Source organism: Corvus cornix, chromosome 1 (assembly GCF_000738735.6).
Source record: "Corvus cornix cornix isolate S_Up_H32 chromosome 1, ASM73873v5, whole genome shotgun sequence".
Lineage (NCBI taxonomy): Eukaryota > Metazoa > Chordata > Aves > Passeriformes > Corvidae > Corvus > Corvus cornix.
In genome coordinates this window covers 115,119,167-115,407,524 of record NC_046332.1, presented here as the reverse complement: position 1 = coordinate 115,407,524, position 288,358 = coordinate 115,119,167, and the positions used below count along the sequence as shown (strand labels likewise).

General features: G+C 45.2%; 3 protein-coding genes across 19 annotated transcripts in view; 2 read left to right on the top strand and 1 right to left on the bottom strand.

The window, feature by feature from the left end:
- The first annotated feature begins 11,572 nt into the window (after positions 1-11,572).
- KCNJ15 (potassium inwardly rectifying channel subfamily J member 15) lies at positions 11,573-37,247 on the top strand. Of its 6 annotated transcripts, none has more exons than XR_002048107.3 (3): positions 28,929-29,423; positions 33,396-35,028; positions 36,880-37,247. XR_002048107.3 is itself a non-coding variant. In XM_010411234.4 (3 exons), the coding sequence occupies exon 3, from the start codon at positions 33,412-33,414 to the stop codon at positions 34,540-34,542; it is 1,131 nt and encodes a 376-aa protein (XP_010409536.2). In that variant the 5' UTR covers positions 32,636-32,806; positions 32,992-33,045; positions 33,396-33,411; the 3' UTR covers positions 34,543-35,548. The 6 variants fall into 6 exon arrangements, 5 of the variants coding, with proteins under 5 accessions (XP_019148471.1, XP_019148467.1, XP_019148472.1 ...); XM_010411234.4 differs by lacking the exons at positions 28,929-29,423; positions 36,880-37,247 and adding exons at positions 32,636-32,806; positions 32,992-33,045 and having other exon boundaries at positions 33,396-35,548; XM_019292926.3 differs by lacking the exons at positions 28,929-29,423; positions 36,880-37,247 and adding an exon at positions 11,573-11,765 and having other exon boundaries at positions 33,396-35,548.
- A 32,752-nt stretch (positions 37,248-69,999) lies between these two features.
- On the bottom strand, positions 70,000-206,239 carry ERG (ETS transcription factor ERG). 12 transcript variants are annotated; one of them, XM_039553384.1, is made up of 12 exons: positions 206,190-206,206; positions 178,694-178,782; positions 169,052-169,139; positions 100,144-100,361; positions 88,036-88,187; positions 85,257-85,460; positions 84,273-84,353; positions 82,256-82,327; positions 77,153-77,221; positions 76,760-76,816; positions 75,216-75,263; positions 70,000-72,491 (listed from the first exon to the last, which is right to left on the bottom strand). In XM_039553384.1, exons 3-12 carry the CDS (start codon positions 169,088-169,090, stop codon positions 71,971-71,973), a joined length of 1,461 nt encoding a protein of 486 aa, XP_039409318.1. In that variant the 5' UTR covers positions 169,091-169,139; positions 178,694-178,782; positions 206,190-206,206; the 3' UTR covers positions 70,000-71,970. The 12 variants fall into 12 exon arrangements, with proteins under 12 accessions (XP_039409318.1, XP_039409324.1, XP_039409341.1 ...); XM_039553390.1 differs by lacking the exon at positions 178,694-178,782 and having other exon boundaries at positions 206,190-206,239; XM_039553407.1 differs by lacking the exon at positions 77,153-77,221.
- A 70,057-nt stretch (positions 206,240-276,296) lies between these two features.
- ETS2 (ETS proto-oncogene 2, transcription factor) overlaps positions 276,297-288,358 on the top strand; it is a 12,909-nt gene continuing 847 nt past the window's right edge. Inside the window, 9 exon segments of the mRNA XM_039553378.1 lie at positions 276,297-276,615; positions 279,762-279,833; positions 282,571-282,691; positions 284,293-284,412; positions 284,874-285,074; positions 285,694-285,777; positions 286,431-286,673; positions 286,842-287,105; positions 287,736-287,854. Of these exon segments, the coding sequence (XP_039409312.1) occupies positions 279,762-279,833; positions 282,571-282,691; positions 284,293-284,412; positions 284,874-285,074; positions 285,694-285,777; positions 286,431-286,673; positions 286,842-287,105; positions 287,736-287,854 (1,224 nt within the window). The 5' untranslated portion in view covers positions 276,297-276,615.

Below are 288,358 nucleotides of genomic sequence, written 5' to 3'. Positions count from 1 at the left end.
AACCGAGTGGATTTGAGAATAATACCTGGAATATTCTTCATTTCCTTCTCTCCACGGCTGTGTGGCACTGCAGAGCACTCACTGGTTGCTGGTTTGCACCTTAGGGAAGATTATTTTCTTTAACAGTGGCACTGGAATTAAAGTGTAAAACCCCCCTCCTGCCCCCTCCCATTTGCCCTTACCCCTTTACAACGCTCAATGCAGCACCCACATTAGGAGCCCACCCAGGGAAGGGATCACCCTGCCAGGAGCTGGAGCATTTTGGATGAGAAGCCCTACATAAAATTCAAGATGATAGTGCTGATAGCATTAACTACCTTGTAGCTCTGTGTTTCAGGCGTTGGAGACGACTGAATGATTCAGAGACTGTGTTTGCAGTAATAGCTTTGCACAAAGAGGTCACTTAGAGATAAAGTGGCAGTTAATTCAAACCAGAATTTCAGGCTTAGCTTTGCCTTTTTCCCCCTCTTTGAAGGAAATGAGAGGTGACACAATTGGATTAGATACACATTTTAGGCTTTTTCAGAAACTGGGATATTATTTGCTGAAAAGATTGTAACAGTTCCAGGCTGATAAATGCAGTACATTGTTTTTGGCATGCATATCAATTCTTAAAACAAATACTCTTTACCAGAAATTTTGTAGAAGCTCCTTTGGACTCCGGACAGTCTATTAGGTAAATATGGGCTTTGCAGCACTACAGGAAAATGTAGTGTTTTACAGAAGCTTTTCAAAGTTTGGCAGCACCATCCAGCCCAACTTCCTTTATTTTATAACAAAGCTCTTGAGATAAGAAGAGTGAGGGAGATAGAGAGGTACTTTGATTGGCAAATGTGTCAGGAACAGAGATACAAAAATGGGAATCTGTGTGAGGCTGTTCCAGAAACCCAAGAGAAACAAGGGACCCCTTCCTTCTGCAACACCACAATGTCTGGGATCACAGGAGGTGAAAGTGATCCAGTCTGCCAAGGAATGTGTGAAAGGCTGCCTTCTAGAAAGTACCTCTGTTCTGTGTGCATGCGTTTGCCATCGAGTACCAGAGTGTGGGTACAAATTCAGCTTATATTTACACACAGGTACCTGTCTCATTGCAGATATAGATTGCAATTATTTTAATTTAATTGACCTTCATTTCAGAAACTGCTGGCAGCTCTTCAGAGAGGACCACTTCTCTTAGCCCTCTCCATCAGCCAGCTGGTTTCATCTTTGCTCGAGTTCTGTGAAACGTTTTCCTCGCTGTGGAACTCCAGTTAAGGAAGGATTCACCTGCTTTGGAGTGTGCTCCCAGACCCAGAACTGGCAGGACATCTTGTAATGTGCTGCGTCCAAACACTGTCTTGCCAATGCTGGAATGAAATTGTCTCGCTCAGTTTTGATAGCTCCAGATTCCTGGAGGTTCAACTTATTGGAAATCCAGAGCCCTTTCTATGGCCTAGGCCCGATGGCCAAGCTCCAGAAAAAAATCAGTGTGGCTCAGTGAGTTCTTCTGGACAGAAGGGGTGCCTTTTTGGGCAGCAGGGAGGAAAAGTCACATCAGGGCCCACAGTGTGGCCAGCAGCTGTTGCCCCCTTGCTGTCCAAAACCAGCCTATCTCCACCATCCAGGTGGGAATTTTGGGTGTTTTCTGAGACAGACTCGCCTGTGTGGCTCTCTGAGTTGTCATCCCCCGCCTCAACTGGCTCAGTAGAATCTTATCCATGATATTCACTGGAAATCTTATGGATTTGGTCACAGCAGAGCTTTTTCCTGCTTTGATTCACCTGTGGAAAGCACCTCAAACCTCCTGTGCCCGAGTGCAGGGCTGTGTTAAGGGATAGCTCTTTCCAGCCCTCTAAGGTGGGTTTGGGTGATTTTCAGGCCACTGATTTGCAAGGATGAAGAAATCTCCCTGCAGATCTGCTGGGATATATTCAAGGAAGTGATAAAAAACCAAGTGAAGGAAGTTATTGAAAAGTACACACAGTTAATGACGGTCTAGATGAGCAATAAAACAAGGCAGTATGGGGAAAATGTAAACAAGCCAGGGCTGAAGGGAAACAAAAGAAGTAAAAGTATCTTGCAGAGCACTGAGAAAATCGCTCTGAGACTGGGCAAGCAGGGAGAGATCTGAGGGAAGATCAGGAAAGCAAGGTGCAGAGCAGTGTCCTAAGGGTTAACTTCCCTGGAAATGCAATTGGGCCAATAATACCAACAATTAGAGGGGAAAAAAAAGTGGTCAACCACATAGCCCAAAGGTGAAGTAAATACGGAAGAAATATTTTGAAGCCTGCCTTAGCCAGCTTTAGGAGATTGCAGTTCTTCTCTGCAATGCAAACATTGTGGACAGGTTTGAAAGGGCTCAGTTCCTCCAGCAGAAAACTCTGCTCCAAGAAGGAGTTAAAAGCAGAGGTCCTCCAAGAAGGGATAAATAGCACAGCTGGCCTTTGAGGGACACAAAAATCTGAAAAGGTAGCTTGGAGCAAGTGGGGCTTCGAGGTAGCTGAGTAAAGAAAATAGTGGAATGAACCCCGAGGAAAAGAGTTCCTTTCATTCCAAGCAATCCAGAGGTATAATTCATTGTCCTGATGAAATCAATTGTCAACAGGCTGCACTCAAGCCACAGAACGGGGGAAGAGACAGCAGGACTTCAAATCTGGGAATGTTGCAGTGGTCCAGGAATTCATGGAAAAGTATGGAGAGTGCAGGCACTTCCTGTGAGTCCATTGTCACTGATTCAGCTGAGATATGCTGTGGGAAGCAGAAGAAACACAGGGAAAAACATGGAAGTGTAGAATGGTTTGGGTTGGAAGGAACCTTAAAAATCATCCAGTCCCACTCCCCGCCATGGGCAGGGACACCTTCCACTGTCCCAGGCTGCTCCAAGCCCCAATGTCCAGCCTGGCCTTGGGCACTGCCAGGGATCCAGGGGCAGCCCCAGCTGCTCTGGGCACCCTGTGCCAGGGCCTGCCCACCTCACAGGGAAGAATTTCTTCCTAATATCCAATCTATACCCATTCTCTGTCAGTTTGAAGCCATTTAATGCACTGATGAAAGATCCTCTTGAACTCTTATACCACCCAGCCGTGAGGATTTATGAGGTTAAGCAATTGCTTCATATATTCAAAAATCCCTAAATTTAGTGAATGACAAACCAGTCTGATTTCACCATCATCCTTCTGGGTTTTTATCCGGCATTATAAAAGCAGGATGTATTAGAGAACAAAGTCGCTGCAAGTCTGATGTTAAGGTCCATGTGCAGGTGCAATTGCAGATCTGCCAGACATTCTTAGGTAGCAAGGAAACCTGGAGGAATGATTTAGCAATAACTGGTAGGTGGATGCATTAGTTGCAGCTAGAAAAAGGAAGTTATAAAACAAGCAGATTGTTATGTGAACCCTGTAAGCTTCATCTTAGCCAGGCATTTTGTTGTTCTTGAGGTTAAAAGTGTGGCATTAAAGTGTGGCATTAAAGCGTTATATTTAATGTCAATTATGAATGTATCAGGGCAGAGCATGAACAGGTTGTTTTTGTGGACTGAATGACAGACTCAATAAAAGTAGATAATCAGGCACTCAAATGTTGAAGTTGGAAAAATATTGAGTGTAAAACACAATCATTTGAAAACAAAACTGCTGCAAAGGAGCTCTGAGGAGATGGATCTGGGGGTCGTGGTGGACAACAAGCTGTCCTTGAGCCAGCAGAGTGCAGAAGGCCAATGGTGCTCAGGGGTGCACTGGGAAGAGCATTCCCAGCAGGTCAGGGTTATCCTGCCCCTGTGCCCAGCCCTGGGGGCACCTCTGGGGTGCCGTGCCCAGCTCTGGCTCCTCAGCCCAGCAGGGCCAGGGAGCTCCTGGAGCGGGGGCCGGCGGAGGCTGCGCAGCTGAGGAAGGGCCTGGAGCAGCTCCGTGCCCAGCACAGGCTGAGGGAGCCGGGGCTGCTCAGCCTCGAGAGGAGCCCCAGCTGAGAGGGGCCCTCAGCCCTGGCTGTCCCTGGCTGCAGGGAGGGCTCAGGGCAGGGCCCGGGCTCTGCTCCGGGGCCCGGCAGCGGCACCAGAGCCACGGGCAGGGCCTGAGCCCGGCAATTGCCCTGCACAGGAGGCAGAACTGCTGCCCTGGGCAGGGCCAGCCCTGAGCAGATTGGCCACAGAGGCTCTGGGCTCTCCTCCCTGGGGATATTCCAGAGCCATCTGGACACAGCCCTGTGCCCTGTGCTCTGGGATGACCCTGCTCCAGCAACTTGTCCCCAGATGAAGCTGTAGTCTGGAGGGTGTGCAGCCTCACAGACCAGACCTACTGGAACAAATACATTTGCACTCTTGGAGACCTTTGGACAGCTCTACTCTTTATTGGGGCCCATAGGGAGACTGGCTTTTCCTGTCTGTACAGTAACTTTCAGACATATTTTCCGTGGATGATAAAATCAGGAGAATATGTGGGGGTATATGAGGCCACCTGGGCGCTATTTCCTAATAGCAGACGTGGGGGTTTGTTCTGGGGTTGTTTGTGGCTTTGAGTGCTACTCAGCATCTCTATCCTAATGCATTGTCTGTGGTCTTTAAAGCCCCTAGAGAGCATTTTCAGCCATGTAGTTCAGCATCTATATCCATGTTTTAAGGTTTCTTCAAGTGTCCTGCTTTTGAGAAATGCAGAATATTTAATGCCCTTGACACTGACTGACCCAGCCTGTGGCAATGGATGGGAATGTGCAACCCTTCAATTCTTAATTAACCTCTTGAGAAGAGCAAGTGTCCCATGTTAGAGACACTTGATGCCTTTTCCTGGTCTTAAGACTCAAACACGGTTAGAAGGGGAAAAGGGATTTTACCTTGGTATTTATTTTAAGGATCCTTAGGTGCACTACATCCAGGTCGAATGCACACAGGGGAAATGCACAGAACAATGCCCTCCAAAAGATCCAGTATAACATTATAGGTTTTACTAATTAGCATATCTATCAAAGATTCCCCAGTGAGAGGCTCAAGTGAGCCCCCCTCCCCAAAGAACCTTCCCCTGGATGGTTCTCTCTTGGTTTACAGAATGTGTTCTGGAGAGGACCTTGGGCTCTGGGGCACACTGATCCCTGGCTACGAAGCTTCTAAAATGTTGAGTCTCTCAGCTTGACAAACAAGTCCAAGAATGTAGGGAAAAAGCACTAGGAATACAGAAGTTGTAAAAAGGTATAACAGGGGTATAAAAGAAAAGGCAAAAAATCATCATGGCATCACACTCAGAGGGACAAAACAGACCCAGCCTCCTCTCCTCATACCTTGAAAATTGAATTTTAACACCACTTTTCAACAGTTGTCCCTGAGACCAACTCCTGATATAAATATGGTGGAGTTAATTGTCATTAAAGGAGACTCTTGGTCAGGGCGGTATCCCCCTGTTAAATCTCTCTTTTCTTCACCTGCTGCCATTTGCAAGCCTAAACAGTCCTTGCAAACGCTCAGATTGGGAGAGCTCTGATTTGTTTTTCATGCTTTTAATTTTCTCCTTCACATGATGGATGGTGGGATTTATTGTAGCTCAGAGGAACAAACCAGTTGTTATTCAATCTGCCCCAGGCAAGCCGCCCTGGCAACAGCCAAAAATAATAGCCATGGTCCCTGAAAAAATTCTGCTCAGACTTTCTGAAAGAATTCACCTTTGGGGCAGGGAGCAAGCATGGAAAAATGCAGCCCCAAAGGTCAGCATTTTGCAATGCTCATGGCATATGAAAATAGGAGGTTGTGATGGAAACTGTGGTGCAATCCTGGTGACAACGGGTGCAGCCGGCACCCCTGTCCATCTTCCTGTCACAGAACCATCACCTGTCATATCATGGATTGCATTTTACTTCCTCTCAAAGTTGAGTTCTGTAGATAAATGATGACAACTCTGCTTTCTACAAAAATTTGATCTTGAAGTTGAGCCTTTTCAGCGCTCTCTGGACAAATGTTTGCACTTGGTGTTTGGAAGCTCACTTTGTTGTGCTGTGATCTCTGTTGGTGATAGGACAGTCTTTTTACACACACCCTGTGCCCTTCCCTTTATTACCCTCTTTTTGTGCACTTTCAGTAGTGTTCCGTGCTCTGTCAACCTCAGGAGTTGTCTGTAGGCTCACTTCTTAATCCTCTTGGATAAAGTTTGGCAAAAGTACACACTTCAGTTCCTTTCATTCAAGCCAGAAGTTATTTTTCCAGAAAGACACGTTTAAAATGCACAAAGGTACCCATTTAATTTGCTCTGCCTTTTTACTGCTGCTTCCTGAGAGGCCATCTAGTCTGGGTATCTGAAACTGGTAGCACTAAAGCCACATTTTTGTCCCAAATAGCTACAGCTCAAAGAAATTCAGTAAAGAAAGTTCCAAACAGGTTTTTCACAGGGCTCTTATTGCTGCTCATGAAAAGAAGTTTCCAAGTAAAAGAAACCATTATTACTCAAATTATTCTAAAGCAAAGCTCCATTAAAATATCCCTGAGTTGTAAAGGTAAGGAAAAAAAAACCTAACCTACGTGCTGGACAGTACTGAGAAATGTGCTTGAGAATTAGAGATTGTGGCCCCATGGTTGGAGAATTCAGAGTGGATTCGCAGATTTTGTCATCCAAACAAACTGAAATCTGATTAGGAGAGATTCCCATTCCCACTGTTGTCCTCCAAAGTGTGCCACTGAAGATACCTGGACTTGAAGATGAAAGTTTCTCTTTGACTGAGGAATGCTCTTTGTGCCACATCAACAGGAGGGATCCAGTGGTTGAGGAGCTGGGGTTTCCCAGCAGTTCCCAGAAGGATTTCTGGTCATCAGGGCAGCTCTTAACTAGGGAAATTCACACTTGAGCAGAAACCACGGAACAGCAGAGAGAGAGACCACCATGGGTCAAGGGGAGGGAAATGACAGACCAGGCAAAGCTGCCTCTGTTTCTTGTGGTCAGTGGCTCTCTCAGCTGGATGCTTCCAGCCCTGTCTCTCCAGCATCCCCTGGAGCAGCTCTTCTAGACCATAACCTGGGGTCATTGCTTGGGCCAGACATCCTGCTAGTAGCTGGGAACAATTTTCAGGGTTGTGTCTTGCAGAGCACAGTTTTCCATGAGCGTGGATCTGATCCTATGGCAACAAATCCAACGTCATGTTACAGCTACAACCTGAGGGACCTGGAGAGTTCTCTGCTCACACCCGGAGAGTGTGCAGGAAGCAGCCTTGCCTGCTGGGAAGCTCCCAGCAATGTGAGCAGAACATCCCCACGGGGACATTCATGCATCCTGCTGGCTCATGATGTGGCAAACCGAGCATGCACCCACCACAGAGTATCACAAAACAAAGATATGAGGACCAGTTCCAGGAATCTGTGGTGAATTTTTGCTGCTTTGGACATTTTGACCAGATTGGCAGGGGAGGGGAAATTAAAATCCCTCTTGGATCTGAAGCGCATTGTCACTCTCACTCTGGTGTGGAAAGTCAGCTTGGATTTGAATTCCTGCTTGTGAATCTGCTCCATCTCTGGGTAAGAACTAAACCCAGAAGATGCTCATTTCCACAGCCAGGGAAAAGGCAGCCAAATGTGCCTGGGAATGAGTGACTTTTGCCAGGAAGCTGTTTTCCACCAGAGCTTTCTGCTACCTGGAAATCCTTTTGCTCTCTTGGGTGGCAACATGTCAGTATTTCTGTCATTGAGAAGCAAAACTTCTGGGCAGCATCTTAAACTTGTAAGCTGTCGAAGTCCTTCCATCCCTCTCAGGACAGCAGTGGAGCTGGGGGTCTGAAACCCTGAGCCAGCTGGATGAAGAACCAACCACCTTCCCTAATGTGAGCAGATAAGACACATCTCAGCAACTGCAGCCGTCTCACATCCAAACTCCTTGGGAAAAAGTTTTGGAAAGCTGCGGTAACGGGGTATCCACAGAGGTCACTGCTCGCTTCATTGAGAACAGAGCTGGGCTCTCCTCAGCCAGATCCTTCTGTGTGAAGCTCGTCAAGCAGAGTAAAATCCTGTTCCAATTATGTGCTTTCCATGTGCACAAATCTCCCCCAGGAGCAGCAGTGTCAGCCACAACCTCTCATCATGCAAAGAGCCCACTGTGGAGGGCTTGTACTCAAACCACGGCGTTAACCCGGAGCAGGCTGGGAAAATGGGCTGTAAATTCCTTACTGTGGCCACTGCTGCAATGTCAACAAAGATGTGACAAAAGAAAAAAGATGGAAAAATGTGTGTTGAGCGTGCTAAGAGCACATGTAAGTGGGGAGAGTGTGGTGTCTGGTTTTTTGGAGTGTCAAGATTCCCATCCCCATTAGCATCCACAGTCCTGGACCAGCACAGGGAGGATGTGGAGCTGCTGGAGAGAGGCCAGAGGAGGCACCAGGATGAGCAGAGGGATGGAGCAGCTCTGCTGGGAGGAAAGGCTGCGAGAGCTGGGATTGTTCAGCCTGGAGAGGAGAAGCTTTGGGCTGAGCTCAGTGTGGCCTTGCAGGGCCTGAAGGAGCTGCAGGAAACCTGGAGAGAGACAATTCCCAAGGCATGGAGGGCCAGGAGCCAGGGAATGGCTTCCCAGTGCCAGAGGGCAGGGCTGGATGGGAGATTGGGCAGGAATTGTTCCCTGGCAGGGTGGGCAGGCCCTGGCACAGGGTGCCCAGAGCAGCTGGGGCTGCCCCTGGATCCCTGGCAGTGCCCAAGGCCAGGCTGGACATTGGGGCTGGGAGCAGCCTGGGACAGTGGGAGGTGTCCCTGCCATGGCAGGGGGTAGAGATGGATGATCCTTAAGTTCCCTTCCAGTCCAAGCCCTTCTGTGATTCCATTAATTGCATTTCCTTCAGTGCCAATGTTTTACCTAATTTATGAGAATCTCTGTAATTAATTCTAACCCTTTCAATTATTTTTTATCAAGAACTTCATCAATAAGAATCAGGTGAATGGTTTGATGAATAGATGAATACTCTAAAGCATGTGGGAAAAATACAAAAAAGAAAGGACTGTCTTCAAACAACTAAAAAACCGTGGTGTACATAAAGCACAAATATCTGTGTTCAACAAGACAAGGCTCAGCTTTACACACAGATTTAGTTGTGTAAAAGCACAAACAGATGTTTAGCAGTTCCCTGGTGAAAACTCTGCCTGCTCAGGACATCCTGAACTTGTTTCATGCAAGAACCATTTCTGTGTCTGGTTTCTATAACGATGCCAATTTCTTTATATCCTGGGTCTGATTTTAAACTCTGAACTTTGGATTCCCAGGAACAAGGAAAAAGAGACAAAGTTTAAAGATGGCTGTGGCTTTTCCCCACTCACACTGCAGTCATCCTTCTGAGCTGGATCATGCTTCACATGAGAAGCCCAAAGTACTTTTTCACTAAAATAACTGATTTTTGGATCAAGGATAAATTGCAGGTGTAGATTTGATGAGTAGGACTAACTTTTCTGCCAGGGATCCAGTTTTATTGTCTCTTTTCCTTACTTAACTTTATCCACAGCCAACATAAAATATGAAAATGCCCTGAGCAAGCCTCTCATCACCATGGGGTTTCCTGCTCAGCTTTATTGATTGGAGAAGTTTGGGTCAGTATTTCAACATCTCTAGCCCATACTTTTGAACTCACCTGTTGTTGCTGCAAGGAAAGAGATTTATAAGCCCTGGTACTAGGTAAATCTGAAGGGGAAAAAAAGTGAATTTATGCATTTTGGAGGGTATGAAATGACAAATTAACTTTTCCTTCTGGCCCACCTCAGCAGCAGTGTGGGAACAGGCCCAGAGCTTGTGGTGACCCACAAGGAAGTGACACTTGTTTAAGGTGGAAAACTGTGCAAAGAAAGGTATTTACATTTCCAAATCATGCACGCAAAGCTGGGAAATGCCCATGCAACTCAAATTCTACTCTCTGCTCTGCTGCTCTGTTTTGCAGAATGGAGTAAGAATCCACAGAGCATTAGTAAAAAGATTAAAAACTGAACTGTTGTGCATCTTTGAGAGCATATCCTCATATTATGATCTTCCAAAGACCCCTCACGCTACAGTGGATTTCATGGTCACCGTGTTGCCACAAATCCTGATTTGAGGGATCTGTGGGACTAGCACATTAGAATATTCATATTTTGTTATGATTTGGGCAGTTTGTGGAATTTTACTCAGAAGAAAGAAGGGGAAAGCTTTCACTGGGGATTTTTAATAATGAATAATCACAGCTAAACATAATTTAATTGGATAGTGAAAGAGAATTCCTGGTGTAGGTGCTTCATCCCATCATGAATCTCTGCAAACAGAACAGCTCATCTGAAAGCAGAAAAAGACCTTCACAAGCATTTTTATATATAAATATAAATATATTTATAGCTGTTGCCATCTCCCTCATAGTAAATATAGAGAAAGAGACACCAGTGCAACAGGTTCATGGATTCGGGGAACAACCCAAGCCGTGTGAAATTCTTCGGTCTCTGGCAAAGTGAAAAAAAAAAAAAAAAAATCACCTCTAAGTGTTGCCCTTTTAAATGCAAAACAGCTGCTGCCTCCTGGCACTGCCTGAATGCTGCACTTGACAGCAGAATTCCAGCTCCTGCTTTCCTCTGGTCGCATATCAGGGCATTATTAATATCTGTTTATGGCATTTAGATCCCCGTTTAGCAGGGATTTTGCTCTGGCTGGTGTGTTCTGTGGGAATTTGAGGTGGGAAGAGTTTGGTTGGTGAAGGACTCATCCCAGTGTTCGATGTGCTCCTTGTCCCAAGTGAAAGGGAAGGAAGTTATCCCGGCACTGTGGGATGTGCCTGCAGGTGATGCTGAGCTATCCTGTCCTGGAGTAGCTTGCTGGGATATGGAATTCCCAGGAATTACAGTAATGTGGACTCAGAATAATGATATCCCAGGGCATCACATGAGCCTGGCTGGTGCTGCAGCAACTTCCCTTTCCCTGCTGCTGTTTGCATTCCCAGGGAATCCCATCCAATTCCAGCGTGGTACCAATGGCAGTGCGCAGGCTTTACATCCACACCCTGTGTTTGGGGTACCTGACTTCCCCCTGCTCAGATCATCCCTGCCTGTGCTCTCTGCAGCTGGGAAACAAAGGTAGAAAGGCACCCAGGCAAACCCAGAAAAAGCCATCAAAGGAAAAAGTGTGGATAAATACACTGGAAAATTTGGTGGTCAGGTATTTCAGCTGCTGCAGCTCAGTGGGTGACAACCACAACCTGAATTTATTTCAGATGAGTCTCAATCTCCCTTTTGCCAACAGGAAAGGGGTAATCAATAACGTTGACTTTTTTATCCTTCTTCCTCTTTTCTTAGCATTATACAACCACTCATAACCTTATTTATTTAGGAAATAAGGCCTTTCAGGGACTTTGATCAGCCTGGCTGAAGTTTCTTCAAAGATTAACTGACTTCTTTAGAAGTAAATCAGTTTCCTCTGAAGCAGGTATTTGCTTACCACGTAACTGGGTGTCGAGAGCTGTGCAGTTATAAAGTTTGCTGGGCTCAGCTGTAGATTTCCTTAACACACACTGCTGACATCACTGAGTCTCCTCTCAGACTCTTTTTCTTTTTTTTTTTTTCCCTCTCTTTCTCCCTCCCTCCCTCTCCTCCCTCCCTCTCTCCAGTTTCTTTATTCAGGTAATTCCAACTCAGGCTTATTTCAACTTGTTTTTGACTGACAGCGAGGGAAGGGAGACTCTCTGAGGGGTTTGGTTTGTGTTGGTTTTTTTTCTGGTTTTTTTTTTAAATGCACACATGCTTTATTGAAAAGCCACCCAACCTTCTATAAAAAAGACTGTTTGACTTGTCATGACGATAACATCTAGTAAGGAATCTGAACATTGCTCTTTTACAGGTAAGAGGTATTTGTCAAAAATCCATACATGCTTAGCAGGGCTTTGGGAGCTGTGTGGAACTGGAAGCTAAGGAGTAGGTGCTTTTCCTATTTTTTTCTGTATTTTGGTAGTTTAAGGATTTAGAAACTGTGTGTAAAAGAAAAAAATTGTTTATAAAATTGTGCCTTTTCCTGGGTTTTGACATAGAGGCATTTTAGCAGTGAAGCAAAAGCTGTCACTGTTTGGTCTTTCCACTGATGTGAAGCACTGAATGTGGGGTTTGTAATGCATGGGGCTGAGATTTTTATATGTTGGGGAAGGGGACAGATGCTGAACCTGTCTTTGTCACTGTTTGCCTGCCAGGGATTTTTTCCTGTAGAAATCCAGAGTGCTGTTTGGAGTGTTGGAATCATACCTTTCAGCCAGCGCTTGCTCTTTTTTTCAATGCAGAAATCAGTTTTCACTGGCATAGTGGGAAAACTTGCCTGGAACTTTATCCTGTCCCTGTTACCTTTGTGTATAAGAGAATGGCAGTTTTCTGTGGTAGGTGTAAAAGAATGTAAACATGTCTGAGTTGGAGAACTTTAGGCATTTTCTTCCAACTTTTGCCTGTGTCTTCACATAACTTGTTTACGACAGGTCTGGCTTTTCCTCATAATCACAATCTAAGCCTGTGGTGCAAATTCCCCTCTGCTTTTCCACTGCCTCCCTTTTTATTTTCACACCGGGATCATGCTGCAGTGAGAGTTACAGATGCAATCTCTTTTTCTCCATGAGGTGCTGGTTTTGAAGAGGAACAAAGCTGGCTTTCCTTTGAGAACCAGGAGTATCCACAGCACTTTTTAACTAACCTTCTTCCCTCTCACATTGTATTTGGAGGCATTTCCAGGCCCTTTCTGATCACAGTGCTTGTGTATTTATCTACCAAGTCTGTGCTTTCTTGTGATTTTTTTTTAAGTTGAGGGGGAAAGAAGATTTGCTGCTAAAGAAATGTCTTCTTTATTTCCCAGTTATAAAATGTCACTGTGCTCTCTGCACTCCCTAATAACCAGCTAAACAGGAGGGAGGAAGCAAGCCTGGAGTGTAACACGGTGCTGGTTGTACAGTACAAACTGGCATCACTTTTATAAAGCAGAGTTGTAGACCAGACCAAAAACTTCCCCAGGAATTTCATCCCAGTAAATGAGGCATGGCCTAGAGACAAAAACAGCAGCAGATGACTTGGGCTTCAGTCTTCCAACGTACATACAATAATTCAGTCTGTTACTTTTTATAGAATTTCAAATGAAAACAAATAGTTCTTTTTTACCCTGGCTCCTCATGCAATGAAGCAAACAAGCCATTAGCCCACAGCCCTGATTGCAGCTGAATTTTTTATTGATTTATCCAGATTTCATTTAATCAGTCTGGAATATTGCTCCTGCCTCCTGTCCTGTTTCCCTCTCCTCAGACACACAGTCCACAGAGACGGGCTGTGTTCTTTGGGAACAGGTGGAGGCCAAAGCTGGGAAGGACCAAGAAAAACAGAAATGTTACTGTTTTACATGCTGAGCCTCAGAGCATTTTGAAATAAATTTTGATTCACTTTTCTTCAAGGAAAAACAAAGCAGGTTTTGGGGTGATGCCTTTTTGGTTTGTTTGCTTGATGGAGGGAAAATACCGTAGAGGCAACTTATACATGTATGAAAATTATAAAAATGATTGTTATTGTATGAAACAGTTAAAATCAACCTTGTCAATTTACTAGGAAGGAATTTATTAAATGCTAAATATCTGAAAGCTGAGCTGTCCTTAACCCCTTGGGATGAGAGAAGTCATGAGTTACTTAAGTGAGTTATTACAGGCTTGAGCATCATTTCAGCCTTCAGAGTGTCTGGATGTGTTTGTTAATATGGCAAAGGGCTTGGTGTTAATATGGCAAAGGGCTTGGTGTTAATATGGCAAAGAGTTTGGTGTTAATATGGCAAAGGGTTTGGTGTTAATACGGCAAAGGGCTTGGAGTTAATATGGCAAAGGTTTTGGTGTTAATATGGCAAAGGGCTTGGAGTTAATGTGGTAAAGAGTTTGGTGTTAATATGGCAAAGGGCTTGGCGTTAATATCGTAAAGAGTTTGGTGTTAAAATGGCAAAGGGCTTGGAGTTAATATGGCAAAGGGTTTGGTGTTAATATGGCAAAGGGCTTGGAGTTAATGTGGTAAAGAGTTTGGTGTTAAAATGGCAAAGGGCTTGGCGTTAATATGGCAAAGAGTTTGGTGTTAAAATGGCAAAGGGCTTGGCGTTAATATGGTAAAGAGTTTGGTGTTAAAATGGCAAAGGGCTTGGAGTTAATATGGCAAAGAGTTTGGCAAAAATCATGTGCATGTTCCTGGAGTAAACAGGGAAAAACAGCTCCAAGGACTGGCTGTGCATGAATTGAAACTCCTGCTCACTCTCTGCCTGGCTGTGCTGAGTGGGGTGAAATGCACGTGGAGAGCAGCCAAAAGCAGTGGATCCATCACTAACCAGAGCATCTCTGCCTCCTCCTAAGAGTAGGAAATTGTCCTGTATGACCAGTGTAGGAGATTGTCTTTGTATGGCCAGCACAGCCTGAGCTTCACAGCAAGGCAGAGGTCGTGGTCAGGCAGAAAGGGAACAAGCAGTAACAGGAGTGCCTTCAGGTATTGTCATCCTTCACTGGAAAATTATTGCTTGGACATGAAGAGGGGAGGCACATTTTTGGGATAACAGCTCTGCAGTTATTTACACCCAGTGGGAAGAAAGGTGTTTGGCAAATTTCATTTTCCAGCAGAGCCTTTTGCAAACCTTCTGCTGCCTCTGGTGAAAGTGAGGTGCTGGGACAAGGTTGGCCCCATTTAAATCCACATTTGGCTCCTTTCTGGTTTGTTTGTCTCTTGGAGATCCTCAGCTGGATTTGTCTATGCTTAGAGAGCCACTTTCTCTTTGCAACCCAAAAGTCATAAAGTAAAATAAATTTTGACAATAGTACAACCTGATCAGATTAATTTAATCTCCATTGTTTTAACAGAGGCGTTTCACTGTTGGTTCAATCTGGTTTCACATCATGTACTTTTCCTAATCTAAAATTAGCACTTTCGCATTGAGGATATATGATAAAAATGGTTATCTGTTTAATATATTACTATAATCTGTAGGGAAGGAATATATATGTAACAGTGCACCTACTTAGATGGCTTAAAATGTGTATTCTTAGCATACACTGACAAAGAGAAAAGGGTAAAATATATCATGATCAAAATTTCCCCTTTTCCTCACTAGAATTACACAGCCTAACAAAAACATATAATAATATAGATACAAAAAAAAGAAAATACCCAGAATAAATAGGATAAAATAGATGTTTACAATATTTTGACCAGTAAATAATTTTTCCTGGTTAAATGATTGTAATTTCATTTTTAATTTTCCAAGGAAAATGGCAACCAGACAAACGTTTTTGTGATTTTCTGACCTTGTCTATGAAATTTCCCCAAAGTTTCCCCTTGTTTTCTGCTCAGCAGTGATCCACTCCAAGCTGCCCACCCTTCCTTCTGGAAACTTCCATGCCAGCCTTTCCTGAACCCCTCCAGCCTCTCACCCAAGGCTTCATTTTCAGAGTAAGACCAAAGGTGTATCAGCATCTGGGAGGAGGTGTTGGAGTTGCAATTCTGATTCATTTTCTTATGCAAATGGCAAAACTTTCTCACAGAAATAGGATAAAAAAAGAAAACCGTTCAAGCCTACATTTTATTTTAGCCCCATATTGAGTTTGGTTGACTGGCACAATTGGTGGCACATGGCAGTTAATCTCTGGACTGTTCCCATCTTACTGTTTTTAGATTAAAACTCCCTTTTCCCTAAGATTAGGCAGAAAATTAATTGTTATAAGGGACTCCGTTGGAGTGCATGGTCCTAGAAGTATTTTCCTGCTCTGTTCTGTGTTTGCAGTCTAAAAAAATCCTGAAAAATTACCCAAAGAAACTCCAAACCATCAAAAAAACCTCAACCAACCAACCAACCAAAAAGCTCTGGAACTTAAATTAAAATTTGATAAAATTTAACTATATTTTTTGAACAAAAATATATAAAAATTAGCATTGACTTACTTTCTTGTCAGAATAAAATGTCCAAATTTGTGACTTGATCATGACCCAAAATAATATTTATTGGTGATAAATCTCCCTGCCCTTTGTAAGGTCTCAGACTGAAAATATAGAACTTATTTTAAGAAAATTTCTTTGGTTTTTTGAGCAGAAATCCAAAAAAAGACACATTTCAGTGGGGCAACCCCAGTGATTTATCCTCCTACTGCACCTTGGTGTGGGGCTCTGCCTTTGCAGATGTATTTTTGGTTGATAAACAGTGAAATTGCATGTGGGGACACCTTGCCTTTAAATGTTCCAGTGCTTGTTTAGAGCTTATAAATAATGATTATAGCATCAAGGAAAAGCTTTTATCTGTGATTGCTTTACAGTCCCAAGAAATACAAAGAAATACAAGAAGTTTGTTAACCACCAAGATGTCATATAAAGACTGAAAATATCTCATAAATAAATAATAACCTTTCTGTTCTCACGAGAAACTTTGATTTAAGCCTTTTTCTACATAAACTGAAATATTCAGAGTGAAATATACAAAAAAAGCTGGGAGAACGACCAGATCCTCATTCCCCAGCCTCAGAATGAAACAGTGGTCAAGAATTTGCTGAGTTCTTAAAACTCCAGGTGCTATTAACAGAAATTGCTCCTGATCTTCAGCTTTGCTCAGCTTAAGGCAGTACACACCACCAAATAATTCTGGTTTAGCTTTTTGCTCTTTATCAACTGATCACTGGCTCCCATCTTGCTGAATAGATGGCAGGCGATCCGTGGTGAAAAGCAGAGGAGGATTTGCACCACTCCATGAAAAGGGGAACCTTTGAAACAAGCAGCAGTGACGGAGGTGTAGGATGCAGGTTGTTCATATTTTGGAATTGCACAGATAAAAACATTGGGGGTGCTGGTGCCAATGGCTGGACACGAGCCCAAGGGTGCCCAGGTGGCCAAGGAGGCCACTGGCCCCTGGGCTGGGTCAGGAATTGTGTGTCCAGCAGGAGCAGGGCAGGGATTGTCCCTCTGTGCTGGGCACTGAGAGGCCCCTCGAGGGCTGTGCCCAGTTCTGGCTCCTGCAGGAGAGCCCTGGAGGGGCTGGAGCGTGTCCAGGGCAGGGAAGGGAGCTGGAAGGGGCTGGAGCCCCAGGAGCGGCTGAGGGAGCTGGGAAAGGGGCTCAGGCTGGAGCAAAGGAGGCTCAGGGGGGACCTTGTGGCTCTGCACAAGTCCCTGACAGGAGGGGGCAGCCGGGGGGGTCGGGCTCTGCTGCCGTGCCCCAAGAATGAGAGGAAAAGGCCTTAAACTGCTCCAAGGGAGGTTCAGGTTGGAGACCAGAAAAGAAAATTTCCCTGCCAGAGTGGTGAGGCCTTGGGATGAGCTGCCCAGGGAGTGCTGGAGTCACTGTCTCTGGGAGTGCTCAGGAGGAGTCTGGATGTGGCCCTTGGGGACAGGGTTTGGGATGATGCTGGCGCTGCTGGGGTGGGGCTGGATGAGCTTGAAGATCTCTTCCCACCCCTGATGATTCTGTGATTCTGTGATCATGGATGAGGGAGCCTCTTAAACCTTCAAGCTTGATGAATCCATATTTTGGTGAGGGACGTGGTGGCAGTTTCCATGTTGACATGGTACCATGGTTTGACACTGGCCCAGCGCCAGGCACCCATGAGAGCCGCTCGCTCACCCTCCCCTGTCACAGCTGGGCAGAGGAGGGAAAAGGAAAAAAAATTAACAAACACTTCATGAGCGAGATAAAGACCGGGAGAAACACATCAAGGGCAAAACAGGCTCAACTTAAGCTGCAAAGTGAATTTATTACTAACAGAATCAGAGGAAGATAATGAGAAATAAAAGAAGCCCTTAGAACATCTTCCACCCCCAAGCCCCTCCCTCCTTCCCACTGACAGTGCAGGGGAAAGGCCGTGGGGCTTTGCTCAGTTTGTCACCCAAGGTTTTGTTCCGCTGCTCAGGGAGAGGAGCCCTTCCCCTGATGAACCCTGGGGTCCCCCCACGGGAGACAGCTCTTTGTGAACTTCTGCAGCGTGGCTCCACCCTCACGAGCAGCAGTCCTGCCAAAACTGCTGCGGCGTGGGTCACTCCTCCACAGGGTGCAGTCTGCAAGGCCAGGCTGCTCCAGCCTGGGAGGCAGGGCCGCTCTCTGCACCGGGTCTCCCACTGGAGCACAGCCTCCTGCAGGCATCCACCTGCTCCGGTGTGGGCACCACCCCCGGGGTTGTGGATGAATCTCTGAATCCCCCATGGATCCCCACAGGCTGCAGGGGCAAAGCTGCTTCCACATGGCCTTCACCACGGCCTGCAGAGGAATCTCGGCTCCAGCAGCTGGAGCACCTCCTGCCCCCTTCTCCACTGACCCTGGTGTTGTCCGTGTTGTTTCCCTCACATGTTCTCACGCTTCCCCTCTTCTCTGGCCAGGGGAAAACTGTGCGTACCACTTTGTTTTGATTTCCTTCTTAAATCTCTCATCACAGAGGCCTTACCAACCTCTCTCATTGGCCCAGCTTTGGCCAGAAGCGTGTCCATCTTCAGAGCCATCAGGGATTGGCTCTGCTGGACATGGTAGAAGCTTCCAGCAGCTTCTCACAGCAGCCACCTCTGTGGCCCCCACACTACCCAAAACCAGGCCATACCAAACCAATACACATGGACAACCAAGCTGTCCTGTGGCAGGGAATGTCATAGGCCAGAGCCTTTAAAACAGAGCAGTCATATCCTACAGCTTATTTTAGATTCCTGGATAGGTTGTTTTTATATAAGAAACATGTTCATAAACTTCAGTGCCTAATCTGCATTTTTTACAACAACTAAACTGTGTGTGATGGAAAGGGCACATCATGGTGTGTAACCTTACCTGGGATCCCACACAGCACAGCATTTCCCATGGGATTTCACCCGAAAGGCTTCAGCAGTACAAGTCACCCTGACCTGTATTTATTTGGATAATCTGACTTAAAATGCACACCTGTGCCAGGTAATTAACATGTATAATTCTCATCTTTCCAGGACAAGAGGGGTACCTTCACATACACTGGAACAGTTGATTTTCACGGAATAAACAAACTTGGCAGCTTTCAAAAGCTCCGGCCTTGCTATAGAGGTGCAAGGAAAAGACAATTTCAGCTTTCTAAAAGTTCAGGATCTGGTCTCAGGTCATCAGGCACTGCAGGGAGATGGGCACATCCATCCCTCAAAGTATCCCAGGTTTCCATCCTGGAAAAATGCATGCTTCCAAGAAAACCAATCACTCGTTATCTGTGCTGATGCTGAACATAGCCTACAGTCAGAACAAATTATTTCTCACAGCACAGCAGGTCCTCAACACACTTTGCAGTCAGGTGAACAAAAAGGAAAACGTTGAACATGCTCTAAATTATTTCAGATCTAACAGTGAGTGACACACAGGAGGAACTTTGTAGGTGAACACAACGATGGGGAGAAGTTTGTTGTGATGTATCTCAAAACAGGTGGATTTTCAGGACATGGGGAAGAGGGGAATTTCATTTATGTCACATGGGAAGCTATTGTGGAATTGGAGAAGAGAAATCTAAACTAGGAACAGAGCAAAAAACCCCCAGGGATTGATTTGATGACAAAGAGGAATGAGATGCCAACAAAGAGCAGAAGAAAGCAGAGCTATGGGGACCAGGGCAGCAGCTGTGGAAAGGTTAGACTGTGACCTTTAGGGGTATAAAGAAGTGAAAGAAGTGTTTGAATTAAGGAAGGAAAAATTAAAATGGTCAAAAGAGCAGAAAAGAAATAAGATTTTTATCCCAGAAGTTTTGAGTGGGACAGATGAGAATGACTTAGCAGGAGGAGCACTGGGACATGTTAATTAATAAACTGAAACTCTGGACTGAAAGAAAAGTTGGATTTTGGAGATGCTGTGGCACCAAGCTGCCTGCACCAGAAGTCTGAGCCGTGCAGCAAGTGGAACAGGGCAAGAACTTTTCAGGAAGAGTTTTTCCTTTGGGAAAGGCTGGATTTGACAGGGTGTCACCAGGACAGCGCATGGAGGAGTTTTCTGCTTTGCCTCTAAGCTGCCACCTGGCTGGTGGAGTGACAGTCCCTGGACTTTCAGCAGTGCCATTATCTTAACCCCATCTGAAATCTGCTGCAATTTGAGATATTCACAGCCCTGCTCAGCTGCTTTTTGTCACTACTTATCTTCAGGACTTACCTGCAAAATATGACTTCTCTTCAAACAGCTCTAAAATAGAATATAAACAGCACGAAAATAACACATAAAGGTTTACCAGTTACACATTTCCCATCAAGTGTGTTTTCCAATGAAAATGGAGGGTTTATTAAATATTACAGGAAAAGTACAGAGGGTTAGAGATCAAAAAAGGTTGATTTTTCCACTGGAAGAATGATCTCTTGTGGGAGATGCAGCTGATTTCCTCATTCCCCAGTTATTCTTTGTGCCTAGACTGAATTTCCATTGATGCATCAAGCCTTATTACAAGGCGACAGAAAATAATTGGGGAACGGTGGTATTTTTTGTTCTCATAAATCAGGCAGCTTGGAAAACATCAAAGTGCCTCCTGAAGTCCACGGCATCTGTAAAAAACTCACAAAAAAACAAGGTAGAGGAGCTGCTGAGCGTTGTAGGGTTTTAAAAATAAGTTTGCGGTGTCCTGAGCGCAGTCGGAAAAAATTCTCGGCAGAGCAGGAACAATGTTCTATTCAGCCTGATTACCCCAGTGATCAAAGCTGGACCTTCCCAACTGTAAAAGATTGCAGGAGCTTTGGAGATGACATGGGATCATAAAGGAGCAGCCATAAAGATAAGGGATGTGTAAATAAACCAGCAAAACAGGCTCCTTTGAGTGTAAGGAAACGCAGGGGCTTTGAAAAGCAGCGTGAGATTTTTGTCTTGTTTGGGCACACTATCACTGCTTTTATGGAGGTTCCTAAGGAACTGTGAGAAAAATGAGGAGGGAACTGTAGTTGTGTTGCCAGATCCCAACAACCAGGACAGGCTGTGTCCCTCCAAGTGTCACTTGTCACCAAACCAACCCATGTGGTCCTTACAGTTGGCTGAGACTTTTCAACCAGGTTTAGATGGGGAAAAAAAACCCCAAACTATTTTGAAAAGTAAAAAAATTGTATTTTGTCTTTGTGGAAGCGAGATGTCACAATCTGTCACTCCAAGGTGTGTTTTGTTCCTCACCTGACTTAAATAAGACACACACACATATCTGTGCAAACCTCAAAAAAAAAGGTTTAGTTTTTGGTTTGAACAAACAGCCAGAACAACCTTTTTTTCTTTTGATTTGGTTTTTTTTTATTTTATTTTGCCAGAAAAGTTGAAACTATTTTTGCTTTTGTTTTTTTTTTAATTTTGTTTTTCTATTTCTGGTTTGGCGAGAAAATCCAAAAACACTGATGTGCACCAGTACTTTCATGCTATTTCCTCCCTTTCCGAAGCCACAGTCTCTGCAGCAGACTGAGGGGTCTGTGTCATGGAAATTGGCAGGGATCAAACAATTTGGGAAAGCAACGAGGAAAACAAAGATTCTTTTCCCTCCGATTCCTTGGGAGTTTATCTGGAAGACACACAGAGCTGGGCTGTGTAACTTCCCAGTCAAGAAACTCAGGAAACAGCTTCTTCTTAAAAATATATCCATTTTTATTCCAATTTTTGCAGATCTGTGAGTGACAATAAGCTCCTGCACAATGTTAGCATGTTGCTGATGGAAAGGATAAATAATTAACCTGGCCTATTTTAATTTCCATCACCTAAGAGTGAAGGGGTACAAAGCAGCCCACGTCTTTAAAGCCATGGGCTAATTTCAGCTTGGCTTGGCAGGTGAACAGAGGCTTCAGAAATTATGTTCCAACAAGCTCCATGAAACCAGGGAGCTCTGGAAGCCAGAGAGGCTTTATTAATGCCTTCCCTGAGAAGAGGAAATCAAGGGGGACCAGCCTTAACCAGGCATCAGAGAATCCCCATGGAGGCCAGAGAAATGGAAAAGGCTTTGAACAGAGCTTGTGTGTTGTTACAGCCCTTGGCCCACCACCTTTCCCCAGGTTCAAATCCAGGTTGGATGGGGTTTGGAGCAACCTAGGATAGTGGAAGGTGTCCCTGCCTATGGTAGGGGTGGAATGGGATGGGGTTTAAGGTCCCTTCCAACCCAAACCATTCTGGGATTCCATGAATTTGCTGGTAGCCCTGTTAAAGGGAGCAGAGAATGACACAGCTGAAGCCATTTCCACCTGAAACCCCCCAAAGTTTCTCACCATTAATCTTTGATTTTCTGTCACCCCCCTACAAAAATACCAGAGCACTCAGGAGCATTAAGTACTTCATATGAACAGAATGGAATTTTACCAACAACCAGCTATTTTTGCTTCACACTTACTAATTTTTAAATCTCCTCAGCACTCCACAATTCCAGCTCGAAGTCCCAAGAAAGCACTGGGGCTCAGAACCCCATAAACCTCAGGAACAGAGCATTCCCATGGACAACATTGAGGTTCTTTCCTTTTTCTGCTCTGAAATCACAGGTATAACTAAATTCTTCCTTCTCCCCTACATGCTTCTCCCCCTAAAATGCGCAGGAGTGGAAAAAAGGGCATTTTTCCATTCATTGCAAGGAGAGTAGGGAAGCTTGGCACACGAGTGAGCTATGTACTGGAATTTGGGTGGGTCTAGGAAAAAGCACAGACTTCAGTGGAAAACATATATGGGTGTGTGTGTATGTGTGAGCAAAAGCCTTTTAAACCTTAAATTAACCACATCCATGGATTGGTCAGGAACAAGAAAAAGGAAAAAAAAAAAAAAGAGAAAGCTGCCCTGAAACAAAACTCTTGGGCAGTGCTGAGGATAAGCAACCCTACTCCAACAGGGAAGTGTCCCTGATATCTTTAATTCTTGCCTGACCACCTCAGAGAGGCAGGTGAAAGGCCCTGGTTTGTACATCAGTCCAGAATTTTAGAGGTTTAGAGGACCCCCAGGACCATTTCTGTCCTCTTGGGAGCTGGTGAGGGGCAGCAGCAGGACTGGGACAGGGATGGGGACAGGAATGGGGACAGCGTGTGTGAGCCCCAGGGTGACCCTAGCACACCTTTGGGAGGTGTTTTAGCAAAGGACTTTGCTCTCAGACCACAGCCCCATGGGGTGGTTCCTGGCCCTTGTGGATGTGTCCAAGACTGGACATTTGAGGAGATGATTTTGTTTCAAGATGTAGAGACTTTATTAAGGGCAATAATGGCCCAAAGGGGGACGTGTGTAAAAGATGATGCATCCCCACCTGACTTTAGATACAGCAAAATCTCCCACATCAATATTCTAGATTTGCAACTGCTTGTGCTTTATAGACCTGGGAAGCACAGAATCACAGAATCTTCTCAGTTGGAAGGGTCCCACAAGGACCATCAAACCCAACTTTTAAGGGAAAGACCCATACAGGGGCTGAATCCCCAACCTTGGTGTTTTTAGCACCAGGCTCCAACCAGCTGAGCTCACACACCATGGAATGATATTTTAAATAGTAGAAATAAACCTCTGACTTCTATGTAAGTGCACATAAATGCTTGCCTGTGAAATATCACATCCTGAATTTATTGGACACTCTTGAATTTTCTTTCCAGCATTTAAAAATTTTGAAGTTTTGTTTTGGTGAAGTAGCTTCCAAACATTTGTTTGAGAGGAAGCAAAGCTTGCTCTCCATTTATCAGACCTGGAAAATCAAGGGAAATGGGTGCTTCATGCAATTTGAAATCTTTGTAGTGCAGAGAAAACAGGGTAGGAATGAACATTTTTGAAGCTGCTGTGCCCCTCAAAGAGAAAATTGTCCACGCTTACTCTAATTCACAGTAAAGAAATTAATAATCAAAAAATAAGTCAGTTATATTTGCCCCTGCTGTGCCAGCAGCATCATCTGTGCTTTGCCTAAGAGAGAAAGGCATCCAATTTTAAAATAATTTAGGTTTGGGTGAGAGAAGTGGGTACTTTGTCTCACAGGCTGCATTTTGCCAGCATGAGAGAAGAGTCTCTTTTTGAAAACATTTTCCACAGTGTGAACTTGTTCACACAGGCAGGGCAATTCTTCATAACCAAATAACTTCCTGAGAAAATCAGCTTGCAACAAGACAAAACCATCCATCCTTCTTTCTTGGAAATGTGCTTTGTAGGATTGAAACCATCACCACTCCTAATTCACTGGTGTGTCCTGGCGTGCAGAGGTGACAAGAATTTGCATTATTTAGCAGGTTACTCTGTATTTATCATTGCTCTGCCTACATGAAGCAGCACAAATCAGCCACAACAAACAGGTAAAAGAGATCCAGGAACTCTTTTATAGGAAAAACTTTACTCCAGTAACAGCATCCACCTTCCTGCTGGGTCAAGGTGTGCTGTTTCCCCAGTTGGATTTTATTTTGTCCACATTAGGAATAGATGAAGAAAAGGCTAACAATACACAGACCTTTAAATAATTTTTTTTTTTGTCCCTTACCAGCTTCCTGGCCTTTTGCACCCCTACCATTACTTTCAATAATATCGAGGTTTTTAGACATTTAAAAGGCACATGAATTTTAATACTTTTTTGGTGGAAAACTCTTTTCAGAGCCTGATATTTCAGTGTTGAGATTTAGTGGCTGCACAGAGATGGAAAATTATGGGCAGGTTTATTTCTGCAGAGTATATGTACATAGTATTTGTGGGGTACTCATGGGGTATTAAAGCAACTCTTAATGAGCTCGTGGCATGGGCTAAAGGAGAGCCGTGATTTACTGGAAATGTGATTTATGGGGAGAAAGCAGAGCAAAAACTCTGCCCCAGCAGCAGCCTGACACCCTGCAGGGAGCCTCACCCCCAACCACACCTCCACCCAGCTCTGAGAGAGCCCTGGTGTGCAGTGACTAATTAAAAACAAACCCCAACTTGACTGGGACACGGTGCAATGAACTGGCACCACAAATTGTAATTAAAAAGAGCTGCTGAGCCCCTGGATATGTTCCTTCCTTGTAGGGTTGGGACACAGGTAGGAGGTGATGCTTGTGAGGTGCTGGAGCCTGGTGTCTGATGTTGGGTTTGGGGCGTCAGGGGATCTGTCATGAAAAAAATAAAGAGGGGCACAAAAACCTGTAAATTGTCTGCTCTAACTGGTCTGAAATGCCCCATTGCTACCTGATGTCTTTCCTGTCCCAGCTGAGAGTCAGGGAGAAGCAGCAGCCCTGAAGAAGGCAGCCTTGCAGCTGTTTTATCCAAATTTTTGAACGACCAGCAAAGCGCTAACTTTTCTCCCTGCCATGACTTGGCACGCTCCTCTTCATTTCCAACCACCTGCTGACAACTGAAATTAAAAATCCAAGGAAATGTCTGGGTTTGGGTTTGTTTGCTTGCTTGTTTTTAAACAAAACCAGATTTTTATTAGGCCAAGAAATGAATTTGGAGGAAAAAAGCAAACAAACAAGAAAAGAAAGCAGAACAGTTTTCTGTTCCACTAACCCCTCTTCAGCTCTGAAACAGATGCAGGAGATTTCAAACCAGCTGCAGACTGGCAAATCAGTTGCTCTGAGTTTGACTTTATTATAATTATTACTACTATTCAAAGTGATGAAGTGATTCAAAGTGATGGATGAGTACTGAGAAGGTTAAAAACAAGGTGCTGTCCTTTATCTGCTGTGAAAGAAGGTAAAGCAAGGACACAGCCAACCTGTGGTGAGCAGGGAATGACAGTCCCAGAAAGCTTATCATGGAATCATGGAAAGGTTTGGGTTGGAAGGGACCTTAAAACCATCTCATTCCAACCCCCTGCCGTGGCCAGGGACACCTTCCCCTAACCCACGCTGCTCCAAGCCCCAATGTCCAGCCTGGCCTTGGGCACTGCCAGGGATCCAGGGGCAGCCCCAGCTGCCCAGGGGCCTCCCCACCCTCCCAGGGAGCAATTCCTTCCCAGTATCTAAAGCTTCCCTCCTTTAGCTTAAAGCCATTCCCCCTTGTCCTGTCACACCCTGTCCTTGTGAAAGGCCCCTCTCCAGCCCCCTTCAGGCACTGGAAGGCTCCTATTGGGTTTCTCTCGCAGCAGTCCAGTCCAGTCCCTTTGTTCTCGTGCTGACCTGGGAGGAGATTCCCTTCCCTGTGAACTTTTTCCAACTTAACCTGATCAGTAAATGGCTTCAGACTCATTATTTTCTATCTTGTTGCCTAAAGCTGCCACCCTGTGACTCAAATACTGGAAGGAAACACAGACACCCCTCATTTGGGTACAGAAACATGAAACTCTTGGCACATGAGCTATGCAGGAGGATTATTGCCAGATTTATACCCAGCAGCATCCAAAGAGGCTGAAATCAAGGGAAAACATGCCTTTGGGGCAAACAACTCACCCACCTTGAGCCTCAGCCCTGAAATCAGACAAAAAAGGTAGCACCAACCTCTCTGGGTGCCTTTTCCCTGGGAGCTGTGCTCTGGAGAGGTGGCCTGTCCCCACTCTGGGATGGGGAAGGCAGCAGGAGCTGTGTGAAAACACTCTCCCAGCAGCCAGAGCAGCTGGCTGGTCAAGGGCCCGTTCCCAAAAAAGGAATTAAGTACTTAGGAAGGACTTAGGTAGGCCTGAGTTGAGTAAGTGAAAAACTATTTTGCAGAAAATCCCTGCCCAGCTTCTGTTTGGTGCTGGAATGTGTACAGGTGTCTTCATCCCCGACCCTCACCCTGCTGGGTGCCCAGGAGCTCTGCGTTCAGGCATGCCACAAAACACCACATGGATTAATTTATCTCATGTGTAAGCGGGAAGAGCCAAAAAATGAGGCATTCCTTGGCTTGTCTTCAATCTTCTCCCAATATTCTCCCCTGCCCTGCTCCTCCACCTCCCTCCTGCACTGCAAAGCTCCCCAAACTGTGTGGCTGCTGCCACTTGTGTTCCCAAATCTGATCCTTGGAGGTGAAGGTGAGACTCCTCCCTGAGTCTGAGGCTTTGTTCCCACATTGCTGACTGATAAGGAGCTGAGAGGATGGGGAAGGGAGACCTTGCACTAATTGAAGCTTTCCAAAGTTTGAAATCACTGAAAACAGAGTTGTTGCTGCCTATGGCAGGGGGTTGGAACGAGATGACCTTTAAGGTCCCTTGCAACCCAAACCTTTCTGTGGTTCCATGATTCTCTGATGTGATGGAGAGGTCAGGAATGGGTGATGTGAGCCTACAGGGAGATTTTTGCTGAACATAAAGCATTCTGCAGTGAGCTACACACTTTCCTGGTGGTGGGGTAAGCACTCTTGGTTTGGATCTTTTGATTCACAGAGAGTGGGAAGGGGAGAGGAACGGGGTACAGAGCAAAATGAGAGAAAGCAGGATAATGAGTGACACCCTTGTGGTAAGGAGAAATACCTCAGGGAGAAAGAATGACAAGATTTGGCTGTTGGAAGTCCCCATGTACATTCTGGAAGGGGAGAGTGGAGAAACAGTGGCAGTGACTGCAGAACAGGACAACAGTTGGCATTAAGCTCTCTGAAAGTTTAGCCCTGGCTTTATATTGGCTGCTAAGCTCGACTGGGGTAGGACATCACTCCTGTTTAGTCCCAGCTTAGCTCCTTCTCTGTGCTGAGCGGTTTAATGTTCCCACAGCAGCCCAAGATGTAACTGAAAGTGGAAGCGCAGGGTATGAGCTCCATAAGCAAAATGCAGAAATAAATGTCCCTTTCAGCCTTGCAGAACAGCTCTGGCACCCAACTTCCCAGAAACAGAGAGGGCAGGATCCCGGGAGTCTGTTCAGACTTGTCTGCATAGAAAGAGCCAGGGATGGTTTGCACAGCAAGAATGAGGAAAGGGTTTGTGGGTGGGAAGAGCATCATGGCATGGGCAGGTTTTAAATGCTTAACTGCGCTCTCCCAGTGTTTGAAAAGACTTTGGAGCAACAGTGTGCCAGCAAGGGAGGCATTCTAAAGTATGTTACGCTGCCATGCTGAAGAAAAGCCATTTGTAAAAAATAAAAGAAGCGGGACAGGTTTCTAGGGAACCTTTCTTTCTTTCCCAGCTGTGCATAAACCATAATGCTGAGCACAAAAAGGAGAGTTTCGTGAAGTGAGGAGTTTGTTTGCTTCTTCCTGGAAGAACACTTTGGTGTACTTGAAGCATGTGCACGGCCAAGTCCCCTGCTCATCCCCAGAGCCCAGGCCAGAGGCTGGAGGGCAGGATTTTGGAAGGGTGGGTGCTCACTTCCAGTGTGTTAGCTGCTCACACCCTTGCAGGACATGCTTTTTCTCCTCTTGGAGGCCTTGGGAATCACTGGGAGCTTGTCCACTAATTTTAACAAGCTTTGAGTCATCTTTTGCCTCCTCTCTGCCTTCTTGGTTGTTTTTCTATTTCTTTGCATCAGTGTAGCTCCGAAGGAGGCTCCTCTGTGTAAATCCATAGTTACTGCAAAGCCTTACACCCTGCCCTGGGAAACAACAACATTCCTGGGCAAATCTCCCTCAGAGACAACACACCTGAGACTTGCCCACCTTTAATTCATCTTCCATGCCCAGCAGTCAGCAGCCTAGGAGAGACAGATGGATTTGGGTTTTCACTTCCTTACCACTGCTCTGTGAATGGTTGTTGCCCTGGCTTTGCTGTGACTGATGTAAAACCCATCTCTGGCTTGACCACTGCACCCCTTAGCCCTCCCTGTCCTGCCCTGGGACGTGCCCCTGCTTTCACCTGCTCCTGGTGCCCAAAATGGAGAGAGTGACCATTCCCAGGGCTGCCCTGTGCTGATGGGTGGCTCCAAGGTGGCAGCTGAAGGCACAGCTTTGGGAGCTGATTTTGACTTGGGGTGTATTTACGGTTCTCTTGTCTCAGTCTTTCTGTGATAAAACCCCAAAATGTGTAAGTTTAGCTTTTCAAGCCTGCCTGTCACCACTCCCTGGTGGCTCCTAGCACTGAAGGGCTCTTTTTGCAGCCCAGGGTAGCAGTGTCCAGCCGTGTGGCTATGCCAGAGGCAAAGCACCCTTTTGCAGCTTCTCCTTCCCTCCCTCCCTCCTCTTCTGCTCCTTTTGAATTCCATAACTCAGCCCCCGAGGAGGATTTTGCTGGTTGACAGTTGTACAGCATAACCTGGTGCACAGCCCAGAGGGAGGAGGATGTTCATGCTACGCAGAGCACTGAGAATTCAGGAGGCACTTTTGTAACCTACTGAACCACATCAGACCTAGGAAAGATCTGAAGATTATGCAGCCCTCCTCAGTGTTTTCTTTCCTCACCCCTGCCTTTTCATTTTCCCGATGCCAAGCCTGCTAATGGTTTTTTGCCGCTTGAAAAAACAGCTCAAGCTCTGCCCCCGTATCGGAGTGGCAGCGAAGCATGTGTGAGGATTTGCTCCAGTGGCAAAGCCATATCTGATTGGGAAAAAAAGAAAACAGCTGAGGCCCTTCGAACAAGTCATGCTCCTGTACGCTTTTAATCACTTGTGTCTGCCAAGAGAGATCTTGCACAAGCAAAGCTGGCTCCATGCAAGAGGAACATTTTTGCGTGTATGCAAGCTGGCTTCGGCTCGCTGATAATGTGCTCCCTGGAAGCAGTGGTAATGTGCTGGTTAGATCCCTGGCTGCTGGAATTACCTTAATGTCAAGGTATTCATGCTTGGTGGTTTGGTATGTAGCTCTACGTTTTATTGGCTTTGTCTGCACTGAACTTCCATATGCTCTGAGGGGGAGTCTCCTTTGGTTGCTCCAAAGGGCTGGTGAGGAAAAGAGGTATTTCAGAGGACATTAGAATGCTCGACAAGCCTGAGACAATTTCATTTTCTTCCCTCTTGAAGTATGTTTCCTTCACTCTCCTTCAGCTCAATTTTATTTGCAGTGCCACTTTGATTTACAGCAATAAAAAGTAATTTATCAGTGTAAAATCAGTTAGGGAACAGACAGAAGAAGTTCTTTTAATTTAAAAATGTGTATTACTCTTATTACTTAAGCTTGTTTGCTCATAGTAACTTACTGTGGTAGATGTGCTTTGTGATTTAGAGTGAGCATAAAGCAAACAAACCAAAGAATTTTGGCTGAGGTGCTGGGTTGTCAGAGCAGAGAGTGTAAGGTGCCTCTATAAGATGGGAAATAGCAATGCAGGTGTTATGATGTATTTTTTACACATACAGACATCCATGAATCATTTATTTTGGGATATTATAGTGGTCACTTCACTCAGGAAGCACTGGGGAAGTGGGGGCAGGAGAGAATCCTCCTCTGAAGCCCTTATTTCTTTTTTCTACTGATGGTTTCGTCAGAGTTTCTTCCCCCAAGTGATTGCTGCTGGCTGCTGCCAGTGATAAGGGAGGGGAGCAGAGGCAGCATGACAGATCCTCTCTTCCTGTGGCAGTGTGGCAGAGGAGGGAAGTATTTCTGCAGGGAAAGGAAACCAAGAGGAATTTCTCTGGGGAGGAAGAGAGCACTAGAGGAATTCAGGATCACACAGGAAAGAGTGATGTGAGAGAGAAAAAAAAAGTAGGAAGCAAATCAACACAAAAAATACCCTGACACCAAAAAAAGCGCCAGAAATTGGCTGGGATCCATTTCAGGAAGTGGCTGTAAAGCTGAGTAACTTTGTCACAAATCAGGGGAGAACACAGAAGATGATGGGGGAGCTCTGAAAAAGCCTCTTTCACCTATGGCAGACTCCAAAGTTTCCTGCTCTGCCACATGTGGGGATCAAGCTTACACATGGGGACAGGGGAGATGGACAGTGAGAAACAGCCTTGGCTGTGAGCTGGACCAGTCTGGAGTGTGCCAGCCTTGTCCTGGGCTGCACCACAGCTTCACTTCTCGGCTTAAAATGTGAAATGGCAAATTTTGCAGCTGTGCCTCTCTCTGTTGGGGCAGCCCAGGGAAGACATTGTGCTTTGAAACTTCCTTCCTGCCTCCCATCTCTTGGGGGAAGCTCTTCTGCTGTGGCATTTTGGTGTCATATCTGTGGTGCCGTCCTTTAGCAGGTCTGGAAATGTGGGAGGCTGCTGTGTCAGGATTCTTTTCATTTGGGGCTCTTGGACAGGGAACAACCTATTCCAGGGCAGGCCAGAGACAGGGGCAGGAGCTCTTACCAGGCTCTTGTGAGAGTTGAACCTTTTCCTTCCCTGGGATGGTGGGCAGGCCCTGGCACAGGGTGCCCAGAGCAGCTGGGGCTGCCCCTGGATCCCTGGCAGTGTCCAAGGCCAGGCTGGACATTGGGGCTTGGAGCAGCCTGGCACAGTGGAAGGTGTCCCTGCCATGGCAGGAGTGGCACTGGATGGGCTTTGAGGTCCCTTCCAACCCAAACCATTCCATGATTCTATGACTGTTGTTATTCCCACTGCATCCCACACACACATACCGACCACTGGTGCAGGATCCAGTGTCTCCTGGGGATGGTGAGTGTGGAGAGCTGAGTGTCCACGTGCCTTGGGCCATCCCTGACCTTGGACAGGTAACTCTGACCTTCAGACACCCCGGGAGCCCTGTCCCTGCCCCTCCAGCCCAACCCCACCAGCTGGATCTCCAAGGAGGGAAGGTGGAGCCTTGGCTGTCCCCATCCCTGTGACCTCCAGGGGAGGAGGAGCTGTCAGCCCTGGGAATTGCTCCCAGGAGCAGGCATCCAGGTAGGCTGAGCAAGGGGGTGGGATGGGGATGTGCCTCCAACACCGGAGCAGAGATCCCAGCTATCTCCTGGCACAGCAACTGGTGTCAGGGAAACTTGTTCCGGTGCTGTGGAAGCACTGGCTAAGGGGAAGTGTGCTTGAGAGGGAGAAGTGTACTGATCTCAGGACAGACTTTTGGGCATGTTTTATATCCATGTCCTATCCAGGGAGAGGCTTGGTGTGTTCCCTAAGGAACATGCACTTGCCTGAAAGGTTTCCCATTAGAGGCTGCACATATTTACCTCCCCCTGACAGCAATGCTGGGGTTTGAGTTGGCCTGAAGAGCAGTTGCATGTACAGTCCTTCCCAGCCCTACCCCTCCCAGCCCCCACATTTCCTCCCGTTGTTCTTTTTCAGATCACTTGAAGGTTTTTTCCTGTTTATTATCCGGACATGCTGCGCTCTGTGTGTTGATTTGACTGTCACATAAGGAATCTCCTACTGCGATCATGGATGCACTCCTTTTTTCATAAATATATATATATCTGTGGCAATGGTTCTTAGCTATGGAAGAGAAATGCTGGTGATTAAACCAAAACTGGTACCAGCTACAGTTGTTAATGGGGGATAAGTTTAATCACCCTTTCCCAGAAAATCTGCAACAGTGTGATGAGTACAGTCACAAACAAAAATTCTCCTTAATTGACATAACAGGAAAGGTACTTCAGTGAGCAATTATGCTGATGTCCTGGGCTGGCACATGTGTGTGCCACAAATATATCTTGTACTTCCTGCAAAATTCTTTTAAGTAGCTATAAGGAAGACTTTTTTTTTTTTTTTCTTCTCATTTATTTTTTTCCAGCGGTTGGCGAAAACTAATCACTGACTTGGAGGCTCTTTTTGAGGAAAACAATGGGACAAAACAATGCCTTTTTGTGAGACCTGCCAAAGCACAAAGGATGCATGGGATGTTTTTTTTCTTTGTTGCTTTTGTCAGCAGGAAGTTTTGTTGTTGGGAACGACTATAACATGCACTGTCCTTGCTCTACGTAATCGCTGTCTGGTCCTGCGAGCCGGGTCCCGTCCGTGCCTCGTCCAGCTGGCACGGGCAGGGCTCTGCCTCACCCCGGGGGCTCTGCCCAGCCCTGGGTGCCCGCACTCTCCCTCTCCCTCCGGACTGATGCCCAGTAAACAAACCCAGGAGTCGGGTGCTCTAATGATTGCTGGGGTCGCGCAGGTCAGGGCCCACGTTTAGAATGCTGACTTTGTGAATTACTTCCTTTAAAAAATTTTTTTTTGTTTTTTTTTCCTTCAGACGGCTTAAAATGTGGGAGTGCTGTCCAGTGCAAACAGCTTCAGAGTGTTGCATCCAGGTGTAAATATTCCAAACCTTGCCTTTGATGTGCTCAGGTCTGCTTTGTTTCCCTCTAGGTTAGTTGTAGGTCCGTAACAAAGAGCCAGATCCGACTGAGTAAATCACTTGTGGAAGTTAATTGTTCCCAGTGAAAGCTGGTCTGGCTCATTCTGCCTCCGTCGCAGGAAGGGACAGAGGTGGTGAGCTGGATCTGCGTTCTGAACCCAGGCGACTTTAATTCTGATCAGATGTCTCTCTTCAGGGCATTAAAGAAAACCTGCTCACTAATCAAAAAGAGCCTCTTCTCTAGAGAAACGTAAGGAAAATATATATTTAATGCCTTTTACAGAAATAAAGTATTGATATAAAATTTCAGCTTTGACAAATTTCTTTTGCAGGCTATCATAAAAGAGACCTACTTCTCCATACTTGGCAGGCACCAGAATCAAAGAATGATTTTTTTTTTTTTCCTGGAAACAAAAAAAGAATATCAAATTATTTGTAATGTCAGATACTGTACAGTGGTAACTTTATATTCCAGCTGTTTTTATTCACTGCTGCTGTGTTTAGATTATGTTTGTGCTTCTCTCCATCAACATTTTCAAATGCTTCTCAGAGTCAGCGCTGGTCTCATTAAGTAACAGCCTTCTTTTCTTCTCTCCTCAGGACTGAAGCAGTGAGGATGGAACCCACGAAGATCAACATGTCCCGCGTGCCCCTGGTCAACGGTGGCATCGACACCGCCATGCTCAAGGCACACAAACCCCGCGTGATGTCCAAGAGCGGCCACAGCAACGTGAGGATTGACAAAGTCGATGGCATTTACCTGCTCTACCTGCAGGATCTGTGGACTACAGTCATAGACATGAAGTGGAGGTACAAACTCACCCTGTTTGCTGCTACTTTTGTCATGACCTGGTTCCTCTTTGGGGTGATCTACTACGCCATCGCTTTCCTTCACGGGGACTTGGAAATGAACAAGTTCTCCCCAAAGCGGGAGCCGTGCGTGAAGAACGTGGACTCCCTGACTGGGGCATTCCTCTTCTCCCTGGAGTCCCAGACAACCATTGGCTATGGATTTCGTTTCATCACAGAAGAGTGTCCCCACGCCATCTTCTTGCTTGTGGCCCAGCTGGTCATCACCACCCTGATTGAGATCTTCATCACAGGTACCTTCCTGGCCAAGATTGCGAGGCCGAAGAAAAGGGCAGAGACCATTAAATTCAGCCACTGCGCCGTCATCACCAAACACAACGGGGAGCTTTGCCTGGTGATCAGAGTGGCAAACATGAGGAAGAGCCTCCTGATACAGTGTCAGCTCTCTGGGAAGCTTCTTCAGACCTACGAAACCAAAGAAGGGGAGAGGATTCTGCTGAACCAAGCCAGTGTCAAATTCAATGTTGACTCCTCTTCGGAGAGTCCATTTCTCATTTTGCCTTTAACCTTCTACCACATTTTGGATGAAAGCAGCCCTCTGAGAGACCTCACACCTCAAAACCTCAAGGAGAAGGACTTTGAGCTTGTGGTGCTCCTGAACGCCACGGTGGAGTCCACCAGTGCTGTCTGCCAGAGCAGGACTTCCTACATCCCTGAGGAGATCCACTGGGGCTACGAGTTCGTGCCTGTGGTTTCCCTCTCTCCAAACGGAAAGTACGTGGCGGATTTCAGCCAGTTTGAGAAGATCAGGAGAAGCACAGATTCTACTTTTTACAGTGTGGACTCTGAAAAGCAAAAGCTGGAGGAGAAATACAGGCAGGAAGACCAAAGAGAGAGGGAACTGAGAACAATGTTGTTACAGCAAAGTAATGTTTGATTGGATGGACAAATTATTCTGAATAATCCTTTTTCTGCAAACTGAAAAAACCCACACTTTCTGTGCTGTATGTCTGCTGTGAAACCAGAAGTAAAGTCCTTTTCAGGATTATTTCCTTTTCAGTCCTATTTCAGCAAATAGCTTTGGTGTACAGTAAATCTACCCCTTTGGCCGAGTTGTTAATCAAGTATCTTGTAATCAGGCAGCATTTCTTTGTTCCTGATCATGACTTAGCAAAATTGGGTTTGTATTAAACCTCTGCCTTATGCCACCACTGAAAGCAGACACGCCACTTTCCGTTTGGAAAGTGAAACTGGACGCACTGTACTGATTCCCTCAAATATTTATTTGACGTGGTTTTACTGTGAACATGCAGGGACAGCACACAGCACTGCTAGAGGGAAACGTCCTCCTTTGAAATATGCATATTTAAAATCTATATTCTCGTACCAGGGATCGCCTGCCTGGGGATTCCTGGCACTGAAAGTAAGTTGATTGGAGAGACAGATGGTTGGATGTGGGAAGAACTTCAGGGAGGGGTTAAACTCCTTCTTAAATCTCGAAGGAGTGGGACAGAGCAGTGCTGGGTGGTGAGGAAGAGAACTCGCTCTCTGTCTCTGCTGCTCAGAGCTTGTTTTGTGATTGTTTTATGATCACTCACTTTTTTTAACCTTGCAAGTGCCTGATTTATATCTGATAGCAAAAAGGGGAGATGAGGGCAAGACACACAGGATCACAACAGTAATCAGCTAAGGTTCTAGCTGGCTTTGAGACACCTGTTTTTTATCCAATGTAAATAGTTTGTAACAGCAGCATAACAATACAATTCTACAGATTGCTTGCTTTGCTCCGGACCGTATTTAATTTTGGTTAAAAAGAAAGCTGTGTAATGTCTGTAGACAATATTTACTTTTTCTGGCAGCCATAAAGGACAAGCATTCCTTTCAACCATTTCAATTTTGGTCTACTAAAACCATTCCATTAATAAAGGAATTTAATTCGAGCAGTTCCTGATCTCTTTGTACCACGAGGAGAGGGTGCAGTACCCCAGATGTTGAAAGAGCTGAGTGCTTGGAGCATTTGCCTCTGGCACAAGCCCTGGGAATTCTGCAGGTCACTGCAGTGGCCAGATGACAGGGAGCAAACCAGGTAGCAGCAGTGTCCACGTAGCATCTCTGTTATAGAGGCTTTTTTAATGGGAATTTGAAATTATTTCTGACTCATATCACTTTGGCAGCTCTCTTGAGTTCTAGAGATTCTGCTCCTCTAAAGCTTTGGCAAGGAAAACCTGTTTTAAATGGGTCTGGCCTGAGAGCCACCAAGGCTGGCACTGATGAGAGGATGGGGGGGGGTTGGAACCAGATGATCTTTAAGGTCCTTTTCAACCCCAAGCATTCTGTGATTCTGTCACTTTTGGCATCATTGCACTTATTTGTTTTACCAGCACTGTGCTGAGCTTCCCGGCACTGTGTGGCCTGGTGGAATGCAGTGCTGCACTCTGCCATACAATATTCTATAAAGTTAATAAATCCAGCTTGCAGCCCAAGCGAGCTGAGCACAGAGGTGGCACCAGGAATGGATGTCAGGAAGAAAGGAGCACACACTGCAGGGGCCTGTGGGGTGTCTGTGAGTGGGGCAGGGTGGTGGTGGTGAGGAGGGGCATGAGAGGCTTAAAACTGCTGATTTATGTAAATTTTTAGCTCTCCTGTGGGGGAAATCAGACACAGAATCATGGAATCATGGAATGGTTTGGATTGGAAGTGATCACCTTGTCCCCTGCCATGGACAGGGACACCTTCCTCTATCCCAGGTTGCTCCAAGCCCCATCCAACCTGGCCTTGGATACTTCCAGGGATCCAGGGGCAGCCACAGCTGCTCTGGGCAGCCTGGGCAACATGCAAGTACTTATTTGAAAAGACAAACTTTACTTAATCCTCAGAGTTTCTCTACCAATTCCAGAGTGAACAAGTTCTCTCAAACCACTGTAGGCAGGGTCTGCCTGGAATTTGTGGAAAGAATTTCCAGGTGGTTTTATGCTGTGTGGTAACACAGGTTTTCATTTGCAATCCCATGTAGAGGATGTAAATGTTTCAATTATGGATTTATTTCAAATTTTACATCATTTTTCCTGATCCCTTGTTTCATCACACACATAAATTGCGTGTGCTCCAAGAATTTTACAGTCACTTCATAGATCTGAGGTTTGTGTCCTACAACTCAAAGATGCTTGGGGGTGCTGAGGTGAAAGTGCACAGCTGTCTTAACTCTTCATGTGCCAAGCCCTAATATCTGTGTTTTGATAATCAAACAAGCACTCCTATTATTTTTTTTATCCAGATAAGGACTCAGAACATTCCTAAAATAATTGTCATGGCTGTGTATTGACTACAAAACAGCTTCACCAACAGCAAGAGACCTGGCTCTTCTCTAGAAACATCTGATGATCACCTGATCCCTTTGTACACCAATCCCAAAGTTCAGTCACTGTGTTCTCTAGGCCATTCCAGTCATTAGATTGTCCTGGAAGAAAAAAACATCTTAAATCTTCTTAAAGCATCTTAAAGCAAAAGCTTTGAAAAGAAAGAAAAAAAAAAATCACAGAAATGTTTTTCTCTGACCTTTTGGTCCTACAAGGATAAGAGAGAAGAGAGAAGAGAAGAGAAGAGAAGAGAAGAGAAGAGAAGAGAAGAGAAGAGAAGAGAAGAGAAGAGAAGAGAAGAGAAGAGTTGTTTCTCTACAAAAAGAAAGAATAAAATTGTTTCTTTACAACTCCCTGACAGGAGGGTGCAGTGAGGGGGGGCTGGGCTCTTCTGATGTGTCCCAAGCAAAAGGATGAGAGGAAATGGCCTTAAACTGCTCCAGCAAATTGGATATTGAGAAAAATATCAGAAAAAGAGTGGTCAGACATTGGGATAATTTTCCCAGGGAGGTGGTGGAGTCACTGTCTCTGGAAATGTTCAGGAGGGGTCTGGATGTGGCTGCTGGGGACAGGGTTTGGGGTGATGCTGGTGCTGCGGGGTGATGCTGGGACTGGATGATTTAAAGGTCTCTTGCAATGTTGATAATTCTGTGAAAACACTGGATATCTTTTGAAAAACCAAGACAAATCTTCATTAGGCAGTGAGAGACTGCACAGAAGTGTTATATACATACATTAGGATAATATTTATTCACTTCAGCTGGAGAAAGCAGCCTTGCTGTGGAATGAGCTGAAGTTTTCCCAGCTGGTGTTGTGCAGGCGTCACTTCCACTATTCTCTGCAAGCCCAGCAGAGCACCAGTGGAGCAGGATGCTCAGCAGCAGTGGGAAAATGTCAGGACACGTGGATCTGATGGGAACCAGCAGCAAACCACCACCTCTCGCTGCTTGTGGCAAGCTCAGCTCTGGGGATTTACCTTGGCTGAGAAGGAAGGGGATGGGGAGCCAAAAAGCAAAACTTAGGTAAGCAAAGCTGCCTCACTCACTGTTGAATTGGAATTTACAATTTCAAGGTTTAAATAAAGCAGTGGAATCCCCTTTCCCTGTGTGTACAAGAGCATGAATATGTCTAAAAAGTAAATCTTCCATTCCAGCCACTCTTTAAAAGTCAGACTTTAAAAATCCAGTCATTTACTTTTTAAAAATTTACTGAGGAATCTGACATACTTATGTTTCTTTTATTTATGAATTATCAGTGAGCAGAATATTTTTAGAGTAGTTTTATTGTTTGGACTTTACAGCCCACAAATGAATGGGAACTTATTTCACCTCCTGGGCTGTCTCTGAACTATTTGCTTTGGCTTTGGCTTCAATAATTCATTGTTCTCTTTTTTTTTCCTCTCTTTTTAAAAATGTATTTATTTGTTCTGTGTAGGTAGGTGATTGAATAAGCATAGTTTCACTTCTGTTGCTTCCTTGCAGAAGCTGACTGTGCCAGAGTCAAATCCACCATCCCTCACTAACGTTTCACGTCATCTTCCAAAGGAATGACAGTGTCTGTGGAAAGCCAAGGATTTGACAGGGCAACAGAGTGGTCTCCAGTAAAAGATGGTTCTCTAATTTTCTGACTAGAAATAGGAGCGAAAATAGCCATTAGGTGTAAAATATACCAGGGGAGGGGATGGGAAAACAGGGAAAAAAAACCCCAAACACACCTATACACATCCATAGGACTGAACATTTGCTACTTCCATAGGATGCCAGGTTAAAAAAAACCAAAAATAGCTCCCAGATTTGCTGAGATGACTCAAAGCTCTGGGAAAATGAATGCAAGTCCTGTGTTTGAGCAAATGTTCCTGATGCCTTGTGAGTGTGTTTGCTCAGTGTCAGCCTGATGACAGCCTAAGCTTGTAAGGGAACAGGTAAGACCCTGTGATGAGTCTGACAAATCCATCATGGAGAGAAGTTTAAAAAAGCTCAGTGTGTGCTCCAGCTCTTGCTTATCCATTGTTATTCTACTGCTTGGCTGTGTCCTGGTTGCCCTCCTGTTGCTGGGATTATGTGTATAAAGGAGTTTTCCCCTGCCTTGCCTGCTCAGCCTCCAGCAGAAACTCTCTGCAAACATGAGATTACCAGAACAGAGCCCTTTCAATGCCAAAGGTACTGCTTGAACATCCTGGTACCTCTGTGGCCTGAAAGGAGCATTTCCAGGATGTCACATATTCTCATCCGGGGCTGCTTTGTCCTGTGTCAGCACATGGCACACGGGGAAGGGAATTCCACCAGCAGCACAACTTGCAGGTGCTCTTTGCATCTCCTCCCAGCAATAAATTCCTCAGTGCTGGCTGTGCCCCTCACCAGATCCCAGGGCTGATAAATTCATTCCTTCTTACCATCCCCTGAAAACATTTATCCACACAAACCATGACATGATGACTGACACTAATTATGCTGAGAGGAGGAAAGTGTTTAATGAAATATGAACTCTTGCCATCAGTTATTCCCTGTGGACAAAACCCATCCCTGCTCCACCGATCTGCTCTGCTCTGCCCAAGATCTGCATCCTTAGGACCAGCAGCACAATGGAGCAGTTCCTGGCACTCCCAAAGCTCCAGCTGAAATTCAAGTGTCTGACAGGTTCTGAGGGAACCAAAACCAGCTCATGGAGGTTTGTTGGCGCTGAGATACCACACTGTGGAAATGCTCTGCTGATTTCATGCAGAAAAAGTGTCCAGTGGGTGCAGAAATGTCCCTTGGCCACCCTCCCTGGATATCTACTCTCTTTTGGGAACACACCAACCTCAGACTAAAATGTTGGGTTTCTATACATTAAAAAGGACTTAACAGAGGTCAGATGGCTCCAGGACTCATTACTGGCTTTTGCAGTACAAATTGTTCACTCCTATAGACCAATTTCAATGTTTTTTCCCTTCTCCTGCCCATATAAAGCATCTAATTATCCAATGTTGGTTAGGATCATAATTTATTTATCTTTCCTTTGCTGAAAAGATGTATACTTGAACCATGAGCAGAGTATGATTTCACTTAACAACTGTGGTTAAGCAACAATCTTCAAGTTAGGTAATTATTATTCATTCTTTACGGGATGAAATGGGTAAAATGGTCTGAGAAATGTACCCTTTGCTGTGCTCCAAAATAAGAAATACCTCAAAATAAATATCAAAGTCCAAAATCTGGGATGAATTAGGTGATTCATGCTAAATGACTGATCTTGCCAGTTATCGAAAAAAAACCCTCCAGATGGTTATTTCCAGAAAAAAAATATCCTAAATGCTACCCCGATGGCAGACAGAGTTCAGGAAGAACACTGTACACCACAACAGCCTCTGAAACGTGCTTGCTGTAAGTCAGGAGAGTTTTCCATTGGAAAGCTGCAGGCAGACAGCTGCTTTCCTGTGAGGAACACAGGTTTTAGGGAATGTTGGCTCCCCAAAGTGCGCCCAGCTGATATTTGTGTGACAGAACCACTCCAGTTTCAGTGCAGCACCATCAGGTGTCTGGGGAAGGTCAGAGTGGAGGTTGTGTAATTCCTGATGAGATTCCAAATTTCTTCCTCCCTCTCCCCTCTGCTCTCTTCCATGGATTCGGAGCTGTTTTGTACCCCAAGTGCCCTGAAATAGCAGTGAACAAGTGACAGCCCTACGAGCTCTGCATGAGCATGAAGCACCTCTAAAACTGCAGATTTGAGTGTATAATGGGACAGTTTATGGCTGAAAAAAAGAAAGGAAATGCTATCCAAAACACAGACAAGGAAGAGAGGGAGAAATAAATACCTTACCCAAGCGTGGAGCACTTCAGAACTGAGACCTGCATTCCACTTCAAATAAACTGCACCTAAGTATAAGGAAAGTTGTGTTTTCTTCCTAGAAAATTGCCCTAAACCCATTTTTTTACTTATTCCTGTGTGAATATGACAGCTGATCTTTTTTCCTTCAACCAGAGTGCTTGAAAGCCAGAATAGACACTCCAAACGAATGTTTTGAAACCCAGAAATGGCTGAGCCTTCTGATACATTGGAAAAAAGTTTACTCAGCTGTGAAATGTCCATTAATGAAACACTGATTGCTTTACCCAGACAATTTTATTTTTACAAACCTCGCAAACCCAGGCAAATCTTTCACTGTGAGAGGAAATAACCAAGCTGAGTTGATTCCCTGATAGGCTTCTTCCATTCCCCGCTTCTACAGCAAAATGAGAGCTTGTATTCACATGGAGCTATTCCAGCACAATCATTTAACAACTCTGAGTAACTCAGTCCACAGTGACAGTGCCTAGGGATGCTGGGGGACTGGATTGTGGCTGTCTTTCCCTGCCTCAGCTTCACTGAGCAATTCCAGCAGAAATAAAAAAGAAATAATCACACTGCCACATGACTCGCTCCATTTTACCACTCTCACACTCTAAATTTACAGCTCCTCTTATTCCAGATGCGTTTATTTGCATGCGCAGACAAGCCCCAGACTGCGAGGAATGGCTCCAGCTTCCCTCATGGAAGTGGTCCTTCCCAGGAATTCTTTCTGGGTGTTAATGTCACTGCAATCCAGAGGCCAAATTCTTGGCTCCACGGTTCCCCTTTTCTGCAGCATCCTGGCGTTGCAAAGAGGCCGTAAAACTGATCCAAAAAGCCAGCTGAACCTTTTCTCTGGCACAGAGGGAAGGATCATCAAGACCAGGCTGTTTCCACTGGAAAAATGAGCTTCATTTTGTTCAAGACACGAATGAGCTGCAATGAAATTTTACAACCCCCATAATAAGCCCATTATCAAGATTGTGACAAAAAGAAAAAAAAACCTGAAAAAGCTTTAAACTTCCAGTAGTTTCATGCTAACCCAGAAGAATTTCAGCCAGCTCTAATTCTGTTTGGTGATGATCAGTTGGTGTGAGATAGAGGTTTGTTTAAACATTCTATTTTACAGCCCTAAATTTGGCTTTTTAGCTGGAATTTGAACTTAGACTTCACTGCTAATCCATGGTCAGTGATTGAACTGGTGTTTCACAAGTTTGTCTGTGGACTCTCATATTCGGAAAGTGTCTATTTTTAAACCTGCAGTGTGACACCACCATCCCATTTCCAAAGAGTCATCTCATACCTGAATGCAGCTGCTAAATAACAGCAACTCTGCCTGGTTTTGCTTTTTTGGCTCATTAGAACAGGAGGTTTTTAGTGCTTCATTAAGGCAGTCAAGGTGATTTACTGCCATTCCTCTTCATAGCTGGGAAGCTGTGGCACAGAAGAGCAAAACATCAAGGGTGTCCCAGCAGATCAAAGCTGGAGGTGTCCATACCAGGTGTCAAAGCTGAGTTTTTGTTCAGTGAGGTCACAGTTAGGTTAAATAAGGCATTTTTTATACATTTCATGCTGCTTGAGAGGAGGTTTGTGTGAGATTTTTTATCTCTTCCAGGGGCCTTACAGATCATCCAGTGCCACCCCTGCCATGGGCAGGGACACCTTCCACTGTCCCAGGCTGCTCCAAGCCCCAGTGTCCAGCCTGGCCTTGGGCACTGCCAGGGATCCAGGGGCAGCCCCAGCTGCTCTGGGCACCCTGTGCCAGGACATCACCACCAGTTTGTTGGACTCCCTTTACATTTTTTTAGTTAAGTGGTGACTGGAGCCCCTGCATTGCTCAGATGGATCCTCTCTAAGGCTGGACAGTGTTTGAAGATGGAGTATTTGAGGATCTGTCCAATTTGAGAAGAGCAAGATCAGCAACTTCCTGCTACCAACCAGCCATTTAAAATGTGTGATCTTGTCCTCCATCATCTTTCTCCTACCTAATTTGTGCCAGAGAGCTTTCTTGGGAATGTCATGTTCACAGTTAGGCTTAGGGAACAGACAGCTGGTGCAGGGCAAGAATACGTTCGGTTATAACCATATCTTTTCTGATGAAGCTTTGTCCAAAATAGTTTCAATTTTCAGGCAGCTACTGAGCGATTTGAGGGGGTGATGGAACAACATTCTCAAAGGATTTAAACTACAAACAAACCGAGGGGCTGGCACTGAGTGGAAATGTTCTAAGTGTGAGGAGAGCAGCTCCAAATGTGGGTTTGGGTTACAGAAATAGAGTGTTTGCTGCTAGGGATACATTTCCAGTCCCACTCCTGGGTCACTATGTGTCGCCACACTGCATGTGTGCGCACATGGTGATCTGTACTACGACTAAGTCAGCTGTTGGCAAAACACAACGTACCCCAGACAGGATCCAAAGTCCCTTAAAGTCAAGGGCTCTTTCCATCAACTTCAAGGGACTGTGGATCCATGCTGGAGTGATGGCGAGCCAAGCTCACTGCTGGAACAAATGATGGCAACTCCATGGAAGCCAACGCAGCTCCATTTGCTTGTGCCAACAGTGAATCTGGTCTATAAACTTTATTCTGCAGTGATCAGAGACTGCATAATTCATTCAGGGGCTCATGAGTAATTAAATTTTCATGGCCATCAGTGTATCAGCCATGTTATGGACTCAATTATGTTCTGACTGTGTGAAATAGTTCTCTCCCACAATCATTTATTTAAATGCTCCCTCTTTCTTGCTGTTGTTGTCAAAGCTGTTATGGTTTGCTCACTCTCCTTATCTAAAATGCCATTTAATCTTTGAAGCCTTCCTGTTGACACAGTGGCAAGGTAATAAAATTGAATGTATGGTTATGAGTCTGGTTTTCATTTATCCATGTTGGTGGAGGAGAAATGGAACCACGTGACTTGTAAAAGAGCAGGGTGGAAATAACTCTGGACATTACTGGTTCTAGTAAATGTAGCAGCAGTTCTGAGCTGGCTCAATGCTCATTTTCAGTTCAGGCATTTGAATTCAGAGGGGACCTTCAAAGCACTGCATTTTGCTTTCCCTTTACCAGAAGGTCTTGGTGATAGATGCAAGAAAGTCATGGAGACTGTAATGGCAACATTTATGATCATAAGACCACACAGGCAAAAATAATAAATGGAAGAGCATTATGGAGGAGGGCCTGGTATTTCTTTCCCCTTTCTGTTGTTTTATTTAAGTCCAAAGGCTGATTGCTTGTTTTATTGGAATTTTTCATATTAGCATCCCGACAAATGACCATCATCTGTGGATTGTGGCGAATGAAATGCTCCACAGACTTCCATCTCTTTTTGGCCAGCTGAACAAAAAGCTTTAATCCAGATAACAGATGTCAAGTAGAGTGTAGCTTTTTATGAACACATAAAATATATATGAAAATAATTTACTTTACATTTTGGCAAGAGCAGGCAGTGAATGCAATCAGGGTCCCAAGAGCACTTGTGAAGCTTATGGTAATGTGTGTCTGGGCCGGAGGAATTCTGTGGTAGTGCAGAAAAATGGAAGCAAAGGAACATTGCAACATTTCATTGTTGTTTTTTATAAACATTACCAGTGCCCAACAAGGAGGAAAAACCCTGTTAAAAACACTTACTGAACTTCCTTTCTTCTGTGAACAAGTTCTTTGAAATTTCTGTAAATAAAGAGATCTTCCCCAAAGTTCTAACGTAATTTTTAAAGCAGAGCACTTCTAATTTTGTGTTAAGGTTGAATATTGAGAAATACAAATTTTTTTGAGAATTCTTCCCCTTCAGGCAACAGCCACCCCATAAATAGTTAATGTGGCACTTGGCACGTGTGAGTGATCTGTGGTGGAGGAAGGAACAAGTCAGTGATGGGTGGAAATCTCTGATAACCCCAGTAAAAACGTGGCCTGATTTCTTTTTCGTAAGCACCATCATCAGCGGGCTGGTAACAATTTACCAGCTGTATCAGAACCCATGCTAGAGTGATTAGGTTTAATTAATACAGAGTGGTTTATCAGAAAGAAATGATTCAGCCTTGCAGTTTCTCATTCATGTCTTCATGGAGGGGAAGGCACAAACTCCAGCATAATTTCCTCTTCTTCCCGTTGTTTGCGCAATTGGGCCCTGAGGGTGTCCTGGGCATTGCACTGCCTGGAACTGAGCTTGCTGGAATATCAAGGTGATAAATCCTTCTCTCTCCAAAATGAAAATGCTTTCAGGCTGTCAAGAGCCTTCACAATAGCATTTGTGGTAATGTCAGGGTACCCCAGAAAGGTTTTAGACTGGGGAGATTCACAGCTCAGGATAAAATCTGTCTCACATTTCACCTCTGTGGTGAGATGTGCTGTCAAATTTCTGTCACCCATGAGGTGGAGACCTACATGGACAACCTCAGATAGGTTTGGTGGGATGGTCACTCCTTCAGGGGCACAAAGCATGGGAACAAATGTATGGGGATGGTTTGGACATGGCACTGGGTGTAATTTAAATCATGCTACTGAAGGCAGAAGTCCCCCCGATTATGGGCTGGGAAAGGAGTACTGACATAATTTTCATATCCCAGAATGCTTGGGGTTGGAAGGAACCTTGAAGACAATCTAGTTCCCACCCTGCCATGGGTAGACACAACTTCCAATAGGCCAGGTTGCTCAGAGTCCCATCCAAGCTGGCCTTGGACACTTCCAGAGAATGTCTACCTGCACTGTTCTGCTGGCTGATGTCACACGGGTGATTTCAGTCCTACAAGCACGTTTTGGGATGCGTGACCTGGGGATGAGGTGCATGTGTACCTCGTCACAGTCCACAACTTCCTCATGAGGGGAAGAAGAGGGGCAGGCACTGATCTCTGTGTGACAAGGGACAGCACCCAGGGAGCGGCTGGAACTGGGCCAGGGCAGGCTCAGGCTGCAGAGCAGGGAAAGGCTCTTCCCCCAGAGGCTGCTGGGCACTGCCCAGGCTCCCCAGGGAATGGGCACGGCCCCGAGGCTGCCAGAGCTCCAGGAGCGTTTGGACAGTGCTGCCAGGGATGCCCAGGCTGGGATTGTTGGGGGGGTCTTGGCAGGACAGGAGCTGGATTTGGATGGTCCCTGTGGATTCCTTCCAGCTCAATTCTGTGATTCTGTGATTCAATGAGGGCTCTTGCTGCTGACCCCCCCATTTCACAACCCTGTGATAGCTCCCAACACCTCTTCAACCACGATCACTTCTCCACCAGTCTGATTATTTTGCTCCAAGGGCAAGCCTCACATCACCCTGGCTTTGACACCAGCTGCAATCAGCTTTGGGGCTGAATGCAGCCCTCACAAGCCTTTCTAACAGCAGTGTGTTGAGACCAGTGAAGTCTCTGCTCAAGAAAAGCCCCCTGAGCACAGAGAGGCTTGGGGAAATATTTTTCATGCCTGTGACAAGTCAGTTGGAATTTCCAATCTGCAGCTTCCCCACAGCTGCAGACACCCCTCTGAAATGGGTCTGTCTTGAGGTATTTATAACATGTCTGTCACCAGGGGAGCCAAGCACCACATGGAAAGGCAGCACCCAGGTTTGCAGCTGATGCAGCTCGTCATCCTTTGGTCTCTCTCCCAGGTTCCGCACCCTGGAATTCTTCCCTCCAACAAAGAGCTTGTTACAAACGTTTGCTCCTCCAAAAGTTCCCCTGTGGGAGCAGTGGGCAAGCCTGGTGTCTGCCTCCCTTGCAGAGCAGCCTCCCCTCCACAGAGTAAAGGATTTTAAAGCTTTGATTTTTCTGTTCAAGATGCCACGGTGGGCAGGCACATTTAGCTCAGGAGTGTTTCTACCAACTCTCCAGACTCTTTCCAAATTAACTTTCAGTGTCTGAATCTACTGATCATGCCAGGTGAACACTTTGAAAGGATCACAGGCCAGTGCAGAGCATTGCCCTTGGTTTTACAAAGCCATGAACGGTTTTCCCCTCTAATCTCCTTTCTGACCAATTCCGAAGGTACTTCAACCTGAGCTAACTCTCTGACAGCCTGATCAGCCATTTCCTTTCCATTTTGTCTGCAGTTTTCATCCCTTCCTTGTGTTCTGCCCAATATTTACTCAGAGGAGAGCAATCTTATCTGAAAGATGGAGTTTCTGCTCTTCAGAGTAAATATGCAGCTTGGACTGCTGGTAAATTACCTGTAAAGGAGCTGATAAAGGAAAATCACTCCCAAGCAGTTCTGGTCTGATCCAGACCAGAAGCCAAGGTAAAGGAGCCAAGGTAAAGACCTGGGACTCCAGAAAGCAGCCAAGGAATTTGAACATTTGTGCTGTTTAATTGGAATATATGTCTGGGCAAAGTCACCCAGGGCTTCCCAAACCAACCCCCCCACTGGGTTTTGTATGTGCTTGCACGTCAAGTTTGACAGCTTTGCAAAATATGTTCAGAAAAAAAACCACTCCAAGGGGCATTTAGGTTACCAACAGCTGAGAATACGTGGGGCAAGAGGCATTCCTGGTCACAGCCCACCTGGAAGGGCTCAGCTACAGCGACTTGCTGAGCTCCAGTGGCTGGGTGCAGCCTTTCGTGGGAGCTCTGAGCAGGGCTGAGTTTTCACACGCTGGGGATACTTTGCTCCACTTCAAATGTTCACAGGGCAAACTCTCCCAGAGGCAGACAATCCAAAGGATGGAAATATCAGGCAGAAATTGCTGACATTCCCTTTTCTTTTTCCTCTCCAAGCTTTCAAACGTGGAGAAAACAGACCTTCAGGGGTCTTAACAGCAGCCGCGCTGGTGCTCCCTCCTAGCTCTGCCTCATTTGCTGAACCCTGCCCTTACAGGCACAGATTCCACCACTGATTTCCCATGTTTTCCCTAGAGAGCAGCCTCGTGGACTTCCAAGGTATTACCCACAAAGCAAAGAATTGCTTCCACTCCTCTGGCCCTCCACAGCCCCCGTTCCGTGCTTGCCTTGCCCACACTGCTGCTCCACAGAGACTATCACAGACCATGGAAAATTCCAAAATTCGCCTTTAGAATTCCTGCGTGCTCTGTGCGGGGGAAGGGGCTGGGTCTGCATCCAGATTAAGTTTAGATTTGGTTTGTGGCTCGAAGCTGACCTGGGACTAGAGTTCATGGTCATAATTGAGGGGTGGAAAACTCACGGAGTTGCCTGATGAGGGTTCTTAGTGAAACAGCTGCTATCATCAGATTTGGGGCAATGGGAAGCAGAGGAGGACATGGAGTATCCCCTCAACATCCATTGATTCCCACGGGATGACCAGAAGACCTTGCATTAAGCCCTAAAAACAGTCTATGTGAGGCTTATGGTTTTCTAATTCTTATGCTGAACAGGATCCACTGAGTGGGTTTGACTGTGGGGAGCAAAACCCTGGATATTTAACAGTTATTGTGACTTTTTGCCTCTTTGTGGTACCTAAACTATACCCTGGCCTGGGATTTGTCCCAGTCTAGCTGGAGGAGAGTGATCTTCCACTGCTACACACTCAAAAAGAAGAGGAAACTTACAGAACTAGTGAGGGTGGCATCCCTCAGCTTAGAGAAAAAACACTTTTTGGCAAGAACAGCACAACCTTTCCCCAGGCCAGCAGGGTCAGATGAAATCTGCCTCAGGTCCTCCTGGCTGATGTGCTCCAGTACTGCGAGAAACAAATCTGTTTGCTCTTTTTATCAGTGCAGCACACAGCACCAGTTTTCCATTCATGCCATTGTTAATCCAGAAGGGAAAGAAGCCAAACCTTTCACTTTTCCACTGTTGTTAAAGCACAAGCATTTTATTTGGAGACTCTGAGAACATAATTGTTTAGAGTCTTTAGTAAGATTCCTGTGCTGCCAAAGATATCCATTCAGAAACCACGAATCAGCCCACTGAAGTTCTTAGGACTGGCATAAACATCATGAGACCTTAAACAAAACAAAACAAAAAAATTCTTTCTTTCTTTTCTTTCTTTCTCTTTCTTTCTCTCTTTCTTCCTTTTTCTCTCTTTCTCTCTTCCTCTTTCTTTCTCTCTTCCTCTTTCTTTCTTTCTCTCTTCCTCTCTTTCTCTTTCTTCTTCTCTCTCTCTTTCTTTCTCTCTCTCTCTCTTTCTTCCTTTCTTTCTCTCTCTCTCTCTTTCTTCCTCTATTCCTCTCTCTTGCTCTGCCTTCCTCCTCTTTCCCTCTCATTCTCCACCTCTCTCTTCCTCCAGGAATAATATTATAAAGGTTTTCCCTGGACCATTAAAAGTAGAAAAACTTGCTTTTCAGTGGAAACTGAGACTCAGCTATAACCACCTGACTCTGGGACATGAAGTTTTCAAAAAAACCCCCAAATATTGGTGAGAATTTTAGTGCTGTGACAAGAACCTGTTGTGTCACACCTGACCTGTGCTGTCACACTCACCTGCCATAAGAGCTCCACATTACCAAGAGAACGAACAAAATTCAGCTGCAGGACATTTATTTCATTTCTTTTTGATTCCTATCTGGTGATAGCAATTTCATGGCTACTTTCATTACCATTCAGTACCTATCTTAGAGTAAAACCTACAGGCTGTGGCCAAGCTCAGGATACTCATACACTGAGAAGCAGCCATTAAGTCTTAAAGGATGAGATGAACAAAGGGAGGAAGAAATGAGAGATTCTCTCTCCCTCCCCATCCCAGCACGAGGAGGTGGAGTGGCTTTCCCACGCTACCTCAGGAAGTCCGTGGCAGAGCTCAGAACTGAACCCTGGTGCCGATTTCCAGGCAAGTTTGCCTTATTTGCAAATCCTGCCTATCAACCCAAAGCTGAAGAAGTGACATCAGCAACCTGAGGTGACCCAACACCCATGAGCCGTGTCAGGCCACGCTCTGCCCTGTGCAGGGGTGCTCAGGATCCCTGCTGGGACAAGGACAGGGTCCCTTCTGGGTGTCCCTGGGTGCTGAAGGGCAGGATCCTGCAGCACAGCCCCTGGCACGTCACCTGTGACCTGAGGGTGACTTCAGGACTTGTCCTAACACACATGGGACAGCACAACCAGTGCTGACGTGACGTGAACTCAGTCACCCCCAGCCTCCCAAGGGCTCCCTCTGAAACCATGGTCAGCTCTCAGGTGGCTCCTTTTGGTGCAAGAGGAAAGAAAACATGAAGGGCTTTGCTTACTGTAGCGTGAAGGGAACAAAGGGCCAAAGTGCACTGCCCTTGAAAGTTAACAAAGTGCAGAGAAATATGCCAGACCTGGCAGGAATATCACTTCACTAAATGAAAAAAATTGGTGTGCTAATCAACTTCCTGAATTTTAAGGAATTTGTTTGGTTATCAGAACGGAGCTGCTTTCCACATACCTGGAAAACTATCTAATGTAAATAAAATTTATGACTGTCAACTATATATTATTAAGTAATGAACATAATGATATTATGAAGGTTATTAGGAGTAACTGTATAAACTATACCTGGGTCCAGGGATAGGTATTGCACGTTCTAATTGAAATTATTCTGGGGGAAAGAAAAAGAGGGAAGTAACCTTCCAGTTTCCTGGATAAGGTGATTTAAGGTTATATCAAAAGATAGCAAGCAGTGCTGTTGGGTTCAGAGGTCTTGCCTCCAATGCATTGAAAATTAGATATCAGTGGAGTTTGGGATCAAAAGATTATGGAACCAAAACTCCTTTGAGGTGAGAGGGAAGAGGATGGGCAAGCACAAGCAAGAGATGGGTTTGTTTTTGCAAAGAGGATGGGATGGGCCTCCCCAGGAGCAGGGAAGGGTCAGGCCTTAGGAAGGGGCTAGAATTAGGGTTTCTGCTGTTTCTTTCCTTGGAAGTGGATTTGATTTAAGGAAAAGTCGTTGGCTCTGCAGGTTGTGCCTGCTGGTGATGAGCTGGGACTGAAGTCAGAGTGCCTGACACCAAACAAGCCCAGATGGCCCCAGGGATGTGGGCCATGCAAGATATGCCTTGAGCTGCAGCTGGCAGTGCCTGGGGACCTGGGGGACCTGGAGGGACCTGGGGGACCTGGTGGACCTGGTGGACCTGGGAGATGCCTCCCCCAACACAGGGAGTGATGGGGACCAGAGTATGAGAGGGGTCCAGAGAGGGTTTGTATCTCGCTGGGTCAGAGAGGTTGTTCATTTGCCAACTCTGGCAGCAACAGGGCTCTGCTGGAAAATATTCCTCTTCTGGATGCTTCTCATGGGCAGAAGCATTGTCCCTGTCACCCTGTGAGCCGACAGGGTCCTGCCCCTGCCAGGGCACTCTGGGGACTGTGCTGCTCCCTGCCAACACGATGGCTGTGGCTGGGCTGTGGCAGCCCCACAGCTTCCCCAGTGCCCCTCTCCTCACCACGAGCTGCTGCTGAAAGAAAAAGGAGCTTTGCTGTTTGTTTTGGATGGCGTTTACACCCCTTTGTAGTTATTGCAGATCATACACGAAGCACAACCTCTGTCAGTTTTGTTCTGATCCCTGCTCTGATCCATTGCCAGGGCTGATGCCAACCTGGCTGGCTGCAAATGCAGGTGCCCTTTCCTTCCTGCTCTCCTTTCTCATGGTTACACAAGTGAAATAAATTATTTACAGCTGATTTTGCCACTGCAGCATCGTTCAGTTCAGTGAAAGTGCTCCTGTTTAGAGGCCAAATCCTGCTGCTCTGTGGATGTGTTCCCTGGACTCTGAGAGGAGCTACAATTATGTAATTTGGTTCTATGTGTAAATGGGCAGATACTTTAAAAGCCTGCTCAATTCTCCTAGAAAGGCTCTGTAGGAGTTGGCAAAGGAGGGCAAAGCACCTTGTGTGCACACGTTTCTGATCCAGGGTGGAATCACAGAATCACAGAATGGTTTGGGTTGGACAGGACCTTACAGATCATCCTATTCCAACCCTCTGCCATGGGCAGGGACAGCTCCCTTTAGACCAGGTTCTTCCAAGCCCCATATGGAGTTGAACCAGCTCCAGGTGCAGTCTGTGGGATTTGTGGGCATTTCAGACAAAGCTCCAGGTATTTACAAGAGGATGGAGTGACAGGAGCCAGGGAATGGCTTCCCAGTGCCAGAGGGCAGGGCTGGATGGGAGATTGGGCAGGAATTGTTCCCTGGCAGGGTGGGCAGGCCCTGGCACAGGGTGCCCAGAGCAGCTGGGGCTGCCCCTGGATCCCTGGCAGTGCCCAAGGCCAGGCTGGACATTGGGGCTTGGAGCAGCCTGGGACAGTGGAAGGTGTCCCTGCCCGTGGCAGGGGGTGGAGCTGGATGATCTTAAGGTCCTTTCCAACCCAAACCAGGATGTGATCCTATGAAAACCATCAAGCCCATGGGAACACCAGCTGCAAGAGAAAGCTGTGGCAGCTCTGCTTTGCAATATTGGGGATCACAGACTTGCCACAGGTCTCGGCCCAGCATTTCTGAATTCTGCCTCAAGTTTTGAGGTGGAGAATAACCAGTCACCAGAAACTTCCCCCATAAATTTAAAAATCCTCTATTCAGGAGCAAATGGAACTTTGGGGGCTGGTGCTGCACCATGAAATCATCTGCCCACAGGAGCCGTGGGCCCTTGTCACCCCCTAATACACACAGAGGAATGAGGATATTAAAAAAACCCCAAAGTGCACCCTGAAAACCCTGAAAGCACTAGGTCAACATACAACATTTCACAAGTAGCTTTTCCTCCGGGATAGGAATGCCAAACCACATGCCCCATATGCTAATTATGTGATATAATACACTCCTGGAGTCATATCCAGCTCCTGAGCAGATAAAAGCAGGATAATAAGAATAATCCCCAAACTATGGATAGTAGAAGAGCCTGAACAGAACAGTTGACTAAATTCAGAGAGCCAATTCCATTAAGCTGAAGTAGGGATGGCTGAGATACACAGAGAGGTATTTCTGGGTTGGTGTTTTTGTTTGGTTGGGTGGGTTTTTTTTTTCATGCAGAGAGGAATCAAACCTTTGGTCAACAGGAAAAGCTGAATGAGGGGGCTGTGGAGGGCATGGCTGAGAAGCAAGTCACACACACAAACTCACAGTAAAACACACGGTCTTTGAAGCAGAGGTTAAAATAAAAGATCCCACGGGGTTTCTGACCTCCCTGAGGCTCGGTGCACCATGGGCACCAGCAGGAGAGAGGACTCAGGGATGGAAGCTTCCTGCTCCTCCAAGGCAACAGGATGAGAGTCCCAGCACGGCCCCAGGCATGCCCTGCACTGAGATAATGTCACTGCTGCAGCCCCTGAGCCCTCCCACTTCCTCCAGAGGATAAACACCTCTGCTTCCTCTTGATTCTCCCAACAGATATTTGGCAATGGAGCTTCTCAATTTCCTCAGGAGAGATGAAGAAAAGTCTAGGTTCTTCCCAGTTGCGCAAATCCCCCCCGATTATAACCTTGGCATGCAGCAAGAAATTATTTCCTCTTTCATCAGTGAAACCTTTGCACAAGCCTCCCCTGGCTCCTCAGTGGGCAGGAAAGACACAGGAGAGGGCACAGCACGCTCTGGGTCCGTGCAGCCTTATCAGTAACTAAATATAAGCAGCAGGAGGATATTTCCTGGCATTTACGCCATTCGCGCTCCCGATGACTCCACGGCAATTTGTTGCAGCCCACCACCTCTGCCCCCTTCTCCAAAAGGGCTGGACACAGAGTCATTTCCAAGGCCTTTGCCACACCAAACCTAGAGCAGGATGCCAGTAAAGCCTGCACAGTAAAGGACAGTGGCATTGTGTTTTTTGGAAGGTTGGCGAGCCTGTCTGCTGGGAGGAATCACCATAAATCATCAGCATCTCTCTTCCTTCAGCTCAGCAGACCGTGCAGTGCTTGTGTAAGGAAATCATTCAACATCCCATTTCCCTCTCTTTCTGGGCAGGGAGGGACATTTCAGCTCTCTAAGTTGCTCTGTTTTCCACCTCTGGTGCAGGACTCATCCTTAGGGATGTGACTCTGCTGTGACAACGGCGCTGCTGGCCCAGGCACCTGCGCAGCTCTTGTGGGGCCCTCAGCACCTCGCAGAGTGAGAGAAGGACTCTGCTTTAGGAACAGCAAGGACAGGATGCTGTGCAGTTTTTAGCCTTTTGTGTATTGAATCCCTGCTCTGCACAATGGCATGTTTGGGAGCTCGCAGTCCCTGAGGAGGAAAACACACCGGAGGGAAGCATTTCCTGCTGCGGGCAGTTGACAGCTGGTGTTGGGGAAGGGCGTCTTGAGTGATGGAGAGGAGGCTATTTTGGGGCAGTTTTGGTGACATTATTTCACCCCTCTTGTCAACAGAGCTGGTGGTTGCCATAACACAAGTGCAGTGGCAGATCAAAGGGGGAAGTGACAGCAGGGAAGGGCCTCAGGTCAGTGTGTGTGTCGCAGGCAAGCAGAGGTATCTCCACTCTACTCCTGTCATCCTCAGATAGGTTGGGCTCTTCCTCACCTGCCAATCGTATTTTCTGAGCAAGGATGGAGGTGCCACAAATCCTCATGTACAGAATACCATGCATGGATTATGTCTCCGAAGAGCTGTGATAGCTTGGGGGGTCACAATGACAATGCAGAAGAGTGTGGGGTGAATTTAAGCCACTTATACGACCCTGGAAGTGTCCAAGGCCAGGCTGGATAAGGCCTTGAGCAACCTGATCTAGTGGGAGGTGTCCCTGCCCATAGCAGGGGAGGTTGGGACTGGGTGATCTCTAAGATCCCTTCCATTCCCTTCCTTATCATTCTAGAATTCTATTTCTGTGGTTCAGCCAGCTCTTAACAGGGAAGAGATTTCATGGGCCTTATTTTCTGCAACGAGACAAGGACAAGTGGGAATGTACAGGTCAGGATTAGGGCGATTCTGGTGAAGTCCTGAAAAAAACAGGACCATTTCAGTTGGTAATGGGAGCATGAGAGGAAAAAACTAAGGAGTGGGCAAAGAAACTCATCTGCAGAGCTCCGAGGGGAACAGAATTGCAGCAGCCAGAGTTGGGGGAGCTGATCAGCTGGGAAATCTGAGAGATGTGAAAAGTAATAATAATTTCGATTAACTGGCAACAAAATGTTTTATGAGCAAACCAAGATTGTACATCTAGTACAATCACATATTTCTAGCCAGTAACTGCCTCCACAAAACCCATGGCACAGCTTAGCCTGGCAGTAACATCACTTATTTTTGGGAGAAGGAATTTGAAATAAAGGTGATATAAATATTGAAAAAAAAATCCACTTTGGACAGTCATACTTTCCATGAGTGGAAGTGCCTGAAACAATTTCCAACAAAAGGGTATAACTAAGAAAAATACCAATTTTAATTGACCAAATATTTTGTTGAATTCTATCAAAATTGTTGAACTACTTCAACCAGAAAGGGCTGAGAAGACAAAATGTTAACCAACAAAATATTTAACTTCAAGATTCTCAAACAAAAATATTTGGTTTTCCACTTTGAATGTGAGGGTAGCTTTCCAAAATAAATCTTTGTATAAATATATCTTCAAGATTAAGGCAGGTGGGTGAGTGTTTGTCTCTGAAGTCATTTATTTGCAGTTTGGGGCAGCTTTACTGGAGATGCAAAAGGACATTGCTCAAAAGGGCTCCAGCTCCAACCTCCTGGCATGTCACAGGCCACATTTTCCAGGACAGCTGCACAATCCTCTTTTGTCCATCCATCCCCTGGCATCGTGACTGTCATCACTTCTCGTGGCTTCAGCCGACAAAAGGAACTTTACAACACAGATGGGCTCGTCCTTTGTGCTGCTGATGGTCTCATCCATGACCACCCCAGCATGTCCCTTGTGTCCCCATCCCTGGAGGTGCCCAAGGAAGGCCTGGACGTGGCACTCAGTGCTCTGGGCTGGGGGACAAGGTGGGGATGGGTCACAGGTTGAACTTGATGACCTTGGAGGTCTTTTCCAGCCTCAGTGATTCTGGGATTCTGGGATTCTGTCAGCCCATGGCCACATATATCCTTTCCCTGTAGTGCTGTTAAAGCAAGACTGGTTGCCTTTACTCCTTTTCTTTGTAACACTTCCTTTATTATTAAAAGAAATTTAAAAAAAATAGGCAGCAAGCTGAATGTTTACTTAATTATTGGTCGGGAGTTGGCTCCCATGGAAATGTTGGCTGAAGGCACTGCTGTACAACGCAGGCCCTTCCAGGAGAGTGCCAGAAAACCCAGGGGCAGGTGGCAGTTCTTGAACAATGGTTAATTAGACTTTTTAGGCAAATATTTGCTCATGTGTCCAGACAATAATGTCTTGTGGAAATGTGTTTGCACAATATCCTTGACAAAGGCTCGTCTATTAACCTGCACACAATCAGCTGCAGCTCTGGAACAGCGTTTTAACACATGAACTTCGCAGTTCAAGCAACAACAAAACGTCACAGATCCAACCCTGAACAAAATAATCAGCCCAAGTCTCCTTCATATGGGGAAAAAAAAGTCTCTTCAAGAGGATTTACTTTCAACCTATAAAAGCATCCAATATGTGCTGGGATCTGTGACTCAGTTCCCATAATTTCATGCGCTTCCAGCATAGCCTTGGCCAGGTCGCTCATGAATGGAGTTTCCAGAGCCTCTGCAGAGTACCTACGTTGTGCTGTGCCACCACAAAGGGATTTTTGGTGGTCTGTGGGGTATTACAGAATATTCCCTTATGGTTAGTGCTCACAGGACTAAGCAAATAATATTTTAGCCTAATAGTGCCCAGATTTGGAGTGTGGACTGCTCAGAAGGGTCTCTGGACTAGAGCTAGACAAAGCCAAGCTGACTTTTCTATATTTCTCTGGGTTTGGGGGCACACACAATGAACAGTCTCTGATAGGGGTGACAGCCAGAAGCAGTTAGCTTGGCCCTTTGGGTTACAAATAGTCCCTCACGAGCTGCTGCTCTTCGTGAATTCCCTAATTTGTAGCAGTGTTTTCTGAATGTTTTGGCTGAAAGCGTTCCAGCCTCTGCTTTGCACACCACATGTTCACCTCATCCCGATGGTGATTCAGTATCCACGAGGTGTGTGAGTCACCTCGGGGATGTGGGATTGTTTCTTATTCCCTGACTGACGTGTGGGCACTTTTACAGGGCAGAACACAACATTTGTGATAGACAGTAAACAAATAAGTGGGTGAAACAGCAACAAACACAGTAGTGGCTGAACTTTGGCAGGAACACACGTTTGGGCTAAAACTGATGAAAGTGACAGAATTCCTGTAGTTTTTTTTCAGGATATTAATGAAAAAGTGTGAACCTGTTCCCTTAGTTCCTTGCAGGAATAACTGGTTGAAATGGTGAGGTTGGTGTTATTGAAGGAGGTCAGGCAAAGTAAGCAACGGGGCCCTGTTCACCTCAAAGCTGAATCCAGGAGTCACAGCAAACTCAGCTTGCCTTGTTTGTTCCTAAAAGATATTCCTGACTCAATTGTTTGGGCTTTGTCCCTCTTGATGGATGATAAAAAAAATCTCAAATTCCTACTGCAGTGTTCCTGATGGTGAAATCACACTCACAACCATTTTATTGTGATCACTATCTTCTCCCTCTTTCCCTCCCCAGTGTTACTACTTTCCTGTATTTTTTCAATGCTTATTTTTCCATAGGCTTTAAAAGCTCAAGCTTTGGAAAACTCCTTCATATGCTAAGAGAAACTTTGTTCTTCTGGGAAGGTAAGCTCAGGTTTACATTGTGGGTACCACAGGAGAGTTATGATGGATTCAGTTCCTATAATGCATCATTTTTTCTTTCTTTTGAGTTCTTCATGAGTTATGAAGCAATGCCTGGACTGGAGGCACATTTGGCTCTCCTGTGATGCCCCAGTTTTGACCACTAATGCATATAATTGAAGAGCATCTAAGCAGATAAGTATCAAACACCAGGACTGGTTTAAGTTGCACTCAGAATATTTCTTGGGGTTGTGGGAGAGTAACCAAAACTGCTGAAGTGGCCCAACTGGAGTCAGGAGTGGTACAGGCTGGTAGAATTTCATGTGCCTAATCCATGGTGGCATGAAGGAAATCTTCCCAGGAATTATTGTTCTGACCCCCAATCTGCTGCTGGCATGTGATGAAAAGAAAATCATCTCTTCAGAAGAGGAAAAAGTCATGCTTTGAACAACCACAGTCTATGGCTTATCACAGAATCCCAGGATCCCTGAGGCTGGAAAAGCCCTCCCAGCCCATTGAGTCCCAGCTGTGCCCGATGCCCACCTTGTCCCCAGCCCAGAGCACTGAGTGCCACCTCCAGCCCTTCCTGGGACACCTCCAGGGATGGGCACTCCAAACCTCTCCAGGCAGCCACTTCCAAGGCCTGACCACCCTTTCCAGGAAGAAATTCCTCCTGGTGTCCAACCTCAGCCTCCCCTGGTGTTCCTTGTCCTGTCCCTTGTTTCCTGGGAGTAGAGCCTGACCCCCCCCCGCCAGCTGCACCCTCCTGTCAGAAAGCAAAAAGGTCTTTTCTGAGCCTCCTTTTCTCCAGGATGAGCCCCCCCAGCTCCCCCAGCCACTCCCTACATGATTTACTCTCTAGACCCTCCCCCAGCTCCGTTGTCCTTCTCTGGACCCACCCCAACACCTCAATGTCTTTCTTGAATTGAAATCCCCCAGCCCTCGAGGTGGGACAGTCACTTCCCAGCTCCTGCTGGCCACACTATTTTTGATACAGATTCCTGAAGAAGCATCTAAAATAGATGCTAAAAAATTCCCTAAGAGTTCTGAAGCTAAAATAGATCCTCTGCTAATTACCACTCCCCAGAAGACGCATTTCACACCGCGATGACAAAACGCGGGGCACGCACGAAGGCGAAAAGCATCCATCCCCCTGGGCCAAAAGCTGCTTTCAGTTACACCCAAAAAACCACATGAAAAGCTCCTGCCAGGAGGTGCCAAGGCATCCTCGGAGCACCACGTCCCGTTGGCTGCCGGTGACATCAGCGAGCGTGGCAGGCGCCCACAGCTCCCGTGGCAGCTCAGCACTTGGCAGAAGGAGCTCCAATGCCCTGGGATGGCGACAGATGTGGAATTCTGCTCCCATGGCTGGTGGCGGTACGAGCTGGACCTAGAGACCGCCAGAAAAACAGCCCCCACAGCCGAGCCAGACTCTGCCCAGGGCCTGTTTTGGCGCTGGAGGTTGGCTCCTGTCCTCTGGGGATGATTAATTTTGGTGATTAGCTCCACTTTTTCTGCAGTTTCTGGGCAGCGATGCTGTTAATGGCAGCGGAGGAGTGGAGCTGGGGTGGGACCGGGCTGGCAAAGGCAGCTGAGTGCCTCTCTGAGCCCTGACCCGAGCCCGGCGCCTCTGGAGAGGAGGCTGACAAACATGCTCCATCCTGCCAAACCCCAGGACGGCCCTGGAATGTGCTTCCAGCAGGATCTCCGGCGAGCAGGGAACGCGCTAACCCATCGCTCCATCTAGTGCCAGCACCTCTCACAGCACCCTGTGCCTTCGGCTCCAAAACATCCCAAACAGATGCTCCTTCCACCGTCAGGAGCTGCTTTGGAAAGCATTTTGTTGTTGTTGTTCGTTGGAGGTTTTTTGGGGTTGGTTTTGTTTTGTCTGGGGCCTCCTGAGTTTATAAAAGGAAGCAAACCCTTGCCCTAAGGAAGGGTTATGGATGAATCCAGCTCTCCAGGAGGGCTTTGGATGAGTCCTGCCCTCTGCAAGGGCCATGGGTGAATCCTGCCCTCCAGAAGGGGTGAATCTAGCCTTCCAGATGGGCCATGGGTGAATCCTGCCCTCCAGAATATCCATGGGTGAATCCAGCCCTCCAGAATTTCCATAGGTGAATCCAGCCCTCCAGAATATCCATGGGTGAATCCAGCCCTCCAGAATTTCCATAGGTGAATCCAGCCCTCCAGAATGGCCATGGATTAATCCAGCCCTCCAGAATATTCATGGATGAATCCATCCCTCCAGAATGTCCTGGGTGAATCCAGCCTTTCAGAATTTCCATAGGTGAATCCAGCCCTCCAGAATGGCCATGGATTAATCCAGCCCTCCAGAATATTCATGGATGAATCCATCCCTCCAGAATGTCCTGGGTGAATCCAGCCTTTCAGAATTTCCATAGGTGAATCCAGCCCTCCAGAATGGCCATGGGTGAATCCAGCCCTCCAGAATATCCTGGGTGAATCCATCCCTCCAGAATGGCCATGGATGAATCTTGCCCTCCAGAATATTCATGGATGAATCCATCCCTCCAGAATGTCCCAGGTGAATCCAGCCCTTCAGAATGGCCATGGGTGACTCCAGAACATCCATGAGTGAATCCAGCCCTCCAGAAGGGCTACAAGTGGATCCACCCTGGAGCAGTCCTCTCCCCCCGGTGTGTGCTACCACTTCACTGTTTAATTAGCCCTTGTGCTGCAGTGGTGAATGGTAATTTGTACATCACTCAACAGCCCCAAAGACACGAGCAGCAAAAGTGGGCTGCAAAGCACAGCAAATGCAATGAGTGGGATGTGCAGATCATTGTTAAAATAGGAAAATGGACAGGGACAGTAACGTGCTGGACAGGCACCTCCAAGTTCAGGTGCTTGGAAGAACCCCTGCACTTCAAGACCATCACCTTCCCTGGGTCTGCCACGAGGGCTTTTCACATCAGGGCTCAGAAGAGCCTTCAGCTGCCTCTCACACTCGTGTTTTTAATCACTCTTTAGTGCTGGTAGCACACACAGAGAAAAAAACCTTCCTGGCTGCATGCTAAACTTTGGTCCCTCAAAAAAATCAGAAGCACGTGGGAATCAGGCACTTATCTCTCAGGAGACAGCAACTTTTGCAAAGTGAAAGAACAAAAGGTGTCACTGCTGAAGTTGCTATTGCTAATGAGCACGATTTTGAGGCCATTGTAGGATTCAGTGGTCCTTGGATGCTGCTGAGCTGCCCAGGCAGGGGAATTACTTGGACAAGGTGCTCCCTGTGTTATTAAATACACTGAGACAGCACTTTCAGCCATGGAATTCTGCTGTCTTTGGAAACCATCTGCACACTTTAACTTCTTTTCATTTATAGAGCTGTGATCCTATCATTTTCTTTAATGAAAAGAAAACTTCCATCTCTTCAGGTGATAGCTCCATTAGAGATGTTAATGAATACAAAAAGTCCATTATCTTGGAATGGAGATTGTTTTTCAGGAAAAAATAATGATTGCTTCACTGACAGATAAAAAGCTTTCTTCAATGGCTTATAGAAATTGCAAGGAAAAATAATCTCACCAAAAGTTACTTTCATTAGTTTTATCCTTTTAATCATGGAAATATTTCTATAATTATCATTACGTAGAAACATTCGCATTTAAAAATCCCCTTAAAACGTGGTCTAAATTACCAGGCAGACTCTCTATTGATAAATTTATGGGCTATGTTGCTCAAATGAAAAAATAATTAACTTCTGAGTAAAAACGCTAATGATGCCAATTTTGCTATGGCAGATAATGTCAGCATGCAGGAAGATTAATCCCAATATTGCATATTTGTTTTTCTCATTGCCTCGGAAATAAAACACAGGATGTAAAGGGAGGGAGGGGGGGAGGAATGTTTTCATCCTAGGAAAAGACATCCCCTCCTGCTGCACATTCCAAGCAGGTGATAACTCCATTTTCCCTCTGCTGTTGTTGCCCCTAACCTCGAGTCCAAGCAGGGTCTGCCCAGGGCAGGATGCTCCAGAGGGTTATGGAAGTGAGGGATGGACACTGCCCTGGAGGGACCTGGTGGAATTTCGCACAAATAGGAACATATCCAGAGGCCGAGTGGCTCAGTTTCGGTGAATCCTAGTGCCATCTTTTGGGAGAAATGGGAATATGCCTTGAGCAGCAAATGTGGCCTGACACATCCGAGGAAGGGAGCTCTGGCTCTGGGCTCTGGCTCTGGGGAGTCCCTGGGGTGAGCACACTGCCACCCACACCGCAGGGACCTCCTGAGGGGACAGCAAAAGGGCAGGATCTTTGGTGTTGTACCCGCAGTGACTACAGCAACAGCATAAAACCAGCCCAGGGCACTGACTGCAGCATTTCCAGCCCTTGCTGCCTTCATGTCCCACTCTCAGGCTGCTCTGCCTCTCCTTCTCCATCACCAGCTGTCCTGGTGATGCCATGAAGATTTTTGCCTTTTCTTTTATACCCGTTACACCTTTTTACAACTTCTGTACTCCTAGTGATTTTTGCCTACATTCTTGGACTTGTTTGTCAAGCTGAGAGACTCAACATCTTAGAAGCTTCGTAGCCAGGGATCAGTGTGCCCCAGACCCCAAGGTCCTCTCCAGAACACATTCTGTAAACCAAGAGAGAACCATCCAGGGGAAGGTTCCTTGGGGAGGGGGGCTCACTCGAGCCTCTCCTTGGGGAGTCTTTGATAGATCTGCTAATTAGTAACACCTATAATGATATACCCAATGTTGGGGGAGACACACACACACTCAGCGGGGTGCATCTCAATGCACATGACCTGGACATGTACACCTAAGGATCCTTAAAATAAAACACCAAGGTAAAATCCCTTTTCCCCTTCTAACCGTGTCTGACTCTTGATTTTAAGACCAGGAAAAGGCATCACTGGGGCACCAGGCTCAGCACCACAGCTTGCTCCAGCCTGGGAGAAGGGCACAACCCAGACCTTCAAACAGAAACTTCAGGGAGCATCCTAAAATATCCTGTGCCTCCAGCTCTCACTGGTGACAACACTGTAGGAGGAAAGAGGTGAGGGGAGAGAGTTTGGGTAAGACCTGTGCTGCAAAACATAGCCCCCAAAACACCTCTTAAAAACCACTTGGTGAAACCCTGCAGAGTTCTGGTGTGGGAATGATGAGATGACTGGGGAGACTTTACCCGGGAGCACTGGGGGCATGGACACTCCACACGTGTGTGAAATGTTTTCCAGACCCTTCCCCTGCTCCATTCCCTTCTCTGGACATGCTCCAGCCCCTCAATGTCCTTTTGGAAGTGAGAGGTCCAAAACTGGACACAGCACTCAGGGTGTGGCCCCAGCAGTGCCCAGCACAGAGGGACAATCTCTGCCCTGTCCTGCTGGCCATACTATTCCTGATCCAGGCCAAGATGCCACTGGCCTCCTCGGCCACCTGGACACACGCTGGCTCCCATCCAGCCAGCTCTCAGCCTGCCTTCACATACCACTCCTGTGCTTTTTAAAACAGATTTTGTGTTTTATTTGCTGGAGAGAAAACCTCCTGGTGCCTTGCACAGCCACAGCTCCATGAGCAATAGGGATTGATCAGTCAGGAGTTGACTGATCCCATCAACATGACGAGAGGACAGCGTCTCAAGCTGCAGCAGGGAAAGTTTAGGTTGGACATTAGGAGCCTGTCTGAGTTCAAGAAGAATTTGGACAATGCTCTCAGGCACAGGGTGGGATTCCTGGGGTGTCCTGTGCAGGGCCAGGAGTTGGACTGGATGATCATGGTGGGTCCCTCCAACTCAGTGTATTCTATGATTTTTATGGTGGCATTTTCCCCCAACCCCATGGCTGCCTTTGCTGGAGGGAGGCTCACCCCAGCGCTGTGCTCTCAGCTTCAAGCCCTTCCAAAGGAATGTGACTTTCTTAAATGACAAAGCACCAGAGAGGGATTTCTGGAATGTCTCAGGAACATAAATCCCATCGGTCTATCAGATTTGAGAGCCTAAGTTGCTTTCTGTCTTTTGGAAACCTTATCATCAGTCAGCTCACATTCACTTCACTGTTTTGCCAGGTATTCTGACTAAATACAGCTGCTTTACTTCTTCCAATGTCTCTGCTTTTACACTGTGCCAAAATAGGGGAAAAAAGGGCACAGTAAAATCAATGACTCTCTGTAACATAGCCCTGCCCCACTCAGGTGAGAGCCCACCTGCAGAGCTGCCCCAGCCCTGGGCCCAGCACAGGGAGGACGTGGAGCTGCTGGAGAGAGGCCAGAGGAGGCACCAGGATGAGCAGAGGGATGGAGCAGCTCTGCTGGGAGGAAAGGCTGCGAGAGCTGGGATTGTTCAGCCTGGAGAGGAGAAGCTTTGGGCTGAGCTCAGTGTGGCCTTGCAGGGCCTGAAGGAGCTGCAGGAAAGCTGGAGAGAGACAATTCCCAAGGCATGGAGGGCCAGGAGCCAGGGAATGGCTTCCCAGTGCCAGAGGGCAGGGCTGGATGGGAGATTGGGCAGGAATTGTTCCCTGGGAGGGTGGGCAGGCCCTGGCACAGGGTGCCCAGAGCAGCTGGGGCTGCCCCTGGATCCCTGGCAGTGCCCAAGGCCAGGCTGGACATTGGGGCTTGGAGCAGCCTGGGACAGTGGAAGGTGTCCCTGCCCACGGCAGGGTTGGAACAAGATGAACTTTCAGGTCCTTCCAACCCAAACCATTCTATGATTCTATTCTGAGTGAAGCCCACCAGACATTTTTGAGAAATAGGTGACTGAGTCACAAACCAAACACCTCAGCTTTTGTCCAAAGCAGAGAAATAGAAATCCAGCAGTAACTGGGAGCACCAGCCAAGTCTTAGCTCAAGAGCTGTTCAGAAGTGACAGTGGAACATCAAACATATTAAAGTAGTGACTGGTCTCCCACCTCAAAACCTTCTGTGCTAAAACCTTCCTCTGTGATCTGCACTGAGTAGGAAAAGGAGAGAATATTGGATTTGTCACAGAGCAGTTGAAACACACACACACAGAATATGAATGAAACTTTGCTGGTTTTTGGTGTACAATTAAAATAACAAGAGTGAACAAAGCCGTTTGCAGAATGCTAAGCCAGCACTTTGTACAGCTCGTGACAAAACAACAGAGATGTATGGTCTGATGCTTTTATACAGTCTGCAGTGACTGATTATTTACTCCCCATTTAGCATTGCAATACATTTAATTGTTGAGGTAAGTGGTTAAAGAAATGAAAAACGCTGGTTAGCTCATTTTGCACAGCACTCGTCAGCGGCTGGAGCTGGATATTACATTCCCAGTGCAAATTACCAGCATTGGCAGGGCTATTTTACAGCTGTTCCGTCTGCTGCCTGCATTGTAATGAAGTCGTGACATGAAATGTTTGTGGAAATTGCAATGAAATGTTAGCTGAAAATATATTAAAGTGGTAAGTGTAGAAAGAGAAATGAAGTACAACATTTCCCCGCTCCAGCGTCGCCTCGGCTCAGGCTGCTGCTTCAGCCCAGATGAGCTGACCTGCCTCCTCCTACCCAATTGCACATCACAGCTGCTCTACAGCTCATCCTTTGGGCTCAGTCTTTGAACTAAACCTGACCTTATTTACTTTTTAAGCCTCCTTTTTGTTTTCCTGAACCTCTAAATTCTCTCGGGCTCATGGTCTTCTTTTCTTCTCTCTTTCTGCAAACCTCCTGACAGCCAGTTGCTATTTCCTTCCCCACATCCCTCAGATCCATCTCACTTTCCCTGGTTAGACAGGAAAATGAGCTGTTTGGGTTTCCCTGGCCATTGGAGACTCCCTGGCATCCCCCATCCTGTGGAATTCCCCTTTTTCTGAGGGCGAGGGAAGTTGAAGTCAACCTCTAAGTCAACCTCTTTGGTTGCTGCCCTCGTTGTCAGCCCATGTTTTGATGCTCTGGTTGGCTCCCTGTTTGCCGACAGCTCAGAGCTGACCTCGTGTCACCATCATCAAATCAGGTCAGCAGCACCAAGGAACCCCTGCAAGGATGTCTTAAACTCCACTTCCATCCCCTTCCATAAATTATTAATAAGGTGTCAGTGTCATGGCACTTTGCTACCCCTCTGACAGCACTTCAGAACTCTTTTTCTTCTTCTTTACATCTCCATTTTTGCCTATTTCTCGTATTTTTCCTTCCCCTTCCCAAGTCCTGCTGATAAAAGCTCTCTCATTTCCCTGCATCCTTGGCTCTATGTCCCCTCTCCTGTCACCTCCTGCACTTTAATCTTCCAGGAACAGCCAAGGTAATTTTCACACCTGTTTTGAGAATCACACCCTCCTCCAAGGCCACTTGCTGGAGTCCTGATTTTCTGTCTTTTCCTTGGAAACCTGTGGTGGGAGGTTTACAGCTTGCTTACAGCCATGCAGAGGCACTTGGAATTTTTCCATATTTGTAACCAGCAGCCATTCAGACACTCCAGTCCCTTGGGGAGCCAGGCTATGAGCTGTGTCTCTGTGCCAGGATATGAGCCCATCACAATGTCCTAGGACCTTCCACATATTTCCTGGATTTATCCTCAGCGTATGCTGGAAGAATTTAAAAAAATACCATCCTCCCCTCTTTGAAGAAAGAGCTGGAGTGGAAAATGTTCAGCCTAGTCTTGGTAGAAAATACAGAATTTTCCAGCATTTATTAGCCTTGTGTATTTAAAGATAGGAGCACTTCAAAGCAGCATCTGTTAGTCATGATCTGTGTTTACCCTCTCCAGCACAATGGGATCCGACTCACGGCTGGGTCATCCGAATGCCATTCCCATCCCAGCAAACTGAAATGTGTGGATGTACCACACCAATTTCTGGGAACTAGACAGCATGAAGGGATTTTTCAACCATAAAACAAATGAATATTTTGATTCCTCCCCTTTCCCCCCCCCCTGTATTTTGAGTACACTCATGCAGGTGAACATAGCCCTCCCCAACCCACGGGGGAAAAGGGACATTATTTCTAAAACTGACCATTCCAGTGCCCAGTGTGGTTGCAGAAATACTGGAGAGCTTCACAAGCCCTCCAGCTCTTCTCCATGAGGGTAAAGAAAAGTGGTCTTTGAAGCCCACTCTTATTGCTGCAGCCCTGTGCCCATGTGTCAGGTGGACAAGGCATCTACACGGCTGTTTTGTGACACAAACTGGGAGTTTTGCAAAAATATATGAAAGAATTGAGTAAAAGACGTGCCTAAAACTTAAAACTGGCCTTTCACATTCTCTTAGAACTGCTTGAAAGCCTAAAAGTGCCACAGCAATCATTTAGTCCAAGCGCTTGTGCCTGTTTAAGAACCCTGTATCCAATCTGGCATCTGGATATGGAATTTGGGGACATGGTTTTGGGGTGACGCTGGTGGTGCTGGGGTGTCAGTGGGAAAGGATGATCTTGAAGGTCTCTTCCAGCCTTGATGATCCTGCAATCCTGTGATTTTCAGCAGAGCAGATTTGAAGTTTTCTGCGGAGAAAAATGACACCTCCAGCACAAAGAAAATTGGAAATGTATAGGCACTTCTTTGGGGCAGAATGAGCTGGTGGAACCAAGTGCAGCAAGTTCACCCCAAGAGTTTGGAAAAACCTTCCCAGTGGTCTGCTGGTGGAGACACCTGAGAAAAGGAGGCTTCTTCAGCTCATGAGAAGGAAATTCCAAAGAAAAAGGGACATGAAAATCCATCTTTTAGCTGCTCAAGCTGCTCACATTTCAGCCAGGTGGGACTACAAGTGCATCAGCTGCTTGACTGGGAAGAACAGGCTCCAGTGGGATGAAGGGGCAGTCAAAAAAGTCCTAGATGGGAATGGTTTAGACAGGACAGGGGGGAAATAAAGGAAAAAAACCAAAAGAAAAAGAAGCAGGGCCCATTAACAATTGTCTGAGAAGAAGAGGGATAGGTTTGTGAAGTGGAATATGTCTAAGCTTGGCAAACGCCCAGTCAAAGGGAGCGTGATAACAAACCACAAATATTTGGAAAGCCGTAAGCACTGAGGCAGGCGAGGAACTCCGGAGGGTGATGCACGGGGAGTGCAGTCAGAAGGAACTGCGAAATACAAAAATGGCAGGAAAACATAAAAAAAACAACCTCTCTTTGACAATGAGATGTGTTGGGCTCTGTGTTACGGGATTAGGTGGAAATATGGAAATACCCTGGAATGGAGACCTTTTCAAAGGAGAAGGTTAAGGAAACATCAGTGAGTGTACAGAAGAAAATAGTTCTGTTACAGTGAGGGGGATGGATGGGGTTTCCCAAGCAGAATTCCTCGCTGCTTCCAGGACTGTGCACAGAAAATCATTCTGCCCTTAGGTTTTTCTAAAATATATGTGGACCAATATTCTGGCACGCAACCCCAAAATTTTCTGAGCCTGGTTTTGAGAAGTCCTCACTCCAGTGATTTAAAAGGACATCTCAGGGCAATTCCTGGCCTAAGAACCCTGGGTGTTTTATTAGTTTTCTTGAAAATATGTGCCCTTTTCAAAAAATGCTGGGAAGGGAGCCGACAAGAAAGATGGAGAGGGACATTTTACAAGAGCCTGGAGTGCCAGGACAAGGAGGAACGGCTTCAAACTGCCAGAGGGCAGGGCTAGATGGAATATTATGAAGAAATTGTTCCCTGGCAGGGTGGGCAGGCCCTGGCACAGGGTGCCCAGAGCAGCTGGGGCTGCCCCTGGATCCCTGGAAGTGTCCAAGGTCAGGCTGGACACTGGGGCTTGGAGCAGCCTGGGACAGTGGAAGGTGTCCCTGTTGAAACCTTTATTTCCCTTCCAACCCAAACCATTCAGTGATGCTATGAAATTAAATTTTGAAACAATTCCCCACATTCCAGTTGGCCCAATATCCTCATTAACCAACTCAAAATATCCTCATTTACCTTTCTTCAAGCACAGCTCATGCTGGGTCATGCTCTGAGGTCCTTCCAGCTGCCAGTGCCTCCAAGGAGAGGTCACAGCACCCCAGGGACAGCAGCAGAGCCAGGACACTTGGGAGGATGCAGGCAGGATCTGCTGCGAAGATATCCAAGTGCTCCCACCACTGCCCAGAGAAGGAATGAGGAATTTGTGTTGCATCAGGAGGTAAAATTAGTCAGGAATTAACTGAACCTTGTGGATGGATGAGGTGCCCTTCTGACTAACCAGAAATTCAGGTCACCAGAGACTATTCCTTTGGTACGACCAAAACTTGAGATCATGGGCTCACCAATCTATAATATAGGTAAAGTGGGTGGGTTTTTTACCCTTAATACATTTGTAATTAGAAATTTATTTTAAAATTATATCTTATCTGGGGCAAGAAACAGTCTGAGATAGAAAAATTTGCAGAAGAGAAGTCTAAATCCCTGATGATCCCAGTGTTTCTGTGGGCAGTTAGAAAGGCTTGTGGAATGTGAGGTACCAAACATGCACTCTTCAGAACATTGGGTAAAGTCTGCAGCTTGGCCAACAATTGACTTTAAAAGAAACTCTAACTTAAATAAAGGGCCAAAGTTATCAATATTGTCGACTTGTGCAAATGTGGGCTCATCAGGACCGTGTTGTCCAGGTGCTAAATGGCAAACAGAAGGTCCAGCCAAGGTCTTGGGGTTTGTCCGTGCCTCTTTATGAACATCTCTCATTGTTTGGACACGGAGTTCCTCAGCTCTGGCTGATCTGGGCTCATCCCTTGTCATGGTCACAGGGAGACCCTACAAATAATCCCAGTGCAGCAGTAGTAGGGTCCCTCCATCCTTCACTACCTTCTTGCAAAATCCGTGTTTTCCAAGGCTCCTGGAAGGCAGTGAAGGAAGGTGTAGCTCTACAGTGGGTGACCATGGCTCACCAGTGAGCCTCCTGTGGCCAGCTCGAGGATTTTCTCTTCACACGAGGGGACTCCATCAGGCCATCTGCTGTGGCTCCATCCCTGTGCCAGGATGAGGACCCCAATGCCAGGATGTTGCTCCCATTGCACAGGACAGCAGCCAGGCAGCACAATCTGGAAATCCTGCAGGCAGCCCCACGAGCACTGGGGATGCTTTGGAGGCCTCCAGGCACGTCCTTGCCAATCTAAACAAAGACCGTATTTAAATCTGGATTTTTAGGGTTTAATTAAAAGCAGGTTCAAAAATGCACTTACCATTTTGGGTTGGAAGCACACATGAAGCAGATAGTGGGGATCTGTAGATTTATTTCCACTGAAAGGCAAATCATTATAGTCACACGTAGGTGTGCCTGCCGTAACTCCATAACTTTCTAGAACAGTGACTAACCTTTTCCATGAGTTCTTTTCTTCTTTTTTGAAATACAGACTTACAGTGCTTATTTCCCTGCTCAGGTCTCACATACTGGTAACACAATCCTGTGCTTATAAACTGCCACCCAGACACCCCTAACACAGGGGCCTGGTGAGTTGGCTCCCATTGCTCTCCAAAAAACGGATATGCAGAACATTTCCTATAAAACCTAAAACCACACCCCTTTTGTCTGGGAAAAAAGAGACAAAAGAACAGCAAAAAGGAGGGATACAGAGGGCTGAGCTGTCTGGGATTCCTGCAGCAAACACTGTGGAGAGCCGCTCATAAATGTCAGGGCTGATTTTCCAGACCATTTCTTCAGATGGTGTTGGGAAAGAATGGAGTGATGCCAGTTCTGGAGCCCAGGGTACAGAGTGGGAAGCCTCTGAAGCTAGAAGAGAAAAATAAAAACTCCTGCCCTTTGTAAACAGCCAGGATGGACTGCCATGACAAATGAACAAGCTGCCATACACTCCATTCCAAAGCAGGGAATAATGGAAATTATTCATTATTCACTTTATTTACTAATAATGATACTGAATGTATTAAGGGCAAGGGGGCATGGTAATTCAACACGATTCAGGAGGAAGATACATCTCAGGCTGAGATTTTGCAGCATAACGTGATGGCAACAAAAGATAATTTCTGAGTATCAATACTCTTCCTTAGAGGCCTCCCTTAGGCTTCATTTCCAGTCTTGGGCATGGAGCTGTCGATGAATTAATTGGGATTAACTGGGGAGAAGCTCAGCACAGGAATGGCAAGGCACTGTTAAAGAAGGGCTGGATGTGTTTTAGCAGAACTAATAAAGAAGATACACAGCACCTGTGCACTTCAAACTTAGGCTGTTTGCTCCTGCATTTTCACAACCCAAAAATCCTGGCCTATTTTAACCTGGAGAGTAGCAGATCTGACATGGGTGTCCCACACAGGAAATGCAAATACAAATGCAAACCACAGTGTCAATCTGAATTGCCATGCTAGGCCAAGCTTATTTTATTACATACATTCTGCAATCTAAGGACTAATATGTTCATAATGTAAACATTAAGCATACAGAGTTAAAATTCAAGGCCACGATAGTTTTTTGGATTGTCCCTTTTTTTGTGTGTGTGTGTGTGTGTCTTTGGTTGGCCGAGATCAACTCGTAGTGTATAAATGCATAAGTTATATAATAATTATATAAAAAGGAAAAAAAAAATAACACTGAACTTGTATACTTCATTCTGACAAACGCACAGCGTTCGCGACTCGATAAGAAAAACTGGCGCCCGCCTAACAAAAATACTCAGGTGATTTCTGATTTTGGCAGTCAAGGGTTGTCTCTTGCTCTAACCAATAGAAAACAAACTCCCTTAGTAATGATGAGGTTCTAACTGGTAACTTTTAAATATCAAACACAATTCCAGTTTTGCTTTTCTTTTTTTCTTCCCTAAAAAAAAAAAAAAGAGATGCATATTCTGATTTCTCGCTTCTTCTGCTTTTCCCTTTTTACCACTTTTTATTACTACTGAATCAAGTCTGTTCCTCCTGAAATACTGGGAATGGTATAATACTGAGCAATATGTTTCACAAGTCCGAACAAGTGTTTCTTCATAGTCCCAACACTACAAAGTTTTCAGTCTTTTCAGTCTCTACTGGTCAAGAAGTTTCTTTCCTCCCCTTCTCACCACCTTCATCCTCCTCTTTCTCCTTCCTGCCTCCTCTGTCAGGTGCAGGCCACTGATCTACAATCATACACTTGCCCTCCAGCACATTCTCATTTCCCACGTTTGGCTCAGGGTTCCTGTAAAACTGCCAAGGAATCTGAAAGTTTGGGTTGTCTTCACAGTTTGAGCAGCTGATTCACTCTGATGAACGGATCTCATTTCATTTTACCTACACCGCTGCAGTTCTATTCCAAACCAGCTTCCACACTAGCCAGTCTCTTCCGTTGATATGTTTCTATTTTTTAAATACAGATAGGCTTTTTATTCCTTTCTTTTTTTCCCTTCTCCCTCTCTTTTGTAATGATCCATATACTGTATGTTAGGTCACTATAGACTTATCCTTATATTGCTGTAGTATAGTCCCAGTTTTGCACTAGCATGATACCAAACTTTACACACAAGCTTATCAACTTTTTAAGACCACCAGCTTCCATAGGTTTTCCTTATCATTTCATGCTTCTACCTACAATAGTCTATTGTTATTTGGTCCACAGAGTCGATGCCCATATACATTACATTTTAGTATCTTAATACTTCTTGGATATTTCCTTTTAAATCCCTACTACAAAGAGTCTTTTTGACATCTATTTTTAACGTGTTTTTTGGTGTTTTTTTTTCTCCCAGCCAAACCTTCACTTGTCTCTTTAGGCACTTTTAATTCGAGTACTCCAACAGAGTTCATTGCGATTCCTCAGGGACCGAATCCCCGTGAGAAGTGTCTTTGCTTCGCCTGGCGTGTATTTTCCCACCCCACTTAGTAGTAGGTGCCAAGATGAGAAGGCATATGAGCAGCTGGCAGCCTGGTGTTGGGGTAGATCCCTCCAGTCGGCGAATTCCAGTACGGATTGGGGGCAGCAAAAAAGCTGGAGGATGTTACGGGCAAGGCAGGGGGGTGGGGAGCTACAAAGTTCATCTTCTGCGGGTGCGCGTGGTACGAGCTCATGTAGGGCAGGTCTGTCGGGTATTTGTACATGGACGACTCCGGGGGGTGAGGCTGCAGGGCCTGGGCGATGCCGTGGAAGTCGAATTTGTAGGCGTAGCGCTTGCCGTGCACCTTGGTCATGATGTTCTTGTCGTAGTAGTAGCGCAGGGCGCGGCTGAGCTTGTCGTAGTTCATGTTGGGCTTGCTCTTGCGCTCACCCCAGCGCCGCGCCACCTCGTCGGGGTCCGTCATCTTGAACTCGCCGTTGGTGCCCTCCCAGGTGATGCAGTTGGAGTTGGAGCTGTCCGACAGCAGCTCCAGCAGGAACTGCCACAGCTGGATCTGCCCACTCCCTGCGGGGAGGAACAGAGCGGGAATGTCAGGGGTGGCATTAATAATGTCAAGGCATCAGTCCTGCAGGCTCTCCCCAAGGACCCCATTAGGAAATGTTGTGATGTCGCCTCCTAATTCTTACTATTAACCAGTCCCCCTCCTCCCAGGACCGTCTCATGAAACCCTAAAGAGCAGGGATAATTGTAATGTGTCATGCTTTCCCTCATGTGAGTGGCAGAATGCTATTCCATGGAGCTTTAATTGTTACCTAATGTCATTCAGCGCAGACAATTGATGGGGAAATAATACAGCGCTCATTTAGGAAACTAATCTCTAAAGTTCAGCACAAACAGCTTTCACTTGCGTAACATTCTGCTTGTTCTCACAGCATTATGTTGTAACTAAATGTTCTCTGCTATGGAATGAGCCCACACAAAATGGAGAAGTTTAGAGCAAGCTGGGCCTGTGCCAAACCATATCATCCCTTTGCAGCATTTGGGGAAATGCAGAGCGGAAACTTATTAGCTTGCTGTTGCACTGCATACAACCAGAGGGCAAAACAATTGCAAGAACAGTGAAAAGGTCCATAAAATACATTCTTGTCATCATTCTGCTTCGAATGAGTTTAAATGATTATTTTACATTAAGACATAAAATGTTGCTGTTGTATTTTTCTCACTCTCTGCCAATTCCACTGCAAAAAGAAAATAGCTAAGTCTGCTGTTAACTTTGCAAAAGTGAGGTAGGGCAACAAAATTTGACCATTTTAGACAAGTGAAAGTAGATTTCCAAGGGCCTTGCCACTGATAATCATGTTAGAAGCTTAGCATTTCTTAACAAAGCAGCACTGAAATGATGCAAAATGCAGCTGAAGCAGCTTGCGACGCAATCTGTTTCACAAGCACAGTGTCAGCAGAATTTGCCAACCAGCCTGGATGTGCTAACTCTGAACTACATCTCTGACCAGGAATTGGTTGGGTTTCTTTCTTTTTTTTATCCAAACCAGCTTTGTGGGTATAATAAACAAGCTTTTCTTTAGAAAGCTTATAGTAGCAATTACAATATCGAGCTAGAGCAGCATCTGAAACCCATTAGCAGTTTATACTTCAGTGCAACTGAAACCCATATTCATTTAAATTGTATTTATCCAAACTGGCCTTAATGAATTTCTTCTGTTCCATTAACATGCATTAAATAAACAAACAAACAAAAGAATCTGTGGTATGAGCAAGGCATGCAAGTTTTAATACACGAAACATAACAAGAGGATTAGGCTTTGAAAATCAATAAACAGTTCAGCACTGGACAAAACACAAATTTTTGAGTAAGCAATCCAACATATGTTCTAACATAAACACTTGCCTTCCAAATGTAATATATAGTCCTATGAAAATAAATGGTTGCTGTCAATGTCCTTTTAATGAGAGAGTAATTCCACCGATTTATAAACACACAAAACATGTGAAAGCACAGGAATGATGGCATGGAGGAATTCCATATCCAAATGTTAAAAAAGCATCCCAATCCAGATCGTGTTAGTAATGAAGTCTACCAAATGGACACTTGATAAAATTTGAAAAGCCATGATTTATGAACAAATTAAAGGGATGTAGGCCCCCACTTCCAGTTAAGACCAGTGTTGCCTGGAATCCCCCACTGCCTCAGGCCATTTGGAAAATCCTACCCTTAACACGTACTTAATTACTTTCCTTCCACACAAAACTGTTTAGAAAGTCAGCTAATCTAGAACTGTGCTCAATGTCACCTGGGAGAAAGTGAAAGGAAATGGATCAGCATTTTGCCAGTTTCAGGCCTTGAAAAGCCATAGGTTGTTGTAAAAAGAACCACCGTCACTGGGGGCTGAGGAGATCCGTGTGGAACATGGAATGCTCTGCCCTGGGGCTGTCCAGGCAAGGGATGCAAGTGGAACACACAGTGTCAGTCCCTTGTGGTGGCTTGTGGTGTAAATAGCGGTGCTGTACAGCCACAGCGTGGCCTGCAGACTCAGAGCAGTGAAGTCTGCACAATTCCCCATCAGAGCTACTAAATCACCCAGCAGATCCCCTGTCTTCAGCAAAAACATGCTGGTCCGAGGTTGGACTCGATGATCCTTGAGATGTTTCCCAACCTGAATGATTCTGTGAGTCTGTGATTCTCCTCTATGCTACACATCCCCATCCACAATGCACCCCGTTGCCTTCTTGAGGTGGGAGAACATTTTTGAAGTGTTTAACCCAATTATTCTTTGCAAGCAGATTATGCTTTCCTGGTTTTTTTTTTCTTTTTCCTACATATTTCTGCTGGCTTGGGTTATTCATCCCAAAGTTTTATATTAATCAAGGCCAGTATGATACTGTGCTGTGGATTAACAGAATCTGGGACACATCTGATGAAGATTGGTAAGAGATTTGCACCCTTCTGGAGGGGTAACTGGAGACCAGATGGGGTCTCTTACATCCCTTAACCAAATCCTGATGTTCAGGCAACTGAAGTGAACTCCAGCTTTGAAGGCTAGATTCTTTGGAGGTCCTTTCCAACCTTAATGATTCTAAATTCTTCAGTCCCACCCTTGTGTAATTTAGAAACCTAATTCTGCAACACACTGGGTATCATCAGCTCCCACTAAATCACACTGAAGAGTGGGAAAATCAGTGACATCAACTCCCAGGCCTGGTCTTAAAGCTGAAGTGGGGATACTCAGCAGTAAAAGAAAAGCCACCTACATCAGCAAAACCCCTTCTCACCTGGATTTGCAAGTCGGCTGCTGGTCGGTCCAAGAATCTGATATGGATCTACAAAATTGTGAGAGAAAGATTTAAAATCATTCAACAATGGTGGCAAATACTTCAGGTATTATTGTTTAACCTTGTAATGGGCAGTGTGCACTGCCTGAGGGGACAGCAGGTCCAACACCTAAGCAATTTCCTCTCTCTGCAGGGCAATATTTGCATGTTTTCCTTTCCAACTCCGTGTGCAAGGATATACCTTTGCCTTTTGTTATGTATTAAATGCAGATGTATGTATGCAGAATGTAAGCTTTGTTATGAAGCATTCTGGTGGTGGAATCCCCATCCCTGGAGGTGTCCCAGGAAGGGCTGGAGGTGGCACTCAGTGCTCTGGGCTGGTGACAAGGTGGGCATCGGGCACAGCTGGGACTCGATGAGCCTGTGTCAGCCCCACAATGCCTGTAGCATCTTAGTATTTCCCTCTAGGAACTCCCTCTGGAAATGAAAACTTAGCTTGGTCTGAAGTCCAACAGGGAAAACAGGAAGGCTGTGACAGCAGGACCAAAGCCAAAGTGATGGGCTGCAAGCACTGAGTGACCCTGTCACTTCTACAGCCAACAAGACAATCAGGTTACATTCCTTACACATTTAAATAATCTGTGCAGCTCACACACAGAGCCATTAAATGGCCCTCAGGACTTACATAAATCACCAGTATATTTCTAGGAAGATTCTCGTGGTTGGAAGGCCAGATTAGATAAAACACTGCTTGGGCAAAAATCAGTGTAATACTTCCCAGGCAGTCTGTGCAGGAGTTAATAAGACCTATTCATGCACAGTGTTGTTTAGTTATAACAAAAACCAGAATAATGATTTAAAATCCATGTGATAAAAACTGGCTCAGAGTCTTCTGAGCTAAGAATATCCTCTAAATCTCTTTTATTTCCTCCTTCTAACCTTTTGCTGTTAACAAAAGCCATGACTGACTCAGGACCTTTGTAGTGCTCTCCAGCTACCTGTCCAAAATGCAGCTGAATTTGCAATAAGGGATTAGGTCCCACCCCATGGATTTGCAGCTTTGAAAACACAGAAGGCCCCCATTTTGCTACACCAATACTTTCCAAACCCATAAACTTCTACTTTCTCCTCAGTTTCCCAACAGACTGAGAATCCCTCTAATATTCCTGTTGTGTTTCAGGAGCCAAATTCAAATGGGTTTCTGTAGGCTGTAATCCATTCCCTTTTTTTGGGCTCATGTACATTTTCCAGCTGTTGGTATTTCAGCTACTGGGGTCTTTTGACATCTCTACCTTCCACCTTTGCACCCACACTGTAGGTAGATTTTTTTAATAGCATTTTCATTCTGCAAGGTTGTCACTGCCTTTAAACATCACATTCATCCCAAATCCAGCTGCAGAGCCAACCCCACACACATCTGGGGTTTTAGTGATCTCCAGCTGGAGGGGTCTGAACCAGATTGTGCAGTCTGGCTGGTAGGTGAGAGCTGCCCTTCTCATCATGTTCAACAAACCCAGGCAGAATGCAAACCAAATGACACCCACCTAACTGAGGACGCTGGTCTTCTGTTTTGGGAACTGTTGAGGATGATGGCTGAGTAGCTGAAAAATGGAAAAAAAAAAACCCATGTAGTTATTTTTCCAGTTAGGAAGTTGCTCACCAAACCTGTAAGAGATCCCTAGGCCTGGAACTCCTGCTGCCCTCTGCCCCAGGATAGACACAAGAGGATTTAAAGCTCACAAAAAGCTTTTTAAGGCTCTGTGGTGATGGACTTGATGAAGTTTGAGTTTAAGGAGGGATGTGGCTGCCCAGTGACATCTCCCAGAATTGCCCATACAACTGGCTTTCCAAAAATGCACAGATAAAACCCCTCCAGAGCTCCTATAATTCCCTCTGTAGTCTAATCCATGTTTCCCCAGCTGTGCAGATGCTTTTACCTTTTGACTGAGGGCTGGGGTGGGTGTGACTCGTCCATGCTGATCTCCTGGCTTGCTCATAAGGCAAATCTGGGAAGGAAAAGGACACCTATTCATGCAGATATGGCATCAAGTGGTGATGTCCAGAAAGGGTAGGTTTAGGGGGGGGACTCGGGATTTGGAACATTACTGAAATAGGAAGGCAATTCTTTGTTGAAACCTCCCAAATTCAGCATCTAGCAGTATTTCCTTGTAAGAAGACAGGCTTTAGTTGATTTATTCCTTTCTGCTTCTTGGGACAAGCTCCTTAAATTTACACATCTAAATTTTCATTTCCCTTTCTTTCATTTACTCGTTACTTCTATTTTATTTCAGTGCTTTAGCATATAAAAAAAATGAGAAAACTAAACCATAAAAGCTTTCTTCATAAAGCAAATGTAGTAAATTCAAATGTTTGGCTTACCCTCAGAAATCTTTGCCAGTTTCCTGTGCTTTTCCACGGCTGACTTTAACACATTAGCTAAAATTACTGCCAAAATCAGAGACTTATGGAACTTCCAGGATCTCAGGAAGGTAGCAGTGCCCACCTGGTGGAACTAAGTTGGTGCAGATGTCTTGACTCTCAACACTACTTGTGCTTTATTTCAGAGTTCATGTTTGGAAATGAGACCAGTTAGGAAGCAAGGAAACAACCCCAGACTGGCTCTGTGCAAGGCAGGTCTGCCCCTTTCCAAGCACTGGGAGAAGCAGCATTGCATGGAAATAAAGTGTAAAGTGTGAAATGCATAACCAAATGGCCTTTAATTTATTTGGTCTGTTTGGCCTGCCAGCACTTCCACCTCCCAGAACCCTGCACTTCAAAACCTCCACTTTTGCTGAGATTTGCAATTGGTCTTTGTACTGCATTTTCATCATGAGTAACCTTGTATCCCTGATTTCTTGGGAACTAGTCCACAGCCTCAGAGAAAATCATGTGCATTGTGCAGGTGCTCATCTCTGAGGAGAGCACTGGTGTACAGGTGAATCATTGTGACCTGCAGGTGTCCTGCCCAGGCTGAGATCAACACTGCTGTTTACTCAGAGACTTTACCACCTGGCAAAAAAATTCCAGAATTACTCTGGTCGTAATTCCAGTGGGTTCTGAGTTCTGTCTGTACAGAGGGGGCTCAGCTGTGGGAGGCTTGCATGTCTCTTGTCCAGTCCTGCCAGTTCCATGGCAGGTTCTCCATGGTAGGTTCTCCACCTCCTCTCTAGATTCCCTTGCCAGGCAGATTCTGGTGACATGAAGAACCTATTTTTCCCTCCCGTTTTTCCATTCTCTGCCCAGAAAGATGCTGTCCCAACCACAACTCCACTCACAATCTCATCTCCTTTCTCCTTTCTCCTTTCTCCCTTCTCCTCCCCCCCTTTCTCCTATTTTTGGATCTCCAAACTATCAAGACACCTGTGCCCTGAGAGGACTGGGAGATGCTGTGTGTGCTTGTACTTGGTGGCACTTGAAACACATTTGGTACAAATTCAGTACAGTGAGAAAGATGTTTTGCCTTTTAACTCAACACATCACAAGATGATCTTTTGACTACGCCCTCTCCATGAAAAGAAAAATCCATTTATCAGCTTTTCTTGAAATAGAGCAAAGTTCCAGCTTCGTTCTTAGTTCAGCATCGTGCCTTGATAAACACGTTGTTATTCCAGATAAGTAGATCTGTTCTTGTCCATGAGATATCAGCACAACATGTCCTTATCTTGGACAGATCGCTGATGGGAATGCTCCTGTTTGGAGAGACAAACCCCAACCAGATGTCCTTGAGCTCCTGAGAGCCTCATTGTGTTACTGTCACTGAAACCCCGTGTTCTGTTGTAAAGGTGACTGGAGAAACCCTCCTTTGTCACTGCAAGCCCTGCTCATTTCCCATTTTCTATTGTAGTGCCTTAACAATGGCAGTGCTTAATTACTCTCTCCAGAACTGCACCCCAGGATTTGGCTGATTCCCACTGAACATTATTTATTCCCCCTCCCTCCTCATTTTTGACCTTTTTCATGTCATCAAGTGATTGTCCCCAGGGTCTGCTTTTGCTCTCACATGAACAGTGCTTTGTTATGGGAAAGCTTCTTTGCAGTCTGGTTGAAATGTGACATTTAACTCAAAGGAAAGCCACAGAATAAGCCAACAAAACAGTTTCCTGAAAGAAAACTGAATTTTTGCAAAACCCCCTTTTTTTTTCTGAATAAAAATTCTGACTTTCAAGACATCCATCAACTTTCAATTGTAAAAGATAAAATAAAACAATGCTTCCAAAATCACTACAGTTTTTTGTAGAAAATGTTTAGTTCTGCACAGAACAGAGACACCCTAAAACCAAACTGCAATTCCACAAGTAATTGTGTGAACACAGAAAGATGTTGACACAAAGCATTTTGTTTCCTGAGTGTCATTTTAAATGTGAGTTAGGTAAAAAAACTGAAGTGAAGGAGCTCCCCATGTCTGACATGTGCTTTAGGACCTTTTCCTCTAGAGAAAATTAACATCTTATTTCTCCATGACACAGAGGACGGAAGAAATACTGAAATCATGGACCTTGTCAGGGAACAAAAAATCCCAATTTTCATTCAAGTCCAGTGGAAAATAGACTCATTCCAGCCTTTGCCTCAAATCCTCTCAACTGGCATAGCTTTTCTTGCAGGACACCAGGTCCCTCTGGCCTTATGTTACATGTTCACTTCTGCTGGGAATTACTGAGAGTTTGGGGCCTCTGGATTTTTGTTTGGTAATTGTTTCTATAGTTCTGCTTTGTTTTCTCATCCGTATTTATGCTGGCATTCCCCAGTGCCACTGAGAGCTCCTGGGTGCCACAGTCTGCTTTAATGCTCCATGAAAATGTCTAATTTATTTGGAATATCCCTTCTTCTTAAACTGACACTAAGCAGGTGCTCTGTGACACTCTTTAATTTGATAATTATATCATGTTTCCTCAACCCCAGACCGTGATTTGAACAATTTCAAACCTCTGTATCTCTCAACATGCTCCAAAGATTTTTCCATATTCCCATGGCTTTCCCAGGCATTTCTAAGCACCTACAAATTCAGCAGAGAGCCTTTTTGATAAGGGATGATTGACACAGCCTTCCATGCAAGGCCACACTTCTGGGGTATTTAATGGCACAGCCACATTTCCCATGTGGCTCTCCACCATGGTTCTTCATTTGTTCACATTTTCCACTCTGGCCCACGAGCAGAGCAGTGGCTGTCACTGTGCCATAAATAAAGATGACTGTGTTAAGTTGCTCCTTCATGAGTGAAGGGGGCTCATTTGGAATCAGTAAGATATGCAAATAACTTGTGCCCTGTGCTGCATTTCTCAACTTGTATTTTCAGCTGTTAACATATTGCCAAGTGGTTTCTCCCTAATGAGCTTCCTGGGCACCTGGACAGGAATGCCTTAGAGGAATCTCTGGGTTTTAGTAACAACAGAATCACAGAATCACAGGATGGGTTGGGTTGGAAAGGACCTTAAGGATCATCTTGTTCCACCCCCCTGCCATGGCAGGGACACCTCCCACTGTCCCAGGCTGCTCCAAGCCCCAATGTCCAGCCTGGCCTTGGGCACTGCCAGGGATCCAGGGGCAGCCCCAGCTGCTCTGGGCACCCTGTGCCAGGGCCTGCCCACCCTGCCAGGGAACAATTCCTGCCCAATCTCCCATCCAGCCCTGCCCTCTGGCACTGGGAAGCCATTCCCTGGCTCCTGGCCCTCCATGCCTTGGGAATTGTCTCTCTCCAGCTTTCCTGCAGCTCCTTCAGGCCACACTGAGGTCACCCCAAAGCTTCTCCTCTCCAGGCTTAACAATCCCAACTTAACTTAAGATGTCCATTATTGGTGATGGGCTAATTAAGCAGTTCTTGATTTGTTTCTTATGATAGGTTGATTTAAATTCTATTGTAAACAGTTGTGGGGCATTTTGGTAAATGCCTTATGAAAGCCAAATTGTATGCATTGGATCAGAAGTTCCCTTTTTAGCCACTAATATAAACAAACAAATCTAGCAGGGTTTGATTTCCAAGGATCCAAACAGGTTGAATTTGTTGATGTAATTGCCTGGTAGTTGTTTCCTTATGTCTCTTTTCTAATTATCACTTAAAAAATCTACAGACATGATTTACACATGTGTACAAGTGTATATAAAATGGTTATTTGTATGTACCCTCCTGGATTCTACCCTAGAGCACAGATAAAATAATTGCTATTCAAAACCCCTCTTTTTAATGTGAGAATGTATCTTTGGACCAGAGCTCAGCCAATTCCAGTGCATGTCCCTTCAGAACACTTGGATTTATGCCTCTGGCTCAGTAGTGGATTTCCTTTAAATTTAGTATTTTGCTGTAGCTCCTCCTGATGTCCCTTAGTACTCCGCACTCATTATTGGAAAAGTAAATGTCCAGATGAGGCATTTTTCCAGCATTTTTTGTAGTGAAGGGTGATAAAAAGAAAATCTTTGGCTTCATAGCCATGTCCTCACCTTCTTTAATTATTCCCACTAGCCTTTCACAAATCACCACATCCACAACATTTTCACAGGCTTCAAAATTTTGAGCATTAAGAACTTCCTTATGTTTTGACTTTACTATTTAAGACTCTTAAACTCACAATCAGATTGTTGTGGGTTTTGCTTGCCTCAAACATAAGTAGAATGTAGATAGCAGGAGAAGCATGTATCCTGCATTTTTAGAGTATTTTTCCACAGTAGACTTCAAATAAAAGGGAATTTTAGCCCCATTTTAAAAACACAGAGCTGAAGGGCATTGATCAGTGACTGTGCTGGGACAATGCAACAGAACCAGCAAATAGAGCTCAGGTTTCTGATTCCCTGGTGCTTTAAAAAGTTGATACATTTGCTTCAAAGACAGAGATTTGTGGAAGAAATGGACTTATTAAACTGCTCTCTTTAATTATTTCACTCTACACAATTACATGGACACACATATATGTGATATAGGTATATAATGTGTGGGTTCCAAATAGAGCCTTGTATTTATGAAAGGGGAGTTGAAGGAGGAAAAGAATGAGATATTTCAAGAGATGAAATGAGTAAGATCACAGCACACAAAACGTGGTCATTGTTCATACCTGGCCTGGTTGTAATTCTTTGTGTTGCTTCTGGATAAACTGATGTGTTTGGAAAAATAAAAGTGGCACCTCCTGAAGAGAAAGAAAAGGACATAACACCTAAAGATTCATTTCCACAGTCCCTAAATCCACCAACGTTTTCCCTCCTGTAGTGTGAATGAATGGAGACTTGGAACAACTAATTTCTGCCTTAGGACTGTTATATGTAAAGTTCATTCTAATAATCTTTACATCTATGTAAATCCATTCAAATTACTGGATAAAAGTCTGTGAAAAATTTGTTTTAAGGAAGGAGTCTTGTCAAGTTCAGGAAATCCCCTCTACCTCAACCACCTCCACCTGGGCAGGTGGATTTGTATCCTCTGAAATAAAACCTCTTTGCCTTCATTAGTGAATTCCCAGAAAGGTACACATTTTCAACAGAGACTTTTGGGTCAGACCCTCAGAAATCTCATTAATCTTCCTCAGAGTGAAAAAATGAAAAATATTTAGCTTGATGTAGGAAATAGAATCTCCCTTTTCTCAGGCATTGAAATTGCTCTGACTTCACCAATGGACTTCTAATGACCCTCTCCAGGAACATGAAAAAGGTCAATTACTGCTGATTTCAAGAACTTTTTTTCTAGCTCTTTTGTGGTCCACTGAAAATTGAAACAACTCATTTTTCCGTATGCTGATGATCAGCACGGTATTATTCACACTCCCCAATGACAGATAACCTCATTTTGGTGAAATGAATTTCAGAATATCATTGTCAGTGCACACATAGAGAAAAAGATAACACACAGAACTGCTGAACAACACTTGGATATCTGTAAGTGGAAACTGCTTGGCAAATGAGAATCCCAAAAGCCAGAGATAGAAAAGACCATCACGTCCATCTATTTTTAAAAAGGACTTAAATCTTATTCCAAACCACATCAAAGTAAATGGGAAAATTTTTGCTGCCTTTGGTGGGGTTTGCAGCGGGCCTACAGCCCACAGCAGGACTTTGTTTGCCACTATGACCAGTGGCAAACCTCTAATCTCAGGGAAAAATCTTCTAATGCGGTGAATTTTGCTACGAAACTCACTCAGTGAAAAATGAACTAAATTATGAAAGAAGCATTGCAATCCAAGTTTTGTTGTCTTTTTTCTTTTGCATTATCCTTTGTATTATCTTTTTCCTTTCTCATAGAGAATTGTTATTTCTGGTCACTGTAGGTAACTAATACCCTCAGGCATGATCATGCAATATTCCAAGCGTCTTTTGTAGGGATATAAACCACATTATTGTAGGGATATAAACCACATTATTTGTACAGTTCCATGCCATCCTCTGTTGCACAACTGTTAGAGCAAGTTAAAATAGATTCTGAATTATTTTCATAAACATTTCAAGTTGCATCCTGAAAGATAGACAAGGCATGTGTCATCCTCCTACCTACACTCAACACTTTCCTGGGCCACATTAACAGAAGGGTGAATAGCAACAAAAACCATTTTACATTCAGATCAGACTTAGTGGCAATTACAACATCAGACTTAGTGGAAATTCCAGCTCAAGTCCCACACAGCCAGAAAATGAGATGAGCTAACTGCTTAAAGAGCAATTTTATTGATTTACATAATATTTACTGCATGGGAGGGGATACACCCCCATGCCCCAGAGCCCAAACCACTTTTGAGCTCCAAGAACCTTCTAGGGATCTGTGGAGTAAATCTGACAGTAGAATGAGACAGAAGGACCAAAAAAATCCTCAGGTGAAAGGCACCAAACCTGCAGTTTTATGCTGCGTCAGGGACCCCGTTCTCTTGCAGGACACAAGAAACTTTTGCACCATTTTTGCACCATCTGGCCCTGCGTGATCTCACCTTTTCTCTGTGTGTCTGTGCAGAAAACACACAGACAGCAGGGAGGGGATTCTCTCGTCTCCCTCCTGATTTACCACTTCCATTTTTTAGCAAGCAGCCCATGGAAAGGAATCCTGTGCTTTTAGAAGATGACCTACAGCAGTGGGAGCAGTGCCAGCATTACCTGTGTTTCTAGCATGCATTAACCGTGGAGAGTTTTGTAAGGCCTTATCAACATCATCTGAAGTCAAATGTGGAAGAGGAGCTACAAAACAAAACAAAAAGCAACACCAAAATGTAAAAAAAATCGTGAATTATCTTCTTAAACCATATTTTCCCCTGCCAGGATTGCCTGAATGTGAGTCTATCTAAACAGCCTGCAGTTTGGAGGGAGGTGTGTGGGCTACAGGGTAAATTAGAGCATTCATTTATCTGGTAATCATAATTTATTATTATGAATGCACAAAATTTCTGGCTGGTTATTGACAGTGTGCGTGTGGAGGAGACTGCACCGCACTGGTGTTGCAATGCTTGGTGGTTTTTTCTCTAAAAACCATGTTTGTTTTAACTTCTTTAAACTGAGGCAAATTTTTCTCAAGCTTAGGTGAAAGCCCTCAAGCCAGGTAATCCCTAGTCCCTTTTTTCCCATTGAAATTCTAACCATGCACTACAATTAATTTGCATTTGGACTTCAGGGACTGTTCCTTTTTTTCTGTGAATTTACAGAATTTTTTTTATTCAATTCAGTTAAATCTTCCCGATCCTATCCAGAGTACAGCAAACTGCTGCCAGTCCTTAGAATCATGCCTGGAATTCACTTTATGAATCAACGTTTGCACTCTCTTTTAGTTAAAATGGAAAGAAATGAGTATGTGACCAGAAAAAACATTAGCACTGAACCCTACGTGATTTTTCTTCCGGCTGAATATGGTGAGCTTCAACTTGATTTTTCTCTGAGATGGATACATAGAAAAGAGTCCCTAATTCTTCTCTTTGAGAAACATGAGTGAAATTAATGGGAATCTTTCCATCAAACTCATTAGGATTTGGGCTGGGCTCCCTATTATGTTCTTAGGAACAGCAACACTTGCAACAGACACTTGAAAACCCAACTATTCACAGCAATAAATTTAGGATTGACTGCAGACACGACGGAGGACTGGCTTACTCTCTCTGAGGTAGTGTAGGTGTGACAGGAGGATGTCTGCATTGTAGCTGGGGGTGAGCCTCTGGAAGTCATCCTTGGTCATTTTGCAGAGCTCCTTGCCGTCGATGTTCTGGAAGAGCAGGATGTCCACGTCCGGCAGCCCGTACTCCTTCACCGCCCACTCCAGCCACTGGCGCACGTGGTCTGTGCTCCACAGCGTGGGGTCTGCGGGGCCCACAGAGCATAAAATGAGCCAGGGAAGGGGAATTGCTGCAGCACTGGGCCAGTGCAAAATAATCCCCTCTTCACTGACTGCTGGAGGAATTAATTTGGTGTGCTGAGTGCAAGGGAGAACAACTGTGGAGAACTGTGAGCTCTGAGTGTTAACAACAAACCCTGTGCTGCCGAGTGAGCTCCTTCTCCCACTCAGCTCTTCTGCCTCATTGTTTTTAGGCATTTTTAGCCACAGATTAACAGAGCTTCTGGCCCACTGACAGCACTGCAAGCTGTAGCTGAACAATTTTCAAAACTCTCTGTTCAATCCTTATCTTTATTCAAGTGAAGTTTCCACTCATGTCTGGACGAATCTTTCTTGGGGGTAGGCTAAGTAAGCACTCACAGATTTGGGCAGTTATTTCACAAACTAGGGTGGGCCTCTAGTTAATAATATTAACTACAATATTAAAATATTCTCCATTTTCTTTCCTAGACTGCTGTGTTGTACATTGCTACACCCACGTGGGTTTTTACTCAACACCTGAAGTATTGGCAAAACCATGTGGGGACAAAAAGCCCCAAACAGTCCAGATTTCAAGCAAAATGTTTTTTCATGAATCCTTAATTTTAACTTACACTTCTTATTTTTCCTCCAAATTCCTCATTTTCTATTTCTCTCCCATTCTACTCTTCCTTGTTCTTGAGTAAGGAACCAACAACACAAAAGTCCCTCGGCTCCTACCATGAAGAATTTATACTTTTTGCAGAAAAAAGATTAAAGCCAAGGGGAAACAAATTCTTCAGGAGCTTCTGCCTTATCATCTTAACGATTCTGTGAGTCTGTGATATCCTCAAACATGGAGGTCAGTTGGCTGTTTCCCATCACAAGAAAACCTGGGACATAAATGACAGCCTAAATAGCTTTTCTGTGGCTCAGCTTCAGTGCCATTCCCTCTATTTTGACTGTTGTTGAGGCTGGTCTGAAAGAGGTGGAAACCTCCCGAATTCCACCAAAAAACATTTAAAATAATGCCTCCATCTGATATGAAATAAGCAGGAATCTGAAGGGATTCAAGTCTGGTGGTAAATCTTAGGTCTGGATGGGATTTCTCACCTACAGCAGAGAACTCTGAAAACTTCAGTTTGGTTTGAAGTAAACAACCAAACACCAGGAAATTTACCAAAATATTTTGATTATGTCTGTATTTTTAAACACTCCTTATTTATGATAAACAGGAAGTTACCACAGCTGGAAATGTGAATTTTTCTTTTTTACTTCTAACTTTACCACATGAACTGCCCACTGCCTATGCAGTAATCAAAAACAACTGATTTTCACCCAATAATTTCTTTAAGTGACCCCAAAACAGCAAGGCTGTGACTGTGACCATCTTCTTCCTTGGAAGTCATTCAAATCCACCTCAAACACACCTCCAGGAATACACTAAATAAAAAATCCCTTGCTGAGCTAACTGTGCTAAGGATTACTAAAAGACTTTAAAAAAAAAAGTGCCAAACACCGGGAAGAAAAATGTTTTAGGAGAACATTCAAAAGTTGTGTATTTCAGTGTTGGCAGGACACTCATTATCATAGGCATCACTCTCCTGTGTCCAGAACAGAATTGACAATTCCATTGCAGGGGACACTGCAACAGATTTGTCCACACCTTTCTTCACAAATAACTGAAATAATCACAGCTTGCAAAATTGGCCACAGTCAGTACTCTTGCATGTGTAAGCAACTGAAAAACTGTAAGAATATTAAGCAACATGGCAGAGGCAGAAATATTTCAGACAGGCACCTCTCTGCTGGAGAAGAACCAGCAGCAAGGCATTCCCTCCTGGCTGCAGGTGTTGAGTTTACCCTGTGCGTACCCTGTGGTTTAGGAACACCCACAGATGCCATGATGCTTTGACTTGGAAACAGGCATGCTAATTATTCTGCAAAATATTCCAGGTTTGTTTGGAGGACAAAGCAGCCAGAAGTGACAAGAAGGCAGCCTTCTTGTCCCATGAACTGCTGAATCCCACAGCCAAGCCTGCCAAGGCTGACCAAGAATTTCTCAATTGTGCTCTTACATTGCAGTGGAGTTGTCAGTTTGCTTATTAAAATGTTTTATGCTGCCCAGACTCAGGGGATAACCCACATAAAGGCTTTTCATGCCCTGTTTGGTCCCACAGAAATGACTGTGTTTTGGTATTTTCACAGATAACCTTGCTACAGTGATCCTTTCTTTCTCTCCCACACACCCTGTGCCCAGCTTGTCCAAGGGATAAGAAATAGAAGTGGCTCTTCCTTTTGCCCACTTTAGGGTGAAATCCTCCAAAAGGAGCTATAGGAGTCAGATAAGATCTGAGTGCCTTTTATCAGCCCATTCTGCTGCTGAAATGAGAAGAACAGATTGGAGGTGTTCCCACTGTGATCCCTCTCAGCTCATTCTCTCAATAACCCCTAAAAATTACTGCTCTTTTCCTCTTGATCACCTGCCTTGGTAATTTTCTCCAGACCCTCTTAAATAATCCTAGTAGACTGGAGAGAAATGCATCTTTTTTTAGCATGCCATTTTGGTGTAGAGGGTCTAACCTGCTGGCACAATGACTCTTCGTTCATTGGTCGTCATGTTTGGGGGTGGAACGTGCTTCTCCTCCATGTAGTTTCCATAGTTCATCCCAACACTGTCTGAGCTGCTCACCATCTTCCCTCCTTTTGCCACGCTGCAGTCATCTGGAGAATTCCTAGGCATACAAGAAAGGTGTGCTTCCATTATTATTCCAGTCCTTATTAATATCACCTGCAGAGAATCACCTGGAATGAAATGGAAAACTGGGAGTCGAGCACCTGGAAACTCAGTACCCCCCACCCAGTGACTCTGCTGATTGCTCCAGTTGTCTAAAATCACCAACCAGGTTCAGTGGACCATATATTGATTTTTATTATCACAGGATCAGGCTCTCAGATCTCTCCAGAAATTATAAACACTAATAATTTAATTCCAGACATGGAATGGAGGTTTGGTCATGAGCTTGTTCAGCCTGGTGGCTGCAAGGAGCTGCAATTTCCCTCTCCAAACATCTCAGAGACAACTGAGAAACACTTAATGCACTTAATTCACATTTTCTGGGGGAAAACTATTCTTCGTTGCCGTTGTCCAAGCAGTCCAAGGCTTGGAGAGCTGCCCACCTCCACTGCCATCATTGTTCCACACTCAGTTGCACTTCATGTCATGCAATGTATTCACATTCCTACGTAAGGCTCACAAAAAAGGGGAACATTTGCCAAAGCCATGATTCAAAATACCACACGCATGACTGGAAAAACCTTTCAGCTCCTGACTAGCTCAGTCTCCATGGTACTGTAGTCAAGACAGGGAAATCTGCAGAGGATCTGCAACCAGACACCTCTTTAATTTTGGCTTTGCTCTCTGAATAGAGTCTTTAGGTTTAACATCCCACAGGGGGTTCCCTAATGGCATTTTAATTGCATCACAGTTTTCTTTCTGGCAGACACAGACATATTTGTCCCTTAATTTAATGTCTACAACGTGTTTCATCAGAGGGAGAAAAATTGTTACAAAAGTCAAAATAAAGAACTCAGCCATGGGGAATACCTTTAAATGTAAGGAGGTTGTTTGGCAAGGGAAGGAGGGTGTTAGCTGGGGCTTGGTTTCTTTAGCAATACCTCATTACTAACAAGCTTTCTTTTAGTCCTGCCATTTAACTCCTGAAATTGTGCCGTGGTCTCACTAAACAAGAGGCAAGTCACAGATTCATGGAATCATGGAATCACAGAGTGGCTTGGGTTGGAAGGGAACTTAAAGATCATCCAGTGCTACCCTTGCCATGGGCAGGGACACCTTCCACTGTCCCAGGCTGCTCCAAGCCCCAATGTCCAGCCTGGCCTTGGGCACTGCCAGGGATCCAGGGGCAGCCCCAGCTGCTCTGGGCACCCTGTGCCAGGGCCTGCCCACCCTGCCAGGGAACAATTCCTGCCCAATATCCCATCTAACCCTGCCCTCCTTCACTTTAAGGACTTTCCCCCTTGTCCTGTCACTCCATGCCTTGTCCAAAGTCCCTCCCCAGCTCTCCTGGAGCCCCTTTCAGGCCCTGTGACTCAATTGTGTTGACTGCTCAGCACTGCCTTGGCTCAGGAACTAACACGGTTATAATTCTCACACGTGTGTTTTAAAAAAACATCAAGTACTAAGGAAGCTGAGATACTTAGTGCACATCTTAAAAAATAAAAGCAATTTCTTTTCTACCCAGTGGTCCTACCAAGTTTACCCTTCTGTGTTAAGATAGATATTAAAGAAAAAAAATCACCTGCTGATGACTTGCAGTTTAAAAATAAAATATGTCACAAGACGTCATTCAATGGATGACAAAATCTTCTTTAGGAGAAGGAAGAGGGCCTTGAATGTTGCCTGGAAAATGTTGGCTTAGCACACTTTTTCCAGGATGCCTCTAAACACATCACATATGAAACCTGCCCTGTGTAAAAGCCCTGACACTGCTCTGTCAGCCACAGGACTGAAAAACAACCACGAGGGAAAACACAGTCAGCACCTGCCACTGCGTGGTGGTGAATTCAGCCCTTCCTCTCACAACCAGAGCACTTGGGCAATGTTTTCTCAGGTTTAGTTTTGCTCTCCTACCACACACCACTAAATATAACCTTGGGATGCAGCCTATTTCTGTCCAAACAGAGCTGAGCAAAACAAAGCTGCTTTTTGTTTCAGACACAAATGCTGAAGAAGAGCTTTTGTGATGACTCCTTGTGAGTGAAATGTTGGCTTCTTCTGCTTCCCTTTCACAAATACAAATGGCATAAATGCATGAGTGAGTCTGCACTTTAAATTATGGATATTTGGGAACATCCTCCACCACCTGCCCTTATACCTGTGCAGATGTGGGCTATGACTCCCCAAAACGGTTCTGTTACAAAGAACTATTTGGCCCATTCACTGAATTTTTAGAAACAGAGAGCTAGCAACATCCTTTAGCTTAACTATTTAATTTTGGGGTTTTTTTTCTGGGGACAGAAACCGGGGATAGAGGGACTCCAAAGTGAAATATCCCATCAGTAGCAGCCTACAGCACTTCTACAGGCAATGGTGCATTAAAACACTCTTGTAAACACTGAGCAGTAAATGATGTGAAAGATCCAGTAGCACACAGCTTTTGGCAATCTGACAGGGCTTCTGAGATGCTTTTCTGATCTGAATATAAACAGACAGGGGTGGGGAAGAAGATCATAAGTAAGTCATAACTTTTCATTAAAATCCAGAAGCAGATGGTCAAGGGTTTTGTCCCTTCAGCTCGCTGGGTGGACAAGCAAATCCCCCATCCATCAAATCTCCTAAGACCACGCTTAATTTCAGGCACGGAATCAGCTCTGTGGGATTTAACAGGACTACTCTGGTACTTCAAATTGAGTGTGTGCCCTAAACACTGAGCCAGGGCTTAACTCAACTGCCTGGAACAAACTTCTACAGTACAGAAAGCAAAACTGAAAACGCAAGCAGACGCAAGAAAATGGTGTTTCTAGTGCCCAAAACAACAAGAGAGTGATTGTCTACAAAGGGGTTTTTTTAGGACTTTCTGTGAGTCTGCTTTATTTCTGAACCACTGGGGGAGCAGGGTGGAAAAGCAGCTTTTGGAAAGTGTGCCCAGAGTGAAGGGTGCAGCTCTGCAGTGATTCATCCCCAGCTCCAGGTCTGAAATGAAACCAGAGGTGTTTTTCTTCACGGCTGCCTGTTATTTTTGCCCTTTGTAAATATACTGTTACACCTGGACTTCACAAAAAAAAAAAAAAAAAAATTAAAAAGAGGTAAGACTACACACAATCATGGTACCCAAGAACACTTTGTCCAGTCTTGAGCTGATAAATGTCTGCTGAGAAAGTATTTTCTCCTTGGACCTTGAAAGCCTCACCTTTATACCGGGTTACTCAAAATCGAGCTGATTTGATGGTTAAATTTATTACCCACTCCTACCAAAGCTGATTGGAGTTTTGCCAGCCATTGACTCTGATGAAAGCAGATGTAAGTTCATAAATAAGTGCATGAAACACACTTTTTCCTTTCCACTATGCTACTATTTTCCCCATGTGACATAAAACACCTGTGTTGTGTCCAAGTGCAAGGTGTCAGAGAAATGCAGATTAGGAATCAGCAAAACCCTACATATGTCATTCCTGTAGTATAAACTCCTCTACTTAATATTTCTGAGTTTCAGAGGAAAATAAACGAGAAAAAATGTATTCTCCAAATATCTACATGTCTTCAGAAGTTTATTTAATAAGCACAGCTTGGATTACAGAGGCTGCTACAAGGTCAGCTCATACCGAGGGCATTGCAAAGCTTGCTCAGCCTCATCCTCATTCACTGCAGCCTGCTCACGTTGTAGTGAATTCGGTCAGTGCTGCCTCCCCAAAGAGTTTGTCACCGAAAAGAAGAAGAAAAACCTGAAACTTCCCTGAGATTCGTTACTCTGAGATACAGTGGGGATAGCCAGACCTTCCCTAGTGAGAAGGAGCCTGTGCTGAGACTCTGAAAAGCACTTCCAGGAGTGATTTCAGAGGCATCAACACTTCTCAGAGAATCCCAGAATGGTTTGGGTTGGAAGGGAACTTAAAGATCACCTTGTTCCACCCCCCTGCCATGGGCAGGGACACCTCCCACTGTCCCAGGCTGCTCCCAGCCCCAATGTCCAGCCTGGCCTTGGGCACTGCCAGGGATCCAGGGGCAGCCCCAGCTGCTCTGGGCACCCTGTGCCAGGGCCTGCCCACCCTGCCAGGGAACAATTCCTGCCCAATCTCCCATCCAGCCCTGCCCTCTGGCACTGGGAAGCCATTCCCTGGCTCCTGGCCCTCCATGCCTTGGGAATTGTCTCTCTCCAGCTTTCCTGCAGCTCCTTCAGGCCCTGCAAGGCCACACTGAGCTCAGCCCAAAGCTTCTCCTCTCCAGGCTCAACAATCCCAGCTCTCGCAGCCTTTCCTCCCAGCAGAGCTGCTCCATCCCTCTGCTCATCCTGGTGCCTCCTCTGGACTCCCTTCCAAGACTTCTTGTGAGAGCAAAATTTCCCACAGAGAAGTCCAGCACAAGTGAGGCATGAAAATGCCAGAAAACTCACACTGGTCAAAATCTCCCTGGGGTGCTCCCACAGGCTCCTGCCCCACTGCTCAGTGTACTGGGCTGGGGAGCTGTACACAAAGAAGTAAATAAATGGGTGAGTAAGTAACTGGAAAAGGGATGGCCAGGGTGGGAACAAGCTGCCAGGTCTGTGGAAGGCAGGGAAGTCCCTCAGAAACACACCACTGGCTAAAGCTGCTTAAACTGCTGCTGAAGCCACGGCTAATCTTTGCTATAAGGTGTCAAAAGCAGCCCTATGAAGACAAAAGAAAAGAAAAAAGAAAACTGTAGCCTCCCCTGGGCTACTCAAGTCATGGCACTGCTCTGCTCCATGTAGGGCTTTGCATGGTCCAGCAGCCCCAACAGGCCATGGCCATGGAGAGGAGGGAAGGGGCATCCCCCTGCGAACAGAGCACCCAAAACAGGGGCAAACACCTCTGTGTGGGGTGCCCTGGGCTCGGTGGGTGCTCAGGGTTACATGGGGTTGGCCCAGCGTCACACAGAGATGTCACCTGGAGGCACCTCTGGTTCCTTTCTCCCGTGACAGCACACAGAGAGTTGTTGGCTTTCTGTGAGCAAAACAGAAGGTGCTTTTTTACTGAGCTGTACACACAGCAACCATCCATCTCCAATTAAATAATAACTTCGGCTAATTCAATCTTTTAATTTTCTTTTTTATTTTCTTCCCCTTAGCTTTCCCCAGCTATCTTGCAACCCACAGCTGCCTTGAGCCTCAAGGCCATGGTGGCAAATGAAGGCAGTCAGCATCTGGCTCACTAGAGGCCAGTCAAGCTATAAATATTCCCAGCCTGGCTCTTTGTGCTCACAGTGTGGGGAAACAGCTGGTTTAAGTTTGACTGCACGTTGTCATTTCTCCATTAGTGCAAACACTTCAATATTTCTTACGTGTCAGGTTGGAGTGAAGAAAGGGAAAGCAGGGAAGGGGGTCACGAAAAGCCAAAGCTAAGAAATGATGTTCTGTATATACATAATTTAAAATTAGATTGCTGCCTGGGACAAGGCTGAGGTTTGACATGGTGATAGCTAGGCCAAAGCCACAACGACTTCCCACTTGGCCTATAACTTTCAGGACCTATTTTCTCTTGTTTTTCTTTTATTATTTTTATAGAAATTCTATTATGATGGTAATGGATTACATTTCTCAAATTGTATTTCATTTCAAGAGCTTGTAAGGCTGTTGTATTTGTGGTTTCGTAAAATATGAAATACCAGGAGATGAGGCCCTTCCCAAACCACACGTGCCTTCTTTTGTGGGCAGGGATCATATAGAAAGTTAGGAAAATAGAGCATAAACAGAAGTGACATCTTGTATGGAAACCATAATCCCCCCTGTCTGTGGAATGTCTGCTGATTTTCATGATTAGCACTAAGGGGCTGTGAGGGTGCAAAATGCTAAAGCCCATGATCAGCCACTTTCCCTTACCTTCTGTTTTGTCTTAAAAAGCTATTCCCAAACTTTGAATACCGAACACCCCCACTGATGCTGCCCTGATCAAAATGAAACACCCACTAATGACGGGGCAGAGGAGAAAACTCACCCCCAGCTCTTAAGTGCTCTGGACACAGTAAATCCTGTACAGCAAATCAAAAGCAATGATGGCAATAGTCCTAAATAATGACAGCAATCACAACTCTTGTGGGCTCCTATGTCATTATTTGAAGACTATTTTTATATTTCACTGCCCATCTGAAAGCCTTTGGTTGCTGGAAAGTCAGTGGTCAATCGTGAATGTCGCCATGATAATTTTGAATGAGCCCATTATCCCACAGTGGAAAACTTCTTATTTAGCACCTGCCAGCCCAGCACCCCCCAAAAAGCTTCCAAAAAAATAAAATAGTTGTAGTATTAGTGAACTGAGTTTGTTTTTCTCCTTGGCAACACGTTTGCCTCAAGAACAGAGCCAAACCATGCCCACACACGCATGCAAATGCTCATGTTAAGCTGGTGGATTTTCAGAGCAAAGAGGAGCTTCTTGAAGCAGCCACACATCCCTGACTTTGCCATTTTTCCACCTTGGTAGCCAGCCACTCCACCAACCACCCAGTCTTTGGGAAAAAGGATTATCAGTCTGAGATAACCAACATCTTTTTACCCAACATTAATAATACTTTACCCAGGCAGCTCCAATAAAGAAAATCATCCTCTTAGGACACATCTCCCAGCTCTGCCCTGGGCTGCTACAGGGGCTGACTCTGCTGGAGACTTGCAAGGGCCTGCTGGGGGTTTTGGGCCAGGCTTGTTGTTTAGTCTGAGCTGAGGTTTCCCAGGAATCCCAGGGCTGGATGCCGGTGGTGTGCCACCAGACGTGGAAGGGACATGCCACCGTGCCCCCACCGCGGGCGTTGTGCTCCAGGGGTGGAAAAAGCCGTGCCTTGGGAAAACAAGGGATGTCAGGGTGAGGGCTGCACATCAGCCCTGTCCCTCCCCATGCTGGATGCTCTCAAGGTGGGGGTCAAGAGGATGGGGCCAGAATTTTCAGTGACAGGATGAGGAGCAATGGCCATAAACTGAACCATGAGAAGTTCCACCTCAACAGGAGGAAGAATTTCTTTACTTTGAGGGTGGCAGAGCACTGGAACAGCTGCCCAGGAAGAACATGGAGTCGCCCTCTCTGCAGACATTCCAAACCCACCTGAATGCCTTCCTGTGACACTTGCTCCAGGTGACCCTGCCTTGGCAACAAGGATGATCTCTAGAGGCACCTTCCAACCCCAACAATTCCATGATTCAGTGATTTTGTGAGTCTGTGGAGCTGCTTAAATACTCTAATTAGACCCACCAGTATCACATCATGATGCACAGGTGCCTCCTACAGCTTAAAGCCTACCAGTCTGGATCCTGAGAGCAGGATGATCTGCTGGAATACAGAGCTCCATATGGATGAATGCTCCCTCCCCAGTGCCTGGGCACAGCAGCTGTCACACATCTCAATAATGCAAGGTACCTCAAGTGCTCCCCGTTCCAATTTGCTGGCTTGTACAGCTCAAAAAATCTTCTCCTTAGGAGATTTTACATCAAGGGGAAAAGAAAAAAAAAACACCAGCAAGAAAACTCAAGTTCACCCTGGACTCTGAAAAGTCCTCCTGTGTGTCAGACGTACTGAACCCAGCGAGTACAGAGGCTCTTTGATGAAAATTCAGGCAGATACATGCAGAGAAAAATGGTATTTCCTCAAAGAGCCAGCACAAAAGATGTATTAAGTGATAATTTCATTCTCAAATGGTTTTCAAGCAACAACTGGTAGCACTTAAATCAACATTTTGCACATGATTAAATCCTAAGGACAACTAATTATTTCTGGCATTTCTTTAAAACTTCTCTATCAGCCAAGCTGATGTTGGAAAGCTTCTGCTGTGCTTTCACTGCAGTTAACTTTCAAAATACTTCTTCAATGAAATCATCATGCTGCTCATGGCAAGAGAAATTTATCTGTGGCCTGAATAAGACTCTGTGTTCCACTTCAGCCCGCCTGAAAAAGATGGATTACCTACAGTAAATGTCATTATTCCAAGCTACCTTTGTGTAGTCCCACCCATGGGCATGGCAGAGCCCCATGGGCGAGTGTATTCCAGGATCACTGGGAAATCCATGGATTTAAGTGTTGTTTGAGCAGTACCCAGAGCCTCATGAGAGCATTTCCACAGAGTGAATTTCTCCCTAAATGCATGACGTGAATTGCACTCATTGTGGCAGAATTGCTCGTGCCTAATTTGATAAAATATATAAAGAACAATAAACAGCCAAGTACCAGTGTGGCATATGCAACCTCCAGATTTATACTACAGGGTGAATCTTTTGGCCTGACCCAGGAGCAATAAATAGCAGGAAACAGGATTATTACATTCAGGTGAAAGATTGACTGTAGGGTGGCACAAAGGGTCTCATTAGATTTATGTACCTGGGAGGAACAGAATGGCTGCACCAACATAATGTATTTAAAGAAACTCAATTTGATACCTGTGACAACCTGCATTATACATGCAACAACAGCCAGGTAAATGACAGCTTTAATTTAAACTTTCCTTGCTTTATTTAATTTAAGGTAAGCCCCCAGGCTATATTTTGTGGTGCTGGGCAGCGGGGTTTAGCTTGAAAAATACTGTTATTGTTAAAGAAAAGTGGGTAGCTAATCCCCATACAGCACACTGAAAATAACCCTTTAATTTCATTCTAATGGCATTTCTTTGGTATTCACAGGAATGCCAGCTCTGAGACCCTTATGTTTTGAAATTTAATGTAGGGCAATTACAGCCAAAGTGTATCTGGGGAAAGTCCTAGCAGAGGGGGCACATTTCTTCTCTGAGTGGGTGCTTAATTGGGGATGGCTAAGGGGCTCAATACGCTCCTAAAATGTTATACCCTCTTCCAAAGGACAGACTATATGGCCAGGAAGCACTGACACAGGGAGAAGGGAGAGCTGGACAGTAAAAAATTGCAATGTTAACTTCTCCCTGGCCACCACTTTGTGGGATCTCATTCCCTGCTTTGCATCCTGAATTATTCAGATTCACGTGCCCACGAGGGAAGGCAATTACAGAGGATACCCTGGAGATCCTCGAGGAAGCACTTGCATGGCTCTGCAATGTGGGGTCGTATTTTAGACTCCTCTGGGATGACTCAGGTTTTAAAATGGGTCTAAACAGAGCAGGTACAGTTTTACTAAAAAAGAAATGCAGCTCTAAGCGCTCCAGGTACTGCTTGTGTTCATATTTAACACACAAAGCATTTTAAGAACTGAGGAAATATTATCACTGAATATCATTTAAGGAAAAAGTCTGTGGACTGCAAAGGAGGAGGGTGGGGAAAACTTCTGCAGAAAAGAAATTGCAAAGTAACCTACAGAAAGGCAGGGTAGCACTATCTGATACACACTTTTTTCCCCTAAAAGTGGCAGGAATACCACATTCCAATTCCCAGAGTGTAATAACACTACATATTACATACACACATGTATGTGAGGTTTAGAAATGCCACAACATATTTATTTTTGTTGCTTGGCAGTGTTAGTTTCTCCATTAAAAGTGTAGTACTAAGATCTATTTTTTCAGGCATGAGTTAGACCCAATAAATTAAAACTTCTCTGATGAAATACAGTGTTTCTAAATTAGATCTTTCTATTATTTTTGTGTATAGTATGAGCATGCAATATATGCATGCAGTATTTTTTGTTGTTGGGCTAATCTTTTTTTTTTTTTTTTTTTGTAGCTTGCAAGTGATTTTATTTGTTTCTTTTTCATCAAGTCATGACTTAGGAGCTGTAGCAAAGTACGAATTTTCTTTGTTGTCTCCAGTTAGGAACTCTGCACTGTTCTTTCAACAGGGAAGGCTGTAAAAGAATTCAAGATTAATAAACAAACACCTTCCACTGTCCCAGGCTGCTCCAAGCCCCAATGTCCAGCCTGGCCTTGGGCACTGCCAGGGATCCAGGGGCAGCCCCAGCTGCTCTGGGCACCCTGTGCCAGGGCCTGCCCACCCTCCCAGAGAACAATTCCTGCCCAAGATCCCATCCAGCCCGGCCCTCTGGCACTGGGAAGCCATTCCCCTTGTTCTGGCCCTCCAGTTCCTGATGAAGGGTCCCTCTCCACATGCACAAGCATTTTATGAGGACACTGCAGACGCCTCTAAAGGAAATGCAGACACCTCTCTACACAAAGGGGAATTTTGGCAGCTGAAACCAAAGCCACCTCCTGTCTACTGACTGCAGGGAGCCAGAGCATCCTCCTGAGCGATTCAGTGAATGCATGCACTAATAGAAAACAGCAAAAAAGAAGGAGAAATTATAGAATCACAGAATATTCTGAGTTGGAAGGGACCCACAGGGATCAGCCAATGCAAGCTCTGTCCCTGCCCAGACCCCCCAGCAATCCCAGCCTGGGCATCCCTGGCAGCGCTGTCCAAACGCTCCTGGAGCTCTGGCAGCCTCGGGGCCGTGCCCATTCCCTGGGGAGCCTGGGCAGTGCCCAGCAGCCTCTGCGGGAAGAACCTTTCCCTGCTCTCCAGCCTAAACCTCTCAGCAACAAGTAACATTGTTATCTAATAATAATTATCTACTCTAATGCACCTTAAGGAATTTACACTGAGGGAAACTGCGATCAGTTCTCTTGCAGAAAAGCCAGCACAAATACTTAAAAGGCAATTTTAGGAAGCAGGTAAGACTGATATTGAATCAATACTTCATTTGTGATTATACCTCTGCATTTGCTTAGCACAAAAAAAAAATTAAAAAGACACTGAATTAAAGACACTTGAACTTCTGAATAAGCAGCCTTACAAGAAGACCTCCTCCAATTCTTTGTAACTTCAGCTCACCCCTATTATTTCTACGTATCTCAAATCTTTGACTACTCACTGGAAATTCTGATTTGACTTCAGCACAACTCCATCCTCACCACTGAACAGAGGAGGTGTGATAAGCTGTCAGACCACTTTGCCCTGCTTGTGCTGCTCATCACATCAGCACAGCAAGTGTGAACAGCAACCGCAGAGCCCAGGGCTGAGGTTTTCCTGAACAACTGATCCTGGGAGATGAGATTAAAATGCAGGTGCTTGTGACAGAGAGATGTGAAGCACAGGCTCCACTGGTACAATTGTCAGCAACTGACTCTTCTGGACCTTTGCCCTTCAGCAACACCAAAGGGAAACTGTTTTAAAGACAGTCAGGCATTTTAAACAGGAAAGCACTTGTTTGGATAGTTTCCTTGAAAATAAAAAATACAAATCTGCATTGTGTTTTGTTAGATGTCCCACAGGGCGCTCCTGAGCTTGGGAAAGCCACCAGTCAACATCCAAAAATCCACTGCAATACCCTGTCAGCCTAATTGATTCAGGTCTCCTTTATAGTGACATTCCTAAAAAAATGTCCTGAGACAACAGTTAATGCACATACACTCTGTGGCTACTGCCTGTTGAGCTGAGCAATTCATTTTCCTGCTCCTTTCTACTCCCCTGCCTGCCTCCATATTTATGTTGCTTTTTCAGCCCAAGTTCTTAAATCCAGCTCCACTTTTTGGCATTATTTTTACAGTAAATACAAAAGTAAAGATCAATAGTTCACTCCCTCTGCCATTACATGAATTTAATTCCAATGTTTCCCTGTTTGGTTATATTTGGAGCAAAGGCAAGTGTCCAAATGGCTGGATTTGACAACTTCCATGCAGTGTTAGATCAGACACGCCACAGCCTTCAATGGATCAATGGTGCTGCTCCAGGCTACGGCAAATCCCCATTTTATTAACTTTAATATGTGCTCTTTCACCTGGTGCGCAAAGCAAATTCACATCCAAAAATTATCCACAGTCAGAGGAAAGGTATTGCACAAGCTCATGAGAAGTCTGTGCCTGTAGCAGCATTTTAGACCCTCTGGAACACCTGAACAAGGCTGGCAGGACAAGGTAGGGTAAACTGGAGCCTTCTGGGATGGCAGCAGTGGCCTGGCAGGATATCCTGAGGCACCTAAAATGGTGCTAAACACACAGATTTAGACAACTGAGCCACACCCATCACAAAACCCCTGTTCTTGAGCCACCACCAGCCTTATTACCTTGACCCGTTAACCTGGTTGGGGTTACACTCCATCTTGATGGTGACTCTGGCTGGGGGCTGTGACAACCAGTCCTGCTGGGGGACACGTGGGCTCATCTTTGAGGTCTGCCCATATTCACTGGAGGAGGAGGCCGTCATCTCTGTCTTGGCGAGGTGGGGTGATCCGTAGGCACACTCGAACAGGGACTGGTCTTCGCTCACCACCGATAACGCTTCCTGCAAACCAGAGAAGGGTCAGTGCAGCCACGCTGCAGGGCAGCCATCACAATATTCCCCAAGGGAAAAGGGCTTGGCCCTTCACAGGGAGGTGAATGGTCTCATTAGTTTTTAGGCACAGCACTGCTCTTGGTGCAGGTGAGGACCCATGGGGACAGATGTTGTCAGCACATGACAGGAAGACAAGGGAACGTCTCCCTGGAGAGACCCCTCCCACAGCAGATGCACAAACACACGCTACCAAACACTTGGGAACACTGGCCAGCAGCTGGGAGGGAGGAGAGGGCAGGATGGGCAGCAGAGCTCAGATCTGTGGGGTCTCAGCAGTGATGCAGAGGGTGAGATCTGCTGGATGTAGCAAAAGTTGCTGCCCCTGCAAGGAGCAACCGAAAGCCAGGCCATGCTGACCCACTGGGATCCTCCTTTCCTTCCTCAGGGACCCAGACCAGGTCCTTTCTGAACCAGGAGCTGAGACATCTGGGCACAACCTCCAATCCAGGGACATCATGCCCACCAGCCACCTCCCTCCCTCTCATGGCAACTCTTCCTGGTAGAAATCCCACTCCAGAGCTGTGGGAAGGGCTTCCCACTCTCTTTGTGGCAGCACTGGGGTTATGGCCATCGAGGGCTGCAGGGCCCATCAGCTCCCTCAGTGGTGGGAGACCTGTCACCATGTCTGTCTGGAGACCAGACAGACACCAGAGGGAGGGACAGTCACCCTCTATCCCCACTGCCAAGCATTCCTGCTGGCACCAATTCCTTCCCTGTGCTATCTGGAGTTGAGTCTTGTGAGCAAGGCAGTGCCCAGGCCAGGCTTGGGGTGGTGCTGTGGCAACCACATCCATCAGAAAATGTGGGAAGAGCTGAAACTCCTTAAGGGACACATCCCACCCGAGATAAGGCTCCCCAGCCACGAGAGCAGGTCTAAGCTGCCACACTCCCACTGTCCTCCAGCAGTGCACAGACTCGGGGGGCACCCTCCAAAAGCAGAATTCTGAGGAAATTCCCCCTCTCCAGGGGCCACTTAGGGTGGACAAGGTGCATAAGGGTGCAAATTCAAGCACTGGAAGGGGCTGCCCAGGGAGGTTTGGAGTCCCCATCCCTGGAGGTGTCCCAGGAAGGGCTGGAGGTGGCACTCGGTGCTCTGGGCTGGCGACAAGGTGGGCATCGGGCACAGCTGGGACTGGATGGGCTGGGAGGGCTTTTCCAGCCTCAGTGACTCTGTGAAAAGACAGTAACCCCCTGTGTGACTCCATCCTGCCACCCTGGCCCTGTGGCACAGAATGGAGCACGGGTGAGGCCAGCACCTCCTCCCTGCCATTGTGGGGACAATCCCCAGCTCTGGGTGGGCGAGAGGCTCCGCGTGAGCCCGGGGGCCGACAGCAGCCGAGGGGGAGGCTGGGCCAGCTGGCCATGGCTGCGAGTGTGGGGGCCAAGGATCAGAGGGTGGGGGGAATCGTGAGCCAGACTCGGGGCAGGGAGCTCCGTGAGGCAGCGTGTGTGGGCTGTGCTCCTGCCAGATCTGCTGCTGACGGCCAGAACCGCGTGGTCCTGTCAGCAGAGGAGAAGGGAGAGAGAAAAGGGATGGGAGTTCCCCAGCTCTGGGATGGTGGGTGGCTGTCTGCAGGCTCCCACCCTCCCTGGCTGCTGGAAGAGGGCTTTGCTGAGCTCCAGCAGTCACATGCTGCCCTAAAAATCAGTGTTTGTTCATTTTAAGGCCCATGGTGTGACTTGCAGATGTCCTAGGCAGGGGTAAGAGCTGGATTCCACCCCTGTGGGCTTCTTTTGACCCCAGAATATTCTGTGATTCTACATTTCTCCTTCTTTTTATCCACCTGGTTTGTGAGCCCTTGGGGGGCACTCTGTTAATAGTCACAGTTTGCTCTGCAAGTGCAAAGGTGGGGACAGCACTTCTGGCTTCTTACTGCTCGTGGAAACTGAGATCACCCCTAAATCCCTGGGCTTGGGGAATGGGATCTCAGGCCCTCCAAGTGCCCTGAGACTCATGATTGAATCACAGAGTTCAGGCAGTGATCTGCACTTTTTTACTGCTGATTTTCAGATGTCATTTGAGTGCAAAGATCACCACTAGGCTGCTCCCAGTGACTCCTCAGTTACCATCCTTCCTTCTGTGTTCTGCACACTCTCCCACCAACCTGCAACCAGCTACCTCTGCCTCTTTGGTTCTGTGAGACAAAAAGCATGCCAGAATAACACCTCTCCTTTTTGCCATGCCTCTCATGCCAGAAACCTTTGCTCTTGGCGGTCTGAAGCTTTTCTGATCAGCTTTTTCTGGGAAAAGCTGCAGACCAAGGAGGTATGGGTGGAGATGGCCACTGGTCCCTTGTTCCCCAAAGATTCTTCCCTGGCTCCACTGAGAGACAGCAGGGAACTTGATGTGCTTGGATAGTAAAGTAGAAGGGATCATGTAATAAGAAATAAAAAAAGAAAATGTTACACTGGAAGGAAAATAAAGAGTTCTTTCTCAGCAGTCCATGAGAGTTTTTCAGGAAAAAAACCCCCAAACTAAGTATATTTATGCACAAACACACCCTGGCCAGATGATCACAATACATCCCAAACCTGACACTACTGAATGCACAGTTCCCTCTTTTCTGCCCCAATCCATGAGATGAAAAACATGTAACAAAATGTTAATTTTGGAAGACTTAGCTCCAGTAAATACACTGAAGTGTGAGTTACACAGGAGAAAGCTGATACAGATTGCAAATATAACATTATTTTACTTTGTAAACCATTAACTAAAGGACCTTTTCAAAACAGGCATCAAGCACTATATAATGGATTTATTTCTTATCCTCCCTCACACAAGTGAAACAAAGTACATTTTTCTGGTTCCTATTAAAGATGACTCCACCTAATGTAAGTTAATTTATGGATATTTAGGGTAAGTGTAAATGTAAACAACAACAAGAAAGGGGCTTCTATTTATTGGCATTACTAATGACAACAAACACTGCTTGCACTATGGGTGCCCATTATGTTGCCTAACAAGGGAAAGTACAAACATTTTAACTTCCTGAGGAGCACAGTAAATGTTGGAAATATGAACCCAATTACCTAGGGCTGTATGAATATCTACAACTATAGACACAAAACAAGACAAAGATAAATGAGCCCAAGAGACAGACTTGAACTTCACGTTTTGGAGGAAAATTCATGGACAAAGCAAGCTCAGCCTGAGTTTAGCCCTGGTTGAATAGCACTCATCTGTACTCCATCCTGCTGGTTATCAGTTAGTGCTCGCTGACAGGTCTGGGAAGGCTCTGGAGGAATAGCTGAGCTCCTGCCAGCTTTGTCTGCTGTGGGTCGGGCCCTTTGTGGAGGCTCATTAATGTGAGCTCCACAACGGAGTGTCAGAGAGCCTCTGGCATTCACCCTCCCTGGTCCTGGCCAGCCTGTCTGCAAGGACAGCAGGACATGGGTCACCCCTCCCCGGGTGACAAAAGCTGCACTGGCCATCGAAGCCTTTGCAAAACGTTGAGGAGTCAGCACAACTAAAGAAAATGGCCCAAGCTGGAAACAGCCTTACGTCCTCTTCAACCTCTTCTTCCTCTCAGTGATCTTAAATCAGAGTATCCCAGAATGGTTTGGGGTGGAAGGGACCTTAAAGATCACCTTGTTCCACCCCTGTCATGGCAGGGACACCTTCCACTGTCCCAGGCTGCTCCAAGCCTCAATGTCCAGCCTGGCCTTGGGCACTGCCAGGGATCCAGGGGCAGCCACACCTGCTCTGGGAATTCCATCCTAGCCCCTCCCAACCCTCCCAGGGAACAATTCTTTCCCAATATCCCATCCAGCCCTCCCCTCTGGCACTGGGAAGCCATTCCCTGGGTCCTGTCCCTCCAGCCCTTGTCCCAAGTCCCTCTCCAGCTCTCTTGGAGCCCCTTTAGGAACTGGAAGAGGCTCTGAGCTCTCCCTGGAGCTTTCTCTTCTCCATGTGAACACCCCCAGCTGTCCCAGCCTGGCTCCAGAGCAGAGGGGCTCCAGCCCTGGGATCAACTTAGGCCACTTAAAAGGTGAGGATTTCTGGCCCAGGCTTTTCTGAATCCACTGACCTTGCAAGACCCAGGGACGCTGAACAACCAGAACTCAACCAACCTGATATAACCTCCCGTGAAGCTCATCCTGGGGAAAAGCACAGAAATGGCACCCAGCAATAGGAAGCATTTCTCAGCTGTTCAGGAATGTCTGACAAGGGGCATAATTTGGTATCCCCAAACTGTGAGCTGTGAAAGGAAGGCCCCAACAGCAAACTGCTGTCCTAGAACAGCTGACAGAAAGCAGTGTGGGTTATTCCTTTCCTAAATACAGGGACTTAAAAATCTGTTTTGTGTTACAATTGCAAATGCAAGCTCCTGGACCTGAAATCTAATACAAAAATTGTCAGAACTCACCATCATGAAAAAATAGCGGCATGGTCTGGCCACATATAAATGTAAACAAAGCTATTAATACTGACAGTGTTTGGCAGGGTTTTATTACATATGGATGCCAGTTCTATTCCTAGTAAATGCTTTTCATTACTCATTTACATGTTAATCTCTTTTTCTCATCCATATTAATGGTGTCGCTGGAGCAGTTTGGCAACATCAAGCTGTAAGTGGGATAAAGCAATGTAAACATTAATAATTATTACAAAATAGATGCATTACAGGCTTCTTTCAGTTTTGCAAAGGTTTGTACCTTTGTGACAATAATTTTAGCAGTGAATGGGGTCATCTTCCTGGATTTCACATGATGTAACATATTCTCATGGCATCTCAGAAATGAAGCCTTTAATTTCTAGTAATTAATGTCTGGAGTAAAGGGATATGAAGAAAGGAACACATGGAGCTTAAAGCAGAAGGTGGGAAGGGTCTTTCATGCAAGTCTGTGAAGCAGAGCTGTTGGTATCTGAGGTCAATACTGAACACAAATTTTCTTTATTTCATCTTCCTTTCTCCACATATTTCCTCTCATGACATCACAGCAAACCCCCCCCCCCCCAACCCAAACAAACCCATGTTCCTTCACTATATTCTTTTTATATTTTAATGGCTCGTACTATGCCAAACCTGGCTTCTCCCTTGGACTTTCTGTACTAATGATAAAAGAACAAAACGATTTCACTATTTGGTTTTGACTTACACTTCACTGATAAGTTTAAAAAAAGAAAAAGAATAACAGACTGACAAATCTGTAGAACAATAGGTACAGCAACGCCTTTAAAGTAGGCATAAAGTCATTAGGACAAAGGTGTTTACTTAATCAAATGCAAGATTACTTGGCCTAGAAGCATGAAGTTACAGGAAATGTGATTGAAGTAGTTCCCATCATGAAAGCACATGCAAGCTGCCCTCTCCTTTAAATGCAATGTCAGGAACTAAGGACAAAGACTTTTTTTTCCCCTAAAGTTTGGTCAAACTTAAGAAATGGCTACACAAGACAATAAGGTGTGTGGTTGTGCAGCAGAATTTGCTTGGGCTGAGGGATAGCAGCAGGATTTTAAAGTAATTTGGATGCCACTCTAACCCAGGGATTAGAATAGACAACGGTTTTAAACTGTGAACTGGTTTTGTTTTCATGAGCAATGGTTTTAAACTGAAGGAAGCCAAGTTTATATTGTATTTTAGGAAGAAATCCTTGGCTGTGAGGGTGGGCAGGCCCTGGGTGGGCTGTGGCTGCCCCTGGATCCCTGGCAGTGCCCAAGGCCAGGCTGGATGGGGCTTGGGCAAGAAGTGCACCCAAGGAGGAGGATGAATGAGGGGACACAAACACAGCAACAATTCTTGTTGTACACTGAGATGCTACAGAAATAAAATGCATTTTTTGCTTGTTCAGACAGCATTTTCACACTCCCAAAAGGACCTGTTACCCTTGGCTTGCAACAACACTGCAATAAAGAACTTTTAATTAACATTGCCATATGCACTACGTTTATATCATCTATTTTTTGACACCAGTTTTATAATATTTCTCCTCAAAGATGTAAACATATTTTACCTTCTTCTCTAATCTGATTTCATGGTAATCCATAGATAAGCACAAGCTTTGACCTCCCCACAGCCACAATCCATTCAGACACGGGCTGTTTCTTATCACTTCTCAGATGTCTACAGTTGGTCAGAAAAAGCTCTCTGTTCTAAAAAGAATTCTGACATATTGCAACTTACTTTCATTCTAAATTAGAACAAAAGCTGTTATACGAAAACTTTCACCAAACTGTTTATTATGAGCATTAATTGTAACACACCAGCGTGTGTTTTGCAGATGTTAAAACTTTCTAATAAACAGTCACATTTGGAGAGGAGCTGCGTTTTCTGAGGGAAGATTGTTTTCATTAAGGCCGTGCAATTAGCTCCTTAAGGGTTTCCATGCTTTAGTGCTCTGGGTATCCCCTTGTATACCTGATAATATTTGTTGTTGAAGCTTTGTAAATTGAATTACAGCTGTCACTGAAAGAAACAACAGGTGAGAGTGGAGAGGGAAGCACACAGAGAACAAGATTTGACCAAATCACTCTTCTTGCTTGCTGCTCTTCTACCTATCCTCCCTCAGACTGCCTCTTCTGATGCTCTAGGAAGCTGTTCATCTGGAGAGAAAACCTAATTTCAAACAGGCCAGGAATGTCATTTCCAGGCTGGAACAGAGAGCACAGGGAGGCTGGACACCAGAACCTCCCTGAGCAGCGGGAACTCTTCCAGTCTGAGACTCTGCTCACGTCTGCAACAGGCACCACTGCATGAGGAAACAAGCTGGGGTTGAACTGCTTAAAGAGCCTAAATTTGCAGCCCTGCTCCAAAGCCAAGCCTTTGAGCCTTGGGTTCATTGCATCCAGCAGCAACCGGGTGAAACAAAAGGCAAATGATTGATGTTTTAGCCTTGCTGTAGCTTATTAATCATGATGCTTGTACAAGTCTCTCCTGACCATTTGCAGAAGGAAGACATTCAACATGGTGTGGGGAACATACTGGAAAAGGTTACTGCTTAAAATGCAGTCACCTGAGTCAGGAATTACAACACACATCTGGAATATGTTTTCCTTCTAAATCTCCGAGTCTTGGATTCATTAGATCAGACAAAAACCCACATATTATATTCATGAGGAGAGTTCAGGAACAACAAAAAGCCTTGGCAAGTACAAGATAGGAAAGACAGATGTTGTCCTCACCTCCACCCATGAGAATCCGATTGCCAGCTCAGCCAACATCCTCCACCTCCTTTCAGGGAGCACTTGGAGACTCCGTGTTAATCCAAACACAGGCCCGGTGCTGCCACTTATCAGCTCTCCTCACCTCTTGCTGAGAAAAATACAAGGATGTTTGGAGCCCCACTTGAAAAAAGGAATAATCAAGCATCCATCAAGTTGATGTTATGAAATTGCAGGCTGGATTAATTTCTGGGAAACGGCAGCAGATGTTTGAGGCCTGATCCTGCAGCCCTCTTTGCGTAACTTTGACTTCACTGGTAACGTGAACAGAGGCCTCATGGCTAAGCCCAAAGGCTTAATATTTTGTGTCTTAACGAACAAACTCTGAAATACTATAAATTCAAATGCAGGCCCTGGTGCCTTATCACAATTTCTAATAAACTGTCATTCCTGAAATGTCAGCAAACCATAAGGTAATATTTGCAGCATGAGCCATTCAACTCCACGTCTCCAAGTGCTTCAGAAAATAAAAAAATCACCATTCCGTTATTGCAGATGGTGAAACTTTGGTTGGAATTACTAAAAATCAGTCTTAGAAAACATATCTCCCTCATGCCTAGCTGTGTGCTGTGTTTGGGACTACCCTGAATTTCACACACTAAAATTATCACATTGATTAGAGTAACTTCCAGAGCAGGCACGAACACCTGATTTCAAGAATTGCCATTTCACAATCAATTATTTCATCTTTATCAGACAGCAAAGTGCAAGTGAATAATTTAATCCCAAACCAAGATTTAATATGGGAAGTAGGAAACTCTTTTATACATGTTACAGAGATGAAAACTTCCACCCTGCACCTGTTTCAACCATCTCAACACCTGAGTGGGCCTCAAGCTGCTTGGAAGCAGCTCTGCCCATGCACAACCACCAAAGAACTGCACCAGGCTCCTGAGCTAAAGCAGACCTCAAAATTCTTCTCCTGCACAAGCAAAGTGCTGGAAAATTACTTAAACACTGAGGCAACACCGGGTTTTATCAGCAGCACCAGGAGCTGAACGAAGAGGGTGCAGGGTTGGAGCAGCACAATGATCAGAATACGTATTCCTGAATGATTATGTCAACCTTAAATCACCAGGGCTGGAAACAATACAAATATATCCTGCAGATTGTATATTGTATACAATATATTGCTTTTTAAAAGAAACTGTAGCTTTGTATGCTTATTTTAGCACTTCCATCCATGGAAAGAGCTCGAGCAACGAAGTTTGAATGACTATTTTTTTCAGTCAATACAATAGACTTTTCCCCTTTTCATCTTGAGAGTATTGTCAATTATGAACTTTGAAAGCTTGGAGTTTTTTGCTCCTTCATGCTTGGCTGTTAACTTCTAGGCCTTCAAAATGCCTAGAAAACTGGGAAAACTTGGATGTAGAACTCTTTAATTTTTATCTCAGCCCAGGGCTAGACTGTTGCTGCTACCTTGCTTTTCTAGTACAGGACTGTATTGATCTGAAGGAGCAGCCAACCTTCTGCTTTGTTAAAAAATACAAACATCTGAGTGTTTTTTCAGCAACCTTTCCAGCAGAAGTTTGTTTGGCAAAGCAGGTTGCAGGTTTGTAAAGTGGCCCAGAGCCCGATAGGAAGGGAACTCAGGCAGCACACAACACCTGCTAGGAACTAACAGATCAAAATGATATTGGGAAAGAACCTTGGGAAAGAGTCTTGGGACCAAAATAAAGCCCAAAACAAGGCACTGATCCCATTCTAAACCATCAATCTTAACCATTTTTTGCTCCCTCTTAAAATCCTTTGCATCTTGGGCAGCCCCAGCAGTTCAGCTGAAGTTTCTTCAAAAGTTACTGTGTGTTAATCAGAGTTAGTCTCCTGCCCAGAATTAAAGGCTTTGCTTGTACACAGTAACTACCCTCAACTTTACTGGGATAATTTTTAACATGATTTTTATTTTAGCCTTATTCAAAAGATTTGTGCAGTGTTATGGTAACATCCAACTCTTTTCTAGCATCTAAGGAAATCTACAAGATTATACATTACATTTATAATTTGTTCTACTACATTCAATATTTGCTCACTGTGGTGGGTTGACCCACCATAGATATATTTTATATATAACTATGTACTCTTATTTTATATATGTAATATATATATATATACACATATGCATGTACACACACTCTAAGTATATGTGCACATGCACATTTTTAGAGAATCCCACTCTCAATCTCTGAGCAATTTTTAAGTAAAAATAGGTATTAAAATACCTTTCTCTAAAGCATAGCATGTGCCAAGGACAAGCTCATCAGCAAAGTGATTAGAAATATATGGGAAGGAATGATGAGATCTTTACAGCCATGGCATTGAGGAAGCCTGAAAAAATGCATCTGAGCAAATTTCCTTTCCAATGAAGCTTAGTTTTTTAGGAATGCCTGAGAGCGTGAGGGAAATAACACTTGGATGGAGGCCACGAGCTGAGCTCCTCGGTGACCCATCACTTCCCTGCAGGGTCTGTGTGTGGTGTTTGTGCACGTGCACACACGAGGGTGAGCGTGGCTGTGTCATGAGGGGGTCACTCACCTTCCTGCTGGAAAGCCTGCACTTACAGGGCAGTCTTAGCTCCAAATATTCCCAACCCCAAGGAGATCACAGGAAAACAAAAGGGTGTCTGCTGGGTGTGTTCCCAAGTCTAACCAGCAGCACACTGGCAAATCTCAGATGATCCCCTGTGTTTGCCTTCATATGTATTTAAAACTCTCACTTTCCTGTTTAGAGGGCACTGTGCACATTCAACTCTTAAGACTCTTAGCAATCTCCTTGCTTGAAACCTTTGGCAAATGCTGCTCAAGCCATCTTTATTTGTATGTATGTTTTTATTCACTTCCAAGTGTATTTTGTCTTGATGTAATTGTTCCCTGGGAGGGTGGGCAGGCCCTGGCACAGGGTGCCCAGAGCAGCTGGGGCTGCCCCTGGATCCCTGGCAGTGCCCAAGGCCAGGCTGGACATTGGGGCTTGGAGCAGCCTGGGACAGTGGAAGGTGTCCCTGCCCATGGCAGGGGGTTGGAACAAGGTGATTTTTGAGGTTCCTTCCAACCCAAACCATTCCATGATTCTATAATTCCATATATTTTACTGACTTCTCCACATTAGACAACTGGAATTAAACCACAAATTTCTAGTGCTTTAAAAAAATTTACTCTGTTAGCAGTGCTCTCCATTTTTGCACAGCATTGGAGCAGAAAATCTTTTGTTTACATTATTGCCCCTTCCTTTTCCTCAGACACCTTTTATTCTGGAGCTCCCATGTATACACTGGATATATATATATATACGTGGTATTACATGCCTCTCATGGTATTCCCCATTTCAGGAGCATATGGAATATTGCTCAGATGGGTAATCCTTCTAAATTCAGAATGAACTTTCCAAATATGCCCACTGAGTATGTAAAATATGACTTCCTGTCACGATAACCTTTGCAGTGTATAGCCCAGCATACTTTCCTATAATTGTTTATAATGAATATCTTGATTCATACTTCTGCACACATTATTTTAGTCATCTGCCACAAAACATGACTAATGAAATTAACACGGGGTTGAATGTCACAGCATTAAGTCATTTCTTTGGGTGCAAAGACTCCCACAGGAGAGGGTTTAGTAAAACAGCAATAAAGTTAAGTGCCTGCTTTTCTTTAAGGATATTTAACCTGCTCTGCTGAAGCAGTATAAAATAAAGATATTGTTGTTTCAGCTCAAATATTAACTCAAATCAGTCCAACAGACTGGTATTGTTTTTGCTATATTGCAGTTAGAGAAGTAGCCAAACCAATGGATTATAAAAAAAATGTTGTTTCATACCTATGGCAGAAAAAGGTTGGAGTGAATGTTCCTTGTTTGTCCCCAAATCAATCAAAACAGAACCATCCCAAAAAGAAACCTTCACACGCACACAAACCAAATTGCTTTGTGTATAAAAAAAAAAAAAATCCAATCCCATTTACACCTGTGCTTTTGCTTGTAAACTAAGTTATTACTTTATTTAAGGAATGTCTTTCTAAATAAAATCTTCAATCCAGAATCATGAAATAGAAACAATTATTTCAGAAAAAATTTCAACTGTTTCATTCTTTTTTCCTTCTTTTAAGAGATCTGCCTCCCAAATTTAACCTTTATCTTCCAACTCAAATCATTCTATGATTGCATGAGCTTGTGGCTCTCTGCTGAATCTCACATGCAGCAGAAACAGGTTGTGGCCCATTTTTAATTTGACACGTGAAGAAGAAAAGGAAAATGCACGTGGCAATATCTTTGATGTGGTGGCAAGAAAAATCCTGCAGCTTTTCCTTGTGGCAATATTTCTTCCAAACTAGTGATTACCTAAGTTACCAGTCAAGAACCAGGCCCTGCAGCTCTGACATTGACTGGTTTTTGCAACAGCACCAATATCAGCTCCAGAAGGACAAGAAAGTTCAGCTGCTGCCACTGATGAAAAAGTGAACTGAGAACGTCAATTGCAAATGAAGAGAATCTCCTGTCCAGAATGGTGAGATCTGCATTTACCACAGCAATAGAAACCTTTAGGATGGTTTTCCCCACACCTCACTAAGAGGTGTCTAATACACATTGCTACAAGAAATGAAGCTGGGTGGATGAAAAGCTTAAGATATGCTAAAAGATAAAATTTTTATTTACTTTTCTTTGGTCTGAGTTGAAAAATGACCCCCAAAATGTCTTTACATACTGTAATCCAGCCTTCCAACACACAGGAGAGGTAGAGAGGTCTGCAGGCTGTTTCTCTTTTATTGTTTCCCCAAACAAACCCATTTCCTACAAGCTGTTCCCATATCTTTCGTGCCACGTCCAGCTTCCCAGAAAAACAGCAGGAAAACAAAGTGTGAACTCAAAACAACCCATTTCCCCAGAACAATGTGCCATACCAAGGAGAGAGAGAGAGATAAAGGGGAGGAGGGCTTGGGGGAAGGCGGGGAAGAGCGGGAGGGAGGCAGAGGAGCTGCTGTGATGCTGCCAGGGGACCTGGAGAAAAAAAGAAGGAGGAACTTTTAAAAGTCACAGAGGGGAAGAGCTGTGAGTTGTGTAACTGTAAATATGCAACAGGCAGGTTGCCAACTATTTCAAAGGATTCGAGGTTTCAAAATCATCGAGGAGGCTTAACTGATTTGCGCTCGGGGTCTGGAGCTTCCAGGAACACCTTTACATGTCTGAGAGCCAGAAACTGCCCCATCTTTTTATAGACTCCTCAAGCCATACTTGGTCTGCATTTCAAGTTGAATCGGTAAGGAATGTAAACAGACCCCATTTATGCTTCTCTGCAATCTAATAAAATGAAAGCATGGACTAAATAAAGCGAAATGATCGATGTTGTTTGGTAAGAAGGGAAAACCAGATGAGCTTGTTCATTCAGTTCCTGGCTGACCTGAGCAATCTCCAATGCTCCTGCTGTTCAGTAGACCAAGAAAATCCATGCACTGAGCTCCCACAGGAATAAAAACCACTCACCGAGACACGTGTGATAAAAGGAAATGATAAATGTTACCATGACAGTTTAAAAACCTCCTTCTGTATTTGCAGGAATAAAAGTAAGGAAGGAACAAATCATTTCAGCGTTTTGTCCATGAGGATTATTCAAGTGAGAAAAAAACTTGTGTAGAATCAACACAATTGGAATGCCCTTCCCCAAACTGTGCCCTGGGCTGATCCCCCAGCGTGGGCAGCAGGAAAGGGATTGGGATGGTGCCCCTGTGCCCCTGTGCCCAGGTGAGAGCCCACCTGCAGAGCTGCCCCAGCCCTGGGACCAGCACAGGGAGGACGTGGAGCTGCTGGAGAGAGGCCAGAGGAAGTAATGAAGTTGATCCCAGGGCTGGAGCCCCTCTGGTCTGGGACAGGCTGCAAGAGCTGGGGGTGTTCACCTGGAGAAGAGAAGGCTCCAGGGAGAGCTCAGAGCCCCTTGCAGGGCCTAAAGGGGCTCCAGGAGAGCTGCAGAGGGACTTTTGATGAGGATACGTAGTGATAGGACAAAGGGGAATGAATGGCTTTAAACTGAAAGAGGGTAAAGTTAGATTAGATATTAGGAAGGAATTGTTCCCTGGGAGGGTGGGCAGGCCCTGGCACAGGGTGCCCAGAGCAGCTGGGGCTGCCCCTGGATCCCTGGCAGTGCCCAAGGCCAGGCTGGACATTGGGGCTTGGAGCAGCCTGGCACAGTGGGAGGTGTCCCTGCCCATGGCAGGGGGTTGGAACTGGATGATCTTAAGGTTCCTTCCACCCCAAACTATTCTATGAATCCATGAAATCAAGAATCTGACCAGCTTTGAAATCTTTGGGTGGGGAGACACAGCTTCAGTAAATGAAAGACAAAAATGTGGTTCCTTTCTTTTTTTTCTGTTGATAAAAGATGCAAACCCACAGATGTTGCAGTCAGTGCAATAAAAACCCAAACACAACCATTTGTCAGTGAGACCTGGCATTACCATGAAAGGTGCACTCTGCAGAGAGGGAGATGTGGGGCAATACTCATGTCACAACATGCTGACTTCCTACTGTGGACTTTTACTTGAACTGCCATGATTCTGCAGCAAAAAGGACTCTTCCAGTGCCCCAAAAGTATTTACTATTTACTAACCACGAATTTTATGCAGTGCTAAATGCAAGAAATAAATGGACTCTGCTGTCTTGGGCACAGAACTAAGGCAAAGGAATAGGCAGCCCTTGTCAGAAAATGCTTGTAGCTAACACAGAAGAGACACAAGCTGAGGGAAATAGATACAAAGCCCAAGTTAAATGCAAAGTGTGCCCAGTGTGACTATCACAGTTGTGCCAGAGGTTATTTTTTCAATTTGAATGACCAGAAAATAATAAATAATGAAAGGCTACTATGCATGGCAGGCAAGAAGTGGAATGAAGGTGAAGAGAAAAGCCTGAAGAATGGGGAATGAAAAGCAAAGGTTTGGGTTGGAAGGGATCTTAAAGATCATCTAATTCCAACCCCCTGCCATGGGCAGGGACACCTCCCACTGTCCCAGGCTGCTCCAAGCCCCAGTGTCCAGCCTGGCCTTGGGCACTGCCAGGGATCCAGGGGCAGCCCCAGCTGCTCTGGGCACCCTGTGCCAGGGCCTGCCCACCCTCCCAGGGAACAATTCCTGCCCAATCTCCCATCCAGCCCTGCCCTCTGGCACTGGGAAGCCATTCCCTGGCTCCTGTCATTCCAGGCCCTTGTAAAGAGTCCCCCTCCATCTTTCTTCTATGTCTGAATCGGGCACCTGTTCAAAGCATCAATTTCTCAAGACTGTGAATTTTCAGCCAGCCAAACACAGATTGTTGAGGATTTCACACACTAATTGTACCAAAACAATCAGCAAAACTCATTTTGCTCCATCAGAGTCAGCAGAAACATGTTACTGGTTTTATCAGGAGAACTCTGACTCTTCAGAATGTCTTTTAAATATATAAAAGCTTTCTTATAAGGTACTTCCAGTGAGACTGAAATCTAAAACAGATCTTTAGAAACCAACTCTTTTGTAAGAATATGGAAAACAGATCTAAAGCTTCAGTAAAACTTTTTGCTTCCTCATGTTGAGTATTTCATCACTGTCCAGGCGTGTTTTAAAGCTGTTTATGACCCTCTGAAGCTTCAGGCTTCACACACAACTGTGGAGATAATGTTTGCTAGAAACATTTAAAATTCCTGCCACATCTTCTTGCATTCTACTTTTTCTACAGATAGGTTTTGCATGCTGAGTACATTAAATATTATACTGGTGATACGCACAAGGATATTTTTAAGTCAGTTATTTGAAAAATTAGTTCTTATTTATTTCAAAGTCCAGAGCTCCTGATTCTGTATTTCTAGGAACACCTCTCAGGATATTTTTCTAATTTTTACAGTATTTTTGAGGTGTCAGTGAAATCATCAATCCTTGCAATGAAAACCACACCGCTCATTTTAAAACTTGGCAGCTAAAAATTCTGCATTCCAAATTTATCTTTTATTTGAGCACTTCTATTGCCATAAATAGAACTATTTGCAAATAAGAGCTAAGTGCATCTAATTAATAGATATTTCTCAAAGCACCAGAACAACTTCATCATTAACTGAGCTTAGTGGCAGCCCATGCAATTTTAGCAGCTGAGCAGAATAACATCCCATTTTGTCAGATGAAAAGCTCTTAAAAGGCTATTAATGAAAATTTTGTGGGAAACAGAAAAGCTCTGAAAATCACAAAGAAAGTGTCTTAGATGGGGATGTGGAAATAAACCAGCTGTTTCTGAAAATAGAGTGATTTTTTTCCCGTCACGGTGAGGATCTGAGCATGCAACTGAAAATTCTCTCTCCCAGTCCTCTGCCAGAGTCAGCACCCACCACATGGAATTAAAAAAGCCAAAATGTCCCATGCAGCAAAACCAGGAGTAAAAAACATGCTGCTGATGATACATTTGGGGCCGTTTTCCTCCCTTGTTTTCATTATTCAGAGGGAAAGATTTTCCCATATGAGCAAAGTACTGTCAGAAACATTTCAACAAGACTTGAATTTGCCAAGTTGGGTGAGCTGTGTTTCTGCTGGAAAGGGGTGTAAGATGGTTGTGTGAGGACCACAGAATCATGGAATGGGTTGGGTTGGAAGGAACCTCAAAAATCATCCAGTGCCATGGGCAGGGACACCTCCCACTGTCCCAGGCTGCTCCAAGCCCCAATGTCCAGCCTGGCCTTGGGCACTGCCAGGGATCCAGGGGCAGCCCCAGCTGCTCTGGGCACCCTGTGCCAGGGCCTGCCCACCCTCCCAGGGAACAATTCCTGCCCAATCTCCCATCCAGCCCTGCCCTCTGGCACTGGGAAGCCATTCCCTGGCTCCTGGCCCTCCAGCCCTCGTGAAAAGTCCCTCTCCAAGAGAGACAAACAGTGTAATACCAGCTCTGTCCTCTGGAAATGTGTGTTTAGAAGTTGAGGGCAACTGAGGATTAAATAAAGCAAAGAAATTGCAATCTGAGTGAAAAAGAAAACACAGGAAGAGACGAAATAGTGCAAAATGAGATCAAAGAAATCTGGTGAAGAAAAGACCATTAATGATTAAAACTAGGCTGAACTCTGTGACACTGGAGGGTTCTGCTGGTGGCTGGAGCACTGGCAAGGTGTGGAATTAAACAGTCAGCCAGGGAATCTGAGAAACTCAAGGGTAACTGAGGCATTGTTTTGCATAGAGAGAGAGCTGCCATAGCACTTCTTTGTTTGCAAATCTAGACTTGTTTTGGAAGTTTGGGCCTCTGTTCTCCTTTGCCTGGCCATCTTCTCATTTATTTAAACAAGCCTGGTGATTGTAAATGGTCTCTGAAGCACTGGAGATTACAGTTTATACTCACTGCCATGGAAATTCAGAGTATAATGACTTTGTTTTTCCTTTCTGATAGCTGATAGTGTCTCTCCTATACTAAGCTGACACTTCCAAAAAAACTGAAAACTTTGCCCTTCTCAGGACACTTCATGACTCCAAGAACTTCCTCAACAGATTTTGTTTTCCCATCTTTCACTTTGGTTTGCAACACTGACTGGCACTGGTAATTCTTCCTTCAGTTGTTCATGGAGTAGTTGGAAGATTATTTTAAATCAGATTTTAAGTCAAGTTCCTCCTTCTTTAGAGCATCTACTTTTAGCACCTTTATCAAGCATAGGAATTTCATTTTCAGCATCATCCCAATCCTGTTTAACGAGGATTTCAAAAGAGTTAATTCTGAGGATTTATCAAGCTTCCTTTTTAACAATGGTGGCTGCCAACTTTCATGATCTTACTGAACCTCAGGTTCCTCTGAACCTAAATTCTAGAGTCAGCTAAAAAGACTGTTGGTTTTTGTTTTCAGTAAAAGATTTGTGAATTAGAAGGCAGATGAGATAAACTATATATATATTATTCCCTGAAATTCCATTATTTTTGAGGTCATGTCACTGTGAATTCTGAATATTTTTACTGACAGAAAATATAACGTTTTTTATTGTCACCTTAATTTCAGTATCACATCCCACTGCTTTCTGCCTCTACTATGAAACTTTCATATAAAACTATTTGCAACATTTTGACTTGTCTTATTATTCAACCTTCTGAATTTCTCCTCTTTTCACTACGGAAATAAACAGAGAATTAGGAGAGGAAAAAAAAGGAAAACAATGCCTTGGGGCTCACAGACACCCCACTTAATGTTGACCTCTCTCAAGCAACCTAGAGGCCCCTTAACTGGTCCTCTCCAGTGTCATAAAAGCCTCTAAGCCCCCTAAATTGCAATATTTGGAGGGAAAATTTCTACAAATATATAAATAGAGATGTGTTTTCTTTACTCATGATTGTATCATCACAATTTTGTGATGCAAAATTTGAATATTTTCAAGCTTTAAAATATGAGCTGAAGCTTTTGGCACTCACTACACAGCAAATACTTTTCCCCAAGAGGCTAAGCTGCCAGCTTTATTTCTTAACACCTTCAGGAATAAGATTTAACCTGAATCTGAATCCCAGCTTGCAAGCCAGAAACATGACCAGAAAGTTTTTACGTCAGGCCTTGGAAAAAAAAGTACTTAAACCCGATGTGTTTCGGGTCTGTACCTTGGCTTTTTAGGTAAACTTTTTAGAACTAGAGCCTTTTGTCAGTGAAAACTGAAGACTTCAATTGTTCACATAATTCAAGAAACTGCCCCTTAGTTGCTAAATATCACGACTCCCAATAAAAATGGTGAGAGCTGGCAAGAATTGCATCCTCCAAGAAGCAGATGAGACTGACAGAGATCGAGGCCAAACACAACCTCTGTGAAAGAGGAAAACAGGATTATGAAGGCCCAAGCTCAGAAGAGAAACATACTTGAAATTGAATTTGGTCTGGTCTGGGTTATAAAAGGCTACATTACGTATGTGATAAAGGTGAGGAGAAAAAGAAGAAAATCTGAAGATAGAAAATAAGGGAGACCTTGTCATTCTCCACAAGTCCCTGACAGGAGGGGGCAGCCGGGGGGGTCGGGCTCTGCTGCCAGGGAACAGGGACAGGAGGAGAGGGAACGGCCTCAGGCTGGGCCAGGGCAGGCTCAGGGTGGACAGCAGCAGGAATTTCCCCATGGAAAGGGAGCTCAGGCCTTGGCAGGGGCTGCCCAGGGAGGTTTGGAGTGCCCATCCCTGGAGGTGTCCCAGGAAGGGCTGGAGGTGGCACTCAGTGCTCTGGGCTGGGGACAAGGTGGGCATCGGGCACAGCTGGGACTGAGTTGTTTTGGAGATCTTTTCCAACCTCAGTGATTCTGTGTTTCTGTAAGATTTCACATTCACGCTAATTGAGAAGCATCTGGGAGAGAAAATTCGCACAGAATGAGTTTAAAGTCAATAATTTACATGTACATTTTATAGACTGTGCTTTAGCTCAAAATATTTCCAACACCTATTTAAATGATTTTGTTTGTTTTTTTTTTTTTAAGATGTTGCAGTTGTCAAATCTGCAACCCACCTGTCCAACAAACAGCTTTGGAATTCGTAGCTCATTTTGAATGTCTGGATCTAAAGCTTCCCATTCTAAGTGACAAAACCAAATCATCATGGAGTCATGGAATGGTTTGGCTTGGAAGGGACCTAAAAATTCATCCAGTGCCATCCCCCTGCCATGGGCAGGGACACCTCCCACTGTCCCAGGCTGCTCCAAGCCCCAATGTCCAGCCTGGCCTTGGACACTGCCAGGGATCCAGGGGCAGCCACAGCTGCTCTGTGCCAGGGCCTCACCACCCTGACATTAAAGATTCCATTATTTTGCTACACAAAACCTTTCCTTGGAAAAAAAAAAGATCTGACTGCTTTCAATTTCCTTTACTCTTTCTAAAAAGGTGCTGTTGACAAGGAGGGGATTTTCTCACATCAGGTAAGTGGCATAACAGCAATTCCCAATTGTGTGTAAGATTCCCTCTTCAAAAATCCATCTGAATTCTCACTGAGCACAGACAGCAGGAACTCTCAACTCGATCAGCATCTTGAAAAACAAGATCCTTATTCAAGGCTCTAAGCAGAGATTTAACAACCTCTTAGGGACTCTCTTCTTTTAAAAATCATTCAGCCTGGCCCATTTAAAAACTTTCTACTAAACTTGCCTCCTTTGGCATAAAGCACCAGTGATTTAGTTGGCATTGTAAAGATTTACTATGCACTTTTCCTATCTTATTAGAACCAGTAATGGAATTCACTCTCTTGAATTGCTTTGGCTCTGAATGCACAGTGCTGAAGAGGATGACATCCAGAGGTTGCATTCCTGTCTACCTTTCATTTCAGCTTTATAACTGGAGCAAGTAAATTTCCTTAAACCCTGTGGATTCTAAATCAAAGGAAAATGCATTTTTAATCTCTGTAGTATGAGAAACCCTAAGAATTCAGCAGCAAGGTTATTAGACCACTTGATTAAAAGAAAATTAAGAAGTTGTCAGAAGCTTGTAGATAGATGTTTCTTAACAAAACTTGTTTTTTATATAATTTGTTTGTTTGTTGCACGTTTATAAAAGAAATTAAAAATAAACCATCCAAGGAATGCTGTGCAGCCCACGACCCTCCACAGAGCTGATTTCTTGGCTGGGACAACCCAGCCTGACTCAAAGTTCACAGAAGTCAATGGAGAGACTCAGCACCATCGGCAGGATGGAGCTGATCCCAAGCCAGGACAGGAAACTCGGAGGAAACATCAGAGCTACCCTGTTTGTTGCCTTGAATATTTGTTTAGTGTTTTGGAATTTACTGACTAAAGCTGCATGGAAGAAACCTGGCAGCCAGAGCCTTCTGCCAAGTTGTGTTATTTTGGTTGTATCAGAACTCCTGAAATAAACCCAAAAAATCCAGCGAGACTTTCGTGTTCGTGCCGCAGCCTCCTTGAACTCAGTCCATCCAAATGCTCAGGATGAGCCTGGACTGGCAGAGCTGCTGCAGCCTTGGCTAGAAAGGCAATATTGTGCTAAGAACACGATGCACCTGGTTCTCCTCTCACTTTACATCCACCTCATACCTCTGTAGCCCATTGGATACAGTGCATCCAGTTCTGAAATACCCCAGCTTGGAAAAAGTGGAAAATTCAACAGGTTTGCTTCGAGCCCAAGAAAAAACTCCCAAAGGTTGGATTTCTTTGAGTGGTCACCATGATGTATTTCCTCTCACTTAAGCATGAACTGAAGGCCTCTTCCATCAATCGACTGGACAGAAGCATCTTGGGTTCCACATCTTGCCAGGGGTGCTTTGTTGACTAAAATTGTCACCAAAAATACACTTTTGGACCTAAAAAAACAGGTCCAAAGAGAAGAGGAGGGACACAAAAAAAGAAGCCTACGAGTTTGTGTCCACGAGGAGGGTTAACACAAACGCTCCTGATTGTTTCTGTTGTTTATGAATCTCGACCTTCAGAAGAGCTCTGAAATGTGCTGTCTCCTAAAGATGTTCCCCGCCGATATGACACACACTCTGCATTGTTTCACTGCTCACAGGCATTAATATCCCAGAGGTAACCCACCCTTCTCTTAACGGCTGGTGACAGGTCCAATGGCTGAGCAAAAATCAGTTGGAGGAAAGGGAAGTCTTGTCGGAAACGAGATTAATCTTGTAACGAGTGTTCAGCCCTGATAACCCATCTGTGCAGAGAACTGCTTTAACTGGAGGGCAATTAACCTTCACCTGACAAGCTCTGTCCAACCGTTATAAACAACATTAAAGGCACAGGATCCCCCTCGTTTTCCCTGCTTTACGTAGACTAAACAATCGGATTCTCAATTCCATGAAAACAGCAGAGGTAACGATGCCTTGGTGACAAATCGCAGGGAAATTTTTTAAAAGGTAATGCCTGCATGGAAATAATGTGAAAAATGTCTTTGGCCACTACTTTAGTGAGTTGATCTGATTAGTAAAAAGCAACAGTTTTGAGCACTTCCAAGGGAATACCTGACGCATGAGGAAGCTGATGTGAGTACGCCAAAGATTAACAATAATAAAAACTTATGCGAGCAGATAAGAGCTGACTAAACCACATCTGAGGAACATTGCTTTCAGGACAAAGTGTGCATTTCCCCAGCACCCCCGTGAGCCCAAAGCCAGAGGGAAACTTCCTAGAACTTCTTCCCCCATGGCCTTGGGAAAATCACTTGTCATAACCAACTTCCAGCTTGCAGAACCCTCTGGAGTATCTGGGGTTTTGGGTCAGGTGCCCACAGGACCAGCCCTCCTGTCCCACAGCCAAGGGATCTCCAAGGGATGTGTTCACCATGGTCTCTGGAAGGGCCTGGGAATCCAGCTTCAGATTCCCAGCCTGCAAATCCAACCTCAGATTCCCAGACTCAGTAAACCCAACCAGATTCTCAGGTCACAAATACAGAGCACAACGCGAATTCAGCAGTCTGAGGAGGTAACTGAACGTGGGATACTCTTCCCTGATGAAAAGGTGGGATATAAATGAAGCCAAAACAGCAAAGGACTTCTCAATTCTGCAGGGAAAGGCCAAGATACCCATTTCAGTCACAGTGGCAGAAACCTGGAATGACTGCAGGGGAATCACTGGCAAAACAACACAGAAATTTTCGTCTGAACTCCTGAATAACCTGGGTGAAAGCCTGGTCCCAGTCAAACCATACTGTTGACTTCATTTTGGCCAACTTCACTCCAGGTTTCATAAATCCTCATTCATCCTATTCATGTGCCTGAAACGAATTACCCTGAAGTTATGATTAGCAATGGAGGTTTTCTGTCTTTATTTCCTTTTCCTTTGCTCTGAGTTTCTCTCTTCCTTAGCAGAGCTTCAAACACACAGGTTAGTCATGGTTTTATTGCCCTGCATCGTGAGGCAAAACTCCTGTTTCAGTCATTTTTGCTGAATATGTAGAGCACTGTGGATTCCAAGAGTTGGCCATGGATCTCCAAGATCTGCAGAACATGCCCTGAACTCTTTGTTGGAGAAGTCCAACACAAGTGCTACTGAAATGTATATTTTACTTGGAGATGTACAGAAATAAGGAAAGGATTCAGGCAACAAGGAGCTGGAGGGAGGATGCTTGTTTTTCATCTGATAAAATGACAGTGGATTTTGAAGCATCCTGATTTCCAATATTATAAAATGCAGGGGCACTTTTCCTACCACTGCAGAGAAAAGCTCTGGTATTTCATAGTCCAGAATAACAGCATTGGTTTGAAATTTATTACACCACCAGACGCATTGTACTGGGGCTCAAGTGTTTAAATTGTAAAAGGTAGAGCATTACCTTTATATGAAACAAGAAGGGCTTAGATCTTTCCAGTGACTTAGATATTAACAGATAGGAAGTTCCTATTGAAAGCATTTCCTGTATTGGTAGTCCCTGATTTTGGCAGCTTATCTGGGTAGGAAATGAACGCAGGAAGTATCTGTCTACAGACCCTTTATCATCAAGGTAATTGCTGTGGCAGCATTTTGCTGTTTATCAAGGTAATAAACAGAGAGTCTAAAAAAAGATGTTTTTTCAGCTCTGAAGAATGAGGTTTAAAAAAACTCCTGCAGTTCTGCAAAACCTTCCACGCAGAATTAACGTGCTGCTGCTCGTTGTAATGAGGGATTTGTCAAACAAAGCATTTCCATTCTCCTGGGGGTTTTTTCTCCACTTGTGGCACTGTGTGTCTGTCTGCCACTCTCTCCTCCCTGTTCAATCAGGCAGGTAGCTTTAAAGGGGCCTGCCACTTCCCGAAAACAGGGATCCACCCCTTCCTGCAGGTATTTGCATAAAGCCAGTCCCTGTCATCTGTTGGCAGCACACACCTTTGACTAAGCAAGTCAGCTCCTCTCCCAGGGTGACAAGGCTACGCCAGCCTGGTGACACCACTTCCCACCCACCGCTGGAGATACACACTCCAAATACACACGCATTGCAAGGGGAACACATCACATCCTAGGCATTCCTTCCACTCAGTATTCCCAAAAGACCATTTCCCTTGTCCACTCTGAGTCCCCCAGTCTAGCCTTAAAAAAAAAAAAAAATCACTATTACTCATCATTCTTTTTTAACTTTTCATGTTCAATGACATTCTTAGGACAGTAATTGTCAATTTATTCATTTTACTTGAAGCAAATTTGATAGTGGTAATTACCAGAAGTGGTAATCACTGGTTCACACACAGCAGTTACTAAAAACCATCACGAATATTATTTATTTACCACTAATATCCCTTTCCTGAAAGAAATGTCCCATCTTTCTCTGTGCATAGTAAAAATTGGTAACCCAGTGCCAAAGGATGCATTTCAAGGAGAAAGCTAACGTTTGCAACCCAAATCTCACCAGATTTCCTAAAACTTCTCCCTCTCTTCATCGTTATAAATTATTTATAGGATTATAGAGTCCTTCTAAGGGAGCAGAAATAAATTGATGGACACAGCCTTACCCAGCCTCAGGCAGGCTTGGCTACAACATTTAAAACAACCCCTCCAACCACAAAGACATCCATTCACTAAGGAAAGCACTGATGCCTTTTTTGCATAAGCTCTTCAAAGTTTTCCTATCTTTGTTGATGCTTTGTTGATTTTCTTCCCTAATACAGAAATCTATCTTATATATACACATCTATATATATGTATATCAAGGACAGCAGGGTGGCTGTATAATTATCTATCCAAAACCATTAATTTTTCAAAGATGGATCTGATAAAAATCCCATTGCAGTCAATGAATTGATTACCCTGACAAGGTTTGGCACTGCATGTGATATTTTCTACTGTATCACCCTTATTTTTTTAAAATTCGTAATACAAGTGATACAAAACCAAATTTTTTTTTTCCTTTTCTGAGTTTCTAAGTAATTCTCTTGGTTTGATTTACAAGCTTGCATTATAAAGGCGACTTCTTCCTGAGTAAACAGCATTAGATATTTTTATTGAATTATAAAGCATCACTTGGAAAAGAAATATCTTTTTTTGGCATTCGTATTTTGCAAAACTACTTCTGTGTTTATCTTTCAGTAAGTCATTCTCCAAGAGCACTTGTTTCTTTTAACATTATTTCTGAAACGCCTTTTGTAACACGGGGAACTTGCTGAAAAACATTTTGTTAAGGGATAATGTAGTTCTTGTTCAGGAAGAACAAACAAATCAACAAACTCAGATAGTCAAACATATGCATTTTCCAGCTGTTGTTCCTTGCCTGGGGACTTAATTCTAGAAAGCAAAATCCTTATACTTCACTTCGTTTTGGCATATGAAAATACAAACCAAATTGAGTTAAATGACTGCTGATTAAAAGCAAAAGAAAACAACACAAAAATCCCCCCCCCAAACAACTTCTGCTCATTTCTGCCTTGAAAATTGCACATTTGAATTTGAGTCAGAAATACTACTTTACCTGGAAATAATTATAGCTCTCATTCTACTGCCTTTATTGGGACAAAACCTTCACAAAATTGGTGGGAAGTTTGGATTAAGGAGTGGAGGATCAGGGGAAGTGCTTTAAGGCTCTGTTGCTGTTGTTGCCTCTGGTTCACCAGAGCGCTCAGGTGTGTGCTCAGCTTTAAATGTGCAACATCACCAAAGCCAATGGAAGCATTTACAGGCTTGAAGTCAAATATGCCATTGGATCATCTGCTAACTGAGATGAGGGGAGAAAAAAAAAGATAATAATCTTTATAATTGTTCTAATGCAAGGAACAAAAGTACAAATTACTGGATCAGCTCTGCTGGACTCAGTGCAGATGCAATCCTCTAAACAAAGCCTTAAACATTTCCATATGCCAGGAACAGATTTATTTCTTAACTGTCTCCAGCTTTCAGAAGCATTTGAGTGACTACTTAAGAGTTTCTAAAAGAAAGTGAGAGAAAAGTAATGCTATAGAGACAAGCACAGAATAGGATTCCTCAAAAAAAAAATTAATCTTGCCCCTATATTCTGCTTTAATCAGTGCATCCACGCCCTCAAACCTCAGAAACCACAAAGATTCTCCTGTCCTTTATCAAATACACAGACCTTTCCTCACAGAAATTGTAGATTCCATATGAACATCACTGTAGAAAATAATAATAAAGAGTGGATGTGAGCATATTTAGGTGTAACTTAAATGTCCACAAGTATAACCAGTAAATCATTATAAAGTCAACTTAATGAAGAGTTTTTCAAAGAATAAGCACAATGGCACTGGCAGGCAGAGAAACAGAGCAAGGCTTGAACATGGCAAGGAATTAGAATTCTGGTTGTTCTTGTCTATTTAATGTTCTTTCCTCCACTGTGGGATGGATAATGGGAAAAAACACCAAGATGACCTCCAGGACAGCTATTTTTACTTCACCCCAAGGTAACACTTAAATAACTTTTGCTCCATTCTATTAAAAAAAAGCCACCAAAACACACAAAAAAGACTGGTGCCTAATTCAGACGTTCTAGAATTGTATCTACAGTAATGAGCGTGATTAATAAGTACAAATAACTGTATTTATTTGATAAATAAATCAGCTTCAGTGCTCTGCACCTCTCTGCCACTGCAAGTGCTGTCAGATACCACCTGAGCCATAGGGACACCTGTCAGCACTGAAACCTTCACTCTTAGGAGACTTTTTCCTCTTGAAAAACCACATTTTATCCTTCAAAATGCCAAAAAACGTAATGGAGAGTTCAGGTGCGTGTGCACCAGGTATTGGGATATGAAATATCAACCTGAAATCCCGGCTGGGGAGGCACCTTCTTGCACCACTCTCACAGTTTCCTGTGCTGCCCTATCCCTGCTCCCCATCCAAGGGAGAGATCCCTGGCCTGGGCAAGGATAGCCCAGTGGGAAAGTCAGGATTAATATTATCCATCCATGTCAGAGCCTGGGAAAAAGGCACTGCTGCCCCATCCTCCTCCTCCTCAGGAGAAACCTCCCACCGCGGCGCTTTCCCCTCCACGGGGAAAACGGAACAGGGGCCAGCAGAAAGAGGGCACGGGATGAGGAGAGAGTGATCCCCTGGGAAAACCACGCTCAGGACATCAAACCCAGCACCCAAAAACCCACACCAGGGTTTGCCTTCCCAGACACCAGTGAGCCCCAGTGAAACCAGCCCGATTTCTCCCGAGCCCCAGTGTCCCAGGGGTCCGTCTGCAGGTTGGTGAGAGGGGAAGGATGAATCAGACACCCTGACTGGAAGGTCACCTTTGCACATGTGAAGGTTCTGAGAAGTCTCTGCCCAGTTATGAACAAATACAGAACCATTCACATCCTAATTCTGAAACTGAATGACTCCACAGCTTCCCTGAAGAAAGGAGTGAATTCCCAGAGATCCCAGATAAGGCTCTCCGCTTTCCTTAACCACACTGGGATAGCTGGGCTACCCACTGCCAGCAGACAAGCCCTTATACTGAGTATTTGTATTATTAAATATATATATTATTAAATATATTTATAACTGTTCAGCAAAAGCTAAACAAGCACCTGCCTGGCCTTCAAATGGAATTTCTTTATTTCAGAAACCCTTCAGTACCAAGACTTCTTTATCCACTCCCTATAGAAGAGGAATTGAAAATCTTTGGACTGTCTCAGCCTCATGCCAGAGCACATTTCCTGCACCTCGAGTACAAAGCACCTGTCATTTCTTTCCAGTCATTTCACATTTTGCACTTGCATAAGTAAAACTCTTGCTACAGCATGCAAGAATTCATGCTGAGCCTTCCCAGCACCCTGAGCAGCAAAATCCTCAACACTTTGGGTTTCCTGAGACCTCCTGCAAGATTCACACTCCAGATGAGGAGAAAGAATTGTACATTCTTCCACTTTGCTGAGTACATTGCATTACCAGGCTGTATAAAACAGTTCTCTCAGTGTAAGGCGGAGGTTAAATAATAACCTAATAAACGAGATACCATTTAACAATCTTCTATCCTACTCAAATTCAGCCAATACAAAATATAAAGGAAATAAATAATAGGAGTTACCTAAAATGCAAACAGCATCCAGTCTTGTGGTGCCATTATTTTTGAAAATAAATTTCACATCAATATTCTGACTGATAGGAGCAAACCCAGCATTAAAACCTCAGTACACAGCCCTCCTTTTAGCCAAAACTTGATTCCCTGAACCTCAAGATTTTCATAAAGTGCCAGTCATGTCCTGTGTGCTCTGAAATGCATGGAAAAACCAAAGGGAATTCAGTTTCAGGAGCTACTTAGCATTTAATAGATGCTGGCCAGCAATGCAGAGGAGAGTCAGATCTATGTCTCTATTGATAGCCCCACGAAAACATCAGTGATTGCAAACAGAAAAGGTTCATTATACTTTTTAATCATATTGCCCTCAGGCAAGACTGTCAGATTCCCAAAACTGTAACAAAAAGCATCAAATGATCTCTAAAATGTAAACACTGGAGCAGAATTTACTGAAAAATCCAACTGCAGCCCTATTTATCCAACAGCCAGGCTATTCCATATCCCTTATTAAATCTCTGACATAATTAGAAAAGTACAGAAACAGACAATGCCACGAAGAAAACAAATACCTCAGTCCTGAATCTGATAATACCTTGATCCCAAACCTGATAATACAACATCGCAGAGTCCTCCCTGTCTGTGCTCTCCATGTAAAATTAGTTTCACTACCACGAAGCACTTAATTACCATTACATTCTGCAATTAATCACAGCTATTGCTCTGCTGGTAACTGCTGTCCAGAGAAACAAAAACTAGACAGACAGATAGATTTATTCAACTTTCTAAGGGACCCAACACAAAAAAACTCAGCAAAGCCATTCTTAAAAAAAAAAAACAAACCCCAAAACCAACAAACCATGCACCGAGATCAAGTTATGCACCAAGAAGAGACTTTTATTGTCCAAAAGATTAAAACAAAAAAACAACATGCCTGTGAGATCTTCCCGCCACCATTAAAATAACATTCAGAAAGGTCCCGAGTTTAAACTTAAAGAGTTTTCTAGAAAAGCACATAATGAAAACCTGCATTAGAGAGAGAAACAAGAGCTGGTGCCTCTCCTTCCCGCTCGCTAAAATTTGTGTCCCCATCCGCAAGAGAAACAGTTCAAAGTATCCAAAAGTTTAGCGCTCTTAGGAACCCGGTTTTTCCTTCCAGTGCACACCCTCTCCCCTCATGGCAGTCCACAAACACATCCAAGTTGTCTGAGGGATACCTACAAGAAATTTCAGAAGCTCTCACAAAAGGGCTTCGCCTATGCAATCCACACCACTGAACAGTGAATTTAAAAAACCCAATTTTTTTTCCGAGTTTGAAGTTTTTAAGCCTTGCGGATGGTTGGAGTAGGAAAAAGGAAATTTACTAGGCAGTACAAAGGAAATCTTGTTGTCCTCTATTGTGGCAGTGGGGGTGTTGCCCAATTCTAACTTATCTAGGTTGATAAAGGAAACCAAAGAACACGCCAGTGAAAAAAAAATTCCAACAAAAAAAGGTACCCCCTCCTTACCTTAATAGTGCTTGCCATAATGTGATCAAGATTATTGATCGCTAATAATTGCTAATAATAATTATTGCTTCGCTCTGACCAGAAAGAAGTTTTGATGAGGTTGTTTAGAGCGGATGAGATTGTGCTAACTCTGGGAAATGAAGTCAGCCAATGGCAGGAAGAGGTTTCTATTGGTCCTGGCTACTGCAGCTCGAAGAAACAGGATATTTGGGAGTGAAGAGATAAGAGTCCTAAAACAATGTTGTTTTTCTTGATGATATGTGACTAAATTTTTTTTAAATTTTTTTTTTGTTGGGTTTGTATTTTTTGGTTTTTTTTAAACAAGAAAGTCAATTGCCCGTGGCCGCCTGGGCAGGTGTGAGCTGATGTGCAGTAAGTGTGACAGGCCACTTCGGGGCAGGATGCAGATGTCAGATGCAATGGGCCAAATTCAGCAGTGGTTTGATGCAGGCTGTTCACTGGGGAATTGCTGATCCAGGGCCAAAGCCAGGCTGGGTATAAATGGGTGTAACTCCAAATATGTTAATGAAGTCTGGCCCTGCTTACACCACGTCTATATTTGTCCATTAACCTCATTCCTGCATTCCTGAGCTATTGACACTTTCCAGCCTATCTGATTTAGCACTTTTTTTTTCCTTAAAGAAGAAGCAAATAGGTTGGAGATAATAATTTCTTTTTGATGTCTCTTTCTTACTGAGGAGAGTAAGTCACAAAAAGACATAAAACTTCAAAAGCAGATGCCTGAATGCCATAAACAGTCTTAAATCTTCCATGTTCTTCCCTTAATTCACAGCTCTATCCATGCATGGAGCTGAGATGGTTTCACTGGTGATTCCTTTCCTGGTTAGAGTGTAATGGCCATTTTTTATTCAGTGTTGTATTTTTATTTGTCCTTTTGGAGCACTTGGCTGTCATGGAGCACCCCAGAACTCCCAGCTGTGCAAACAAAACACAGTCCCTGTCCCAGGCCTTTGTATAAAAGAACTGAACTTAAAAAAAAAAATATATATATATAGGAAAGGCAAAGTGCTTCCACAGTGCCAGCCAGGGTATTCCACTCAGGATCCAGGGCTGGCACAACCCTTTCACACTTAGGAGCCTCACAACGTTCTATGTTTTCATAAAAGATACAATTCCTGGTGTCAAGAGATTCCGAGCTTTCAGCCTGAAGAGAAAAGCTTGAAAATAGAATCCTTAAAAGTGGAAGGAAAAATCAGAACATGCCGGAATTTATTTATTCTTTAGAAACCAATTTTAAAAAGCTGGTCCTACTCTTAACAGGTTTGTAATTTCTCACTGCTCCCTATGACAACACCCAACCATGTTGGACAGGTTGCCTGGAAGATAATTCCAGCTGTACTAAGGTCCTGCCCTCTGACCAGGGACTCTGGTATGGCAAAAAGAACAAGAAATAGTGAATGGCTTGTTGCAGCATTATTTAGTGGAAGCAGATGACCTCACCCTCTCCCAACGCTGCCTTCTCCTGCTACTTAGGAAAAAAAAAAGGAAATGGGAGTGTTGTTCTGTAGCTGGTGGTGACTGCTGGCATTCAACACACAGTTTTTCCACACAAAGACAGCCCAGAGTCCCAGTTCACTTTTCCCCTCCTATCCTGACCCAAAAAAGGTGAAATGAACTTTTCCAGAGGTGCAGACAGAGTCCCTCAGGCACTTGTCCTGCAGGTGCTGCTCCATCTCCCCCAAAGCAGGGCAGAGCAAAGGCTCATCCACCCTCTCCTGCTCATGGGAATGGCTCAGCCATTACCAGGTCCCAGGAAAATCTCATTTCCAGGTGTCCCATGGGGACCACAGAGTTGGGAATCCCTGGATGCAACAGTGACAAACAGAACCACTAAGGTGGGAAAGAGCTCCAAGACCATCAAATCCAACCTTTGAGACACAGGATCAACTCCCTGCACAAGATCAGCTCAATTTTAGAATTCACTTTAAGGAGCTCTGGTTTCTTCCACTGTAAAGATGATTTTTGGTCGCTTTGGAGCAGTTTGGAGTCAGCAGACTGCCATACAATATTTTATATTCTCCATTAATTGGTTCATATAGAAATGCAGTGTTACACTGCTGAATGTGCTCTTGCAGTCTACATCCACCAAATTACAGTGCTCCTGCAGAGTAGGTAACTTTCCTATTTTCATTATGAACAGTATGAAAAGAAAGCAATTTATAGTAATTGTATTTCATGGGGATGTTGATTTCCTCCCTTTTCATCTCCAAACAATGAGCAAGACAGCCAAAAGATTAGAACCTTTCTCTTGAAATTTCAAAGCATTGTATAATGTTTCAGTTGGGTGACTTCCACTCCAGTTAAGCCCCTGGTATTTTGGTTTTTCCTCCAATATATCGAGAGGTTGCTCCAGCTCCAGCTCCCCAGCGGAGAGGATCTAACAAATTCATTCACAAGCAGGTTTTAGTAATTATTCTTCTCCATCCCACCTCCATATACACAAACCTCCTCTTGGTTTACACAGGGATTTTGGAAGCATAAGGCACTGCTGAGCTCTATTATTATTGTATAAGTTTTACAGAGCCCACAGCCCAGTAAGGATTTTGCCATTTTAAACTGGCACACATTCTGTGCCAAAGAATCCAGTGAAGTTTATTTGACTTTCAAACTAATACCCACAGGCAGATTTCTGAGTGCTTACGCTGATGCCGATCCAATTGCAAGCAGAGCCTTGGTATTGTGAGGCAAGGAAAATATTGGGTTATCAAATCACCATCATCCAGTTGCAAAAGAAAAAGAGTACAAACATTTTTACTATTTTTCTCTTTTTTTATTTTTTTTTAAGGTTAAAAAGAAAGAAAAAAGGTTTTTATTATGTTAGGCAACTGTGTTATTGTCTGAAACAATGCTCTGTGAGTTTGAAAAACTTTGTCAACAAACAGAATAAAGACACCAAAACAAGTATTAAAAATCCATACCAAATGCTCCCCTCTCTCAAACTTGTCACCCAAATTTGTCCTGGGTCCTTTCTGCTGGAATATTCTTCTACCTTCAGCCTGCATCTGGAAACTACTGAGCAGCAAAATTCCCCAGCGGGTTAACACTGAACATGTGCTTAAGCATCTTGATCAAAGCAGGGGGGTTGCACATGCTTTAGAGTTACAGCTGGGCTTAAACTCTTTCCTGAACACCCTTAAACTCTGCCTGAAGTGCTTTCTACTTCTAGGACTCAAGAGTTCCCTCTTTAGAGAAGATCTTTCTAAACTGGAGATGAAGGATCCGCTCCATGCTGATCTAAGCCTGCTTAAACCAACAGGGTCCTGGACAGACCTGAAGATTTGGTCTGACCATGCAAAAGAAGTGCTTAGAACTGGGTCCTAAAGGAAGAAGATGAAATTCCAAATAAAAACGAGTTGTTTTGCTTGTTGTATCCTTTCTAGGATGCACTAGAAATATGCTCAGTATATACATACCCACCTAAACACCTAAAATGTGTTTTACGTGTGTTCAGGTGAGAGGGACTTGTCACACAGGCATGGAGTGACAGGACAAGGGGAGATGGCTTCAAACTGAGAGTAGGGTCAGATGGGACATTGGGCAGGAATTGTTCCCTGGCAGGGTGGGCAGGCCCTGGCACAGGGTGCCCAGAGCAGCTGGGGCTGCCCCTGGATCCCTGGCAGTGTCCAAGGCCAGGCTGGACATTGGGGCTTGGAGCAGCCTGGGACAGTGGAAGGTGTCCCTGCCCATGGCAGGGCTAGAAATTAGAAGATCTTTAAGATCCCTTCCAACCCAAACCACTCTGGGATTCTATGAAATATGAAGGAAATACATTGCAATATTCCCTATGTAAATAGATCTGTAATCCTTCTTGCTGTGTGGGAGGTAAACCAAGAACTCTGGGCTGACCAAGAGATTAGAGGCACACTCTGCAATGGTGATAATGTGAACTTCATCCCTTGAACTGTACAAACATCTCTGGGTAAATAATTGGCAAACTGGAGACGCAGTCACCCTTGTGTCTCCAGATGTGGGTATTAAAAGAAAAGACAACAGAGGAGAGTGAGTTTTGTTCCTCTTGCCAACATTCCAGGTAAAAAGGAGGTTCTCTTCTAGGTAGAACCAGGCTACAAATCAGAAGAACTGCAGCACAATAAAAGAATTTGCACTGCACTTTTTGGAAGCAGACTTGAAGAAATCCAAGCAAATTAGGGCTACTTCATGCCATGCGAAGACACAATGGTATCAATCCTCTCAAAGAAATTCAGCACTTTGCTTAAATGCAGCTCCCAACACCAGTTTGGCCATGCCCAGTTTGGTGTGCAAGGGTCAAGTACACTCTCACCAAGCTCTTCAGCTGGACTGTCTCCCTTTAAGTCCCTGTATTTCACTGGCTCTGAAGAAAGTACCAGTAAATCTGCTCACAGAGGGGTAAAATCTCCCATCACCACAAGGAAAAGTCTCACAATTATGCTTTCAGCAGTGGCACAAACAGGGCTCAGGAGAGAATGGAATTCCACAACGTGCCTGAGGAGCTGCAGGATCAGCAGTTCAGGGATGATGGGCACTGCTCCCCAGACCCCCTGGTCCCCTGACTCTGGGACTCTTGTGCCTTTGGGGCTGATGCAGGGACCTCTTCCTTCCATGCCTGAGTGGCTCTGATGCGGAACTAGGTCTGAGGGCAGAGGACAAACTCCATGCTGGGAAAAACGGGATCCAGTTCTGGGATGGGCTCACGCCCACTGACCCATGGCTGGACACGTGGAGGTCAGCTCCAGGTGGAAGGCACAGTGAGGGGAGTCAGGCACTTGCATTCCCCAAAATCCAAATACCACATGGAAGCCAGCAGTCCATAAAGCCATGTAATTAAAATAATTATCGCTACCTGATCACAGGGACAACAAAACTTGCATCCCACAAAAAACATCCTCTGCTCCAGTGCTGCTTCCAAGCTTTTGTACCTCTCAATTCCCTGCCTGCCAGGCCTTGCAGCACAGAGGAGGAGCAGGGAAGCGTCCTCACTCACGCCTTTCCCTGTTCCCTGCCCTGTGGGCAGCCCTGTGGTCACTAGATGGTGCTCCCTGCCCCTGGAAAGGAGCATCCTCCACACCAGGCGGTGAGCAGCTCTTCCCCAAGGCAGCACTGACACCTTTCAGTTAAGAGAATACTTTAACAGAGCCAGGTAAAGGATTTTTTCCTGCTGCCCTGACACCCACCATCAGTTCTGCACTCAGGGCCGGTTGTCCTTAGTGCATTCCCGCTTTTGCTTCCCTTCAGCTGCTCCAAAGCATTTGGACAATTAATTCCTTCATGACTCTTCCCCCCATCCCCGCCTTCCTTCCTCTCACAATGAATTCACTCACTGCCAGAGTTGAAAACTTGTGAGAGAACCTGATTTGGGGAGACCTTTTTTATTTAACATTACTTCACAGAACAAGAGCAGTCAAGAATGGGTTGTTTTCCCATGGAAAAAGCTTTACAGAAAAGAAATGCTGGAAGTTTTCAAAGTGAAAATCAAAGTACTTCATTTACCAACTCTTACCTGTGACCCAAGCTACTTAAGATTTTACCAGCCAAAATATTTTTGGTGGCTACACCACTGTTTGCCCACCTTTTCTGGAGACCAGCTATAGTCTCTACATAAAACAAACACCACAAAACTGGGAAATGAAACAGAAGCTCTGTTTAGATGACACTGGAATTATTTTCAACAGTCAATGCATGTCCTTGATAACAGGGAAGTCCTGACACTCGTTTGCAGATAGGGAATTGAATCCCTATCTGCTGAAGGGGGATTCACCTCATCAGACTTCAAGGATTTTAAATGTAGGCATTAGAACTACTCTCATTCTCCGAGATTTCTGCAATTCCCAACACAACCACATTCATAATTTTGTTCAATCTCATCTACAACTCCTACTTGAAAAAGACAAGATGAATTTCACCTTTAAAGTGTTTCTCTCTCTCCATTACCTACAAAGGGAACCTCTGCTATTCCCAATTTTTTAACAGCTATTCCCAATTTTTTTAACAGCTCTGCTTATATGGGATAAATCTCACCTAAACGTTCCTTTTTTCCTTAATTTCCCACCTCTGAAATACCAACAGCTGTACCACCAATTGCCAAAGGGGTGCTGTGTGGATTGATTAATTAATTGATGAATTAAGTACACTGAAATTTTCAGCTGAAAGTTGGCACTGCCATGAAAACCTATTCAGTTTATGTTTGATGCTCATTTAAAGCTGGTTGTGACAATGATAACGCAGGACACACAAAAAACCCCCAAACAAGACAAAACACCAAACCAAAATACTTCAAGAAAGCAACTTCTCTGCAAGGAAAAAAGAAGCAACTGTGAGGGCAAAGGCCAACATTCTTCCTCACTTTCTTCCAAATGTTTTAGGTAATTTAAACTGAACTATAAAATAGTTTGAAGCAGTTATTAGACAGTGTCCTTCAAAGTCCCATCCCTGGATGGATGGCCACTGCACACATCAAATATGTCTGGAATATTGGATTTCTACCCCACATTAGAGAGGCTGCTCAAAGATTTTCATCAAGAATGGAACCTATTAAAGTGCCTCTCACATTCTGTTGTTTGGGACTCTCTGAATATTGCACTTCTTTGTTAGTGGCTGCGAACAAGAAACAGATGTGGAATATCTGTGTTTGAAACTCAGTGACCCCAAAAGACCAGGGCTAACCCAGATCATTCTTAAAAACTGGGATCTGCCACCCTTTGAGCACCTTGAGGTGCATGCCCACACTCAGGGATAACCCCATCCCCACTCCAGCAGACACAAACAGGAACCCTCAGCACTGTGAAACACCTTTATGCTAATTATGAACTCAGGTGCAGTTCAACATTTGAAAAACAGCAAAAAAGGGATTCCCAAGGGATTCCCTGTCAATCTTTTTCCTCAGTGTCAATCAGCCTATTTCCACTCAGACAGCTGCCCTCCACCAAAGGGGAACTCTCTATTTTGCCATAAGATTCAAAAAAATAATTAGAAATTAAGCACTTGGGAAGTGTGATGTTACATCTTCCAGGAATACTCCCAAGACCAGGCTGTGTGGTCCAAAAAGGATAAAATTCACACATTTCTGTAACTGTCTGATATTTCTGTGTCTCTCTAAGATCCACTAATACCATATGCCTTGTGAGGAAAAAAAAAGTTGAAAAATCACTGTTAACTAACACTGCTTAGCTACATGGTTTTGTAACAGTTACAAAATTAAATTAAAAATATTGATCACCTTGGATCTGTAAGGCCTGGTATCAAATACCAGCCATTCCAAACACACAAGAAATTCCATGTTAAGTCCTACCTGATCTGATTTCCATATTTCCGAACCTCAGTGCATCTAGAGAAAGACATTTCCAACAGCATATAAGAAAATGAGATTATTATCTTTAAAGTACTACAGTGACATCAAAGGACTTGGCAACAATAAACCAAAGTATTTTCTCCTGGGGACTACTCATTTACTTTAATGGATAAAAACTGTGGGCATTTAGAAAAAAAACCACTGAATATAGTGAATTGCCAAGTTAAATCTAACTCAGAGCTTTTACAGACCTGGGATTTGTCTTGATCATCACAACCTTTTTACCCACATCTAAAGCACTTTGTAGGTCACAGAGTGCTTTAAGAAATAAATAAGAATATAGTATTAAGAAATAAATATATATGAACGAAAATGAAGACGATGTCCTGTTTCCACTGACATGGGTGGCAAATCTGCTTTTGCTGCAATGGGATCAAAGTTTCAACAAAATAACACATTATCAGAGTTTTCTGCAAACTGGAAATTCAGAGTTTTGGAGTGCTCTAAGTAAATCATGTTACAAGGCACATAAAGTACTGCCCAATAACAAAAAATGGGCAGAAGTGAAACAGGGAGGGAACCAATAATTGATAGGATTTAATGCATGATTTAAGGCTGGGGAAAGAATCCCTAAAGCCTTCTCCTACTGTGAGAGGCTTGCCAGACATGTGTGAAGAACTTGCTACAACATGTGTGTTGAATTACCTTGGTGGCCCGTGACTTTCCCAACAACCACTCACAAGGAGCTGGGATCCAGTAGAACAGGAATTAAATTCTGTATGCAGCGTTATTCCATGGAGTGGGGCACTGATTCTGACCAGATCTGTGTTTTGGGCCTGGACCAAGAAAATGTCAAACTTTTCATGGCAGACACCTGCATGGTGGGTCTGCATCTTCATCTCTATTTTCACTGAAAGGTGGATTTTTAAATTGTCCTGTCTGGATCTGTCTTTGAATCACTTGATTTTACTCACGCTGGAATTAGCCCAGAATTTCTCACAGTGCAGGATGGTGACTGGTCCACAGAAGAGATTCCTGATTAAAATATTTGTATCTAAATTTCTACTGCATTTCCCCAAAAGGAGCAGTGGAAATCTGGACAGGATGTCCTTGAGGAAAGCCTGTCCCATGATGTCCGTCCAGTCAGATTTGAGGATCTCGATGGAGGGGTGATCCTCTTTTCCCCCATGAAGTTGTAACCAGCATCCCACACACAATTCTATCTGAACAACCCAGACAATGAAGAAAGGCTGAGAGAGCTGGGATTGTTCAGCCTGGAGAGGAGAAGCTTTGGGCTGAGCTCAGTGTGGCCTTGCAGGGCCTGAAGGAGCTGCAGGAAAGCTGGAGAGAGACAATTCCCAAGGCATGGAGGGCCAGGAGCCAGGGAATGGCTTCCCAGTGCCAGAGGGCAGGGCTGGATGGGAGATTGGGCAGGAATTGTTCCCTGGGAGGGTGGGCAGGCCCTGGCACAGGGTGCCCAGAGCAGCTGGGGCTGCCCCTGGATCCCTGGCAGTGTCCAAGGCTGTGGGAACCCAGAGTGCTGAGAATATTTCTTTGCCTGTTTTGAAGGGTTTTTACCCCCCTGAACAACACTGTTTTAACCTCCAACCTTGGAAAAAATTACCAACGATCAGACAAGAACTAGAAAATGCAGTGGTGTGAATTAGGTGATAGACTACTATGTAGGATTGTCACAGGGTGAAAAATTTAGAGGTTTTGGGCTTCTCTTCATAGTAAATAGGTAAGAGTAAAAAAGATCAAAATGGAGGATTGTTGTTGTTCTCTAAACCTTCTTCTTCTTCTATTACTCCATGTTCTGCAGTAAAAGTAGTTTGGGATAATTGGGTAGAAAATTCCGCAGTTCCTGCCCGTGTTACTGAATAATTGGTAGAAAAGTGAAAATAATGTACCCTTTTAGTAACCATTGGTTAAATTATCTTTAAAAGGCTGTGTAAATCTTGATAATGAGAGCCTTCACTCCCACCTTCTGTGCTCTATGCTGTACCTGGGTCACACTAGTGGCTCTGTTCCTCTGATAAAACTTAATAAACAACTATCTGGCAGCATTGAAACTCAAGGAAAAGTCTCGGTTTATCTTTGAAACTCCTTGCAAGGACTTTTAGAAAATTCTCTCCCATCAGGAGGGATTTGATTTATGGCATGGTACAGTGTCCAAGGCCAGCTTGGACATTGGGGCTTGGAGCAGCCTGGGACAGTGGAAGGTGTCCCTGCCCATGGCAGGGGTGGGATGAGATGATCTTTAAGGTCCCTTCCAACCCAAACCATTTTGGTTTGTAAGTGGCAAATAAGTCATGATGGTAGGGCAGAAAAAAATGTTATTCATGCCACTGTCATTTTATTTTTAAGATCTGGTATTTAAAAAAAAAAAAAAAAGAAAAAAAGAGAACAGGAAAGAAAAAGTAGAAAAATTTTCCTTAAAGTAACCAAGAGTTATGTTTTAGTTAAGTGTTAATATTTCATAGCTTTTCATTCCTAGGTCCAACAAAGGACGCTGCAGGTACCTGTGATGTATCACTTGGTGACTGTAATCACTGGATTTCTTTTTAATGATCTCATTTTGGGTTTGAAAATAACACCACAGACATGAACTCCAGTCCTGCAAAGACTCACAGCTGGCTTATCTTTACACAACTGAACACTACGTTCTCACTGAGTTCAGTGAAGACTACATAAAATATAAGGAACAAATTTATGGATGTGGTTTTGCAGGATTGGGACCTTATTTTTTTGAATTTTCACTTTTTATGAGATGTTTCATTATAGCTGTAACTAAGCCTGTGAATGTTCCTTCACACCCCACAGGCACAAATGGTTGAAGCCACTGGTTTGTATGTCCAGTGTGGGTCAGTCACCTGTGAGATTTAGCAGAGTTTTAGGTGATTTAAACAGCAGGTAAAAAAAGTGCAGAAAAATTTCAGAAAACCTGGACTTTCCTGCCTGATGTGGAAAATAGTCTTCAATGGACTTCTTTCAGAGATGAGTCTGATAAATGTCATACCATGAATACAGGAAAATGCCACTTGAAAAATACCCCTGTACAGATGGATCAACCTTCCATCCAGAGCTGCCGACACTACTGATAGTGCCAGGACTGCCTCAGGAGTTTCCCAGCAGATCAGCCTGTTTTGCCAACTAAACACAGGTATTTAGGGTGGCCAGGTGGTTTAACACCCGAGCACTCAAACACAGAGCTCCTTCCCCTCCAAGGTTCTAGACTTTCCAAGACCTCTCACCATATGCATCACTTCCATCACAGCTCAGTGAAACCGTATTTATTTATGGGCAATGTAGTTATTTGCCAAAGAATGTAGTTTGGGGGACAGCTGAAGACATTTCTTAGCTCAGGACAAACTAGCTGGGTTGCTCTGGCCTGATCAAAAACAACAGCAGGCTTTGAAAACACCAGGCATTCCCTTGAGCTGGCATTTTTAAGCGGTTTCAGGACACTTGTGAAAGCAAAGGAAGGAAAGAGGATGATTCCCAAAGTTTTCAAGGAGGGAACCCCCAGTCCTTTGCCCACAGTAGCCCAGGACATGCTCAGGCACAACACTGGGATCATCTCCATCCCTGAACTTGCAACACAGCAGTGCCAGGAGAAGATTCACCACCAGTACCTCCCTCCTCAGCTCAACCTCCCACTTGCTCCTTAATTCTCCTGTGAGAAGCGGGACAGAAGGAATTCCCAACACCAGAACTACAACGTGACACTCTGTCAGACACTTTCCTGAACCAGAACCTTCAATCCCAAACCTACCCTGGGTCCTGCACATCGGCAGCCCCAGGTCTGGGCGTCAGGGAAGCTTTGTTTGCCATTGGAATATCAACAGCACACGGGAATAAAGTTATAAAGGAGTGCATTTCCCTCCCGGTTCTGTTTGTGCAGGCTTTGTGAAAGCCAATCATGTGCAGAACCAAAGCATCTGCCAACATCACAAGCAGGGTCCAAGCAAGTCCATCGGGACACTGCCAGCCACACAGCTCTCTCCACCAGGGAAGAATTTGGAATGCATTATTTGACACAGAACCATGTAATTGCAGAGTCAAAAATCAGAGTCAGTGGTTCTCATCAACTGCCAAGAAGTGGGGTATTTTTCTGGCTTGGGCTTCTAAGAGAAATATAAAAAAATGCAACAGAGTTACAGCAAGGCTGACATTACTCAGCTGTCATTCCAGAAACTGTCCTTTAAAAAAAATGTTGCAGGGGATAACAAATAAGATGATATGAGTTAGTTCAAGTAAGGTTGGAAAACAGACTGCTTTTGAAGGCTTCCTACACCAAACCACAGAACTTTGTGCACTGTGAATATCCAAAATCATATGTGGCAATTTATGTTATTAATTTAAAGACTGCACAAAAGAACTCAATCAACTCTGACATTAAAATGATGATTTTTGTGTGTTCAGCTCTTAACAAACTGTTCAGCTGCTACAGGTGAAGGTTCATGGGAGGGATTTTCACCCTCAGGTTAGTTTTCTTATTGTGTGGGGTGCCTTTTTTCCTACACTTTTAAAAAATTTATTTATTTTAAGTTACTCAACCCTTTTAAAACTGGAACACCTACAGATTAAGATTAATCTTATGCATTAAAGTACCTCACGGAAATGATACACATAAATTCATGCTCTAACCACAGTGTTATTTCAGGCTTCAATCTCATGGTGTTTCCCTGGGTAAGACATGGAAAGAGCCTCCTTCCCCAAACATTTAGAATATCCGAGGAAGGAAATGCAAAGGATACAGCAGGGTGACAAACATCTTTAGGCAGTGGGTAAATCAGGCTGCATAAAACAGATCATTAGGGATGGGACTTCACTGGGGGATGGTTTTTGAGGAGAACTGCTGACCAACAATATCAAAGCAGCAGACTGAAAGTGAAGGAAACTTGTGGTTTCTTTATGACTCGGAGATGAATTCTTTCATCAGATTAACCACTTCTGAAAGCATCCGGCGTGTCTGACACACTCGAGGGACAGCCAGGGTCTATTCTAAGGCAGTGCATGCAGGGCTGACTCAGGATAACATCCTTATTCAGGAAGGACATTTAATTTTAGATTTCACTCTAAGCAGATGCTCAAGCCCCACTACATTTGGTGAATTTTAAGCTTATCCTCAAAGTCAAGCACGTGCTTTGGCTACTTCCTGAACCCAAGATCGGTAGGCAAACACAGGCAGAAATACATGGAACTGAAGATATCAGTGGAAGAAACAAAAACCTCTGATGGGGAGCTAATAAAATGTTAATTATTATACAGAAAGTTTCCAGAAAATGAGGAAGAAAACCCAAGTGAGCAGGACAAGCAGAAAAGTGGTCTCCGACCCAAGGTCCTGGGGCACCAGCACCTCTCCAGGTCCAACCCTAGGAGAATTACAGCTGGGGGCATGGATAAAAGAAAAATCCATCTCTGTTTCATAAGAGCCAGGCTTATGAATTAGAACATTTTTTCTGGAAAATGTTCAAATTCCATGCAGGCTTGGACATGGAATCACAGAATCATTACGGCTGGGAAAAAAATCTGCAAGATCAAGTCCAACCTTTGACTAAACACCATCTTGTCAGCTGAACCACAGCACTGAGTCCTCCAAAACTCTGAACTTCAAGTAATCAAGTGCATATAGGTCAGAAGAAAAACTCCAAACACTCCAGATTTGGTGACCAATGGTAGAGTTGGAAATCCAGACAAACATTCAAGTAAGTAGACAAATTCATCAGAAATTGATATGGAAACAGGAATTAGTCATTAGGGAATTAGTAATGAGGGAATGGCCTTAAGCTGAAGGAAGGAAGGGTTAGATGCGATTTTTAGGAAGGAATTGTTCCCTGGCAGGGTGGGCAGGCCCTGGCACAGGGTGCCCAGAGCAGCTGGGGCTGCCCCTGGATCCCTGGCAGTGCCCAAGGCCAGGCTGGACATTGGGGCTGGGAGCAGCCTGGGACAGTGGGAGGTGTCCCTGCCCATGGCAGGGGGGTTGGAACCAGATGATTTTTGAGATCCCTTCCAACCCAAACCATTCTAGGATTTTCTGATTTATGGTCTATCAAACATCCACAAGCCAAAAAAAAACCCCAAACCAACAAACAAAACAGAAATGTGTTTCTTTAAATGGTCACTTCAGATTTCTTTTGCTCTAGAAGACAACTTGGGATGCAGAGAACCAATATCCACCCCTGGCAGTGTGGGAAGAAATACTAAGAGACCACTCCAAGCTGTGTCAGGGCTGTCTGTGGGTGGGCCCAACCCAAGTGAAAATGAAGCCACCCAGGTGAGCACAAAAGCAAAATTTATCCTCCGCCAGCTCTACACAGGAGCTGTCACTGAACCTCCGCCTTTTGGTGGAATTTGTGATGGATTTGTAATCTAATCTAGTAATAGGCAACCTAATATCCTACAAGGTGTTGGTCTCCTTGTGAGATTCATCTTTTATGAACATCAACCCCTGGGAAGGATGAAGCCATTGTTCTCAGCTTCAGTGGGTTCCCAGAGCTTTGCTTCATGGAATAATAACAAAGTACAAAGATATTTGCAAGGATAAGTTGATGCTATTTTTTATCAAGTGAAATCAATTCAGAAAATAATTAAGAAATGATCACACTTTTCTTCTCCAAGCAAGCAGGAAAATGTCTCTAGTCTGCCAAGAGATGCAATTAGCTGAGGGAAAGCAGTTTTACCAGGTTTTGAAGAAACACAACAGGATTCTCTGGCAAAGAATGGAAATTGGTGGCCAGCAAATTATTTGGGGAAATAATCATGGAAATGACCAAAATTTATTTTAAAGGATTTGCTGGTGAGACAGAATATTTCCCTGCTAGCACAAGAACACAAACATTTGTGAAAAACTTAGGACAAAGTTAATGGAGGAAAGCTCAGAGTAAATGTTTTGAAGAAAACACTGTTGGAGGAGGTAGCTTTTTGTATTACAATCTCCACTTCATTCAACCTCCAGGAAAGGTCATTGATTTAATCAAAAGCTTTTTCTTCCCCCTTTGGTCAGACTCCCAAATGCACATACCATCAAGATCTGGTGCACAGAAATAATTTGAAGCAAATCTTCTAAAAAAGGTTTTGAAGATGCCTGCCAGTAGAACATTGTGCCTCACAGCTATAATATCAGAAAAAAGCCATTCAATTTAAATTAATATATTTGGCCAGACAGCTATATTAAAATTCTTGTTGTTTTTTCAGTTATAATGGTAGCCTGTGGTATGACTAGCCCTCCTCAAAAATCTGTGTAGTTATTGCCTTTCTCTTGCCTAGGGTGCATCACATGTTTTTGATTTGGATGATCTGCATTGCGCTACCTCATTAAAACAAACATTTATGCAAAACAAAGGCCGTGTATCACAGGGCAGGGCTCGGGAGCCAGCTTTGAAGGCTGCAGCCTTCCGAGAGCATCTTTCAAAGCAGAGCTTCCGCCGGCCCCGCTCCACTTGTGTTGAACATTTGTGGATGATGTCAGGGGCGCGCGGTGCCCTCCGAGTCCTGCGAACAGGGAGGCTTCAAAAGCGATGCTGGAAGCAGCTGTGGAGCAGGGAAGTGTCTGCTGGGGGAATGGGGAGGTCGGGGTTTCTCCTGTCCCCTCTCGGAGCAGCCGCCGTGCCCTGAGGATCTGGAGGTGCTGGACAGCTCCGCTTCTCCAGGGCCACTGCCCCGGGACAACCCTGCCCTCTTCCCGAAGGCCTCCCACCCAAAAACCCAGGGAGAAACCACTTCCAGAGCATCCGTGCAGGGAATCAGGAGGATGTATTCTGTAGGAATTGTGTTCCCTGGGTCGTTTGCAGCAACTGCTTTCTGCTGAGGTTATTTTTGCCCTTAAAAATGTCTGGTTCCCTCTCACTGCAGGAGGAGAAAACTCCCTAATTTCAAAAAAGAAAAAGGATGCAGAGGGGCTGGAGCGTGTCCAGGGAAGGGAATGGAGCTGGGGAAGGAGCTGGAACACAAGTCTGATGAGGAGAGGCTGAAGGAGATGTGAGGGCTCAGCCTGGAGCAGAGGAGGCTCAGGGGGGACCTCACTGCTCCCCACAAGTCCCTGCCAGGAGGGGCAGTGAGGGGGGGTCGGGCTCTGCTGCCGTGTGCCAAGGGAAAGGAGGAGAGGAAATGGCCTCAAATGGCACCAGGGGAGGCTCAGGGTGGAGATTGGAAACAATTTTTCCCTGCCAGAGTGGTGAGGCCTTGGGATGAGCTGCCCAGGGAGTGCTGGAGTCACTGTCTCTGGGAGTGCTCAGGAGGAGTCTGGATGTGGCCCTTGGGGACAGGGTTTGGGGTGCTGCTGGTGGCACTGGATGGTGCTGAAGGGCTCTTCCCGCCTCAATGATTCTGTGATTCTCTAAAAAGAGCTTCAGATAAACAGTTTAAATGCCGACATTACAGATGTCTGAAGGCAGGTGCAATGAAACCTGACAAAAAACCCCTAAGATATATGAATCTGTGGATACATTTTTGGTGGCTTTTCTTAAAAAACAAACAAAAAAACCCTCAAAAAACAAACAAACAAAAAACCTCTAGCGCCGAGGTTAATGCTTTTCATCCAAATCTCCCAAGCTGCTTACATGCCAAACTACATCACTACTAATTTAACAAAGCTTACACATGATGGATTTTGGAAGGTTATAAAGATGTTACAGAACCTCAGTGATTATCATGGTTTTGTATAATGTATTCCTAACATTACTGCTTTATCATGATGCCAAAATACATTAATCAATGCAGGCAAATATTTGCATACTTAAAATATTTACTGTTTGGCATTTCTGACACTCCACAAGCTCATTTTTAATCACTTATCTTCAAGAGTCAATAAACACTGCTAGTAAAAATTCAAGAGAATTTTCTACAAACTCCCTTAAAATGTAGCACAATTAGTGACTGTATTTATAACTCAATACAGAAAAGGAATTACCAGCTTGTGTGCTACCTCAACCTTCCAAAATAAGTATGGCTAATCCACATACTCCACAGTTGCAAAAAAGTAAATATTCTTAAGTTTTTGATGTGGCACATTTTGAAGTGACTGACATGAAATTATGGCAAGACTGATGCTTTGGAGGCTGAGGATACAAGTGACTTTTCACTGAGTATTTATTTGTGGCAGTTCTGCACAGAAGGATGATTCCAGTGGAAAATGAGCCCTTCTAGATTTGTTTCTGGCCCTGCAGCTTGGACAGTTTCAATCATCCATTAACAAAATTCACTACAGGAAATGCAGGGAGCTGACCAGTCCTACAGTTCGAGTAGAGGTTTTTAAATCAACTCAGTGAATTCAGACTGGAGCTTGCTCAAGCTATGAATGGATTGCTGAATTGTGTGAATATTTAAAAATAGTATCTGTGCAAATATCTGTACGTATCTGTACAAATATGCAGAAAAGAACTCCATGTTCATGGATAACTATGGAAGAAAAAAAAGACAGTATTTAGAACTTAAATAGTTTGTTCAAATACATTCAAACACTTGGCCTTAAGAGCTCTACTCACCAGCTTATCTTGTCATCTCCCTCTGGATGACTCTACTATCTCTCTTTTTTTTTTTTTAATGGACCAATTATGCTTAGAAGTGAGTATTTAATTTCCTTTTACAAAGCTAGCAACTTGACTTTTAAAAACACATGCTATTATCTAGCACTGAAGCCTGCCAAAATAAAATAGCAAGGAGTGGTACAGTTCATCACCAACAGAAAGTATATACAGAGAGCTAAAAAAAAAGAGGGTGAGGGTTAAATCCTGTCTCTGTTAAAGCCAGGGGAGTTTTATCACTGTCTTCCCCAGAGCCTGCACTTCATCCCAGCTACTCATAACACTTTTCATATTTGATAGGGAACAATTTAAAGTGATAAATAGCAGCCAAACTGCACGTGTGTGTGAGGAGGGGAAGATTTCAAAACAGCCTCAGTGTCGAAACTAAACTACTTCTGTCAGTTTGGAAATTTTTTGGCCTGCCAGGCTAAAGCTGAGCTTAAGCAGGGGAAATATTTCTGCTTATGCTGGTTATCTGAAAGCTCCAGGCTGGTCAGACTGGCTCCTTCTGGAGTCACCTACTCAGATATGAAGTTCAGGCTTGCCCAAATTTCAAAAGGGGCCACCAACTTTCACTCAGAAAATGAAGTTATTTCTAATAATGTGTCTGTATATCAGTTTAAGATCTAATTTCAGGCAGAAAAAAATGCTTCACGCAATTCCAAAACAAATTATGCTTTTCCCTCATTTGCTGTTGGTAAAACCTTTGCTGCAAAGTCCTGAACCTGAAGCCACATTCACAATGTCTGTAGCTCTGTCCCTCTGAAACATGCTGCAAAATTCCACCTTTGAGACCTGGTACCCATTGCTGCTGAACCAACCATCATCATCATCATCATCAAGGGGGAAAGAGTCTTTCAGAATCATCCACTCCCAGCTTTCAAGGTAATTCTACATTACATCAGTTTTATTCCATTCAGAGAGCAGAACTCCTCAAAGCAGGGAAGTTTAACATCTCGTATGGCTTTCCTGACAGAGTGTTCAGTAATATCTAGCTTTGAAATAACCATTTCATTTACTCAGTCCCTTTAAATGACTTATAATTTTTTGCTTCTTAGAAAAAAAACCACCTTTAAAGATATTTCTTAAGAGAGTTTTTGCTCTCAAATATAAATATACAGATTGGATAAGAAAACATGTTTATGCTTTGGAGTAATGTAGCCAACAGACTTTTTGAGAATGGATTTCTACTGATTTGCTACCTTAAAATCAAAATCATTAAAATGTATGCTGACAGCAATGAAAGTTACATAATTACAGATTCCTTCCTTTCTTTAAAGCACCTCTCCCTTCAAAAAATGTTTCCTCTGCTCCCATCAAGTGAAATATTTAAGGAAACTCCCTCACAGCTTATCTCTGGAAGAGGGAGGAATATGATGTGTGGTGGGTTCTGCCCACACGTGTGAAGCTGATCCTTGTCTCCCACATCCAAGGCAATTTTTAGCCAAAATTGTTTGCTGGCCCAGAGGGAATAATGGTTTCTAGTTAAAGCCACATGCAGAGCAAGACAGAGAGAGGAGATGCTACCCCCTGTTAAGCCTCTCAGATGTCTGGCTCTAAAAATACTTTTCTCATGTCTGTCATGCCAAAACCAGTAATATTAACAGTGCTGCTATCACAGCCAGCACTTCCAAAACTGCCTTCTCGTTAAAGTCTCTCATCCAAAACAATTTAAATGGTCTGTATCTAAACCACATGAAAGTCTGTAACAGTGGGGACAGGCTTTATCTGAGCCTCACCCAGCCTGGTTTGCTCATCAGGATCACCATCAGGAACCAGTAAAGCATCTGAAATCACGGGCCCACTGTCCAGTTTCCTGGAAAAATGCTGTCAGCCACACACTCTCTTTTACACAGCTCCACCCAGGCTGCCACAGCCCTCATTTTTATCGTATTTTTTCAGAAAAGCCCGGCTGACGCCGTGGGAAGTCCTGCATTACCACATCCCCAGTGTTCTCATTAAACCTGTCTTGGAGAGCCTCTACTTAAGGCATGTACTCAGAAGACAATGAGAATTTTCACCTCTCAAAGACAAACCCCATCACTTTGGAGCTGCTGGTTCATTTTTTCAGTTTGAGATTTCCCTCTGCTGTAAAGGGCAATGGATGCCAGGCCTGAGCCTACAGCTCTGACTCAAACGTCCCACAGATTTTAAGAGGGGCAGAAATTCCTTTCAGAAACTTTCACAGAGGAAAATCACTAATTTGATTTGTCTTAAATGATGTCAGGAAGCTTTGATTTCTAGCACTGGGCATCCAACAGGGTGTCAGAGGATGCACCAGGCTCTTCTCAGTGGTGCCGAGCAATGGCACCAGAGCAACGGGCAGGAACTGATCCCCAGAGGTTCCAGCTGGACATGAGGCAGAACTGCTGCCCTGGGCAGGGCCCAGCCCTGAGCAGCTTGTCCAGAGAGGCTGTGCAGCCTCCTCCCTGGGGATATTCCAGAGCCATCTGGACACAACCCTGTGCCCTGGGCTCTGGGATGGCCCTGCTGGAGCAGGGAGGTGGCACCAGATGAGACACTGGAAGGTGGTCCCTTCCAGCCTGACCCATTCTGTAATTCTGCATGGTTTACCTCAGAAATTTTTCTGGTGTTTAACGTTTGCATCCACATGGCAGCTCTTTGCCTGATAAATTCACCTTCCTAAAGGATGCATGAAGTGGGAAAAACTTCTGCCTCCTTTGCTGGTGAGGCGCCATCTCCCCACTGCACAGCAGGTGACTGAGGCAGAGGGAGAGCTCAGGATGCAACAGGCGACTGGTAGAGATGTGAACCTGTCTGAAGATCAAGTGAGGAGAGCAGAAAGGCTGAGGGCACTTGGTCTGTCCAGCTGGAGCAGAGGAGACTGAGGTCAGAGCTCCCCGGGGGCTGCAGCTCCTCCCGAGGGCAGCTCCCATCTCTGCTCCCAGGGACAGGGACAGCACCCAGGGAGCGGCTGGAGCTGGGCCAGGGCAGGCTCAGGCTGGAGAGCAGGGAAAGGTTCTACCCCAGAGGCTGCTGGGCACTGCCCAGGCTCCCCAGGGAATGGGCACGGCCCCAAGGCTGCCAGAGCTCCAGGAGCGTTTGGACAGCGCTGCCAGGGATGCCCAGGCTGGGATTGCTGGGGGGTCTGGGCAGGGCCAGGGGTGGGACTGGATGATCCTGTGGGTCCTTCCAGCTCAGAATATTCCATATTTCTTTGAAACAGAGACCACCTGGGTTGTTACCTCCACCTGGTGTTGACTATAAGGATAGGCCAAAAACAAAGCTGGTTTTTCTTCCCCTCATCCTGAAGTGGGAAGGGTGAGGAGCCTCCCCTGGCTGCAGTTTATTCATGCCTTGTTTATTCACACTGAAGGCCTGGTCTCCCATGACCAATGCTATCACAAATACCAACAATTTGCAGAGTGGTCCCAGTTTTTCCGAAGTGCTGCAGACTCTTCCAGAGGCTGCAGGGACATGGCAACGATTTCCTCTGTGTGGTTGCCACATTGTCTCCCAGCACCGGCTCCGCTTCAGCGATGAGTGAAGGGACTCCTATAAAAATTGTCTGAAAAGCACTCAGGGATTGCCTCAGGATAAAAGCTGCAGTTCCTCACCATATGGTGCAAATGGCCAGGAATAATGTACCTCCTTGTCAGGAAAAGCTAAAATCTGCAAGAGGGAGGCACAGGGATCTGTGGAATGATACCATCAGCTTGGGTTGGAGGGTTGTGCATTTGGATCTATTTTAAAGGACATCTTGCCAGCACAGACAAAAAACTACGATAAAATTATTTAATTTTTAGGCAGATCCAAGCAGACACCAAATGTTAAAGCAAAACATTTCATTGAGCTCCAAAAGGGTCAGGATTAAATACATTTTTTTAAAATTATGAGTAATTCTACAAGTGTTGCTGAAAGGAAAATTAACATACAGAAGGGATTTATGAAACTTTAAAAATTCACAGTCCTGTGAGGCCATGAGAGACTGCTGCCCTCCTATCTCACACAGAAGACATTTTTTTAAAAAAAAATATTAATTTGTAAATCAGAATTTCTAATCCTTCTACCTCTGATACCTTTAAATGGGTGCTAAAACTACCCAAGGCAGCAGTCTGAAACATATTTGGTAGAACTTTTATTCCATCCGGTCCATTGTTATAAAGTTGGCATGCAAATTTTATTTTAAGGGAACTCTTCAAGCCTGTGAATACCCTTCCACTACAGAATCAAGAAGCAGCAATGTATGCAAATCCTTTAGAGAGATTATCTTTACCTTACCTTAGCTGCCCAAAAATTCAACATCTAGATTAAAATCGTTGCCTAGCCTCTTTTGAAATCTATTTTAAAATGGGATTAAATACCCTCAGGATATGCCAGTATTTCCATGAGCTCTGAAGACAGGTTTAGCTCTCAGAGTCAGGCGAGATGGATCTTGATCCTAAAGACATAAAGTCTCTTTTCAGTGGTGCCCAGCAACAGGATGAAGAGCAGTGGCTATAAACTAAAACTCAAGAAGTTCCCCCTCAGCATGAGGAAGAATTTTTTTCCATGGAGGATGGCAGAGCACTGGAACAGCTGCTCAGGAAGGGTGTGGACTCTCCCTGTCTGGAGACATCCCAAACCCACCTGGATGTGCTCCTGTGTCACCTGCTCCAGGTGACCCTGCCTGGGCAGGGGGTTGGACTGGATGATCTCCAGAGATCCCTTCCAACCCCAAGTAATTTGGGATTCTGTCACAGTAATGGCATGGCATGGAATTCAGAGCAGGATTTCATATGCCTTATCTGCAGGACATCAGGAAGCAGAAACAATCAGAGATGGGAAGGCAGAAAACACATCCTACAAAGCACATGGCCCTGGGCAGCCAGTGCCAGCCACTGCAGCTCCTGACCCGAGGGAACTCATGGCACACTGAGATCCCACTGACGTAAGTGAGAAATCAACTTGGCTCCCTCTGCACAAACTGATACTGATGGAAACTCTGAATGAAGCATGTGGCCACTGCTTCATGCAGCTCCCCAAGTGCAGATACATCCTAGAGCTGAGGAAGCTGTAAATAGAAACTGGGTCACCCACATCACCAGTTTAAGTCCAGCTCAGCAGACAGGTGCTTATTTAGTGGAGGTTTTAGTCCAGGCCCCAGAAAACAAGACATTGTCCACACCTCGGGACACACCCATGCCCTGGCAGTCTCCCCTGGAAAGGAAAAGGCTTCCTCCAGGGACAGACACTGAACTGTTCTCTCATCTTGCAGTGAATGTCTGAGGCCATGCCTGAAGGCACCGATGTGATGGAAATGATGCTCACACAGATTCCTCCTGCTCCACACTGCTGTCCGAGGCAAAAGGGCTCCCAGCTCCTTCCCAGTGTCCAGTCCACGTGCAAATGCTGCCATGAAGCCTGAGTAGAAACTTCACAGCCTAATACAACAACTTGGAAGGGCCACAGCTGACCCGGAGGCTGCCTCAAAGCATTTTTCCAAGGACATCACTTGACAGTGTGGCCAGAGACCTTTATTGTCACAGTCACTGAAGAAGTGAGAATTCCTTGGTCAGGAGAGAGTTATAAAGTGGATTCTAATACGTCACTGACCACCAACTCTTCTGTGTTTCGTTTTTGTATTTCATTCATTTCTTTCTGGAATCTCTCAGCTGGGGCTGCTCAGCCTCGAGAGGAGCCCCAGCTGAGAGGGGCCCTCAGTCCTGGGTGTCCCTGGCTGCAGGGAGGGCTCAGGGCAGGGCCCGGGCTCTGCTCCGGGGCCCGGCAGCGGCACCAGAGCCACGGGCAGGGCCTGAGCCCGGCAATTGCCCTGCACAGGAGGCAGAACTGCTGCCCTGGGCAGGGCCAGCCCTGAGCAGATTGGCCACAGAGGCTCTGGGCTCTCCTCCCTGGGGATATTCCAGAGCCATCTGGACACAGCCCTGTGCCCTGTGCTCTGGGATGGCCCTGCTGGAGCAGGGAGGTGGCACCAGTGACCCTCTGTGGTCCCTTCCAGCCTGACCCATCCTGTGACTCTGTGTGATGCTTTTAATCCAAATCAAACCCCAGGTATTTTTACTCCATCACAGCAGCTCCAAAAGCTGATGATGGTATTAATTACCATCCCTGCCATTTGTCAGCCACTGCACCACATGGATCACTGCCTGGCCCAGACAGGATACAAGTGTACCACAAGCTTAGGACTTTGCGCAGAGTAACTCTAAGAAAGTTATCAAAGAGAAATGGTTGTCATAGGATGCAGGTTCGTATTTCACTATAAATTAGAACCTGATAAGCAAAGAGCCAGAGATCAGTTTTCAGCATGGGAGAAGATTAATGCAGTGTCTCAGAAGTGCTTTTCAGTGTATTTAATTGCAGTAATAGTTATTCAATGGCACAGATTTTTTTTACATTACTTTCTCAGATGGATTTGTCAGAGCGCGGTGCTTTCTGCTTGGCTTGGTGAAACATTCTGTATTTCCTTCAGTTTGTCCTGAATGATCTAAAAAATACATGACCATGGATATCATCTCCAATCTGACTGGGGTCTCGCTTCCTGTTTTCCAGCTCATTACCAAATGGATTAAACAACACCAGATTTAGGATGCGATTTGAGACACCTTGCTACTGATCTTGAGTGCCAGACTGAAAAATTAGTTTTGACTATTTTTCATGGGTTTTCCTTGTTATTTTTTCTTGTTTCTTTCCTATCCATTTTTAATGGCTGACCAAATGTCACTTTTTCCTTTGACAAGAAAGCTTTTTGAGCTGTTTTTTAAAAAAACAAACTCGTTCTTTCAAATCTGCTCTTTTTTTGTGCAATCTAAAAAATGTGCTACAACAAAGACTTCCAATTTTCCTTTGGAAAATACATCCCACTTCATATGGTTGATGGAGGAGGTGTATTTATAACTTTGCCATTGTTTATTATTGCAACTGGTTAGGTGTTATTTTTGCCCTGCAGTAAGGCTTGGAGGTGCTTCCCAGCTCTGCTCTCATGTTTGTTTTTAAAAGTAAGTACAAAGACTGTCACTCTTAAGTTCCCCACTTCCCCTGAGTCCATACATTTGTGTTGTGAGCAGCTCAGGCACTTCATTCTTTAGGCCTTTCAAAACTCCTGGATTAATACCATTAGGTCTGGGTAACTTGTTGCTATTTAATTTATCAGTTTGTTCCAGCACCTTGTCTGTTGATCCTGGCAACAGAAGCAAAATGCTTTAAGGGCGCCTCTAGAGCAGATATCTAAAGAAAGTCACACACACATCCCTAAAAAAATCCTCACTCCAGCAGCCAGAATTGGAGATTAGAGCCTGGTTCATGGATGTGAGCCACACCAAACCAAACGGGGGATCCAAATACCTCAGGTCTTTCTGCTGCCGAACGTATGGTACCATGTCAGGACTCTGTCTTAGCACAGTCCATAACAGATTTGTTTTTTCTCCCACGTAGTAAACATTCTCACGCTTTATTCAGCTGAGGTGGCTGCTGCTCTGCTCCCAGCTGTGTGTGTGTGCAGGCACACGTATCACAGAGACTGCCCCAAGCACAATGTGCTACAGCTGAGAGACAAACCTGACCCACAGTGCAGAATCATGGAATGGCAGAATCATTCAACTTGGGAAAGACCTCCAAAATCATCAAGCCCAACCTGTGACTGATCCCCACCTTGGCAAACAGAGCACTGGGCGCCACATACAGGTGTTCCTTGGGTCTACACCACCTCCCTGGGCAGCCCCTGCCAAGGCCTGACCACCCTTTCCATGAAGAAATTCCTGCTGCTGTCCACCCTGAGCCTGCCCTGGCCCAGCCTGAGGCTGTTCCCTCTCCTCCTGTCCCTGTTCCCTGGCAGCAGAGCCCGACCCCCCCGGCTGCCCCCTCCTGTCAGGGACTTGTGCAGAGCCACAAGGTCCCCCCTGAGCCTCCTTTGCTCCAGCCTGAGCCCCTTTCCCAGCTCCCTCAGCCGCTCCTGGGGCTCCAGCCCCTTCCCAGCTCCCTTCCCTGCCCTGGACATGCTCCAGCCCCTCCAGGGCTCTCCTGCAGGAGCCAGAACTGGGCACAGCCCTCGAGGGGCCTCTCAGTGCCCAGCACAGAGGGACAATCCCTGCCCTGCTCCTGCTGGACACACAATTCCTGACCCAGCCCAGGGGCCAGTGGCCTCTCGCCCACCTGGGCACCCCTGGGCTCGTGTCCAGCTGCTGGCACCAGCACCCCCAGGTCCAAACCCTGTTCCAGAAGAACCCTTGGTGACACAATCACCATCGTCATGTGGGTATCATCCTGAAAGCAACTATGCTCATTAATTCAACCTGAAAGTGTGGGCTCAGTGCTGCTGGCCACATTTGCCACTTCCTTGCCCCAAAACTGTGGCAATAAGAACTGAAGAACTGGCCAGGCCGGCACACCTCTCTTTACACAAAGCAGCCTCGAGACAGACGAACCAGGGAGGGAGGGAGCTGACCTGGCAGCAGCCCCTCAGCCCTCTCCCCCCATCCCAGCACTATTAGGGCTGCAATGGGATCCATGTGTGACCGCCCCACATGTGCACGGCGCTTCCTGTGCTCCCAGCCCTGCCGGGGCTGGGTTGAAATGACAGCATTTCATTTATAAATCTGCTGCCAGAGGCCTGCAAAGGCTGGGCTAATTCTGGACACCTGCAAGGTCCGTGCAGGGAGCAGCCAGTCGGGAAGAGAGGCAGGAAAAGCATCGGGAAGAGAGAAGAGCAGCACCAGCCCTGCGGACAGGAGCGCTGGGAGCAAGGAGAGCTGCTCCCTACATTTGCTTTGGAGCATGTTTTTTGAGACCAGACAAAAACCCCATTAAATCTGGGGTTTGTTTGAGCTGTATGAGCACATCCCATGGTGGAGGCGGGCTGCAGGTCACACTGCCCAGGCATGACCCAGTGACCACCTCCCAGGCTCCACAAAAACTCTGGGATCTGGCTCCTTTCTACCTTGAGCAGATTAAACCAAGCACAGCCAAAAGCAAAGGTGGGGGAGGATCAAATCTGTGCTACAGCAAACCAGCAGAAATGCCTTCTCCAAAGCCTGCCTGATAGATTTAATAGGACTGGTTTTGGAGGCTACCTATCATTTTCGTTTGGCGTGAATATAAATCCAAAAATCCCTTGATCCCAAGAAGGCACTGAGGAGACTCAGTCAAGATTTCAGAAGGGATGTGCTCCTTAACTTGGAAAGTTGGCAGATGATTTAATTTCATTAGCAAATTTGACAGTGCTGTAGGAATTTTCCAAAAATCAAAGAGCCCTTTCATAGGCTTCCCTACCCAATACTCAATCCAGTGTCTAAGAATAACATTCAGCCCTCATTAATTAATGATATCAGTCCGAATAATGTCAGATTGCCTCAGAGGCCTTGCCGGGAGGGATGAATCACACCCAGCCGGCTCCAAGGCTCTCCCTCTGACAAACTCCAGTGTGTGATGACGGAAAGCTCAGCCTGGAAACCTCTCACCCACGGAGTCCCAGCAGCCCTCACCCCATCTGAGGTGTGTGGGGCACACTTGGAGAGGCACCCTGGCTGTATCAGGAAGGAAAATACCATTTTCACCCTGCTTAAAGGGTACTGCACCTCTCCATGTACTTTGTGTGGTGGATGCAAGAACGGACTGCAGAGGTCCACTCATTTTTGGGATTCCCAGCAGAGTCAAGATTGTATCCAACAGCAAAATACCACTAAGAAATCTCTGTGTCTGATTCTGGCTTTTACCAAAACTACAAACTGAAATTTCTCACAAGCCCTACTCAGCTGATCCTATTCCAACACAGGAAAAGACACACCAGCTGTCTCTGTAAATGTACAATTTTACTGAAGCCATGATTATGTATGAAAACATCCAGATTGCTTCCAGAGTGCTCTGTCCTAATATTGACGTAAAATTGCCTCGTTTCTATTTGCAATGTGATCACAAATCCACGATTGGAGTTTTCCACGTATCCACACTCTGCTTTCTGTTTCATCAGTCATGAACGTGAGGTTTGGTAATGTTTGTGTATCAGCATCTCTTCACGTAAATGCTGCATTCCTGGGCCTCATGAAAGATCTCCAGGCAAGAACAACCGCATTGTTTAATGCGTTCACATAAATATTTATCCGCAGACGTTCTCCCTTTCCCCTCACGATGGCCACGGCTGGCCAGGCACGAACGTCACCCCCGGTGTCCCGTGGAACAACCCGGTCCTGCCACGAGGACCAGCCTGGGGCTGAGCCCAGCTCAACCTAAACACGAGCTCAGCAGAAAGGCCCGTGTGGCTGTGGGGTCCCGGTCACAGAGGCGAAGTGTCGGGCAGACAAAGCTGAGACTTGTCTTTTTTTTGTGCACTGTTTGTTTATCCGCTGCACACGTCGTGCCCGGTAACACGAAGCCACCAGTTTCGGATTACAAATATACCATAAATGCCATAAGTGATTTATTTTTCTGCTGCGCCTGGAAAAGCAAATTTGGCGTTTTTTAAAAGATCTTGACACTGATGTATTCTGATTGCCACTGCAAATATAGATGTTTTTGTTATGCACAAGCACCGTTTTGATGTGACGGCCAAAGCTCTCGGAGGGTTTGATTCTGAGAGATGGAGCCTTGAGAAAGACCCATCAGATTTTGGGACCCCCGCCACAAACAATTTTCAGTTCAGTAGGACTGCTCTGAGAACAACTTTAATGTGCTGTTTACTCTGAGGCATGTTGGTTCTAAAAGCCACTGACAAGTTTCACACACAAACATTTGTGTTTGGAGGAGGCGCTGCCAAGCAAGCCTGTAAAAACCATTAAGTCTAGAATTTGTTATTTCGCTAAAGCATTCTGAAAAATCACACCGAGCTATTGCATTTTGAAAAATCTGGTAAAGTTAATTTCACCCCTGAAATGTGATTTCTTTTAAAATCCTTTTTTTCCTCCATAGTCCCTGCCAGAGGATCCACCCCAACATCTGGAGAGCAGAATCCAGGCTGACAGACTAATGCACATGTGGAGGAGTGCGTCTGCTCCTTTGCCGCTTCTCAGGACAGACACATTGTCTCCCTCTCCTTCTGCCTGTCCCCTCCTTTTCTTTTCCTTCTTTTTTTTTTCCCCCCTTCCTTTAATAAGACTCCACATGTCTTGCAGCTCTCTGCTGCGAATGTGACCGGGATGTGATATTGCCTTGCACCGACACACAACGTCTGGCTTAGGTGATACCAAGTTACTGCCCTGGCTTTGAATGCCTGCAAGGTTATTAACCAGCACATCTGGCTCTCTCCCTAGGAGGGTGAGTTCTGCAGTGCCCCAGGAATTTCTTTCATACACCACTTTTATTAGCTTTTCAAAAGAATAAGGATTACCACTGGAAGGGAAGACTTAGGTCGTTTGCAAACATATTGGTCCCCAACCTGCTTGCCATGTTTAAAAAGCAACAATAACCAAAACTCATTATTTGACTTTCAGAAGTAATCTTCCTTCATCTTAGCATAGTCTTATTGCTCTTGGTCTGCTTTACTGAAAAAATGGCTGTGATTTGTGATAAATAGAATTAAAAAAAAAAATGACATTACAGAAAGCCACAAGGATAACTCAGTTTGGAAATAAAGCCCCCAAAACATTAATTTCTAATCCTATTTTTCCTGCAGACCTCACTCAATGATCACAGAAGGGAAGAGAAATGTGTTTCAGGCTTAATCAAAAGAGAGAAGCGCATGTGCAGGTCCAGAGAGCAAATTTATCTCCTTTGCCCACACATGGAAGTTGCACAGGACGTGAAGTTTGAATGCACAAGTGATATTACTGTAATTTCCCATATGGACATCCCTATTTCAGTAATGCCAGAGAGGCCTTTTCTGGTTTCATTTATGTCATTTCCGAAGCAGTTTAAGACAAACGGGAAAACTACGAAAAAAAAATCCATGTGGGGTTGTTACAGAGGGAGCTCCCCAGGGCTTTTCCTTCTACCTGCCCAGAAAAGCTGAACATTCCTGGCCAAAGTTCTCCTGAAAAAAACTCGGGAAACACCTGTCCAGCTCCCTGCCTGCCTCGCAACCCACCTGGAACTCCACCTTCCCAGGAGGAACGTCCACCACCTGCCACTGCTGAGCACACCTCGAGTGCAGACAATATTCTCCATGCAGAGCTAAGCAAGCCCAGAAAAAAACCAAAATTGCTGGCCTTGTTAATTAATCTCCCTTGGAAGCCACGTGAGGCCAGATTTTCGGAAGCTGTCGGCACTCAGCAGCTCCCATTGTTCCAAGTGGGAGCTGTTTGGCACTCCCAGCTTTTGAAGGGCTGCTCCTTCACGTAGGTGTTTAAATGGGAGCTCTGCTCTCCACTAACCTTTCGCAACTGCTTTTGGCCAGGCTGCTCCTCCAGAAATATCCCATTGCAAAGACCAGTGCAAGCACTCACAGAAAAGTCTATTTTAAAACTGAGCATAAATAGCCCATACTCCTCCAGCCAGGGAAAAGAAACAACATTCTGTGATTTCCCCAGCCAGGCAAAAAGTTCACAAACTCCAGTAAATTCATACAATGAAAACAAAACAAAGATTCCTAATTATGCAAATGAAAACAGTGAATGTTTTCAAGAATGTCACAACCTTACGTGGGGATTTCTGCCAAACGGAGCAAGAATTCAAATCCATCAGATAAAATCCTGATTTCTTTAGATGAATATCCAAACAAAAGGGATGCCTAGTTGAAACTCTAAGCATAAATTCTATCATCAGACAAATTACAGCCAACAGAACATAAAGATCTTCTCACCTCCTCAGGTCTGAATCTTCTGAAAAGCCCACCTTGGCAGCCTTAGACTTGGCATTATTCAGTCAGCTCCAGCCTTCAAAATAACCACGACTCATTTGGTCCACTAAGGCTCATGGAAATCCTTACAGGGTTTTTTGTTGCGCCTGCCTATAAATTGCATTGTCTTCTTAAGGCTTCCTGTCCTGCAAACAGAGGCACCAGCACAGAGATTCAACTGAGATTGTTTTCCCCCTCTTCTGCTGCTTTTATTTAACACACACACCAAAAAAAAAAGGGGGGGGGGGGGGGGGGAGAGAACTGGTAGAAGTTCCTTACAGGAGTTGGAAGAGGACATCTGCAGGCAATTTAACATGAGGGTTTGTTTCTGTGTCAGCTGGCAACCCCTGGATAACTCTGTCATGTAACTTATATGCTAAAACATGATGTAGGACAACCAGTGAGATTGGGTAAATATGGCAGCACATCACTTTTATTTGATTAAGATTTATATACTTTTTCGAAGGGAGCAGCCCTGCCATAAACTCTGAAAACAAATACAACCCTGGAGCTGTGAGTGTCCCACCCTGATCTTCAAACCCACCTTTCTGCTGCCGCCCAGGAACAGAAAACAGGTTTTTTCAGGTGGAGAGGAGAATTTCTCCGTTCCCTCCTGATTCAGCAAGGATCCAGCTCATCCTTCCCTGCAGGTGACAGCAGCAGAACGTGGAAAGGCTCAGGCAAACACGAGGCTGAGCCCACAGTTTGTGCCTCGGTTCACTGCTCCCTGCCCATTCCAAAAGGCAGCTCAGGAACACAGACCAGCATTCCAAGGGAGCTCTCTGGAGACAACCCAGCTCCCCAAGTTCCCCCACCCCATGTGTTTAACTTCCTCCCAGCCAGAAGAATCTGGTCAAGTGAGGAAAGCTCATCCATCCTGGTTCCACTTGTGCTCTTGCATCAGATCTTACATATTTTGACATTTACAGCCACGCATTCGAATTGAGGCCCTGATTAGATTCAATTGGTGAAATTACCTTCCTCCCCTTCCCTTCCCCTTCCTCTTTGTGTGTGTGCACACTTTGGTTTAGATTCTCAGTAATTTAAAAATCAATCTTGCAGTTAAATGTTTAATGGCATAATTGCTCCTGTTGCCTAAATTTGTTTAGTTTGTGCTTTATTAGCATGTAATAACTGAAAGTATATTTTCCTCTGTCTGAGTTAATAACGTCTCTGCGATGGCTGATGCACTGTGAGCCGGCTGGCTGCAATTCTGGGACAGCTCTGGGGGAGCCACAAAGATTTTCTGAAGCTGTAACTTAGGAGTTGGTGGCTTCCCTTAACTGAATCCTCAGTTGGCCTCCACTTGCATTTTAAACAATTTTTTTGTTCATTTCGAGTTCATTCTGAGGGCCTCTTAGTCCAACTGTAGGGCAGGGAAGCTCTGTTGTCCCAGATCTGGCCACGTGTGCCAGCTGTGTCACACAGGATGGGTCAGGCTGGAAGGGACCACAGAGGGTCACTGGTGCCACCTCCCTGCTCCAGCAGGGCCATCCCAGAGCACAGGGCACAGGGCTGTGTCCAGATGGCTCTGGAATATCCCCAGGGAGGAGAGCCCAGAGCCTCTGTGGCCAATGTGCTCAGGGCTGGCCCTGCCCAGGGCAGCAGTTCTGCCTCCTGTGCAGGGCAATTGCCGGGCTCAGGCCCTGCCCGTGGCTCTGGTGCCGCTGCCGGGCCCCGGAGCAGAGCCCGGGCCCTGCCCTGAGCCCTCCCTGCAGCCAGGGACAGCCAGGGCTGAGGGCCCCTCTCAGCTGGGGCTCCTATTTCTAAAAAAGAGCTGAATTCAAGTCCCCTTGTGCTTAATGTAGCTACACCAAGTCCCCATGCAAAGAGTGGAAAGACACAGGTGGTTCCCAAGGAAAATTAACCCCTCCCTAATACAGGTCTCCCCCTTTCTTTAAAAAGGGAACCCAGATAATGCTTAAAGTGATTGAATGCTTTGGGAAGGAAGGGACCTTGAAGATCATCCAGTTCCAACCCCTTCTGCCATGGGCAGGGACACCTTCCACTATCCCAGCTTGCTCCAAGCCCTGTCCAACCTGGCCTTGAGTATTTCTAAGAATGGGGCAGCCACAGCTTCTCTGGGCAACCCTGTGCCAGGATTTCTCCCATACTATTCACAGCTCGGACAGGCCAAGTTTCTGGGATCTTGGAAAATCTCTCTATGTGACCAAGTCAGTATGATAGAAACCTGCATCAGCCCACTCTGGAGGGCTCACGGCACAGATTTACCTCCTTCCTTCCCAGTGCTACTTTGAATTTGCAATAGCAGGTTACAGTGTCCCACCAAACATTTACTGCTGTTCAAGGAGGTGATAATGACTGCCAGCAAGTTTATCTCTTTGATCCAAGGCAATCACAGATGATATGGAATATACAACACACATGCCAAACACTCTTTTAAGCCTCAGCAGCAGAAGAAATTTATCTCTTTCGTGTCACAAAAAAAACCCTACTGGAAGCAACAGAAGCACTGGCCTAGAGATGTAGGAGAGTAGGGTTAGATGGGATATTGGGCAGGAATTGTTCTCTGGCAGGGTGGGCAGGCCCTGGCACAGGGTGCCCAGAGCAGCTGGGGCTGCCCCTGGATCCCTGGCAGTGCCCAAGGCCAGGCTGGACATTGGGGCTTGGAGCAGCCTGGGACAGTGGGAGGTGTCCCTGCCCATGGCAGGGGTGGCACTGGATGGGCTTTAAGGTCCCTTCCAACCCAAAACATTCTGGGATTTTATATCTTACAGTAAAACTCACCCACATTAGCTGAATTTAAACATGCTGTAAATCTGGAGGGCAACATTTGGAGTTTATGGGTTATTAGGCAGCAAAAAGTTGAATTTCTGAGCAGGACCTGGTAGTGAAGAAAGCACTATAGAGCCTCCTGGGAACAGACCTCACTGGCCACACAGACATGGGATTTTAGGGGCACAGCAGGCACCCTTTCTGCTCTTCTAGGTAAGGACAAGATACACTTTTTTGATTAATAAACAAAATTGCACCAGGAATACACATGCTGCACAGAATCAGTTTCTCTTTCTAATTAAACACGTACGGAAATACCCAAATATTGGCTGCTGACTTGAGCCAAAGAAGATTTTCCACAAGAAGAATTTGAATTGTCTTGGGAAAGAACACTGGGAGTCTGAAAAAGTCCTACAGAACAACAGGGAAAAGACTTATGGCAAATGATAAAACAGCAAGTTGGTGAAAGGTATCTAATCAAATGCCCATAACTGTTTATGAGGTAATGTCTGTATTAACAATCTAAAGAAGGGGATAAAACAACACATCAGCCAAAGATACTGCACCCCAAAGTCAACTTTGGGACACCAGCAGGATGGGTGAAATGATCCAAAAGGGTCTTGAGGAGATAAGAACATGGGTAGGAAATAAAGTAAAATTTCAGATTTAAAGAGGACGGGGTTTAGTAGAACCTGAAATATGAGATTTTCTGAAAAGGGAGGGGAGGGACGAGAGAGAGGAGGAGGAGGGAGAGTGAGAGAGAGGAGAGATTCATTTCTGAACAGATGAAGCACATCACCAAGTCCAAGAGGATCATCCATCCCTGTCTGGGCTGCTGGAGCAACAGTCTCTGGGAAGGTAATACCTGCTAGGTATTACCAGGAGCATAACAAAGTGGTCATTTGTGACCACATTTGTGACCAAACAACCAGGACAGCTGAAAGCAGGGCTGCATGCAGAGGTGAGGGGCAAAGCTGCCTGACCCCCCACCACCCAAAATGGACTCTGAGCAGAACTAATATGCACAGGCTGTGAGTGCTTGGCAACCTCCCCTCAGCTCTCCCTATGAATCTCCCTCTTTAAGAAGGTAAGGAAGGAGGAGCAAAGTTAGTGTGAAATTAAGGAATCCGTACAGAGCTGATATACAAAGGTTTGCCAAGGAGGGGAGCAGGGCGGCTGAATATGAGGAAATGCTTCACGGTCGTGAATCATGGGGAATCATCTCTCAAGTAAGTTGAAGGATGACCCATTTCTTGGGATATTTGTGGCCAGATCAAGACAAAATACAAATCCAGTGTACAATAAACAGTGAACTCTGACTTGCTGGGAGACAATCTCCACACATCTTCAGCAGTTGCTCTGCAGATCTGTGTGAGGATAGTCCAAGGCAGGTGGTTTCTGTAACCAGTTTTCAAGGAAGAAGGACACAGTCCTTTAGAGAGTCCCAAGTCTGCTGCAGAGCCAGAGCTTCTTGCGCCCCTTCTCTTCAGTCATCTCAATGAAGCCACACACAGAAGCGATGGCCTTGGAGGCACACAACAGCACTGGACACGTGGGCTTATGGATTTGCTGGCCCCACATGCCAGGGTGGCCAGGACCTAAGGAAAAGGGGACAAATACTGTGGCAGTGGGCTTGAGAGACGTTTACAGGCCGAGATTTAAGAGCCCTCAGTCCCACTCCAGGCTCCAGAGCAGAGCAATAGGAACAGGAGGAATCTTCTTTCTCAGCGTCCCCAAAGTATAACCAGTTTTGTTCCTGTTCCAGTTTGTCTCGTCCGTCTTTCCCAACTTCTTCTCGTAGCTTCTCCCCACCCTCAGCTTCCCACCCTGGCTCTGGTTTCCATGGCCATCCATTTTATGATTTCTACCCATCACCAGTGGAAATGTTGAGACTTTCAACCGTCTGGCAGACTGCAGAAATGAGATTTAAACACATCTGACTCCATGTAACAAAGGGTTCGTGTAAAGCACATCTATCAGCCAGAGCTCTGAAAATGCATTTGGTGCTCTTTAGTTTGCTCTTTCCTGCTTATGAAGAAGATAATTTTTGTTTAAAAATGGCCCCACTTAAGGAATTATCCATGCCATTAGTCCCTATAACAATAGAGATTAAAGTCTCTAGACCATCCCCTATCAAAATAACATACTCTTCTTTGAACATGTCATTAACACTGTTTTCCATCTGGTTGTTGGCAGCAATCTTGGATTTGCTCCCAATTGCTGAAAGTTCATCAATTACAGCACACAGAAGCCATTATCTCTCTTTTCCTTTAGCAAGGAGGTATTTCCTCAGGCAGACAGAAGAGGTAGAGTTCAAGAGAAAAGAAAAAAAAAATAAAAAGAAGGAAGAATTTACTCACTGGAACTCTGTGGCAATCATTTGGTTACCATCCAGAATTTTAAGCTGCTGAGAAGTGAATCACAATTTCTGCCTAGGAGGGGATTCTAGAGTTCAAATCCAGTAGTGATTCTGGCATTATTACAGGTATCTGATGTGTGCTGACACAGGAGGGAAATAGCACAGCAAATTGAAGCCTGGCAGTGTGGGAGCTCTGAATGAGCACGAGAGGGGAGGAGTGCCACCCACACCCATGGTAAACTCTGTTTATGAACTCATCCATGGCAAACTTTATTTTCTGGAGGACACAGAGTAAGCTGTGGTAATCATTCAAACAAGGAGCACAGTGACACTCAAACAGTGGTTTTACCCTGTCACTACTAAAGCAAGGGAAGAACTTTTGAAGTTTCTCCAGAATAATGAATGAAGTCCACAGTGAGGGGTAAGAAAAAGGGATGGAGTTACAACTGTTCAGCTTCAGGGGCTGCTGATACTAAAACCTTTTCACATCTGTCATGGAGCAGGCTGGAGTTATCCCTGAGCAGCTGTCAGGCACCAGTTTGCAGCCCAGGTAACATCCAGGAGCTTGTTCACCTCCATGCTCTGGGGCTAAAGGCACCTTCTCCCAGTGAGAGGCCACTGCAGGACTTTTGCCCATCACCAATTCCTGCCTGGAGGAGGGTTGGCTCATTAGTCAGCTGCTTTCAGGAGCAGTTATTCCATATTTTCCAGAAGGGATGGGAGTGTGTTATCACCTGGCGGCACCCTGTGATTGAGCAGTACTCCATGCTCCACATGGATCACCTCCTCATCCAGGCTGCAATGGGTCTCAGTTTACTTCGCATGGGACTTTGGGCAAAGCTCTTTGTATCCTTGGCTCGGATTTCCATGCTCTCACTCCCAGCTGAGCTGCCCAAATATTGCTTTATAAGCAATGAAAGAAGTGCTTTAGCCACGCAAAGAATCCACGAGGACCAGGCTTCTGGCTTAGGAAAGACCCTGAAAAGAGGTGGGGGTAAAAGCCTGGCTTTATCCTCCTTATCCTGGAGGATAATACTAATTCTGTTGTCCTTCCCTTCTTGTCCCCCTGCCTGTTCAGGCAGAGACTGTATTGTGCATACAAAACTCCCAGCATAACAAAGTCTTGGATCTTATTTAGAGACTCAACAATTCCAGGAAAAATAACAGATTATATCAGACCCAGAATATGCTCCTTAACAAATAATACCAGTTCAAAAAAAAAAAAAAAAATCAGATTTAACCATAACACAACAGATTAGGTACATCCAGCAGCATCTCTACACTGCCACAATTTGAAATCTAACACATTCTTTGGCCAACAAAAGGTTTTGTGATACTTCCAGTGACAATATGGGATGCTGTGCACAGAAATGTGGATGTGCCACCACAACTCAGGCAGAGCAGTGCTAAACTCAGAAGAAACAGCTATGGAGTAATTCTTTTATTTCTCCTGAGAAACCATGTTTTCATTCATTGTAGTATCAGGAACAGCTTCCAGATTTGATAACCCAAATTTGACAGATTCGGAGGCAACAACTTCAGTTACACCCACAGAACAAATGAGGTTGTACAGACCAGCTGAGCTTGGCTTGAAACGTCTGATGCCCTTTGAGAATTTTTTTATCAAGAATGTCCTCTTTGATTAAGCTGTCTGGGGTGTAAATTGTTCCCATTCTTCACCTGCTGCAATGAAAAACCAGGGTGTGCCATTAACCCATCTCTTCAGCCAGCCCACATCTCAAAATCATCACCAATGAACAGAAAAATCAACTAAATGTGAACAGACCAAATCTTCCACCAGCCTTGATTCAATGAAAATCACACCATTATCCCAGGATAAATACCATTCCTGATAAATACAGTAATTTTTTAATCTCCAAACCATGCCCTGCATTCTCCTCTCCCAGTGAGGCCCAAAGGAACAGCAGTAATTTGTTTTTTCTGAGTATTGGTTCCACAAAATCCCCTCACAGTGATGGCACGAGCTAACTAAAGTCAAACAAACATTTGACCTTTCCTGAAACCAGAATTTAACTCTTAAAAAAATAAAAGGTTTATTTAAAGGTCAGTATTTACAAAGCATAAATCCCTAAAAACAAAACATGCAAAATTCAGGCAGCATTTCAGAGTTTTTCTGTGACTATGGTTGTAAGAACTGGAGTTTAATGGTAAGAGAACAACAAAAATATCACAATAAAGTGTGTGTAAATGACAGTCTTGCCCATAAAAAGCCACAATTTTATTGATGTGAGGAGTCTTATTTCTTCCGGTCCCCTTACAGGCACTAAATGTGTGAAACTGCTCAAAGATCAGGGTCACAATTCCCCATATTTTGCTGAACTGAAACTGAAAATCCAAAAACATCCATAGTTTTTCTTGTCCACATCAAATGTTTCTTTCCTTTGCGCTTGGACAAAACACAAGGTGGTGACTCAGGTGAAATTACACATTAGGGAGCCACAGGGTCACCAGACCAATGTCAGATGCTTCATTCAAGCTGAAAAATGTAAAGCTTAATCTTTAGCATCTCTGGAATGAAGCTGCCCAAACAGAACGAGGACACACACTTTGAGGCTTTCCAAACATTCCCAAAATTGGACAGGATCTGCCTGGGTGCAGAATGGGTGATTCTGGGTAAGAATCCAGCTCTTACCATTTCCCATTCAGGAATGGAGCATGAGAACATTGAGATTTGTTACATTTTCCTCCTGGTAGCAGAAAAGGCTGATTTCAAAATAGCACACACAAAACTCACACGAAGCACATGAAATCCCCCTTTCTGAAAAAAAAGACATCTCTGAGTATTCATCTTGCCATATTCATGTATCTTTTGCATCACTTTTCCACACATGTTCAGGCAGAAAACTTAAATCTTGAGATCTGTCAAATCTTAATAATCCAGACACTTCCCAGAAAGTGAATTTTCAAAGTTCCAGCTCTAAATGTGCATGGATGGGGCTGTGTCTGCTTATTGAAGGATATAAAGAAACAGCACCACGTGACAGAATACAGTTAATTAAACAAAACCTGATCAAGGATGACTGTAATGAACCCGGTTTGCCTCTTCTGCTGATAACAGCAATGAGAGATCGTAGAATCATAAAATCATGGAATGGTTTAGGTTGGAAAAGACCTTAAAGCTCATCCAGTCCCACCCCCTGCCATGGGCAGGGACACCTCCCACTGTCCCAGGCTGCTCCAAGCCCCAATGTCCAACCTGGCCTTGGGCACTGCCAGGGATCCAGGGGCAGCCCCAGCTGCTCTGGGCACCCTGTGCCAGGGCCTCACCATCCACAGGGAAGAATTTCTTCCCAATATCTTTACCCAAATTTTCTCTGTTCCAATTTGAAGCCGTTCCCCCTTGTCCTGTCACCCCAGTTCCTGATGAATTGTCCCTCTCTGGCTTCCCTGTACCCCCTTCAGATTCTGGCAGGCTGCTGTGAGGTCTCCACACAACCTTCTCTTCTCCAGGCTGAGCAATGCCAGCTCTCCCATCCTGTCTCCATAGGGAAGCTGCTCCCCTTATCAACTTCGTGGCCTCCTCTGGACTTGCCCCAACATTTCCATGTCCTTCTCATGCTGGGGGCACCAGAGCTGTGCTCAGTACAGACAGAAAAGACCATCACACCAAAAAGGCTTTCCCACATCCCCTGCACTTTATCCTGGCTTATTTTTAAGAATGTAGCTATGTCCACTTTTAAAGCCTAAATGACCCGAGCATCCATGGCAGCTTTCCAGAGAACGTGTTTAGACCACAGCAGGCCCTAATGACATAAACAGAAATCAGAAGGATTTGAAGTGGAGTTGGCCAGCTTTCCTACCCCAAACACAGCATTAAAGTAATTGCCTTCCTCACACCCTTTTTCAATAAACCAGCAACTTTGGGGTGATGTTCTGCTGAGAACAGGCTCCTACAATTCCCTCGAACACACCATTACAGAGATTTTTATGCAGCTCTCTTGCTGTAATAAGATACTTTCATACCCAGCCTTGCCCTCTCCCACTAACTCCTGTGGTTACAAAAACCTTCCTCGGGCACCAGTTTTGGCAGAAAGCATGAAACTGAGTTATTCTTTATGTTATTTCTGCTGCTGTGGGCATTTAGACAGCATGAAGAGGTACTAAATCCCCTTCAATGTTTTGAAGTCTTACTGGCTGTAACCAAGTTGTAGGGAGACTCCTTTTTTGGAGGGGATGAGGGCTTGTTTTTCTGCTCTTTCCATAAAAACAACTGAGGACCAGAAGGCTGTGGAAGTGCTGGGTTTGGAAAACCTGGACAGGGGGAAAGAATGAGCTCTCCCACTACAACAACTCATCCTAGTAACTAAACATGACCCAAAAACAACACAGAGGGATAGAGAGAGAGAGATTCTTTCATTCACTGCGTTTTACAGAAAAAGGGAGTTGTTTAAAATAATATTTCATTTTTATTCTATGCTTCAGTTAAAAATAAGTTGTAAAGTGGAGCTTTTTCTAGAGAGAGCTGCTGAGTGGTAGATGGCAGCCAGCTGAGGAGAAACTCCATGAAAGGTGTTGCAGAAAATGTAACTTCAAAGAAAAACAGACAGAAAGGCAATCAGAAAGAATGAAAGAGCCCTTAAAAGTCATCCAGTGCCAGCCCCCTGCCATGGGCAGGGACACCTCCCACTGTCCCAGGCTGCTCCCAGCCCCAATGTCCAGCCTGGCCTTGGGCACTGCCAGGGATCCAGGGGCAGCCCCAGCTGCTCTGGGCACCCTGTGCCAGGGCCTGCCCACCCTCCCAGGGAACAATTCCTTCCTAATATCCAACCTAAATTTCCCCTCTTTCAGTCTGAATCCATTACTATTTGTCCTATCACTCCAGTTGCTGATTAAATTTGTGTGGAGTACTCCAAAATTACTCATTCCCTGCAACAGCTACACCTGCCAGGTCTCACAGGTTCCAAGTCTTCCATAAAAAAGGGTAAGAAAACCACAGTAATAATAGCAATAATAATAGTCATAATAGAGTAAAAAGAAACATTTCCTTCTGAAACGTAGCAAACCAATGCTGGTTTTAAAGCATTTTAAACATTGCACTGAATCTATGGAAGGGATGTTTGTTTGGCTTTGAATATTTGCATTATGCTCATTTTCCTTCTTCAGCTGAATTTAATGTTTGCCACTGGATGTCATGGAGCAGAATCAGGGACATAAAAATCCAGTATTTTTCGAGGAGGTGTATTTTATCAAACACACCAAATATTAAAGGATGATCAAGGTGGGTTAATTTTAGAAAAAGTTATCTTTAAAATATCCACGTACTTCAGAGCAGATCACACAGGTGTCAGCAACAAAGACTGCAGGGCTGACTCAGACAACACCATGTAAATATTGAGGAATAAAAAAGCCCACGTGGGGCTGTAGCACAATTTATAAACATGCAAGAAAAGCTGTGGTATGTGTACATACTCTTTAATTTTATGGCTCTCCAAACATCTGAGGACTTGCAATAAACAGGAAACTAACCTTGATGTGAGCTGCTGGATCTGGGACAGTCTGAATCATGTCCTTTACCAGGCCAACGTGTTTACCAGGAGCTCAGATCCCAAGGCAGCTGCATAACCAGAGAAACAAAAGTCATATCATTATACTTTAAATGTTTATTTTCAACAGAAATCTCTTTTTATGGACTGATAAGCATCTTTCCTTCCCCAGACCTCCTTGAGACTCAGCACAGCTGAAGCTCTAAGACATTTCTGTCCCCATAGTGTTGAGGATTTATTTCATGCAGGAGAAAACACTCAGCCCTGAAATTCTCATGGAAAAAATGGTCTTTATTTGCAATGTACAGTTTTCCCAAAATAAGAACTTGAGACATGCTCCGCCCTGCCCAGCCCCATTATTCACCTGGGATATCAGAGATTTCCACAAGCTATTCTTCCCAATTTAGAAACACACAGCAGGACTGGGACAGATCTGCAGCTGATATAAAAAAGGACCATTTCACTGAAGCTGTGCCCATTTACAAGAGCTGCAAATCTGGTCCAGACCCTCAATTAACAGCACTTCAGAGCAGGGATGTTCTGGAATCCCTTATCCATGTCCAGTAATCGAGTGCAGAGGGGCTGGGGCAGGTGGGGTGAATTTGTCTGCATGTGTAGGGGGTGGAAAACCATTAAAGCACTTTAAAATAACAACAGCATTTAATGTAAATAATGGAGAGTACTACTCAGTAACTTGAACACCAAATAACTGTTAATGAATTGGGATAAATAAATCAGGAAATTAGAAAATGTGGAAAAATGTAGGAACATGAACATCATTTAAAGTAATCATCTTTTTCTCCACTTTACCTAAAAGCCTGGAAATTCCCATTTTTCACACAAGAGTTTTCCTTCCGCCCCTGACCTCGAAGTCAACTTTTAAAGCAGCAAGGCACTATCAGGGAAACAGTAATTTTCCTCAGCATCAGCTTTTTTTATTTCATTTTCTGCTCTCACATTAACACTAACTTGGAAATCAAATTGCATTTTTACCTAATGGTTTAGGAGAAATATTGCCAGACTGACACTGAGCTGCAGCTTGCCTCAGAGACAGAGACGTGAGGGGACCATCTATGATCTATGCAAGTTTAATTTGCACAAATTGCACTGAAAGGTGAAATTAAAGATATCACCACTCAGATCTTAACACAATTCCCTCTTACTACTTAAAACAGCCAAGTTCTCCCCCTTCAAATCCATGGAAACAAAGTATTGATTTGCTGGCCTATTAAAGAAATCCCTTAACAAGCCCAATTCCCATTTTGTCCATTTTTCCCAGCTATCTGTGGATGATCAAATGGGATAATGACGTCATGGTTTTAAATGAGGCTTTTTCTTTCCACAGAACTTCAAAAGCAAGAGAAGCTTTTTCAGCAAAAGCAAAATTTCACCAGCAACATTGCTCAGATTGAAGTCAGACAGAAACACCAACAGCACTGACGTCCTTTCAGTTCCCTCCCTCCCTTCCCCAGTAAATCCATGCCTGCCACATCCTCACTGGATTTATGGGATTCATATTTTAAGCTTTCGAAACATCACACACAGGCTCTGGAAACTGCTACGTTTCACATAAACTGGGCAGAAAAATTTTTTGAACCCAGTGTTAGATCATGTTGTCAGTGTTTTCATACTCCCAGCACTGTGCTGCCACAACTGCACCTCGCCCCCAGTTAAAGAAGCCCACCCAGGAAAGGGGATTTGTGCCATGTCCAGATTTATTTTGGTCTCTCTAAAGCCTTTGCTCCATTTCCAACAGCACCTAGACTTAGAAAATACGTGTTGAGCTCAGAGGTGGGAACCCCATCCCAAAAATGCCCGGTGTCACCCAAACAGATCTTTCTCTCCGAGCTCAGTCTTGAAGCTCTCGGGGTTAAAGAGAAGTCATTTGAGCTATTCCAGGCCACTCATTTCACATATTTTCCCCAAAAAGATGGATCCTTTATGGAAGAGAAGATGACAGAGAACATTTGCAAACCAGTTGCCAGCTCTGCACCACAAGGAATGGGAACCAAAGACAAGCAAATGTTGTCCAATATGAGTTGGAAAAGTGCATTCTGGACATTTGACTTTTGCCCTGTACTGTTGTGAACTTACAAGAGGGGAATTCTGCTTTAAACTCAGCCTTTGGCAGTGTATTCTTCTTTCTCACCTGGATATTCAATTCTTCCTACTCTAAAGGGGGACAAGTCCTTGTCTGACAAACACAAGATTTTTATCTTTTCATCTCTGGAAATCATGGCTAAAAAAATAGCTGTGACAGTTTTCCTTGCTTGTTCCAAACAGAAATACAATTTCAATTATTTCAGCTCCACCTTTACGGGCTGGAATTGGAAGCTTCCAGACATCTGGTACTAACTTGCTGAAGCAGATGGTATCTATTGCCAGGCCCTCCTCCACCCCCACCCCAAATTTCATGCTGGTCATGTTTGTGCTTGATGGTCTGTTACAGGGTCTGCTCATGGCTCTAGGGCTTGCCCCGCATCCCCTAAATTAGCAGGATTTTAAGGCAAGAGCCAAAACTGACACTAAAGCCTGATTTAGGGAGACTCTTTTCAGGAAACTGAAACAAGGGAATTACAATGCAAACTGAAAGTTAAACACTTGCTTAAGTGCCTTCCTGATTTAGGGTTATCCTGGAAGGATATCCTGGACAAGGCTCTGAGCAACCTGGGAGAGTGGAAGGTGTCCCTCCCTGCACATGGCAGGGGGTGGAAGGAGATGATCCTTTCCAACTCACACCATTCTGTGGTTCCACGATTCTACAGAAGGATGTATTTGTAGCCACAGAGCAGGTTTTCTTGCACTTCCCAGCATCCTGAGTCCAGACTAGCATTGATTAATCCAGCTTTAGCAGTACAGGTTTTTGGGACTGGTTTCCATCCATGCATCCAAAGTGTCACACGAGAACAGTGGCACTAGTAGGAAGTAGCAGTACTTGAGACAGGAGATGTAAATTCCTCTCTGATGCTTGGGACAGATTAAAATATCAAGATTGAAACAAGTTATTGTACAAACCAGCCAGAGCTGGGTGTGCCAGTGCTACCCCTCACAGGAGGAGATAGATAAGCTCTGGAGCCTGCTGTCTTTCTGTGCATGCGTTTGGGGAGTTGTGTAAATACATCAAAGGGTTGGGGAATCGTACAGATCTAGAGCTCACCAGATGTGATTGCATTGTTCTTTCTTTCCTGTAGATGTATCAAGAGGATCAAACTTTTTAATGGACACATATATTGCCGAATTACTGAGAGGCTGAACGTCCCCTTTATACGGGGGCTATATATAAACTTCTCTTGTGCATTTTCTCAACTCGCAGACAGGAATTTAGGTGCATTTTCAGTAACTTGGCATGCTGTGCTCACCTAAAAACCCCAGCAGTTCTTCCTGATGTGTTCTAAACCCTGCACCAAAGTGCTGCAATAAAGCATGACCGGGCAGTGAGCAAGGCTGACAGAAAAGGGCTCCAGGCCAAGCTCCGGCAACGCGACGCCCACGTGGAGCAGAGCAGGGCTGCAGCAAACATTAACACGGCCTGGGCTGCTCTTTGCCAGGAATGAACATGGCCCAAATCACAAATAACAGAATCACTGAGGCTGGAAAAGCCCTCCCAGCCCATCGAGTTCCAGCTGTGCCCCATGCCCACCTTGTCCCCAGCCCAGAGCACTGAGTGCCACATCCAGGCCTTCCTTGGACACCTCCAGGGATGGGCACTCCAAACCTCTCTGGGCAGCCCCTTCCAATGCCTGACAACCCTTTCATGAAGAAATTCCTCCTGGTGTCCAACCTGACCCTCCCCTGGAGCAGCTTGAGGCTGTTTCTTCTTGTTCTGCCCCTTGTCCCCTGGGAGCACCCTCCTGTCAGAATTGTAGAGGCTCCCCTGAGCCTCCTTTTCTCCAGGCTAAAAGTACTTATTTGCACAGGGAAAAATATTCAGAATACAGCCACAGTTGTAGCCAATTCTGGATAATGAAGGGCTTTTAAATCAACAGCAAACAAGATGCCAGAATCGCTGGGCCTGATTCCTGGTACACTGAAAGCAAGGACAATATTAAATGGTGAGCCAAGCACAGGCTGCCCGGGAAACACAGCTCTGCCTGCAGGACAGGGGCTCTCTCCAAGGAATCTTGTGCCTCTGCTGCCTGAGATGTGACTGTCAGACAGGAGAACAGCTCTGAATGGCACTGACAGAATAATCAATCACACAGGGCTTGAGGAAAGCCCCCCTTTCCTGTGACAGGCACCCAGCACCGGGACTGGCACACACACACAAGGGTGCACACTCTGGTGTGATGAATAACCACAGTGGCATCACACCAAATTTCTACCAGCATGACTTGGGATGGTTACCATTACTCACAGGAGGTGAATCCCTGAGCAGCTATGCAGAACATCCCAAGTCAGTGCCAGCAGGACTTCCAGACCCCCTCACACTGTCATGCAATGGGACTGGTCACATATTTTAAAAGAACTGATGTTTTTCAGCTGTTGGAAAACTTTTGAGACGTCCCTTGCTGGATTGTTTGCTCAGGAAATCTCTTTTTGTGTGCCTGGGTCTCACCAGCACTGGTCAGACAGTGTGTACCACAGAGAAAGGCTGGGATAGTTAAAAGGCAGAGCACTATAAACCTGCTCTCAGTGGTGTGCAAGAACAGCATAAGCTCCTGTTGCTGCAGGTTAGAGCTGCACTTTTTTTGTAGATAAATATGCCACGTGATTTTCAGCCTTTCTGGACACCTAAAATAATTCCAGTTATGGTGAGAGCCCTTGTATAGCGAATTTAAGCCAAATTTAGGCTTGCTGCACTTTAGAAGCAGCCTACAGGTCCAAGGATCCCCTAAGAGAAAACCAGAGTGCAGTTATTCCCCTGTGCTGCTGCTTTATTCACACCATAGGGCTGTATTAAAATTATTACACTGTTATTAATTTATTTAAATTAAGTCCTTTAACAGGACTATGAAGATAAAAGGTGAAATCCTCATCCACTGAAATAAACTGTTTGAACCAGCCCAGAAATTCACCCACCCTGCCACAGTTGATGGGAGCAAAACTCAGGAGCAGAAGATCCTTAAAAGCCTGCAATTTGGGAACTGCTAAGCAAACAAAGTAACTTTCCTGCCCAGCATGGTACTGTAAGTTTATGCCTTCCCTTCTCTAACATTTCTAGGTTTAGAAGAAGGTGCTGCAGCTCCTGCTGACACCTGGGCTTTGCCAAGAAGCTGAGGGGACCCCCAGGAGGGGCTGAGGCAGCCCCAGCCCCTTTGTGCCCTCCAGACATGGATTTCTGGGGGAAAAAGGCTCAAACATCAAAACCCAGCAGTGACCAGTGAAGAAAGGCCACAGAAATGTTTTTAATTCCTATTTGTAAAGCAGGTAAGTGTGAAACACCACAACTCTTCCACTGGCAGGGAGCTATGACACAGAAGAGCTGCATGACATGAGCTCAAAGCTTTTGTGTTTAACTTGTGGTTGGGTATAACCACTTCAATTTTGGGTTGGTTTTTTTTTTTCTTCTTTCACTGTAACATGTGTTTTAACAGCCTGAACAATAAAACCTTGAGGAAAGGTCTCCTCCAGAAATGCTACTGCTAAGGCTGCTCACATGCAGTCAATATTTGCTGTTAGGGTAAGATTTGATTGCAGGTGAATACCATAAATAAAACAACAGTAAAGAACAAGAAAACCAAAACAGGAAAAGATGCATCAGCCAGGAGGTTTCTTCAATTTTCCATTCTCAGTGCTAATTTTTTGTACTCACCCTGACCTTGCAAGACAGAACCCACTGGCAGTGTTATGCACTGTCTGATGTGCTTAGTTCTTCAGGAGCAATTTAAATAGAAGCATAATTCACTGATAATTTTCCAATTACATCTCTTGATAGTTTGGATGGGGGATTCTTTAATAATATGGCATTATTTGTTTAAAAAAATCAGTGGGAGAAATAGAAGCTGAGTGGGGCTGGTTGACCAATGGGGCTGCTCTCAATGCTGGCAGCAAAAAAATTTGCTGGATTTTTCACTTTCAAGAAACACCTCCAGAAGTTAATCATGGACTCAGAGAATGGTTTGGGTTGGAAGGGACCCTAAAGATCATCCCATTCCACCCCCTGCCATGGCAGGGACACCTCCCACTGTCCCAGGCTGCTCCAAGCCCCAGTGTCCAGCCTGGCCTTGGGCACTGCCAGGGATCCAGGGGCAGCCCCAGCTGCTCTGGGCACCCTGTGCCAGGGCCTGTCCACACTCCCAGGGAACAATGTCTTCCCGATACCCAATCTAACTCCCTTCTCTGGCAGTGGGAAGCCATTCCCCCTTGCCCTGTCCCTCAATGCCCTTGTGAAAAGTCCCTCTGCAGCTCTCTTGGAGCTCCTTTAGGCACTGGAAGGGGCTCTACGGTCTCCCTGGGGTCTTCTCCAGGCTGAACAGCCCCAACTGTGTCAGTGTGTCCTCATAGGAGAGGTGCTAAATCTCCTTTCTCTTTTTTTAAATTTTGGGGTTTTTTTAAATTTCTTTCTGGAAATAAGGAGAACTTGCCCCCCCCCCAGCCCTGCTCTTGAAAAGCCTCCCGAGGATTGGGTTTCATGGCTATGCTGGCAAGTTCTCTCCCTCACACAAGGTTAACACTGTTTCTGTCACTCAGAGGAAGAATACTGCTCTAACTGGCAGCAAATCCTCTTCCTGATGGGATTCCCTTCCAGCAGCACCAGCTGGAATGCAGCAAGTCCTGGTGCCCCTGGAGACCTCAGGACAAGGCAGGAGGAAGCAGTCCCAGCTTGTGGCTGCAGGTAAGACCTGCTCCTGCTGAAGCAGCTGTGGGTTCAAGCTGACCATGACACGCCACAGCTGCAGTATCACCCCAAGCAAGTCAGTAACCGAGGGACAAGCCACTGTCACCACCTGTTTGGGAAGCACAGATGGCCAGAGTTTGGCTGGCTCTGGACTGACAGCAGTACTCCATGTCCCTAAAGTCTGTGGGGACAAAAAAGGATGGAGCAATCTGAGAACATGTCTCTGCCATCTGTGTCTGTGTCTGGCCCTTCTGCAGTTCATCGACACTGAACATGGCTTTTCTTCTGAGTACATTTTTCTTGGAAGGGTCAGTTCTCCTACAGAAATTCCCCCTCTTCCCCTCTCAATGCAGAGCTGATGGAGAAGGCACATTTCTGTGCTACCACCCAAAAGTGTCTGTGCAGCTACTGCTTATCTCATGTTCCAGCCCATGATCTCAGGGGAGGATACGGCCCTAAATTAGCTCATTTACAGTAGGAACTTTAAACTACAGCCAAAAATATTTGGTTTTATTAGTACTCCCTATATAGTACGCCTCTGACCAATAACTTGTTTTATTTATTTTTCTGGCGAATTACCATGTTCTTATTCAAAGCCATAATGAGGATTATATATCAATGTGGAATGCAGAGCAGCCATTCCTGAAACTCCCAACTGCATATAAAAGAGTTTGGAATTCCCCAAACACTATCTCTTCAGCCCAGGCCACTTACAAATGTGGTTAACATGAATGAAGTAATATCTTCGGAAAGGAAGGAGACTTTTGAGTCACGTCTGACACATTTAACTGCACCAACCACTTTCCAGAGCTCAAGATTTTGACTGTGTGTCTTAACACCAGGCAGGGGTGTTTGATAATGATCACTCCCTGATGCTGATCCTGTTGCAGGATACTTGGACACACACATGGGATACCAAAGGGAGAGCTAAGGCAGCTATTCAAGACTTTGTGCCCTCCAAGTTCAAAACCACAGAGGTCACCAGCAAAGTTCTGAAACCAAGTCAGATTTGCTGCCTTTCTGTCTCATGCTAGAGCTGCCCTGGCAGATTTCTGTGTTTAATTATTCAAACTCAGATCAAGTCCCAGATTAGCTGAAGGTGTGCACCAGCCATGGAGTAACCACCACATTATTCCTGACTGCAGGCTGTAATTATGGACCTTAGCTCTCTACAGAAATACAACTTTCCGAAGAAAAATATCGCATTGTGGAAAAGCAGGATGACATCAGGAGAGATATATAGTGACAAAGAGTAGTTTCTCATTTACAGTCATTCCACTGGTTAAAGCCCAAGAGTGTTTCAAACATTTTAATTGGTGCTGCACTTAAAATTACATCTGAGGAAAGATACACAAACTGTTTGAAAAAGAATTAATAACAAATTACCTCGAGGCTGAAGCCATAAGCTAAGAAAAACTCACACCTTTGTTGGAAAGATAAAAACAAATGGAAGTGTTTTAGGAAGTGAAACAACAACATCCAATTCAATTATAACAAATTATATATAAAATCATGGAATCAAAGAATGGCTGAGGTTGGAAGGGATCTTAAAGCTCATCTGGTTCCAATGCCCTGCCATGGGCAGGGACACCTCCCACTGTCCCAGGCTGCTCCAAGCCCCAATGTCCAGCCTGGCCTTGGGCACTGCCAGGGATCCAGGGGCAGCCCCAGCTGCTCTGGGCACCCTGTGCCAGGGCCTGCCCACCCTGCCAGGGAACAATTCCTGCCCAATCTCCCATCCAGCCCTGCCCTCTGGCACTGGGAAGCCATTCCCTGGCTCCTGGCCCTCCATGCCTTGGGAATTGTCTCTCTCCAGCTTTCCTGCAGCTCCTTCAGGCCCTGCAAGGCCACACTGAGCTCAGCCCAAAGCTTCTCCTCTCCAGGCTGAACAATCCCAGCTCTCGCAGCCTTTCCTCCCAGCAGAGCTGCTCCATCCCTCTGCTCATCCTGGTGCCTCCTCTGGCCTCTCTCCAGCAGCTCCACGTCCTCCCTGTGCTGGGCCCAGGGCTGGGGCAGCTCTGCAGGTGGGCTCTCATATCACCATCCCATGGTGGGTGTTATCAGCTCCTTCAACCTTCCTTGGCTTGTGCCTCTTGGACCTTAGGGCCATTTTTTTAGGAAAGATTGCTGGATTGGACAATGCAAGCATTCTGCACTCACTTCTGATTACTGAATTTTCCCGAGCAGGAAGGTTCCTCTGTGAGCCTGAACCTGATGTACAGAAGATTGAACTAGATCCTCTAGCTGCCCTCTAGCTGCCAGACACCTCTGCCTCTAGTTTTAATTTTGTTCACAGAAAATCTGTTTCTAATAATCCTGTGGAAAATGGGACAGAATCAGGACAACTTTTGCAGCACATGCACACCAATTCATATTTTCAACCACATTTCAGCATGGAGCACAAATTGATGGCATAGATGTAACAAGCAAACAGTAGTAATTATAAAGTGTCATAAATAATTGTGTAAACACCTCACAGCCTTTTCAAGGATAACTACTTGATTAAATTTGCATAATCAGACATTACATACACCATGCACTTTCAATAATCACTGAGTATATTAGACCTGTATATTATTTACTGCAGATTATCCAACAGTTCTGTCAAACCCAGAAGAGTCCTGAATTGTTACAATGAAAAACAGTATCTACAAACTGGACAATCATCATTTTAGGGAGATCTAAAGTGTAACGACGGTTTAGGAATACATGAGCAAGGAAAAAAAATATATTGAAAGCATTTTCTCTGCTTTCAATAAATTTCTTCAGTTGTCATATTCAAGAAATGTATATGTTGTTCAGGAACAGAATGTACTGGCACTGAATCTGTTGCATGCAAGCACTCACTTTTGGGGATGCAACAAATGTTTCTGTAATCTGCCCTGGAAAGTCGTCCTCCTTTTTCTCCCCCCTGGTTTCTGCGGATGCTTCTTATTCTAATGAAGGAAAACACAGTTTTAATGAGAAATAGAATTGATTTTGTTTCCTGTGCTTATGGAGTTGCTTCTGTTGGTCCAGGGGGCTGCAAAGAGCAGAGGGAGCTGCCTGTCCTGGGGGAGTCACCCATGAGGCAGCTCCAGCGAACACCTTGGAATCTATCCCAAGGAAAGCCCAGCTCTGGAAGTGTTCAAGGCCAGGGGCTCAGAGAAACCTGGTCTATAAAAAGTCTCCTTGCCTGTGGCAGGGCATGGAATGAGCTGATCTTTAGGGTTCCTTCCAACCCACACCTTTCCATGATTCCATGGTAAACTGATGTAGTTTCCCAGCCTCTACCTGCACACCCCAGTCATGACCTAAAAGAGATTAAATTAAGTTGGACCTAAGGTGCTCCAGGGAGTGTGAAAAGTGAAAAAATATGTGGAAACTTTCCCAAAAAGAAGCCTGGCACAGCTAAGGACACTCACAGAAAGTGAAACAACACCCGACTGAGGTGCACAGCTTTGTTTCCAAAGGCATTTGTGGCACCTGCTTCCCTTCTCCAGGCATGTCTGGGTGTCCCCTGCACTGGCAGAAGGATGGGGATGGTTTGTGGGATATCAGGAGGGATGGATGAATCCTCTGTGAAAGGATAAACAGAACAGAAGCGTGGAAGGTCCTTCACAAGCCCCTGCAGGGCTTTTCTGTTGTTTTGAAACTCCACTCTCAGGATGGCAAAGAGGCTTCACAGGGAACATTAACACAAACAACATGACTGGCAACACCATTTTTTTTTTCTTAAAATATTCTTAAGACAAAGTGTAAATACTTGTGGTGATCCTTCTTCAGCATATTAGCAAATACCACCAGCTTCCAGTGGAAATGATCATCTGACCACAGAAAAAAACTGAACACCCTTTGAAGTTCTCCAGACCAATCCTCCTTTCTGTTACTAAATGCTTTTTTACTCCTTTTGTATGTCTTTGGCACAAAATCCTTTTTTTTTTTTTTTAATTTCTCTTTTTACTTGTAGCACTTTCAGTTCAGATGTTGGAAAGCAAAATCAAAAAAAAACCAACAAACAAAACCAGACCAGCTGTATAAACACAAGGTATTTAAGAAATAAGTGACTTCCATTAAGTGTTGACCTGGACTGCAAAAACTGTTCAAATACACAGATCAGAAAGACTGGCACCTCCACTGCAGCTTGAATCTCACTTTATCAATAAAAAATGTTAATGCATTGCAAAAATAGAAATATGCCACATCCTCAGCAAAAAAGTACCTTGGAAGGATATAAGTCATCTCCAATAATGCTTTGATTTGTGACCTTCACAGCTTTGTTTTCATTTTTTATTTCAAATGCATCTGAAGAATGTCTATAAATAGCTAATACTGACCGAATGCATAATTTTAGGCTGATTTTTTCAGCATCTGGATTTTAAAGTACTTTGCTGGATGAAACATGGACCTGTCATCCGTGAAACTGTAAAGTTCAGTGCTTAGAAAAATAATATTTTAAGGATTTAAATGTATTTGCTAATAGTGAGTGTAAAGCAGTAGTATTAAATTTATAATACATTACTGAACCTGCAAAGCAAGTTTGCATGCAAAAATGGAAGCTTGACTTAGAAATTCAAAGAAACAAATTTCACATGGAAAAAAACCTCATTATTTCTATATATATTGCAAGGGAAATGCCTGTGTTCCTCCTCACACACTAAAAACAGAAGGAAGAGGAATGTATTTAGTTCACCAAACCTGAATTCACAGCAGGCAAAAAAAAAACTGCAGCAAAAGCAGCACAGAGAGTTTTGTATGTGGATAAGAGAAAAAGAAATATTAACAATTATTATGTGTTTTAATTCCAGCTGGAGGAGAAAAGTAATTTCAGGGTTAAGGCAGGTCCAGTCCCCCTTTTCCAGCAGAACCTGGGAAGGCCCCAGCATGGAAAGGAGATAGAGATGCAACCATTCTGGAAGCAGTTCTGCCAAAACAAATGGGGATAGTTGTAATGTCTAAAGACATGGAGTCATCACAGAATCCCAGAAATGGTTTGAGTTGGAAGGACCTTAAAGCCCCTCCAGTGCCACCCCCTGCCATGGGCAGGGACACCTCCCACTGTCCCAGGCTGCTCCAAGCCCCAATGTCCAGCCTGGCCTTGGACACTGCCAGGAATGGAATATCCACAGCTTCCACAACCTCTCTGAGCAAGAATGAGTAGAACTTTGCAAGGATAAGGCTGCAGTTTCCTTCAGGCTTAGCTTGAATTCAAAATCAGGGTTTAATGGAACAAATACTTATGATCCAGACTCTCCATAGATGTAATAGGAAGCTCGGGAATGGGATACAGGAGGGTTTTCTTAAGCAGTGGGGCCTTTTATATTTAGTTATTCTGTAATTAGCTGGTTTTATTGACATACGGCCTACAGATGGGCTGATCCACTGCTGCAGAAACAGGGCCAGAGTTTATGGTCTTGCTCCATTTATCGTCGTGCCTTCCACGAGGGCTCACAGAAACACCCAACGAGCACAGGGCTCCATCCCATTGCTGTCAAAGAGCAAAACTTGCACGGATTTCAGCCATGCAGGATCAAACTCCAACCACTACACAGGCACACGCATGTGCTTCACCCACTTCTGAAGGGGTTCATGCCTGGAAGGAAGCAGCAATTCTTCCAGCAGGGAATTCTGCTGCAGAAAATCTTTAATTCCCAGGACTGGTAGAAATAGAGGGATGTTTTAGAGGCAGGAATAATTCCAATTGTTCCTTTGGCAGGGGAAACCATAATAATGAAAGTGGTGTATTTGGGATGTTATTTGAGGGCTGTGAGTTTGCACAGGCGTTTTGCCACAGGAATTTAACACACTGCACCCCAAGCTGGCCATCCACCCTTGCTTTTGGTCCAGCCATATACTGAATACCTTGCCACAACAGACCCAACCTGAAATTGTTTAGATTCTTCCAGTACTTTTATAATCAACATTTTTCCTTTGTTCTCTCCCTCCAAAGCAACAGATCCCATCTCAAATTCTCCTGCTAAAAAATTATGAGACATAGACACATAATAATGTTGAGATTTTATGGTGGTTCTAAACCTGACTGCAAAGTCTGCGTTTAGAATAAATTTTTATGTACTGCCATGCATTTTTTTTGTTGTGTTTCAGCCCCTCTTCCCCAAAGATGCAACTCTAAGCAAGATCAATCAATATGTTTTAATACTACAAATAATTGCCATTCTTTTTTCCTGCTGCCCTCCCCTGGATACTTCCCCAGCTCCCACTATATCTAGGAAGGACATTTCCCCAGTTCCTATTATTACCTAGGAACTGATCACTTCTTTTTTCCACTTTTGATGTCTAAAACATTCTTAATTTCCAGGTCTCACTCCCATCCCTATACTCAGTGAGAGCAGAAAAATGTTTCACCCAAAAATTAATCATCATTTTTTTATCCCAAAACCCTGCTGGCCCTTCTGTGCTCACTCTGACCACTTCCAACACCAACCTCCAGCACTGATGGCAACGTGAGCGCTTGGCTTTTGTGTCAGCTGCAGAGATGCTGTCAGTGGAGGCGGCGTGCCCAGTGGGACTCCAAACACCCTTTGGCCTCAGATTTCCCAAATGGTGAAGTCCACACTCACCATGGAGATCTAGCACAGGAAAACCAATCTGGGTGGCAGAGGACTGCCAAAACAACTGTGGTGTTCAACTGTGAGCCTTTAAACTGCTTTGTGTTTGACAGGAACTTACAATGTCCTCTATTTTCTTCATTCATCCCTCAAGAAATGGTTTCTACTCCTTACCAATGTAAACTGCCCACCATGGATGTTGATACGAGACCCCACCTGCAGAGCTGCCCCAGCCCTGGGCCCAGCACAGGGAGGACGTGGAGCTGCTGGAGAGAGGCCAGAGGAGGCACCAGGATGAGCAGAGGGATGGAGCAGCTCTGCTGGGAGGAAAGGCTGTGAGAGCTGGGATTGTTCAGCCTGGAGAGGAGAAGCTTTGGGCTGAGCTCAGTGTGGCCTTGCAGGGCCTGAAGGAGCTGCAGGAAAGCTGGAGAGAGACAATTCCCAAGGGCTGGAGGGCCAGGAGCCAGGGAATGGCTTCCCAGTGCCAGAGGGCAGGGCTGGATGGGAGATTGGGCAGGAATTGTTCCCTGGCAGGGTGGGCAGGCCCTGGCACAGGGTGCCCAGAGCAGCTGGGGCTGCCCCTGGATCCCTGGCAGTGCCCAAGGCCAGGCTGGACATTGGGGCTTGGAGCAGCCTGGCACAGTGGAAGGTGTCCCTGCCCATGGCAGGGGGTGGAATGGGATGATCTTTAAGGTCCCTTCCAACCCAAACCATTTCATGATTCTACGATGATTCTATGAACTACACCCCTGCTCTGGCCACCTGCTCTAGCTGTGGCCACCCTTAGAGCAATCTGGGTTTTACTCTTACTCCTAGTCACAGTTTTCACTGCTGCAAGTTAAATTGAAACCCTCTGGACTTTGCTGCACTCCTCAGAGAGAAGTGTAGCTCTGTTTTCTCTGCACCTTCCCATTACATAGACAAAGATGGTAACAATAGTAATTTTTTTTTCCCTGTTCTGCAAACTTTGGACTTTTTGATTCATGCTTTTGACCTCTTCGCTCAGTGCTACACTGGCTACTATCTGACTGTTGTAGCCATTTGGTACAGCTAAAGAAGAGATTTAATGTCCATCTCTGTGGGTACATCTGCACATGTGTGTGGTGTTACAAGGGAAGGCACTATTTCAAGAGAGTATGAACCATTAAAATAGGTAATCAGGCTATGTTCCATTTCTGAGGGCCAAACAGGCATTGTAGGTATCTTGTACTGACTACATGTTAAATACCTTTTTGCCATCCACTAAAACAAAAGTGCACTAAAAACAAATTGGCATGTGGCCATGGTGTCCACATCAATTCTTCAAACCACTGCCTTGACATGTCAGAACTAATGGATGATCACAGCTTTAGCAGGATTCAAAGCTCTGGTGCAGCTCTGAAACTTCATTTTGGGTTCCCTGAAGTTATTAACCATTAGAAAAACTCAGGTTGTGTCGGTATTAAAGACCTTTTATTAGGCATGTTAGCATGCAGATTAAGATTTATGTTCTCTGTAACATCAGTCTTGCTGTTCCTGAAACAAATGTACCCCTAAGAGAAGAGAAGGAATAAAGCAAGCTGCAAGTTCAAAGAATTTAACTGACTCAAAATATTTCCTTTAAATGCAGATCAAATTTCTTCTACTTTTTTATGTTCCAGGTGTGTATAAATGTCAATAACCAATCTCTAACGGCAGTGACTCTGGCTTTTCAGTAGAAATAAAGAAGTAAATTACTGTCCTCACCACCCCAAGCTTTCACTTATCTCTGTGCTAATGAACCAGAACTGGGGTGATAAGAACGAATCAGTATTGTCACTTCCACTCACTGTCTGATGCTTGCAGTTGCAATGTGGCATAATTTTATAACAAAGCAACTTGGAAGTTGACTTTTAGAGTGTTTGCAGGATGGGTTGTGTATAATTCATGTGCATCACCTTCAAGCAACTCACACCTTGCAGAGGAACTCCTTAAGCAGGTAACTGACCCAGTCTCAGATATTACAGATCCTCCATTAATTCCATTTTGCCTCAAGGAGCTGCTCCCAACATCCTTTTGCCCCTCTCCTCGCAGAAAGGCAGGAGGACACATGCTGGTGTTTCCTGAAGTGCACAAAGCACAACGATTTGACAATCTTCATCCCACTTCTGAGGCCTGTAGGGCAGCTGGGGACCCACAGAAATCCCCCCCCAGGGACACCATGCTCACCATCGACGGAAAAATAACATGCTCCAAATATCTTCCCTTTTCCAGGGGCTACAGAGGGAGTTTAATGGAGATGAAACACCCTTCACAGCAGTTCTGCTTAGCTGAGAGTAAGCAGGGCATGTAGTCAGGGGGTAAGGAACAATTAGGCCTCGTTTATATTTGTGAAACAATTAGTCATTAATTAGGCCAGTTTCACATTTGGAAAAGGGGAATAGCTTTAATTAGAGTGGAATTACATCCCTCTGACAGACTTCAGAGGGAACTCTAATGGCAGGATGCAAACTATAAAGTCTGCCAGGCTTTTACAGCATTTAATGGCTTATGGAGCATATTGGAAGTATACAGTCCTTTCAGTGTGTATAACAACCATCTGCCACAAAACCCCACGTCCCTGCCAGGATCACAGCTACTAAACAGGAGGAGAAAAAGAATTTTAAAACAGTAACCAAATCCCCAGTTTGGATCAAGCATCTTCATAGCTGCATTTGGGCGGCTTCCCTCCCTAATCTAGAAACTTCTCTCCCTGTGGAATTTTTGCCACAGAATATGAAGAGAAAATGAAGTGGCATTTAAGGAGATAAATATTTAATGTATAGCTACAAAGCACACTTTCTCCTCTCCAGTCATGCTCTTAACTAGAGGAAGGGTCTGCACATGAACTTTCAGCCCTAAATAAATAAAATTAATTTAATTGATGCCTTCTGTTCCTCACGCTGGGGCAGAAAATGGGCACTGGCCTCAACACAGAAGTTTCTTGGGAGCTGCAGTTGTTCTGCAGCCTAGTTTGGATTGCCTTAGCTTAGAACCCCTCCCACAGGGATAAACAGAAAATCTTCCATTGCAAGCTGTGGGATGACTCCTGTAGAGTCCAAGAAATTCTTTCTGGAGTTTGGCTTTGAGGCAGGACAATCCAATCAAAGATATTTACCTAAAAAAATACAAGCACGCTCCCATCCTCTGAAATCAAAATGAGCAAGATGGAAGCAGATCATGTTAAAATCCTAGCAGGGACTAGCATGGATGAATCCTACTTCCCAGGTATTTCCACCATGGAGCTACAGACTTTTCCACCCTATGACTAAAGGTTTTATTAAAAAAATAACAAACAAACTACTACTCTAAATGTTTTAAAGCACAATTGTGGACACCTGTAGTGTCTGTGAAACAAACGAAAGGGATTTGAAAGTAATAATTTGGGCTTAGGAGCAAGAACTTCCTACAAAGAATTTCCTACACTTGTAAATACTCCCCCTTCTCATCTCAGCTATGGAAAAATGGGACACTTGCGGTAACTGAGTGTCAAAGCATTTAGAACTACAGGTTTAAAGCAAGACCTGGGGTAGCATAAGTTTGTTGGAAACCAGCACAGGTGACGTCCCACAGACAAAAAGCTCTTCCTGCACTCACTCATACAAATGAACAGGTAAACAGTGCACCAACCATGTATAGATGTTATTTTCCATAATGACTGGCGAAAAAAAAATCACTCTGGGAGTAATTTCACAGCCAGATTCCCTGCTCATCTAACATTCCCTTAGGACACAGGCTGCCTCTACCACAGTCATCAGGTGAAAGGCAAATAAAAGAAAAAAGCATAATATGCATGAGGGAACGTACAGGCAGGACACAGTTTGTTTCCTAAATGTTGCTTTCCACAGGAAAGAAGAAGAGATAATGGCAAAAGAAAAGCAGAATAAAACAGTGGCTGCTCTCTCAGAAGGTCAAGGAGGATAAGTAATACCCTGCTTTGTGCCAGTCTTCACTTTACTGCACCCTTGGGAATCAAGTAACAGCAGCACACACAGTCTGGGATGCCCAGGCTGCCTAAAGGTTATTATGACCACTATGACCTTTTAAATCCTCTCTTATCTTGGAGTATCTTATGGCAGGCCCAGGTTAGTTGATCATTTTAACCCTAAGTATTTTTTCATCAGATTTTTTTTATATTGTCATTGCATTTTGAACTTTTATGGTACAATTCTCCTCAGCTTTATCACCATCACCTGCATGTCTCGATGTACCACCTTTGTTTGCTTGTGGAAAATAAAACCACAGTGTATCATTTTGCTGAGAACACTCTATTACTGTCATTCAATTCTATTACTGTCATTCTATTTTTTTATTATTGTTGAAAGAAATAAAATAGAAATAAAATAATCAGCTTTAGTTTCCAAGAAAAGAGTATCTACCAGTTATTCCACTTCAGTAGTGGTGAGATAGCAAAGAAAGACAAAGATAGTATCAGTATTATACTGATTTTTTCAAGGTCAGGTTGGACGAGGCTCTGAGCAACCTGGTCTAGTGGAAGGTGTCCCTGGTTTTGGCAGGGGGTTAGAACTGGATGATCTTTAAGGTCCTTCCAACCCAAACCTTTCCATGATTCCATGATTTACCAGCATGGCAGAGGCTCCAGGAGGTACTGTCTGGAGCTGGCTCCCTTGTACACTGAGGTCTTGCATCGCCAAGATCTGTCTGGACAATTTCTCCATGGTACAAACCCAGAACGTTGTCACAAAGTCCAGACAAATTTATGCTGGGAGAGCGAATTTCCTCCCTTGAAATTCCTCTCCTCACATTTCCCTCTGCCCAAGACTTTATCTCTTCTGCTCGTCTTGGGGAAGCCACAGGAATGAAAAAAAAGGGAGACTTTGTCAGGAGCAGGACTGGACTGTTAATCAGGAAAATAAATGAACCTATAAAACTCATATAACCTCGCAGAATATGAATTAAAATTGGCCTGGTGGTGACAGTTTAATTCTAACCACTCTCTGCCAAAGTTTTGCTCTGGGTATGAATACACAGGTTGTCCAAAAGAGCAGCAAATGCCCCTTCTTTCCTAATGCTGAGACACTTCTTTCAATGCACATAGATCAAGATAAATCAGATGTTAAAGGAGATATTTATGATCTCCAGGACTCAATAAACTGCATTTACACTTACAGTACCTTGGCTCTTTCGGGGCTGAAAAGACCGTAAGGCCTCATGTATAGTTGTATAAATAAATGAATATATGAAATTTAGTAACAGGAACTCTTCTGACTCATAGGAGTCTTTGGAAAAATCCCCTCTAATCTATTAATAATAAAGAATCTGTAATGCTAAAATTGCAAACCCCAGCACGTCCCCTGTTTTTAGCATACCAGAGAGACTTTTTTTCTGGTAACAGTAGCATATTCAAGACAGCAGAGGCTTGACACAAGCCTTGTTCAAATTCTGAAGCCGGATACCTGGAATTAAGAGCATTCCCATGCAAGACATTGGATATTCAGCAAAATTCTCAGCCTGGTGTAAAAAGCAAATATTTTTAAATGAGATAAGTACAAAAGTGCCCAGTGCAATCAATCAGTGCAGAACTCCCAGCGTTACTGGGACGGGTATCAAATTGTGTTCATTTTTTCCATGTCTTTTATAAGAAGGGTCACTCAGATCCTTCATAACAAGGACATGGAACTGTTGGGGCAAGTCCCAAGAAGGGCCATGAGGTTGGTAAGAGGGATGGAGCACCTTCCCTATGGGGATAGGATGGGAAAGCTGGTGCTCTTCAGCCTGGAGAGGAGAAGGCTGTGTGGAGACCTCAGAGCAACTTCCAGTGCCTGGAAGGGCTACAAGGAATTCAGAGAGGGACAATTCATCAGGAACTGGAGTCATATGACAATGGGGAATGGGTTCCAACTGAAAGGGGAAATTTAGGTTAGATATGTCGAAGAAATCATTCCCTGGGAGGGTGGGCAGGCCCTGGCACAGGGTGCCCAGAGCAGCTGGGGCTGCCCCTGGATCCCTGGCAGTGCCCAAGGCCAGGTTGGACATTGGGGCTTGGAGCAGCCTGGCACAGTGAAAAGTTCCCTGCCAATAGCAGAGATGGTTTGTAAGGTTCCTTCCAACCCAAACCGTCCTATGTTCCTACAGTTCTTCCTACGTCTAAATTAGAAATTTAGAGTACAACAAACATGCATTAAAGTCGCTTGGATTACATTTCAAAGCTTCTTTTATAGGCACTGTCTCTGGGGATCTGAAATTTTGATTATGCAGTACAATTCTGCTGATTCCTGAAGTCAACTGCATCCAAGTAACTCAGCAGCATTTCACAGAGCTCTGTACCCCAAAGGACCCTGCCTGTCACTCTTGCACTTAACTTCAGAACAGAAAACACAGATTATTCCCTACTTTCTGCCTGTTCTCCATCCTGAGCACTGATGTGACCATTCCTCCTATCTCCAGGTTCCTAAACTGGACAAATAATACAACTAAAAGCATGCACACAATATTTCATCAGCCATTAAAGGCACAGTGCTGTGACTGGGAGGCCTGAATTCCTTTCTTCTGTTCTCTGTTAGTCTTTGTGTATGCTTTATTTTTTATACAGTGCTTCAGGCATCACTCAACAAATGATAATCTCCCCACGCTGAGCCACAGTACAGTAAACACAGAGAGGTGGAGAAGATCTCTTTAGCAAGGAGACCATGATGGTTCCATTTTTAGCCTCATTCTTCAAGAAATGAGACTTGAGATACCACGTTGCATGCACAAGGGAATGTTCTTTGACCTCTTCTTCCATCAGCTTAGGAATCATTGCCTGTTTTTTTCCCAAATTTAACAGGGTTTAATAGACCTGGAAATACTCCATTCCATGAAGATTGAGGGGAGCAAACAGCTGGACTAAGGAAAGATACAGAGTCCATGCCCTACTGAGGGGAAAGCTAAGAAGCAGCACATCAGAGAATCCACACAGGACAGCACTGCTGAAAGGGGCTGATTCCTTTTGCAGCTCACTAACTGTGGGTTGAGATCACTAAAAAACATGGGTTTGTTCATCTGAACAAAACCCTTTTAGTGCCCACAGTCCTGACCATCAGCAAGGACAGACACTTCGTAAGTGACAAGTTCCTCCCACCCTCTGGGCACCACCACCACATGCTGGGGCTGTCACCAGCAGGTTCAAGTTTACCTGGGCAAAGCAAGGACTTCAGCAGGACAAGAGGAAATGGCCTCAAGTTGCATCAGGGGAGGTTTAAATTGGATATTAGGAAATAAAATTCTTCACTGAAAAGGCGGTCAGGCATGGGAACAGGATGGTAGCACCACCTTCCCTGAAGTGTTCAGCAAGGTGTGTGGATGTGGCACTTGGGGACGTGGTTTAGTGGTGCTGGGTTAGCAGCTGGACTTGATCTTAGAGGTCTTCTCCAACCTTAATGATCCTATGATTCTAAGGTTGATGGATCAACAAAGCTGGATCTCAAGGCAAGTCCTGCTCCAGCCTCTGTGTTACTGTAGTCTGAGATGGTATTAATGGCTTCAAACTGAAAGTAAGGTTAGATGGGATCTTAGGAAAAAAATTCTTCGCTGTGAGGGTGGGGAGACCCTGGCACAGGGTGCCCAGAGCAGCTGTGGACTCCTCATCCCTGGAAGTGTCCAGGCTGGACATTGGGGCTTGGAGCAGCCTGGGACAGTGGAAGGTGTCCCTGCCCATGGCAGAGGGGTGGCACTGGATGACTTTTAAGGTCCCTTCCAACCCAAACCATTCTAGGATTCCATGAGAAGCAGCATTTGCTCCTTCTATGTGATATCTCTTAGCAGTACTTCTCCCTTTTGCAAATACCTATAAGATTATACCCACCCAGTATTTTGAATTAATCCTCCTGTCCCTGTACTCTGGAGATGGAAAAGTCCCTTCCCGACTGTCACACACCTTCCTGGTTTGACACAGAGTTGTTAAAACACCACCAATGTATCCAGGCAGGAAATACAGGGAATATCCAGGCAGTGCCTTGTGGAGGTACAAGATACCCACAGATGCCTCCACAGTATCCAAATCTGTGATTTGGCCACGAATTTTGCCAGGTTAACAAACAACACACTTAGCAAAGAAACAAAAAAAATCTGTGAATTTCTCATAGTGTTTCAGGCTTCAGTTTTCCTCACAGATTCTTGAATCTACTTCAATCTCAGTGACAAAGGGATATTTGAACACAAATATCCCTTTGTCCAACGACTGAGGCACTTACACCTTATTCATGTAATAAACCCACTTTTTGTGACAAATTTATCTATTTGTTGCCCTCAGTAAATCTTAGAAAGAAAAATACCAAGCGAAGAGAAAAATAGGAATTTTTAGTAAGACTGTATTTAAAACAAATGCTCTTCCAAAAGAATACAATTAGCAGAAGTTGCCCTCAAGAAAATCATCACTGCAGCTAAATAATATATTTGTATTTGAACAAGAATGAAAGAATATTCAGATAACCTGAGACATTTTCCGCTTACACAGGAATGTGTTAGCTCTATTAACACAGTGCTTTTAAACAGAATTATACAAAAACTAATTTTAAACTATTAATGTTTTAGTGGTGAAGTCAGAATAACATTGTTCCTTATCCACAGCATGACAAGCTTTTCTCTCACAAACATTTTGACAGAAGAATAAATTGCAGACGTCTACTTTTCAACCCAAAAACACGCCCCAAAAAAACAAAAAACCAACCCAACAAAAAACCCTCCAACATGTGAGCCACTAAAAGGTAGAAAATAGCCAGAGAGAATTATGACCAAATGCCAGATATTAAAAAGCTCTCCACATGTGGCACAGAAAGAAACAGCCAATTCACTCCAATTGTCTGCTTAACAGGTTGAGCCTCTCTCCAACTGGTAGCAATCAGGCAGGACACTAGAGCGGGCAGGAAATCTAAAATTAGGTTTTACTACCTATAATGGAGGATTTATGGGATAATTTAATTGGCAGTCTTGGGACTGAAACCCATGGTGGGGGAACAAAAACATCTTTCTGGATATACTCCCTGAACCCTTCCTGTAGTGGGCTGAACAATAAAAGTACTGGGGAAATAACCTAGAGATGTAATATCCCCTTTCTAGTGCAAAGTAAGTGGTGCATGACAATGTTTGTGGGTGTGAGGGGGTTCAGCAGAGGTAGAAGGCAGTCATAAATTGATGCAAACTGATTTTTCTGCTTTTTAGGAGAACTGAATTGCTTCTTGTAGCGAGATGTGCCTGTAAGGACATGAGGGATGATAAAGAGCCCCAGATAAATGGCAGTCAAGGCTGTAAGGGAATGAAAGCACAGCCCCAACACTTTATTGCCTGTGGCAGATAGAACCCAGCCCTGTCCTCGCCACCACGGGACAGCCATCCCCAAGATCTGCTGAGCCACTTGGGCTTCCCTGTGGCCTTCCTGTGCTGACACAAACCTTTTAAAGCCAAACCTCAGGGATGTCAGAAGTACTTTCTTGCCTTTCTCTGCTCACCAGGAGAGCTTTGAAAGGGTTAACATCCATTCTGTGCCAAACAAGGGGTAACAGGATCCCCTGCTCCATCCTCAGGGGTGTTCCACCCCTGTCAGCACTCGCTACTGATGCCTTTGCCTGGCTTATTGCATTTATTAGATGGGCTTGGGGAGTTCAGGGAGAGGAACAAGGACATGTCCCACTGTCACATAATGAGGGGGATGCACTCCCACGTGCTGCTGGCAGGTGATTCCCATTCATTTCACTGTAAATTCCTCAAAAAACTATGGGTCCCCAACTCCATATCTGACTGGGATGCAGGGAACAGGCAGACATCAGTATGAGGGAGCAACAGCCCTACCAACCCCTTACAGAGCCCATCTCCTAACCCTGCAGTGCCACCACCAAATCCGCTCACAAATTCAAAGTCCCCTGCTGAGATTCCTTTTTAGTTTGTTTTTCCCATTCCTCAAATCCAACAGTTTAAGCATGGCTGTCACTCATCTCTACTCCCAGCTCCTAGAGCCAAGGCCTACACCCATTCCAAAGTTTTCCTGTAACGGGATCTCCACTGCAGACCTTTACGGAGACATTATGGCATTTGTCAAATGCCTTCATCTTTAAAACACACGCACAGCCATCTTCTATTCCGTGGTGACAAGTTTTGAGAGGATGACAGAGGAATATGTTTAGTGTTATTACCTCTGGCTTACCACTGGCAGTGCCAAAAGGAAATGTAAACAATCAAGTCAGTGTAACAATCCTTGATTATTATTCTTAGAACAGCCCTGACATCAAGTTATAAGCTATCATAAATTAAAAAATGCATTCCCCTTTATTTCAGAAAGCAACATGCAGGAAAAGGCTGAAAAAATCTCAAGGCTGCCTCAAGAACTTCTCTCTCAGCACATTTCAAACTTGACTGGTGTGACATGAAAAAGTCCCAGGAAGAAAGCAACGTTAACTCATTCCAAAAATCACCTTCTGGAAGAGCTCCGCTGATAGCCACTCTGCCTACAGTGAAATCAGTCAGGCAATTTGGAAACCAACCCACTGAGAAGGCTACAACAACTCCAAAAAAAAGGTGTTTAAGTAAATCGAAGTGTGGCAGTTTCAAGATTGGGCTCAGGTTTTTTCCCTTCTGCCACTTTTTGAACACTAACATCAATCACCCTTCATTTCTTGCTTCTAATACGGTTCCCCTAATCTTTTACTCTGGTAATGTGAACAAGAAAAGTCCCATTGCCATCAACAGGGAAAAGTTCTGAAGATTTTGTAGTTTTTAAGCTAATCCTGCTCCTACACTAAAAGGATCACCACACCCCCTGACAAAGACCTACAAGTCATTGCTATCTCTAGGATGCTGTTGAAATGTCAAATCAAGATCTTTCCATGATCCTGAAAAGTGTCCTTTCTGATAGATCAATTTACTTTCTATTTCAAATTATATTTGACCTTTACTTTATATTTGAAATGTTTCTTCCACAAACTTCCCTTTTTATTTTCCCCTGGCTTACATTTTCTTCCTTTGGGGATAACATAATTACATTGACATAAAGAAGAAAACCTTTGTGTCTTAAATATTGCCTCTCTGTTGCCTGAACTTAAAATATGTGAAAAGTTTATAGACCTTGACAGATTCAGGGTGTGGTACAACACACTCTCCTTCATGCAATGCAGCCTCCATCTGCGAGTAAGTTGCCTTTTCATGGAAATACTATTCAGAGAGCATTTCCATAAAAATTCACCCTGGCACTGCTCTGTTTCTCTTGTCATTGGCCCAGCTGTGTTCCTGCCTTGATTGAGTTCTCATTTTGAATAAGGCACAACAGTCATTTTCATGGGGGGAGCTGGGGGAACTTTCCATCTTTACGTAAGAGCAAGCCCTGTGGTCCATGCGGCAGGGCTGCAGGAAGCATCAGTAAAACCCAGGGCAGTTGGATTTACAACCACAGATAGTCTAAGAACACATTTCAACCTCCTCCTGCCCTTGCTTCTAGTTCCTTACTGAAGACAAGGAATGCAGCACGCTCAGTCCCAAACTTCTCCTTCCCCAGAGGAAACACCAGGTTTTCTTGGGGCTTGGAACGAGATGATCTTTAAGGTCCCTTCCAACCCAACCCATTCAATGATTCAGTGATTCTCAAAGGCTTGAATCAGTCCTGGCTGAGGTCAACACAGGGTTCCACACACTGAGCAGGAGACAGGGCCCAGAGGAAGAAGAGATGCAGAAGAAGGAGAAGGAGCCATCCTTAGAGAAAAGATCACCTGGCCCAGATGGATGAGTTAAAGAAGGTCACGCCACTGCTGCTGCCACTGCTCCTCAGCCACCAAGTCCCAGCAATGCCCTGAGGCACCGAGTGCCTCCCGGACCCAGCACCTTTTACTCCCCCCACCAGCAAGCAAGCCAACCTAGGACTGAAATGTCACCATTTCCCAAAAACTTCCCTACTCCAGCAGCAGGAAACAGCGAGGTCACTGCAGGAAGGATCCCAGGACGGCCTCAAGTACCTGCTGAGCACTGGGCCACTACCTGGAAACTGCAAATTCAGCTGTCCCCATGCAGGTGGGGATCCCAAAGGCATCCTGGAAGGCAGAGGCTGCTCCTGCATTGCTCCCAGCAGGTGGATGAGCCAGTGTCCCACCACAGCACCAAGGCAAGGACACCGCGTGCTGGGGCCCACAGATCACCACGCTCCCCTGTGTTCAAAAGGCATTTCGATCATGCTTCCCAAACACAAATACTAAATTATTATTTTTAAATTACGGGGTTTGTATTTTTCCTGAAGCCTTTGCCCTGCACTGAGGCTGAAAATGGACAGTCTGCGGTCTCTTTTACGAAGCTGTTTTTATCCTCTAGGAACCAAAGTGGTAAACCACTAATGGCATGAGCATTTTTCTCATTATCAGTTACAATGTTAATGACTCTTATTTAAGCAAGCAGTATTTAAAAACCTTTCAGCCTTGCTTGTTCACTTATTAGACCTCAGACTATTTATTGTGTCTTCTCTCAAGAAAGTTCTTCTATGATGTTAAAGGGAGGAGGCCATTTCAAGACCAGGCAGTAATTTGCATCAGTAAACACTTTAAGGAACATGTTGCTCCAGTGTCTTAAAACAGACTCATTTTCAAAATCCCTTGCCTGAAGGATCAGTGCACTCTGGTGCTCAGGTCAAACTGTAAATAGCTAAATGTTCAAATAAAATCAGGGTCTAGCAGCTGAAGCAAAGGCAGGTTTTAAGCCCAGTGTTACTACCCAGCTCTGCTTTGTAGCCTTGTGCAAAACACTCAGCCCACTCTTAGAAAACACTGACAGAAACAAAGTGTTTCAAATTTGTTTTCCCTAACCCTCCATCTCCAGGACTCCAGAGCCACCCACACAGAGGAGCACAGGCCACAGAGGTTATTTTGACAAAGGGAGCATTAGGGACTTTTGTGGCTTCCCTTTTTTTTCAAGCCCCATCCCAATGGTGACATAGAGAAAAACAGAGGCATCATCACAGCTACCTAAGGGTACTCATGGAGAAGTATCCAGGGTTGGAATGGGAATGGGAAGGTTTAAGAAGCCAAGCACAAAGGCTCTGGCAGCCAGAAAATCAGAGCACATTCATAAAACAACAGCCCAACGTTTTGAAAAGTATCGAACAAAGTGGTTGCCAAAGCGTTGCTGTCATCTCCAGGAAAAGCAAGCATGCCACAGATATTTCCTGTGCACGCTGATCCTGGGGGAACAGTAAAAGTGGGTTATTACACAGACCTACTCTCAGTGTTCTCACTTTCATAACACACACGAGTGTTTCCTCACTGCATCCATTCTTGCTCGAAGCCATTGGTGGGCAGCATACCTAACTCAGCTTTTGTTTAAGTTCTTATGTTCTTCCCAGGTAATTGGCCCTACGGGACTTTAATCTAAATGGAGTGTGTCTTTGTAGGGACCTCGCAGAGGTATTTCTAATGTTTAATGGTCTCCTGAATTACTACTTTCCTCCCACTGTGAAGGAAATGGGCTCACCGCCGTCCGCTTCCCCGTAGCATTCATTACCACTGGAAACACGGATGTGGAAACAGCATCCCTCAGCCCATCCCATGCAGCAAAAGCACATGGAAGAAGAGGCAAATATTCATCCTCCTTGACAGAAGAAGACCTGCTCCACGTGGATGCGACCAAGCAAAGGTTCCCCTCACATGCGATTCCTCACAATCCACCCATCTGGGCTCACTCCAGGAGGGTGAGGGAATTGGATCCTGGCACAGCTCCCTGGCTCAGGGTGACATGGGCACATACCTGGCAGCAGTGTGGGAATGGGGATCTGGCTCTGTGGGGTTATTTGTTGCCTTTCTTGTGCAGCCCTTTCTCAGACCACGTCCTAATGTCTTCCAGACCCCCAGCAGCCCTCACACCATATGTGGAGTACCAGTAATGTGGAGTAACTGGTTAACGAGTTATTCTCACAGCCTGCTCCTGTTAGGAGCTGGTGCACATCTCAGTGCCTGCCAGCTGCAACACTGGAGAACCAGTTCTCAACTGCTGTCAATACCTAATTTAAAACCTTTCTAATTATAGCACTACAATAGTAACATTTAGTTCACCTAGAAGCCAAGTGCCTCCTTCGTTCCCTCTGCCGCAGCCTGGATCAGGAATTGTGTGTCCAGCAGGAGCAGGGCAGGGATTGTCCCTCTGTGCTGGGCACTGAGAGGCCCCTCGAGGGCTGTGCCCAGTTCTGGCTCCTGCAGGAGAGCCCTGGAGGGGCTGGAGCGTGTCCAGGGGAGGGAAGGGAGCTGGGAAGGGGCTGGAGCCCCAGGAGCGGCTGAGGGAGCTGGGAAGGGGCTCAGGCTGGAGCAAAGGAGGCTCAGGGGGGACCTTGTGGCTCTGCACAAGTCCCTGACAGGAGGGGGCAGCCGGGGGGGTCGGGCTCTGCTGCCAGGGAACAGGGACAGGAGGAGAGGGAACGGCCTCAGGCTGGGCCAGGGCAGGCTCAGGGTGGACAGCAGCAGGAATTTCCCCATGGAAAGGGAGCTCAGGCCTTGGCAGGGGCTGCCCAGGGAGGTTTGGAGTGCCCATCCCTGGAGGTGTCCCAGGAAGGGCTGGAGGTGGCACTCAGTGCTCTGGGCTGGGGACAAGGTGGGCATCGGGCACAGCTGGGACTCAGTGATTTGGAGGTTTCTGCAGCACAGAAAACTTCTAAACCAGCTCTACTCAAACACTGGCGTTTAAAGTTTCCCTTCAGACAACACAAGTGGGGCTGAGAAGGGAGGACCATCCCCAGAGCCACTCAGTGCCGGGTTAGTGACAATCCTCTGTGTCCCACAAGCCTGCTAGGCTTTTCCTCCCTTTTCTTGCCTGCTGAAATCACCCGACTTGCTTCACAAGAAGGAGACAGTATTAGAGGTGATGTGCTTTGGCTGTAAACGTCATCATATCCAAAACGCCTTTCAAATTTAAACCAGAAAAAAACAGGATTCCCCAGCAAGAGGAAGCTACCGGGTCCGGCACGGAATTAAAACAGGAGACCTTGACAGCAAATCTTCACTGACTCCTGCCTGCCAAGGGACTGGGAGGAGGCCAGAGATGGAGCAGGAGGGAGTTGTGAGATTCGCAGGCGTATGATCCATGTCTCCTCCTCTGTGAAAGATGAGCCCACACAGAGAAAGTGGAAATTCTCTGAGCTCATACAAGGGAAATTTTATCAAGAGAAAAAGCAGTGGCTGTTTCCTGTGCAAGAAAGACGGTGCCTTTAAATGCTGTAGTAACTGGTGGGAATTAAGGCTTTAGGAAATCAGCAGTGAGAACACTTCCAGGGCTTTCCAGCCCCAGCAGAAACATGAGGAAGGAACACTTAAGCTGAAGAGCTTTGCCCCCTTGAAAGCCATCAGAGAAGCTTCAGCCACTTCAGCAAGGTCAAAATTTCATCCACTGAACAGGAATTCAGAGTTTTCAAACTCTTTCACAGATTATTCTGGAACAGAGGAGGAAGAGGGATTTATGGGTTGGTGTTCTTTTTCCATGTAAAACCAACTGAAAGTGGTAAATACGTTAGAACAGGCTTGTTATTTTTTTTCTCAAGAGAGCAGTGCTCCAAAGGAGAACAACAGGACTGTCAAACACCCAGAAGCACATGTGGTGTGCTTGCACCACTGGTTTTGAGTTTCTGTGCACCAGCCAGGCTCCAGCTTCCTACCAAACCATTAAAAACGAGAAAGAGACAAGAAGAGTTCAAAAATTCAGTATCACCTACTTAGCTGGGAGTGACTTTCTGTGAAATGATTTGCCTTGCTAATCCTTTCCATGGAATGCAGATGAGAGTCGATAGGGATAGGGATCTGGCTGGAGTGGGAAGAGCCCAGCTCCATCAGCCTCCCCAGGACCTGGAGGAACCCTGGGCTCACCAGCGCAGGGGGAACTCGCCCCTCATGTGAGGGACAACCACGTCAGGGCTCTGGTTGCCAGCAATGATTTGTTTCCTCACAGGTCCATAAACACGGATTACGTCAGTGTGGTTTCAGGCTCATTTTTAGCTGAGGCCACTCAGTCCAAGAGGAACCAGGGGCAGTGGTCAAATGGAGCCTCTCCATGCTCCAGACGAGCCCACTGATCCGAACCTGCTCCTGCAGGGACACAAGGATGCCAGAAACCGGCGCAGAACGCTGGCCAGAACTCATCCAACCGTAACAGGCAGGAACGAGGGATCACACTTTTCCACTGCAAATGGTAAAACTATCCAAGCCCAAATCCCCTCCCCACGAATTTCAAATGCCTTCTTTCTGCTCTTCCTGGTGTTAAACACATGTTACATTTGCCTTACAGAACGTGCACAGTTTGTCTGGGTCCGAAGCAGCGCAGCAAACGTCCTCACTCTCACTCCCATTCCTGCCTTCCAAGAGATGAGCCAGAGAAAGGATTCTATTTTTGTAAGAGTTTAAAGGGCACGGTCAGAAAAGTGACTGTGTAAAAATGGCACCTTTTCATCCAGCAGATCTGTTCCCAGTGAGTATTCTGAGTCATGTCTGCTTACTTTAGTGACTAAAATAGATTTCTAGTACTTCTCACTCCTCTCTGGTCCTGTGGAACCAACACAGCAAAGAGGGAGTTACATAAATCCTATTCTGGATTGAAACCTGTCGGGATAAGCCCAAGGGGCAGAAACAGGCTGGATGTGCCCCTGTGGGTGGCTGAGGGGACAGTGCCCCACCCCAGTGCCACAAACGCCGCATCACACAGGGAGGTGCTAACCCAGAGGGAGTGGAGGGCAGCTCAAATTCCCTTCACCTTGGCTCCTGCATCCTTCAACAACCTGATCCTGACCCCCCATCCCACATTCCTGCTCTGCAGACCGACCACAGGCCGAGCTCCCTGGGCTCACCTTCGGTTGCAACTCTGTCTCCTGTAAACTGTCATGGAAATCACATGCAAATAACAAACACAGAGCTCTCCCCTCCTTCCCCGCCGGCTTCATGCAGAGCTGCTTTGCAGGCCTGGCTGCAGCTCTGGAGCTCAGCTGTGCTTCTTGCAGGGACCACTGTCATTAAGGGGCTAAGAACTGCCCCTGACAGGTAAAAAGCTCATGGCCTGTCCAAAACAAACTTTCCATCATTGTGCTTTGAGAGATTTAAGCAAAGTATAGACCCAGGGCTGTCATCTATACAGTTGGACCAGCCTAAAAAAAAATCACCTGAAATGGTTGTTACTATTTCTTTCACTGAGCAGAACAGAATCCTAATAGAAAGGCAGCAGTATTAATCCATTCTTATCTTACTCTGAAGCTGGAAGAAATTATGGCTAATGTTTTCTTACTCAATTCTTCAATGAAGTTAAGAGAGCAGTGCAGAAAGCATAAAAGGCTTTTCTGTTGCTGTTTTTAATGTTCCTATTTCTAAACAAAAAGGAAGCTTGACAGTAAAAATTAAACTATTATGTTTACTTAATATTAAATTTTAAAATTAAAGTAAGTAAGTAATAATAATAATTTCCACTCAGACTGTAAAACATTCATCTGGTCTCTCTGCTATATTTTACTTACATTTTTCCCTTCAGTCTCCCTAAGATCAGCTGCTGGGAGGCCTGGATTTGTCTCTGGATGCAGAATTCAGGGCGCTCCATGCCAGCCATGTAAAAGCCAAAATAGCCAGTCCTTCAACCTCAATTCCCACCCAAGTTGATGGAACATCTTCTGCATCTTCAGTGCCTTTCCCAGACGAGCATCACTGTCTCAGACTGGCAAGATTAACCTGTCCTCTGGCCAGGCTGGAACTTACACAACTGCTGTCAGCCAGGTCCTTGATTTTTGGATGGCTGCAGCGAGGTGAAGTGAATCCTACCTTCCTAAAGCCATTTTTCAGTCTCATCACTTAGAACTGGTTTCTCTGCACAGAAGAAGGAAGAGGCCAGCTTCAGATTTCCTCAAGCTCTTCATTTCAACAGGGTGGTGAATTGCTCTGCTGAAATGAAGCCTTGGTGGTGCCTACAAAACAAGGTGCCCTCGGTTGGTCGGGATGTTGACACGCATATTGGTGACAGATGATTTGGCTTGTCTTGGTTGCAAGAGATACAGAGACTGCCACAGACTGTTTGCTATAAATACATAAAAATACCAGAGAACTTATAAATGTAGCAAAGGAATGAAGAGCACCAGTCCAAATTCCCAGCTGCACATTCTGGGCAAATGTAATGAAATTCAGGAAAAGGCACAAGATATCCACCAGATCTTGATTTGCTATTAAATCCTTTATCATGTCTTAATGTGGTATTAAAACTTTTATTTTTTCCTTTTCCAAACCAGCTTTTAATGCAAATTTTTGCACAAGCCTGTGCAAGAAAAACCTTCTGTAAGTCTTTGAAGAGCCAACACAAATGAGAACAATCAATGGAACAGCAAAAGCAGTTCTTTGGAGAAATGATGGAGAACTTTTCCCATGTCTGCTTTGCAAGTCCTGCAAATCAGCTGCTTTTCCTAGCAGATTTCTCAGTTCAGTCTCAGTGCATGTTGCAATGCAACATCTTTATGTTACTTTAGTAGTTAATCCTTTGTGTATAATTTGTGAACTCTATAGAGAGCAGTCCATTTTATAAACAGAATTTTAAACCACCAGGTTTAAATTTATTGCAGGGTTTATTCAGAACTGACAAAGCCTCCTTAGAAAACGGGATTTCGCTAAGAAGCCTTTCCTTCTGCGTAACTACAAGACTTCCTTCTGTATAAAACCCTTTTCTACTTAGACAGAAAAATATAAACCATAACAGAAATGCAGTTCGTCTAAAGTGAATTGTTTGATTGCCATATTTCATTTTTTTCTCATTCAGTGAGAGTAATTTACAGAAAAAGATACATTGTGCAATTTTCTAAATCCCTGATTTTTACATGTACATTTAATTGCACTAAAATCACACAGTGACTGCATGCACTATAACTACTGAGTAGCAAAAAATAAGTGACTTGCTGAAAGGGTTTTTTTTCAGTCAAATCAGGTCAAATATACCATGTGCATTCATACTCAAGAAGCTAAAAATAAAGTAATCAACTCAATGTGAAAATTATGAAACTGGGAAACCTACATGCCTTAAAAATTAGAAGAAATCAATCAGATTTCACAAAACATTTTGTTTTAAGTCATCCACAGGGCAGCAAAAGCTGCTCCTTTTACGCCAGCACTCCCAGAACCAGAAAAATGAAACGACCTGAACAGCTGATAAATCAATGCATGTTTTAACAGCATAACAGTAGTAAAAAAAAAAGAAAAGAAAACAGACCCTTACCGGCCACTTGTAGGAGACAGTAAAAAGCAGGAGGAAAAGATGCTAATTCAGCAGGCAACGCATTTGGGATGACGGGAGAGAAACCTTCCCCTGACCCACTCACACCTGCACAGCCTCTCCGGGGTGCCTCTGCCCCAGCCAGGGCTGTGACCTGCTCTGCTCCCCTTAGGGAAGGAGCTGAGTGTTGGCCACAGGCAGCATTCCCAGACCCTGCAGCTCCAACACCTCCACGCTGCCCCGTCCAGCCCAGCACCCCAAATTGCTCTCCCGCCGCGGCCCGTGCGAGCTCAATCAGGGCTTTCCTCCCGCTGCCGTTCCTCTGAGAGGTGAAAAGCAAACAAGGCTGTTTCATTACAGACCTCCTGGAGGAAGCTCAGAACTTGGGTGTCTGAGTGGAGCTGATTGAAACCACATTTGGGGTGGTACTTGCTGAACTCGCCTCGCGCGGGGCCGCCGTGCTCATCATCCCCTTACGAGCCAGCCTTGCTCTCCCCAATCAGCTCATTAGGTGTGTGGGGTTCCCAGCTACAGACAAATTCAGGAGGCCTGAAACACTACTGAAGTCAGTATTTGTTGGCAGGAGCAGCATCTGGAGGAGGCAGCAGCTTTGGGATATCCCACCAATGCTGCCGAGCGCCCAAGCACAAGGTCCAGCACTGGGAGCAACGCGACTGCCAAGACACGCCAATAAGCACCTGGGTGTCGTATCATGTATTGAATATTAAAATCAATCAACACAGAAGGCCTCAAAGCAAAATCAAACCCCGACCTGTGCACAGGAACCACTCCCCAACCCTCTGTGGTCACCCAGAGCTGTGTGGCTACAGCTTGAGGCCCTGGGGTTTAAACCATCCCCTATCAAAGCTGGTTGTATCTCCAGCTAAAATGAAAACACGTGTTTATTGTTTTTAGTTTGGGCAGACGATTAATATTTATGTGATGCATTATCAAACAAAAATAACTATGTATTTTGTTCCTGGAATAATGTTTTTTTCTTATTGGAATGATGCTGTGCCAAGGAGGGATTGCAGCTGATGCAAGCAGCGTGCAAGAACAATCCACTGACCATGGCAGCTTTCTAAATGAAAAAGGGACATTTCTGAACGGGGGCAAGTTGAGGAAAATAATTGCTGTGGTGGCATCTCACACTCCACACAAGGCAAAGTGCCACCCAAGGCAGCAGGGGATCCTCCTGCCATAGCAGTGCGGGAAGAGCAGGCGTGCTGCAAATCCATTCATGCTTATTTTAGATCGAGTCTCATTTTTTTGCTCTCAAACAACATAAAAAATACCTCACTGCACACATTTTACTTCTGATAAATCGCCCATTAACGAGGATGGGCCCTGTGTCCACAGCAGAATAAACTCTTTGGGTTTCATTGTGAAATTGCTGTTTCTTGAATTCAATTAAGCCCTCCAGATTATACACAGACCACTAAATATAAATAGAAGAGGTTAAAATGCAGTTTAAATATAACAGATACGGCCGCAACTCCATATTTAGATATACCCTTTCATTTTTTTCCTATTGCCTGCTTTTTACTTACATTTAAATTTAGCAAAGTAATTTTAGACCGACAGTTTTCTACCTACACTAGTTAACTATCCTGTGAAGGAAATATATTAGATTTTCTCCACTTGTACCACTACCTTCCAAAATGCCAAACTGATACAAATTTTTTGGACTCAAACCTTCAGCCAAAAAGACAAAATGCTTGATTTCCCTGGGAAACCTGCGTGTCAAAAAGGGCATGGCCAGAACCACCAGGGGAAGTAAAAAATACTCCAGTGGCTGTGAGAGTGGCCAGCTGTGGGTATAATGAAAACCAGTGTGGTGTTATCGCACAAAAGGTAATTCTTCCAACCCAAGACAAACAAAGTCATATTTCAGGCTGAAAATATCTTTGCCCTGTGTGAACTTTTTTTTTTTTTAAACAAAAGCATTTTAAATCAACTGTATAGGAGAAGTGCCATACAAAGCATACACTAATCCCTGGCATCCCTTCCCAGCTGGACAGAAAACCAGTGGGCAGCTTTAGGCACTCAGGGCTAAGCCTGCCCCGCTGACCTCAGCTGATATGGATCAGGCCCAAAGGGCCCTTTCCGACCCTACCCCCTGTCAACAACTTCCACCTCGAGTTTGGGACACAGATTTCCACAGAGCTGCTCACATGATTAGAAGAAGTACAGTCTGCCCTTACAGCTGCCTTTTCCTGAAAAAAAGTAACTATTCACTTCAAAGAAAATGGCAAGCTTCCTGACAGTGGAACAAAACCCCAATGCAATGGATATGCAAGGGAAAAAGGGTTTGTTTCGACCCAAACATTTTAAATTATTTGGTTGTTACCTGCTTGTAACTCCTGGAGCATTTAGTAATGTACAGGTGAGGAAAGGAAATGTAACATGTAATGTTTTGGGGCTACCAGATGCCATCAGCACCGCAAAAGCTTCTCATGTGTTTTTGGATCCTCACGGGAGGAGGAACTGCTGCGTGCAGGGATCACAGTGAAGTCATCAAAACTAAACACTCTGCAGAGGGAGAGCAGTGCCATGAGCCTCAAGCTCGGATAGAAAAGCACTGGGAGTTTGGAGAAAGCGCAGTGGGAAAGGATTTGCCTCATCAGCAGCCAGGTATTCCGTTCACAGGGTGTTGTTCAAACCAACGGGACTGCCACAGCCTTCCCAGGCTTTTCTGTTTGTTTACACAACTCCGTGCATGCACAGAAAATAAACTTCCCACAGCAGAGCAGGTAGCAAAGACATTTTCACAGGGCAGGGTCTTAGGCAGAATTGTCATTTGAGCACTGACAACAGTGGGATCCAACCTGGTGTTCCAGACGGAAAAGGACAAACAAATGAGCATCCTTGTGATGAGAGACACAACTCCCAAGTCTGGAACAATCTGGGGTTTAAGCTCATGGTTCCCATCATTGTGAGTCCTCACCCAGATTTCTGCAGTGCCTGACAAAGTTCAAATTCACTTACAAGAAGGTGAGAGAAGCCCCACAGGCACTACTGCTTAAAAACCATCAGAAGGAGAACATGAACACGCTTAATATACGTGTCTATTAGAATCTATCTCTAAGAACCAAACGCTACAGAAATGACAATCCAAATGGAGCAACAACTTAGGAGCAACAAGTCCAACTAATCACACCTAGGATTTACCCTGACAGATCATTTATAAAATTCCTGTAACATGTAACTCTATCCAGTACTATATGATTTGTTTAACTTTGGGACTAAATTGTGGGAGGTGGGGACAGATGCTGTTCAAAGCTCTAAACCCTGAAATGTTTTTGGAGGTAGTAGATTTTTTTTCTTGCAAAGTTTTTCAAAGAATTTGCCATTGTTTGCCCACATATGCACACGAAAGAGAAAATAAGCAGTGATGTTGCTATTCCAATGTACCATATCTTTGTTTTTATATATGCCCTTTAAGAAATAGATCAGACAATCAACATAAAAATGTATTTGTCCCATATGAGGTATGGCTTGGTCTGTTTATGCCTTTATTTATTTACTTTTAATTGGGAAGCTGTCAAACAACCTATTTCTCTTCCTTGATTTTCCTATCAGTTCAGGTGTGCCTGAAATCACACACCTGATATATGCATCCTGACCAAAGTTTACATTTCATAGCCCCATGAGAAGCTGTCTTTGTCTGCTTCACTTGTTTCAGTGAAACCAGGGAAGTGCTCAAAGGGTTAAACCAAAGGAATGTGACATTTCTCCATGTGCAGTTCATAGACCTATCCTGGTTTTCCTAATGGACTCAAAATTACATGGGCAGAACGGGGCAGAATGTAATTTCCAAACTCTGGCTTCAGAACAGAGTTAATTCACAGAACGACACTTAGAATACAAATAAAAAGCTTCATTAAAGAACGAGCCATTTCCTCGCACCGTGGGCTCTTAGCAAAGGCAGCAATGAATGGAAGTTTACGTTAGCCGGAACTTGCAACTCCAGCTTTTGTAAATACAATTACGTGCACGCCAAACTCCTCAGCAAAGTCATCTGCTCACCAAAACAGAGCCCTGCATATCCCTTACTCTGAGAAGTACCAAACCCAACCCTGACTCCCCTCAGCCACGCAGGTAATTGAAGGTTTTCCTACATGCAAGAGCTGGCCAGCTTTTGAAAGGCCATAGAGCTATTAGTTAATTCAATGATGAATTGCTGAAAGAATTACAAAGGCACCAACGCTGCTATTACGATTCAGGGGCGGGGGGGGGGGGGGGAAGTGATGGCGAGGGGGAACGAGATATAATTTCTGCCCGAAAAGCCAGCGGCCAGCCCGGAGCCAAACAGCGTTAATCCTTCAAAACTTAAAGGAACTCGGGCAGGGTTCGCGCAGAGGATGCGCGGCTGCGGCTGCCGAGCCCTCGGGGCTGCCCCGCTCCAGCCGCCGACGGCCCGCGGCCAGGGGACAGCCGGCCGGTCCCCGCGCCGCCCTCGGGGCCACCGAGCCCCGGCCGGTCCCTGTCCCCGGCTGGTCACTCGCCCGATCAGTCACTCGCCCGGCCGATCCCTCGCCCGTCTCCCCGCCGCTCCCGCCCCGACGGCCGGCGCTCCGCCGGCCGCCCCCGCCCCATCGCGGTCCCGAAGGGAAAGCACTTACCGGGCTGGGACTGGGGTCAGTCCGGGCTCCTGGGGAGGGGGACGGGGCGGGACGGGATGGGACGGGGGAAGGCAGCGGCCGCCAGCGGCGGGAGCTCGGGAGGGAGTGAGGGAGCGGGCGAGGGGACGGCGGCGTTGCCGACGGCGGTGAGTCACTTCAGTCGGGACGGGCTCAGCCCATCGCGCTGGCCCCCGGCTCCGGGCGCCTCTTCCTCTCTCCAATCGCCGAGCGCGGCCGCCGCCGCCGCTCCCGGCGCTGCCCGGCTCCCCCGCCGCCGTCGGGGCGGCCCCGCGCCCGGGGCGCTCCGGGACCCCCGCCCCCGGTGTCCGCGTCCTCCCCCGGCTGCGCTCGGGGGGCGGGAGGGGCCGGGCGGAGCTGGAGGTGAGCGGGAGCCGCGGGGGAGGACGCGGCGCTCGGCGGGGCCCGGCCCGGCCCGGCGGGGCCGCTTCGCCCCCCGGCGCGGGGAACAAGAGCGCGTTTGAAGGGGCGAGAACAAGCGCGCGGTTGTGGCGGGGCCCCGACGTGAATCCCAGCCTGGCCCCTAAACCAGGTGGCAGCGGGGGCGAGGAGGGCAGCGGGAGGAATAACGGGATGCTCGGGAATAAAAGGGGAGCGGAGAGGGGGGGGAAGCAGAGGAGGCTGGTCCGGCCGAAGCTGGAGCCCCATCTCCCAGGGGTGCAGGGGCATGGAGAGGCGACCCATCCCGGTACTCCATCGGCACTCACCTCGCACACGCTGCCCACGGGGAAACCCAGGGGAGAAGCGGGCGGTGCGCCCCGTCCTGTCCCCGTCCCCGTCCCCGTCCCGTCCCTCCCGCGGCGGCCCCGGGGCTCCTTACCGGGGCTCCGCTTGTCCCCGCCGCCGCCTCGCCCCGACCTTCCCCGGGCACGCCTCGGCCCCCGCCGCACCGCCGGCATCGCCCGCCGCTCTCCGCCAGCGGTCAGCGCCCGGCACCGGCGTCCGAAGCAGAAAACCCAGTAGTCCCTTAATTAAAAATAATAATTAAAAAAAAAAAAAATTAGGAAAAAAAATAATAATTAAAAGCGTCTCAGTTTTTAAAGCAGAACTACATAATGTATTAATTGGTTGCTATTAGCATGCAGTTTTATTGAGCATAGCACACAGAAGTCTGATTGTAAGCGAGGAGTGTTTTCAATGAAAGTGGAGTTATTTTAGCTGCAGACATGTTTACATTTCTGTGGTTTAGTCTATAACTTTCTCTTTTTCTTGCTTCAGAATTCTGCTCCATGAAGCAAAGCCCTTAGCTCCCAGACATTCCAAAAAGTCTGCCAAAATAATAGGGAGAAAAAAAAAAGGGAGAAGAAATAAAAAAAACACACACAGAGACCCCCAAGTCTGGGTCAGGCTCAGGGCTGGGTATGGGCAGAGCGAGTATACCCCCTCCTCACTCTCCTTCTCCAGTTAAAAAGCCTTCAGGGCTCCATTTCCTGTTTTTAAGGAAAAAATAAAGCGGGTCTAGGACTGATTTTAGACACTGCCTAGACCAGGGCTGGTGGGTGCCGAGGACCTTTAACTCTCTCCATGCCAAAGGGTACCCAATAATGCAGATCCAAGCAACCACACACCTCTGTCCTTCCCTCGGAGCAGCCCCAGCAGAAAGATGGGCTTTTTACCCCAATGCGTGTTTTTTTGGGTGACTAAGAATCCAAAGGTCTCAAGCAAGCACCCAGTGCTTGAATGAGCAGAGTGAAGAGACAAAATACCCCAAAAGTGGGACTGAGTGCCCTCTGTCACTGCATCACCCACCTATGGAGATCTGGGGAGCCTGTGGGGTCCCTTCTCAGAGTTGGGGACAGTGTTGTCACCCACCCCACCTTCCCCGCAGCCTCCCCTGCTGTGGATGGGCAGCATCACTCCTGTGGCCCTCAGCGAGTGGGTGTGAAAACAACTCGAGCTTCTGGACGTTCAATCCGCAGCTTTGGAAAATCAAAACGGAGCAGCTCGACTAAAATAAGGAACACACAGTAGTGAATGAAGCAAGAAAGTCGTGGACGCCTCCCCACAAAACTCCCGACTCAAGTTTTCCACTCCAAGGCCTGGTAGGGTGTGATAGGAATAGAAACAGGAGTGATCAGAATAAAGCACCCCTGTAATGAAGGGTTGTGTCTCCAGGGAAGGGATGAGGAGAGGTGGCCAGTCCTGCCCCTCTGCCCTGAGCAACCTGCCCTGGGAGGGAAAATCCTTGGATCTGCAAGTGGCAAGGCAAAAGCTCAGATGAGGCGGGGGAAGAAAATTCACAATGGTGTTTCTTGGCCCCCTGGCCCCCAACATTTTCCTCCCAACCTCATCCAAAGCATTTTTATGTGTGTGTCCCCTCCCCAGACTTTTTATTTTTACATGCCAGATGACTCCTGTATATTTGGACCTCTCGCTTTTGAAGAAGCCAGAAAGCACTATGATTTCCCAATGCTTAAAAAAGAAAAGAAAACACCTTTCCCCCAAGATGTTTTATATTAATTTAAGTATCGGTTCCTGGTTCATGTCAGCCCCTTTCACAATGAAATGTCCTGCGTGGGCTGTCACACCTGCTAAATATAATCCTCTCATTCTTTTGATATTCTGCAAAGGGCCTTTAAAGGTTCACATCCTCCAGTCTGGAGGTTTAATTGCTTCATCTCGGATTTTTAAGAAGCCTTATAAATTTCTGATTTTTGTGGATTTCAAAGGAGCAGGGGGAGGGATGGGATAGGGATGCGAGGGCGATGCTGAGAGCACTGCACCGACACTGCCAGGTCTTGTAAAAGCTCTGACCCTCCAGCCCGTCCCACAGCTTCTGCTCTTTGGGGCAGACAGCTTGAGCTGGTTTTATGAGTTACCAATGAGTTAAATATGAAAATAGTAGCCTATTTCGCTATGGTAAATGCTCACCAGGGAGGAAATCACAGATTCAGTTTTATAGAAGGTAATGGAGTGAGATTACCCACACTAATGTACTTAACTCTTCAGAGAACATAAATCCAGCAGGAGACAGCCCCAAAACCAGTTGATCCCCGAAACAAACTGCAGCCAGCAGCAGCTTCATCCTTACAAGGTGCTGGTGGCACCAGGTTTGCCCGGTGGAGCTGTGGTTAGAAGCTCCTGGTTGAGAGGCATGTGGTGGTTACAGACTCCAACAAGGATGTTCCTGGGGCCAGAAAATGCCTGGGAGGCTGGGAACAGCGGGGCTGGGGTGGGGGGGAAATCCTGCAGCCCCAGTCTTTGTGCGCTGCACACGGCAGCTCCTGGTAACACGATGGCCACAAATTCTCTGGAAGTGTGATGCGTAATTCCTGTTAACTGAGATAAAACAGCAGAGAGAGGGACACTGAGTGTGCTGACAGCTTCGTGCTACACCCAGAGATGTGGCTGCAGGAACAGGCCCCCAAAATCCTGTGTGTTCCTGGAGGAGCTGCAGCAAAGCCAGCGGGGGTCACGTCCAGCTCTCGGTGAGTCCCTGTGGCTCCATCTCCTGCATCACCTTCAGAATTCAGGCACTGCCAGGTGCAGGGGACAGGTTGGCAGCCCCACCAGTGCCCACCACAGAGGACAGCTGAGCTGCTGAGCTCCCACGTGGAAAGCTGCTCCACATTGTCATCCCATGCCCAAAAACCCAAATCTTCTGCTCTTTCAAGCCCTACCTGCATGACTAAAATATTCAGCCAATGTTCCTGCAGATGCAAGTAGTGGGAACACGAGGTTAGGAAAGGGATGAAGGGCCAGCCAGGTGGGAGGCTGGAGCATCCCTTGCTGTGCCACCTTCCTGCCACCAGCCCCAGCTCCCATGGTCACAGCCAGTTGCTCTGTCACAGCAGTTGTCCCCAAAGCTGATCCTGGTGTCCTGTGCAGGGACAAGATCCACCCCGAAGGCTCATTCCTGGAGCTTTCTCTCATGAGGAAGGAGGAAATTTCAGAGCAGATGGGTCTTCGAGCACTGCCTCTTGCTCAGGAGTGTCATGGGGGGAAGAAAAAAGGGGTTCACGTCATTTTCCATCTCCTTAAACACAGTTTTCAAAATACAAGTTGGAAACAAACGATAAAAATTAACAAATTGTCACATCTGGATCAAGAAAAAGTCCCATAACCAGCTCTTTTCCCATGCTTCTTCCAGAGCAGTGGGACTATGAAAATATATTTAGCATGTGGCACAGCCTCAGATAACTTTGAGTCTTAATGGGAGAACTGGGGACTGAACCACTTAAAGGATGCAAAACTTGCAGTGGTTTTAGGCTGCTGCTGTGTTCACCACTAAACCACGTCCCCAAGTGCCACACCCACGTGGTTTTTGCAGATTTCCATGGACAGCAATCCCACCACTTGCCTGGACAGCCCGTTCCAGTGCTTGGCCATGCTTTCAGTGAACAATTTTTTCCTAATACCAACCTAAGCCTCCCCTGGTGCGACTTGAGGCTGTTTCCTCTTGTCCTGTCACTTGTCACCTGGGAGAAAAGACCAAGCCCACCTGGCTACAACCTTAGGGAGTTGTAGAGAGCAATATGGTCCTCTCTGAGCCTCCTTTCCCCAGGTTAAACAACCCACTCATTCAAAAAAACTGAAAAAAGAAGGATAATAATGAAAGCTTCCTAGCATTCATCATAGTTATTATCAATGAAATGGGATATATGAATGGTATTTATTTCTTTTGATATGAAACAACAGGAGTAGAGCAGAGATTATTTTAATTTTTTCCCCACTGGCAAAATGCAATTCCAGTGTCTGATTTTTCTCATTAGAACCAGAAAGGATTAACATTTTACCTATGAAAATACCATTTAGGATGAACAAGTCAGGCAACAAAAAGGGGACACCTTTATAAATATTACCTCTCACAGGTGTGGGTGACATTCACTAATAAAGGTTCCCTTATGTAAAAATGACATTTAATTCAGGAGAGATAGGCAGTTATATAGACACATCCTGTTGCCTGGATATGAGCAGGCAACTCTTTTTCAAGGAGCAGAAATTATGGCTTTTTTCAGCACTATGGGTATTTTTTAGTCACAGACTGCACACCCCAGTATCATTTTGGCAATCTCTGAGAAGGCTCTGGTGTCCATCCTATGTGAGAACCACTTTTAATTAAGGAAGGAAAGATCATTTCTATTTAAAACTCTGAAGTGGCAAAAGAAAGGATTTAATTTGGAATTTACTTGTGTAAGTATCTGGTTAGATAATGTGGGTGGATGATCACCAGGATATTCAGCATCAGTGATTATTCAGGACTGCTTTGTCAATTTAAAACAATTCACACTCTTTCCCAAGCAATGGGCTAAAAGGAAAGTGAGATAATTTGCTTATTTTTATTTTTAGTTTTGTTTTCCTTCTGCTTATACTGATAGCTGAGTTCAGAAAACAATATGTTGGCGCAGAAGGTCCAGGGAACACTTGAAACCCCCATGAATTTCTGCAGGGTTTTTATGAGGCTACAAGAAATGATGGGAAAAAAATTTAAAATGCCAAAGGTCTGATCTGAGTGATTGGAGAGCTGGGATGCTTGCCTGAATCCCTCCTAAATATCTTGAATCTCCAAAACAAGGTGAAACACTCAGCTTTTTTCCCTGTATTTTGTCAGGTAAGTCCCAAAAGAGACAAAGCTGAGTATCAGTCCAAAGGCAAACTGGAATAATGGTGAAATAAACTCTCTGTGCACATTTCCATGACCAGGACTGAACTTCTCATTCTCATTTTGGGCTGGGGGGGGCAGAATTTGTGCTTTTCCCTATTTTAGCCACAGCATTTCCCTTCCTCTCTCCAAAGAGACATTTCCCTGCATCCCTGCTGAGATTCAAGGAGTAACTCACCCAGTAAATCAATACAGAAAGGCTGAGTGGAGCATCTTTGTAAGAACAGCAGAAGTCTCCAGCCACATGGCAAAAATTAAAAATAAAAAACATAAAGGTTGAAGGATTTAAAAAAAAAAAAAAAAGGAAGTCAGAGTTAGGGTCGGTGGCAAAATGTCATAATTTTCAAAGTATTTACTGGTGAATAATTCAGCCAGCACACAGAAATGAGCTGTGTCAGAATGGGTGTTTGAATATAAAAAACTACTGATGAATAATGGATGAAGACAAGCCTGGCCAAAAAGAAAATGTTTACACTTCAATAGAAAGCAATTAATAAGTGTAAATACATAAAGTTACTTGCTCGTTAGTTACTTCTACCTTTACATTTTTGCATTCCCTTGCATTCCTTGGTGCATGGTGATCCCTGGGGAGGCCATAGCTGAAGGCAAATGTAATCCAAGAGAGATTGATAGATTGATAGAGAGTTAATATGCAGATAAGCAACATTTTAATGGGATTTAAACTTGTGGACTATCATCTCTCTCTTCTTTGCAATAGGCTGCTTCTCTGCTTTCTGTATTTGTCATGGTACCTGGAAAAAATTTAAATTTTGCCTTCAGGTCTATGGAATTGGTTTTGTTCACACACAAGTGCCTGTAGTGCTGTAAATTCAGCTTTGTTAACAGATCTTCATGAACACACAGCTCTAAGAAAGGTGATATTTCTCTATATGAATCATTTTTCAGCCATTCCCATGTACAATCATGCTATTTTATCTTTTAGTTGGCTAATTCAGGACAAGTTTTCCACAGCGTTTCTTCGTTGCCTGTGTCACGCAACAGAGGAATGCCTGAAATTACAGTCAGAGGCAGACAAACAGCCTCCTCCAGGACCTGAAGCTCCAAAAAACTCCGTGATACACGAAGGGGAGAAATTTGATTTTCTATGGCTGCAACTCTACGCACACCAAGGCAGGCACAGACACACAAACACACGCTTGTTTTCACACCTACCTTGTGGCAGCGGTGCAAACAAGTCACAGAGATGCCCCAAAAATGCCACTTGCGTGTCTGCAGGCAGGGCAGAGCTCGCTGTGCTGGGCTGTGCAGGTGCCTCAGCACCTCTCTGTGCCAGCTGGGAGGAAGGGAGAGGCCACTGCAGAAGGTGACTCAGCTCAGGATGTGACACTGAATCACCCTCTGGATGAGCCACAGGGAAGGGAGAGACCCATCCCTGCTTCCAGCTGCTAAATCAACACCCTAAAGCAGAGCGTGGCAGCTCTGGAGTGGCAGCAGGTGGAGGTGTGAGGGGACAGAGGTGCTGTGGCAGATCTTCTCAGGCAGCACCTGGATGTCTCCGTCGCTGCCTGGCTGGTGGCACATGTCCTGTGTGTCCCAAGTCTCAGTCACGTTCAGTTTTATCAGCTGGACGTGGCACTCAGTGCTCTGAGCTGTGTGACAAGGTGGGCATCGGGCACAGCGTGGACTCAAGATCTTGGAGGGCTTTTCCAACCTTAATCTCTCTCTGTTTCACATTTCTTTCAGAGATGATGAAAAATGAAGATGTTTCTGTCAGGACAGCTGTTTGCACTGGATTAAGTGAAGTCTGTTTTGTCACAGATGAAAAATTTACATGCTGGACCCCATTGTTTTTTGACTCAAAGCCCCAGAAAACTTTGTGTTAGCCCACAAATGGATGTGTTCTCCTTGATTTTGCATCTGAGCCTTTGGACTAACTGGAGAACACTGAAAGGTACTTGTAGGTCAAGACAGGACCAGGCTCAAGTGCACCATTTACTGCAAAAAGCAAAGTATTTGAAAGCATATCTCACCCTGAAATCTGCTTCTGACACTGTGCTTTAGAACAAAATGAAATCATAAGATCATCGAAAGGTTTTTGTTGGAAGGGACATTAAAATCATCCAGTTTCACCCCTGCCATGGGCAGGGACACCTTCCACTGTCCCAGGTTGCTCCAAGCCCCAATGTCCAGCCTGGCCTTGGGCACTGCCAGGGATCCAGGGGCAGCCCCAGCTGCTCTGGGCACCCTGTGCCAGGGCCTGCCCACCCTGCCAGGGAACAATTCCTTCCCAATATCTAACCCAAATTTCCCCTATTTCAGTCTGAAGCTGTTCCCCTTTGTCCTGTCACTCCAGTTCCTGATGTGTTGTCCCTCTCCAGCTTCCCTGCAGCCCCTTCAGGCACTGGAAGATGCTGTGAGGTCTCTACACAACCTTCTCTTCTCCAGGCTGAACAGCCCCAACTCTGCCATCCTGTCTCCAGAGGGAAGGTGCTCCAGTCCCCTTATCAACCTTGTGGCCTCCTCTGGACTTGCTCTAACATTTCCATGGTCTTCACAACATGAGAATAATTTCTTCAGACCAAGAACTGATTTATATTGTCAAACCACACACGTAACAGAGCTGGACATGGGGATCTGCCTTGATGTGGCTCCTGAAGGATGATGCATTCCCAGGCCCGGGGAGATTTTACAGGAAGGCTGAAGAAAGATTTTGAGGTGATCTTGCTCATAAAAGTTTGGTGATACTCATGAGCACGATGAAGATCAGAACAAGGCCTCCCACATTCTTGAAAACACCAAGAGGAATGTCTAGAGAAGGGCAAGAGATGATGCTAAGACAGCAACACAAAACAACTGTACGAAATCTTTGCTCCCATTCAGCAGAACAGATTATGATAATTGGTCCCATCTGGCTTAAAGATTTAGGAAATCAATACAGTCTTGGATGGACGCTCTGTGAAATCGCTGTTAGTGGTGATGCAAAGCTTGCAAAAACTCACCCGAGCCCCTGTGTCAAAATTCTGACCTGATTTACAGCTCAGAAAATCCCTATTTTAGTGAAATGAGTCTTTGCCATTGGGTTGGACTCGATGATCTTGGAGGTCTTTTCCAACCTAATTGATTTTGTGATTCTGTGAAACAGAAGGAGGAAAACCACTTCCTGTGATCAGTTTAGATACCAGGACAGGAGAATTTTTAAAAATTATTTTACTTAAATGTAAAAAAAAAAAATTATTTTAATTTTACTTAAAATGTAATTACAAATATTTCATAATCATCAAGAGAAGGTTGAATGGAGCTCTGAGCAACCCGGGATAGTGAAGTTGTCCCTGCCCATTGTAAGGGATTTGGAATTATATGATCTTTAAAGTCCCTTCCAACCCAAACCATTCTGTGATTCTGTGATCAAATTATTGCACTGTCTGCTGTCATCATTTGGAATTTCAAGGAGAGCCCCATTTTGATCAGGCAGCTTTTTGGTTTAGTTTCCTTTTTTCAACTTCGAGAGAATATTTGGTTATTCCAACCATTCCAAGCATTTCATAGTTTACCATAATGAAAAATTGGGCCAACATATTGAAAAGTTTGCTCAAGTAGGTGGATGTTTTTTTAATGGAAAGAACAGTTGGTTCTGCAGAAGCATGGGAATTTTTAGCAAGCGCTGCATGCTTCCCTTCGGAAAGGAGTGAAAGTGTTCCTGTTTTTCCAACCAATCTGCCATTTGCACAAAAGCAGGCAGAAGGACATGTTCTCAATGGGACAATAGGCATTTTCTGGGGAGCAAAAGGAAAACAAAAAGTGTGGTGTTAGAATAGACGAAAAGATAAGATTTTAAAAAAGAATGAAAAAAAAAGTGGAGGGAAATTTGCACAATTCCAGGACTAAAACAAGAGCTTTTTCTGTAGAAAAAGCCTGTGCAAACTACAGCAAATCCCAGGACAAGGTGGTGGAATTGCAAGCCAGGGAAAGCCTTGCTTTTTTTTGCTGATATTGCACAAAAGCATCTTTCTGTGGAAACGAGCCCTCTCTGATCTTTTTCATTCTCTTGACGCAGAAATAAACTAACTTAAGAGTCAAATAAAAAGCTGGGAACAGAATAAGCAGTCTGAAACTATATCACACCAGATAAAATTCCCTGGAATTATCTGTGAATTCATTGAAACTGTATTTTATGTTTTGCTTCAAGACAACTGCTTTGTTGAGGAGGTAATGTATAGATTAAGACAGGACACTTAAACTCCCAAGTCCCCTCGGAGAGTTCTTTCTGGTATAAATCTGCTCTCCTTTAACTTGGATTATAAACAAACTCCATGATATGCACCTGGTTCTGGCACGGTCTCTCTTATTTCTCTCCCAAAAGCAGCTTTATAAAGAGAACACACTGCATTTCAACAGCAATATAAATAATGTTGCAGTCGGGGATCTCTTGCGCCGCTTTCATTTTTCTTTCTTCCCTTTTCATCTGAACTGAACCACACCTCTCTAAAAATACTCACTTTCTTAATGAAAACCATATTTTTGGGCATTTTTTTCTTCCCCCCGCGTGTGCATGACCTGTTGAAATGCCTGCACAATCTTTAATGTCAGATTCAGACGACACATGTCTTATGAAAAAGTCTGGGACTCGGCTCTCGGCGGGGCCTCCCAGATCTGTCCCACGTCTTTATGAGAAAGAGGGACAAAACCTTCTGGTTTTGGCATTTTATATTGGAGTCTGCTTTAGGCTAGGCAACAGAGAAAAAAAAAAAAGAAAGAAGGAAAAAAAAATAGCAACGTAGAGTCTAGACAGAAGAGATTGGGTTGAAATCTGGAAGCTATTCAGTGAGGCTACGGCACATGGCAGCTTGACTGCAGAAAGAGATCACATTACGCTGCCTAATTACACATGAAAAATGTACACATCACTTTTCTTAAATGCTTGGAAAAATAGATGTTCAGATGGCAACTGTGAGCCAGTAACTGAGCCAGTCATACATAGTTGGAACGCCTCACAAATGGCATTTCTAAAGCCTGCATTTTTTAGTTTTTATTTTTTTTTTTACAATGTAATTATTGTGTGTGTGTGTTCATAAAACAACTTCTAAAAAAGGCTTTCTAAATTTAGCAGGCAGTTGTGCTGCAGCAGCATGAAAGGTGAAAATCCAGCATGTAAGCAGGAGGAATGAGGGCCTAATCCCGACTCCTCATGAGCCAGTTCAGCCAGGTTTCCTTGGAGGTTTGGGTTGATCCACAGGCTCATCTGCTGGCAGCAAATGGTGTGGGGTTTAGACCTCCAGTGGGAACATCCCATGGGAGCAAAGACAAGCAGATGCCTGGGTCTTTGCAGCACCTATGGCCTTGAGGTTGTGTGTTTATATCCTGCCTAGGAAATGTTTAAAAGAGAAGTTTCTCCTTTCACACAGACAACAGAGAGGGGAAAAAAATAATCTCATTTATTGTGTTTGAGCATGAAGCTCTCCCATCATCACCTCCTCCTGACCTCATGGCTCAGGACGGATGGGTCCTGTTCTGCCCCACTCCTGCCATGCTCCTGCCAGAGATGGGTTAAAACAATCCAGAGATAAGTTTGATGGAGTTATGCTTTTGTTTCCATCTGTTTGGATGGCATCTGCTCTTCTTTTTAGCTTAAACACAAATGCTCAAAGACAGGATACAAATGGGGCTTGGACTAGATCATCTCCAGAGGTCCCTTCAGCCCTAAGTATTCTGTGATTCTGTGATTCTGTGATTCTGTCGTTCTGTGATTTTGTGATTTTGTGATTTTGTGATTTTGTCACTCTGTGACTGCTCCAAGGGAGAAGACAATTTTCCAAGCCACTTCGAAAGATTCGTCATTTCAATCCTGCTAACAAGACCCATGGAAGGGGATTTTTCAGGGGGAAATATCAATACGTCCGTCTGCCTCCCAGACTTTACTTTTCCTAGAAGACTCCTCAGAACAAGCACCTCCAAGAGCAGAAGTGCCCAATCCTGCCCTCAGTGCCAGTCTGGGTGAGCACAGAATAAAAAACAATCCCCAAAGCCCGCTCTGGTAGCCAGGCTCTCCATGTGACTACTCCCTCGGAGTGCCTTTGAGTCCTTTCCTCCTGGAGCCAGCGGCCAGTCAGACCTTGGCTGAACTGTTAATCCTTCCAGACAAAGAGGAAAGAACATCTTGTAAAGTTTTGTTGCTGTTGTTATTGTTAGAACGGACTAAGCACAGAGCAACTGGCCAAGCTATCTGGCAAAAGTGACCCGCAGAAAAGTCTTTCAGAAGAAAAAATGATCTTTTCTGGATATGGGAGTAAGTTTCACCGGTTCAGGGGGAAGAGCTGCACCAATCCAGCTACTTCCAGTTGGAATGTGGGTTGTCATGCTGATTATTTCATCACTGTACTCCGCAGGACCTTCCTCGGCTTTGCCCTGTTGTGGCTCGAAGAAGAAAAAAAGGTGCTTTGCTGTTTGCATAGCCTGGGCTTGCTGGAGTCCTGCATGAGAAATATCAGTCACAGAAGAGTTAAAAAGGAGCAGAATCTGGGTTTGAAACCCAGGGGCAGCTTTCTTGCAGGAGGGAAGGATGGGGGCTCTTCCAGAGCCTCCTGGGGAGCCAGGTTTGCCATGGAGGAGTTGGGATGTGGGTGAAAGTGGGAGCCACGACCACATTAAGGCTGTTCCCCTTTAGAACAGGCAGGAACCACTGTGGGCAAGGGCTTCCTTCCCAGGTTAATCCTCTGCAGAGGTTTGGGATGGATGGATGGATGGATGGATGGATGGATGGATGGATGGATGGATGGATGGACGGACCCAGCCTGGCCTCTGCTCCTCTGGGTATTTCCCTGCTGTGTATTTTGTGTCCTGCTGCAGTCAGAGGCAGCAGCACCAAACTCTGAAAGTCCTTCAGCAAAGTAAGGCCTCCTCTTCCAGAAGGGTCAGCCTTGGGTGTAATTTATGAGGGTTGTGGTAGCCCTGCTACCCTCTCGCTGCTTGTGATGAATTTTAAATCAAATGAATATTTTCTGCTCGCTGGTGAAAGGGGGAGGAATGATGGCAGGAAACAAATCACTTCCTCTGGTCATTCCTCTCGCCACAGCCACGCTATTTTTAACAAATCTTATTAAAAATTATACAACCCTGTATTTTCTGGAATCTATTTTATTGAACAAGTACAAAATAAACCAAGACAGGAAAAATGCACCATTTGGAGCAGCTCCTTTGCTGCAACTGATTTAACAAAACAAGCCACAGGGGAATGCAAATGGCTTTCTAGAGCTGCTTCCTGCGGCCATCCCGCTCTCTCCATGTGGAAGAGAGGAATATTTTACCAGCTGCATCACTTCATACAATAGTAAATTATTCTAAGTGTTCTGGTCACCACAAAATACACTGTCTTGGAGGTTATTCCCATTATCAGAGTTATTTGTTTAATTTCTTGCTGCAGCCAGCTTTAAACAGCGTCTTTTCCAAAAATACCATCAAACCCATGGGTGTCTGCTTAGCACAAGGAGCTAAAACTGAAAACTGACCCTTCGGATTTGGGCCTTTCCTAGGTCAGGATCAGCTGGGACAAAATTTTGGTGGAGGGCAATTCTTCTCACAAATAATTTTCAAGATTCCTGGTCTCTAGTAAGTGTTTACTGTGTTACCATCTAGAAATTACTAATAAATTTGGAATTCTTATGGGCAAATGTGAGAAATTGCTTTGTTTGCAGCTGTGTCTGTCTGGTGGCAAGAGGTGAGGCTGATAATTAGATGATCTTGATATCAGTGTCAGCTTTCTGTTCACTCAGGTGTCTTCCACCCTCACTCCTTATGTACCATTCCTTACCAGCCACTCCTCACTTGAAAAGAATGAATTTTATACTGAGAGATTTTTGTATAAATGGAGAAGACATCACAGTTGCAAACAAACGTAAATTTGGGCCCTGAGCACTCCAAATATTTACATGCCTAACTTGAAATTACTTCAACAGGGTTTAGGTGCCAGAAGACCTTGATGAAGCTTTTCTGGATCAGAAATGAAACTACAAGGTCACATTATCACAGGCAAAGTATTGCTATTTACCATGCTATCCTTGGCACAAGAAAGGGGATCTTCTTTGGACTATTGCTATCCCCACCCACAAAATTTTTGTCTCCCTTTGTGTAAGCACACTTTAGTGAATTTGGCTTGGAGGAATCTCATTAAAATTTTGGGAGAAGAGGCAAGAAATTTTCTATGTCATCTCTTATATCTTATCACTAGCAATAAGAGCAATGTTTATTATGATGGTGGTTTAAGTACTTGCCCTACTCATTTTGTTTAGGCTTCAAAAAAATTGTTAACAAGCACGTCTATTATTGATCTGGATCAGATATAACTATTAGACAATATAATCAGAAACAAAAGGTTCTGTATTCCTTGAGATCCACCAGCATGTATCTCAGTGTGCTCCTCCTGGTAGCCCTAGAATGAATGTCTTAAACCAGATATTTTGTGAGATTTTAGGTAAATATCACTGTAATAATAAATTGACATATTTATAAATATTTTATTAGATAATAGAGTAACTTTCATTATCTCTTGATAATAAAAACATTTAGAACAGCTTGCTCTCACGTCACTGTAGAGGTACCTCAGAAATCTCACCGTGACACCTGAACATTTTCAGCCCTGGGTAACAAATCTAAAGCAGAAGTTATCCCATATTTCTCTGCCTGTGGGAATCACAGGTCTTGTGGCTTTTACTGGTTAGGGCTCATTTGTTTTTATTTTAGGGATCAGAGGATGGAGACATCTTAGATATTCAACCATGTCTTTTATCCAGAATGTTTTCCCATCCATTCCCTTTCCTACAGATCATTCCAGGAGATCTGTACCTGAATGTGAAGCAGGGTATTCCTCTCTCAGAGATGTTTGCAATTTGCAGTGACTTCAAGAGAAAACAAAGCTTGGTTTTTTTAGGACTAAGCTTAATTATCATCCTTGTTGCTTTCAGGTCACATCCTCAGGGGATCACCTCTTCCAGGAGGTTGGTCCAACACCTGTGCCAGTAGCAAACAGGGATCTGTCCTGCGCTGGTGATCAGTGAATCCCTGGAATTGTGCCTACAGACTGGAAGACCCTGGATCTGAGGTAAGCACCGTGGATTAATCCTGAAGGAAATCCTGTAGGTCTTAAAATAAAAAAGCTCCTGTGTGAAGACTTTCCCAAAATCTGAAATGCATTTAATGATAAGAGGCCCAACATCTACTGGGAGGCCCATCCAAAGAATAAGGAAATCCTTGAATCCAGATGATCTCAAGCCTGGGCTAAGCTTAAATGGAACTCCTGGCCAGTGAGGGTGTTCTGGGCAACTGAGGCCTCTCTGCTAACAGGGTCCTGACTCTGACCTAACTGCAGGCTGGAGAAAAAAATGATAAAAACCCAATCAAACAAACAAAAAACCCACAGAAGAAGTAACTCCCTACAGACCTTCAGGCATGAGGCAAAAGGGAACAGCGGTGGGCATTTCAACAGGAGAACTGGTTTAATCTCCACCTAAAGGCTCCTTCACGAGACCTGAGGGTTAAGAAGGAGCACTGCCCTTTGCAAAGGCCAGAGAGCGACAGCCCAGACCAGAGGGACCCGCACTGCACATGGCACAGAGCCCACCCAAGTGAGGGAGCAGAACATCAGCCAAAGGGAGAGCAGCAGCAGGCTGAGGACCTAAATCCACTTGGCTGGGAAAGCTGCCTGCTACCAGCAAAGTCCAAGGAAAGGTCAGTGCCTGAGGTCACTGGCAATTTTGGGATGACAGAAAACCCCGCTTAACTCTTTGCAAGCTGTTGCCACCAAAACTTCTCGTAAGAAAATCCTCTTTTCCCTGATGTCACTTGTGCAATTTGGGATAACATTTCCCATTGGCCCAGGGGATCACTGGTTCACAGTGAGCAGAGGACACCCCTACTCAAATTCCTGTCCCACTATTCTTCCAGCCCCAAAACAAGGAAAAATTTTTGATAGCGTTTACTGGAACCAAAGACATTTTCTACCTTTTTTCCATTTGGGTTACCCCAGCAGGGCTCCACACCTCACAGATGGAGTCCCTAACAGGATGCAGCAAAGGTAAACAGAGAGAAAATGAGGAATAGCTTATTTAGCTGAAACTGAAGAAGGGCTCTACATCAGGAGGAAAGATCCCACAAGCTGGAATACAGCCAGGACACCAAAGGTAGACCTTTAAAATCTGAGGGGGAAAACCCCAAACCTTTAAGAGCTTCACTGAATGCAGTCAGGAGTCATGGACACACTCAGTTTCTCCTTTCTCCCTGCCCTGTGGCAACTCCACAGCCAAAGAAAAGAAAGTGGGGACTTCTGAATCTCTGTGGAACATGATCCAAGCTCCCCAGACTCCTGCAGGGTTCCATTTGTGCGTCCCCCGTGAGAGGTGACAGCACTGAGGTGTGAGGCAGGCTGGGGGTTCAACAAAACAGGGTCTTTTTCATGAATCCTTCCCAAAATCTCCATGCAGATATACCCTGAAGGAACACACAATTTATCCCTGGCAGTGGCTACTTCTAAAAGCCTGATACATTTAATTCTGGAAGGAAGGTGTCTTCGAGTTCAATAAAATAAAATAAAAACATCCCACCTCAAAATCCTAGTTCCATGATATATAGAAAACTGTGGGAACCCTGTTAAAAAGTGTCACTGTATTAAGTTGTGCAGTTGGGTTTCCTTCTGATTTCTGTGTTCCTTTGTCACAATTTAAAGTGAGGACAAAAATGTTTCTCAAACCAGCATTGTGCTGACGTTCGACAATTCGGGGTGTACGTCCTCGGAATTTTTATAAAGTGCAATCCTTAAATATTATTTTTCCAAAATACTGCCCAGAGGACCCATTCTGGCTGATCAAACAGCCCTTGGAGCTGCAGTAAATGCTCACGCAGCATTTCTCCAAACAGGGCCTCGTATGAAAACGAAAACACCGCAGGGGCACCGTGAAACACCAGTTAGCACCTTTATAAAACCTCACTCCCGAGGTTAACTGCACTACAGCCCTGGCAGATCACAGAACTGTGAGTCTTGTTGGAGCACAGGGTGGAATTGTGTTAATTTGTCTCAGAGGGTGCAATTGCAATGGTCCTTTCTTGTCTTCAGAGGAATCCAGCTCGGAGACGGTGCATGCCGGGAGAGTTTTTACGGGAACCTGCTTCTGCAGGGGGGTGCTCTTGCTTTCACACAGCTGCTCTTATGCCCTTCAGACTGCACCAGTCTGTCTGAAGAGGAAATATGAAGGTCTACACTGAAATTTGCTCTGTGATCAAGTGATCCAAGTGATGTTTCGTCCTTATGCTGCATCCAGTCTTTGGCACGGCGAGATGTCTTTGCCTGTTTGGGAAAAGACAAGGCAAACGGTAAAAGGGCTGAAATCCGTGCTGCTTCCTTCCTTTCTCCTGTTTTCTTTTGCCAGCTACACAATATTCTCTCAGAGAAATCTGCAAGCCATCAAGTGCAGCAGGCAGTGTTTGCTGGGAGCTGAGCCATGCATTCAGCTGCGACCCCCCCTCCAGTGCTGCACACACAGAAAGGTTCTGCAGGGCAAGTTAACACAATGCTCACACTAATCCAGCACCTTGGGGCTGTCAAAAGGTGTGATCCCTCTCCCAGACCTGCTCTGGAATGGCGCCTCAGCGCTGTCTTGGAGAGCAAGATTCTTTTTCTCTTTAAAGCAGGACAGCCATGTGTGCTGGAGCCCAGAAACCAACCCTGTCCTGGGCTGATCCCACAGCCTGGGCAGCAGGAAAGGGATTGGGATGGTGCCCCTGTGCCCCTGTGCTCAGGTGAGAGCCCACCTGCAGAGCTGCCCCAGCCCTGGGACCAGCACAGGGAGGACGTGGAGCTGCTGGAGAGAGGCCAGAGGAGGCACCAGGATGAGCAGAGGGATGGAGCAGCTCTGCTGGGAGGAAAGGCTGCGAGAGCTGGGATTGTTCAGCCTGGAGAGGAGAAGCTTTGGGCTGAGCTCAGTGTGGCCTTGCAGGGCCTGAAGGAGCTGCAGGAAAGCTGGAGAGAGACAATTCCCAAGGCATGGAGGGCCAGGAGCCAGGGAATGGCTTCAAACTGAAAGATAGTAGGGTTAGGTTGGATATTAGGAAGGAATTCTTTGTTATGAGGGTGGTGATGACCTGGCAGAGGTTTCCCAGAGCAGCTGTGGATATCCCAGCCCTGTTAGTGTCCAAGGCCAGGTTGGATGGGGCTTGGAGCAGCCTGGGACAGTGGAAGGTGTCCCTGCCCACGGCAGGGGAGTGTAACCAGCTGATCTTTAATGTTCCTTTCAACTGAGGCCATTCTAATTCTGTGACTCTGTGATTCATGGCAGCAGTATGACCTTCTGCTCAGTGGTGGCAGCCTTTGCTCCAGAATTCACTCATTCCTTGTGTGAATGCATATGGGCCCCTGGCACAGAGGTGGTCACACTCCAGCAGTGAGGTACCCACAGAGTGCACGAAGGCTGAGGCAAAAGAAGGAGCTGACCCCAATTTTCATACTCCAAACACTGTATCTTAACCCCTGGAGCATTATTCCCCTCGAGAACAAAACTCTTTGCCTCACCTCATCCTCCTCTTTTCACCTTTATGGTCCCTCATCCTTGCAGGCTTTTGGAATTTTCAGTTTAAATGGGAACTTTGGAGTAATTCCTGCCATCAGTAAATAACACACAAGCTGATAAACTGTTAAAAAAACAGCGAGGCCTTGCCAAGAGGCTTCGGCGAGACATTTGTTTTTGGGAAACCCTCTGCACAGCACAGGCCACATGCACACTTAATCACACAGAGAAACATTTACTGTAGGATATATTTTTAGGCAGTTTTTCAAGTGGCAAGTTTCCACACGGGTACAGCACTTGTCCTGTGGTAATTAACTGTACAGAAAATATTAGTCTGGAGCTGGCCTGGCCGGTGTTGGAGGGAACGTGTTACACCCAAGTTCAGGAGAGGAGCAGGGTCTCTCTCTGTGTGGGCTGGAGAAGGCTGAGCACATTACACACATATTTGGCCATCACCAGCAAGAAAGGCCACCAGCTTCCCTCACACTGTGGAGGGAGCTGAATAGCTTTCAGCTGCGCAGGATGCTGCTTGGCTGCTCCGAGAGAGGGAAAAAAACATGTAGGAGTCAATCACAGGTTGGATTGAAAAGGGGATTTGTGTGACAGCCAGGGATCTGAGGGGTGATGGAAAACCTGACGGGTCCCACAGCTCCTGTGGAGCCAAGTTGCACAGATTGGAGTGTGACACATCTCTCAGCTTGGATCTCCAATGACTCCAGGGCTGGGTGCTGCCCCTCCATCCATGAGGGACCAGCGCCTGCCAGGGCAGCCTCCACCTCCTCCTTTTGCTTTGAGTGTTTGTGGGATTTAGGAACAAAACCAAGGGGAACCTCTGCCCCTCCCACTGTCCTCTCTCCCTGGCCTCGTGGATGGGGAGCCTGATCATCCCAAAAGTACAGGCAGGGCTGGTCCCTTGCTCCAACACAGGACAGCCTTAAAGCACATATTGGAGTCAGCAGGGATGGATTTCAGCAGGTACCAGAGGGCTTTGCTGAGTCTCACAGAACAGGATGGGAAGTCATCCACAGCAAAGCTGCTTGGGTTTTGATGGGTGTGTTTTTAACAGGGGGAATGTTGTCAGCTTGGAAAGCTCCTTCCCACACATCCTCAAGACAAGGAAGAGTTGGAGTAGGTGTTTTAAAGGCAAACCAAGTGGAACTCAGCCTTTAAAAGTTGTAATTCCTTGAAGAATTCTGGCCATTTCTTTTTTTAGTTCTCTGGGCTAGTAAAGGGCCAGATGCAGCTTTAGCACCATTGCAGGAGCTTTGCTGAGTCACTGGTGTGGCACTGGCCTGCCTCACACACCAAACACCACCATGTCTGCTATGTCCCCTACACAGGGACAATCCATGGAGTGCAACAGGATGATGAGAGAAGTTTTCATCATGTCTTGACCAAATTCAGTAATTTTACATGAGACGTGTTCATGTGCTCAGTGATGGTGAGAACTGCTGAAACGTCCACCTTGTCCTATCAGACACGTCCACTTTCTCCGGCTTTCTCAATCAGAAGTCACGTAGATTTATCTGAGGGCATGTCCACAAAATGGGAGATAGACCAGGAGCCAGAAACTCGTTTATGAAATTGGGTAATATTTTGAAATTGGGTCATATTTTAAAATTGTGAAATTTTCCCAGCAAGCTGGGAAACTCCCCATCCCTGGAAGTGTTCAAGGCCAGGCTGGATGAGCCTTTGAGAAACCTGGTCTAGTGGAAGATGTCCCTGCCCATGGCAGAGGATGGAATGAGGTGATCTTTAAGGTCCATTCCAACCCAAACCATTCTATGATTCCATGATTATCACTTCATTTATATTTCTCCTCCTCAGACAAATATTGTTAGGGATTAAGTATTTTCCTTCCTTAATAGTCTTTTGTTCACTGATTATTTTTCTTTTTTCTTTTAACTGACTCTTTAACACATTTTACAAAAATGTTGTGAATATCATTTATCATTTATCACATCTGAGTATCATTTACTCCACTGTGCTTCAGTTTCATGATACACAGAACAAAATTATCCAATTGACAGCTCCTCAGCTGAAATGTGCCTGTCAAAACCAGCAAATACTCTTTTCATTTCTATTTTCCTAATTCCATTTTCACTATTTTAAACACACACTGCTAGGATGATACTTTAAAAAAATATAAATTAAAAACCAGCCTATCACAATTTGCATAAACAGAGGATGTTTTCTAATTTCTTTAAGTTACATTGTTCAAATTCATGAGGCTGAGCTGTGAATAAAAATTTTAATGTGTCCACAAATGAAAATGAATCCTACACAGGCAGCATATACAGGATTATCTTCTCTAGCTGGTGCTGATGACTCCACTGGGAAGTCGTATGGGGCCTTTACTGTATTCCTGAATTTTAAATGGCAAAACACTATCCCACTGCAGAGTATTCCCATGAAATGATTTGATAGATAGTAACATAAAAATGAAATTCAGTCTGTTACAACCTCATGTATGAAAGCATACAGACAAAATGAAGAGACCAGTATTTGCTCTTCAGCTGTAGCCCTCAGGAGTGATGCCACATCCTCAGAGCAGCTGCTGGGGGAGTATTCTGTTGCACAAAATGTCCAACACACTGAAGAAACCAAAGAGGGCAAACCTCCAGTTCCCATTCTGCAGATTAATCAGATCACAGGTTGCCAGGGCAGAGAGAGAATGAAACCTGGAGCAGAACTGCAGAAAGTACCTCTTCCCCCTCCGTGCCCTGCCAGGAAGGGTTTTTTTGCTGTCACAGAAATGCTGCGTAACTCATCACTGCCCCACTTCCCAGAACTGCCGTTCTAGCCACCTTGGGGGATCCCTGAATGATTCTTCCAGAGCTGCTACAGGGCAGACACAGCCGGTGGATTGAGGAAAAATCCATGGAAACTGGCTGTGCTGCTGTGCAGCATCTGCCCCCCGTGTGCTCCGTCACGCGGTCACCGCGCGGTCACTCGTGCAGCCACGCTGGGCTGTGTGACACCGAGTTTACATCTCAGCCTGGCTAACTAGAAATCTTGGCAGTGCTGGGAGGCTTCCAGCCCTTCCAGGGTTAGACATCTATCCCATGCTGTTTCTTGTTTCAGTTCATTTTTTTTCTTTACTGCTACTTGCACCATTAAACTGCTGAGGAACCCCTTATCCGCTGGATTATTCCCCCGTCAGCAGTGCAGGACATCAGCACTGATTCTGTGTCTGAAGTTCTCCTCTTTCACATTTACAAGGAGATTATAAGCATTTTATTCTGCAATTCTTTTTTTTTTTTTCTTTGTGCTGTAACTGATTTATTTTGCTTACATTTCTCCCTGATAAATTTTCCTCTCAGTTTCTGACGGGGATAGGTGAGATTTTCTTTTGCCACCATTGCTCCTACACTGTCCTCTTCTGTGTCACACCCAGTCTAGGCTCCACCTGATTTATGTCAGCCCTCAGCAACAACAGGAGCTGAGATCAGAGGAGATCTTTTGGGGCAAAACTATGACTATTTCAGCCTTAGTTAAAGGCCAAAGCTCTGGACTGTTCAGGATAAGCATTCCAACAACAGCCATGACAAATATAGTGGCCAAGAATGTGTAAAAGGCCTTTTAAAATAACAGTTCTGAGCTCTGTCACTTGAATGACTGTGTTTAAAAGCTAAGACACTTCATAAAAATTATGCCCATAATTGCTGAGCTATTTTGAAATATCCAACTGAATCCATGTCTGCAGAGGATTATGAAGAGCAAAGGATTCACAAATTGGCTTCAAACTTGATCCTACTTGGCTTTTCTTACGTTAAATATAAGGGTCTCTCCAAACTCAGCTTGGCTCCGGAAAAGATCACAATATAGGGAACCAGAAGTCACACATTTTCCCAGTCCTCTCAAATATCCAAGAAATACCCACAGAACTGGCATGAATGTTGAGCAGCTCCCAGCTGAAAATGATAGGGAAGAAAGAAAATTAAATTCCCCAAAACCATCGTTGTGGTACAGCTCAGAAACAGACAAATCCAAGCAGAAGGTCCTGCCAGTATAGAGTAAATATGAATGCCCCCCTGTTTGTATTAATGTCTTGATATTGCAAATGTTGCTGTAAAATTACATCTATAAGAACAACATCCAAGAGAGAGCAGATGTGGAGAATGGCCACTAAGATGGCAAAAAAAGAAAACTGGAAACTTTCGCCCAAGAAAACTGGAAGAGTTTGCTTTGTTTAGTCCAACAAAGTCAGATCTAAGGTGGAAAATGCCTAAGTGCCTTTTACAAGTAAATTGGGGAGTTTTTCCAGCTCCTGAAGCAAAGGATGGACTTGTCAAAAGAGAAAACAAACACAAACTGGCCACAAGTAAATTTAACCAGGGAATGAGATTTCTAACCATCAGAGTGAAGCTCTTAAACAGCTCTGGGATGGAAGCTGAGCTGGAAATTAAGTTTTTAGGTGGCTCTCAATCTTTCTGCAGCATCAGGCAAAACCTGGTGACTCAGGCAGTCCCCTTGGGCTCTGTTTCATACCATCAGGCAAATAAAAAGAGGGAAAAAAAATGCTGCAGGGCAGACTGGAGACCCCCAAACATTTTGAGCAGATCCTTCACTGAAGTCAAAGCATGGCACCAAGAAAAGCAGGACCCTGTGACGTGGGCTAAGGCTGCTCCTGGCAGCTGGGATGGGAAGAAAAGATTTCCAGTTTAGTCAGTGAAAAGATCTTGTGCCCCCAGTACAACTGAGGAGAGGAGACAGGCTCAGGGAACAAGACTGAGGACATGGAAACGGACCAGGCTGTACCTTAAGAACAAAGAAGTCTTTAAAAATTCATCTGCATGAATTAAAATCTCTGCACAAAATATGCCACACACTTAAACAAGCACTCTCTTATTGTCTACATGGGTTTTTTTTTCTCGACTACACCTTAAAATAAGCAGTGGAGGAGTGTACTCTAATCTGGATTGAATAAGAGGGTTGCATTAGGGAAAATACTGAATGTTCCCATTCTTAAGGCCTGAGATTATTCATAGATGGAGGTAACAAGGAAAAGGGAATTAACTGCTTAATGCAGCTGCTCCAAGACTGGGAATTCTGGACCAGAGAATATCAAGCACACAGGAATGTCATCTAGAATGCGAGCAAGGCTGCCTGGTGTCTGAACAAAGCACACAAAGTGCAGAGCATGTCCCAGTGCAGTGTTCCCAGGTGTGTGACAGGAATCTACTTACAGGGACAGAATATGGAAAACAGGATTCAAAACCCAGAAGTTCTTCCCCGCTGTTAAGTGGAGCTGTTGGAGGAAGGGGAGTTCCTGGTTAGCCAGTTTGATTTTGAGCATCTCCAAGGAGGGTGAGTCCAAAATCTCTCAGGGCAACCTGTTCCCAGAGTTTTTCCCCACAATAGTAGGAGGTTTTTTATGTTTAAGTTGAATTCCCTTTATTTGAGACTGCACCCTTTGCCTCTTGTCCTTTCACTGGGCACCACTGAGAAATATTGAACTCCATCTTTTAGAGTCATCCACCACCAGGAATTTATACACATGGATGAGATCCCCCTGGGCTTCCCCCTCTCCAGGCTCAGCAGACCCAGCTCTCCCAGCCTCTCCTGGCATGTGAGATGCTCCCAGCCCATAACCATCCCAGTGGCCCTAAAGAACAGGTTCATTCCCCTGTTTAGAGCAACTTTTTAAATGGGATAATAAGGATAACATTAATTTAGATTAGAAGATGGTGTATATTGTAATCCACTTCCTTTGTGATAAATGTTTGAGATTACAGAGAGGTTTTGTGCTTTGAAGACACTACATGTATTTATGATTAAATGTTTCCTGAGTGTTAACTTGTCATTGAAGGAACAAATGTTCTCCCAGGCATTTAACTGAATCAAAACAGAAAGAAACACCATATTCAAACTATTGTTTTCCAGACCAAGTTGCCCCTCCACGACCCAGTGGAGGGATCCATTTCTTCTAAGCAAAATGGGGTTTACAATTAAAAGGTGTTAATAAATCTCTGCTCAATGTAGTCTGTAAGCAAACATTGCTTTCATGCTTTGAAGTTTCTTGAACAGGGTTGAGAGCACTTGTGCAGACATCACAGGGCTTGCAGGTAATATAAAATTCGTGAATAGAATATAGCACAATTTCTGCCTTCTGTGGGAACACACATTGAGGGAGACAAAGATCACATCCTTCATATTTCTTACAATTCTGCAAAGGTATAAGGAAATGAACACAGAACAAAGCACAGTGATTTTGAGGGAGCACAATGGCCAGATTTCAGGGCATTCTGAGCACCTTCTGAGAACAACAGCCGATGGATTTCTCACACCTGTGAAGTTTAACCTCAGTAACCAAAGGTCATTTAATTAAAAAAAAAAACCCCAGGTGGGTTGAAAATCACACTCATTTTGGATAATGAGCTTTAGATGGCATCACTGGAGACATCACTTTGTATTTAGGAAGGTTATGGCTTAATAACTTTAAACTTTATTGTGGTGGCTTGAGTCTGTAGTGCTGTGGTGGCATAGATGGAAGCAAACACTGGCTGGACACCCAGTGCTTCTCTCAAGCCCCTCACAATCTCTCATGGATTAGGATCCTGGGTCTGAGCATTCCAGCATTAAAAAATGAGACCTGGAAATCAAGCACACCTGTAGGGGAAACTTGTTTGAAATCAATGGGGCAACCTAAAAGAGAAATGATTAGTAAATCTGAAAGCTCCCTGACTAGTCAGAAGAGGCAACAGATGTTTGTGTTCAGGAGAATTCTGAAGGCCTTCACTCTGCCACCTACAAAGAAAACTGATGGAGTGAAACCAAACAGGGTCACGTTAGAAGGTGGGAAGCCCCTCCCACCCAGAAAGTAGTTTATGAAAAAAGAAACAAGGTTTTTTTCTTGCACTGCATATTACACATCTGAAAATCTGATCAACACAATCATCACCTTATTTCTGAAGAGCAGAAGCACAGCTTTGCATCTTTCACGAGTGACAGTCGCAGCAATCAGGCAGTTCTTGTTATGATTAGAGAATGTACTTGAAAGTTTAGCCTTTTTGAATTTATTTATGGTGGCTGGCCTAATAGACAATCTAATTCAGAATTTTACAGAGTGACATCTGAAAGTGAATTTGGATTTAATTAAAATCAACCAGAGGGAATGGCTTTGGGAAATTAACTACTGAGTTTCTCTTACACACACACTCAGATTCACTGTGGCTTTGTAGAATCACATATTTGAGTGAGACCGTAACTTCATGTCCATGCACTGTCAAGTACCACATTTTTCTCTAAACTTGCCATTGGATATTTTAAGAAATGTCAAATAATATTGTTCTTCCTGGGAAGAGCTGCTGGCTGCCCAGTAGTAGTTAAAACAAGACTAGCACCTTATCACAGTTAGACAGAATACTGGAGTGACTCAAAAGACCCAGGCTGGTTTTCTTTTCCCTTTCTGACACTGAAGATCTGATCTGCAGTTCACTGGGCTTTGTGCTGTTGTATTCCCAATTATAACCTGGGAAAACTCTTTTCCCACATCTATAAGGGACTTTCTTCACAATAGATGGAAACTGTGACCCGAGGGCTGCATGTTTTTATTCCACAGTGTATTCCATTCCACAATATGTGTGGACTGAACATTAAGAACTAAACTACTGCTGAGTCTATAACTGGTGGAAAGAGATGAAAGCCTAATTTCCAATCCACAGAAAGCTTAGCAAGTAAATTATAAGGGTTACAAACTGATGGTTGCTGTAGTGAAAGGTTAAACTGTTAACAATTTCCAACCTAACCTATCTTGATTTTTACTTCTCTCTTTTAAATCCTTCCCTGGCAGGGTGGGCAGGCCCTGGCACAGGGTGCCCAGAGCAGCTGGGGCTGCCCCTGGATCCCTGGCAGTGCCCAAGGCCAGGCTGGACATTGGGGCTGGGAGCAGCCTGGGACAGTGGGAGGTGTCCCTGCCCATGGCAGGGGTGGCACTGGATGATCTTTAAGTTCCCTTCCAACCCAAATTCTATGATTCTTTTACTGCCATTCTGGTACCTTAGAGAGAAGTGGTTTATACTTTGTAGTTCTTGCTACCTGCCCAGAACACTTGCACCTCGGTGCTGGCATCCCTGTACAATTCTATGCCCTGTCAGCCCTCTTAGTTCTGCTTTTCCTGGGGAGATAAAAGAAATCTGACGTTGGCCCATAAATCACACAATAAATCATAGAGTTGCCCACAAAGCCCCTTATGTCTCAGTCTCCTTTATCCTCTAGTTTCCCCACCAGAAAAAGCAGGAAGGAATGTGAACAGGAGAACAGAAAATATTTAATCATGAGTATGGAGTGGAAAGAGCCTTTTCCCACAAACATGTGTTCTACCTTTTTGTTGCAGTACCCTCACGTCTAATTTATTCAATATTTAGCAAACATACTCATTTTTATTTCCTTTCTCTGCTTTGATCACAGAACATCTTCAAAGAATATGCCACGTGCACCGCTCACACGAGTGCCTTCATTTAATTGCTGAAGTAACTCCCCACATGTGCTCACCAGGCTGGGGGAGCTTTGCTGCCATGAATCTTCTCACGGGAATGAAAAACTGGGAGGTGGTAAATGAATCATTTTCTCCTGAGTTTGTACAACCAGGGACATCATGGGCACAACAAACACAGGATCTCTGAGGCTGGAAAAGCCCTCCCAGCCCATCGAGTCCAAGCTCTGCCCGATGCCCACCTTGTCCCCAGCCCAGAGCACTGAGTGCCACATCCAGGCCTTCCTTGGACACCTCCAGGGATGGGCACTCCAAACCTCCCTGGGCAGCTCTTTCCAAGGCCTGACAACCCTTTCCAGGAGGAAATTCCTGCTGAGATGATGATAATGTGACACTGTAAAGGAGCACAGTGTGCCAGAGCAGAGCTTCACTGCGAAGGCAAATTGAGGAGCCTCCCCTCTGCGACAGCCCAGAACGGTCTCCAAAGTGCCACTGCTATTTAGATAACGTTGTGACAGGCACTTTACAAATTACCCAGAATTTATGGGCTCATGGTGACACCATTACTCATGCTGGAAACCAGCGAATAACGGCAGCAGCCCCTCTGAAAGCAGCACAGCCAGACCCGAAGTCACGAGCGGGGCTTTCTCAGTCTCGCTCAGCTCTCTCCCTGCAGGTTTCACAGCAAAAAAAATCTGATTAAATGTTTCCCAGCAGCAAATTTGGGAAAGGGAGAAAAGCTGTAGGCTCTTCTAATGTTTTTTTAAGGATTCCTGGCTGCAGAGTTTAAAAAATAAGAATTTCAGGGGGTCCAGGATTTTTTGTCTCCATCCTTCTCAAGATCAACTACATTTGTCTTATGGAATTACAAAGTTAAGAATATTGCCTTATCAGTCAGCTCCATACAAGCAATAGAGGAGTTGTCAGGGCAATGTTAAAGGTTTTAATGATATGCCAAAGCCCCTTTGGGAGGATACAGGCTCTCTAAATCTTTTTCTGAAGTTACAAATTACCCACATCTCGTTCCTGTGCTCTCCTTTATCTCTTCCTCCACTCTTCCTCTATGATTGCAGTAGTTTTTGTATTTTTATTTTCTTTGTGGAGTTAAGCTGTGATCATACTTGATCCTAGACATATGAGCCTCTTTCTATGAAAGGGGAACACTTTTATAACCACAGCAACAAACTTCTTTGTGACAAGATTTATCTCATTCCTTTTTATGGTGGTGAAGCTTTTTCCCCCTTTAATTACCCAACAGAAGCAAAGTCTCTCATCCTCTCCTCATCTTTATGTACTTTGCTTTCAACCACTTCCAGATGACAGCATGGAACAAAGTTTTCCTTCTTAATTCAGCCACCTTCTCTTATGTATTTGGACTGACCCATGCTACAGAGAACAGGCTACAGAGATTGTACTGACCACCCAGTGGAAATGTCTTCTTCTACAAGACCTTCTCAGAAATATTCTTTATCCCATATTAAATTAGCTCTTCACAGGTTCTGTGAAGATCCCAGCACTTCCAGACCTTAAATGTGGAGAGAGATCTCAGATCTCATCTCTTTATTCCCACTTGGGCAAGCTGGAAAAGGCCCTGGGGGTGCTGGTGCCAGCGGCTGGACATGAGCCCAGGGGTGCCCAGGTGGGCAAGAGGCCACTGGCCCCTGGGCTGGATCAGGAATTGTGTGTCCAGCAGGAGCAGGGCAGGGATTGTCCCTCTGTGCTGGGCACTGAGAGGCCCCTCGAGGGCTGTGCCCAGTTCTGGCTCCTGCAGGAGAGCCCTGGAGGGGCTGGAGCGTGTCCAGGGCAGGGAAGGGAGCTGGGAAGGGGCTGGAGCCCCAGGAGCGGCTGAGGGAGCTGGGAAAGGGGCTCAGGCTGGAGCTGCTTTCTGTCCCCACCTGAACCCTGCCCTGCCACTCCCCTGCGTCCCCACTGGCACCTGCACCACTCCCACGTGTGGAGTGCACTGGGAAACCCAGGGGGTTGCCCACCTTCTGCTCCACTCAGAGCCATGGAATCTCAGGATCACCGAGTCTGGAAAAGCCCTCCCAGCCCATCCAGTCCCAGCTGTGCCCGATGCCCACCTTGTCCCCAGCCCAGAGCACTGAGTGCCACCTCCAGCCCTTCCTGGGACACCTCCAGGGATGGGCACTCCAAACCTCCCTGGGCAGCCCCTTCCAAGGCCTGACCACCCTTTCCAAAGGAAAATTCCTCCTGATGTCCAACTGGAGCCGGGAGCAGGACCTGGCACTTGGCCTTATTGACCCTCACACTGTTGGCCTCAGTCCATGGATCCAGAGTGTCCAGATCCCTCTGCAGAGCCTTCCTGCCCTCCAGCAGATCCACAGTCCCACCCACATTAGTGTTATCCATGAATTTACTGAGGCTGTACCAAATTTCCTCATCCAGATCATCAATAAGGACACTGAGCCTTGGCGAACCCCACGAGTGATCATCCTCCAGCTGGATGTGGCACCATTCACCAGCAGTCACCTTCCTCTGGAACGGTTTTTAAACCCTGTCTGGGACACCCTGTGTCTGGAGAGGTCTCAGTCACGCTCTGGAGCTCCATTTCCCTTTTATTTCCTGAAGAATCACAACCAGGGAATCCCAGGCAGTCCAAAATCTCCTTAAAAGCTGAAAATGCTGTGGCTGATCCGCTGTAGCCCCTGGTAGCAGCAGCTCTGGCAGGTTTTGAGTGCTGAATGGTGATTCCCAGCCCTTGGCATCTCTCGGCTGAAGGAGGAGACCCCAGCATGGATACAGCCCAGGGACTGCAGCCTTGGGACAATCTTTCTGGGATGAAGAACTGACTGGCATTTAGCAGTGCAAAGCCTTTTGTGCAGCGAGGGAAATGTCACGAGGAATTTTCTTTCCAGGGGAACGCATGGGCTGCACTTTGCAAACAGATCTTGCAGGGCAGAGAGGGACCCTGGGGAAGGGACCTTCACTTTGTTTGCAGCAAACAGAAGCAACACTCCACCTTTTTAGGGGAAGGTAAATAAGTCAACGTGCTGACATCAGAGGGGAAGCTCCCTCCCTCTGTGCCGTCTTCACCCAGCCTGCATTGCTGCAGCAAAGCCAGAGGTTGCGGAAAAACACGAGTTGAAAAATAAAATAGCCCATACCTCTGCAACAGTTGGGAGGGAGTTTTAGCTCACTCTTCATCCCTTTCACGTGCTGTGTTGAAATATGAGGCCATGAAGGAGGCCAAAAGACTTAAAAAGCCTATCATGAGGTAATTCAGCCACAAGCCCTGAGCAGGGGAACACAATGATGGCAGTGTGCTCGCTGTTTGCACAGAACTCGAAATATCAGAGCCCCACAGACCCTAAAACACACAATTAAAAATGAAACAACTCCTCGGGGCCCAGAGATTACCTACATCTCCCTCTCTGAAAACATTTCACTCAAGCATCCTATAAAATTGGTAATTCCTTGTGGCACCTGCACAACGTAGCTGTTGAGAAGGAACCCACGAAGGACCTCGGGTCACATCCCTGGGTTTGTGTCCTCCAGTGACCACCTCACAGGCCTGTGCTCTGTGCAAAGGACAGAAGGTTCAAGCAACCCCTAAATGCTTTTCCCAGCTTTGGGAGAAGCAGAAGAACATTGCCAACCTGTCCCATAGGAGAACCAAGTTGTCCAGCAGGACCCTACAAGGGAATTACTCACAGAGGAAAGGGGGTCAAAGAAATGGACTGCAGGTTGAGCAACCACAGACCTGCTCCTGCATTGGTGTCCTCCTCAAGGCTCTCCAAAGGTGAAGGCAGAGCCCAAGAAAGCAGCAAGCAGAGTTTTGCCTCTTGGCCACAGGGCAAAGGTGAGTTTAAGTCCCTTTTGTACGCACAACTTCCCTGAGCATTATGGACCAAGCACCCCCAGCTGCTGGAGGGGTTCTGGGTGACTTCAGGCATTGGTGAAGATGGAATGGAGGTAATACCAGCAGGAAAGAGGCAGTGAAATCCTCAAATCCAGTGCTGAGACTGAAGCCGAGGCCAGCTGAGCACTGGGAAATCCCTGCTGGCAGCAGGTGGATTCCAACACAGGCAGCACAGCAGCCACAGACCTGGCCTTTATCGATTGCATCGTGTTTGTGGTACCCATAGGATGGCAAAGATGTCCAAAAAAATAAATGGAATTACAAAGCAGCCCAGCCTGTTTGGACACGCACTTGCCAAGAGGGCCACCTGCCCCCAAATCATTTGTTACAGGGCTTCCCTGCTCTGCAGACCACTCTGAACAAATGGTGTCTAAACTCCATTTTCTTATTTTGCAGGCTTGATCCTATAATCACTGCTAATGTGGCTTTTACAGCTGCAGGATCAGACTGGAGAGTCAAAATAAAAAAATCAGCTGCAGTAATTTCAGTGCCCTGTTCAACTGAATCAGTGAAGCACAAGGAAAAACAGGGCATTTTCAGAAGGGTTAAATACACACAGAAGAATTTTGTCTCACAGAATCATCAAGGTTGGAAGAGATCTGCAAGATCATCCAGTCCCACTTTCACCCCAGCACCACCATCTTCAGCCCTAAACCATGTCCCCAGGGTATTAAATAAAGATCAAAACACAGACCAGTTTAAAAACTGGATACTCTATCCTAAATTATTAGCATAGATTTATAATCACAGTTTTCAAAGTGGAGAAATCAAATTATTCATGTCCCATAATGGTGATATAAATCCTTCTCAAGTCATTTTAGCTGCTGTATTCGGATTTCTGTTCTCAACAGCTGAAAACAAGAGAAAGGGGTGTTAGGAATAGCACAGGACTGTCTTGGATTTTCTTGTAGTACTAGGGAAAAGTTCATTTAAAGAGAAAATCTGAGCGTGGCTGGCTCAACCAGACGGTGGCACTATAAGCACTTGCTATCATAAGGGCAGTATAGATGGGGGAAAAAATATCATAATAAAATAACTAAATGAATAATTAAAAGAAAACAAACCAGGGTAACAACGTTTTACACCACTGCAGCTTTTAATTTATGAGATATCTTTGCATAAGTGATGGCTAAGCATACATGAATTGCCTGTGTTGCCCAAACCTTCAGCTGAACCAGCGGTGTCTGAATAGAAATGGAGTAAGAGTGTCCTGTGGCATCTTTTAAAAAGCTTTCAAAACAAAAGCCAAAACCTCAAATTGCACGGAAGGATCCCAGTGGGCTGCCAGACGACCTCGCTCACCACACCAGCAACACCAGCACATGGATCTCAAAACATAACAAAATACATCAGCACAGAGCGCTGAACCCAACACCAAACCAAAGCACAAATGGCACAAATTCGGGAGGGAAGTCTGACTGTTCTGCTGGCAGTGCCATTTCTGCCATTGGGTTCTGCGTGGCCAAGGTTTTCCCTTAAAGGTCACATCAGAATGTTCAGGGCCTGACTTTTCACAGAAGTGTGAGAGTCCGTGTGCAGGGGCAGAATTGTTCATGGTGTGCAGGGAAAATCAACCCAAAAATGTGTCTGCAGGCACAGCAGGTGCTCTGCCTGTTGGAGGCAAAAAAGGAGACATGAAGCCCTCTGGCCATCACCCTACCCAAACTCCCTGGCTAACAACAGAGATTCTTAACCATTTTTTCCTACTTTAATTGCATTTTCCACTGTTTCTCTACAGACTTCTTTGCCTTCCTTCCTGCAGCACTTCTTAGGGTTATTCCTTTTTAAGAACTGCTTCTCGTTTTCCCAGGTAGATCTCGGAAATGTTCTACTTTATCATTCTTGTGGAAAGTGCAAAATACCAATTGTCGTTGGCCAGCATTCCTCCTCTTCCCTGACATCAAGAAATGACAAATTCCTAAATACTGCTTTAAATTAATTGATTTCAGAGCGTCTTCCAAATGAATCCTGCACCACTGCTGGTTTACAGATGGGGCAGCATGAGAGAACTCACTGACAGTGATCCTGCAAACACTTGTTCATATAAATAAATTTATGAGACCATTTGATGTGGCTACTCAGATACAACATTAAATTGCTTGTGTGCAAAAGTGCTTGAGGACCAAGCCCTCATCCACTCACAGCAGCTGCAAGTGGCTGCTCTTCTCCTTCTTCAACTACCTTGATAAAAATCGTCATTTTCAAGCAAAACATTGTTTTTAGCAATAGCTCCTCAGAATGGGAAGGGGGAGGGAAGCAGTAAAATCCAAAGTTGCAGCAAAAAGAAACCATTCTGATTTGAAAAACAGCACAGATTAAAAATAAATTCCTTTTTTTTTTTCCTTTAACCATGAGAAAAACCATACAGTCAAAATTTCCATGTTGAAATGTCAAATATTGGGTTGCCAGACACAATTTGAGGTTTGCTAACACCAACAGCCTGTTTGACGTTACACTGTGACATTTCAGCTACAGAGATATGAGACTAACATCAGGGCTAATAGCAATATAGAAATACATACATTTGTATATAAATATATAATTTGCCTCAATTACATAAAGTTACTTTTTTTTTCATGGTAAAAGCTTTGAAAATAACCAGACTCCAGAAGGCCACCTTTCTTTTTTCATTTTTTTCCTGGACTAATGGACACATGGGGAGTTACCTTGCCTTAGATTTACAAGAGGTAAAATTATTGCTGTGTTCAGGTCCCACTCTGAAAGGAAAATGCTCTGATGAGGGAAAACCCACAAATTATATATATATATATGTGTGTGTGTGTGTGTGTGTGTGTGTGTGTCTATATACATGCACACACACTCTATTCATTTCTTTGTTAAATTTTCCTTCCTAGAATGCAAAGAAAGCTACGGATATGTCTCACAGTGAATTATCAGACTGACTAAGTGCTTCCTTGAGGAAACAAAAATGAGGAAATGTAGCCATGGTTTGCTTCTTGCTTTTCTCAGGAAAAAAAAAATATATATTTTTACTTCTGGTTTCCCAGTGAAGAAAAAAAACCCAAGCAAACAGAGACAAAAACCCCATCCTCATGGAGACATGAGCTCATTTCTGCATACTTCAACCTGTTACTCATTCCTACTTGGTTCCTCTTGTTGGATGGCTTGTCCTTGCTCAACTTATGGAAAATAAATTCATTGAGGCTTTATCAGGATAGCGGAGCAGCAAGGAAATAGGTTACACTGCCCTCTGATATTGAACTGCTTGTTGAGGCCAGAGCACTCAACAGGACCCATCAGAAATCTCACAGGAGATGTTCAATCACCACACTGGGGCAAAGGGAGGAATTGAAGTCCTCAGAACTCGGGGACAATCTGCAGCCAACCCCTGCAGAGCTCCTTGCACAGGACTGCACCACACAAAATCCCTCTGATTTAACACACAGTTTAAGCCTTTTTTCACTTTTTTGACTCTTTTCACAGAACCCCAGAATCATTTAGGCTGGAAAAGGCCTCCAAGGTTATTGAGTCTAACCTTTGACCGATTTTCTCCGTCTCCTTCATTTCTCTGCCACATCTTTTCTCTTTCCCAGCAGTGATCTGATGACAATGGGAGCCCATAAGGGGGAGTCACACAGGGCTCTGGCCCATTCCATAGAATCACAGAATTTTTAAGGTTGGGAAAGACTTTTCCTATCATCAAGGCCAGCCCTCAACCCAGCACCACCACCACGTTCACCATTAAACCACGTCCTCAAGTGCCACATCCCCACATTTCTGGAGCCCTTCCAGGGATGGTGACTTCCATTTGCTAGGACTGCAATGAGAATATTTAAGGATATGTGGCCCCTTCCAGCCTGTGATTCTATGACCATAGAACTAAACCAAGGTTTGCTCTGTCAGCCAAGCCTGCTCACCTGGCAGATCTTCCCTGAAGGGTTCCCCATGTTCTCAGTGCTGGCAGGAGCAGGATCTGCCCCCAGGTGAGATCACTGGGTTCACCCTGCCAGGCTGCTTTGTAAGTGCTGACAAGAGGAGCCCCAGATCTTGCTTTTTCAGACCCACTATCACTTGCTAATTTTGGCTTATCAGCAATACAAAAAAGTAATTTCTTTTCCCGGATTTGGTCATTGCCTTCCTCCTCTTACCACAACTTACAGCTCAGGATAATCTACGTGCTGTGGTATAAAATGGAATAACAACCTCAACAGAGTTTCCTCTTAAAATGCTTCAGTGCTGTTTCCTCTGAGTTGTTTTCCTCTCTGCTCAGGCCAAGCTCCCTCCCCGTGCAGAGCTCAGATCAGAGTCAATGAAGCAAACTCCAGTTATCTGCTCAGTAAATGATCCTGACAAGCCTCAAGTTTGTCAGAGGGCCTTTCTGCCTGTTCCAGGCAGGGAGCAGCATTCCTTCTGCAGAGAGCACTGGGAAGATGCTGGGAGAGCCCAGGGACAGCAGGGTCACCCTGCCTGGAGCTGAAGCGAGCGCGTGATGTTCAACCATCACCAAAAAAACTGTTGCAATGGACTCACTCCACAGGCCCACTTGTGAAACAGAGTCTGTAAAGCCTCGGAAGATGCCCCCAGACAGCCCCCAGATCCCTGGTGCTTCATTCCAGTGCAGTGCAGAACACGCCCAGCACTGAACTGCCTCAAAATCAGGCAGCCTAGGGGGTTCAGGAGCTCATGATGTGACAAGCTTCAAGATATAAATTTCCTCAGGCTTTATTTCGCCACATCTGTCTGGAGTGCAGTCTTAGCACAGAATTGCACCCCCAAGCAGGGCCCAATTCACCCTTAGGGTTCCAGGGAGGTGCCACAATGCACAGAGACCCTCAGGAAAACACTGGTTTGCTCAGCCTGAAACACCCTGTGTTCACTCAGGCTCTGGTTCAAAGGGTTTTCTTCAGCATCACAATTCCTGGCCTGTCCTCCTCAGCATTGGGATTCTTTAAAACTACAGAGCTCCATGGCCACGGGGAACAAGGATTCTTTGATGGTTGAGGACTCCCTGAAGTCCTGGCAATGCTGAGCAGCTTTCCCAAAGTGCCATCCTTGCACTGCAGCTGCATGTGGCACCTTTTTCACTGATTTGTCAGAGATTTCAGAGAGGGAGAAGGATCAATTCTGCCCACTCTAGATGCAAATCCAACTTTAGAATGACTTTTTTTTTGTGGATTAGGAAAGAAGACTGGTTTTTGGCTAGCTTTGTACATAAATACTAAAATACTAAAACTCCCTAAGCAACAGCTCTAAAACAGAGCTGGGATAATTCACTGAAGTCATCAACACTCAGGAAATCGTACACATCTTTTAGTGGCACCTCAGACACAAAACCAAACTCTCCCTGGTGCTGTAAAACATAGAAACCGAATCTAGATTAAAAAATACATGCTGCTATTATGTACCATCATTGCCAGGCTTCAGCAGAACTAAATCATCTTCCAGCTAACAGAGAAAGCAGCCTCAGCTAAAAGCAGCGAGAATAACTACAGCAGAAATCAAAAGTGGTGCTACAGCAGTGACTGCAGAGGGAAGATAAAAGCCACTGACAAGAACAAGCCAGGTTGTGACACAGCTTTTCGTGAGCTGCCTCATTACAGGAAAGGCTGCCAAAGTCAGGCAGGCTCTCAATGTCGATAAATTAGAAGCAAAAATGGAAAGATAAAGCTTGCTGAGAAACCAAAAGGGAACAAGTAGGTGGCTGTGGTGGGGGAGCAGAGACTGCTCCCAAGAGCTGCTTTCTGGCGGAGCACTGAAAGTGTGAAGGAGGCCAAGACAAAGTCATTCAAGTTGTCTGGGGGGAAAAAATGACAGACCCCTAATTAAAAAGTTTGTGTGTGGGAAAGCTGTATGTGGTCCTGGACAGCGGGGAAGACGGCAAACTTCATGCTGGATCAGCAGCCTGGTGCCAAATGAAGACTGAGGGACTGACAGAGGATGCAATCCCAGTGTGAATGGATGGGCTTGATCCCCTGGCAGATAAATCTGGTGGCTGTTTGAGGGTCTTTGCCTTTCACATTTTGGCAACACAAATAGAACCGAACCCAGCTGAGCCCCTCACAGACCGTGTGGGTCAGCACAGCCTGGGACAGAGCCCTGCCTCCCCTGACACACCAGCTCAGCTCTCCTGGCCCAAAGGCTCTTTAATCATAGATTATGATCCCTTCTCATTCCAGATAGAGGTCACTAATCCCACAGGAGGGCTCTAAGCAAGCCTGGATTTGACAATCTTGTTCCTACTTCAGTCTTCACTCTGATGCTCCTGCTGGCAGCAGGGACAGAGGTGAGACATTTCCAAAGTGCCCTCACGGCCATTCTATCTCCTGGAGAGACAAAACCTGGAAACACTGGCACAGGGTGCCCAGAGCAGCTGGGGCTGCCCCTGGATCCCTGGCAGTGTCCAAGACCAGGTTGGACATTGGGGCTTGGAGCAGCCTGGGACAGTGGGAGGTGTCCCTGCCCATGGCAGTGTTGGAATGAGATGATCTTTCAGGTCCCTTCCAACCCAAAGAATTCCATGATTCCATGAAACCCCTCCCACCACGGGAGAGGGCACTGAGGCCTCACACTGCTCTCCCCCCTGTCTTGGAGCTGTCAGGAAAGGTTCACGTGTCAGGTTGACCACTGAGGACATCCCAGGAAAGCCAGGGAAAAAAACTTACTGGAGGCAATCTAGATAGAAGGAGGCAGAGGAAAATTCAAAGGTGTTTCCTTTTGAAAAGGGTGAATAGAATGATCACAATTCTTACTCTTCTTCAAAGGGACCCTCCCTCCAGGGACAGAAACTTGAAAGACTAAGAAAGAACGAGACTCACCTAGGCAGAGTCAGAAGTGGAATGAGAAGTGATCATTTTATTCTGTACCTTTTTGTCTGACTTTTGAATGGGTATGAAAAAAGTTCTTCATTTCAAAACTGGCAGGAGACACACCTTCCATCACAGATAAACTCTTCCAGGTAATCCCATCAAAGCCAAATACTGCTTAGCTTGTTTGCCATACAGAGACCTACTGATTCCAAACCATCATTTCCCTCTTCCATTCATCACCTTCAGGAAGGAAACACTCTTCTGGAATGCACATGTATTATTATCCCCACACAAATTCATTTAAAAGGCATAAAAGTGCCCCCAGCCTTGCCCTCTAGTCACATATGGCAGTGACTAAAACCTCTTTTAATGCAATAGCAACATTAAATATTTGCAATAAGAATCTGACAGTAACCAGCAGAAGCTCCAATCAAGATAAGAGGCTGTGGTGTGATTTATTGACTGTCAGAAAGCTCTTGGTAGCTGCACTGAGCTGGAAAACCTCTCCACATCATGTGGAGGAGGCACAAGTTAACAGGCAAAGGTCAGAGGAGCTGGAGCTTTCCTGCCTCCCCCACAGACTTGTAACTGCTCATATAAGGGGGGAAGGGAAACAAATCAAATGGAGCTGCTGGGAACAGCTCAGAGCTATTCCAAAAGTACTGTCCTCCCTAGGTCCTTCCTAAAAGTCAGGAGGCAGAGGAGACAACATTAACATGTTAGGATTAGACATTAAAGGAAAATGTATTAAGGCATATGAGGTCTAAAATATTGTGGGAATGGGACCATGTAACCCCCTCTTAGGGGACCTGTACCAAAAAAAGCTGTGGGCATCATGTCTAGTGGCTTGTCACTGTCACACACACTGTACAGCAAAGATTGGATGAGAGAGAATGATTAGGAAATGTGATGGTTATGGTTAGAAAACCACACAATAAGACATGAGGAGATCAGAGAACTTACACTTGGAAAATGCCCCATCAGAGCTTTGTTTATTTGGCCCTACAAGTGTGCTGTACATTTCCTAAGTGACTGGGAAGGCAGAACAAAGGCAGGGATTTCCTGTGGCCTACCTGTGTGTGCCAGCAGGTGAGATACCTGCACAGAGAGCATCACCCAGGCCCCGCTCACTGCCAGGGGACAGCAGGGAGCGGAAGGTGCTTCATCTGCCCTGGTCCGTATCTGCAGTAGAAGGAGGTGAATCATGTCCTGCAGGTGTCTGAACCTCCCCTCTGAGTGCAGGTGGAGCCTGGGTGACTAACTGTGACACAGATATCAAGGACACTGCTTCTGGTGACAGTAATCCCTTCCTACTCCTGTCCATCCCATCTGTGTGTGTGTCCAAGCATCCGTGTGCCTCAGTACAGAAGGTGTGGTGGGTGTTTAACTCCTTTTGAGAGTACAAATCACACTTGCTGGTTCTGGCCCAGGAATCTAATCCACAGACCCACCTGGAAGGGGCTCTAAGTCACAGAAGTATAGAGGCACAAAATGGATTGGGTTGGAAGGGACCTTAAAAATTGTCCACTCCCACCCCTGCCATGGGCAGGGACACCTTCCACTGTCCCAGGCTGCTCCAAGCCCCAATGTCCAACCTGGCCTTGGACACTGCCAGGGATCCAGGGGCAGCCCCAGCTGCTCTGGGCACCCTGTGCCAGGGCCTGCCCACCCTCAAGTGGGGAGGAATTTCTTCCTAATATCCAATCTAACCCTGCTGTCTGTCAGTTTGAACCCATTGCCCTCTTGTGCTGTCACTAGAGGCTCTTGTAAATCAAGGCTTTCATTTGCCTTCACCTCCCAGAAATTAGTGTTGTCTGGCCATGACATGTGACAAGGGACATGACCCTGGCTTGTAGGACATGTCACCCTCCCTGCTCCCAGCCCCAGCCAAGCTCTCTCATGTGAAGCTCAGCAAAGCAAAGGAGGCCCAGCAGAAACCTGCTCCTAATAGGTGAGGAAATACACGTCAGAAGAGGCAAGTTCAGTTAATTTTTTTCTTCAAAAAGGCTTGTTGTGCCTTAGAAATTCAAACCTTTCTAAAGTGTCAGACTAATCATCAGCCTCAGGTTCAGTGGAGCAGAGAAGTGCAGGCTTAGTTCCAAGCAGACATTGGCCAAGGAGGGACTTAAAGAAGCAATTTTGCTTGCAGGAGACCTGCCCAGAGCATCAGAGCCCCTGCACAGCCCTCCAGCTATGAACACCTGCCCCTCCTCCAGTCAGCAGCAGAGCTGCCACTTCTTCCACTGCCACCAGAACTTCACCCTGGTCATCATCTCTTTGTTTGTGTACAGGCAAATATTACAACTTGAAGGCAGAAACTTTATTATCCTGTAAACAACTTTTTGATAAGCCATCCCCTTGCCCTTCCCTGTTCTGAGTTGAAAGACTAACTTTCTTTTACTGCCCAAACAACCCTCCCATATCAGGTTCAGTTTCTTTCCTACCACTTCATCAGAATGTTTGTTCTTCTTTATCACCCAGATCAATGTTTATCCTTGTGGGTGGAAACTGCTCTCTCTGCTCACCACGCTCTTATCACGTTAAAGTTTAACATCACTAAAGAGGTAGTAAATGACAACTAAGCCTGCATAACCAGAGAGGCTTAATTTATTTAATTAAAGAATGCATTTTACTGAGGAAAGCCGACCATATCATTCCCAGACGGGATCCTAAACACATTTTTCACAGTAATGAGCCTCCACTGACTGCCCATGTTTTGATAATATAACTCCACCTTAAGAAGTGTCTGGCACAGTCTGATCCCATTCTGGCTTCACATCACTCCAACAGGTAACTCCATAGTTATGCTGTTGACTTACAAAGGACTGGAATCAGATCTGTCACCTCTGTGTTTATCAAATTCTCTCTTTTGTTTTTTTTCTAGCTGCAGTTTCCCAACAGTTTTTAAAGCAGAGGAGAATTTGTAATACTTTGGTTTTTTCAAAGGTTTTTCTTGACTGTCTGCTGAGAGAAATGTCTGCTTCAAACTCCCGTGCCAGCACAGTTTAAATGAGGGGGTTTGCTTATGTCCTTTTGTGGATTAAATCATTATTGAGATTACCTTCCAATTTTAACGAGCTTTCTAGTAATTATTAGCCATTGCTGGGCAAACCCTGAAGTACCTGGGAGTTCGAGTTCAGTTCAGATAAACACACAAAATGCTTCAGATGCTTATCCAACTGCTTGCACTTCTTCAGTCTGCAGAACACGTCTGGAAGCCTATCGAGCTCCCCATCTCTCTGCTCCCACATGCCATGTCATGCCAAGAATGCTCCAGTTGCATTTTTTCATGGTGCTTTTGCAGTCTGGTTTTGGTGCTGTGCAGAACCAAGAGGGGCAAAGGTTGGTGAAAGGGGAGAGGATGGGTGAGGCCTTGAAGGGAGTTCCCTCCCTCAGAGCACAGGCTGCTTTCAGGAACCTGCCAAAAGCTGTGGAGTGACCCAAACCTTGGCAAAGGGCTGGCATCACAAAGAATTTAAACCCACCTAAGCCTCATGGGCAGTAATAACCTTCCTCCACACCTCTACACCCTCCCTCCCTCAGATAGGATCTGGTCCCTCAAACTGATTTAAAATTTCTCGGTGCCCCCTGCACCAAGCACTGCCCCACTCTTTGCCTTTAACTCCCTCTTAGACTCCAGTGGTGTCCAGACACTGAGCTGAAGTCCCCTGGATTCAGAAGCTTCCCTGGATTCAGCAGCTCCTGACAAGGATGCTTGCAGCACACCTCAAGCAGGCCGCGGTTCCTCACCAAGGGCACTCAGAGGGATTTAATTTTAAATAATGCCACAGCACACCCACATCTGCTAAGGGAATGAAAGGGCTGGAAACAGCACCCTACAGCCTGTGGAGGGTCCAAAAAAGCACTATGATATCTAGTGATTTATAAGAAAAAGATATTCAACCTGCAGTAGTACTGGAGCATTTTCCAAAATGCTCTAATTTAGGTTTTCTTTACTTTTTTTTTTTTTCCCATAGAATGCAAGAATCACGGAATGGTTGGGTTGGAAGGGAACTTAAAGCCCATCCAGTGCCACCCCTGCCATGGGCAGGGACACCTTCCACTGTCCCAGGCTGCTCCAAGCCCCAATGTCCAACCTGGCCTTGGACACTGCCAGGGATCCAGGGGCAGCCCCAGCTGCTCTGGGAACCCTGTGCCAGGGCCTCACCATTTCTCCTAGAATTTCTTCCTAATATCCAATCCAAACCTTCTCTATTTCAGCTGAAATACATTCCCCCTTGTCCAGCCACTCCAGCCCTTGTAAATATTCCCTCTCCAGCTTCTTGCAGACTCCCTTCAGGTCCTGGAAGGCCACAATTAGAGCGCTCCTGGTCTCAAGGAATAGCTTGAAAAGATAAAGCAAATTCATCTCACACATTTTGAAAACAAACACAAGAACCCTCAGCTTACATAAGCCAAAAAAAAAATCACCATTTTAAGGCCGCCTGTACTTCTGTGTAGCTCTGCACTCTTTTCTCTCTCCTCTAACATACCACATGGCCATTTTGTACAAATGAATTATCACATTCACCTCTGCAAAATATGTTGAAATATTTTCCCAGAGTTGCTAAGTGAAATCTGTTCTTTTGTTACAGAGCACTGCTAGCCACAACTCCATATGGAAACTGAAGGCTTTAAAGTCTTGTTCTTTAAAGTCTTGCTCATGTAAGATGGTCCCTCCTTTATCTATGAGATGGAGAGAACAGACTGTACATGTTTTGCACTAGGGGAGGTTGGACAGCAGCAGGAATTTCCCCATGGAAAGGGAGCTCAGGCCTTGGCAGGGGCTGCCCAGGGAGGTTTGGAGTGCCCATCCCTGGAGGTGTCCCAGGAAGGGCTGGAGGTGGCACTCAGTGCTCTGGGCTGGGGACAAGGTGGGCATCGGGAACAGCTCGGTCTCAGTCGAGATTTTTTCCAACCTCAGGGATTCTGGGATTTTGTCTGTGAAGAACAAGACAATTAAACCAGGAAAAAAGGAGGTGGGGGATACGGGAGGATTAATCCCATTGCATTACAACTTTTCTTATTTAGTGAAAAGGAAATACAATTAGGAGGAACATATTAAACACACCTACACAGATATCTAAATATCTCCCTGGTGCACTCATACTCCTGCCTGTGGAGGGAACAGGCAGGCGCCGCTTCCTTAATCAAATTAGAAAACTAAACTTAAAATTATCCCCCTCCAGAGAGATATTTACACCTCCAAACATATTCAGCAAAGTAGAATATGAAGCTGAAAGGAAATCACTGAATTATTTATTATAGTTTTCTAATGTTCCAGGCTTACAATTTCAGACAGTAAAACGTACAGTAGAAAATGACTGATTACAGTGTACACCGGAAATTTTGGGGAATTAAAAGATAGCTGCTTTGCATAATAATTGCACACTTCCATTTCTGGTGGAAAATTAAAAAGCCATTGCTCCTCGCTAAAAAAGACTATAATTGCAAATAAGGGAGTTTGGGGATGGGGGAGGGAAAGAGAAAGGAGAGGAGGAGAGAAAGAATGATGGCAAAGGTTCACATGGAGGGTAACAGTGAATTAGGTGATGCTCCATTAAAACAGCTTACTGGCTTCCAAATTTCAGCCAGTAAGGAAATGAGGTTTGCACCTTTTTGTTAGGTTAATGCGCTGCACACACAGTCAGGACATTGGTGTGCTGAGATGTCCAACAGCATGGTGGAAAACTTGCAACTGAAGGCTTTTTCAAAGCAAATTTTCCCAAGGAATAGGTCAATTTATAGCCTGGGAATGGTCCCACACAAGCCTCTGAACGAACACTGAAGTTGTTCTCCTGGTTTTTCTTGCAGTTGTGACAGAAGTCTTCACTTACACAAACCAAAAGCTTTCACTGTGTTTGTACAAAAATCACACAGTGCCAGACTTCGGTGGCCTTTTGGGGGAATTCACTGAGGTGCTGCTGAGGGCAGCTCATGAGCAGGCAGGAGGTTCCTGCATCCCATCTCTCTGAAACGGAGAAAAGCTGGGTAATGCTTGCTGGGCGTCCTGCAGGGTGCAGCTCATCCTGCCCATCCCACACAGATGCACTGGCTGACCCAGGGGTTGCTTCCAGACCTGGCCAGGAGCTCAGGAAGGTGCTGGCTCATCACAATTTACACAGAAGACCAAAATTATGATCTAGAACATATATCCTGAAAAGTTCCTTGAGAACTGTTAGGCATGAGGAGAAAATAAAAATAAATGAATAACTAAATAAATAAATACATAAATACCCACTAGTTCACAACCAGCAAAGTGAAGCAAAGCTCCTCTAAAACACAGGAAGAGCAAAACTGGGGTGTCAGAGGGAAGGAGGCAGAACAAGTCTCTGTGGAGAGCTTAGAAAAGGCATTTGGGGATGTGAGACATTCCTCTGGTTAGACCCCAACCTGGAACATGGCATGAAATTCTGGTGTCCCCAACACAAGAAGCACATGGAACTGATGGAGCAGTTCCAAAATTGATAAGGGAACTGGAGCACCTCCCATAAGGAGACAGGCTGGGAGAGCCGGGGATATTCACCCTGGAGAAGAGAAGGTTGTGTGGAGACGTCACAGCATCTTCCAGGGTCTGAAGGGGCTACAGGGAAGCTGGAGAGGGACAATTCATCAGGAGTTGGAGTGACATAACAAGGGGGAACAGCTTCAGACTGAAATAGGGGAAATTTAGATTAGATATATCAAGAAATTGTTCCCTGGGTGCCCAGAGCAGCTGGGGCTGCCCCTGGATCCCTGGCAGTGCCCAAGGCCAGGCTGGACATTGGGGCTTGGAGCAGCCTGGGACAGTGGGAGGTGTCCCTGCCCATGGCAGGGGTGGCACTGGGTGGGTTTAAGGTCCCTTCCAACCCAAACCATTCCATGATTTTACAGTATGTATTTCCAGACGTGAGAGCTGTGACACTGATGCATCTTCTAGGAGGAAACCCATCTGCAGATGACTGACAGCTACACAAAGATAATCTCAGCGTAAGCAGTCAGTACAAAACCAAATTACACAGTAGATGTGCAGTAAGTGCCAACCTAATGGGAGGTTTTTGTTTTGGGGTCAGCTGGGAAATTTCAATATTTTTCTCTTTGTTCAACTTCCAGTCACCCAAAAACATGCCAGCTCAGCTTTCTGACCATAGATTATGTAAGTGGCTTCACTCATAACTCAACAAAAGCTGTGGCTTAACTGTGGGAAAGGGATAGAAGAGACTTCTTCCCCTCTGGACAAAGCACTTTGCTCCCAGAGCTTTCTTGTCTTGGCTGGAGAGGAGCTAACTCAGCACATAAAAGAGAGACTCCCTTCAAGCCTGCCTTGCATTTTTCAGAGCTGTTAAAGGAGCAGAGAGAATTTACGTTTTCAGGGGCAAAAAATGGCACAGACCAAAAAAAAGCACAGCTCCTCTGAGAAGTAGCACAGCTACTGTGGTAATACAAAACAGGGCATGTTAATGTAAATAATTAATATCAGAAATGTTAATTGATATATTTTTATATTATATTTTTTATATATGTTATATTGTGTGCCATATATATGTTATAGATTTTGTACTCTATGCTATATATTAATATATATGCCAACTAATAGTATCTATGTAAATATCAATTATACTAATATAAATGCACTCACAACTTTGATTTTGCAACAGGAGAACTGGAGAAGTTCAGCTTGTATGCAAATGGGGTAAAAATAGCTCTCAGGAGATGGGAAGCCCTTGGTTTGCACAAGACACAACACGAGTAATTCGAGTGTGACAGCATGACTGCCTGAGTGGTTGGGAAGAGGCAGAAACAGGATGTTTCTCCTTTGTTTCTCACTCTGCAAGGTGTGGAGAGAAGAGGAAATAGGTTAAAACACACACACACACACACACACACTTTTCACAATGCACACTGTGGGATCTGCTACCATCGGATGTCACGGGAGCCAGAAATACAACTGGAAAGCTTAGCCCAGTTGGTGGAAAAGTCCACAGTGAGCTATAAAACACAAATACGGCCTCTGGGCCAGGAAGTCCCCGTGCAGGGACTGCCAGGAGTGGGGAGGATGCGCCGGAGGAAACGTGAGGATGTGGCTGTCCCTTCTTGCACCCTGCTCTGGGTGTCTCTGCTCAGATTTGGGACAGGCAAGTGGCTGCCTTTTGTCCCCTTGCAGTGGGGCTTCTCTTCTACAAGGCACCAAATGCTTTGGTCAAAACATTCAGCACTCAGGAACTGGAGTCATAAACACCCTTTGGTCCCCTCAGTGAAGAATTTCTGTGCGCGTTCAGGCAATTTCTTTCCAATTCTATAATTTTTACCAAGAATCTTGGGTTTGCTGCATCTGAGGGTAAAGATAAAAGTGGCAAAAACTTCCCAGAGCGAGTTCAGCGCCCTGGGGAAAATGGTCAGGCTGGAACATTGTCATCCCCGCCTCCACCCACCCACCCTGGGAGAAGGTCTGATCATCTGACCAGCCCAAAATTCTGAAATACCCACATACATCCAGAAATACAGATTTGTGCATGGTCAGGAGCGTGTGGGGGGACTTCCAGGTGGATTGCTCCCAAAAATTACAGCACAGATCTGTCTCAGCCTGGAAAAAATGAATACTATTTGTCCTTCCACTTTTCCTCCTGACTTAACGCTTTCTGTATCCACCTTTTGCAACTAAATATTTAAAGGCACAAATTTTGAAATCTCCAGGAACGTGAATATCTGGGATTACCCAGAAGATTAAACAACTGAAGCCAGCATCTCACCATCCCACACGCAACCAATTCCATTCCTGAAGAGGCCATGGGAATTGATTTTGTTAGCAGTTTTTATGGGATGCCTCAAATACCATTTGTTAAGTGGAAGCAGCCATTGCTCAAGAAGGAAAGAGATATGTGCCTGTTATGTAACCCACTGAATCTCTTTTTCTCTTGTTTTTGCCAAGATCCTCTTGATAATGGTGTGAATTGTTTAGGCAAGCTCATGCAGCCTACAGACATATGTACATACAATCTCTAAAAGAACTTTCTGTTCCTTCTTCCCAGGTACACACCACACCATGCTGCATATTTTAAAAACCTGCTATAGCCTGTTAATAGAGTGTGGAAATAACCCTGGAGGAGAAGGCACACAGGGCTTATTACATAACTTTAGAAATTTTGGCCAGGAAAAAATGTCGATCCTATTAAATGGGTTTTAATGAAGTCAAGATTTAGGGATTTTTATGATAATATCTTCATTCCAGTTGCTGTTCCAGCATGCCAAGTCCTGCGTCCCATTAGCCCCTTACCAAACTGTTATTGGTGAACTTTATTTTTAATTTTTATTTGTAAAGGACAGGACAGGAGGTTGCTTATGTTGGCTTTTTCTCAGTACTATTACTGCCCTAAAATCTGATTATAAAGGGAATTCCAGTGAAGCAATTAATAAACAAGACAAAAGTAATTAGTTTGGAAAGAAATACTCAAGGATTGTCCTTGCTGCAGAACATGGAGCCTGAATGGTGCCTTTTGGTTGAGGCTCATTGAGATATGAAGAACTCCACTTGCATTTTGTACCTTTTAAACCAATCTTAGCCAAAAGAATCACAGGCTAAAGTTTTATCTAACACAATCTCAATTGCTCACAGGGCAATTTCTTCTTGGTTTAAGTTACAACTGGTCATGGAGCTGCTGGAGAGAGGCCAGAGGAGGCACCAGGATGAGCAGAGGGATGGAGCAGCTCTGCTGGGAGGAAAGGCTGCGAGAGCTGGGATTGTTCAGCCTGGAGAGGAGAAGCTTTGGGCTGAGCTCAGTGTGGCCTTGCAGGGCCTGAAGGAGCTGCAGAAAAGCTGGAGAGAGACAGTTCCCAAGGCATGGAGGGCCAGGAGCCAGGGAATGGCTTCCCAGTGCCAGAGGGCAGGGCTGGATGGGAGATTGGGCAGGAATTGTTCCCTGGGAGGGTGGGCAGGCCCTGGCACAGGGTGCCCAGAGCAGCTGGGGCTGCCCCTGGATCCCTGGCAGTGCCCAAGGCCAGGCTGGACATTGGGGCTTGGAGCAGCCTGGGACAGTGGGAGGTGTCCCTGCCCATGGCAGGGGTGGCACTGGATGGGCTTTAAGATCCCTTCCAACCCAAACCATTTTGTGATTCTATGATTCCACGATTAATGACTTCCCCCAGCTCCCCTGTGTGCTGAGATAATACCACTGTAAAAATTCAGAAAATGAGTCAAATTGCTGCAGAGACCCTCAGGATGAGCCTCTCAACATCCTCAGCACAGCCACCCTTGAGTGCAGGACCAGCCTGTACCCAAGTGCCCACATTTCCTTTCAAGGGGGGGCTGCTTTTATCCACACTATTTATCCACATGAACATAACTTGGGAGGGGAGAATATCAAACCAAACGAAACATCAGTTAATTGCAGTGCATTTAATCAGCAATGAAGACATATCCTTTCTTTGACAGCAAGCTGGAAAAGCCCTTAAGCCGTGTCATCGGTGATAGGACAAAAAATTTGCATTTTTATCCTGGAGGGATTTTGTTGCTTCAGAGCAGAAGTTCTGGACTATTTTGTGTCATGGTTTGAAGAAGCAAACTGAGCTGCATGTTCTCTTCTGCAATTGACTTTGAGGAAGTGCTAAAATGGAAATGTTAAATGAATTGCTTTGAAAGCCTTGATTTTCCATTGAAAGTAGTTCACTGTATACCGTGGCTGAAAACTCAGTGTATTTATGTGTCATCTAAATGTCTTCATCCTTTTCACAGCGTTTGATGAGGTATTACTTCAGTTGCGATGTTTATGCTATTTACTGAATGTGCTTAACTGTAAGAAAAATGAAACTGTGTCTCAAATTCCTGGAGAGAAGTGGAGGAAAATCCCCTCTTCCTTTATGAGCACCCACCCTAAACCAACAGCAAAATGATTGTATTTTGCTATATATAGTCTGCTACATATTCCACCCACCTCCTCAGGGTTTCCATGGGTGCTGGACTTCCAAGGACTGGGATGGGACCCACAGCAGAGCTCTTACATGAGCACCAAGACAGATCTCCCAGTGCCTCCACCCCACAGTCCCTCATCTGAAGAGAATTTCCATGGGACACATTAGCATAATCCATCAAGGGCTTCTGGAAGTAAGAGGCTGAACTACTGGATGCTTGAAGTTTTTGACTTGTAAATCAGCCATCTGGTACCAGCATCACTAGAAAAGAAGAAATGCATGAAAACCTACTCAGTCTGCTAAGTTCACAAAGACAACACAGCCTACAGTTCTTCCTTAATATTTTTCCCCATTTTTTTTAAACTTCTTTGCCCTGGGCTCCATACTTTGTGAGGATCAAAAAAGCCCCATAACTCCTAGAAAAATAAGCCCCATACAAATAAAGAAAGTATATGGAGCTGGATATTGCACAGATGTCCCGAGATGGGCACGTACCAGTGTTGGAAAAGAACCACAATGAATGTTATAATGAGCATGTTTGAGACTGGGTAAGATCAATTACACCCTCAGCAGTAAAACTGATGTCACAGAAGGTTGCAAGAGCTCCACGTAAATGTTGTGGGGCAGGACGCCAAGAGCTGTGAGTTCTTCAGCTGAAGAAATTCTAAGCTACCTCAGCATCAAGATTAAAAAAAAAAAGGCATTAAAGGAGACAGAGCTACAGTACACAGTCCATGACATCACTAATCTGCCTGCAGTACAGTGCAAAAACACATTTGCTTGTTGCACTTCTGATTTTACCTCAACTAGGAAACAACTCTGTCAAGGTCACTGAAACCACAGATGTGCGAACACCGATCCCTCCGAGTCCAACGTTGCGTAAGATTCGGTTTAATGATAATCTCTCAAGGGTGGCTCTTAACACTCATCCTTCCACATGACAGCTGAGACAATTCCACATGTGGTGGCTGCTTCCAGGACTCAGAGAGTTAAGTTTTTTGTGTGAGATTAGCTATATTCAGAACGAAACTTCCTTCACCATCAGCGCAGTGAGCGTGTCAGGATATTGCTGCTGCAGCGGCAACAAAGCCTCCTCCTGTGTTTTAATGTAAAAAAAGGAACACTTCCTGAGCAACAAGCCCCATCCATTGTGTCCCAGGTCTGATTTTTTGAAGTATGGAGACATGCAATAGGCACAACTGCTTTCAATGAAGGGAGCAGTGGGTAATGACAGGCTCCAGAATGGGCTCTGACAAGCCCGGGTGCTGTGGGTTTCTTATCGCCCCATCTCCTGCTGGAGATGGCCACAGCCTTGCAGCTCCAAATGGGCTTGTTTCCCAGGAAAGAGGGGTTATGTGAAGATTGTGAAGCAGAGCACAATCCCACATTCCCTTCTGCTGGCCCCATTTTGGGAGATGGAGCCTCTGTCCGAGGGATGGGAGAGGCAGGGACCTCTTAAACCACCACAACCCTTTTCTCAGGAAGCATGGCTTTATTACAGCCTTTGGGACTTGTCATTACACTTGGGTTTCACCCTAGTCCTGCTGAAAACCAGCAAAACCCTTAGAGCTGGCTCCAGATGGAGCTGGACTCAGATCTGTGCTGTGAACCACAGGAGAAAGGACACTAAAACTATGGACTTTGTGCTGTTTTCCCTGCCCTCTTTTCCCACAGCTAAACAGAAGCACCCTTCATGCTTGCTAGTGATCCTGAAATGAGTAGCAGTGACCAGAGTGAGCTTAGAAAGGCTTTATGGCCAGCTTTGGAATGTCTGGTGAGCACTCACTTCAGCATGAACAGCAGCCAGCTGGTTCTGGCCTCCCCTAATCTGGAATTTGCAGCCTTTCCTCGCTGCCAGATGACATTTTAGGCTTTGGATGGTTTCACTCCTTTTGCTTGGTTTGGTTTCAAGTTTACACATAAACAGCCACTACATGAGATGCCAACAAACCTCGACTCAGTTCCTCATCAGAAAACAATTTTGTACTCCCACACCAACCCCACAAATGCCTCTGACTCTCTAATAAAGCAGCACTAAAAATGTGCTCCCTGGCATGACTTAGGGCTAAGATATGCTCAGGGCTGGAGGATCCCTTTGAAAGGAGAGGGTGAAAAAGGACCCTGAACCAAGTGCCTGCTGTTGCTGCTCTCTTCTCTTGGGACATCACCTTTGAGGAGCTTTATGGAGTAGGTGAAACCTCAGTGCCAGCTCCCTGTGCAACACCTGCCATTCCGCCTTTTCCAACCCCGCAAATTAATCCCTACACTACTCAGAGACCCATGAGCGTTGCCACACACTTGATTGGTACAAGTGTAATTATGGCTGAGGTGGTGTTGATCTAAAAATAAAGCCATGACTTAAAACTACAGGAGATTTCGGACCAGGAAATAACTGGCCCTGAGTGCTGGTGACCGGTTCAGGGATTTGATCATTTTCAGATTTGGGGCAGCAATGATGGAGGGCTTCTGTAGGGTACTGGAGGGAGGTCGAGGCTCATTCCTCACCCACTTGGCCTCAGTTTCCCACCTAGACACAACACAAGCCTTGACCTTTCTCTGGCTTCATTATTTACAGCTCTCCTGGGCAAGGTCTATTTGTCCCCATGTGTTTATGTGGTACACAGGACACGGGGACAAAAATTTCCATTGGGACTCTCCAGGTGACGATGCCCCACAGAAACAACGTGTGCCCAGACAGGCCCAGCAGGACCGCCCTGTAGGGAGGTATTGGGAGGCTGAGGATGTAAATCCACCCAGCACAGCCAGCAAGGGGCTGGCCACAGTATGGATCATGGAATCATGGAATATCCTGAGTGGGAAGGGACCCACAAGGATCATTCAGAACAACTCCTGGCCCTGCCCAGACCCCCCAACAATCCCAGCCTGGGCATCCCTGGCAGCGCTGTCCAAACACTCCTGGAGCTCTGGCAGCCTCGGGGCCGTGCCCATTCCCTGGGGAGCCTGGGCAGTGCCCAGCAGCCTCGGCGGGAAGAGCCTTTCTCTGATCTCCAACACAAACCTCCCCTGAAATAGCTTCAACCTGCCTGTCAGAGTTTATCTGCAAGGAAAATTAAGGCATCAAAGTCTCAGGTCACCAAACTCAACATGAAACTTGTTGAAGCTCTTGGAGGTTGAGATAGACCTTCCTCGAGGACTCCATGACTCCAGTTAGCAAAGACCTCCTGTGTGATCTGCAAGGTGACCTGCTCATTTTGACCAAAACTGGTTTTAGCCCTCCCATCCCCACCCCTGCCCAAGGAAGAGGTCTTTCAGGAGATGCAAGGAGGGATAATTTTGGATGGGGAAAGCATTGATGAGCTCCACTTGGCAGAGCTGCAGCCAGGACGAGAAGTACATCCACAGCCCAGGCTTCAGTCAGGGGTTTAGGATTCTTATTTTCCCCACAGAAATTAAAACCCCTCACATCACCCCGAACCAATCTCACCCAGATGAGTTTGTTTTGCTCTGGCTTTATCTGAGCAGCTCCAGCTCCAGCAAACCATTTTCTCCTCCTACCCCTTTGAATTTTCCTGCTGCGAAGAAGCAACCCAGGCAAAACCAGCAGTAGAACCGGGAAAGGAGGAGTGGGGACTGGAACCGGCCTCTCCTGAGATGCACAGAAACCATCAGAATGTTTTTGTGGCCTGACTGCTCTACCCACGGGGAGGTGGAACACTGATATTTCCAAAACCTAATGCTCATTCCAGTTATTTCCAAAACCTAATGCTCATTCCAGCAGCACGGATCGCTGGTTGGGAACTGAGTCTGTGATTCTCAGAAACACCAGGAATATCAAGCGTTTTCCCCCTTCCAACTCCCAATTCCCTGCTCAGAGAAATGTCCTGGATGCTCTCTCTGCTCCTGTCTCTGTCCTGTGCTCTCTCTGCTCTCTCTGCTGTGGGGCAGGAGATCAGCTGCTAAATCTGCTCTGTTTCTCCAGGAGGAGCAAGGAGATGGAGGCATTCAGGGAATGCCACCAACAACAAACACCGGGAGCTTTCCAGGCTGCCTTTACACATTTGGAAAACAAACAAGCAAGAAAGGCATTCAGACATCATCCCCTCTGTGTTTGACAGAGCACTTTAACGCCAACACTAATAATTCCCAGGGGCTGTTACAGGACAGAAAAAGCACGAGTTTTGTCTGTGATCTAAACATCAAACTGCAGCTCACGCTACATCTGTGCACCTCAATAGCTGAAGTCTTTCCAGCCCAGGAAGCTGAAGAGCTGACCCTGTCCAGATGTTTCCACAGGACATTATCAGTTGTTCCCAGAGAGAGCCCTTTGAGAAGCTGAAAAAATACTTGATAAAGTTGAGAGGCAGCAGAGTTGCACCCACCCTGTGCCGGGCAGCATTCCCAGAGCTGGCCTGGGAAGCAATCACCCCAGCAGTTTAACACCTTGGGTTAGGGAACAAAGGAGAATAGCAGTCTAAATTGAAGTGGAAGGAAGCTAGGCAGAAAACAATTATCAAAACGGGAATTCTGCCAGGACTGCCTGGATGAATAGCCCCACATAAAAACCACCACGGGATAGTGATGAAGGCTGAGCCGTGAAAATCTCAGCTTTCCAAAAGGCTGAAGAGTCCTACCAGGGCTTCGATGGCACAGAGTTTCATGAATGGTTGAGAGCAAGAGTGTCAACTAGTTAATCACCAAACTGCTTCCGGCAGCACCCACGGCTCCGTGACGAAACCTCACCAATTATTGATTAGTCTCAGACCTCCTGAACATGCAAGATCAGATAAGGTCACAGCCTGGAGTGATTCACTGCTAACCTGGAAAAAAAAAAAGGCTTCGTTACAAATAGCAACACTCATCAGCCACACTGCTTAATGGAAAATATGCATTTTAAAGGGGAAGAAAAACCATTGCCAGGATTACTGTTCTAAATCCAGTTACACATAGCTAAGCATAAGTGAGTGCTTACACACGGCTTTAAAATTGTTTCCAATTTGGAAAAAAAAAAAAAAAAAAACAACCAAGCACACCAAAATCTTTGCCTGGAAGATCTGAAAGATGTATTCTTCTAGAACTGTGGCACTGAAAGAGGGTCTCCAAAGATTTTTTAAGCCCTTAATTAGAATTTAAAAAATTCATTTATCATGAATACATGTAGAAAATTTCCTCAGATCACTCAGGTGTTTATATAAGGAGTCTTTCTTTCAGAGCATCACTTACACTGACTCACCCATCTGCACTGTCTTCAACCAGATTGCAAACAACAAAGAACAGCAACTTTGATTAGAAAATTTCCACTTCAACTTTTATTTCCCCCCCCAACACAATATTCACCAACCTTCACAACAGCAAAAAATTGCCTCACTAAAAAGTGCTCTGGTGACAATCAAAAACAAACAAAACACAGAAAAAGTGTGATGGACTGCATGAGGCAGCAGGAATGGAACAGCATTTGAGTGAAGTGCAGCTTGGATGGATCCCAAAGAGGAGATGTGCTGAGATTGTTTACAAATACAGGGATGTGAGGTCTCCAGCTGGAGTTTATTGGCATCAGGAGGAATTCTCCGGGGGTTACAGTTTTCCTGTGCTAGACACCTTCCACTGCATCACTGGGAAAAGGGAAAGCCGCAAGAAATGTGAAAGTCTCCCTCAAAACAACCTTCTCCCAACCTTTATTCACAGTTTATGTTTTCCTGTCACCCCAGAGCTTCACTGTTGACCATGAAGGAGAACTGAGGCAGCAACATTGCTCTGCTGGGGTGCTGGGCCTCTCCTAGTTTTGGATGATTCCTTCAAATTAAGTCAGAGTCTGTGTTCTGCCACTGCTGCAGACCCTTTACACTTCTTGAAGAACACAGAGGGTCTATAAAAGGCACCACTCTGCTCCCTGGAAATTCTTCTGCCAGGCAGATCCCGGGATCTTTGCAGGGTGTCATATCTGCACCATTGGTTTTGAAACCCCAGAATATCTCTGTTTTTTCAGGATGGATGTGTGGATGAGGGAAATTGTATCCAGACAACTCCTTCTTACAGGCCACCATTCCCCAGCTTTCTTCCAGGAGGTGAATTCCCTCTCTGAGCAAGCTGCTTACACAGGAATATCATCCTTGCACTTTTATCCTTTCTGCTGAGGCTCCATGGAGCTCTGGGGATGAGTGTGAATCTCCCTGACTGAGCATTTCACATGGAGTCAGAACCTCAGAGCATCCGTTCTCGGGTCAATGGGAAGGGAAAACAAACTTCTGGATTTATCCAAGCTCCTTTCCACACTGGAAAAATCCACATCCTGAAGGGAATCTGCTGAGTATCATAATGTCTCCCTGTGGTGACCTGAAAGCTGCCATGCTGAGCAGGGAACATCATATTTTCCTGGTCTTCCTGCAAGTTTAACTCACAAAGAAGCAAAAGTTTCAGCTGAAAGAATTTTAATTCTTTCTTTTCTTTCTGAGTGTAAGTGGTGCCAAAAAAATCTGAGCTAACATTGCCCTAAGATACCTTTATCTGAAGGGCTGAATGGGGCCTGGCCTGGGCCATCAGGACTATTAAAATGAAATTTTTAGAAAGAGCAATACGTTTAGGCTTCATCCACAGGGCCAGAACTTTAACTGGTGTGGATGGGCAAAATTCAGTGGAGACACCAATTCAGAATAGGCAGACTCAGCTGTCTTGAGTATTCAGTGTAGAAAATGGTGAAATCTTGCTTTAATTTTATACCTGTGCCTTTCTGTACATTTTAGTACTCCAACCCCCCTGAGATCCTATTCCCATTTGCACTGATCTTTTTCCCACAAAACTGGAATTCTGTTTTGCCTTGAGAAAGGTGTTTCTGTAGGAGCAGAGGGCTCATCCTCCCTCCCCAGCTCAGCAGATGGATATTTGTGTGTCGATACCATAAGTGGGAATATTTCACTCCCAGAAAGATAACATTTCAGTGGATTCCATGAGAAGAACTCATGTTTCCAGTCTTTCCTTGGACATCTCCAGGGATGGGCACTCCAAACCTCTCTAGGCAGCCCCTTCCAAGGCCTGACCACCCTTTCCATGGAGAAATTCCTCCAGATGTCCAACCCGAACCTCCCCTGGAACAGCTTGAGGCTGTTTCCACTCATCCTGTCCCTTGTCCCCTGGGAGCAGAGGTTGTTACCTGGCAGACACCACTGCCAGGGCAGCTGTGTGGCCCAAAACACCGTCCCCAAGGCTGGCCACAGCTGTAAATGGTAACTCAGGAGCAAAAGCTGTGCCTCTGAGCCATAAAATGACCGCATTAAATAGGAAGGAAGTTCAACAATTATTCCCGTTGCTTAAGGTATGGGCTGACAACATCAAAAGGGCTGATAATTAAAAATACAGTAATGTTTTCCCAAAGTCTCTCCACTCTTATTTCCTCTTTTGAGCTGCTCAATTGGTGTTTTATGAAGTGTCATTTTATCAAGTCCTAAAAATACCTCCAGACTTGTTAAGAGCTGTCCCTGTCACATACAGGACATTGAATCACTCTGTTTGCTTTAAAGGCACAAACGCTGCTTGGGCAAAGCCCTGGGGCAGGGAGATGGGTTTGGTGCTTATGCCCAGTGTTAACCATGCAAAAATTCCACACAAGCCACAGTCTTGGAGTGCTTCATTCAAATGGGATTTGAGAAAAAAACAACAACAAACACAAACAAACAAAAACACCCAGACATAGGAAAAACATAGAGAGCAATTATCCAAGTTCTGGAAAACGCATGTGTGCTCCTGAGAGTAAGATCTGGCAATATTCTCTTAACTTTCTTGGGGTATAAACACAAAAGCTAAAAAAATTTGAAAAACTAGAAATCATTTAATTGAGCTTTCAATGAAATAGTTGAACCAGATTGTCTTGTTGCATGGTCCCCAGTATCACAAGCTCAAGAGGTCTTTAAAAAGACAACAAAAACGTGTGTAAAATCCAGACTGTTGGATGGAGAGCTCACCTCGTGGGTGTCACACACACCTGACAACACCGACACAAATTCACTAATCCAACCTATGCCTCAGCTACAGAGAGATGAGAAGCTGGAAGCACTAAAAGCAGCAGGAGCTGGGGCAAGCAGGCCAGAAAGAACCCCAGAACAAACCCCCAGCCCACGGAGACCCCTCCATCCCTGTGCTGGGACTGTGAGAGGAGGCCTCGGTGTCCCCACAGCCCTCACAAGTCCCCATCCCTTTCTCTGAAGGCCCAGTTGACACTCGTGGGCATCATGACACATTTTCCCGCCTCCTGGATTGGGAAAGACGCCGATAGCATCATCCATCAGCACCTGAGGGAGCCAGCCAGGCCAGCTCTGCTCCGCCAGCCCGGCTGCCTTGGATACCTTCCCACTGAGCTCTGCCCTGAGTCACCCGCCCGCCTTTCCCCAGCTGCAGGCACATCAGGCCCGGGCTGATGCCAGCACCCAGCTCTTCCAGCAGCCAAGCCTATCTAGGCCATCTCCCTGGAAGCGGAATGCCACCAGGCAGGGCTGGGAAGGCTGCCTCTGGTTTCTCCATGCTCTGGCTGAGCTCCCCTGGATTTCTCCCACACGTGGCGTGCCTGCTCCCGCCGTGACGGAGGGCTGAGTTTGCCCAGCGTGGGCGTCCCATCCCCTCCTGGGGTAAATAATCGACAGGGAGCTGGCTCACGGAAGCCTGCAGCTCGTACAAATCCATAGGGACAAGCACTGGTGGCAGAGCGGGGTGAGGAACGAGGACTGTTACTCTCCTGACCACACAAATTAAGGATTATAAATAAAAATGATGAAAGCCAAGAGAAGGGAATTTTTTAATAGCTTGAGGATTCATCTGGACACCCTGAACTTACCGTGCCCTGAAATAATCCGTTGGGCTACGTGTCATTCACCTGGTTTATGACCTCTGGAAATTTGGACAAAAAAAAGGAATTCCATACTTGCACCACCTCACCTAATTTGTATTTACAGAATTAAATACCAGGCTGGTGTTCTGTCCATCTCTGCCTAGAAGATTAGCAGTTATTCCACATTTTCAAGAAGCCATATTGCAAATAGTCAGTTCTGCTAATTGCCTTAATTATTCAACCCCTGATTTAAATGCAAGTTTTTCAGCATACTGCTGGCGACTTAATTAATTATAATTATGTACAGGTCACGTTTCAGATATATAATCTTTATAAATGATAGACAGATGAGTAAGGATAGGAATCCAGATCGCCAAACACAAGTTCAGCCCCCAATTAAAGAACCGTGCGTATCCCGAATTTAAATGCTGCATAATAATTATTTCTATAAATAATAGTATCTAGAGAAGGAGCTGATGACAGAGCTGTATCCCAATAATTAGGAATGACTCCAACTTTGTTTACTATTCCCTAGAGATGCATGCCTATTGATTTTGTTTTGAAATGACCAGTTCATCCAAACACCTCGATGCGTGCTATCAAATATTCAAACTGTCTCTCCAGCCACCTGCTCTGCAGATTTAACACCATCTCTCAGAGAAGTCATTCCTGGGGTGGAAATAGTTTGTTGTCCCAATAAGGAAACCAAAATTTCGGCCAACAGCGTGATACATTAATTCTCAGGGTTCTTCTCTCAATTTTTGGTTCAGCAAAAGCTGCTTCTGCAATGTTTTTAGCTCAAAAAAAAAAAAAGTTAAGCATGCTGTATTTTTAAGTGAAACATACAGCATGTAACTCACTAAGGTACATTCAACAGATGTTTAAAAGCTGTTGAGCTGATTCAGGTATTTTGCTGTTTTAATCCCATTTTTATAAGGAAATATGTGATCATCCTGTATCTCACATGATTGGCTCTTTTCCTATAATAAATTTTGATCCCTTAGCCAACTGCAGTCCCATTTGGCAGAAGACAGAAGGTCAGGAATTAATTATGTTCCTTCCTCTACTGAAAATGAGCAACTAGGTAGAGGAGAGGGACCTTGTCAGAGTCCTCTTGGAAAGAGAATCATTGTGGAGCTTGAATTAACCAGGAATCCGCCAGGGAGAGACACAGGAAAACAGGCTGCCAGTAACTATTGCTGGGTTTTAACCCAGTATTCCACAGAGGAAGAACAGGAGACATTCTCCAAATGGACATTTCTCTTCCCTTTGGACTGTTCCAATCTTCCCTTTGTCTCTTCCACCTTCAAGCCTCTCCTCACAGCTGAGCTGAAAACGCTGCTACTGAAGTCACCTGCATGGTTTGTCACTCCAACACCTTTTTCCCCAAGGCTTTACATCACATCAGCCACAGGCTTCCAGCCCTTACCAGGGACGTGACTCAGGAGCCTCAGTCCTTCCTACATTCCTGCTTTTGTACCCTCCCACTTGGTCCCACAGCCCCCACTGCACTCCTGGATGACTTTGATGCACCTGAAAAATGCAAAGCAGCTGGTGATCCACTGGGTTTCTTGTGGAGAGCACAGAAAATGTGCTTAAATAAAGAAGTCAGACAGCAGGCTGATGTTCTGTACTAATTAATTCTTTTCTCCTCTAAACCTTGGCTCAAAACCTGCCACTTACGTGTTACCAAGTACAGGCTATTCTTTCACTCCCCTGCCTTCTTTAAACTCCATGGCAGGTCTTTGGAAAAGGAAGGGATTGCTTTCCTTGTATAAAACCTGACCTAAGAGCCTCACAGAGTCCCCAGGAGCAAAAGCCAGCACAAAAATTGAGACCCAGAGGACAAAAACAAACACAAGGCATAATTGGTAACTCGACCTTTGGAGCTTATAGGGAAGATTAGAGTTAAGAGTTTTACAAAGCTGGCTCTTGAATTCACTGTTTACAAAAGATGTCAGAAAGATAAGTGGGGAAGATTTATTTTTGGAAACCCAGAGACAAAAGATGTGCAGGTCCCAAGTTCAACATTGCTAAGAACATGCTTGGGATCATCACCTGCATGATTAGTATCCCAAATATCAGAAAACTGAATGTATCTCCTGTCCCACCACTGCTGGGCATGGAAAGCACTCTCTGTAAATATATGATTGACCATCCATACTGGAATACCAGAAACATGGAAAACTGGTAGGATTTAGGAGGGAGCACTGAAATCCAGTAGAGGGTCACAGCATGGAGAAGAGTGGGGAAGGTACTCTGACATTTTTCCCACTGGGATGTCAAACGTGAGATCCCCACATTACTTACAGACATGGAATATATATTTAAAAAAAAAAAAGTAGAAGAGGCACTCATGATATTGCTGAAGTAAGATGTGTGATTCACTCTCTAGGGGTGGATAGGTGCCCATTTTCCATGCTTGATCACTCATTCCTGGTAAGATCTGGCAAACCTAAGTATCGATAACAGTGGCCATTTGCCAAATAGGCTCCCAAGTGAAACTGCCAGCTCACTAATTAATGGAATTGGAATAGCCTTCAGACAGTCTTGACTTTCAGTCATCATTTATCTCGCTTGGGGAAAGGCTTTTCATCAGGGCTTGTAGTGACAGGACAAGGGGAAATGGTCTCAAGATAAAGGAGGGCAGAGTTGGATTAGATATTAGGAAAAAAATCTTTATTGTGAGGGTGGTGAGGTCCCGGCACAGGGTGCCCAGAGCAGCTGGGGCTGCCCCTGGATCCCTGGCAGTGCCCAAGGCCAGGCTGGACGGGGAGCCACCTGGGACAGTGGAAGGTGTCCCTGCCCATGGCAGGGAATGGAAATGGATGACATTTAAAGACCCTTCCAACCCAAACCATTCCATAATTCTCTACTTCTGTGATTCTAGGAATGTTTCCATTTGGCATCTCCTTGTGAAGCCTGGGAGTCACCCAGCCCTACACTTCCTACACTTGTAGGCTTTAGGAGCAGATTTCAGGCTGATCCTCACAATTGTGCTCTTCAGGCGACACTGGGGCAGCAACACAGGTCTCCCCTCACACCTCACCAAACATCCCCACAGGAGAACTGGCCCGGGCAGAGCCCAAGGAGGGCTGAGCAACCACTGAATTGAGGTAAATATTACACTGCACCACAGCAGCACGTCCTTCTGCCAGCAGGAGAACAAATGATGCTGCTCTCCCATGACTTGCGTCTTAGAGGGCCTTATCTCATCTCTAATAACACACAAATTCTTATCTCAAGCCTGCTAAGATGTGAGCCCTGATCAAAGGTTCCTGTTAATAGCATTTATTTCTTGTGTGATTCTCTGGAAACAAATACAGTCGACCCCAGGTTCCTTGCCTTTATCTCTGTGGGGGCACAAGCTCTGGTGCCTTTAATCTGCTCTGCTGCCTCTTATTTCTGAGACATGTAAGAACTTTATTTCCCTCAGACCAGGAGATCCTTCCCAGCTTTGGTTAAAATTGACCAAATGGTTCAAAAGTTGTTTGGGGGAAACAGGAAGCCAGAAGGGAAAAAAAGGCTGAGTGACTCCGTGACTCCCATTTCCTTAAGCTCAACCCAAGCTAAAACACATCCTTGCAGGGAAAGCAAGAATTCCTGGAACGATTACTTGGCAAACAAACTTTTTCTTTAGAGATGTGCTCCTTTCAAGGGAATACATGCAGAGGTGGGAGAAGAGACTATCCTAGAAGAACTAAACTCCTTTAGGTGTTTTCAATATGCTTGAGAACAGCAAAAGGATTGGAGTGTGCTCGTTTAAAATCCCTTCACCTCTTCCTCAGTAACTAAACTCTCCACTGGAGCATGTAACGACACAGGATACAGAGACCTAAGGAAAGCGAGGGAAGGTTTTAATGTCAGAATATCAGATGTGAGCAGACAATGCATTACTAAGGATTTATAGGATATTTTCTATGTAATCCTTAACCTTTTCTTTTTTTTTTAACAGTAGGACACTGCTACTACATAAATGCTGGGTTTTATAGGTTAGAGTCCAGCAAGCCCCGTTCTGGAAGCATCATCTGTCCCTCTGTGCTGGGCACTGAGAGGCCCCTCGAGGGCTGTGCCCAGTTCTGGCTCCTGCAGGAGAGCCCTGGAGGGGCTGGAGCGTGTCCAGGGCAGGGAAGGGAGCTGGGAAGGGGCTGGAGCCCCAGGAGCGGCTGAGGGAGCTGGGAAAGGGGCTCAGGCTGGAGCAAAGGAGGCTCAGGGGGGACCTTGTGGCTCTGCACAAGTCCCTGACAGGAGGGGGCAGCCGGGGGGGTCGGGCTCTGCTGCCAGGGAACAGGGACAGGAGGAGAGGGAACGGCCTCAGGCTGGGCCAGGGCAGGCTCAGGGTGGACAGCAGCAGGAATTTCCCCAGGGAAAGGGAGGTCAGGCCTTGGAAAGAGCTGCCCAGGGAGGTTTGGAGTGCCCATCCCTGGAGGTGTCCCAGGAAGGGCTGGAGGTGGCACTCAGGGCTCTGGGCTGGGGACAAGGTGGGCATCGGGCACAGCTGGGACTGGATGGGCTGGGAGGGCTTTTCCAGCCTCAGGGATTCTGGGATTCACAACTCTGCCCCAAATGTGTTTGGTGTTTGGGAGCTGCAGCAGCAGCTCAAGCAGCCTGAGGCAGGGCTGCAAACTGCAAAAACATTGGGAAGAGACAGAGGGTCCAAGTCCAGGGAATGGGTGTTTAAAGATGATTGCCGACCATAAACCCTGACACCCGCTGGGCGTGGGTTCCCAGAACTGCCAGGTTACTGGGATAGCACAGAGGGAATTTAAAGAAGGTGACATCAAAATCCCTACCTTTTAAAATTTGTTCAGTTTCTTTCCTGCTTGGCCAAAATGTGTGTTCCCCTGAGATAAGAGCTCCACACAACTCCAGTTTCTCCTGGGTTTACTCAGGAGCACTAAAAGCAATACAGGTTCTGCTTAAAGAAATCCAAAGGGAATCCACAGAGCTCACCTGAGCAGGATCTGAGAGCGTATTGCTTCCAAAGTTCAATTTCCAGAGTGAAAGCAGGAATGTGAGGGGCAATCACTTATCACATTGATAAAAAACCAACTGAATTATTACCATAAAGATCATAGTAAAATCCAGTTTCTCATTTAAAGAATTCTGGGCAATGCTCAGCTTTCTTTATGAATCAGGCACATTAAGAAAACCAGCTTGCACAGAGACAAAGGAAAGAGACTGCACTACAGGAAAGGAAGAAATAATGTGGTGGACAGTTTATTTCTCTCCTAATTAAAAGATTTCCAATGCTGTGAGAAGGAACAACAAAGTCCTGTGGCTGCTTATCTGCCCCAGGCCAGAGAGCAATCCACTTCACACCTGGGAGTGAGCAGTGACTCCAGAAATCTCCGTGCTGTCAGCAGGACAGCTCAGCTATGGAAACACTCATCTCCTGTGAGGAGAAAAGCACATCTGGCCCACAGAGAGGAATTCATGCCAGTGGGGAAAAAGCTACATGGAGATCTGTGTGGACAGGAACTGCTTACAGCACTCCCTCCCTTTGCCTGATGTGTCCAGGGCTCCACCAAAACCCACTGTTTGAAAAAAAGACAATTCAAAGTAAAAACACTTTTTAAAAAAATTAAAATTTTTAAAAAGAGGAAAAAGAATACAAGGGTTTGGTCAATCATGGCTTGGTTTTACTTTGTCTGGGTGTTTTTTCAAAATACAATTCACAAAGCTTTTTTTGAGACTGATTTTGTTGTTCCTAGGGGAGGAAAAAGCCTTAATGCCTAAGGTCCATCAGATTCTCACGGACAAAGGAAATGATTTCCCCCTGTTTTATGCCAGCCTGGCACAGCCTGTCCTCCTTGGAGTGTTTGCTGGCCAGTGCCATCCCAGAGGTGGCACTTTCAGTCCTGTGTGTCATTAAGCCCCTGCTGAGTGCTTGCAGCATCTGGGCTTCACACAGGACCAGCAGGACACGGTGGACAGGACAGGGACGTGTGGCCACACGAGTGGCCGTGTCAAATCCCACAGGAACGTCTGTTTTGATGGAAACACGAGCAAGGCAAGAGGAACACAGTACTCCAGGGTTTCTGCCACTAACAAAGCTGCACATGGGGTGGAACGAGATTTATGGGTTGGCCCCAGCTGGGTACTGGTGTGGGATATCACACACTATAACCCAGCCCCCCCCAAAGTGAATTATTTCACACTCCAAATACAGAATTTGCTTCCTAGGGCCCACCAACACAACTAAGTTCACTTTTTGCTCTGCTAATAATAGTCTGTGAAGCCAGTATTGCTCCCAAGATCCCTGGTACACAGCATATGTCTTATGTTCTCCACAAATATTAAACTTACCCCTGCCCATCCCTTCCATACTTCTCCCTCATTTGCTGCTGTGACAAAGATATTCTTTAATGAATCTTAATGACTCATCCCAAATGTTGTTTTTTTGAACTGTGATAAGCACTAGACGGGGTGACTAATGGACTGTGTGCAACACCTAGACAACGTGAGCAATTCCTTGTTTGCTCAAACCATATTAGAGACTGATAACAGATACAGGCATTGCACCTGCTCCATTGTAAAAAAGGAAAAACCAACCAGGACAGATACAGCAACTGCTGCTTGTATTTGTACAAAGTGAATTTATCTTGTCAGTGTTCCAGAGAACGTATGTTGGGGCTGCTATAAAGCTCCCTGCTCTTGTAAAAATGACTAATTTGACATTATGCCCCTGGGGAAGCAAAAGCAAAAAGACAGCCAGCTTGGCTAGGATGGAACAGTGCTTCCCAGAGATGGCTGTGAATGAAACCCAGGCAGTTTTCCAAGTCCACCAATGTATGCACCAGTGGATACAACCATGTACACATCCACTCACAGCTAAATCTGGCATCGCCTTTCCTTTTCCTCTTGTGTGGGAGTAGGGTTGAATTCCTTGATGGAAAAGCCTGAACAGTCTTCCAGCAGAAGAGCAGGTCAATAAAATGGGATATAGATCTTACATACGGGTTATTTTAGTCAAAGTCACTCAATAGATGAATTTTTGCTCCAGACACTTCAGGCTGAGATCCTCAACACGGAGTAGGGTGAATGCTCCTGACTACAGTGGTCTACTCCTGAATTTCTGCTTGGGTCAGGAGAGAAGCCATCAACTTCTCCCTCACTCTTAGAACTCAAAAATGCATGTCCCAGCAGAAGCCCAGAATCATTTAGTTGGAAAAGACCTCCAAGATCATCCAGCCCAACCTCTCACTGATGCCCACCTTGTTACCCAGCCCAGAGCACTGAGTGCCACATCCAGGCACTCCTTGGACATCTCCAGGGATGGGGCTCCACCACCTTCCCAGGAGCCCCTTCCAAAGTTTAACAGCCCTTCACTGCAGAAATTCCTGCTGATATCCAACCTTTACCTTTACCTCCCCTGGCCCAACCTGAGGTCATTCCCTCTTGTCCTGTCCCTGTTCCCTGGGAGTAGAGCCTGATTCCCCCCTGGCTGCCCTCTCCTGTCAGGGAGTTGTGCAGAGCCACAAGGTCCCCCCTGAGCCTCTTTTTCTCCAGGCTAAACAACCCCTGCTCCCTCAGGTCCCAACACGTAGCACCTGCCGGAATGAATTTCAAAGTACTGTGTAAACAGAGAGATTCTTATTCACTGACCACAATGGGAGTCACTGCTGCACTTTTTGTAAGGATGTGGGTATGCACTGAACATGCAGTAAGAGGGATCCATGGATGAAATCATGGCATTCACTTGCCAAAAGGAATCAAGTGATTAGAAATGACTCCGTGCTCACTTTCGGTGCCACGAGTTCTGCCACTACGCAGCACTTGGCTTGCACAGCTCACTCCACAGACAAAAGTCAACGAGGTGAAAAAGAGAACTGGGAGTTTGCTCTGGGAGGTGAGGGATTAATCACAGAATATCCTGAGTTGGAAAGGACCACAAGGAATATCAAAGTCCAGCCTCTGGTCCTGCACAGAAAAACCGCAAGAATCCCACCATGTCCTTGAGAGCATTGTCCAAACGCTCCTGGAGCTCTGGCAGCCTCGGGGCCCGTGCCCATTCCCTGGGGAGCCTGGGCAGTGCCCAGCAGCCTCCGGGGGAAGAACCTTTCCCTGCTCTCCAGCCTGAGCCTGCCCTGGCCCAGCTCCAGCCACTCCCTGGGTGCTTTCCCTGTCCCTGGGAGCAGAGATCGGAGCTGCCCTCGGGAGGGGCTGCAGCCCCCGGGGAGCTCTGACCTCTGTGTCCCCTTGTCCAGCTGAATGAGAATGAATTCAGTTGAGAATAATAAAGAAGGTAGAAGAAAACATAAAAGATGAACAAATCTATGATGCCGAGGCTCGAGCCCTGACACACAGTAGAATATGTCAGCAGGAAAAAAACAATCTTAAGTCATGGTTCCAAAAATATTCCCAGACAGTTCCCACTTAGAGAAGCACAAGAGCAGCAGTGACAAAGCTCCAAGCCATGGGCTCTCTCACTCTGTGCTGTGAACATCATTATCTGCACACCTAGGGCTAAGGCAAAGTTTTGAAACAGCCGTCACACCTTACCAAAGTGCCAGCACGCAACTTTTACAGCCACGGAACAACGATGCCAAACTCCTCTACTTTTTGGTGAGGGGGGAAGAAAAGAGAGGCCCATACCCAGCAAGATGAATTCCTGCCCTCACTGCACTGAAGGGCACATCAGAGTGATTAGTGAGCTGATCAGGAGAATCACAAGCTTGTGCACAAGCAAAGTAATTCTTAAATGAAACCAGCAGGGAATAAAACAAAAAGCTCTGCTGCTAAAGGACACTTAAACATACTTTTTTGAAGCCAGTCATCCACAAGCAATTATTAAGATCTGCTGTTTCTGAATACACTTGGCCTTAAAATATTAACATGTGCTTTTTGTTTTATGCCTCAGACTGCATGAAATGAATTAAATACACCCAAAATGGTATGAGCAATCTCTCAAGCACTAGCTAGTTCAACAGCTAATCTTCTGCTTTAGTATGAAAGGTAAAGGTTTAGGTTTTTCAATCATGTGAGGCATCATCCTACAGTTCATGTGTTAGGCATCTCTCCTGTCCACTGGCAACATTATTTGAAGCATGCCTGCAACATTTTCACTGAACTAAAGAAAGAAATCAGATGCATAACCACGTCAACATTTCTATACTTCTTGCAGCTGGGAGTTTACCTGGCTTCTTTCAGAGTTACAAAGGTGAAACGGAGCACTTCATGGGCAAAATGTAGCAATTTCTGCTGCTCAAACTTTGACACAGTATTGTTTTTTTTTTTTTTTTCTGGGTAGTAATTAGCCGTGTTGGTTTGCATGTGCTCAGAATAATGACACACACACACACAAATAACTCACTGCACTTTGTGACTCACTGGGATGCCTTCACAGAAATTATCTTGGTCACACTTTGTGCACCAAACACCATGGGGAGAACTCTTCAGTGGGGACAGCCAGCGGAGGTTTATTTTAGCTGTGAACAATCTATGTCTGAGTGAAAAGCCATTTGATACCCCCCCTTTCCCCCCAAACCTGTATAAATATTTTGTTTCAGTCGTGTTTGAATGGCAGAGTAAATGAGTTTCATCCTTTGTTTCAACCATAACAGCGCCTTGTTTGAAGTCGCTATTTCAAGCCGAGAGAGCCGGGCCTTTATTTTTCAAAGATGTTATTTCCTGAGACCCTTTACTCTATGAACTTACAGCCGGCCACCACTGGAGCTTCATTGTTAATTGTCTTTTTAGGGGCACAAATATACAGCCTTTCCTTTCACATTCAGGATGGCTCTGTTTATTTACGCTGCTGACTGCAAATGCACTTCGGAGAGGCATCCCTGGTGCTGTAGGGATGCCAGGAGCAGCGGGAGGAGGTGCAGGGTTGTACTGGAGCCTGAGAGCCCACCAGACAATCCTGGGTCTCCCAGCAAAGGGCTGCCCCAGCCCTCCCTACAGCAGCTGGAGGAGGAGAAGGAAGAAGAGGAGGAGGAGAAGGGACACGTGCACCCCAAACCTCCCCAGCCAGAGGAGCTGAGCCAACATGCAGATGAGGGTGCCACGCACACCGGGACAGCACGACAGGGATTTTCACTCCTGTGTGTGTCCTCTGCCTCTGTGGCGCAAGAGGAATTCTGGAGGAGTAAGTCACAGCTGCTCCGGAGCTGCAATGCAGCCCTGCCACATACCTGCCTCCTCACATCCCCCTCCACGCTTTAAACCTCGACATTTTTAGGATCTTATTCCCCCTCTTTGTTGTCCCCAGTGGGAATATGGTGTGCAGACAGCGGGTGAAGCTCTTCCCTGGGATGCTCTGATGCTGCTGCCCTTCTCTCCCTCCAATGAGCTCACAATTCAGTCCTGCAGCTGCTCAGGCCAGAAATATGGGCCCAAATAATCCCCTTGGACAACCATGCATTGCCAGGTACTTAGGTACTTCAAAAAGATCTAACAGGTTCCTTTCCTTTAATTCACTACAAGAAAGTAACTCTTCTGCTAAATTCTGAGACACCATTGCAGAGAAGGGCAGTTAAAAAAGCCAGAAATAACTCCCCAGCACTCGCTTTCAGCATGGGTCCTCATTCAAACAAAAAAATTATGAGCAAGAAGGACTGGAAAAAAGTCTGACATGCCTGGACTATCACAGAAAAGAGAACTTTGCAATGCTTTTTTCTTTATTCTTCATCAGTTTTCTTTCCTTTTGCCTTTCTAGCCACTTCACTCTTGAGCACTACAGATAGTTTCCCCACTCCTACAAAAAAAATAAAGCAGCAGTAGGTTTTGCACAACAACAACAACATCTATCTCAACAAAAAATATCTCAACAGTTTGCAGCTAGATGCTGATTCGATTATTCTTACATTGATACAAAACTCCCCCTTTTGTCTCTGGCTCACAGCGTGCCAACACACACAGGAATAAAACCACAGAAAATTGTGAGGAGGATGGATGATTCCTAAAATAGAACCAAACACATGGGTACATTACACAAACCAAACCAAACCTATTTTTCCTTTGACTCTCCAAGTTAATGATGTGACATTTTGAAAATGAGCCGTGCAGGGGGATCATGGAATTAAAGAGGAACTTGGGCTGAGAGGAGAGTTGCAGGTCTCTACTCTGACCTTCTGCTGGGCTTGCTCTGACCACTCCACTCCAGATCAGAGACTCCACCAGATGAAGCTTTCACTCACGCTGGGAACATTCATCCCCAAATATCGAATTGGCATTTTCCCTGCTGCCACTGTGCACCTCTGGAGGAGTCAGGCTCTCCCTTTGCTCCAACCTCCCATTAAGGAGTTGAAATTAGCAATGAGATTCCCCATTAGCCTGCTTTTCTCCAAACTAATGAAACCCAGCTCCCCCAGCCCCTCCTCATACATCATCCAGCCCACTAAGCACAAACCACTTCTAATGAAGCAATATTTGTATACTAACAATAGGTATAATTTAATGAACTTAAATATTCTTACACAAGAAGAACTGCTCTAAAAATAAGACCTTTCAATAGAGCAAAATATGGCCAGGTTAATAATTTTGCTCTGGGTCCCAGAATGTTAATTTAGCAAGAAATAAATAACTCCCAGCCTTTCATCTTATCTTTCTGACAGATGTTTCCCCTATTAAAAGGGTGTTATAATTATTTTTGTCAGTGTTATAATTAAAATTGCTATGCAGCTGACATACAGTTTTTAATGGTTTCCCCTAGGATTATAGCAGATGTTGCCTTATTAGATCAGGGCTCTCCTGGAGTAAGAAATGTCATTGGCATAATCAAGACACTTCTTTAAGCCTCTCAAAGTAGACTGCCACAATTTTCCCAGTAACATTTGACCCTAAGGGATGAAATATATCCTACTTTTCTAAGGAGAGAGTTTTCTGAGGAGTTTGAAAGAAATACTAAAAAAAAAAATCCAGTTTTTGCTACAGCCAGAAATAGCTGGAAAATACAGGAGAGAGCTCTGACAACTGCACCAGCAAGGCCAAAGAAACTGTGGCTTTTTTAATGGCAAAAATATTCACAGGCAAAGGTAGAGGATCAGCTGAAATCTGGTGAAGAGCTGAGAAGTAGCAGTTAGTGGGCTCCTATTATAAGAAAAGTTACAACCATATGACACAAGTGGTAATTTGAAATGGGAGTTAGTTTAAATAAAGCAAGGTGTAACAGCAAGCTTCAAGAACAGCTCTCTAAGTGCAATTTGGCGTTCACTGACAATCCAGGGAAGTCAAGAAGGAAGCAAGAAGAAAGGGTGGCTCCAATGCTCAGCCAGGCTGGGGAGCTGGGAAGGGCACTGGATCCCTTGTTTGAATGCACACAAAGTGTTTAATATCATCTACAAATCATTTGTAGGTGATTTGGCAAGAGAATCAGGCAAGTTAAGTGGTTCCAACCCAAGAAAAGCCACCCAGGCCCCTGCCTCTCTGTCCCTCAGGTCACTCCAACCCCTCAGGGGGGAACTCACTTTGACAAAATAAATTCAGCAGAAAAATAACTTTATATTTTGGTGTCACTGAGCTCCTTGCAACTTTCCAAGGGCCACCGAATTTTTTCCCAAGGTGTGAGGAACGCCAACTCTGTTTCACAGGCTGCGGCGTCAGGATCTGCGATTCACAGGCTGCAGCTTTTTTGCGTCGCATCCCGTTTATATTAAGAACTCCCCAAAATAATTGTGGAAGGTGCGACATGACATAATCACTGAAGTTGCACAGCACCAAGCGTCGCAGTTTTCTTCTGAAAATCGCGGAATCGGGTTGGAAAAGATCTCTTGAGAACATCGAGTCCAACTTTTGACAGACCACCTCTTTGTCAATTAAACCGTGGCACCGAGTGCCACGTCCCGTTGTTCCTTGAACACCTCCAGGGATGGTGACTCCACCAACTCCCTGGGCAGTTCTAATGTCTAATCAGCCTTTCTGTGAAGAAATTCTTCCTGATGTCCAAACAGACTATTTCTATTTGGAATTTTAGGGGTTAACTTTCCTAATCTTACCCGCCTCGACCAGAGACATTAATTAAAAAACAAGCATGGAAAACGTCCAGCACAAATTATCTCACGCATAACCAGGGGGGAGGGGAGGAATAAAAAACAGCATTCGTCTCTCGCAACGACATAAAACTGCTTTCCCCCTCTTTTCCTCCCCGAGCCGCACTCCGCATCCCCCGGCGCTGGCGGAGCCGGGGCCGAGCGCGGCTGTGCCGGTACCAGCGACGACAAGCGGAGGGGCCGGGCTTGCGGGAGGCGGGTCCGGCCGCCTCCCCCCGCCCGCTGAAGAGCGCCTGCGAGGGCGGGCGGGCGGCACAGCGCGGAGCCGAGCGGAGCCGAGCGGAGCCAGCGCAGCCCCGTGGGCCACCCGCGCCCGGCCGGCAGCGCCCACGCACCGCGGGCACCCGCCTTCCTTCCCTGCCGCATCCCGCCCCTTCTGTGCCCCCCTCCTTTCGCCGGGACTCTCCGCCGGGATCAGCGCTGTTGTTGTTGGCCGGCGCGGCCGCATCGAGGATATTTTGGCTCGCGGAGAGGCAGCGGCGCCGCGTTCCCTTGGACGCCGCGTGTGGGGCCGGGGCTGCCGCCGGGGAGGGACCGCAGGAGCGGCGGAGCGCCGGGGGCCAGGTGAGGCGGGGGCGGCGGCGGGGAGGGAGCGGGGAGAAAAGGAGAAAAGGGGGGCGGCTCGTCGGAGCTCCGGGACCTCTCCACGCCGATGCGCCCCGACCCATCCGCGCTGGGGATTCTCCGCGGGGATGCCGAGCACAGCCCCCAGCCGCCCCGATCAGCCTCCCCCGGCGGCGATGAGGGGTTGAGGAAAGCGGCCGGGGGCTCATCCCCCGGGGGATGCCGCGGCGAGGCGGCAGCGCGCCCCGGCAGGAAGGGGTTAATGGGCAGCGCGCTCTGGATTTGGTTAGGACTTTAAAGGGACTGGGCTGTGTGATCTCCCCACCGAAGTTTTTTTTTATGTGGGCGAAGCGTGTGTCATGTGTGTGAGAAGGCAGGCAGGCTCCCGGCGGGGCTCGGGGAGCGCAGGGGCTGCACGGGGCACGCGGTTCTCTCCGACCCTCTTCCTGTGGAGGCTGTTTGTTCTCTGAAAAAATTGCCATATAGAAAAAAAAAAAAGCCCCAACAATCAGGCACATTTCCCCCTTCCCGCTCTCCTCCCTCCCCCCACTAAAAAAAAACCCCAAACCTAAAAAACAGCATTGGAGGTACATCAGATACATCGGGGACACCAGCGCGCTTCAGTTCTCCATGTGGATGCTGCCCAGCTGCGTCCAGCTGTGGGCAGGCACCTGGCTGTTGCTGAAAAGAAGGCAATCAGAATTCAGGAGTATTAGTTAATAAGTGCCTGATCCTGTTGACCCTGTTCTGGTTCACCCACTCAGCTATGCGGGGGTGTTGAGGAAGGTGTCCTGCCAGTTAAACCAATTATAGCTGGCAAGTCGCAGTCATCAGCATTAGTGGAGGAGTCGGAGGTGAGGCCCAGTCACACCGTGTTGGGCCCTAGTGGCTTTTCTGAACTTAAACCAGCAGCTTTCTAAGTCCAGCAGGAAGCCAGATTTAACCCTCTTGTGCCACGAAAACCCAAGTTGCCTTTCCAGCTCTGTTTCTATTGTGATATCTCTCTATGGGTTTCGTATCTCAGGGCTGGAAATTTGTGCTGCAGATGGGGAGAAAGCTGATGTGGGATGAGCCAAGGGTATAGAAATTCCTCTGCTTGAGATACTCGGTTGGAGGAAGAAAGCTGGAGTGTTGCAAAACATGCTGAGGATCTCCATGTGTTATTCAGCCAGAGCTCGGTGTCTCATTTTCCCAAAGCTTTCCTTCCAGGCAAGGCCACGGAGCAAACCCAGCGTGGAGAAGCAGGGGCTTGGGTTAATGAGCAATGCTGTGTAATCAACACTTGGTATAAACCTTTTGTCTTAGGGCCCTAAACATCTCTAAAGAAACAAAAAAAAAAAACCAGGAAGGAGAGAATCCCAGCCCTTTTGGTGGATGGGGAAGTGCCTAACAGGATTTGTGGAGAGGTCAGAATTGCAGACAAAGTGCCAGGAATCTTATTTGTACTCCTAACCAGGGACCAGACCTAAACTTACAGAATATACGTATAAGATTTTCAAAATGCTCAAATCCTTGAGCCAGTTATCTCTGGACACCAGAGCAGAAATCAAAGGGAAAACAAAGGGTGTTAGAAATTTACTTTCTTAAAAGCCCAGCCAAATGCAAGGATAAACAGTTGTTTAAACTGTGGCAAATTTAATGAACAGATTAGGATGCTTGCTGAGTGAGACTCACGCTGTGTGAAATTCTTTGCTGCTCAATGAGATGTGTAATTTAGATCAAATATTTGTACGTGCTGTTTGAGGTAAAAAACATCATTCAGTAGATTGCACTTTTTGAGTAACATTAATGAATATTCCTTTCAGAGTCAGTTGATTTATTTTATTTCAATTATAAGGCCCAGTGAAGGTGAAATAGGCCTTTCAGGTTAAGGACTCTTGCTATTTTTTTTTTTAACTTTATTTTTAAGCGATCAGCTATTTAAGAGGGTGAAGGGGTTCCTTGTGTTTGGCTGTTGGATGTTTTTATTCTCCTCTCTGTTTATAATGCACGGCTTTTGAATGTGTTGCCATTTTTAACTGGGCCGATTTTGCTAGATCTTAATTTACGATTTTTTTTCCGAATTTTAAATTGCATTTTGTTTTTCTTTTTCCTTGTGTTAACATGGTGAGTGATAGATTTGGCTTGTAATAAGTGATAACAGTTTTGTGGAAATCTTGATAGTGTCCTCTGTGGCTATTTAAGTACGAGTGCATGTTTTCAGGCAATTGCTGTGGAGCAAGATAATTTAGCCCACTGCTGTGAAAAAAGGGAAGGAAAATTAAGAGTGTAGCTTGATAAGGTATCGTTCACTGACACCTGAATTGCAGCATCACGATAAACCTGAACAATGGCCATAAAACTGGCTTTATTCCTTATGTTTGATCTTACCAGTAGGTCAGTCAGAGGATCTGAATCTTATCACTCTTTTCCTTAAGTGATATACAGGAGAAAAGTTACACAGGCCTCACACAACTCTGTTCCTGGTAATAAAGGCAATATGATAAAGCTTTGACTTCAATGGCGTGAGCATACTGATAGTGGTCCCATTATCGGCCCTTTAAAAAGGGTATTTTACTGCATAAACCCCTTTTCAGTTAAAACTTAGGCCCTCTAAAGCTTTTTAAATATGTTAATCCTGTGTTTAGAAGATGTGCAAGATAACATGGCTTGGAGTAAAGTAGTAAGGGCAGGAGGTTGGGGATGCTGGGAATTGGCTTAACTGATTATTCATGAAAGGGTGAATGCAGGAGGTGAAGGTGTATCACGGTGTCACTCTGTCACTCCTCTTCCTCTGAAAGCCAGAGTCTGAAGTGAATCATGGCCTGTGAGAGGGAATAGAGTAAGCAAAAATAACACAAAACTGATTACCTAAGATAATGGGTGAAAAGTTGGAAAATATCCCAGAGGGACAGGTACTCGGTGGGCAAGGGAATTCCTGTGAGCTTCTCAGACAGACACAAATTTTGTGAGAGCTTCTCCAGTTGAAAAACAAGCTGGAACTGCCCTGTGTGGTTGGGATGTCGGCAGTGAGAAGGAAAAGCTTTCCCTCTATCTCATTCCCAGAGCTGCTCCACACTCCGTGCTGGAGCAGTCAGATACATGTGTTAACATCTGCTTCCTCCTCCTGTGGCAGTGTTTTTAATGTGGCCCCTCTCGTTTTTCAGATGAGTGACTTTGGGATCAGGAACATGGATCAAGTAGCTCCCGTGTCAAACATGTACAGAGGAATGCTCAAGGTGAGTACCCTGGAGCTGTCAACTTCCAGACCCAGCTGGGGCATCTCCCAGCCAGTGCTTTTATTGTGTTCCTACGATGCTAGAACAGGAACTGGGTGAGCCAAGTGAACACAGGTTTAATTGCTCCTCTGTAGTCTTCTGCCAGAGTATTCCCACTGAGTTCCACAGAGATGTGAAGAGCAGAACTGAAATAGGAAAGGTGTAAATCTTGCACCCTCAACCCTCTTCCCCAACAAGGCTGCCTCTCTCCATTCCCTAAATCCTAAGAATTTCAAAGAGGTAGACAAGAACTGAGCTCAAATTTGGTGGTGTTGGTGGAACTCGTGCCAAAATAAAAGTTAGAGGATGAGGAACAGGGGTGGGTTTGTGTCTTTAACTTGATGAGACTGGCAGAGACCTGTTCTGATAGGACTGGTCAGGTTTGGTACCTTCCTGAACATTGTTTGGAATAAAAGTAGGTTATTCACTTACTACTTGCAGGTGTTATTAATGGAAGTCCAAGACATTGTAAAAACTCCAAATACTATTACATTTATTTTATCTTTAGGTAGACTGTGTCTGTTCTCTCGTTTTGAAAGGAATTTACAAACTGAGGTCAGCAGGCTGTGAAGACTCAGTCTTAAAGGGCTTCCCCTCACCCCATTCGTGCAAGTTCCTTTTTAATCCCAGTATCAATTTTTTGCACAGCATTGATTAATGTAAACCAAATAAAGGTTAGGGAGACCCTTTCTGCTCTCATTAGCTTTGAGGAATGACCATGGTTTTAAGAATCAGTGAGGCTCTGGGATGCTGACTGCTCTGATGCTTTATCATAAAGGGTCCCCTCTTACCTTTTTTTCCTCCTCACAAAAATATCCAGGAGATCTCCCAGCTTAACATCTGTGTGCTCTTAGCACAGTGGTTGCTCTAAGCAGTTATTCAGTGTTCAGTTGTCATAGAATTAAGTCAGAGACTTGTATTCTGCTATGCTGTAGCTGTTCACATTCCACTTTATTTCATTCTGCAATAATTACGTGTATTGAAAAGCCAGATGAAGTAGTTGTTTAACTGATAGGGCAAGCAGAATTCGTTCTGCATTGTTTTTTTCCTCTTTTACTACTATTAAATCAAGAACGTGCTTACACAATAATTTTCTCCCTTTTGAAATATGAAACCAGCACGGTATGGATTTTACTCATTCACATGCCAAAGCATTTTTTCCAGTGACTCAGGATAAGGGTCAGCTATTTACTCAAAATGCAGGAGTTTCCAGATTGTGTTGAAAGAACTTGCCCTTTCTTTTAGGTGCTAGCAATGAGTCAGAGCTTTTATCTAGTAATGTATAAGGAATCTTTTACCAGCAGATTTGGCAGCTGTTATTAACTTGTTTTATTCAGAGATGAGCCTTTCCCGGGGCTGACTTTGACTTGATTTGGGGAGTACCTGAACCAGAGGCCCACAATTTATCCCTGCTGGCCAGGAGATTTCTGAACCCATTAAATGAGGCTTGATACTGTTTGTGGTGACATGAAAAGTTAGGGACTGTGAGGAATATTAATCCTAATTTGCTGTTCCAGGAATACAGTTTAGGTTGCTTTTGCATTGCATGTGAATGGTGCCCTGAAAAATCCTTGCCTTGTCCTCAGTTAAATCCACTCCTTTGGCACAAACTGGCAAATCAGTGTTTGCCTAAACCAAATAAGCATTTGTAAGTTGCCTTTGTCTCCAGCTCTCTGAAGGGCAGGAGCTGCCAGGAGCCAGCTGCAGCTTTCCAGAGCAATGTTCTATCCTCAGGTGCCTCTAAAAAAGATCTCAGTGGCAACTTTTATCCATCTTTGCCTCAAGATCTTGCAGATATTGTTTCCCTGTGACTAACAGGCAAGTTTCATAAGTTGCTTTTGAAATTATTTCACATTCCTTCTGCCCCCCAAAGACTAAAGTGGTTGGGGGGAATGTAGTAAACTCATACCAGTATTTCTGGCATACACAATTGGCACAAGTCAAGTTTGAAAGGAGTTAGGTTTTCAAAATATAACAATATTTCTTGAATGTCGTCAGTATATCAGTAGAATCCACTTTTATCTAGAACGTTTTTATCAGTCTTGTTTATCCTTTTCTGTAAAATGAAACTCGAAGTGTTTCACTGAGCATCTGAGCACTGGAAAGACTTCAAAATGTGGTTGCTGGCGAATTCAGTAAAGCAGAAGTAAAAGTTGCTGTAACATCCTTCCTCAAGTCCTGTAAAGCTGGTATAGCTTCAAGTGATGTGGTTCAGATGAGTTTTATCCTTTAGAAAATAAAAAAAAAGCGTCATAAATCTACTGTAGGTTTTGCACTGGCAGTTTTCCCAAAACTTACTGATCTGCCATCAAATACTCATCAAGTGGATAATCAACTTTTAAAGGGTTAAGGAAATGAGGCTTTCTTTAAAAGGTACCTGGAAATAAATATGTATTTTATACACACATGCAGATTGTCTATTGTTAAAAGCCTCAATTACAGGAAAAAAACTAAGACTATCCTTATTTGGCTTTGCTGTGAGCTGCAGAACATCCCCCACCTCGCCCTTATCACTGGCTTTGCTCACGTACCAGAAGCTGTGCCCTCGTTGTGGTTGTGTTTCAAAGCTGATTCAAGGTAGTGGTTGTGCATGATCTCCAGATCTAGGAAACCAAACCCAGACGCTTCCTAGCACTGGAGTTCACAGTTCTCCAGCGAAATGCTTACGTTGTTCTGTGTTTATTCTGGTGCTTTGCAGCGTCAGCCAGCGTTTGACACCTTTGACAGCTCCAACTCGCTTTTCGCTGGGTATTTTTTCTCACTCAATGAGGACCAAACGCTTCAGGAAGTGCCGACAGGATTTGACTCCACTTCTTACGGTAACTCCTCACTTTGCTCCTCAGTCCAGTCAGCAGATCAGGAATTGGTGGGGTCTAACTAATGTTTCCTGGGTGTGCTTTTACAAGTGCAACGTGGATTTCCCTGGAAAGAAGTGGTTTAATACATGGGCTTGTGTGTATGTGCTTGATTTTATTCATGTGAATTTCTTCGTGGGTAGTTGTTGTTTTCTGTACTGAAAAGCAATAGGAACTGGGATGCAGTAGCCGAATAGAGTGATTTTTCATGGAAGAAGCTTTAGTAGGCATTAAAGCAGAGATAAGAGTTTAAAAATCTTTTAAAAAAGGGTTTTGTGTATTTAAATTTGCAACATCTCGAACATAATTAAAGTACAGGTATTCTGCAAGCTCCTTCTTTGATTCTGTGGTGTTAAATCAAAGAATGTTTTATTCCATACCTTAAAAAACAGGGTGGGGATGTTTAAAGATATTTTAAATTTTTTTGTGTGTGTGTGTAGGACAGTACCCCACTGAGAGTGCCATACAAATCCTTGCCTAAAATCCCTGACAAAATGTAGATATTTTACCTGATGCTGCTTTTATCTCCCCTTAGGGTAGGGAAAAAAGCCTCCAGCCCTCAAACCCAGAAAACCACAGCTCCTTTGTTCTAATGTGATCCTAATCAGTCACCTGCTCTGGTCAGCAAAGCAAGGCCTTGCAGATATTAGGAAGGGTGTGGTAAAAACAGAAGTGAAGCACAAGTGGAGCCTGTAGATAGTCTGGGAGAGCAAGAAGAGCTGCACAGCTCTGAACTGACTTGGAGTCTGCCAAGGGCAGCCTGGGATAGTGGAAGGTGTCCCTGCCCATGGCAGGGGTGGGACTGGATGATGGAACTTTAAGGTCCCTTCCAGCCCAAAGCATTCAGTGACATCATTCTGTGATAAAATGAGGCATCTTCTGGTGAAAACTGACGAAGAAGAAAAACGGAGTGGGAGCCAAATTCATCCTTAAAATAGAATCTGCTAGTAAAATTGAAAGTCAATGAGGCAGCTTAGTTATTTATACTGACGTGTAGTGGTGCCAACTTTGTGGTTTGATGCATTATTCACCCCCAGCTTGTTACCAGTCACACTTGTTTGGTCCAGATGATGGGATAATCCTTTGCACCATGTCCTTGGGTGATGTGATAAGGTCTGAAATGCAGTGTTAAACAGTGCAAGCTGGCTCTTCATAACCCTGCTGTCAGTTACTTAGCTCTCAAATAAAATGAAGATTGTCTAGAGTTGCGAAGAAGTCTGGGGGCAAATTGTAGGTGGTAAAATAGGAAGAAGCAGTCTCATTTCCCTTAAAAAAAAAAAAAAGTAACAGTGAAGTTTCCCTGCAACAAAGGCACTTTATATAACTACTGAGAGTAAGATCTGTGCATGGAAAGCTGCAAAGCTCTTAATTAGCGATGCAATCTTATCAAAGGAGTAGCACAGAGATTTTAGAGCATGGTGATCTCTGGTTTTAAAACACCAACTTTCTACTTTCTAGCATCTTTTTTTTTTTTTAATTCTTCAGATAGCAAAAGCCAGTCGCTCCTTTCAGTGGCCTGAAGTTAATGTGTCTTCTTCCCCTCCACCCCTATTCTTTTCTTGCAGAGTCGAACAACTGTGAATTGCCTCTGTTAACCCCGTGCAGCAAGGCTGTGATGAGTCAGGCCCTGAAAGATACTTTCAGTGGTTTCACAAAGGAACAGTGTCGGCTGGGTATCCCAAATAGTAAGTGTTTGCTATTTATAAGCTCTTTTTTTTTTTTCTTTTTTTTCTTAATGCTAAGGAGGAGGCTGAATAGCAGCTCTTTGAAAAGGAAAGAATGATGTCAGTAGGAAATACAAGAATGGATCCTATGTGAATCTGGCACAGCTTGCCTTGGAAAGGCCAGACTTGCTGGTGTTAAAAATGGGTGCATGGAGAGCTCATGCTTTGGCAGCCTGAGAGAGAATCAAGCAAGCTGAGTACATCTCTGGTTGCAAGTGAATGCAGAAAGAAAAGAGAGGACTGGGTTATTTTTTTTTTTTTTATTTAATTCAAGAATACATTCATTCTGAATTCATTCAGAACTAAATAACTTGGCTAAACAATTTTGGGGTTTTTTTTAAATTCACTGCTTTCTAAGGAAGATTCTTTTTTATCAAGGGCCAGGAGTTATCTCTAAATGTTGGATCCTTCCTGTCTTGCAGATCCCTGGCTGTGGACTGAACAGCAAGTTTGCCAGTGGCTTTCATGGGCTACCAATGAGTTCAGCTTGGCAAATGTGAACTTCCATCAGTTTCTTATGAGTGGCCAAGACTTGTGCAACCTGGGCAAGGAGCGTTTCCTGGAACTGGCACCTGACTATGTGGGTGATATTCTGTGGGAACACCTGGAACAGATGATAAAAGGTAGTTAGAGAGCCAGAAAGAGCTTTTGGTTTAGGGCTCTCCTAACAGAAACAGGAATGGCACTCGATTTCAACACTGGTTTCACTATGAAGGGCTTTTATTGCCTATGAAACTCGAAATGAACTTTAAAACTTGGTTAATAAAAGCATTATCAGCACTATCAGGACATCCTTGGTATGCAAAGCACAGATGCAGATAGCTGCAGACATTCTGTGTGCAGGCTGAGGACATTTGTGGGCAGGTTTTATTTGGGAAAATCACTGGAATAAATGAGATTGGGGTAAGTTACACCACTGTAAGTACCCCATAAATAAAACAGTTAACCCCAGAAATACAAAGTTAACCAACAGTTGGACCTTAAAGCACACTGCAATTATTGTTGGTTTTAAGTTTTATGTTAAAATTCAATTGGTGTGATGGTTTAAAGCCTGTTGGAAGTTAGTTGGGTTTTTTGGTGTGATTTCTGTCATGAGAGAGAATGCAATACCAATAGTGTGATACTAAAATTTTTGTTAATGGTGACCCCAAAATACTCCCAAGAGTCAGAAGCTTTCCTTGGCATACAGGTTGGATCTTTAAAACCATAAACCCAAATTTTCTCTTTTTGTCCTCTCCCCAGACAGCCAAGAGAAAACACAGGATCAGTATGTGGAGAACTCTCACCTCACCTCAGTTCCTCACTGGGTCAATAATAATTCCTTAAGTAAGTATTTTTAAAAATGCATATTTTGCATCTCTCAGTTTATTCTAAGCATGTCACAGATTCCAGGGTAAAACCAAAAAGCACCAGAATAGTTACTGTGCTTGAGGAGAACATTTCACTTCAGCTGCTCCGGCCTTCTTTCCTTGTATTGTTCAATTGTCACCTAATTTATATCGGAAATCTTTTGAAGAGCAAAGGCTTTGAGAAAATTAAATTTCCTCTTGCTATGCCAAACCTACATCTGTGGAGCAGAATGACCACTCCCATCTCTAGGAAACCGAGTCAAAAACTGGGGAGCAGCAAGAGTTATGTTTAGGCCTTTTTAAAGGCTCTGGAAGTGTGCTAGAGCTGCTGGAAGTGTGTGGGATGCAGTGCTGGCTCCCTCGGATTGTTTGATTGATGTTGTGTTTTATTCTACCACAGTCAGGCTTCAGCTCAGCCTGATTACACTACTTAGTGATGAGAGCCTTGCTCAAAACCACTTAAACTTCCCTGTTTTTTTCTGTAGTTTCCTTGAAGAGCGAACAATGGGCGTTTGTGGCTGGCAGGTTGCAGAGGGGGATTTACAGAATCTGATTTGGTGTATTTAGTGTATTAGTTTGTTTAAGGGTCTCCAGGGAAAAATCATCTAATTCTTTCATTTCTTTTTTCAGCTGTTAATGTAGATCAGAATTCCTATGGAATGCAAATGCCTGGATACCCTAAAGCCCTCAGTTATCCCAAACCCAGTCTCCTGACTGACATCTGTCAGACTTCCACAGCGCCGAATCTCCTCAACCCAGAACAAGAGTTCCCCTTGTTCCCTAAAACCCAAGCAGATGCTGTTGGTGTGAACTACTGTGCAGTAAATCAAGATTTCCCAAGGAGTAATCTCAATTTGCTGATGGATAATGCTGGTGAGTCATTATCTGCATGATAAACACAGGGCCAGGGCCATATCCTGAACGTCTCTTGCTCCTTTACATGATATACATGGACAGGCTGGATTGAGGGGGAGGAAAAAAAAAAAAAGCAACCCACCAACACTTTCTATTTTATTTCTTTTATTGTTTTATTTGATAAAGGCAAGCTGAGAGAACATGAATCCAGTGACAGTGGTGCTGAGAGCTATGAGAGCTCGGATTCCATGCTGCAGTCCTGGAACAGCCAATCTTCCCTGGTGGATTTGCAGCGTGTGCCATCCTACGAGAGCTTCGAGGATGACTGCAGCCAGTCCTTGTGTCTGAGCAAACCTACCATGTCCTTCAAAGACTACATTCAGGAACGGAGTGATCCTGTGGAGCAAGGGAAACCAGTTATACCAGCAGCCATCCTGGCTGGCTTTACTGGTGAGTAGTGAGGCAAAATGGTCACTCCTTTTTTATGTAACATTAAGTGTGTGCCATGGTGGTGGAGACCACTAGTCACAAATAATTTTGATTTCATGTGTTACTAAAGAAAGTCCTCGTGGATTATTCACCCAAAGCAAGGAGCAGGCAGGCATGTCAGATCAAGTGAAAATCAAATGTGCTTTTTGATCTGTTTGAGAAAGAGGGGAGCTTGGACAAAATCTCCCAGATTTGAGAATTCCCACAGCTGTTGTGAAGGCCTTGTTGCTGTAGTCCTTGCTGAAATCGGTTTTTTCCTGTAGAACGTTTGCCAAGTCAAGGACTTCAGGACAAGCCCTGGAGCTGGAAATGCAGCTGTTGGGAGATGGGAGTGAGGGTTAAAGGATCCATATGAAGGGAAAGCCATAACTTGCTTCAAATCCTTTGTTTCCATGAAAAACTTGACTTCATTTTTACATAGGTGGGAGCAGATTTGTGCTATGGAGAAAACTTAAGGTTTCTTTCTGATCTATAAAAAAGATAGATTAATTTTGAGGTCTGTGATACGAGTCTGATCATGTATGTTGGTTGTGGTTGGAGCTGGCAGGGGTATTAACTTGTAGTTTTTCTGTGTCTCCTCTTTCCCAACAGGCAGTGGACCTATCCAGCTGTGGCAATTCCTTCTGGAGTTACTGACTGACAAGTCCTGTCAGTCATTCATTAGCTGGACAGGAGATGGATGGGAATTCAAACTTGCTGACCCGGATGAGGTATGTGGCTAATTGGGGTGAAAATGAAGATTTGGGGTCTGGTCTGACATCTGTGGGCCCAGTCCTGGATATAGGTGTGTGTTTAGCTGCTCATCAAATATGGTAGTGTTGCTTTTGAAGTATTTTGGGAACTTCAGTCACTAAAAAGAAACAAAATGCCTTTTCATTTTCTGATGCCGTTTCCAGTAGGAAAATTACTGTATTAAGAGATGGGATGAAAAGTCCAGTGGAACTTTTTTATTTAAAAAAAAAAAAAAAAAAAAAAGGAGGGGAGAGAAACCAGGAACTTCATAGCATTGAACTTCCAGTAAAGACTTGTCCCCTGCTGCCTGATAGCAAATCAGTGGTAAAATAGTGTTTCTTTGAGAGAGCAGATTGTGCCAGAGCTCCGGGAGTTGGAACAACACTCTCAGGCACAGGATGGGTTTGTTGGTGTTGCCCTGTGTAGGGCCAGGAGCTGGACTTTGATGATCTTAGCAGGGATCTTCCAATTCAGGGTATTCT

Excerpts from the sequence above, each read along its gene's own strand:
- KCNJ15 (XM_019292922.3), top strand. The coding sequence starts at position 29,281 with ATGCAAGAGGAACATTTTTGCGTGTATGCAAGCTGGCTTCGGCTCGCT. Across the intron at positions 29,403-33,395 it reads GGAATTACCTTAATGTCAAG|GACTGAAGCAGTGAGGATGG; the intron begins GTATTCATGCTT and ends TTCTCTCCTCAG.
- ERG (XM_039553390.1), bottom strand. The coding sequence starts at position 169,090 with ATGATTCAGACTGTCCCAGATCCAGCAGCTCACATCAAG. Across the intron at positions 85,461-88,035 it reads AAGAGTCATTGTGCCAGCAG|ACCCCACGCTGTGGAGCACA; the intron begins GTTAGACCCTCT and ends TGGGCCCCGCAG. Across the intron at positions 75,264-76,759 it reads AGACCAGCGTCCTCAGTTAG|ATCCATATCAGATTCTTGGA; the intron begins GTGGGTGTCATT and ends ACAATTTTGTAG.